Below are 270,358 nucleotides of genomic sequence, written 5' to 3'. Positions count from 1 at the left end.
CTGGTATACATCGATGTTTTGCCTTAAGACACTTGCTCTAAGGCTCTTCAGGTATTTCCAGGGTTCCTCTCCTGCACAATCTTGAAAACGACTTAAATAATTTACTACAAAACAAATATCTGGACGTGCAGTTAGCATGATGAACACAAGACTACCAATGAGTTCCTGTACGGTTTGTCAGTTTTCAGACTAATGTCGGAAATTTTCTCTAATTTCAGATCTTTTTCTATTGGAGTATTTACTGATTTACAGTTTTCCATTTCACATTTCCTTGAAAGACTTTCAATATTTCGTTTCTCACTGATGACCAGCTCATTTTTCTCCAAATTTTGTTGGATATGCATCCCCATATTTTATATAATTCTATTTTACCAAGGTCAGTCATATGAACTTCTTTTTTTAAGTTCCCTTTTCACTCTCTCTATTCCTTAATGGCTATTTCTAGTAAGAAGTAAGTCATCAACGAAAATAATCAAATATATTATTTCATCATCACATAATTTGGTATATAAACAGTAATACTGACAGATCTGTCAGTGATTACTGTTTATATACCAGTAAGTAAGTATTGATTGAAACGTTCATTTCAACATTTTGGTGATTGTTTCAAGCCATATAATGACCTATTCAGCTTACATACTTTTCCATTCTCGCAATCCATTCCATCTGGAACCTCCATATATACATTTTCTTCTAGAAATCCATTCAAGAGGCAGTTTTACCATCCATCTGGAACAATGGGTATCTGTATTGGACTGCTACTGACATAAATAACCTAAGTGTTGTTAATCTTTCAACAAGAGCATACGTTTCTTTGTATTCAATGTTTTCTTTCTGCTGAAAACCTCTTGCTACCAGTCTAGCTTTGTACCTCTCTACGTGTCCATTTACATTTTTTTTCTGCTTGAACACCCATTTGCTTGTTATAGGTTAAAGTCCAGGTATTATTTTCCCATTAGGGAGTCTAATTTGAATTGAAGGGGTTATATTTTTTGGAGTGATTGATTTTTGGAAAGGAAAGTTTTTGGCTTTCTTTCCCAAAAACGAGTCTAATTCTTCCCTCACTGCATTTTTCCATTTGTTTGCATCATCTTGTGGTAGATTATCAATATATTTATAGTTTTCTGGTAAATTTTCTGTTATCGAATCTATATTTAGTGCCATGTAGATTTCAAAGTCATCTAACCAAATTGGCCTTTCTGTAATTCTTTTCTGATGTACACTTCAGACGTAGTTTCTATTGATGGCATTTCAATGATTGACGTTTCATTTTGAATATTTCACAATCTACTTTCAAGATTTCTCGTTTCATTTTCTGAATTTATTATCTCTGATTCTACTGGAATTTCATTAACTATTTCTATGGTTTCTTCAGGTTTTGAACAATTTGAATTTTCTTTTGCTTTATTCATTTCATCAATATGCATTATTATTTGAAGTTCAACATTTTTTTATTTATTCAGCTTCAACCACAGAGGGTTATTAGCTGAAATCATTTGCAAATATGTATTATTATTACAATATAATGTCATTTAAATTTTATGTAATACATTCATGGTCCGATTTATCACTTAATATAGTTTTCAAGTCATCTCCTAGATTATGCCGGCGTCTCTCATTTGTGTATAGTGATCACTCGGTTAAAATATGTGCGATAGTCAATTCAGTATCACATAATATATAACACATTGGAAATGTTCAACATTTAAGTTTTCGATTTGAGGACGCCTCTCGTCAAAAATCACATCCCTTGTTAGAATAATTTTCCTTTCATGTTCATGTTCACAGCCGATAACCATTTTCGGCATAACTAATCATTCTACATATGTCACTACTTTCATCTAATTTTGTTCTTTTTTCTTCAGGTATTTGAACAAAGGCCTTGGAACCAAATACTCTTATTTTAGACAAATCTGGTTTAAATCCTGTCCACATTTCTGCTGGAGTTTTTTTTAGGCATCGTGTGTAACTTTTGTTTGTTAAATATGTTGCTGCGAAAACCGCTTCTCCCCACATTTCTTTCTTCATTTCGGCATCAAATATCATTGTTCTTGCCTTTTCAAGAAGTGTTCTATTCATTCTTTCAGCAACACCATTTTGTTGAGGTGTAGGTATATCTCATCGTGTAGATCAATTTCACTCCCTTTTCTTCACTAAATACTTTGAGGGCGGTTGATCTATATTCACCACCGTTATCTACTCTGAGACTTGCAATTTTCAATGAAAATGTGCTTGTTACTAGTGCTTCATACATTTTAAAATATTTCAAAACTTCATGTTTACTTTTCAACAAATATACAATTGTGAAATGAGTATAATCATCAATAAACGTAATGAAATAGTTATATACATAGCAGGTTGAAGGAGTGATTGGTCCACAAATATCACTATGAATGATTTCCAATATCCTTCTACTTCTTGGTTTATTGATGTCGTTAAATGGCAGTCTTGTTTGTTTTCCTCTCATACATTCTTCACAGAGTTCCGCCCTCTTGCTTTCGAAATTTGCAATTCCTTCCACCATTTTGAATCTTACAAGATTAGTCAGATTGAACTGACTTACGTGGCCCATTCGGCAATGTCACATTCATAGTTATATGTCATGTGAGCTATATAACTTTGTTACAAACAGAAAGTTATTTCATAAAGATGATCACTTTTACTACCTTTGGCAATTAAACCAGCTTCAGTGTATAATTTTGCTTCTCCACGTTCAAAAACAATTTTGAATTCTATCATTTCCAGTCGCCTCACAGATAACAAAATTACTCTCAAATCAGGAACAAAAAGCACATTTTTTATTGTTATATCTACATTTCCTTGTTTCACTTCGATTTGACCAATTTTTGTTGCTGATAATGATTGTCCTGATTTCGCGACTGCAATCGAAGTTGGTTTCTCTAGTACCTTCGCAACGGAAAAGAACCTGTCATCGTTATTCAGATGATCTGTTGCTCCTGAGTCAATGAAAGATGATAATAATTTCTTCTCGTCATTTTTAGTTGCCTGTTCTGATGTCAGGAAAGCAATACTAGCCACGGTTCCCTTTGCAGACTCTTCATTTTCTTCGGTTATTTGCTCTCTAGAGTTAACATTTCTATAATTTCTTTTCTGATATTTGAAGTGACCCTTCTATTTTCATCCTCTGACTCCACATCGGTAGCAATTGAATTTATGTGGTCTGGATTCTAGGTTTTTCTTTTCTCCACTTTTATTAAAGAAGGATGCACTTTGTAGTTCTTCACTACTATGTCTATTGTTTATCTTGTTCTCTTCGTTAAATATTCTTCTTTTTACTAAATCCAATGTTAGTTTATCTTCAGATAATGTCTCTAATGATGTAGTTAAATTATCATACGGTGATGGTAACATAATCAATAAATGTGCAACAACCTGAACTTCTTCCAATTTTTCACCTGCCGATTTCAGATGTATCACAATCTTATCAAATTTTCTCAAATGACTTTCCATACTTTCGTTTTCCTCTGATTATAGCATTAAAAGCTTCTTTCTTAAATAAATTCTACTGGCAAGTTCTTTCTTTTGATATGAATTTTCTAGAGCTTCCCACATTCCTTTCGCAGATTTCTCATCTTTAACGCATTCCAAATGCGAATTAGCTAAGCACTTCACAATAATATTCTGGCATTTGATGTCCATTTTCTTCCAGTTGGAGTCTTCCGGCAAGGGAAGTGTTTCATTAATCACTTCTTCAATTTCATGTTCTTTGAACAGTAATTCCATTCGAAATTTCCAATGGTCGAAATCTCTACCATCGAACTGACGAATTCCCAACTTATCATCTGGGCCCATAACCTTTTGGAATTAATAACTTTCCTCAGAGTAAGAAAATGAAATGTTTCTTTTTTTTAATACAAAAGCAACTATATACAACTAGATAAAATAAAATTATAAATCAGCTAAACTGAATGATGTTCTCATATTCATAACTCAACAAAATTTACCATGAAACATTGTCAACGACCTTCAAACAACCCAGATTTTAAATTATGTATCTTTCGAATGAGGGCCGTCAAAGGGCGAGAGGTCAAGAAGACAGTTTAACATTCAAACGGCTATTTAGGTTCCTCAGAAATGGATGTTTGATTTTGGTTCGTTTTAGCAATTTATAGATCGTTTTTCAAGGTTTCGGCATAATTTGAATGTTCATAACATGCCCCCTATTTACTTGGGATTTCTTTGATCCGTGAATAACTCCAATTAGAATTACAAACCAAATGATAAACATATCCTTGCCTAATGGCTTATTGACTGCAAGGAAACATTTCACTCCAAATGATTACGAGTTTGCAAAGAAATAGATCAATAAAAAATTCTAATCTGAAGATTTAAAAAAATATTCAAAAAATTAGACAAACAATTAACAATGGGTATGGAATTTTGAAAAGTAAAGAAAAAAATCAATGTGACTCAAGTGAAAAGGAATAATGAATCTGTTTTTAAAAAAATCTGTTTAAAATATGTTTTTCCGTTAATCAGCTGTCGCCTGAATTGAATCAAATAATAAGTTTAGGCCAAAAATATGTACACAATAAAAATAAAGATGAACCAGTCATCAACTGAAGGCGATTGTTTGGATACTAACAATCGAAAAGTCGTTAAGCAGTCTGATTTGAAATATTTTTTGCGTCTATTTCATAATTTATCTTTATTATTCCATCCTAATTTTCATAGTTATTTTTTTCGCGTGTTTTTAATCTCCTTTTGTAACTAGCTCATCGGAATATTTCAGTACTGATATTTTAAAATGTTAGGACACAATATTCGTCACATTACTGCTTAATATCTTAGTGTCGCTGGTCTTGAACCTCCTTTTTTCAAACATTTCCTAAATCTTTCAATAAATTGATGGATGTAGCCTTTACTACGTGGTAGGAAATCATGATGAAGAAGAGAGAAATGAAACTTTCTATGTTTTTTACCACTTTTATTTGTATCTAACGTCACTGCAGTTTCGTCCTATACGGACATTTTCAAAATTATACAATAAATTTATTGTATTTGTATTGTATTTGTTTTATTTGTAACTAACATTACAGCAGTTTCGTCCTATACGGACATTTTCAAACTTATACAATACTTTATTGTATACTTCATTGTACATTTTATACTTTAGTTACAAATAAAACAAATACAATACAAATACAATAAACTTATTGCATAAGTTTGAAAATGTCCGTATAGGACGAAACTGCAGTAACATTAGGTACAAATAAAAGTGGTAAAAAACATAGAAAGTTTAATTTCTCTTTTCTTCATTATTTCCTAACTCCTCGTCCCATATTTTAATTGAATTTATTTTATCCATATGCAAATAATGAAATAACCACGGGCGATACTTGTATCTTTTCATCTTATTAAAATTCGGCTGTTTCATGCCAAAACTCATTAACTGACATTGAAACGAAAAATATGCTTCATGCATGTATTTGTATATACATACCTACCTTGTTTGAACACATCTCCAGAGGCGGTCCATTCATTCACTTTCGGAGATATACTTAGTATAGCACTTCCAAATATTTACTCTTAAAATAACCAACTATCGCACTTCTACGAAAGCGCCCAAAGGAGTATCATGTCCAATATAATTAACCTTCAGGAAGGAAATGAATGTGACACTGAAGGTTTTCAACAGGTCATCAGGAAAAGTAATCGCAGGAAGATCAATTAAAGAGGCGATGGGGACATCAAATTTAAAGGTGAAAATGATAAACAGAAAAAAATATGGTTATTTGTTACAAAAGTTCCCGATAACATAATGGAAGAAAATATCAAGGAATATATTGAAACACATATTTCCAAAAATCAGGATTCTGGAAATGAAGTGGAAGTCGAAAAACTTCACACATTTAATGTAAGAAGGAATAACCAATCCTTCATGATAGGGGCAGCACCAGGCTTGAAAGAGGAATTATATGATCCAAATTTCTGGACAAAGAATATTGGATTTGAACGCTTCGATTTTAGGAGAGGAAAACATCTCCTTGAAAATGTGGAAACTCGAACAAATCACACAAACCAAGCAGAATCTTTTTTAGAAAAGAATCGAATAAACAAGATCCAGATGATATGAAAAATTTCCTAATGCACCACAACGTACATTCTCTAGGAAACAGTGTGAATATGTTCCAAGAAGTCATGGAAAATCTCAATTGCCCCATTCTATGCATAACAGAGCACTGGCAAACATGGGAGGAAACTAAAACACTATACTATTGATGATTTCAATCTAATATCGAGCCATTGCAGAGAGGAAGGCAAACATGGGGGTTCAGCAATTTATGTGATGAAGCGGATCTCCGGTAGTCCCATTGATGAAATAAACGCTCTCTCAGAGGATTTTACTTTTAAATGATCCAGCGCAGCTTGCAAAATAGCAGGCGACACCAAATTTATCATAGTCTGTATATATAGATCACCATTAGGTGATATAGAAATTTTTTTATCTAAATTTCAACATATAATGGACATTTTATATGAAAAACACTGTGTATATTTTATTGCAGGTGATTTCAATGTGGACCTTTTATGTCAAAAAACGAAGGCTTGCAGATATTTCAGAGATCTGCTGGCCAGCTATAATGCTACTATAACTATTTCGGAACCAACTTCTCATTCTAGTTCATGCTTAGATAATATTAATACAAATTTTGATGGATTTAAAAAAGGAATAGTCATACAAACCGGTATTTCTGATCATTCTGGGTAGCTCTTGCTCTGTAATATAATGGATCAAACTCACCTCACTTCCAGAATCCAGAAACGATACTATAATCCGGAATCAATTCTGGAATTTCGTACAAAATTCGCTTCCGAGGATTGGTCAAATCTTTACAATGCAAAGATCCTAAATGAAGCATTCTCATCCTTCAATAATACTTTCAACTTCTATTTCAATCTTCATTTTCCAAAATCATGTAAGAAAAAGAAGTTGATTAAAAGTAAAATTTTCATGTCACCGGAGATTAGTCATATGAAAAACAAACTAGTTTTCTATCAATCAATATCTCACATTGATCATCAGTACAAAGAAATTTACAAGGAACTAAAGATCAACTATAATAATCTACTAGAAAATGCCAAGAAAGATTACTATAGGAAGAGAATTGCACAATCAAACAACAAAACCAAAATGATGTGGCAGATAATTAAAGAAGAAACGGGTTCACTGCATTGTAATTAGACAGATACTGAAAATCTAGGAGAAATGGCTAATAATTTTAACAACCATTTTGCAAATTCAGCTCTCAAAGTTTTGTCAACACAAAATAATATCGGTAAAGTGAGCGGTTTTGAGAAGTCGATAGCCTCCAATAGTCACACCTTGTTTTTGAGTCCAGTCACAGAAAATGAGTTAATAGCAATTGTAAAAAATATGAAAAACAAAAAGAGCTGTGGAATTGATGATGTTCCAATACTTATCATTAAAAGTTGTATATATGAAACAGTTAGTGTTTCAACTCATCTGATAAATATGTCATTCGAGCAAGGAATTTTTCCTGATGATTTGAAGACAGCTATTGTAAAGCCACTACATAAGAAAGGAAGTTGGTCAGACATTAATAATTTCAGACCAATTAGTCTTCTGACATGTACATCAAAACTATTCGAAAACTCAATGGCCACAAGACTAACATCTTTCTCCTCAAACTTTAATATGTTTTCAAGTCACCAACACGCCTATTTGAAAAAGAAATCCATTGGGACAGCTCTTGTTAATTTTAGTAATGAAATTCTGGAAGCAATGGAAAGAGGGAATTTATCCTGTGGGATTTTCATAGACTTATCTAAAGCCTTTGATTGTACAGATCATGATCTTCTACTAGGCAAACTTTACAAATATGGAATTCGAGGAACTCCTATGACTGGTTCAAGTCGTATCTAAAAAACAGAAATCAAATCGTAGAACTGAACTTGAAAAATACAGCAGCACGATCAGAGGCTTTGGAGACGTCAATGGGAGTTCCACAGGGTAGTATATTGGGCCCAATACACTTCATTATATTTACAAATGACATAAACATGGTAGTAAATTCAAATTCCGCTCACATAGTTAATCATGCTGATGATACTAATCTATTGTTGACAGGTGCAAACTTACCACACATAATAAAATATGGCAGTATTGTAATAGAGAGAACAAAAAACGTTTTTCTGGAAAATAAATTGATTTTAAATGATGAAAAACAGATTGCGTCATGTTCAAAATTGATAACAGCATGGAGACACCGAAGAGCATTAGTTTCAATGATTTTAGAGTGACCTGCAATACCTCTGTGAAGTTTTTGGGTATATATATATCGATGACACCTCAAGTTGGGTAAATCAAATAGACAATCTCTGCAGAAAACTTTCTTCAACTACATATGCTATGAGAATTCTAAAAAAAACGTTGACAGTGATGTTCTGATGACTGTCTACTATGCTAATTTTTACTCTGCAATAAGGTTTGGTATTATCATTTGGGGCTCCAGTCATGAGCTGAACAGAGTATTTCTCTGCCAAAAAAGGGTAATCAGAATACTTTTTGGTATGAAGGTCAAAGACTCATGTAGAAGAATCTTCAAAATGAACAAATTATTAACAGTACCAGCGATATACATTTTTGATTCATTAAAATTTTTAATCAACCAAGCTACTTTGAAAAGCATCATAAAACACATAAGTATGGAACAAGATTCAGGAATGATTTTTTATATCCGATACCTACATAAAAAATCTCTTTATGAAAGAAGTACTGCCACAGGATATAAGAGACATTGGGTTGGCCAGCGGTTTTCTGAAGTCTGTGAAAGAATTTTTATGCAATATAGAGCCTCATACTATAGATGAATATTTTAACAGTGTATACTAAATTTTATCTTATCAACTCTATACTTATATGTGTATGTGACGTGTTGTATTCAAATATTGTATCGTATTAATCTTTTGTAATTTTGTTCACTGACGTATTTCTCGGACAAAGTATTTCTTTTAACTTTTTTACAACATTTACATATACTCTGTAGAAATGAATGAATATCAATCTATTCATCTATCTACGAACGACAACCCTCAGAAGTCGAAACTTGTGCGAGCTAAGGACTAACGAGGTCGTACCTTTTAACGTGTCCTAGGTCACAAGATCCTTTTTTTTGGAGTTCTGTCCAAGGGCATCGGAAATTATGATTCAGGGATCATTCGATTCGGAATAACCTCTAGCAACTTTCTGAAAAATTTCAAGAGGGGCTCGAAAAAATTGCAAAATTCATTAACAATTCAGTAAAGAAGAGGGGAGTTTGGCTTTCTGCAAATATCTCGGAAAATATTAAAGATATCAGAAATTTAAAAAAACATCCTTTAAGAGGAGGAAACTTCCTAAAAAAAGTCCCACCTCCCGGTACTCTATCACCAATATTTATAATTTTAATTTAGAGACGCTAAAAGCAGGCGATGCGCGTCCCATACGCGCTGACCGATACGGACCTTTGGACAATAAAAATTATTTTAACCCATTAAATATTATTATTGAGAAAAAAATGCACATACCTTCTAGACACCTGAATAAACGAAAATCCATGAAAAAAATGTTTTCCCGTGATTATTTTATTAGATATAAGTACTTTAATATTTTTAAACTAAAAACCTCAAATTTTTTTCAATTCTTGAAAGCCTTCAAAAAAGATTCCCGTTGGAAAAATTGAAAAATGTTTATCTTCCACTTTGTTATTGATAATCAAAGACGTTAAAAAGTGAAAAATTCAATTAAAGCAATACATTTTTTTTCAATATACAAATTCATTCATATTCTTATTATTTAAAGTAACATTAAAATGATTTTTCATAATTTTTAGCTATTTATTTAAAAAAATTGTCATAATGAATTGTTTATTGAGAAATATGAAATTTTTTTGGTAAGATTTTCATCAGTGATGAATATTATGATTTTTAAGAACAAAATCGTTTTTTAAAAAGATTTTTTATTGTTTAAAAACTCATTTGTTGATTAACATTTTTTTGCTACCAAATATGAATATCAAAGAACGATTTTTTTTCTATTCCTCTTTGATATACTGAAAAATAAACCTTTTTCAAATTTATATTTTCTTTATTTATTCAATGAACAATTTCTTTTAAACAAATTAATTTTTATGATATGTTTTTTAAATACTACCAAAACAAAAAACCGTGTACCACACGGTAAAAAAATGTTTTCTCTATTCTTAAAAAAAAGTTAATATTTTTCTATTTTTGCGTTTGGCAATTCCTCATGGTTGTCGAGCATTGTTATTAGAATAACTCATAAACTAATGGAAATAGAACAAAGACACTTCAAGTCTTTTTTGTTCTCCTTTGAGGAATAAACAAATATGATTTTAAACAAACGCTTTAATCTTATTATTTATCAAATTTTTTGAGAATTATTTACTAAAATACCCCCTAAATCTATTTTTCATGGCTTTTAAATCTTCATAAGTCATAAACTATTCGAGACACTACAAAGACATTTCAAGTTTTTTTTGTTCTCCTTTTAATAATAAACGAATAGTATTTCAAACAAATGCTCTAACCCTATTGTTTATCAAGTTTTTTGACAAATATTAAAAAAAAATCCTCGAAACCTCATTTATACGACTTTTCAACTTTATTATTTCCTCAATTATTGATAAAAAAATATTATTTGTAACGTTGTAATCTTTAGCACTGTAACAACTAGGAGTAATCATAAGATTAAGTTTTATTTTTATAATTTAATTAATTTATTACAGATTTAAAATTGACAATTTTTTTTATCCCTCCATTTTTTTCTTGATAATCTCTTTGATCTCTTTTGCGGTGATGACTCGCAATCTTCAGTATCTTTTTCAATTTCTCTTTCTTCTACTTCTTTCTCTGGTATTCTGGTTGCAATTTCTTCGTCTTGTACATCCTCCAGTAATGTTTTGACGTACTCCTCAATCAAAAATGGATTTCCACTTGATCCACTACATCCATCATCATTGTCTTCATCAGTTTCAAATGGACTCGTAGGAAGATTATTATCGTTGAAATCGTCACTATTATCTTCAATGTTACTCTTTTCACTATTTAAGCAACTATCACCATTACAATATCAGAGAGACGAACATGGAAGCCCGGCCTTTCTACATCCGCTTCTTTTCGAACAATCTTTTACATGTACAGTGAACTAGTTGCAATAGCTCGTCAGGAGGTAATTTACCTGTCGGTTTTTAGGCAGATACATAATTTAAGTTTTTATCCATCCCCAATCTTCCGGTTTCCAAGCCAAAATTACACTTGATAATAGAAATTTAAATATCATTAAAGTACTGGGAGTAAAAATAATTAAATAGACGTTTAAATGAAGATCTCATTAACATTATCGGATTATGTTCAAAAATAATCTTTGTAAACAGCTATTTTAAATAAATGAGTTTTTAATGATCACAAAATAAATTAACAATCAAGTAATGCACAACAAAGAATGAAATAAATAAAATTCACTACATTATTCATTATCGAAACAATTAGTTTAAGAAAATCAAAAAAGTAAAATGATTATCATTTTGAATAACTTAAATTTACAACAAAAATTAGTTTTTTTTACGATTTCAACGATAATAATCTTGCTACGAGTCCATTTGAAGCTGATGAAGACAATGATGATGGATGTTGTTCAACTGGAAATCCATTTTTGGTTGAGGAGTACGTCGAAACATTACTGGAGGATGTACAAGACGAAGAAATTTCAACCAGAATACAAGAGAAAGAAATAGCAGAAAGAGAAATTGAAAAAGATACTGAAGATTGCGAGTCATCACCGCAAAAGAGATCAAAGAGATTTAAAAAAATTGAGAAAGCAAACAAAAATTGCCAATTTGAAATCTGTAATAAATTATAAAAATTATACTTAATCTTATAATTACTTGTAGTTGATAGAGTACTTGAGATTACAAAATTAAAACAATATTTTTTTATCCTAAATTCAAGAAAATTGAGTTGAAAAGTCTTATAAATGAGGTTTCGAGGATTTTTTTCTGATAATTGTCAAAAAAGTTGAAAAACAATAAGGTTAGAGCATTTGTTTGAAATATTATTTGTTTATTATCAAAAGGAGATTGGTCAAACCACTAACACTGACATAAAAACTTGGCAAGTTGACTTGGGTGTCACACTTATGTTTCGCTTGCGTTCACGCAGCTATTTTTATCAAGTACTTTCTTGGTTTTTCTCATTTTGTCTTCAATCGATGACCGCCTGCCCGGTACTGACGATGCATAATATATGCATAATATACAATAAATTGAACATTAATGTTCAATTTATTGTTTTTCGCTCATTTTTACTGTAAGTATGACTTGTAATGTTATTCAATGGCGAAAATATTCACAACTCATTAAATTATAGGCCCTGAAGAAGCTTCACATTAGAAGCGAAAGCTTGGCAAAGTAAAGCAGAGTTTGATTTTTGATTTTTTTACTGAGAGACCCTGTTAATCTATTTCACCGTATATATATATATATATATATATATATATATATATATATATATATATATATATATATATATATATATACAGGAAAATATTAAACAGAAGTATGAAAAAATATGAACAGTTGAGTTTGAACACTGATACTATTTAATATGGAAGTTGGGAATATAAATACATAATAATATAAAATTGAAAATAGGACAATCAAAACTGTTGCAATCAAGTGATTGATATTTCCAAATCAGGTTTGATAGCTGTTTGAGAGAGATAGGTAATTTGTTGAATAATTTAATGGGCATAATTAGAGGGACGTTTGCTGCTTTCATCAATTTATGGTGGTGAACGATAAAATTATAGTTGAATTTTAACGTATATCCTAAAGCAAGCCGAAGATTATCTCTTGATTGAAATTTCTCGAGATGAGTTTTGACATAAACAGCACAGTTAAATATATATATAGTGAAATATTGGTTGAAATATCCAAATCGGTAAACAGCTCCCTACATGAGTCATCATATTTTTTGAAACACATTGTTCTGACTATCTTTTTTGAGCTATTAGTGAATCATTTATTCTTGTACAGTTACCAAAGTTGATCAGACAATAACTGCGAGTGAAGATTGAATAGAAGCACAGTAATAGCTCTTCAATATATTATATGAAATAAAATTATGGAGATTACGAATTACAAAACAGTGTTTCGACAGTTTAATCAAAATGTAATCAATGTGCTTGTTTCAAGAGAGTTGAGCATTAATATTCAAACCTAAAAATTTTTAGAATAATATTTTTGCATATTAGCAACTGCTTACAATGTTGACGATCACTGTTGTAGAGATCATGTACGAATAAAAAAAAGAGCATAGGTTCTAGGACGCTACCCTGGAGAACACCGGTGGGTACGACACAGGTTCTAGAGTGGAAGGTCCCAGCCTCCAGTTTAACCCTCACAGTTTGCGTTCTGCAATCCAGATAAGATATCAACCAATCCAGAGATGAGCCACGAATTCCTAGACAAAACATCTTGCTCAATAGTAAATCGTGATCAACAGTGTCTAAAACTCGTGACTAGTCGAATAGAACACTTATCGTTTTTTCACCTCAATCGATTGACCAAATTCATCGTGGCATCCTGAGTGGATTCGCCGATTTGGAAGCCATATTGACTGTCTGGGATGATTTTATACTTCTTGCAAAAAGAGAAGAGTCTTCTTTGATAAGTTTTCTCGAACATTTTGGAAAATGCCGATAGTAACGCAATTCCTCTGTAATTGGAAACCGAGTGCTTGTCATTTTTCTTATTATTGCATGTTTGAGTCGAGTTGGGAATATACCTTCAACTAAGGAGGCATAAGAAGGGTTCGATCAAATTTTCAACCACCTTGAACAAGAGGTTGCAAGGTACTTTATCCACGTCATATGAATTCTTAGAAGATATCGACTTCACTATCTCGAGTAGTTCTGTTTTGGAGTTGATGTCACAGTCATTTACTAAAATAGAAGATGTTTCTTTGAATAATTTTTGGACAGATTTTAAAAAGTAATCGCTTAAGGTTTGGGAAATATCAACACCCTCGTTTACAGATAATTAATTTTCATCCATAACATATTTTGGCAAGAATTGCCTTTTTTATCACATGCCGTATTCATTTGAAAATAGTCCAGACAACCTTAGATTTATTTTTGGCTTCAAGAAATTTGTGGCCGAAGTAAGACTTCTTTGAACTTTCTATCATTCGTCGATGCTGTTTCAAAAGTAATTTATATTGATGGTTGATGATTCCATCAGATCGATTTTAATGATGTGGAAAATATCTCTGAGTAATTTTCCTTCATTAACGATTTCCTTAGTTATCTAAAATTTATTGTCATTGAATTTTTTATGTGTATTGGTTCGATATAGTTCCTGAGGGAAGGCTTTATCGAATAGGTTGAGAAATGAATCATGAAAAAAAATACCGTTGTTGAAGTATATAGGTAGCCAATTCTCGCGAGTCAATAAAGCATTCAAAAAGTGAATATTTTGTTCAAAAAAAGGGTCTTTTAAGAAAATAATTGGGTATTTTTTCAGTAGGAGCCGTGATTGGTAAAACTATATATTGGAGTGCATTATCCGCAGATAACTTGCATCGCTATCAGTGAAATTCTTATGGAAGTTGCAATTAAAATCACCAGAAACGATACAAGAGGTTTGAACATTTTTTTCAAAAAGAGTAATCGAAAAATAGTTCCATATTAAGTATGAATGAATAACTATTGCAAGATGGTGTTAAAGATTGGTGGTCGATAGCAGCATATTCAAACATACCCTGAAATTTTTCGACGGTAGTGTGTAAGAATATTCTCAACAAAGATATCTACCCCTCCACCAACTTTATCGTTATGACAAAAATAATCAGAAAGAGTATAACAATAGACATTGTCAGCTAATATTTCATTTTCTTGACACCAAGTTTCAGTTAAACAAACTACATCCGGATATTCAAGAGATTGTAATATAGAAGCAAGTTCACTTATTTTGTTTCTTAAACTGTGAATGTTCAGATGGAAAATTATATGGTGATTTATGAAATGGTTCATGAGAAATGAGAGAGTTTTCACGTAAAAAACAAAAATTCTTTTACCACAACGTTTTCTGGCCACCTATCACTCTTCAACAGTAACTTCTTACAAGATTTGGAAATACTTACCCAATTTGAACGCGCTGTTTTTCCCTTTGGTGTTCAACTTGTAACACTTGATATTTTTATCAGGAAATGATTCTTTTAGAAAAGACTGCATCGCTTCATTATCACCCAATCCTTTAACTTCTCCAACATAAAGCCATTCCAAGTCTGTTTCATTTGGAACGCCTTGTATCATCATGTTAGGTTTCTTATTGGATCCAGTAATTAGAATTTTGAGATTATTACCTGGTTTATAAGCAGATGACTGGGGAACTGGGTCATTGGCCTTGACTTTTTTCTCAGTTTTTTTTGGATATCGGACTTTGGATATGGCTCGGGTAAAAAAGCAGCAACTTGATTTTGTTTCGAGTTGATACTTGCATGGTTTGCGCATTTTTTTGTCAGATTCAATAGGAGCGTTGATGGTCTGATTGTTGGCAAAATTATTATCATCAAATATTTGCTTTTTCATCAAATAATTTCTTCCTGAAGCCTTTTAGTCATCTGGTCGGAGAGTTTTTCTGATCCATTTACTTCGCGATCGACTTGTTGAAGTTTACTGGCGGTAAACAGGCAGTCCGATTTCGAACAACGCACGGATGATTTATTATCAAAGTCTGAGTTTTCACTTGAGTCAATACCACTCGATAGATTAACAAGGAGATTCTGTAAAATAATATTCTCAGGAAAACTATGTGGTAAAACCTTAGTCACTATGAGATCGATTATTTGCCTTTTCCTCAATTTATTGAGTTCAGCTGCTAGCACAGATGCTCGCTTGGCGACATGTTGCTTGTTGAAAGTATGTTTATGTTTTTCTAACTCATGTTTGAAAATAAAGTTCTTTCCGGTTTTAGATTATCTGGTAAACCACTGTAATTTTTGTAATTAAAAATATTATTGTGAAAGACAGATTTCTTGCCAATTTGGCAATAACTGTTTTACTCGGAAGAACTATACGTAAATCATTCGCTTGCTTCGATTGGCTTGATTATGAAAAACATAGTGAACGGCAATTTTAAATGAGACAATTTAATATTATTTTGTATTGAATGGACAAAAAGAGATATTTTGTATATTTTGATATATACATTCATTATATCCTAAAGGAAACTGTTATCGAAATGTATGAAGAATCTCAAAAACTTCAGTTTTTTGCACTGTCTCAATGTTTTTGAACCAAATTAGGTTTTGTTCAATTTGTGAACCTAAAAATTTAATATTTAATTATTCGATTTCTTCAGTTCTGAATGTAATGAGATATACTCGTATGCATATATGAAGCTGAATAATTCAAAGATAGTTTATGATGAATCACTTACAATATTGAACAAAAGTGGCCGTTAATTGATGAAGATCCATAGTCATTTCAAAAACTATACCTTGCGATTTGATCTCCACAAACTTTATATGAAAAATATATCACATGTTTCGCTAAGACATTAGCTTTTTTCAAGTGATTCATAAATCACTTGAAAAAGTGTAGTTTTTGAAATTAAAAGTGTTTTTAGTGAAGGAAATGGAGTATTTTATCGACTTTTTTTGAAAAAAAATTTAAATTATATTGGAGAACTTTATACAGGTGTTGATAGACAAACTTCGATATTTATCTCTACAGTTGAGAACATTGCTAACGTCTTCAAATTGAGCTCCCTCTCGTCCAATTCCACATTGAAGTTATTTCAAACAACGTCAACATCTCAGTCGGTCTCGCGATTGACCGTGTATTTTTGTGTTGTCTACACTGTTAATTATGTTTTCATGAAAAGAATTGAATATATCGGCCATTTGATCAAAAGTAAGAATTGGAACCCCCTAAATCTTTCCACATAGTAATATAATTCCACCTGTAGTTTTGTGATATATACAAAAATTGTGAATTGACATTAAAATAATCGACATAGCTTAAATTAATTTTACTGTTCCAATAACATTTCAACTACTAATACTTCACTGAACCAACTCATTTGAATTTTCATCAATTTCCCTCATCTTTTTTTTTTCGAATAACGATGAAAGATTCATTTCCAGCTGGTTAATATTATATTTCAATGCATCACTGAATGTCAAACTCAATTCTACTTCGTACTAAATAATCAGTCATCAATAATAATCGGGGAGTTGGGTCTTAGAGATTTATGGAAAATGGTGGTCAGTGATGCTTTATTCATTTGTTAAACAAGTAGAAAAAACTTTACCACCAGCCTTTTTTCACATCTCTCGTGCTTGGCTCGCCGACTTCTGGTGGACAAATCATTGACCACCAGATGATAAAATATATACACAACAATGTTTTCGTTTCAATGTAATAATATTTATGAGAATTTAGTGCCTACTATTATGAAATTTCAGTATAGTTATTTCGAGAGGGTTTTGTGTCTGAAAGTTACTTCTTTGCAAGAACTTCACCTCTTTCGAAATAAATTGCTTTCTTCCTTTCTTCGTATGATTCCCAAATTTTTTGTATAAAGATGGAGAAGTAGCAAGCCAAAACCTTTCTTTCCCAAGTTATTACTCCTAGTTGGGTAGTTATAGAAGTCCTAATGTCTGCTATCATTGTGAAAATTGGTCCGTACGAGTATTTCAATGAGAAAACCAGTGGTTTGCAAGAATCTCTGAATACTGATTTTGTAATTATCCTGACATATTGTAAAATATATATCGAATTGTTCCACTTCGAAAAACAAATATGCCGAATCTCTCACGTCATAGTTGTATAATTTTTCTAGTAGAACCTAATGTGGGATCACGTTAAAGGCCTTACAAAAAAACTACTGAGCTTTCAAATTGCTAGTATTGGTTTTTCCTAAGACCACATTGCTCGATTGCTGGTTATTATCAAAGTAATTTTTATCAAAACATGAAGAGAGCCTAATTTCACAAATACTTCGAAAGTATTACCCCCAACTGATTCAACTTTGAATGACCGGTTCTCTGTGTATCTGTAGAGTAGGGAGGGTGAGTGTAGACCCACAGCACTTAGGCCGCATGTGACATCACATTGTACATCCTCCCGAGGAGTTGTCCTCCTAGGTCATCGTCCATCCTGTCCTTTCCAGGAAGGTGGACAGGTCACTGGGCGACATCTCCTTTATATCGGCAGGTGTAGGCCAAGACTCGCCAAACACACTCTCTTTGGCAACCTTGAAGTGTCAACGGTGGCCTCCGTGAAGGTTTTGGAAGGTGCAGCTACATTACTGTCGTTGCGCGGTTTCTTCAACCTTCTTGGGATGCCCTCCGTGGAGGTGCACAAGTAAGGGAGCTTTCCTGCAGGGGCAGCTGGTTCCTTACCTTTATTCAAGGCGGAGCTCTTGGCACCCGCCGCAGGAAGTGCCCTTGCTGTTAGAGGTGAAGTGTAATTAACCGGTTATTTTCAGGCGAAGCACTGTATAATTTTGTCCTTTTGTGAATGAATTTTTGAGGGAGTATATGATAATGTGTTCAATACTTTTGGTAATTCTGATAGTTAGATTGTCGACTCTAATCTCAAAATTTTGACTTCAACCTTGAAATTTCGAAGTTAGGTTGGGTGGGTAAATTGGGTAGATTGGGTGGTTATAAATGTTCAAGAGAATAGCTTCAGTCAAAACCTCAGAATAAACAACCATCTCTAATCTCTAAATATATATATATATATATATATATATATATATATATATATATATATATATATATATATATATATATATATATATTTAACTCAAAGATGACTGACTGACTGACATAATGATCTATCAACGTACAGCCCAAACCACTGGAAGGATCGGGCTGAAATTTGATATGCAGGTAGATGTTATGACGTAGGCATCCGTTGAGAAAGGATTTTGTTCAATTCTACCCTCAAGGGGATAAAATAGGGAATGAAAGTTTGTATGAAACTTTGTCAATTTTAAACCGATCGGGCTGAGACTTTGCATGCATAAAGCTACTATGACGTAGGCATCCTCTAAGGAAGGATTTTGATAAATTCCACCCCTGAGGGGATAAAATAAAGGATGATGTAGGATGTATATGTATTAGTTTGAACCTATCAGTACCTAATGGAACGAATAAATTAAGCCAAATAAAATAGTTTTTAGTTCTAAATGTTGACAATAGATGGCGTTATATCGTTGTGTTTTCACTGAGTTACATATACCTAGATATTTCTAGCAGATTATATTTGACGATTTTGGCTGTTCTTTTCTTGGCATATTTTGGATTGCATTTGCTTTGTTTCGGTTTAGTAGTTTTGGTGACATAAGTGAACACTTACTTTCAGGACAAAAATCTCATGATCGATACGATATTATTTCGCATGTCTTTCGATTAAAGGTAAAAAAGGTCATGGATTTGTTGATAAAAGGGAAAATATTCGGTGGAGTGAGATGCTATATGCATTCGACAGAATGGCAAAAGCGAGGTCTTCCGCATATTCATATACTTTTATGGCTTCAACATCACTCCGGATCAAATTGACAATATTATTTGTGCTGAAATACCTGAAATACCCCGATCGTGATCCTGAGCTTTTCGAAATTGTTAAAAGTAATATGATACATGGCCCCTGTGGAAGTTTTAACCGAAATTCTCCATGCATGAAAGATAATTCGTGCAGCAAAGTTATCCTAAGGCTCTTGTAAAGGAAACTCAAACCGGTGATGATGGTTATTCGCAGTACAGGAGTCGTTCTCTGAATGACGGTGGATTCTCTGTCAAAATCAAGGGTGTTACAATAGATAATCGTTGGGTGGTTCCTTATAATCCAGTGCTATTAGGAACATGTAACGCTCTAACGCTCACATGAACGTAGAGTATTGCCATTCAGTGAAGTCAATCAAATACGTTTGCAAATATGTTAATAAAGGGTCAGGCTACGTTTACTTTAGAGAACAGGAATGATGGGAAGGATGAAGTTACAACCTACGTTAGTGTTCGATATATAAGTTCAGCTGAAGCAGTTTGGCGAATCCTTGAATTCCCAATACATGAGCGTTTTTCTCCTATAGTGCACCTTGCTGTCTATTTAGACAGCAAGGTGCACTTGTGCAAGAAATTGAGTAGTCCTTCTACAACTACACTCCTCTCCATTTTCGATATGTGTAATGTGGATGACTTTGCAAATACATTGCTATACTCGGAAGTCCCTGCGTATTACGTTTGGAACAAGCGATCGTTTCAGAGAAGGAAGAGAGAAGTGAATGTTGAAGGATGGTCAGGGGTCAAAATAGAACACATTCTAGGTAGGATTTATACTGTTCATCCAAACAATACAGAATGCTACCACCTTCGAATGCTTCTACATGAGATCAGAGGCCCAATTTCATTTGAAGCGTTGAAAACTATAGATGGTCACTGACATCCCACTTTCCAATTCGCGTGCAAGGCTCTAGGTCTACTCGAAGGTGACGTCGATGTAGAGCACTCATCGGACCTGATATTTAACAAATGTCTGTCGGTATTAGAGGATGCCGTATCATCATTAGGCGGCCGTCCTCTTAAAGAGTATGGATTACCACAGCAAATAACATCAATACATTTTGAAAATAGAGAGTACGTGAAGAAGTCCAGTCACGATACAGTGGCCCCTTAGAAGACGCAGTAAGAAAAAATGAAGCATCCTTGAATGACGAGCAACAGGAAGTTTATAATAAAATTATCACAAGTGTAGTTGCTGATTAACAGATTTTAAACAGATTTTTTTAAACAGAAATGACGGTCGAATATTCTTCTTAGACGCTCCAGGTCGAACTGGTAAAACCTTCCTTATTAATTTACTTTTGGCGAAAGTAAGAAGTACTCACGGCATTGCCCTGGCTGTGGCGTCGTCCGGCATAACTGCTACATTACTCGAAGGTGATCGAACTGCTCATGCTACTTTTAAGTCACCACTCAATTTAATCACTGCCGATACTCCCATTTGCAACATTTCCAAACAAAGTAATTTTGCTGAAGTTTAAAAGAGTACAAAAATAATCGTGTGGGACAAAATAACGATGGCTCATGAAGGTGGTATTGAAGCCTTAAACAGATCCCTAATGGATATAAGGGGTAATACATAATTAATGGGTGGTGTTACAGTTTTGCTGGCCGGAGACTTTCGGCAGACTCTACCAGTGGTGCCAAAAGGAACCAGAGCTGATGAAGTAAAGTCGTGCATTAAGAAATCTAATTTGTGGCCTCAGGTTAATATTCTTGAGCTCTCTAAAAATATGAGAGCACATTTGGGCGGGGATGAGTCTGCTGGTAGATTTTCAGATCTCCTTGTTAAAATCGGTAGTGGTGAAGAAAAGGTCTATACTTCGATTGATACTGTGGTTAATACAGATGACACTACTAATTACCTTGTAGAATTTTTGAATTCATTGAAACCGCCAGATTTGTGTCATGAGCTTGTTCTGCGTGTGGGCACTCAAATTATGTTGTTGCGAAATTTAAAACCACCAAAACTTTGTAACGGTACGAGACTGCAAGTGAAAACGTTACATCACAATATAGTGGAAGCCATCATATTAACTGGGTGTGCGAAATGGAAAACTATATTTATACCTCGAATCCCATCAATACCTAAAGATAACCCGTTCGATTTTAAACGATTACAGTTTCCCCTGAAAATGTGCTTTGCCATGACAATAAACAAGTCTCAGGGGCAAACTCTCAAATTTACGGCTATTGACATGAGAGAACATTGCTTCTCTCATGAACAGTTTTATGTTGCTTGCTCACGAGTAAGTTCTCCCAATAGTTTGATAGTTTTAGCGCCTAATGACAGATTAGTTAAGAATATTGTGTACAAAGAAGTTTTGTAGACCCTAATTTTTTTCACACGCTAAACAAAAGTAAACTATACCTAATTAATAATAATACTTCTTAACGCGAGCGAAGCCGCGGGCAAAAGCTAGTTGTTGACATACAGACGTGGTGCACATGATAGAGGTTTCAGAAATCAGAATGAATATTCTACTCCACAACATAAAACTAAAGCAGTTCTTTCCTTATCATGCCGTTACTATCTACTAAAATTATTTCGAAAAAAATAACACTTTTTTTTCATTATTTTTTATATTTAAATTCAATAACAGTGATCTTGAAATCGAGTAACCAAATAAAAAGTTTTTCAGAATATTTCCCGAATACCTAAAAATCATTTTTATATTCTTTTTATTTATTCGAGTATGTATTTAATAATTTATGCTTGGTTGAGTGGGAGAATATCTGTATATGATAAATTCCCAAGTAAAATAAAGGTCATTTATTACAACTTTTATGGTTTTAGGGCGTCAATTAATAATAATAATAATAATAATAAAACTCGACGTAAAGACCCGAAAAATAATGCATCTCTATAGGAGTTTGCATCTCAAATAATCTGTTCCACGGTTGTACTTCCCCCGACATTAGGGAGGCCGTGGACTTATGAGTTTGGAGTCTCTACATGACCGAATGGTACTGGATAGAGCCTGTAAAGTCGTCAGAAGTTCGGATCCCCTTCTCTGCATGGTCCGTGACCATGAGAGAGCAAGAATTGGAGCATTTCTCTTCAAGGCACCTGCCCAAGCAGCTGATGAACTCAGTATACTTTTCAACACTGAACGAGGTGACCACAACTCTGTCACCAAGTTGGAACCCGTTCAGCAAAAAGCTCAAATAAAAGCTGCAGAATCACCTTACTTCTGCGGAAACACAAGGATAAGCCAATTCATGGGGTCTTCTTCAATAACATTGGAGACCTTGGCTTATCAAAGCGCCTGACGTTCGCTTTTCTCAGGTCGAGTGAGCTGAAAGGTTCTGAAAACTGAGGGGTTCATCATGGCTTGCCAGGATGCTATATTACCATCTACGGCACTCTTACGGTATTGACGAGACACCAGTGTTGCCCTGCTCTCCGGGGGATATTGAATCCGTTGTGGGGAACGAGAAGTGCCAAATTTATTGGAACTATTCGTTCCCCACCCTCAGGCTCATACAAGCTAATAAGCCTGATATAGTCCTTCGTGACCACCAGATCAAAACGATATTTGTCGTGGAGTTTTCAGCTCCTGACGAGACAAATATCGTCAGAAAAAAGGAGGAAACACGGATAAAATAATGAGATTTCTCTCTTCGAACTCTGCAGACTCTATCCAGATCACTCTGTCAAGATGATTGTTCTGATTATTGGAATCCTTGGTGGAATAATGCCCTCTCTACTCTCGAATCTTAAAATCATACCGGCTTGCCGCACTAAGGCAGAAGTCTTAGCCGCACAGATGCAGAAGGCTGTCATTCTTGGCTCACTGCGCTTGCTCAAGGCACATGATTCTCGGTCCCAATGGTGGATAATGCTGGCGCGCCGTCCCGAATGTATCAAGGCTTCGGGGGATAGGGCCTGACCAGCGCACACTACAGTGAAAAAACAATAATAATACATTTATTTTTCCAAAGATGAAAAAAACATATAGGAATAGTCACTTATAACGAATAAAAAATTCATCCAAATGCTGAAAAGCAATGTGGAGTAAATATGTTCTCAAGCGAGTTTTAAAAATAGAAATATTGGCGGAACTGTTTCTTTAGACAGTTTATTAAAAATCCTCAGACTCAGATATTCAGAAGATTTCGAAGATACAACATATTTACAGTAGGGAATGCAGAAATCAGCGCAATTCCTCGTATTATAACTAGGGACTTGTTGGATTCCAGTAAACTTATTTTCATTTGTGTATACCTACGTATACACACATTTCTAAAATTATTCATTGTTCATTGTTAAAATTTTTGATTCTTTAAAAAATGGTCTACAGGATGCTTTGCTTGGGGTATCGTAAATAAGTTTCAAAATGCGTTTTTGTGCAATAAATACGGCTGGTGCTCGAGTGGAAACACCCCAGAAACATATGCCATATCGTAATCGGGAGGCTACTTGTGCATGATATAATACGAATAATTGTTCACGTAACAAAATGTTCTTAAGATTTCGGAACATGAAACATAATGAGTTCAATTTTGAAATCAAGTTGGTACAATATTCTTTCCATCTGCTTTATTTTGTTCTTGGTGTTCCAAGTACTTACTCAGTGTCTCTATGAAATCGGACGGAGGCAGGGAAGGAGATCTATATAATGTTATTATTTTATACGTTTTAGTGTTAACAGTAACATTTAATTCAATTATTCGGTTGTTATCTTCCAAGGTTTTAATTTCATACGTATAAATATGTTCACTCTTAATATATACCTACAATACACCCATGGTTGTGATTAATTTTACCTTCATTATATATAAAATCGCATCCTGATATGTCAAGATTGAAAAAATTAGTTACTTTCCATGTTTCAGTTAATACAATCAGATCAAAGTTTACATCGAAGTTCTGCAATACAATTCTCAATGTTTCTTGTGATACTTGTGTGAATTATTCTGAAGCCTTTATCTTTTCCTAACATTGGGTAAATTGCATTCGTCGAAATTTACTGATATCTCTGTTGGTATTTTTTGTGTATCAAATTCCTTGATATATGGGTCCATTTCATTTAGTTTTTCTAGTTGATAATTTTTGTAAGTGATACAGAAAGATTGATAGACAGACTGATAAATCCTGTTTTGTATAGTACAGATGATATACCTTATATTTACAAATAGAAATAACAATACCAAAAATAGTTTGACAGCACGTGTAAGCATTATGTGCAGGTTATTATGTAAATTTTATTACGGGAGACGATAATAAACAAAATAAAATTTTTATATAATGTAAAGAAGTGTAGGTATATAATTTAATTTCTTTCAGTATAATTTAGTGTCTCTTACTAGTTGATCTTGTGCGCCGTTTGCCTTCTACCTCCGACTGGCGTGTTACTTTCTTCTTTTCTCCACTATCTGCTGATTACTATTCCTCGACAACTTTGGGGACATCATTCCCTTTTGTATTTTCATTTCTTTCATATTCTATCTTCATTTTGTAATTAACACATTCTACTACGAAAGGACGATTCTTTCCTCTTGTTTGTTTCCCAATTCTGTAGGTATCCCTGATATCAGTAAAGTCGCATTTAATATTCATAGTATCATTAGTAATTCTCAGGAAAGTATTGATGTCCTCTATTCTGTTCTTTTCATCTTTCAATCCGTAGATTACAAGATTAAATATTTTCAAGTTGCACTCGGCGCTTTTCAATTTCATGTTAAGTTCTTCATTTTGCGATTTCAGTTGGGAATTTTATACTTTCAGTGTTTTTATTTTGTCTAAAAAATCTTTTTTAAATTTTGAATTTCACTGGTAATAAAGTTCTTCATTTTTTTTTCAACGTATTGTTTTGAATTAATGTTTGAAGTAATTCAAACAGTTCATTATTAGTTTTCTCCTCACCTTTGTCTCCACTGCCCATTTCGAATCCAATTATTTTGGCTGATCAACCGTACCTACTACTGAGAATGACTTTTTCTTCTGTTTAAGGTGTTTCCTTGGGTACCTATGTTTTAGTATTGTCGTAACTGCAGATTGCAAACTATTATACCTACTCACTGAATTTGTGTCGTGAATCACAGCATTTAGTTCTTTGCGAAAAGAATGGAATTTTTATGTTAATTTTTCGCCTATTAAGCTCAATAAACGAGGACTGTCTATACACACACACAACACGTGAATACTTTCACGTGTTGTACAAATGAAAGAAAAATTTACTAGATAAGATAGAGGCGAAATAATGTGATGTAACACTTTCTTAAAAATAAATAACAGAATCTGATCTGACCCCGACGAGGCTTTATTCTTCAATTTATTCGATATCAATTGCAGTAATTCAGGTTCTGAAAAGGGAGCGAGAAACAGGGACTCATTGAACCGAATTATTTCTGATTCAGGAAGTTGAGCTATACTTTGAGGCTTATGTTCACTGAGAAGTTTGATTGGCATATTTATGAAAAATTCATTAAATAAATTACTGATTCTCTCTGGGTCTTCAGCAGATTCATTTTTATGCGAGATAGAGATATTATTGAAGGAATGTTTTCTCGTACGATTCGTAGCCGTATAGATCGCTATAACTGTACGAGTATAATGAGCGGAGTTCAAAATTTCTTTGAGCCTCATTTGAGCGGGTTTTATTATCGCAGCTCGACCTTCGTAAACGTCATCAGTGTCTCCATGAAGTGATAAGTAATTAAAGGGTGGTCAGGCTACGTTGAAATGTTAACGGAGTTGTTGTCTCCTATACTTAAAAGGAAGAATTCCTGCTTCAGTAGAAAGTGATGAGTATCAATATTATTATTATTTTCATTATTTTTTAGGCAAGTCAATAAATTATTCAATCTTGGTTCGATTTTACAAAGGACAGAACTAAAAATAGTTTAGGTTGATTTGACTGCAACTTGTTTCCGTTTTGCTATTGAAGCAATGTTAATACACACTTGAATTTACGAAAAACGCGTATATTATTCATCAATTTCCGGAAACAAAATTGTAACCATTTTTTAATGCTTAATGACCTTATTGAATAATGGATCCGTTTCTCATCACCATCAAATATATAAATCGGATGTACTAAGTGATATTGTCATTTCGAAACAATGAAGGCACTGTTCAGTTTGTTTGCTATAATATTTATCTATATCAGGAGCACGAATGCTTGTGTAAGTTGAAACAATTTTCAATGATTTCCATTAACAACCGAAGTCCGAAAAAATGACATTTGTTTATTTATTCAATCATTTTAACCAAATTCTATTTTTATTTTTTCAGAATGGTTACACTATATCAAATTACCAGATAAGTCCCTGCATGGAAAATGGCATAATTAAACCAATTAATATGAGCGTGGTTTTGGATAATGACTGCAATTTGATATTTACAGGATGTTTGAACGTAGATAAAGCTTTGAATATGGCGGTGGTATGTACTTCAGATCAGTAAATATATATTATTGTGTTACAGCCATTGGTTCGTACTGTGTTTTATATTAACAGTAATACTACCATGGCTTTTCTTTTCTTGACTTTTTTACTCTTCAATTTTCATACAAAAAGTGGGAACTTCCGAAGAAAGGAAGAACACAACTAAGTATAAAAATAACTACACAAAAATGTGTAAATCATGCAAAAAAGTGTCTTTCCCAAACCGACTGAAAGGCTAATTCTTTCGAAATAGTTACTTCCACAGGAACATTGAATTACACGACTTTTTTTCCATTAAGTTTATATCAAAACAATAATTATTGAAATCAAACAGATGGCATTCATAGTAACGTCATACAACGTAATATATGAAAAAGCGTTGATATAAAATTTCTCACACGTCAGTACTTATTTAAACTTCTGAAGACGAGTTACAAATGAGTTTTCGACATTTTTTTGTACGAAGAAGGAGAAGTAGCAAAAAACATTTTATTGAATTATTCAATGCTGAAAAATCCACTTTCAAAGAAATAAAACCTTGCTGTTAATGTATAAGTTACGTATGCGATATACGAAAATACTTTATTTTGGACGAATATAACATTAGTAGTTCAAGCAAGGCAACAAGAATGCCTGATTATTAAATTAACATTTAATTATAATCTTTGTTTTATCGACTTAGCAAATAGTCGCGTCTGGAACAGCGGATGTAACTATATGCTGTGATGCTGGGTCAGAGAACTCGGGTTCGTAACTCCTCCATCCAAGACGATGGTATATTTGCGGTATATTCATGGGGGTGGTCCTTCTCTTATAAAGTTTCCAGATTGCAAAGGCAGCGGCAGCAACCATCAAGAGGGTTGTAAGGATGCTTGCAGAACTGGGTACTGCAGGGTGAATTACTTTTCTGTCCTGGATTTGAACACACTTGGCATCGTCTTGAAGTTCATGAATTTTCTGTAGTTCTATAGTGTTCAGATGGATTTTCCTGAGTTCCAACTCTTCAGGGTCAATCTTGTTTACTTCGATTTCTGGAATGATTAAAGGATGGCCTCTCACAATGTCTTTTTTGTTCCATAACTTGAAATCTCTGATTGTGAATCCGCAGTTGAATGGTACTTCAACAAGGCTGGAATCTCCTATGAGTGTGAATTCATCACTTTGGTAGGTCTTCAGATTTTTCAGCTGTTTATCATCGGGGATTACTAACACGTGTTGACTGGAGATATCTTCTATGATGGGGTTGGCTACGTAGACTCCGGTAGTGCGGCAGTTTGGATTGTCGGTTACTTTGATAAGGGCCTGCTATACAATCATCTGTTTGTGGATCGCGATGATCATGGCAAATATGTGTGTCCTCGATTACAGGGCACATCTTATCCTTGTACTGTTGTTGGTTTTCTCCAAGTAGTAGGAACGGGTGACTTGGAACGATTGTGGAGTTATTAATTGGTATAGGAAATAGGCGAAACATTTCCAATGAGTTTTGAGAGAAAATTGGAAGATGTATAGCAATTAAAAGTTTGTTTTCTGAAAAGGTAACCTGTGTGCCAACCAATTGATAGTATGAAATATAACTTTCAAATTGAAGAATCCTGTCTTTGTCTCATTATTTCTTCTAATTCTTTAGCTGAGATCACATTGCTGTTTAATGTTTTATTTTGTAAACCCCAATGAATCTTCTGAATTGTCCAGGAAGGTAATTAAATTTTTACAATTTAATTTAATATGGTTTGATGTATTCTGTGTTCCCAAATATTCTATCAGGTTTTGAGTGATATTGATTGAAGAAAGTCTAACCGATTTTTAATTACTTCCTGATTGGCAGTAAGAAGAGTTATTGTATTATTGTAATTGTCTATCAGCTTCTTAGAAAGTGATATCTACATTGTGATTTCCTTTAGAGTCTGAATTCAGAGTACCAAAAAGCAATTTGGACGTTTTTTCCTTTTGAGGTTGAATATTATTAATTTTATTTTCTACAACAAAATAAGAAACTCGGCGTGTTTCAGTAGATTGGACAAGTGTGTGTGGAAGGTTGATTTTGACATTTTCTACTATTTCATAGGGCATTTGCTGATTAGATTTGGTTACTTCATGACCTCTAACGTGATCGGCAATTTTATTTTAAAAGGATAGTAGAATTTTTAGTTGATTGAAAATTGGGGATATCTGGACAAAATGGATGAAAGTGTGTTAGATTATTTTGGGAATTCCAAGGTGGAAAGGGAGTAAGGGAGTTTTCCGTGGTGTGACTTTTATGTCACTAGTCGCTATTCTGGACAGTTAGGAGTATGCCTACATGAATCAATGGCGCCATCAGTTTCATTGTCCTGTGAAAGAACAGATATTTTAGATCTTTCCATTTGTGATTCGTGTACGAGTTTGTCTTTTGTTGTCCGTATTGTAGTCCCTAGGTCTTCCATTACTGTTTTCTTTCTATAGCGAGGTTTACTTTTATTTCTGGATGCCGTTTCACCTTTGACAAATGCCATGGTTCCAGCTTGAAACTCGAAGGGGTTCTTCACGTTTTTCATTTTATTATTCGTTAAGTTTGGTCTTGTGTTTCAGTGAGGTTTCACGTATTTTTTCAAAAAGGATTTTTAGTCTTTTTCGACGGTCGATCATGTACTGGTTCATGTGGAATTGGCCGCGGTGGTAGTGCGTCCGACTCACGATCGGAAGGTCATGTGTTCGATTCCCACCTCGACCAGATATTTTTCTCGAGAGAATTTATCTGGTTGAAGCTGGAATGATTCTGCAACCGTGTTAGGAATCACACGTTAAAAGGTAAGACCTCGTTAGTCCTTAGCTCGCACAAGTTTCTCAACTTCTGAGAGTTGTCGTTCGTATGGGGGCGGCAGCTGATTAACGGAAAAACAGATTTTTTTAAACAGATTATAATTTCGTCAGACATATCAAATAGGTCTAGAGCGTCAAGTCGTCCGTGGATAATGTCAAAAGGTTTTTGTTTCGTGACACTGTGATTTATGGAACTATACCCAACTATAGCATATTGGATTAATTGTTTTGGGCTTGCTCGTTGGTCTTCATTTTAAGAACTCGGAACATTTCAATCAGCGTAGAATGAAGTCTTTCCACTGGGCTGTTACTATTTGAATTCGCGTGTGTTGTAAAATGAATTTCAATATTGTGGAGGTTACAGAAGTCTTTGAGAAAAGAAGTTTTGAATTCAGGTCTACTATCACACGTGATTGATTTGGGTGTACCGTGATGTGCAATTAAAGTCGTTAAACTGATGAAAACCACGCTTGCCGTGCAAATGGGTTCGAGGGGGTATGCTTGGACGTATCTCGAGAAAATGTCGATGATGTCAAGAATTTGGAGTTAGAAATTTGAAATATGTCTATGTGAATTGCTTACGAACGCTCTGTCGGCTTTGGGGTCAATGAATTTCATTTTAGGTGGATTTCTACCATGTTTCGTTTGTTGGCATATGTCGCAATTATTCATGTATTCTGTTATTTGATTTTTCATACCTGGCCAATAATATACTTAAGGGCTGAGAGAGACTCTTTTATTCCGTGGTGACACATTCTTTCACGGTGTCTGTTTTCATCCGTTACGTCTTCGACGAACCGTGTCGAAATGACGAGTTTGAATGCTTGATTCTTGAAAAATTTTGGGAGAATGTTAGATAATTTTCGGGCAAGGTCAATTTCTGATTCATAAATGAATATACAATGTAGTTTTTAGGGTCCACGTATTCTTTGAAAAAAATAATATTACCTGTTCAAGTTGCCAGATAAATAAACAGTTTGTCTGCGGCCAGTCCCGAAGGGTTTACTGAGAATGAAGTGATAGGGACCGGATTCTTTTTGATTGAAAATACTCTGATCAGTGAATTTACTGATGCAATACTCTGTTGTTTTGATTTCGAGTATTGGGTTTCCTATAGCAGAGTGGACGGTTTCACCGTCGTCGTCGTCGTTGTCAGGTCGCGGTGTTATAATACGACGGGTTGGATTCTGATTAGGAGGGGGTCCTATTTGAATATCTGACATTATGTTTATTTTCTTGTGTTTTCGATGTTGGGGTTGAATACCTGTTCCAAATTGTCCAGGTCCTCTGTGGTTATGTCCAACGGTTGTTCAGAGTTTACATATTGATTTATATCATCTGTCTCCAGGATTGACTAATATTGATTCATTGTCAATTTGATTGATTCCTACTCTTGATAAGGCATCGAAGTTCATATTTTTTTTACCTTTTTTGTACATTATCGAATAATCATACTCCTCGAGTTTCAGTCTCGATCTCACTAGATATCACTCAGAACATTATCAATAACCCTTTGAAATATCGCTGAAGCGTTCTTGAGGAAAAAGTTACTCAAAATGTCTATTTTCAATATTAAAAGTGGGTCGGGATGCATTTCTATTTGATGAAACCCTGACGCAAAGTCCAATGTTGAAAAATATTGGCATCAGCTCAATTTGTCCAAAATATCATTGATATTTGTAAGAAGATATCGATCATCGATGGTCATTTCATTTAACTTCCGGTAATCGACTATGATACGTGATTTTTGTTTGCCAGTGGTGTCCAACTTTTTTGGGACGACCCAGATGGGACTACTCCATGGACTCTGGCTTGCTCTTATGACGTCATCGTCTAGCATCTTATTGATTTGTTTTCGCATCTCTTCTTTATGTACGAATAGATATCTATATGATTTTGAGTACACCGGAATTTCATTATGGGTTTTGATGACATGTTTGACTTTATTTGCAAAGGTTAACTTTTCATTTTATTTATGGAAAATGTCTGAAAAGTCTCTACAGAGAGAGTGTTCTTCGCTATGCAGGTAGTCGCAATGAATTAAATTTGTTATATCAAGAGTTTTCTCGCAAGGGGATTCTACTTCTGAATTTTTTAAATGAAATAAATAAAAAAATGTTTTTTGACTATCAGAAAAAGGAGAACCTTTTATTGGTTCATTAAAAATTTTCGAATTGATTCGTCCGACTAATTGTAAATTTCGATTCTAGCTAATCCGTTTATTGCCGTCGTGAGTGTTTCAGGAATAAATATATATTAAATTGCATGCGAGTATTAAAACAACATCAGAATATTGAGAGACAGGGACTTCCACTGAGACAATTTCTTTTGAATAAATAGTTATGCTGTAAGCTTCATTATTTGGATTTCTAAACCGGATATAATAATGTCCGGTTAGACAATTTTGCTTTCGGCTTCAGGAAATTTGTTGGGGGTTAGAATGGACACCAATATGGCTTGGCACAATCATGTCCATGGAATTGCAAAGGCTGCTTCTCAAAAGCTTGGAACCCTGTTCCAAACCAGAGAACTGCATATTATATCATATCAAAAGATGGCTACACTGAACACTTCAGGTTTTCAGAGCTCTCTGAGTAGTGGTTTTGAATGTTGTAAAACAAAAGTTTTTATTTATTATGTATGTGTAAAGTGTTTTGATATGTTCCACAAACGCTGTATGAGTAGAATGAGAAGTAAGATAACGTTCTTGCAAGACAATAAAATCACCTGTTGTCCTGATGAAATTCAAGCTGTTGAAGTTGATCACGATCATAAACTAAATCAACTTGAAACATCTGTTCTTGAGTTGCTCAATGATAGTTTAATCAAAGATAACTACATTAAAAAATTAAGAGATGAAAAATAAATGTTTTTGGAAGAAGCCACTAAATCTGAAAGTGAATTTATTGAGTTATTGAAGATAAAAGAAAAACAAATAGAAAAAATGGAATGTGAACTAGCGTTAATGAAAAAAGCCCTGGCTGATATAGACAAAGGTAAAAAAAATAACGGATACTCAAACAAATAACTGTATACATTCAAACAGTGGCGTGTACAAAAGCATCCAACCAGAAGGTGAAAATCAAAATAAAGAAAACGCATTGGCGAATATTGAACCAAGAAGAAAAACTGACATATCAGCAATGAGAAAAAAACACAAAGGTACTAAAGGAAAACTTCAGAAAAAGAAAAGGGAAAAACCAAAACTGACAACATAAAAAATACTGTTAATCAAAACTCTGCCAGAGACAAGTTAGTCCTGTCAAATGGGTTCAGGGCCGAATTAGTTGACCAAGAACAAACTCAAGAAGGGATACTGGAATCCTCAATTACCACCAGTCGAATATCACCTGAAAGGTCTAGTCAATTAAATGACAGGGGAAATGAAGAGGAGACACTGAGAACAAATCTCGAAGAAAACATTATTACTCGGCAGACGTCATATGAACTAAATAATCACCAATACAGTGAAAAAACTTCAAACTTCAATACTTTGAGAAAGAAAATTCTTATCATAGGTGATGAATACTCAAAAAATTTTTCAAGTGTGTTAGGTAAACTCATTTTTACTGAAAAATACCACATAGAAGATATTGTTAAACCAGATATTGAGTTCTCTGATCTAACAAAAACTTTACTTATGGAGACACTACAATATGGCTCTGAAGATTTTGTAATCATCATGTTTAATACTAATAACATCAGCAATAGTAAAAGTCTGAATAGTGCTTTGAAACAAATTATGCCAGTCAGCAAAACCACCAATCTATTACTCGTTTCAGAATGCAATACACCACCCGATCAAATCATTATTAGAAAAATTAAAAATGTAATATTTAGGTTCAGAGAGACTAATATAAATTCATATTTGAAGTACTTGGTAGACTATATGTATCCAGGAACCAAGACAAACATAATGAATACAGTAATCAACCTCATATCTGAAGCAAATAAGAATATAGTTTTGAAGACAGTAAAAATTAATAATGATATAGTACATTTATCACAAAACTCAACCGAAGATAATAGAATTTTTTTATTAGATCAGGAAATAACTCGAAATCAAAGATAACCTCAACTGTTTCCAAACTGAAAATATCAATGGCCCAATCTATTCGACATAAACTAGATGATCTAACTATATTCATTGTCAATCAAAATTTTCCTGACCTTATCTTATTGACGGAGCACTGGCTCAAGGAAAATGAACCATGTTATATTCCAAATTATAGAATAGTTTCGGACTTCCGTAGAAAAAAAATGAATAATGGCGGCACTATGATAATAGCTAAAAATGATTACCTAGCTACATTTCAATAAGAAAATATTTCAATGTATAATTATCTTCTAGTAGAGCATACATTTGAGTTTTCATTAGTACTCAATAAAACAAATAATTTGTATTCACTATGCATTTACAGAGCTCCAAATTCTGATCCTAACATATTTTCTGAAAACCTTGAAACAATTCTCTCACAAATATCAGTAAATTCAAAAATCATACTAGCTGGAGATTTTAATATAAATTTTGCCGATGATCCTCAATGACCCAAACACTGAAAAATCTGATCATATCTTTCAATTTGACAATGCATATAATCGATCCAACTCATGTTTCCTAGCATTCTGAAACTATTATAGATTATGTATGTTCCAATTTGAATGACGAAGATGTTGAAACTATAATCATTCATGCAGGTCTCTCTGACCATGAGGTAATATCAACTCCATTCTCCATAAATGGTCAACGAAAACAAATAATGCAAAGGTATGGTAGAATCTACCAGTAAAAAAAACTTCGACATATTCAGAGAAAAATCAAGGTCAATAAATTGGAGAGAAGACTACAACACTCTCGAACCTATAAATGTTTTCCATGAAAAACTAAAACGTATTTTCCAATGTTGTTTTCTAGTACAGAAGATTAAAGCAAAAAATAAAAGGAAGCCTTGGATAACTTCTGGTATCAGAGTCTCAGTGATGAATCTGCGATCATTGCAATATATCAATAAATACATGTCCGATGGAACTCTTCTCATCATATATAACCAAATATAAGCATATTCACATATCTATCATTGAAGCTGCCAAAAAAAGTTCTATTGGAATAAAATTGACAAGGCAAAAAATAAAACTCGGGAAAACTGGTCCATTATAAATAACTTAAGAGGTAAAGCTGCAAAACTCCCCGAACAACCAATAATAAACCCAAACATACTCAATAACTTCTTTTGCACTATAGCTGAAAAATTACTCAAATATACAAGCGCAAATGGATTCACTAGACTACTTAGAAGGCATGTTCATTCCTGATAGCTTTTATTTATTCAACACGGATATTGATGAGCTCAAAAACACTTTTAAGGAAATCAAAAACATAAATTCTTCTGGTATCGACGAAATATCTGTAAGAATATTAGAAAATCTACCAGATGAAGCATTACATACTCTAGCAGAAGAAATAAATAAATCCTTTGCTAGTGGTGTTTTTCCGTCATGTTTGAAAACAGCCGTTATAGTGCCAATCCATAAAGGAGGAGAGCTGGAGACTCCTTCAAATTTCAGACCAATAGCTTTACTATCTACCATTTCGAAAGTTTTACAAAAAATTGTAAAAAAGAGATGATTGGCATTCTTGAACCAACATAACATATAACCTACAGTACAATTCGGTTTTCAAACCTCAAAACGCACAAGTGATGCAATTTTCAACTTTTTAAATGAACTGAATGTTGGCCTAAACGTGAAGAGTGTGTTAATCACAAAGTACTGCTCAAAAAAATTATATTGCTATGGATTCAGAGGAGTGACACTCGACTGGTTTGCAAGCTGTCTTTCGAACCGAAATCAGATTGTCAAATTGCCGAATTGTTCCTCTGATATCTCAAAAATAAACTGGGGAGTTCCCCAAGGATCCGTTCTTGGTCCAATCCTTTTCCTTATTTACATCAATGTCCTTAGTAAGATTGATATACATGGAACCTTTACCATGTTTGCAGACGATACCACCATACTATGGCATGGAAGTGATATAGAAATTCTGAAAGAGCGTATCTTTCTAGACTTACAGAATGTTAAAACCTGGTGTGACTCAAACTATCTTTGCTTCAACGGAAATAAAACCAAAATCCTGACCTTCAAGTTCAATTATGAAAATCTGACCTTGAATGAACAAATCATAAATAACAATGCCAGCATAAAATTCTTAGGTATATACTTTTCTCTCATTGAATCACACTCAATGTATGGCATTTCGTTTTGGGGTTTTTGCTGTTATCAGCTAATGAGCTCAGTATTTGTCTACAAAAAAGAGCTCTCAGATATTTATCAAAAGCTAAGTCCAGGGATCACTGTAAACCACTTTTTATAAAACATGGAATTCTGACCCTATACAGTATTTTTATCCTTGAGACAGTGTGCTTGATGCATAAGAAAAAATCCAATACGACAATTGTAAGACCATATAATACTCGTCAAAAAGACGACTTACCCCTACCGCTACCAAAAACGACATTAACCAAACACTTCCTCATATTTGAGAGTAAAAAACTCTTCAATCATCTGCCGAGCCAAGTAAAAAATGAATCATGCCCGAGAATCTTTCGGAAAATCGTCGAGAGCATATTTTTAACTAAAGGATACTACAGCCTGCAGGAGTATTATAGTGACAGTATCTTGGGCTAACTGTAGCTTTTTGCATTTTATCTATAAGATTAAATTATCTGTATTCTATATTTATGTGTGATTTCATCGAAAGATGAAAAAAAGAAAAAAAAAACATTTTTTTTAATTTTGTATATTTTTACTTATATATTTTTATTTTTATGTTTTGTTCTTTTTACAACTAGACCAAAGATATATGTATTATCTATTGTTTATATCTGCAAATTTTAACCATTTTATATAAATCACTGACAAATTAATAGGCATATACTATTGTATTCTACATGTAAACCATTCTTTATCAACAAGAGTCTTTCCTCTTAGACAATAAACTACATTGATTGATTGATTGCATGCCTCAGCAACTTTTGATGCTTTATAATGCTCAGACATGTCCGGGAGCTCTGCCCACGCAGTCCGCTTAGATTGAAGCAACATACTTTTTATTGCAATCCTCAAAGTTTATTTTGCAAATCCTAGACTTTTGTTTTTCAGTGAACCTGTCTTTCGTGTTGCCCAATACTTATTGAGCAATTTTCACCATTCTATAGGTGCATTTTCGTTCATATGGAAAATTTATAAACTTTTGAATCTTCTTCTTTCTGAAAAGTCGAAAATTTACAAGGGCTCTCTCAAAATTTTCTCTTCTTAATCTCATCCACTATGTTTGAATAACTTTTATCTCGATATCATATTTCACTTTTGTTCAAGAGGAACGTGAGTAATCTAAGGTCAAGAAAATGTAGTTCCGCCTTTTTTCATTGTGGACAATGGTTTGGGTTGTCAGGAATATATCTGAAAGTGCTAGTATTCTTCCTATACCTACACATCAAATTACAAACCCTTATCGGCGTATCTTATAACTAAAACATCAAAGAATGATCGTTATTTTCAATTTCATACAAAAATTTCATTTTCGGAGATCTGTTTGTTGAGATAAGATATAAAATCATCTACGACCTCATTCATATTTGTCTTCAAAATGGCAAATACTTCTTCCACATACTGGATCCAAGTCCGTGGAAAATTATCTGATTCTTCTCTGTTTGTAGAAACAGTTAGTGAATTGAAAGCCATTCTGTGTGCTGAATGTACTCTTCGACTTCAGGGTTCCTCAGGGTACTGTGTTAGGTCCTACGTTATTCAATATTTATATTATTAATGATTTGTATTATATCCAAATTGAGAGAAATATTTACAGAGGATATAGCTATCTACTATATAAAACAAAGTCGCAAAATCGTGTTCGTTAAACTATTTACATCTCAAGATTGGCTGGACCAATTTTCATGATTTTAGACATGTTAGATTTGTCTTCGTCAGGAATAACAGAATGAGTATTCAAACATTTGAAAAGTTACGAAAAAGTCAAAGAATAAACAAATTGACGACGTTTGGTTTGTTACATTATAACAGTAGTCATGGTGCGTGCAAATAGAAATGAGATTATGACATTTGTGATTGTACGGGCATGTTATGTTATAAAAGAGCAAAATCAGCAATATCCATCACAGTTTTCTTTGAAAACAATTTTTGGTGCAGGACTCAATGTTTCTTATTGTTTATCGGGTATAAGCTAATAAGCATTCTTAGGGCCGCGTTATGTCGATGGATATAGGCCGAGACCGCATATGCTCTACATGCTGATAGCAATTGCATTAGGGTCTCGGGCGCCTCGCGGCAGGCGCTGCACTGTGTTTCAGGAACCTCTATACCCATCACGAGACTGCGGTAGACTAAGGTGTTGAAGACACCATCCTGGCAAGCTATAATGAACCCCTCAGTTTTCGACTTCAGCCCACTCGATCTGAGAAAAGCGAACGTCAGGCGCTTTGATAAGCCAAGGTCTCCAATGTTATTGAAGAAGACCCCATGCATTGGCTTATCCTTGTGTTTCCGCAGAAGTAAGGTGATCTCTGCGGCTTTTATCTGAGCTTTTTGCAGAACGGGTTCCAACTCGGTGACAGAGTTGTGGTCACCTCGTTCAGTGTCGAAAACTATACCGAGTTCATCAGCTGCTCGGGCAGCTGCCCTAAAGAGAAATGCTTCATCATTATTATTATGGTTGTTATTATTACTATTTTTTTTTCACCATAGTGTGCGCTGGTCAGGCCCTATCCCCCGAAGCCCCAATACATTCGGGAGGGCGCGCCAGCATTATCAACCAATGACCACTCCCTACACCGTGGGGTAAGTGATCATTGGGTCCGATAATCTTGTGCCCTGAGCAAACGCAGTGAGCCAAGAAAGACTGCCTTCTGCATCTGTGCGGCTAAGATTTCTGCCTTAGTGCGGCAAGCAGGTAATTTTTTAATATTCGAGAGTAGAGAGGACACATCATTCCACCAAGGAATATAGCCCTGCCGCCGAAGATAGGATACGTAATCCCTGAGATTTTGGGCGGAAAAGGCGGCATGCTCCGGATGTGTTTCACACCACAGAGCATGCAATCTCGCCATGTACCCTCTTCGCGTGGGCTCACTACTCTCGTAGCAATGCATAAGGCTATCTCTCAGCTCATGCGTCCACTCAAAGCGTCAGTTGCCATTGACAAGGTTGTCGTGTGTAGGAAAATCATCGTTATGGGCCCCACCACCTTGCCTCTGACCCCTCCGAGCGGGTCGATTGTGGGGACCTCTTCCTTGATTATTAGGAACCAAGCCCTGTGGACCCACGGCCGGCACCAGAGGGAGAATAGAGTTCTCCTTCCCGGGTGCGCCTGGGCTGCCGGTCCGGTTTTGCACCAGTTACTCAGGTAAGTGGTGTCGCAACTCACCAAAGGCCAAGGGTGTTAGTGGCCATTCCTGCTTATTTATTATTATTATTACTTTTTTTTTCACCGTAGTGTGCGCAGGTCAGGCCCTATCCCCCGAAGCCCCGATACATTCGGGAGGGCGCGCCAGCATTATCAACCAATGACCACTCCCCACACCGTGGGGTAAGTGATCATTGGGTCCGAGAATCGTGTGCCCTGAGCAAGCGCAGTGAGCTAAGAATGAGAGCCTTCTGCATCTGTGCGGCTGAGATTTCTGCCTTAGTGCGGCAAGCACTAGGGCAGAGAGAGTAGAGGGGACATCATTCCACCAAGGACTCCAATAATCAGAACAACCATCTTGACAGAGTGATCTGGGTAGAGTCTGCGGAGTTCGAAGAGAAAATCTCGATATTTTATCCGTTTTTCCTCTTCTTTTCTGACGATATTCGTCCCGCCAGGAGCTGAAAACTCCACGACAAATATCGTTTTGCTCTGGTGGTCGAGAAGGACCATATCAGGCTTATTAGCTTGTATGAGCCTGAGGGTGGGAAACGAATAGTTCCAATGAATTCGGCACTTCTCGTTCCACACAACGGATTCAATATCCCCCGGAGCGTAGGGCAACACCTACTATTATTATTACTATTATTTTTTTTCACCGTAGTGTGCGCTGGTCAGGTATACATTCATTAACTATATGAATAAATCAAATTTTAGATAATACCGTAATTATACTTAACTTTTCTTACATAAAAATAAACAGATTCAATAATGGGGAATTATTCATTTCAGTTTGATCGTTCATAAGATATTGGTAGTTTTTGAATTTGTTTATTTCCATACTCTCCGACAGGTTAAGTTTTGAACCTTTCTTTTGAAAATGGAGGGGCTTGAATTCATGATTGAACTCATGTCCTCTGTGAATGAATGAGTGGCATATGTGGAGTTCATTTTTCCAATCTGAAAACTATTTCTGTGTTCTTTTATGCAATCTTTGAACTTTCTTCCAGTTTGACCTATATAAAACATCGGACATGACCCACATGATAATTTATATACACTCGATTTTTCTGAAACTGAATTTTTTATCTTTGTTATTCTCAATGTGCATGCCTAAGTTCTTGTTGGTTTTGAAAGCAACATTTACACCTTTGTTGTGAAGAAAATTTGAAATACTTGTAATGGGTTGGCCTAAGTAGGTTAAGGTTCTATAACTTTTATACTCATTTCTTCGAATTGGGTAAACTTCCTTCAAAGCTTGGCTGTATAACTTTTTTAATAATAGAGAATGTATCAGACTGCTATCGTAATCATTGTTGACGGCTATTTCTTTTATTATGTTCAGTTCTTTATTGAACTTCGTATCTGATAAGGAGCTGTTGAATGCTACTACTTTGTGCTGATACGGGTGGGTGGACAAATCACGAATGATAATATTTGTATGTGCTGGTTTACGATACATTGAAAAAATCATATTTATTGTTAACTTTCGTCATTGTCAATTCCAAAAAAATTATAGAGTCGTCTTTTTCCATCTCCACGGTGAATGTGAAGGAGGCGTGAGAGAATTGATGAAATTCAAGAACTTAAGTCAATTGTCTGTTCGTTCGTGTGAAACATACCAGGATACCATATACATATGTATACCAATACACGAAACTTCTTACCAGTGGGTTACTGTGTATTTTTTGATCCAAATCGTTCATGAAAATTTCTGCCAGAATGGAACTAAGTGGGTTTTCCATCATGAGACCTTTGCAGGATCAGTAAAAAAAAATATTGAATTGGAAGTAATTTTGTGACAAAAAAACCGTAAGCAAGTCCAATATTTCCTGTTTCACTACAGGATTGATTGAACTTTTGTCCAATATATTCTCTACAAAAGTAATCATTTCATTCGGAGGAATATTGGGAAAAAGATTCTTTACATCGAATGAAATCAATTTGGCATTATCCGGAAGTATAACATGTTGAATTTCATTGATCAAATGGTATGAATTCCTCAAACTGAATTTTGATTTAAAATTGGTGTAGTTTTGAATAATTGCGATGAGTTTTTCAGATATTTTAACCGAAAGAGCTGTGACAAAAGAAACTACCGGTCTAATCGGGTAGTTATATTTGTGTAATTTAATCAACGAATAAAGTGGTTGTTGGTTCATGGCTAACGATCTGGATTTTTCTGTTTCATCCATGACACAATAAACTGTATTAATGAATTTTAATATGAATTTTCATCAAGTATCGGCCAGTTATATTCAATCCTCCCGCAATAAGAAATCACATTCGAAATAAGCACAAATATAGCTCCACAAGCAATTGAAATATTTGAATGTTCCGAACTGGTGGTCTACCTGTAAAATATATAAATGAGAAAGTTGCTCATTTTAGAGCTTATTCAAATAACGTTTGAAAAGTTTGTGAATTTCGATCAGTTTCAGAGATTTAATTGTGTATATGGACCTAACAAAAATCATCCAGTATGAGTGTACTTTTCTAGTGACGAATTCGTTTAATTGATAAATTCAAAGGAGCTCTGATTTAACAGACTGTTCATCTCTTGCAGTTTCTGATTTTCCCATGTTGGTTTTACTTATCCTAAACATATGTAAATATTTTTGTATAAATATAATAATCAATATTTCAGACAAAATACACCTTCAATAAACCACCTATGCCGTCTCTGAAAGGGACCATGGACTTTTGTGAAATTATGAAAGAACTTCAATATCCTCAAGTGAAGCAAGGTTTGCGATCGTTAGGTCTACCAAACAGATGCCCTCTTTCGAAGGTAAGTTCATGAATATATACATCGTTACAAAAGCGAACGTGGCTATGCTAGTGCCAAAAAATCGATGCTTCAACGAAAGTGAAGTTTTGCTATTTGCTGATGATTTGAAATGTTTCAAAATAATCAAAAGTGAGACCGATACATTCTACATTCTCCAAAATGATACAGATTACCTATCTAACTAAAGTACGCAATCAATATGTGTTTGAACGCATCCATATTATTCGCTTTCATCGAACATCGAATAAAGTATAAATAATCTTCCTTACATTTTACGTTTTAAACCAAAGATTTAGTTGTAATCCTAGACTCCACACTCAGCTATAAATCACACATTTCCGCTGTAATTGAGAAATCCACGAAGATGTTCAGCTTTATGAAGAGAACCACTTGCGATTTTACTAACACCCCTGCTATCAAATCTCTTAATTTTCCCTGGTTAGATCCCATCTCGACTGTTTTCCAATAGTTTGGTACACTCATTAGGTTACACATAAAGTGAAACTCGAGGCTGTACAGCAGAATTTCCTGAGATATATTGCCATCAAGATGCATGTACACTATAACAATGTTGCATTAGAACGCATATTGAACATACATTCTCTCGAGGCAAGCAGAAAACATGGAGACCTAATTCTTCTATTTAAAATTATCAACGGACTGAGTACCAGCCCCGAGCTTCTCTCCAAATTATCACTTCTTGTCCCAATCGTTCAACTAGGCAGTTGCAAATCTTTTATTTTTTTCTCACATTCAATTACTCATACTGATACTTCATTCCCAGAACTCTTCGATTAGATAAATCCTTGAATAACCTTCAAATCTTTAATATATCAGTTTCCCATTTCAAAAACCATATATTCTTGACCTACCTATTTAATATTTTCAGCTTGGGCTGTTGGATTGTGTTGAGTGTTACTTGCCTGCAAGAATTAGATTAGTTCATAGTGTTATACCTTGGTGATTTTTCTTAATTGATGTTTATGTTATCTTTGTATTTTGTAACTATCATTCTTATAATTCACTTTCAATCCACTACATTTCACCGACTACTATACAGGGTGTAACTGAATAAGTGTAAAACATTTAAGGAGGTGATTCCTCATCGAAAAAAGATAGGATTTTCCATATAAAGAAACTTCATTGGAGCATCCTTTGTTAAGATACAGCCCCTTAAAGGGGGTATATAAAATTTGTATAACAATTTTTTTCACAAGCACTGAAAAAGTTACAAAATTGAAATAACCCTGACGTTTTGTACTACCGAAAAGATACTTACCCAGTAATTTATTTGGTTTACCTCATGGTTGTAAGTGGTGGAAAAAGAAACCCCTAAAATGTATTTCCAATGTAACTTTTTGTCTTATTATTTGTTTATCATTTAAAAATTTATTTCCGATAGCCTGTTTCATTCTAAACAAAAAACGTCTCATGGGTTTTTTGCCCATATAAAGAAACTTTATTGGAGCATCCCTTGTTAAGATACAGCCCCTTAAAGGGGGTATATAAAATTTGTATAACAATTTTTTTCACAAGCACTGAAAAAGTTACAAAATTGAAATAACCCTGACATTTTTTACTACCGAAAAGACACTTAGCCAGTAATTCATTTGGTTCACCTCATGGTTGTAAGGGGTGGAAAACGCAACCCCTAAAATTTATTTCCAATGTAACTTTTTGTCTTATTATTTGTTTATCATTTAAAAATTTATTTCCGATAGCCTGTTTTATTCTAAACAAAAAACGTCTCTTGGGTTTTTTGCCCAAAATAAACCAGTTCGCAGTAAAAAATTATTTTACGAACAACTACAAAGATACATCGTCATAAATGCGAACTGGATTTATTGTTATTTTGTAGTTAGTACCTGCATTAAACGATTAAAGGGTAATAAACAAAACTAATTTATTAATAACAAAACACACAACATGTAGAAATCATAGTAAATGTTCAGTATGTCTACCTTCAGACATTACGCATGTGTCTAGACGTCGGCGCATTGAGCCACATATTCGCGCAAATCCTTAAGTTCTTTACATCGCGAACAGGAGTACGATAAACCAAATTCTGTAAATGGCCCCAAATAGAGAAATCGAGAAGCGAGCGATCCAGTTCTGTGGTCCTCCTCAACCTTTCCCTTGATTTGCATATGTTTCAGTTAAATGCTGACGTGCTACTTGACTAAAATGGGCGGGAGCCATATCGTGCATAAAAAAATATCCCTTCTGACGCCCAAAGGAACTTCCTCCAGCAGTACTGGATGCACTTCTTCTTAAAAATTGAACGTATGCCTCACCATTTAATCGAGGAGGTAGAAAATGACGCTCAATTAAATTATCCCCAATTACTCCGAGCCACACGTTAAGAGAAAACTGTTCTTAATGGTTAGTTTCAACAATAGCGTGAGGGTTTTCATCAGCCCATATGTGGTAATTATGGTAATAATCTTGTCCCGAGAAAAACTACATTTGTCTGTGAATTCTATCGTCTTCAGAAAGTCACAATTTCCTCTAATCATTTCCAGCATCCAATTGCAAAATTCAAGACTGTTCAGAAAGTCTCGCGGTAACAGTGCCTGTACTCGTTGCAGATGGTAAGGGTATAAGAGTTGTTCTTTTAAAATTCGAAATACCGTCATATGATCAACATTTAGCTGGAAAGCAATCTTTCTAATAGTGGTCGTAGGTTGTTCTTCAATCAAATTAAGTACTGCTTCCTCAAGCAGTGGTGTTCGTACTTCTCGATGGCGACCACAATCCTGCTTTTTTTTGTCGAATGAACCATATTCTCGTAATCGTTGATGAAGTCAAGCAAATATTCTATGTGAAGGATGCTGCCGTTGAGGATAAATTTCAGCATATCTTCTAGAAGCTTCTAACCCATTCCCCTGCGACAGACCGTAAACGTAATGCATATAAGCCATTTCCTCATTTGTGTATGCCATTTTAATAACAAGTGAATTATTAAAATAACAAATTAAGAACAGAACAATAACACACAATTAGTATTAATTCAATTTCTAAAATTCACAAACTGACAGCGTCTAACAATTTAATTGTCACTATGGCTAATAGCGACCTACTAGATAGATTAGTTTCGTATTTTCCCATTTATGACGATGTATCTCTGTAGTTGTTCGTAAAATAATTTTTTGCTGCGAACTGGTTTATTTTGGGCAAAAAACCCAAGAGACATTTTTTGTTTAGAATGAAACAGGCTATCGGAAATTAATTTTCAAATGGTAAACAAATAATAAGACAAAAAGTTACTTTGGAAATAAATTTTAGAGGTTGCGTTTTCCACCCCTTACAACCATGGGATAAACCAAATAAATTTCTGGCTAAGTGTCTTTTTGGTGGTACAAAACGTCAGGTTAATTTCAATATTGTGAATTTTTTAGTGCTTGTGAAAAAAATTGTTATACAAATTTTATGTACCCCCTTTAAGGGGCTGTATCTTAACAAAGGCGATGCTCCAATGAAATTTCTTTTTATGAAAGATCCTATCTTTTTTTCGAAGTTACACCCTGCATAGAACAGTAATACTTTTATTTGAAATGGGCAGGCATTTCTTCCCATTATCTGCCCTATTGGAATCTTGCCATGCTCGAAAACAGAAATATTGGCCCGATATTAATTAACCAATCAGAACCTGAGCCTGTAGATTCAATGGAGTCGGCATTCAACCTTAGCTTAGGAAGCGTGCCAAATTTTCTGGCATATACTCATGTTATTGGACCAAAATACTAGCGAATTCATTGACTCGACTTACCCCGGCAGCACATGTCAAAAAATTGACTTCTATGGGCAAATTTTGAATACCTTGGGTTACATTGCATTTCATTAGTTCAGACTTTTATTGTCTAATATGATAAAAATTGATTTAGGATCCTTCAAAAATTCAAAAGATCAGCTAAACAATAACCATTATATCAAACAAAAAAACTGAAATTACAGTGAAATAAAATACAAGCAACAATTTAAAATTGAGCTATTAACAAAAAAAGAAAATCAAAAATTAAAAATTCCGAGCCGAATTATTTCACGACGTTTCGATTGTTAGTATCCACAATCGTCTTAGGGTGATGACTGGGTGATGACAGTAATCACCTGTGGGTTTATGTTTTATTGGGAAAAGGGCAAGAAAACTGGAGATAAAGCTCCACATAAACCAGAACAGAACGCTACTCGCACATGGGCCATGTGTGTGTGCGTGAGATCATTTGACTTTAAACGTAATTCAGATGGTTGACATCGAAACTTTGCGTAACGACTTCATGCTAACCCTCCGCGGTCTGAAGGCGATCTCTTTATACTCCTATCCTGATATATATTTGATAGTCAAGATGGCGTCATGTACAGAAACACTATCCTTTAAATGTTGTAAAAACAAACCTTTCATTCATTATATTTGCGTAAATTGCAATAGTGTATTTCATAAAAGTTGTCTTTCAAGGTATAGAAAATTAAAAAGGTTAAGAGAAAATAAAATAATGTGTTGTTCTGAACAAACCATTGACGAATCCACCCATGATATGGAGATTAGCAGTTTGGAGAAAACGTTATTAGAACTCGGTGAAGAAAGTGAAATGAAGAAAGAGCACATCAAGGAACTGAAAAAACAACATGAAATATTCGTCGAGGACGCCACAAGAAATGAAACGGAAATGAACGAGCTGATACAACAGCAAGAAAATTTAATATCTGAACTAAAACTGCAGATCCAAAAACTGAGAGTCAAACAAACAAAAAATGTTGATACCCAAACAGAGACCTGTACGCAAAAAAGAGATAAGGGAACTTCTACTGACTCATCTCTAACAAAATCCAGTGGCGTATCTAAAATAAATAACGAGAGCTGTAAGGCCTATGAAAAGAAAATAGATAGGGGAACATCATTGGATGCATCTTTATGTGAATCACGGAACCTAGTTAGTATAAACAACAATAAAGATGACCAAAGTGACTACTATGATAACCAAAGAATTGAAGAGCTTACCAAATACGAACATATTAAAAATCTAGAAGGAATGAAAGCAGCTGAAATAGATTTGAAAAAAAAAATCCTTTTTGTAGCAGGAAATTACGGACAAGACATGGCAGGTTTCCTGAGAAGACAGTTAAATAACAGATATAGTGTCCAATCATTTCTGAAGACGAATTGTATGAACAGTGAACTTATAACAACAGCAATAAATATCAGTAAGGATTTCACTAAAGCTGATACTGTAATCATCTGGCCAAATAATACCCATGAATTTCCAATAAGGCACCTCTCTTCAACATTATCCAACACCAATCTAATAATCATAACACAGCCTTACAGATATGATATTAAATACATTAACAGCACAATATACAATAGTAATCCATCTCTCATGAAAGAAGTACGGTATAACAACTTGACCTCAACTGTAATAGAGTGTAATAATGTACTTCAAAAGATGAATTATCACCGAGACAAAAAAAATATAAAAAGAACTGGGAAATGGTATATCTGTAAATTTATCTTAAGTCTTCTCGTCCAAAAAAATACAGAAACAAAGCAAACGAATATAACAAATGTACCCATAAACTTAGGAACGGGCGAGGTGGAATCACTTGATAATGAGACTCAAGAATATGGGGAACACTCACTTGCTGCAGAACTAAAGGAAGCTGAATCAGGAAAACAACACACAGAAGATCATTTTTTATATCCTCTAATGAGCGAACAACGCCTGAACTGTGCATAGAAAGAATTAGAACATCAAATGCAGAAATTGACAAAATAATAAATCCACCGCAGAATAATGAAAACTTTCTCGGTTCTATCACCACAAAGGTTTTTACTTTAGCCCATCAAAATATGCAAGGAATCAGTAACAAATTGCTGGAATTGGAAATTTTTTTAGAAGAAAACAAGTGTGACATATTTTGTGTGTCTGAGCATTGGGCTCGTGACAATCAGGTTTCATCTCTTAGATTAGATGGTTTTTGTTGCGGAACGGCTAACATACTCATTTTTATTTTCTTAATTTTGCCTCACCCTGTACCCTCAAAACGACTTCATTATGATTGCGCCCTCTGTGGTGTGTTGGAGCGATGAAAAGGGACGAACAGTGTTGTTGTATTGGTTTTCTGTGTGGTTGATTGTCCGCCATTTCTCGACTGCCCAGTTCAACTGTGAATATTCGTTGTTTGCTGATAATATTTGTTTATCACACCGCATAATATCGTGCTTCTTGATATACGGATTAGCTTCGATTCCAAGAACTGGTACCAATCTCAGGACTCTGATGAGACAGTCGCAATCCACTCAAGGTAAGTCGTCTTTGAGGGATTTACTTTAACATTTGTTAAGTATCATAACGGTATACAGTCCCTACTATTCCTATTACCGTTCCGTTACATGGTCCTTCGAGCCGCGATTAGAATCATTCCTGTTGAGTCAGAGTTTTCTATAAGAATTTTTTTTATATCATTCAAAAGAAAAAAATTTTTTTTGAACCGCTCATTTTTGAATTTCATTCTGAAAATTGCTAATTTCAAAGTGACTCTCTCAAATCTGCATAATTTTGTGAATTCCGTAGCGAAATTATAATTTCTAATAAACATAAAATTGAATTTTCGTCTCTATTTTCATATTCTTGCCAAACAGTACTTTCGTTGAAAAGTGGAAGTGTATCTACAGCGCATGACCAACTAATTATCTTGCGCTCAACATACCATTGCTCCGTCGATCACTGAACTGCTTTTATATTTTTTGGAATTCCTCAATTCCCGCTGTCGTTTTTGCTCGCGTTTTTTATCACCTGTTACTTTCTGGGTATTCCTTTCGAATTCACTTTGTTTCTTTGCTCCCATATCAAAATGGATAAGGTTAAAAAATACAAAATTTATCGTAATTCTGCTATAAATGAAATTACAGTATTGAGAGCCCTTTCAGATAGGGTTAAAACTGATAAGTCTATTCGAACTTTATTTAAAGTTAGATGCGAAGAGTTGGACTCGATAAAAGACGAGTTCACAAAACAGCATAATTGTATTATCAGTACATTGCTTACACTTCCAGATGAAGATGCCGCTCCAGAGGACGCGGTAAAAGAAGCGTTTCTTGCAGAGTTTTACGCTGTAAAGGCTGTTTATATGGAATTCATTGATGACGTGGTTAATACCACACAGGCACCTGTTTCATTTCTTCAAACGAGTACGAATTATTCTAAAGTTAAGCTTCCAAAAATAGAACTTAAAAAATTTTACGGTGAATATAAGAATTTTCCATCCTTTATCGATCATTTCAACTCAGTTATTCACAATAATGATACCTTATCGAATGTGGACAAATTCGATTATTTGATTTCTGCTTTGCAAGGTCCGGCCTCAGGAATTGTAAAGACATTGAAAGTAACAGATGAAAATTATAAAATTGCATACAATGCATTGAATAAACGTTATTCGAATCGGAGATTGTGCGCCCAAGATCTTTGGTATGAGATTGATGGAACTTCAAGAGTGAATGGTGATTGTTCTTCTTCAATCCGAAAATTATTAGATACATTCGAAGAAAATATAGCTTCTCTCAAATCTATGAATTTTCCCACAGATGAATGGGATTTTATGTTGGTTATGATGCTTTTGAAACGTTTAGACGATAATACAGTAACCATGTTTGAAATGAAACATTGTTCATCCGAAGTTCCAACATTTTCAGTTTTAGTTGAATTTTTGAATGACCGCTGTGTTACTCTTGATACTTTGAAAATTTCTCGTACTCAATCGAAAAAAGCTATTGGCATATCCAATACTAGAACATACAATTCTCCAGCTCGAATAACGTCTTTATTTGCGAATAAATCTCCTGCATCAAATTGTTTATTCTGTCAGGAGAGTCATTCACTTTATACATGCCCAGCTTTCGCGAATAAACTACCTTCTGAGCGTTATAACTTTTGTAAAAACAAACATCTATGCTTCAATTGTTTGAGTAGATCACATGATTTGAATAAATGCCGATCGACTGCTTGTTGTAAAAAATGTTCTTCGCGTAGTCATCATACTCTTCTACATTTCGATAAAAATCCTGCTGTGGGGGGAAGTGGTGCTACTTCATCCACAACTACTTCTGTGGAAATTATGAATGCCAATCAAGATGATTCTCCTCATCTTACCGCTACTAGTATTCTCGCTGCTTCGAATGTTACTGCCAAATCTCATAATGTTTTATTGGCAACCGCTCTTATTGATATTTCCGACAATTCAGGAAACTATCAAACCTTTCGCTGTTTAATTGATAGTGGAAGTATGAGTTCGTTTATCACGAAACGAGTTGTAATGCAATTGGGATTGCCAAAAAAAGCCTTTTCTATTGAAGTCAAAGCGTTGGGTTCGATGAAATCCTCGACTTCTGAAGGACAAGTTTCTCTTTCGTTCAAGCCCTCATTTAAAAATGAACCGATATTCCACACCGATGCTATTATTCTTGATAAAATATGTGACAATCTTCCCAATTTCCGCATTGAATACAAATCATGGAATCATATTTTGAATTTGCAACTTGCTGATCCTAAATTTTATTGTCCAGGGAATATTGATATTCTTCTCGGGGCAGACGTCTTCTCTCAGATCATATTGAATGGAAAAATATCTGGGAAGTGTGATGAACCATATGCTCTGAATACAGTTTTAGGTTATATTTTAATAGGAAAGACCAATAACCACCCGCCTGCCATAACTTCTTCTTTTTTTTGTGAGGCTTATGCGCCTAACAATGTAGAAAAAATTCTCAAATCTTTTTGGGAAGTAGAGTCTGTTCCTGATACTCCACACAATACATCTGATGATATTGCTTGCGAAAAAAGTTTTGTCGACAACGTAACTCGAGGTGAAACCGGTCGATATATAGTTGCATTGCCCTTGAAGAATGAAACGGTCCAATACCAAGGTATTCGTGACCTTGCTGTCACTAGGTTTTTATCATTAGAACGCCGCTTAATCAAAAACTCGGAGTTATACCAGCAATATTCTGCGTTTATGAAAGAATATTTAGACCTTAATCATATGGAGCTGATCTCTAGTATGGACATTCCATCCACATGTTATTACATTCCACACCATTGTGTTTTGAAACCCGATAGCACGACTACAAAATTGCGAGTGGTATTCAATGCCTCAGCAAAGTCTTCGAATCAAATATCGCTCAATGATAATTTATACACTGGTCGAAAATTGCAACAAAATCTTTTCAATATTATCGTCAATTTCCGCATTCATCCTTAGTATTGTGTATGGATGTGACAAAAATGTATAGAATGATTCTTGTTAATCCTTCTCATCGAGATTTTCAAAGAATCATTTGGAGATTTGATCCCAAATTACCGCTACAAGATTATCGTCTTCGTACTGTAACTTACGGTATGAACTGCTCGCCCTTTCTTGCGCTCAGAACACTTGAACAATTAGTTAAAGATGAAGGTGGTACTTTTCCGCTCGCTTCACTCGCACTCAGTTCCACCTGCTATATTGACGACTTCGTGATGTCTATTCCTACCTTTGAAAAGGCTCACCAACTCAAAACTGAAATTATTACCTTATTACGAAGAGGAGGCTTCGAACTTCGAAAGTGGTCTAGCAATGACCTTTCTTTGCTCTCTGATTTGCCTCCCTCTTATTTGTCCAACGAACCGCACACGTTTTCTGAAGATATCGATTCTTTTCTGAAAATTTTGGGATTGCGTTGGAATCCTTCTGCTGATTGTTTTTCTTTTATTGTCTCTGCAATTCCAAATCGTCCTTGTACTAAACGAACAATTTTATCCGAATTAGCTCGCATATATGATCCCTTAGGATTCATTTCTCCAGTTACATTTTTTTGCAAACATCTCATTCAACAACTATGGTTGTCCGGTATTGGTTGGGATGATATTCCCAATAATGAAATTATTCGTATCTGGAATCAGTATCAAACTGATCTACCCGTTTTATCCAGTCTCAAAATTCCGCGGATGTTCACAAACTCCCAAGCAATCGCTTATGAAATTCACGGATTTAGCGATGCATCTGAGAAAGGATATGCTTGTGTTATTTATCTGCGTTCTTTTGATGCCAATGGACTGAATCATGTTAGCTTCGTATGTGGAAAGTCCAAAGTTGCACCAACTAAGAAAATTACTATTCCGCGTTTGGAGTTATGTGCAGCCGTTTTATTAACGAAGCTGATTTCATCAATCATTTATCTTATTACACCCCAATTAAATCTGAAACGTGTTTACTGTTGGTCCGACTCCCAAATAGTGTTATATTGGATTAAGGGTCATCCACACCGTTGGAAGACATTTGTATCAAATCGTGTGACATTCATCAGGGAGAAAGTCGCTCCTGAACATTGGTATTACGTAGATACCACCAATAATCCGGCGGATGCTGCTTCCAGAGGTTTGTTACCCCGTCAGATGATATCACATTCTATGTGGTTCACCGATCCGCCTTTCCTTAAAAAACAAGATGAATGGCCTGATTCGCCTTCTCTGCCCCCTGCACCCCCGGTGGAGGAGGAAAAATCAATTCCAGTATTTTTAACCTCTAGTAATGACCATGTCATTGATATTTTATTAGAAACGCATTCTTGTTTCAGATCGCTACAAAATGTTCTAGTTTACTTGCTACGTTTCATCAACAATTCGAAAAAACCTTCTCAAAAATTCTTAGGCTCAATTGTGCCATGCGAGCGCCACAACGCTCTTGTTAGACTTGTTCGACATGTCCAAAGTATCCATTTTTCTGAAGAAATCGAAACTAAACGTTTTTCAAAACCTTTGAGAAAACTTCAAGTTTTTTTGGATTCTGAGGGAATTTTACGTGTTGGAGGTCGTCTGAAACATGCCTCCCTCTCCCATTCTGCCAAATATCCTATGTTGCTTCCACGTTCAAGTCGTTTGACTATACTTTTGATCAAATATTTTCATGAGAAGTTTTTTCATGCAGGTTTTCGCACGACTCATTTCCTTCTGTCGCAACAATTTTGGATTTTATCTCCAAAAAGAGCTATCAATTCAGTTCTCTCTCAATGTATTCCATGCTGGAAACAAAATCCTAAGACTTTTCAACCCCTCATGGGGAATTTGCCTATTTCTCGAGTTTCTCAAGTTAAACCATTTTCTCACTCAGGTGTCGATTATGGGGGACCCTTTTCGATAACTCTCAGTCGCCATCGTGGTGTGAAAACAATAAAAGCATATTTATGCATTTTTGTTTGTTTCGCTACCAAGGCGGTTCATCTTGAACTTGCCAGCGATCTCTCTACTGACAGTTTTTTAGCAGCTTTGCAAAGGTTTATTGCACGTCGTGGACGTGTATCCCATATTTATAGCGACTGTGGCACCAATTTCTTAGGTGCCCAGGGTCAATTACTCCGTTTGCTCGAATCTTCAGCTTCTCACGAGAATATTGTTTTTCATCCTACTCCGGCAAATGCACCTCATTTCAATGGGTTATGCGAAGCCGGAGTAAAGAGCGTTAAATCACATTTGGCTCGTGTTATCGGCCAACAAATCCTCACCTACGAAGAATTTTATACCGTGTTAACATTAATTGAATCCATCTTGAATTCGCGACCCTTAACGCCCATGAGCGCCGATGTTGATGATCTCAACACTCTCACTCCCGGCCATTTTTTAACTATGGAACCTGTCTCCAGTCTACCGCTGCCTGATTATTCTGATGTACCCCTAAATCGTTTAACGAGATGGCAACTATTACAACGCCTACATCGGGATTTCTGGCATAGGTGGCATAAAGAATATTTGCACACTTTGCAGCAAAGAGGTAGGTGGTTGAATGGCGGTACTTCCCCTCGCATCGGTACTCTTGTACTTATCAAAACTGATAACCTTCCCCCATGCAAGTGGTCGCTCGGTCGTATCTCCAAATTGCATTTTGGTGATGATCAAGTCGCGAGGGTAGCAACAATTAAAACAACGCATGGTACCTTGAAGCGCCCCCTGGTCAAGTTGTGTCCACTTCCACTTGAATAGTACACGACTTTTCACTTTTCTTTTCAGCATTTTTGTTTTATTTGATGTTTTGAATATTTATTATTAATTTTATTCAGTTATATATTAGAAAATGCCTTCTGCATTTTGCGGGCCAGTAAATGTTGCGGAACGGCTAACATACTCATTTTTATTTTCTTAATTTTGCCTCACCCTGTACCCTCAAAACGACTTCATTATGATTGCGCCCTCTGTGGTGTGTTGGAGCGATGAAAAGGGACGAACAGTGTTGTTGTATTGGTTTTCTGTGTGGTTGATTGTCCGCCATTTCTCGACTGCCCAGTTCAACTGTGAATATTCGTTGTTTGCTGATAATATTTGTTTATCACACCGCATAATATCGTGCTTCTTGATATACGGATTAGCTTCGATTCCAAGAACTGGTACCAATCTCAGGACTCTGATGAGACAGTCGCAATCCACTCAAGGTAAGTCGTCTTTGAGGGATTTACTTTAACATTTGTTAAGTATCATAACGGTATACAGTCCCTACTATTCCTATTACCGTTCCGTTACAGTTTTGAAAATGCTAATTTTTCTTGTAGAAAAAAATCATTGCATGGAGGAGTAGGCATTTATGTTAGAAATAATATAAATTTCGAAACAGTGAAAACCAAATCTGTTGAAATAGATTTTGAAGTTACAGCAATTAGATGTAATTTAGGTGTATTGAACAATTGTAAGTTGAATACTTTAGTAATAGTAGTTTATAGGAGTCCAAATGGGATCTTTGACATTTTTCTAAATACTCTTGAGGAAACGATTAAGAACTTAATAGAAAAATATAAAAATCCTAATCTCATACTGTGTGGAGATTTCAATATAAATTTTATAGATGAATCCAAAAACCTCAGCTCCTTAAGAGATCTTCTTAGTTCATATAATATCTCATCAACCATCAACACTCCAACAAGAGCAAGTAATTGTCTGGATAATATTTGCACGAATATTGACATAGGTTTATATAATAGCAAGGTGGTTGATAATTACCTCAGTGATCATCAAAATGCTCAACTAATTCATATTGACATTAATTCTGATGAAGCCATTCAAACAACACCCCTGCACCAATTTAGAGATCTTAATAACCAGTACAATATTGAGTACTTTTTATCATTATTACATAATGAAGATTGGGAGGATATGTATCACTGTACAGGAAACGCAAATGAAAAATTTGAGGTCTTCTTTCAAACTTTTAAACACCTTTTTGATATTGCTTTTCCTCTGAAAACTGCGAAACTAAAACATAGATTAACTCAAAAAAAAAAACCATGGCTAACAAAAGGTTTACTAATTTCCGGCAAAAATTTGAAGAATATATATGCCCTAACTCTAACAGGAAATGAAAATTTCAAAGCCTATTATAAAAAATATAAGAAACTATACAAACATCTGTTAAATGTAGCAAAAAAAAAGTATAATAATAGCCTGATTGCCAACTCTAAAAATAAAGCCAAAACTGCTTGGAATATAATAGGAACAAATAAAAATTCAAAGATGAGATCGAATACCATTCAATTGAATATAGATAACAATATCGTTCAGGACACCCAGATAATAACAAATCATTTTGCTGAGTATTTTAATAGTATTCCAACAATACTTTCGAACAATATAAAAGAACCATTATATGAACTCACACTTAAAGATTTCAATCCTTTTACTTTTTCCTTCAAACCTGCTCTAGAAACAGATATAACACGTATAATAAGTAATCTAAAAACTACACATACTACTGGTAATGATGATATTAGCTCTTGTCTGTTAAAAAAGTGTTCAACATATATTGTTAAACCATTAACTTGTGTGATTAACAGCTCTTTGGAGGAAGGAATCTACCCTGAAATTCTGAAAGTCGGTAAAATAAAACCCATACATAAAACAGGTGATAAAACTCAGGTTGAAAATTTCAGGCCCATCACTGTTCCCAGTGTGTTTGCAAAAGTTTATGAAAAGTGTGTGGCACACATGGTAATTTCTTTTTTTGATCTTCATAAACTCTTTAATGCAAATCAATTTGGCTTTAGAAGAGGGCGGTCAACAACGCATGCCATAATAACATTTCTTAATGAACTATATAATAATCTAGATGAAGGAAAGAGAACCCTGGGTGTTTTCTTGGATCTTAGTAAGGCATTTGATTTGGTTAACCATAAAATCCTACTAGATAAATTAGAAAAGTATGGATTTAGGGGCATTCCATATAAATGGTTTGAAAGTTACCTGGGCAATAGAACACAATATGTTGAGATAGACAAGTTTAAGTCTATTCACTGTAATTCTACCATGGGAGTGCCACAAGGTTCTATTCTGGGACCATTGCTTTATATAATATATGTCAATGATTTTGCAGGTGATGTTGTAATGTATGCAGATGATACAACCTTACTGGTAAATGGACCAAACATCTCCGCTACAGTTGACTCTGCTCATATAGAAATATTGAAAGCACAGGATTGGTTCTCCAAAAATAAATTAGTTTGCAATGATAAAAAATCCTCTTTTGTAAGATTTAGTTATGCACCAAAAGGTTATGATCACAGCTTACTTTTAAAAGCATCAAAAGGTTCATTAAAACAAGTAACATCAGTTAAATTCTTGGGACTTAACCTCTCAGAAGATTGTAAGTGGAATCATCACATTCATGAAATGTGCAAAAAAATATCACCAATGTGCTATTGCCTGTATCAACTTAATAAAATTGTGGACAAATCTGTATTACTTATGTTTTATCATGCACATGTTCACTCTTTAATCTCATATAGCATATCAGCTTGGGGTTTAAAAGTGAAGCGCAAAGGGTGTTTATTTTACAAAAGAGAGCTGTCAGAAATATTCAAAGAGTAAGTAGACGCACGAGCTGTAAAGAACTATTCAAAATCCTAAAAATTTTAACCTTACCTTGCATTTATATTTACCAGATACTGATGTTTGTAAAATCAGACAGACAATTGTTTGCTCCATTGAATAGAAACAAATACAGTACAAGAAATTCAACTTTATTGGAAATACCAATTCACAGACTGGCCAGGACCGAATCAAGTCCTTTTTATATGGGTATCAAATTATTTAATAAATTGTCACCTCATGTTAGAGAAATGTCGCTAAGAGAATTCAAACAGTATGTGAAACAACTTTTAATTGACAAAGCCTATTACTCTGTTGATGAGTATTTGAAAGATCCTATGTAATGTATAATTGGTTAATGCCTTCATGGGTTGATTAGAATGCCAACACAATTACCAAATGTAGCTCAGTTCATAATTATATTTAATTTTGATGTACCTACGGTTTCAATCATATAATCGACTGTTTCAATCAACGGGGTTTTCTGTCTATATATTTAGATTTTATTTTATTTTATTTTATCTATCATATTTATTTTTTATTTTTATTATTGACTTGTTCTATGTCATCATGTTATGATCGTTATGAACGAATAAATATTATTATTATTATTATTATTATAATAATAATTATTATATCCACACAAGAAAATGTACACCCCCTGTATATGAGATCGTTCAGCTGAAAGGAATAGTTTTTTTATTGAATGTGATAACGCGATAGTCGTGGCCACCATAACAGACCGAATAGACGGCGAATAATTATTTATCGATACCGAGATCACTTCGCGAAAGAGTGACTTGAAATACCTCTTATTTCAATCCGCTCAAGAACATCCAGGACTACTTATGAGTTCGTACAAGACCCCTTTTTACCTCAAATCAATTAAACCGAATAGACCGCGAATAATTATCAATACCGAGATCACAGCATAGGTAACCTATGCTGTGCCGAGATCACTTCGCGAAACAGTGACTTGAAATACCTCGTGTTTCAATCCACTCAAGAACCTTCCCAAGACTCTGCAGGCGATCCAGCCGACCCACTCAAGAGTCCGCACGCGACTGCTTGAAAACTTTTCCAAAACATTTCAGCCACAATTCCGTTAGGAGTTGCGGTTCAAAATCTACCAGAAAATCTTAAGAATCAGATGACTCTGAAATAATTTCAAAGACTAGTACTATTATCACCCTCTTCTAGTCCGACAATTGTAGGCTTGTTGTTTATATACCTGATCACTTCAGAGTTATCCCCATTTCTTTCAACTGTTTTTTCACTGCCATGTAATGTAGTAATTCCTTTGTTTTATAGTTTGGTCCTCAAAGGTTTTTACTCATGCCACAGCTTGTTTCTTGCTTTTTAATATTTACATCGCCTCCTTCTGATTGTTGTTATAACTGTGAGTAGGCAATTTTGCCCGATAAAATCTTACCGATTTTATAGGGGAACATTTTAATTCCATACTTTTTAAACGGGAAAGAAAGACATTGGCTTCCTACTTCTGTTTTCTACTTCATACAAAAACATATGGGAATCTTCCAAAAATGTATCCCTTTCGAATTATAAACATTTTTGATATTCCTCATATTCTCCAATTTTTGTTGTCTCGTGAAAGTAACATGGGATTCAGTTATATTTTCCATTCTGTTAATCTGGCACTACTTTAAAATGGTTTCAATTAATTATAATCCGATAATTTCTTATAATCTCAGGAACATTCTCATTTGGAACAAATTTTTTTTTCAATAAGGTGCACCTTTTGATGCAAATTTCAATATTTTCCATCTGCCAGGACTTCGACAAAAACTCTTGTGTTGAGGAGCACACATTCGTACCATTCTGTGGTAAAAATAGACATAGATAGTATAATCACACTCAAACGGTGATTTTACATCTTTTTGTTGGAGAAGGAATAATCCTCAACAATGACTTATTGTTTTTGTCGAGTTATTGTTTCGAACACGCCTGAAGAAGCTATTGTAAAATGAAATACGTGTAGCGATCTTGTAAACTATGAAAATCTCACAATGAAGTATTTTTTGAATGTGTTACAATGGATTTTCATTGGCCAGTTACATCACATTTTTTACACATCATTATAATTTGTGTGGCAATATTTCAGGCATATTGTAAAAATATTATAAGTGACCCATACCCAAGACTAAAAGATGCATGGGGTACAGTTACAACTCATTCTACAAAACTGGGGAATGCAAATTCTAATCATTTGGAATTGGAAACGGCGAGGCGTATGCAATTAATACCGTAGAAGGAATAACTATACTTAGTTTATTATAGGTACGGGTGAAATATTCAAATCAACTTGCTCAATTGATGACTTTTTTATTTTATAGAAATTCACATTGAATGTAGTTCATTATTCGTAACAAACCAAAACCAGTTGTAAAAAATAATAAACTTAGTAGAAATCAGACAAAATTATTTTATTCATCCTATATTTATATCAGAATCAAATTTCATATTTGAATTGAACTATATTTCGAAAATGGTGCTTTGAAAAATTTTTGCTGGAAAATATTGATGAATTCGTGTTGAGAATCTTCTGTGTGAATTTGAAAAAAATCTTTTTACAAAACTTGATCGAAACTTAAGGAAATATCTTCCTTGGAATCCTAAATACCGTTAAAACAGTTAACTTTACAATAAACTTAACTGATCAAAACTACTCCGAACTCAATGCTAAATCAAAACACCTTATTTGAAATTGTTGCCATGAAAAAAGTTTTTCGAGCTGCAGAATATCTTCAATATCAAAAAATTTCAATTGAATTACAATCATCATTCCTGTTAACCCACGAACGTTTGCAAAATTGAAACATATATTCTGCCTAGGGGTTATACGTGGGATGCGGGATTAAGTTCTACTTCCAAAGACATTTTCAGTTTTTCAAAAACAAGTGGGCTTTGTCGGTGAAGGGTAAACCTTTTTTTTTCAGGTGTTGTTTTCTACTTGTCCATCTTTAAACAACTGGGATCTAAAAAATGATCCTCCTAACCTGCCTAGTTTTTTATCTTTCTTCTGATTACCGTTGAAAATTTCTAAAATATTTATAGAAATAGCATTTCTAACTGATGGATGAAATAATCTGCTGTGTGTACGAGAACCTTTGTAACTACTACATCTGTTGATGATTTTTTTTGTTTTATAGGGACTGAAATGTGGAAAAGGAAAGAATGAGAAAACAAACCTTGGAAATTTGAGAAAACATCTGGGAGCAGCAGCTGGTACAACAACAGTCAGATTAGATTTTGAACATGATGTCGGCAAAAGTTGTGTCGATATTGTCATTACTATCACTAAACCTAGAAAAGGTTGATACCGAAATTATACTAAATTTAACAGTTGAAGTTTAGATAGTTTCATTGATTTTTGTACATTTCCTTTTGTGTGTGAATCGTGAACTTGCTTACAAGTAAATATCAGAAAATTTTGTAATACTTATACAAGAAAGATAATCACACTCATTCGAGAAGGTTCTTAGCTCTCAATACGTGACTCTAATCGCGATCTTACCTTGATTCGACGACGCTGAACAACTTCCATACCCCGAAAAAGCTCACAACACAGATTGTAGAGGAAAGATAAGAACATGATAAAAAACTATTTCTATTCACAATCTATCAACTCAATGAGGAAATATTGAGATGAAATTTCCAAATATTCCCGGGAAACTAGTAAGACTAACTAAAATGACTATGAAGCGAAAGTCTTATCAGAAGACGGAACTCTATGCCCAGCACTACATTATATTTCGAATTTACTAAAACCCAAAAAATGAAGTATATTTGTTACACAGGGCATCTCTACTATATATCACAGTATAAATCATTTAAGAAGTTGTCGAATTTATAAAAAAAGTAACAATGATAGAATTACATATTGCACATTAAAATAAAAGTTAGTAATTCTTTATCCCAACCAATTTTCAGTGTCGATGTTAACTGTAATGATAGTTTCGGAATCAACCAATGGGATCAAAGATCTTCTGAGCTATTGACAATAAACCTCGTTTCGTTTCAGGTGTACTATTCAAATTAATGAGACTGAACAAATCACAATATAGAACATATTTTTGAGAATCCCATGAAATACGTAAAATAGATATGTTTCTTTCATTGGAAAAATCACCAGCACAATTACTCGATGAATTATATATCCATTGTCTGAGGTTGAATTTCCCAAACGACATCAATTCTTCTGATTGACTAATAAAATTGTCCAACAGGGCCCCCGTAAGGGCTACTGGCGCCTGTGTGCAAAAAAGGATTTTGGCGCCCCTTAAGGCATTTTGGATCATGTTTTTTTATTTATTTTTTTGAAGGTAGGTAGGTGCTTGCAATAAAGCAAAAAACTGAACTTTAGAAGTCATATTTATTTGTAGACTAAAATATCAAAATGAAACAAACAGAATAAAATCATAACAAAATAAATGAAAATAAATTCTTGTTCACACTCATTTTGAAGCATTTACTTTATTAATAGGGTACAGACACGTTGTTTATAAATACTTAAAAATAAACCGAAACTAAAAATCACTATTTTTTTTTACGAACAAATGACAGAAATATTGCCTAATGTCTACATAATGTCTAGATATTTTAAAAAATATGCAATATGCAGATACTTCTGATAAAAAATACCTAGGTAAAAATGGATTTTATTTTAGCGCATGATATACAGGGTGTTTTATTAATGTGGATGCTGCCTATATTTTTTCATTTTCGATGCGATTTTGTTTTTATCTTATAACTTCAAAAGATAATATAGGAAAAAAACCTACAACTTCTGCTCAAAACATTTTTTCTATCTGACATAATGAAGGCTCTAGGAAGCACGTTAATCTGTTTAAAAAAAATCTGTTTAAAATCTGTTTTTCCGTTAACCAGCTGTCGCACTTCTACGAACGACAACCCTCAGAAGTCGAAACTTGTGCGAGCTAAGGATTAACGAGGTCTTGCCTTTTAACGTGTGATTCCTAACACGGGTTGGACGATAACAAGTGAAAATCGATCGTTCAGACTAGGGCTTGAACCACCGACCAACACGGCTGTCAATTCGAGTGAGTGAACAAATCACCCACGCCGAACCGCTTGGCTACCGACCGACCAAATGTAGTCAAATACCCTGTACATGACATTTCAACTAATAAAAAGATATTTGGGTAAACAAAAAATAATTATAACCAGTATCCTATATAGGGTTAATGTTGATAGTATAAATTAAAGTAGGGACCACTTACCAATTTATAAAAAATCAAACCGTTGAAATTGGAGTCAGCAGGTATTCAGCATTTGACAAAATTAAAATAACTTTAAATGTAATAATTAATAGGATAACTTATTTTTATGCACTTGTTGCACGGTCCAGTGAACTAACCGGTTTAAAAACGCTTCTGGCGATGCATCATCTCTTTTATAGCGCTCCGGGCATTGTTCATGTCTAAACAGGAAAAATCACCGCCTGACATGTTCTCGCAACATAGGAATCGGCAGTAACTGGATGATATACTAATAAAATTTCGTGTGTATTTATACCTAATCCTATTTAATTTCTCAACTTTTATTTTTAAATTAATTTTTGTTTTTTTTTTGAAAATTATTGCAATTTTTGACCCTAGATTTTGGCGCCCCTAAAGGATGGCGCCCGTGTGCATTGCACACTTTGCACATATGGTAGCGGGGGCCCTGGTGTCCAATTCCACAATATTATTGACACTGGTGACACAGTTGTCAACGTAAAACGATATTTTCAATTTATCAGCAGTGTTTTTCATATGAATTGGTGCCCTATCCATATGATGATTGATAGTTAGGAATCACACGTTAAAAGGTAAGACCTCTTCAATCCTTAGCCCGCACAAGTTTCGACTTCTGAGGGTTGTCGTTCGTATTGGTGCGACAACTGGTTAAAGGAAAAACATATTTTTTTAAACAGTTGTACCTAATAAAAAAGGGCTAGGGCGTAAACCAAAAATTATTCGACGGTGCCTGAAGATTTTCTTATCGTTTTTGGATTCATCTTTCCACCAAAGTAACCTCAAATTGTTCCTCCCATTGGTATTAACATCAATTTGCAAAAATGCTTTTTCTATGTCAGATGTAACTCCTATTAGTCCTATTCTGAATTTTATCAACAATGAAGGAATCAGTTCTAAACATGTATTTAGTAAGTAAATTTCCATTATTATCTCTTCTTGATGCGTCGAATACCGGCCTTATTTTAGTAGTAATACTGTTTTCTTTAATAACGGCATGATGGGGTAGGGTAGAATGGGGGAATGGCGGTCAGTGTGAAATGCCGGTCAGTTTAAGATATCCATCTTCCCGAAATATCTCATTAAAAATACCAGTGCTTCCATCTAGTATACCTGCAAGTAACCTTATATATATGGCGCAATCATGCTGGCGCACCTATAGTGAGCGTGCCAGCCATTACTGTGTGTAGAGGTGTATTCTTGTTATAATTCGAAATTTTTAACCAAAGGTAAGTTATTTAATATATTATTCGAATAAAACAGCGTTAACCACCAACTATTGCATGCGTATTTATTAATACAATATCTCGGTTTTGATTTTGAAAGCGTATTTTATCATTTGTATTGTCAACTGAAACAAACTTTTGTAGTTTTGGGGTTATGCCAATCATTCGAAGCGGGTAATGGCGGTCAGTGACCGGTATTACCCTATACGAAAATATAGGACAAGTTTTTGACAAACTTTCATATATCTTTATCGCATATAATAATGTAAAAATAGTATCTCATAATTGCTTTTTGTGCGCAGATGCCCAGGAAGAGACGTAGAACAACAACAAAGGCGTCGTGGAGTAAAGCGATCTTAGAAAAAGCTATCGAAGCAGTAGGTGGTGGACTTTCTATTAGAAAAGCTTCCAAAACCTACCGTTCAGTACCTTGCAAGAACGGATCAAGAAGAATCTTCCTGCTACTGAACCACGTTAAGGAAGACATTCCACTTTCTCACTAGAGGTTGAAAAATCTATGGCTGAGAATATAAAAATTCTAGCTAAACTATTTTATGGTTTGACTCCACGCCAAGTTCGTCGTGCAGCCTACGTTTATGCTGAGACAAATAATGTAAAGCACCGGTTCAATAGAGCGGCAGGACTTGCTGGAAAAGATTGGCTCTATGGATTTTTAAAAAGAAATCCTTCGATATATATCCGCCAACCTGAAGCAACCAGCATAAATCGCGTGACAGCATTCAACAAGGAAGAGGTTAGCTTATTCTTTAAAGATTTGAAAGATATTATGGAAAAATATCACTTTCCTGCTTCCAAAATATATAACATGGATGAAACCGGGGTCACTACCGTGCAAGACCCTGGCACAGTTATTGCGGAAAAAGGACAGAAGAGAGTAGGGTCTGTCACAAGTTATGAAAGAGGAAAAAATATAACTGTCATTTGTGCAGTGTCCGCTGCAGGGTCCTACATACCACCTATGTTTATTTACCCAAGACAGCGAATGTCACCACAGCTATCGAAAGATGGTCCAATTGAAGCTATTTATCACTGCTCCAAAAATGGTTGGACAAACCAAGAGTTGTTTGTGACATGGCTAATACACTTTGCCAAGTTTGCAAAGCCATCTGCAGACGAGCCAATCCTTATCATTTTGGATAACCATTATAGCCACGTGTCTTTAGAAGCATACAAGTTTTGCCGAGAAAACAATATCGTCATTCTTTCTATTCCGCCCCACACATCTCATAGAATGCAACCGTTAGATGTTGCATTTTATGGCCCTCTAAAAGCTGCTTTTCGGAAGGGATGTGATTTGTTTATGAAAAGCAATGCATTACAGAAAATTGCCCCGTATGATGTGGCGTCTCTATTTAACAAAGCCTACTGTGACACAGCTACGATTAAGGAAGGGGTTTCTGGTTTCAAAGCATCAGGAATAGTGCCAATTAACCCTTCAATTTTTGGAGAAGAAGAATTTTTCGCTTCAGACTATTTATTAGCTAACAACACCGATCTTGTCATCAATGATTCCATACCTAACACCTCTAATCAAAATTGAGAAACAGGTGAAGATACTTCTGAACCAGAAACCAGCAACCAATTGCAGAATACCATACCTCCGCCTGAAATGGATAATTCCCTTCCAGGTCCTAGTAATATTTTGACGCCAAGTAAAATTATACTATTTCCCTTGCCACTTCCAACAGCAACAAAAGCTACAAAACGTGTGAAAACCAAACAACACTCCGCCATATTGACAGCAACACCTGTAAAAGAAGAATTAGAAATGAAGGGAAAAAAACGACAAGAAAAAGTAATGAAGGAGAATAAGAGAACTGGCTATAAATCTGGTCAGAAGAAAACAAAGGTTACAAAAAAAACACTAAAGAACAAGCCAAGAATGTCAAGACAAGACAATCCAAGAATATCAAGACATCAAAAATCAGTTCAGAATTTTCTTCTTCGGATGAGGAACTTTTGGCTTCAAAAAAGAAAAGACGTTTTGAAAATGTTTGTTACTACAATAATGTTGACGATATTTCTTCATGAAATGAAGAAGAGATATGTTACATCTGTAAAGAGTTCGGAAAGAATGAGGTTTGGTATAGATGCCGAAGTTGTGGGCAGTGGGTTCACAAAAATTGTTCCGGTTGTGATTCCCCTGATAAATATGCATGTGATTATTGTGATAAAAAATGGAAGGTTATCAAGCGTCTTGATTTGTAATTTCTTATAATATGAACTGTAATAACTTAAATTAGTTTTGCAAACTTTGAATTGCCTACTTACTTTATAATACATTAGTACTCAATATTTTATTGTTTTATTTTAATTTAAAAGCAAACCTTAGAATAAACCTTATATTTTTTGACTGACTGGCATTACCCCCCCTGCTGACCGCCATTACCCGGACTTACTAAAAGGCATAAAAATATAAAAAACTATACAAAGCTTAGTATTTGTATTTTATATACAGAAAGTGAAGTGAATTAGCTATTCAGTAAGTAAATTACTTTGGCCTTTGCTCATATAAGAAATGAGTTATTTCGATTCCTGCTTAAGTGACCGCCATTCCCCCATTCTACCCTAAAAAGTGACTTGGCCTATCAATTGAATCTCCTCTAACTTCTTCTATAATACCTGATATTTCTCATTCTATAGAAACCTTACTATAATTTTCAAATTATCCTGAGCTAATCAACTTATTTGTTGAAAACAATAATCTTACTTCAGCAATTTCTTTGTTCTTAGAAAGTTTCGGATGACCTTCTTTTCTAGGATGCAAAACCCTTTCTTTAAAATATTTTTCCATTTCAAAACCAATAATGTCTTCTGGTGTAATATTTGCCAAAACATATAATTCCCACAAATAAGCAATAGAAAAACAATAAAACCGAAAAAAATACGATTGTTACTTGTGTTTTATGGACTTGTTGTCCCATTATAGTCCATCCAAGATACGTTTCTATGACAAGTTCATTATTCAAAACATACATTCTAAATCTGACAAATACCAATAATAATAATCTTGAGTAATCAATCTTGGTAATAGTAATTCATTTGCGTAATCAATCTCTCGCCCAAATATTGGTAGTAGCTACCACGAAACAATAAGAAATACACTAGACGGTACTTAATCATTATCACCCGAAGTGATGTGTTCATTTTTAACAATCAAAGTTGTAATTTCTTCGGCGAAAACTATTGCTTCTGTTTACTTTACAGGTCAACTTAACATCATCTTCATACCCATAAATCTTCAACTATACATGGTTATAAGTCACCAAAAGAAAATAAAAAGTTGGGTCAATCCCATCCCTCGCGTCAAGTTTTTGACAAAAAAAAAATAAATAATCAAATAAAACAAAACCGAATCAGTAAAAATACCAGGGTTTCTATGCATCTCTGTAACTAAGCATGTTGTATGTTGTCATTGTGACAGTCGAAATAAAATATTCGTTCATTCATAGTATTTATATTTTTTTGTGGTGATTACCCTTCACATTGGGAATAAATATAGCACAGAGTGGCGACGAAGAATTCATTCAAGTTGCTTCTGGTTATGCAACCATAACATTGATTATAGAACACAAAAAAATAATGATAAAAAAAACTTTCAAAACAAGCTTTTATTCAAGTGCCCTAAAAAGATCAAAATGAAATTTTAAATCACATTAACCACATTCATTTATGACTTTACAGAATTGAAATTATAGGTAATAAATGCTTGTCGCGATGCCTAGAAGAAATCTCTACATATTCAGTCAGATGAAATTTAAATTGAGAAATATTCTGACAGATCAACTAGGTACTGCGATAAATTTCAAACCCGATAAATCCTATGTGTGCAAAAAAGTTATTCAAGGTTAAAGTTCCACATTTTAAGCATTCACGGTAGTTTTATTTGATTACAAACATTATGAATTGCTTACAAGTTTAGTAGGTGCCTATCTAACTACAAAATTTCAATTACAAATTGAAATTAACGCGACAAGCTTTTATTATAATTTCAATTCTGTAGAGTCATAAATGAATGTGGTTTGAAATTTTATTTTGATCTTTTTAGGACACTTAAATAAAAGCTTGTTTTAAAGGTTTTTTATCATTATTTTATTTTATATTTTTTAGTTTCAATCGATAGTTATCGATCAATACGAAAGTCCATCTATGAAACGGAGTCCTTCAACAGAAAAACTTAAGGAACGGGGAAAACTATTATTAGGATAAACTATATTCTATAGAAGTAGGTAGGTACCCACTCCTCCGGCATACCTTATAGAAGAATTAGCTGGTTATATTTCTTAGTCTATTCATTTCATTGATGGCGTCATTATTACATGGCCTAGTCCCAGTTGATTTCGAACAGTCTAATTCTTCTATCAGGAGGCCTTTAGCGTTTCAAGTTAACGCTTACATTAGCAAGTTTTTCATTTCGTTTCAATTTCTCTAATCTTTTTTTCCTTTGTGTTGATGTTTCTTTATTTCCCATAGTGTTCCCACGAGTACCGAAATAATATTTGTCAACCCTCCCAGAGCTTCGTTTAGCAGGGTAAGAGCTAATATACAACAGGGTGCGCTTCGGTGCCCTGAGGGGGTACGTTCACGACATCATTTTACACCCTGATGCCACTCAGTCCTCGGCACGGCCTCACCTTGACTTGGGTGGTAATTTGGTGAAAGATGCGCCACTTTTTTCAGCTTAGAGCTTACTCATGCCTGACGAAACAACCGTTCCGGGTTTGATTTTGAGAGTTTTCCTTCTCCTAGACAGGTTGCAGATCAATGCTAATGACGCCCATCTCACCAAATTACACAAGTCATGGTATGCCTCTTGTGCCTGTTGCTCACATTGCGTGATGGACCCTTTTACTCTGGGAACTTAGAGGGTGGTAGATAATAATATTTTTTTACAATGCAAATGAATATGGGTTCTAACAACCTACTACACCATTTATTGTCTTCTTTTCAGAGTCGAGAAGTAGATATTTAAAGGTAAAAGCTTGATTTAATTTTTTTTCTAGAAATATATTTTTTTTATTAAAGCCAACCCTGGATGTGACATCTATTTCATGGTGGGCCTACCAACTGCCTATCATAAACGAATGCGTATACAAAATTTCGTGTCCCTGCTATTTACCGCTGAGGAAATCTCTCGTACGGAGCCGATCATGGCAGCAGCATCAGGTCACGTTTATGATTAACGTGCAGTCATCGGTTCTGGACCAACATGCAAAATTTCAGTTAAAAGTTAAATAAAAGCTTTTAATTAAAACTCATTCATCTGGATCGCAACAAGCCGAAACATATCTTATGCGTTCCATTCGCGGTTGTAGGAATCATAAAGGAGTGCTCTTCAAGAGAATGATACCACAGTAGAATACTGAAATACCATTTCAATGTCCTGAAAAAGGTAATTTGGCACCCATGCATTCTAATAAAAATCAGTCAATAAAGTAGATCACAGTTATAATTGCGTAGAGCATATTATATTAATACTACATCAATAATACAATGTCGGTTCTAGGAAACCATGTTCAGTAATGGTGATCTATTAAAATCTAATTGGTCATTCAGTGACAAGTTTGAATTTTTAAGTTTATTGGTTTTCATTGCTTCCAAATAATTTAGCTTCAATACTTTATTTTCTGTGTGTAAAATTTCCTCTTCTGAAAGATGATTTGAATATGTTGAACTTGTTTTCTCATTTACATAGCTCATATGATGTTCTTGGATGAGATTTCCAAATGTCCTGCCAGTTTGACCAATATATACTTTTTAACAAGTTGAGTAGATGCTTATGTAGGTAATTATGATTGAAGAAGTAACTGAGTAGGTATCTCTCACTTGTGATTACGTGTGGTCTATAAAAACTAGAGTATATTATAGAATTAAATTTCAGTATGTAGTTCACTACGAAAAAGATACTTGGATAGCGAAACGTGATATATTTTTGAAAATAAATGTTGTGAAAATCAAATCGTAAGGTGTAATTTATAAAATTACTATGGATCTTCATCAAATAACGGCCGAATCTGTTTAAAATCTGTTTTCTGTTTAAAATCTGTTTTTCCGTTAATCAGCTGCCGCCCCCATACGAACGACAACTCTCAGAAAATCAATCAGAAAATCTAATTAGTCGGTGGCATCCTATTTCAACTTGAGAAACTTCTCTAAAATATCATTATAGTCGCTTAATGAATGATGACATTTCATTCTCACTTCATGAGATATCCCTCTGTCGTCCTTGACTTCAATTTTGTGTACCTTCAGGGTTAAGTAAGTACTTATTGAATTGAATTAATTTTGTCAATGGTGTTTACCTGAGAAAATCGAGTCAAGAAGTAGTTTCTTAAAATAAAATGAGAATTTTTATAGTTTCAATCACGATTACAAACATTTTAAAATGTGCGTCATATTGAGCATGATTTTATTGAAAGTAGAGATAATTTCTAAATATTCAAAATGGCAAACTTTCTACTACTTGAAATTACGTAGAAAAAACATGTATTGAAAAATATTAAGGAAAAAATATCTTGCGAGCCTGTAGGTATATCATTTAATATTCTTTTTATATTCGAATTTTGATATTCAGTCGATTAAAATAATCCACATTTTCAAACAGAAACAGTAGAAGAGACACAGGATTAAATACCGCTTGTTTTAATTTGTTGAAACGGAATCCGTAACATTCTGTTCCAAAAAAATTTCCAAAACCCTCCGCACTTCAATATCTTCCTGTCGTCTACAATTCGAAAAGTAAACAATAACGTCGAATTCTAATGAATGGCCTTGGGTTAAACCAATGTTTGATAAGTCCCATTTCCGTATTTTCAAAAGATGGCGATTAAATATAATTGATAAATATAATTGATAAATATAATCGATGAAATATACAGGGTGTTTATTAAACATGCGGCAAAAATTCAAGGGAGTATTCCTTGGACTATTCTGAGGATATTTTGTCCTTTGATGATTTTTGATAGGGCGCTTCGTATATAGATATATATATATATATATATATATATATATATATATATATATATATATATGATGATTTTTTTTTTGACACAGGAAAACTCTATTCAACCCATGAGTTCATCTCTAGATGATTATTCCTAGTCTCATAGCAGAGTAAAAATTCACATAATATACTGTAATCGGTGGTTCAAGATCAATATTTTTTCTGGAACTCTCATCGTGTATGTTACCGAGGATAGTTTGAGACAAAGTTTGTCTATCTGACTAGTCCAGCTTAAAGTATCATCAATGCCTAGAACCTTCACTGATTTTTTGATTGTCAATAATTGTCTTGTGGTATTTCTATACTGTTATTGATTTTGAACATGATACAATTTGTTTTTCCATTGTTCAGAAATAACTTATTCTCTAGAAAATAATCTTTGGATTCTTCTATTATCGTGCTACCCTTTTCATATCAGATAAGTTTGCACCTGTTAATAAAAGGTTGCTATCAGTAGAATCGTTGATAAATAAGATGAATAATATTGGACCAAGAATGCTACCCTGTGGGACTACCATAGACAAGCAAAGCATGCAATCTAGCAGTATTATCTTTCTGATTGAGTTCTACTATTTGTTTTCTGTTTTTCAAATATGAATTGAACCAGTCGAAATATTTTCCATGAATTCCAGATTTATAAAGTTTCCATAATAAAATGTCATAATCTATGCAATCGAAGGCTTCAGATGAGTTTTTGAAAATTCCACAAGATAGATCTCCTTTGCCTAATGCTTCTGAGACTGCTGAAATACATCAAAGCAGTTTCACTTGGCTCATTTTTTAAATAGCCATGCTGGTTATTAGAAAGAATTTTCAAGTTTGTAAAGAATTTTGCTAATCGATATTTGATATACAATTTAGAAGGCTATTGGTTTGAAGTTGCAAATGTCCAACTTATCCCCTTTTTTGTAAAGTGGTTTCACTATCGCTATCTTCAGTTCATCTGAAAAAACTCCGTTCTCAAATGATTTATTGATAAGGAAGGTCAGAATACATACAATCTCGTGAGCACAGCTCTTCACTATGTGTGTGGCTACCCCATCAATACCCGTGCTTCTCTTCTTCTTCATTTTGTTTATTTTTGAGAGTATCTCATCTTCTGTGAGAGGGTTCGAGAGAGGTAACTGTGAAAGGCTAGAGACCTTCCAAAGCCACTAACCTTACCAATATTCTTCTGTGTTGACAAGAGTTCAAGAGCAGATTCCGTGAAGTATTCGTTGAAGCTATTATCTACCTTGCATGGATTATCATATTGAAATTGTAAGATTTGAAATGTACCTGTCACGTGTTTAATAATCTGCCACATCGTTTTGAATTAAATATATGACTCAACAACTTCATTTCTGTAATGTTTATATTTTTCTGATTCCAAGTGATTGATGTAATAACTCTTTTTCTGCAATAGCTAGACACTTATTGAGATCTTTGAAGTTGTAGTTTCTCATATTATGTTGTGATTGCCAGTGTAATGCACACCACTGGACATTTCAAATCTTCAATGACCTTATGTATCAAGTTGATGCTATTTCCCAAAGACTGAACATTTTGGTGCATTAAATTTTTTACCTGGGGGTATTTTGTATCTGACTCCTTCTAAAAAAGTAACAGGCTGGTTTGTATTTCCTTTTTTTTATGTTTTGGTTCCTAAAGTTGAATCGCTCTCAACCTATGTTTTTTGGCCAGAAACTGGGATCATATACTTTCTCCTATCACCTTCACTTATCATAAATGATTGGTTATTACGCCTTGTACTCAATGTCAGTAGCTTTTTTACTTAGATTTCATGGTTTTCTGATGACTTTTTCTGTTTGTGCCTCTATATGTTTCTTTACGTTTTCTTCTGTCATATTATCGGGTACTTTGGATATGAATTACCATATCTTTTTGTGTTGATCATCATGCCCATGAAAATTGCTATCACCTTCACCACTGACAATGTTATTTCACTTTTATTTTTATGACTAGTATGTATGTACCACCTCTTGAAAATTTTTCTTGCTCTTAATATCATCATTTGAATGAATAATGTCCGTCATAAACCTCCTTTATTAATTTTCCAGGGCAGTTGTTTGGTTTTCAGTTTGTAGCTTGTTTCCAATTTTTGAGTGTGACACCCTGTATGTTTTAGTTTCTCACAATGTCTAATTCATCGTTATGTTATTGTATGTGTTTTTTCTTAATATTTCTTCTGAATTAATTTTTCATTTTTTGTTGGAACTCTGTGTTTTATGTTTTGGGTTGCTTAGTGTATTATGAATTTCTCTTCCAAAAATGCAATTTTCTCTTGCAGTAATATAATGACTCGATTTTTGCCTGCAATAAACGATTTCATATCAGTAGAAATTTTCCTAAGTTCATTTTCCTATTTCAGGAAGTCTTCTTTATATAAATAAAGTAGGTCATCGGCTAGATAATCCGGTTCATGTTTGAAATCCACTTCTTTTGGTCACTAGGTTGCTTGAGACACTTTGGATGGAAGTAGTCACTACATTTGAAACACTTCACTTTGTTCACAATTTTTTTGAGCAATGTTTACAAGTAAAATTTTCGTTTTCTGTGGGAACTGGCATTTTACAACCTTCTCGGCCCACCATTTAGGTATCAATAATACTTCAGTTGAATAAAACACAAAAATAAATTCAACTTTTATATATCACTATTATACAACAGCTTATTTCAATATTTACCAATAAATAAATACATTTCTTTTTTATTCAGAAAGAAAGAGCATTTCACAAATGCTTGCTTGAAATTGTGAGTTAAGTACCTAGTACAAACAAAAATTAGCACTGCAGATTTCAAACTAGTAATCAATACACAAGACTAAAGTCAGTTATAATTTATTCATTATTAGTGGTGGAGCAAAAATCACAATAATATTTTTTCATCATTTTGCTGTAGTAGTATTTTCTTTAATAAGTCTGTTTTGATTACAGTAAATGACTGTCAAAATTCATTCAATTATTTCTTTCACTCTGAATGAAAGGAAAGTTCCAAATACGTAATAGATCTTCAAATCATCTGAATTTTCAAGTATCACGAAGTATAATAATGCTATGTAGAAATCAAAATGTTGATCACACAAAGTTTGGGCCTAAGGACAATTATTTGCAGCTACTAAATCTAAGTCAATTTGGTGTTTTGATTTTACTTGGTACTTTCAAGAAACCAAACTGCTGCCTCACTCTAACAGGTACTAAGGACGGGAAAAGACAATAGGAAAAAAGTTTCAACAGCTTTCGAAACTTAATTCAAGTATATTGAACAGACATTGGAAAATACTACTACTCACCAGTCGCAAATAAAAATCACAATTTTCGGCATAAGCCTACAAAAGGTTCCACTGTGTTGCGACTATGTGACTGCTGGTCTCTATCGACCTCGCGATCTCTTCGTGAACGCCGTGGCTCAACCACAAAGTCTGCAACTTCTTGTATCTCTCGCGGCACAACCGCAATGGATTACCCCTGCGGAGGCCCTGATCGGTCTCCCCATAATCGTCCAAATACGGTGGCGTCACGAAACAACCTCTGTGAGGCGCTGCAAGAAACAGCACCTCACATTCGCGCACTCTCAAAAAGATCCCAACCCCAGCTCCACACTTATTCGCGTGGTGATTGCACGCCCCTACCGCGATTTTATTCATTTCCCTCTGGCAACAGTAGCTTTGCGAGCAGAGCAGTTCGCCACACATGAGGCACATGCAAGGGTTCTTCGAGTCTTCATCACTATTCGGACATGTAAACGTCGAGACCATGTTGATGAGGTCACTATAATCCGAAGGTAGACCTATGAGCTCCGGAACGATCAGAGGTTCGTGAATGACCGTCAGGTTCCCGCCTCCTAGATAGCAGACGACTTCTTCGTGGTCACACCACCGTTGAATAAGTTGAACCGCTTCAGGAGTACCAAACAGCTCTTTAGGAGTCATCGGAAGGTTGAGATAGGTGCACATGGTTCCAAACGTGTCGCCTCCGAGCTCAGTGAGTTTCGCAGGCGCTGCCACTTCGGTTAAATAGTGGTAAAAAAGCACGCAACATCGCAAGAAAGGCTCGCAAGCACGTTGTACGTATCCCCACACTGCATAAGCGCTGACGTCGACGCATTTTCCTAGAATTCGTAATACGTCTAGGATCTGCTCATTGTCTTCATCGGTATCCATGCAGCTATCGTGGTCGACATCCATCGAAACGAGTACTTTGATGACATGACACAAGAATATTACTTTCAACAGGTGCAGGTCTAAGGCGCTGCCTGTGGGAATAGGCACAGGAGCATACTTGCACGACAGACTAGGCACAGAAAACGTAAGGCTGACCAATAAGCCGAACGTGTCCCATTGCAAAATGGACGGACCTTCATTTCCGTGTTCAAACAGCATCGACAGCAATTGTATCGCATGGCTGTTAATGAAAATGCCACGCTGCCAAGTACTTCCTAGAGCTGCTACGACCTAGAAAAAAAATTTAGATGATAAGAAAATATGAACAACCAAATAATAATTTGATGATCATTTTCTTTGATTAAATTGATTGATGTAGCCGTTACTACGTGGTAGGAGATCATCATGAGAAATGAAACTTTATATGTTTTTTACCATTTCTCATTTTTCATGATTTTCTTTGATGCTTTTGGAAAATATATGAACTGTTGCGTCATTTTATTTTTTCATACAATTTATTGAAAACTTCTCAACAATTTGAAATCGTTAGTTTGGACTTCCATTGTCTAATAATATATAAAATTATTTGAAATCTCTAAAAGAACCAATACAAGTTAAAAATTCAAAAGAATAGCTGAAAGAAACAGTTATGTTAAGCAAAAAAACCCTGAAATAAAATATAAGTAAGAAAATAGAACAATCAAACAAAAAAAAATAGATATTCCCAACCAAACTAAGTTCGTGAAGTAACTTGATTTGGAATAACGTAATTTTTTTTTTATTTTTTGTTTAATTGTTCTATTTTTACTTGTATTTTATTTCACTGTGATTTTATTTCAGGTTTTTTTTGATTGATATTACTGTTTCCTTCAGCTATTCTTTTCAATTTTTATTTGTATTGGTTCTATTAGGGATTTCAAATCTTTTTATATATTATTTGACAATGGAAGATCGAACTAATGAAATTCAATTTGAAATCGGATTATTCTCTCCTTTTGTAGTATGTAATATATTAAGATGAAAATTATTGGAAATTTAATATTATCATCATGCAGTTTATAAATGTTTAATAATCGAATATTACTTTTCAGGAGATATTTATGACAATTTATATACGAATTTAGCTTTTTTAAAGGACCTTTATTGATTGATTCAAAGTCATATCATTAGTCTTTTTCTATAATTTAGAATAGTATACTAATGATAATATTTCAAGATGTCACGGATATCCGAAATAAAGAGCCATCTAGGAATTGCTATCATTTTCAAACTTTTCTGTGTAAACAGTGTAAAAGTTCAATAATTTTTTGGTTGTTTGTATTCATGTTGTGAAAGTGTAAAAAAATCCAAACAAGTATTGTATGGAACATAGGTGTACCCAATCAATCCGAAATGCAAACAATTGTTGGTAATTGTTACCAAAAATAAAAAAGTCAACAAAGCCTCACAAATAATTATAACTTTATTTTGTTGTGAGATTTCATTTAAATGTAAATATATCATATTTATTTTAAAGTTCGAAAAAAATAAATGCAGTTATACCTATTGATGAATAGGATGGATGTTTCATTCGTTTCCTAAAAGTAGCTAATACACTTAAATAAATTGCAACTATGCAAAAAATCAAAATTTGAATAATTGGACTTCAGAAACGCTTTCGAAAATTGAATTTGTTAAAAAAACTGAATCCTTATTCTTATCATCTTTTTCATGACTACTGTTGCTGGTATTTAACTTTTCTGGTTTAGCAATTCTTTTTTTTAAAAGACTCAACCTTGACTGGACCTCCAAACATATGTTGTGCAGATTAATATTTCTGATAAACAATGTTCTGCATTCCTATATTTTATCTGAAAACGAAAGACAACTATATGCAGGTGAGTTTCTTTATTCAAAATATCCATTAACGGCTTCTTAAACATGTTCTTGAATGAACAAACCATGTTCAACGCAGAAAACAACGCAGTTTTAACAAAAAATGAGATTCTTTTATATTTTTTATATAATTTGATTCAATTTTAATAATGACCTTCCTGTGCTGAAAAAGTAGTCTTTCATTGATAACCATTGGCTAAATCCAATATGCTAAAAATACTATTTCCTATGAGTTGACCTGAAGTGCACTGAATTTTTTTTATATTCTGAAATAAACTATTATTTATTTTCATACTTGCTTTGCCAAGCAAAGAATAATAGTTCTGGGTGGAACTATCAGATCTTCTGATAAATAGATGTGCACCCCAAAGTTACTGAATTATTAGTATCAGTTTCACTCCTTGTAGTTTCAAAATCTTTTTAAAAAATCTGTTCCGTCCATATATCCATCATTATTAATCTGTTGTCTACTTCGACTTCAATGTAACTTTTCTATTTTTCTCTCTCTCTCTCTCTCTCTCTCTCTCTCTCTCTATTCTCTTGTCACTATTTATAATTATTTTTCACTTCTCCTATTTCTCAAAAATTTCACCAAGTGACTTTATTTTCTCTCTGAAATTCTTGCGATGCTCTGAAATGAGTTAGGTTCCTGATCAGTAACTGAATTATGAATTATTTGTACTACTTTCGTTGTTACTACCGTCTAAGAGGCTACCAAACCCTTGCACAGCTGAATTCTCTGTCATTGTCGGCTTCAAATTATTCAATAATTAAATGTCCATCACTGCATCTTTCATTTTTTTAAAATTTTTTTTAGCATATCTTCCATTCTATTCGCCACAAAATTTTCAATGTGGTTCTCAGATATTTTCTACAAACTTTTTCTTCAAGAATGTTCATATCACCATCTCCCCAGTCAATCTTCACTTCAAATTTCTTCACATACTCCAATCCAACAATAAATCCTTGTCAAAATTTCCATATAATAACAAAATCGTGTTCAATAACTTTTTCTTGACTGAGAAGTATAGGTAACGTTACAACTACTTTATGCGAGATCTTTCTTTCTATAAAAAAAAACTATAACTCAAAATTATTAGGTACTAAATTTTCTTTTCTGAGTGCCTACTATTATGGAATTGTACTATAGTACATCCGCTAAATTAAAATTATTTTTATAGTGAATATTAAACTCCTTAATGACTTTTGGTTCAGTTAATGATACACGCATATATATATATATATATATATATATATATATATATATATATATATATATATATATATATATGGCTGACAATATCGAGGACGACAATACACCGAGGATGACAATACACCACACGGAACAAACCCGAAGAATCATTTCAACATATTTCTGTCCGTGAAAACCTTCGATCTAACATTTCAAACACCTTTACGGGGAAAAGAGGTCGTATCGAGAAGAAGAACTGAGGTACCAAAACATACAGGTACCAAATTCAGGTAATCGAGAATGGTATTTATGTAACAACAGCATTGTACCCACACAGTAAGAAGTCATCTGAGTAGGGTCAGACGACTGCCGAACACTTAACAAAAAATCGCCAGATGATGACAAATGTGATTTTGTTGAGACGTTGGTTGGTTTTTACCTGAGTTCTTCTTCTTGATTGACCTTTTCTTCCCGAAAAGGTTTGAAATGTTAAATCTAAAGTATGCTGAACTGGTTTCCAGGTTTTTTTGATCCGTGTTCTGTGCTACTATCCTCAATAAGATTTCTCTCAGGATGTTTCGACAAAGTCTCATTTGTCATCATCTGGCGATTTCTGTTGAGTGTTCGGAAGCCGACCGAACTTACTCGATCCGCTCCCTACTATATAGGTAAAATGATGTTTGTTACGTGTTCGGAAGTAGGCTGTCCTTACCCGATCTGCATGTGGAAGATCATAAAATTATTTGCTGCATGCATTCTACTATGAACTTGGAGCAAAGTTTCATAATAGAAAAGAGTATTTTGGAAAAAACCATCGAAGAATTTCAAGAAGGCACAGAACGTGTTAATTACTAGCAGCTCAAAAACAAACCATAGCGGAAGCCGAAATTCGAATGATGAAACTTCAAAAAGTCATCGAACAGCTTCAAAAGAAGCTACTTGCATAACAAGCACTCAATCAAATCTGTGTGAAACCACAAAAGAGATCAGCATCCAATCCATAATAGACCTAAACGAAGAGCAATAGATAAAATGAAGTTAAAACAGGAAATTGTGACATCCTCAAGAATAAACCAGAAATCATGACGATTGATAAAAGCATACAATGGAGTATCATAGAACCTGCTGGTGATGAATCTATAAACCTAATTGAATGTGTCAATGAAATTGAAACCCTGAATGAAGTAAAAATTGCGGAAAAAACCAATTACAATTATGGAAAAAGAAGAGGCCTCATTTGAAGAAGAAAGCATCTAATCTTACAGGCAATAACTATTCAACTGATTTGAGGGTAGATATAATAGAACCTAATGGTATCCACCCTTCTGATATTCTTACCAGTGATCTAAGGAAAACTTCTACTGATTCTGGGAGCTCACAAGATGATGACAAACTTCCGGATAGCCTCCCCAAAGGATCTCCAACAGTAATGTCTAGGATTATTATTCTTGACAATGAATACGCGGAAGGTTATCAAAATGTGATAATACGATCCGTTGGTAAGGATGAATACGGTGTGAACGAAACTATAGAAGCTGGTACAGAACTCTCTGTTTTGACAAATAGTATTTTTAATTATGCTATTAATTATAGACAAACTGATTATATTATACTTTCACTGTTTGGAGTCTTTGGTGTAGTAATGAATAATACTGGAGTTTTTTCCCCAACACCAAATCGTTATTTTAACACCTTGACACGTGTTTTGATCACCAAGTGATCATCTTCAAGAGGAAGATCAAACTAATCATACTTACAAAGCTATCCCTATTCATACCATAGATACCTGTTCCAGGTACCTGCATCTTGAGTGTCTTAAATTAATTTTACAATTTGTCTATCTACTTATAACGCCTACACTGACTGGCTCGATCTTGAATCATTCTTCGTTCCAGACAGCTAAAATGTGACGTGACAGAAAACTTTACCTGAATCTACAATTTACAAGCTAAATTCAATATTTTCTTAAAATAATAGCGTTTGTTTCAGATGGCGCCTTAGTATGGGCAATATTTATGGCAAAAATATCAAGAACGAGCGTCAAGGTACTAGATGGCGCGCGAAATTGCATCAAACAAGTTTACCATGGCTACTGTATTACTATTCTCTTATATTTATACTGTGGTATTACTATATATATTTGTAATGAATGTATTATTATTATTAACTATAATTTGTAAACATTCATTAATACAAGAAACTTCATCATAACTGGGTATTGCATCTATATCAAATGTTATAGGAAACATTACCTCTTTTGATTCAGTTGCGAGGTAACTTGTAGTTGCAAAAACACTTGAGCATTTGGGATGATCAAAAATGATTTACTAATCTATATGAATATTACTGGAGTTTTATCCCATAACCTAGCCGTTACTTTTTAACACGTCGACACGTGTTTGAATCACCAAGTGATCATCTTCAAGTGAAAGATAAAACAGTTCAATTTTACTCTCGAAGATGGTCACTTGGTGATTGAAACACGGGTCGAGGTGTTGAGGTGTTGGGTGCATTACAAATACTATGCTATATAGTGACTTTTTATTGTTTGATATATAATTGTTTCTTAAATATTTCCAAAAACAACAAACAACACACCAGACTGACACTTTTACGACTCATCCATGTCAAATGGTTGGAGATATTAATTGCGGCGAGTATTCAATTATTATTACATAGACTCTGCTGTCAACGGATAATTGATATTGTTCAGCTGTTGTCATCTTGACACAAAATATGCTTACTTCAAGCACACGAAAATATATTCAGCATTTATCACAAATTCAAATTTTTACTACTCATTTTGATATTTTTAATAGTTACAAAAAGACGGTTTCAGGAAGGTGAAGTTATTATTATTATGAAGAAAAGAGAATTGAAACATTCTATGTTTTTTACCACTTTCGTTTGTAACTAACGTTACTGCAATATTGCCCTATAAGTACATTTTCAAATTTATACATTAGACTCAGTTTAATGTATATACAGTGTCACCATAAGGAAAACTTTTTTTTCTTAAAGTTTCAATGAAGTTTAACTTCGGCACTTGTTTGTGCTTTAAATTTAACTTAAAATGATGCGGCCAACTGCGACCCACTGACGTTTAGTGTTTGTCAAATTCAACTTTTTTTTAATTGAAAAAGTGCATTTCTAGATCGAATTTAAAAAAAAGTTACTTGAAAAAATTGTGTCTACGGCAATTTTATATCCATATGCCAAATTTTATGCAACTAGGATAAAGTTAATGTTTTGCTTATTTTTGACAGATATCCCCTTTATTTTAAAAAACAAGTTCGGTTAATTGTCATCAATTCATGTATACATAACAAACTCATCATGGAGTTTAACTTTTCTGATACATTTTTACTTATACGGACATTTTTAGAGAGAAATCAAAAATTTGTTATAAAAATTTTAACATGACACTTATAGCCTACATTTCAGTATGTCGTCCTCCACGTTCAATACAAATTATGGTTCTTCTACTGACATCTGTAAGTGCAATTTTTAATGAATCGGGGATTTGTATTTGCACAGCACTCGCGAATGTTGTATGTCAGTAAATGGTCTACTTCGGTACACTTTTTGTTTCAGGTAACCCCACAAGAAAAAGTCTAAAGGCGTCAAGTCGGGTGATCTAGGTGGCCAATAATGTTCCCAGTTACGTCCAATAACTTTGCCTCTGAACATTTGTTGGAGGGACTGTTTTACAGCAACCATGTGATGTATTGGTGCACCATCAAGCTGATACCATAGGTCGTATTCAATATTTAAAGGCATATTATCTAAAACTTTACTAACCTCATTATTTAAAAGGTTGAGATAACCGACGGATGATAAATTTTCCCTAAAGAAAATTGGCCCAATTATTTGGGCCAACCACACCATACATTAGTTTTAAAGGAATACTGATCACCACATTCTGTGAAATTGGGATTTTCTTGGGCCCACTATCGGCAATTTTGAGAACTTACCGTTCCATTTGAAGAGAACGTTGCCTCATCTGTCCATAAAATTTTATACGGAAACTTTACATTTTCTTCTCTCTCTCCTTGAAACCAGAATGAAAACCCCAAACGGACATCAAAATCTCGTTCTTTTAATGTGTTAATAAATTTTGGCTTGTAAGGCCAAAATTTATTCTTTAATAAAATGTTTCTAATACTTTCTCTCTATAATCGGTATTTTTTATAATATCGGTTATGCTTGTTTGCCAGTGTTTAATAACTTTTAAACAAATGTTAAGTTGGGCCTCCTCATCATATTTACTTGGAGTGTGCTTTTTCTTAAATTGATTTGCTATGGATCCTATTTCCTTGAATTTCGACATTATCCTTGACACAGTAGTATGTTGAACATTTTTTCCTGGATGCCGTTCATTAAAAATGTTAGCTACTTGCTGGTAGTTTGTTATGTATACATGAATTGATGACAATTAACCGAACTTGTTTTTTAAAATAAAGGGGATATCTGTCAAAAATAAGCAAAACGATAACTTTATCCTAGTTGCATAAAATTTGGCATATGGATATAAAATTGCCGTAGACACAATTTTTTCAAGTAACTTTTTTTTAAATTCGATCTAGAAATGCACTTTTTAAATTTTTTTCAAAAAAAAAGTTGAATTTGACAAGCACTGAACGTCAGTGGGTCGCATCATTTCAAGTTAAATTTAAAGCACAAACAAGTGCCGAAGTTAAACTTCATTGAAACTTTACGAAAAAAAAAAGAAGTTTCCCATATGGTGCGCACTTTAATGGTGACACTGTATAATGTATACATTAAACTCAGTTCAATGTATAAGTTCGAAATTTTTCTATAGGACGAAACTGCAGTAACGTTAGTTACAAATAAAAGTGATAAAAAACATAGAAAGTTTCAATTCTCTTTCTTCATTATGGTTCCCTACCACGTAGTAACGGCTACACCCATCAATTTATTATTATTATTATTAGTGTGTTATTACCGAGTATACAGGACATCCTTTATTACTTGTTCATATTTATTGTTTGGCTTATTTGCCTCATTGTTATGTTATAACCCAACATGTAGGTTATGATAACAGAGGAGAAGTCTTTCTACTACACATCATTTTTATTATTGGTATGTAGTGATACAAGCGAATGTTAAGTCCTATAAATCAGGACATAATAGGAATATGTATTCTAAAAAAACGACATCACCGCGAAAGTATGCAGTCGGCAACCGCCGGTAATACTCTAGAAACGAACCGACTATAGATTTCTAGAAGCGATCGTTACCGATATATAAGGAAACAAAATTATGGCGGATTTGAGGCAGAACCATTCTTGTGCCACCGGCAAGAATTGAACCTTCAAGTTGGAAGGTACCCACCGCCACAGGGGAGCCAGCTACTGTACTTGGAGATTCACCAATTGAATTGATGTTGGGCAGCATGGAAGAAGCCAAAAGATGATCAGAAGCAAACAGTAATTAATTCTCATGGTTATTCTGTCAAACATTTAAAAATAATTTAATAATCGATAATCATACATAACGTGACATTTATTTATTTTGTTAGACCGGGACACATCTGCGGAAATATATAATAAGAATTTTTTTTAGTGTTTTACAAGTATTTTATTATAGAAGATAGAATAACACAAAATAGTCAAAGCTCTAAACACAACATTTTTAAATTAGCATGACTTACTAACTAAGCCCCCAGAAGTGGCGTGATTTCTAGTCGTATTATTGTATTTGTCGGTTGAACAAATTTTTTTTAAATATCGGGTATTGTTTTTAGATACGTGTGTAACTCAGTACATGATTTATTTATATTAATTTTCGTAATCAGAATAGCTTTCAGTACTGCGACACTTAACTGTGTTTTATCACTAGTCCATATTTTGTTCATTTGGGAAAAAACTCTTTCGACTGGTGCGTTACTACCAGGTAGACACATAACGTACTCAATAATTATGGAAAAGTTTGTTAAATGAAGGTTGTTAGTACGGAAATGCTGGAATAATTCAACCCAACGGTTTAAAGTCGATACATTCTCGGCATTCCTACCAGGGATTTTTTCATCTGTCGCATAGTTGGAAATGAATGTAAACTCATCAAAGACTTTCGTATCTTGGCTGCTGCTAATAAACTCTTGCGCGATCAGTAAATCCATTACTTTCTGCACCTCTTCCCACGTAGGCACCTTGGTTAAGTTTGCCCATTCAAACACTTCCAGTTCTTTGTTGAACTGACACTACTGCTCTAAGTATTCTTTGCTTGTTTATAAAACTCGGCCGCCGCAGTTTTTACATTCTGCTGGTCAACAGCAATTTCGCTTTCTTGTAATTTTACAAGGAGGTTACAGACGATGTGGGGAAGAAAAATCGTATTCTCTTTTTGTGCCAGGTTATCTCGGAGACGATTAATTACCTCGTATTGTCTCCACAAAACGCCACAATTTTTTTGTTCAAGTCATTGACAGACAATACTTCTTTCAAATAATTGACAATTATATCCGATGTTTCACCTTGCTGCTCCCGAAACTCTAAAACCTTGACTTTCACGCCTTCGCATGGTAAAAAATAGCGAATCAAAACTGGGAATACTTTGATTGAGTCATGGTTTGAAGCATCTGTTAGTAGAGTTAGGCAGTGGGCTTTGAGTAAATGCTCTTTAAAATCTTCGGTTGCCTTAGTTGACAGCACATTTACCACAATAGCTTGAGATTTTGTACGTGCACCTCTAAATTTTTGCTCAAAACATGCTTAAATTAAAGGAGAAGAACAATCATTTGAACGAAAACTGTGATTATGTTGCATGCTGTGAAACGCCTAAGTACCCTCAGCTGCAGCTATTTCCAAATCCTTGGAAGTCGGCAAATCGGTTTTCTAAAAAAAACTAACCATTGACGAGCTTGAAGCAGCAGCAGCAAGCCTGTGTTTTTCTGATTTTAAATGGTGTTCTGTATCACTGGCACCACCATGTACAACACTAAAATCAGTATGACACTTTTCACAAGTAACGTCTGCGGTACCATCTTTTCTTTGTTTTATAAATGGATATTTCTGTTGCAAACTAATATTGAAAGAGCACTCGCGTTTAGGCATTTGTTTTACAAATCACTGCATTGCGTACGATACTCGTTTTGTCCGACTTGAACTGAATTAAAACAAAACATTGCAGTCGTTGCCGGAAGACAGAACATCGGTAAGCGCGGGCGGAAGGGATTTCCGCAGACGTTACGTGTGTTATCTATCTGTCCTGCTCACACGCATTGGCGCAGCACCGCGTGGGCGGGCGGTGCGCTCTGTCGTCATTTGCCTGCCCGTGCGGGGAGTCGGGCCTCGCATTTCGAACGGAAAAAATAAATTTTAAACTATTGTTGGGTCTGCTTTCAAAACCGGGACTATATTGGCTTCCCTGGGGACACCGGGATAGACTGCCTGAAACCGGGACTGTCTCGCCCAAACCGGGACGTATGGTCACGTTAATCATACATAATACATAGGGCGAAAAAATTATCGTACATCTGGCAAAGCACCACATACGTTTCTAAAAGTCAATTAAACTGCCAGAATGAAAATGAAAAGATAAATACATGAGCACTCTTCCGATCATCCACAATTTAATTTCAATTTACGTAATTTTGTGTTTATGTATTAATTATGATTTTCCTGGTCCTGATTTTCCACAATTTGTCTTCAAAAGAAGACCACCTACCTCCATTGACGATGCTCAATAAACTGAAACAGCTTAATGCAGGTGGCATTTAAAATAAAATTGTGGATGGAGAACTTATGCAGGGGGGGCCAATAAAAACAAGACCCATTTCTCATAAATGACGTCCGACAAAAAAATCGGTCGCACACGTCCATTTTTATTTCGAAGGAAAATCTTGGTCTGAACATACTTATTTCGTGAAGTTCTTACTCAACCCCCCAAGAAGCTACATATATGGACTGAAATTCATGGCGACCGAGTAGTTGATGCTTTTTTCCCACAAGGAAATCTCGGAAAAGAAATTTTCATCAAATTGTGAGAAGACTTAAAATTATTATTGTTATTATTATTCTTACCCTAACGAGATTCTCGATAGCGTCCCTGTGTCTGCTTGATAAATGTCCTAGTAGCGGCTTGTTGGCGTCTCGCAGAAGGACTTCTATCGAGTGAATCGTGTAAGCCAAAGTTTTCCAACACATCGGAGCGAGTCGTTTATCTGACGGGTGAGGGTTGACGTTTAACCCTCGCGTGTATGCAACCTGAGTGAACAGTTGGATCATGTCTTTGTGAGGTTCGTCGATGAAGGGAACTTCCGTCGGAAATAGCTGCCGAAACTTATCAGATAGATCGGAGTCGAGCTCGTAGCTGTAAAAAACTTGATGAGGCTGCAGTATCCAGTTTACTTCACAGTCAACACTCGGAGGCTCGATGTTCGTGCCATGCATGCATGCGTCACAGTGTTTGTTGTTGCATTCATCTGAGGTGTTGCATTTGAAGACGCCATGACAGACCATTTGCTTTTTGGCTAGGACTTGGGAGATACCAGCTATGAATTCTTGGAAAGATATATCGTTTTTTGGGTACGAGGGTTGAAGATAGTTGAGGGAAGGAAGTAAGGGAAGGACGGTGTTGCTCAAACATTCGCACAGTGGACAAAGAAATTCTTGCTTGTCTATGTCGAAGCTGGCTGGATGCCTTAATCTAGAAAAAAACGGAGTCTTTCATGATAACTCATAAACAGTAATTTTGCCTATTTTTTTCACAAAACATGTTATCAAATGTATTTGAAAGATTATATCATATGAATTATGAAGACAACTTTCATTACCAAAATATTTAAAAAATATTTACTGTTGTTGCCTCCTTCACTATACAAGAACAAAGCCGTAGCCAGGGGGGGATCAATCCCCCTTGATCCCCCCGAAAGTTCTACAAGCAACGGCCATTCAAAAATTATATCAAATACAACGATTGCCTATTTTAAACATCACAAGAGCCATGAGAATAACACCAATCACGGCAATGGAATTAATTACTGGTCTGTCCCCTCTGGACCTGTACGTTAAGGAGGTTGCGTTAATGGCCATGTTACGATTGCACACGGCTGGTGTAAACCTCGAAGTAGGAATGGGTCAATTGAGGCTGAGCCTATGGCAAGAAGCGCTCACTGCGCAACCTCTGCTGCAGGCAACCAGTGATGCAATTGTACCCAGGTTTGTGTTTAATAAACCCTACAAAATACAAATAAAACAGAACATAGAGTCAGATGCTACAAAAGCAATATGCATATATACAGACGGCTCAAAAACCAAAGAAGGCTCAGGATGTGAAGTGTACTCCAGATCACTAAGCCTAAGGATTAAGTGGGGAATAGGAAAAAATACCAGCGTGGTTCAAACAGAACTGGGTGGTATATCAATTGCCACAAAATAAATAACCAGGAAAGACATTTCTGGCAAAAAAAATAACAATCTGCACTGATAGCAGACGAGCCCTATTAGCCTAGAACAGACGTGTTACCTCAGGGCTAGTACTAGAGAGCCACCAAGATTTAGCCAAAGCCTCGCTAGATAATAACATTATCCTGATGTGGATTAAAGGCCACGAAAGGAGTAAAGGTAACCAGGAAAAATCTACGCTTAACAGTAGGATTTCTGACTGGCCACTGTCAACTAAGAAAACGCCTCCATAATATGGGGTTAGTGGACACACCTTTATGCGGGATGTGTGAACAGAAAGATGAAACTGTCAGGCATGTCCTATGCGAGTGTGCGCTCGGCGAGTCTTGGCCTACACCTGCCGATATGAAGGAGATGTCTATTAGTGACCTGTCCACCTTCCTGGAAAGGACAGGATCGACGATGACCTAGGAGGACAATTCCTTGGGAGGATGTACAATGGGTCATATGTGGCCTAAGTGCTGTGGGCATACACTCACCCTCCCTACTCTACAGATACAGATATTATTGGAATTAAAAAATCCGTTAAAAATTTTATCAAGTCCGTGGCAAAACGAACCAAGTGCTTGAAAGAGTGCTTTAAACTTCGTATAAATTACCTGCATATTATCTTCCTAGTTTTTGTTTAAAAATTAGGGATTTTCAGCTTATATCTGTTACCAATACGATCTCCAACAATCTATTCAGTAACTAACTAACAATAACAGTTCATCGAATCACCAAAAGTTGTTTTTTGTTACAAAACAACTTCTTCGGCAACCCTCAAGGACCTAAAAGAAATCTAAAGGGGTTCAGTCGGGTGATCTTGTAGGCCACCTGACAGAACCACGTGTTTAATCCTTCATTCAAATATATCAATTATCATTGTACTCCTAAAAGTATGAAGATTTCAAAAATGTAATAATATACAAGGTGTTTTATTTTGAAATCAAAAGTTGATGTCATTTCCGGAGTAACCAGAAATTGCAAAAAAATCTCCCAATACGTCAAAAAGAGCCCTTTGTGAGCATATTTAATAGCGTTGGTTTATCTCTTCAAAATAATCTCTGGCATAATCAATTGTCCGGAAGTTCTCTCTATTATACCATTCAATGTTCCAAATAGACAAACCAGACAAAAAAACTTATTTGTTGTACCACATCACTCAACTAACTATGGTTTTTATACACCCATCTCAAATATGTTAAGATTGAGAAATACATATTGTCATAGATGTTGATTTCTTCTGCGAAAATCCAAAGATTTTTAAAAAACAAAAAGCTAGATTGTAGTTCAGTTGATTTCTATTCATGATTTTATGATCAGTGATAATGTTGTTAAATTGAAATTTTATTATTATTTAATATTTATATATTTCAGATATTATTATATTTTTGTATTCTGATATGATTTCAATGTGATATAGTGCATAAGTTAAACGTCACAACATATATGTTATTTCTTAACTGTATTGGGGTAACCCGTTTATAAATAAATAAATAAAAAATAAAGAAAACATGGAGGTGTACCATAAGTCTGTGTCACCCGATAACTGTGAACAAAATTGTTCACAGTTGTGCATTATTGAAAAACTCACTACTAGATCTAAATACCAATAAATTAATATTATAATTACAGTGAAGTTATATTTGTTAAACAATTTCTGTAAGCCAAACCGAGAGTATGTGTAACTTTCTTGTGACAAATCAAATATTTTTTAGAAACTTTGACACCAATGCATGGAGAGTGATGAGTGCTCCACAAAAAAAAATATGTTGATAAGATATATATTTGTATCTAGATTGAGATCAATATTTTTGTCTAAAAACGTTTATTACTACTCACATTAAATATAAGAGAAAAGTCTCACCTGTAAGGTCTTCTGTGCTCTCGAAGCATAATATTTTCAAAATACTTCCTCCAGCAATCACTGTGCATTACATGGCCGCACGTGCTGGTGTGGGGTGAAGGCCCTAAGTTGGCGTGAAGATACAAGGGATCATGCCTGGAGACATCCATAAATTGTTCCTCATGTTTATTTTGACAGAGAACAGTAGCCTGTTGCACAAAGGCTGCGAGAACCATAGTCGGCCCATCAGCAGTGATTTTTTCTTCTTCCTGGCATAGTATGCAAATGTGATTATTTTCAACGGAAAGCCTCGCGGATTGATTTGGTCCTAGAGCAATCGGCTCATCCTCCAGCGTTACTGACATGTCCATGTTTTCGACTAGGCTCGATGTTCTGGTTTTTCTACGTGGAAACATATCTTTTGAGATTATACTGAATAATCAAAAAATGTAATCGAGCAAAATTCACATTTGTAACGCAATTACAGTACTGGTAGATTTGTGCTGATGAGACAAAAATTTAAAATATTTTTGCGAATCTTCGATACTGCGTGATTCAATACTAATTTACTTATTTATAATAATAATAATAATATTTATTTACCAAATCTTCTTAGAATTATTTCATTGAATATTGAAAAGCATAAAGGTATCCTTAGTACATTTATATATAGTTTACAAATAAAAACGATTGCCACTTAGGTTCACATGGAACCTGTCTGTGGAAACAAATGTTTTTCTTTGTTTCATCTTAAAAGAATCATGATTTTTCTACCTCATCAGTTTATCAGTTCACAGCCTGTTACTGCGGAAATAAATAATTTTCAAATTCTCTAGTAAGCTTTTAAGAGGAAATTAAAACTAATCAAGAAGAAAAGAAAATAAAAAAAATAAATACATAAATAAGAAATGAATCAATTTGCTGGGTCAACAATGTTTTTGACAAATTGTCTACTTTGTTCAAGGATCCATTTATTAATGTGTTTCTTCATCAGACCAATATTATTAAGTATTTTAACTGAGACAGGAACATGATTTAGAAGTTTAACTCCAATATAGGTGAAGCATCTTTGACCAATTGTTTTTTTTTGCTCTTGGTATGTATACTGCTGCAGAGTTTTGAGCTCGTGTTATTCGATTGTGGGGTAAGTCTTTCAAGTAATTTCTATTTTTCATGAGAAATGTGATAATCGTTTCATTTTGCTTCAAATCTAAAATAAGTGCAGTAGCAGTTATACCACCCCAACCAATTATACCGTATTGTAGAAGAGATTCTACAAATGCGTGGTATAATATTTTCAATTTGCTAAGGGTATATTTTGGAGCTGGCGAAACCTGTATAGAAGTCCTCTCAATTTAGTTTTCAAGTTATGTACTTGAATATTCCATCTGAGAAAGATATCTATGTGAATACCTAAGTACTTTGCTGATTTAACTAACTTGACATTTTTGGAAGATATATTATATATTGTGGTGAATATGAGTCATAAGAAGTGAATAGAAGTACTTTAGTTTTTTCAAAGTTGATTGTGAGTAAATTTGCTCTAAACCAATTAGTTAATGATTCCAGATCACGTTCAGCAATATTTCTAACGTCTTCCCATCCATTTGCGGTATATAATATAACAGTCATCAGCAAATTAAATTTATCTTCCCACAAGATTGTTGAGAAAATAATGAATTCAGATACACAAGGAATAAGATAGGACCTAAGACGGTTCCCTGAGGCACACCACAAGATACATTTCTTTTTTCACTCAATTCGCCATTTATCTGGACTCTTTGGGTACGACCTTCAAGGAAACTATGGAAAAATTTATTAACATTACCCCTTACACCCAGATTTTCCATCTTGCTGAGCAAAAGTGCATGGCTTATGGTGTCAAATACCTTTGCCAAATCAAGTAGTACACCTAGGCAAGCTTTTTTTCATGTATAGCCTTATATATTGTGGATGTTACATCTGCTATAGCATCCTCGGTCCATCAATGTTCTTGAAATCAATACTGATATTTTGACAAAATGTTTTTTCTATTTAGATATGAAATCAATCGTTTTTTAATTATCTTTTCAAATATTTTTGAAATAGAGGATAAGACTGACAAGGGCCGATAATTTGAAACATTTGTTTTGTAGACTGGAATAATCTTGGCCTCTTTCAGATGTTTTGGAAACACGCCTTGCTCTATAGCCATATTGAATATATGTGAAATTGGTTTAGAAATAAACTCAGATGATGTTTTTAGTATTTCATTCGAGATATCGTCTAGACCAGGTGATTTTTTCATCTTCAAGTTACTTATGATTTCTCTAACTTCATTTGAGTCGGTGTTGGACATATACATAGAATTTGGAAGTCTTACTTCCCCTTTTTCGATTTTCTCATAAGGTATTTTTGCAACTAATTTTGTTCCTACTTCCGCAAAATAATCATTGAATTCGTTACAAATATCTTTCAACTCAATAAGTTCGCCCTTTATGTCTGACTGTATTTTAGGTATGCTATTTTTAACATGGATTCTGCAAGGGAAGGTCTACTGCCACCAATTTGGCTGCCTACCAAAACTTCAACACAAATAAGCTTGAGCAAGGGTTCCAAGTTGATATTATCTACACGGACCTTGCTAAAGCCTTCGATTCAGTTTGTCATGAACTAATAATTTTAAAACTTAATAATCTTGGAATAACGGGCAGATACTTGAAATTTGTCAAATCCTACCTTTCCGGTAGATCGCAGAATGTGAGGATAGCTGACAGTGTGTCAGAAACAATTCATGTGACTTCAGGGGTTCCGCAAGGTTCGCACATTCGCTCTATATTATTTCTACTCTTTATTAATGATGTTAAATCAGTGTTTAAAAACTGTAATATCTCTCTGTATGCGGACGACCTTAAGTTTTTCAAAACAGTGCAATCTACCAATGATATTGAATGTATTCAGAATTACCTAGATAGCTTTTGTACCTACTGTGATACTAATTGTCTAAAAGTTAACATTAAGAAATGTAATGTGTTGAGATTTTATAGAATAAGACAGCCTGTCATTGGAAACTACTCCATTAATGATGTAACTCTTCAAACCGTCAAAAGTTTATGCGATTTGGGAATTACTTTTGATAAAGATCTAAGCTTTATTGAACATGTCAATAATATCTGTAATAAAGCATTCAGAATGCTCGGATTTATCAAAAGGAATACCCGCCATATTACAGAATATGATGCTATAAAGTCATTATACTTTTCACCGGTTCGAAGTATTTTGGAATACAATAGTGCTTGTCATAAAGAGAGACTTGAAAAAGTGCCTACCCTACTTTGGATTTACCTCGCAGCTATTTTAGATGACCTTTGCCTTTCTGTTAACTCCAGATCCTTAAAAAGCAATCACATTTTTTCATTTGGGTTGCGATTCCACAAGACTAACTATGGCTTGATGGCAATAAGTTGTAGGCTTCAAAAAAATTTCAATACATACTTTTCAGAACTTGATCTTTTTCATTTGTCATATTTAAAATTCAAAAAAATTGCAATCGGACGATTTCATCAGATTGTTCATTAAACTTCTGAATAGTCGTTTATTAGATAGATAGATATTTATTTTAAATTGAAGGGGTTATATTTTTAGGAGTGATTAATTTTTGGGAAAGAAAGTTTTTGGAAGATTCCCTCATCCTTGTTTTTTGTATCAAGATGGAGTAGTAGAAAGCCAAAAACTTTCTTTCCCAAATATTTATTTTCTCCTTCATTGCCACTATTACATGGATTAGGTAAGTCAGAAATACATAAAATGAAATGTATAAGGTATATATACTAAACATATCTTCCATAGACATGGATTGTGAACGTCAACTAGGATATAAACCAAAGTAAGCTTATGGAAATTACATAAAATATGAATTGTGTACAATTAAATAGCATACAACAGATACAAACTTAGCATACTGGAGATAAAATCCATGTATATACTAATACACTGTGTACACCGATACACTATTTGTGTGTTAGTATACACAGATGTGAGTTATGTATAACTGAAAATCGCAATTAAGATACAGGTCCAGATAACATTACAATATACCAACTGACCTTACACAAAACTAGAATGCAGGTAAACAATTATACCCACTAATTATCCTAACAAGGTTTATTTATTGGTTATGTACTACTATTTATAGTTTTTAAATAATTTTCAAAATCTTTTATATTGTAGAAGCAACCTTTGTTCATAATCTTTCTCAGTTCTTTTTTGAAGATTATTACGGACGAACATTTGATATTGTGAGGAAGCAAGTTGAAATAAGAACATCCTCTGTAGATTCCAGTATTTTTAAAGAATGTGTGATTAACCCTGCCCAGTCGCAAATTTTTAGAATTTCTAGTGGCATACTTTGAAATATCTCCGACTTTCTCAAAGTAATTGATGTTTGTTTTGACATACATTAAGATTTTCATGAGATATATACTAGTTAAAGTAGGGATGTTGTTCTGTATGAAAGTATCTCGGCATGATTTGTTATAGGAAAGATCAAATATTACACGAATTATCCTTTTTTGTATTACAAAAGGTCTTTCCATCTCTGTGCTATTTCCCTATGACATAATGTTGTAGTTCAGAGTTGAGTGAACTAATGCATAGTATACATTTAGTAGAGATTTTTTATGTTCAAGGATCTCTTCAGTTGCTTAATCGCAAAGCACTGGCTAGTGAGTTTTTTGCAGATAAAGTCAATGTGCCGGTTCCAGTGCATTTTGGAGTCGATGAATGTGCCTAAAAATGTTGCATCTTCACACATGCTCATCGTGATATTGTTTATTAATATATTGTAGTCTGATTGGTTTTTATGCATTCCAGTGAATTCAATGCATGTTGTCTTACTAATATTGATTAAAAGTTGATTTCTTTGGCACCATTCATGAAATTCATGTATGACTGTAAGGGCCCTGTAATTTGCTTCTTCTCGCGTTTTGCCATGCATCACTATTGAGGTATCATCTGCATACATGAATGTCTCTCCCGTACTTATGTGTAAAGGCAGATCATTGACATACAAGATGAATAGTAGCGGGCCTAGGATACTTCCTTGCGGTGTACCCAGTTCTATGCTAAATTTTTCTGATATTACATTTTCTGTCTGTACTACGAGCTGGCGATTGGTAACATATGAAATGACCCAGTCGTTCAGCGAGCCTCGTATGCCCAGCGAGTTGAGTTTATTGGACAATATCCGCGGATTCAGTGTATCGAATGCACGTGATAGGTCAAAGAGAATTCCTAACACGAAATAATTCTGTTCTAGTTTTTCGTATATGTACTGTGTGAATTCTGTCGTTGCCGTTTCGGTGGATCGGCCTTTTCTAAAACCATGTTGACACTTATGCAAGATTTCGTATTTATTTAAAAAAGAGGTTATACGATCATATGCAGCTTTTTCGATGACTTTGGAGATGGGACTAACCAGTGTAATTGCCCTGTAATTTTCAATTAGGCGCTCGTCCCCTTTTTTGAAGACTGGTATTGTCTTCGAAATTTTTAATAGATCTGGGAATTGGCCTGTGAGTAGAGAAAGGTTGATTATTTGGGTGAGATGAGGTGCTAAAATATATTTGCAATACTTTATTAATTTTACAGGTATTTCATCTAGACCAACTGAAGTCTTATTTTTGAGATTTGATATAATACTAATAACTTCGTGCTCACTATAGGGGTGAAAAAACATAGAAGCATGATTGACTACTTTAACACTATCATTGTCAGATGTCATAGTTATCGCATTTCTCAGTGTATTCGCAATAGAGTTTGTGAAATGTGTTCCAAACAAGTTTGCGATAGCAATGGGCTTGGATATCATGCCGTTTGCTGTATCTAACGTAATAGGTTTGCGGTTGATTTTGTGTCTGTTGATATTATTATTAACAAATTTCCAAACATCCTTTGATGTGTTGTGTGAATTTGTGTATTATTCCTTTTGATGATCATAACTTATTCTAGTGTTTGTACATGTCTTTTTTTTATTTGAATTTGAACTTAATGTACTACTTGACAAATGAAAATGCATACCTTTATTTATTATGAAGTAATAACTTGACTCTAGGGTTTGTTTGCACATTGATGTAACATTTGGGACTTTATTACAATTCTGTAATGTACATGACATAGTTACGTTTTTGTTTTATAATTTAATTGATCATTAATGTTGAATGTCTTTAAGCTTATTCTTGTCTTTTTAATATTTTTTCTTTTATATGTTCCATTTAGTATTTTATTAATAGTTTGTGGTGTACTGGACTAATAAAAAATAAATAGGTTTATTTATTTTTAAGCAATTACAATAGTTTATATTAAGGATTTTACTTGTTGAGTTCATAACTGAAATCTAATACTTGACTAATGCTTTCTTGATATACCATTTGGGATTTTATAATAATTCTTTAGTGTATTTGACCGATAAATAAATAAATAAATAATTGTTTGTAAAATCATCAACTATTTTCCAAAGATTTTTTGAAGAGTTTTGGTTATTATTTATTTGGTTTTTAAAGTAATCAGTTTTTATTTTTTTTCGGAGAGTATTTATCTTGTTTCTATAATAAATATATTCTTTTTTGTAGTCTTCATGTAGATTTTTAACGTGTTTAATAAATAATTTATCACGCTTTTTCATAGATGTGATTAAACCCCTTGTAATCCAAGGCTTTTTTTCTTTGACCATTGCACTTTTATACATGTGGTTGATTGAGATATCATTTCTTTAAATGTGGAAATGAATATATTCATACTCGTTTTTGGTTCTTTCTTTTCATAGATTTCAGTCCATGCCTGTTGCTGTAGTAGTTCCAACATTTTGTTTTGATTTATCTTATTTATAAACTTCGCTTTGTTGTTTGGTATTTCTTGTATAGGGGTGTCATTTTTCAGTATCGCAACCGTAGGGAAATGATCTGTTATTGAAGTTTTGATTATTGCTGAAGTTACCATTTCTGGGACAAACGTTTTACTTTTAAGAAAAATGTGGTCCAGGAAAGAGCTGGAGGTCTGAGTTATGCGAGTAGGCTTATTGATCACTGAAACAAATCTGAATTCTGAAAGAATATTCATATAATCATCAATAGAACCATTTTTATTTTGTTTTTCCAATATATTAATGTTCATGTCACCCACGATAGTTATGTGATCATATTTTCGATAATCTACGTTTGTTTGAAGGTGATTGACAATGTTTCATGATGAATTTCACTAGTTCGGACTTCCATTGTCTACTATATAAAATGATTTGAAATGCCTGGAACAACTAAAAAAGAAGAATTAAAAATGAATAGCTGAAAATAACAACTATATTAAGCAAAATAAACCTGGAAATAATAGTGAAATAAAATACAAGTAAAATAGAACAATTGAACAAAAATAAATAAAAATAATCACCCGAAGACGATTGTAGATACTAACAATTGAAACGTCGTGAACTAACGTGACTGGAATCTCTCAACTTTTTATTTTCTTTTTTCATTTCTTTATTTTCATTTATTTTTGTTCAATTGTTCTATTTTACTTGTATTTTATTTCACTATTATTTCATTTCAGGTTTATTTTGCTTAATATAATTGTTATTTTCAGCTATTCATTTTTAATTCTTCTTTTTTAGTTGTTCCAGGGATTTCAAATCATTTTATATAGTAGACAATGGAAGTCCGAACTAGTGAAATTCTTCGATAATCTATTTGGGAGAGATGTTGCTTCAGATTATAATTAAATTTATCCATACAGGTTGATGGCGATCTGTAAATAGCTATAATGCATATTTTTCTATTATTTACATCTAAAATCAATTCAATGGCATTTGTTACTCCTAATTTAATGAAGTGGTGTTCATATATAACGTTAGATTGAATGTATATGCTAATTCCATCATTTTGATTGAGCTGATCAATGCTATGAATATGAATTACATTATAGTTGCTAATATTGAAAATAGGGTCATGAGTCTTGTTCCATGTCTCGGTTAAAATGATGCATTTAAAAACGAGGAAACACTGATTTTTGAAAAACTATAAACAGATGAATATGTACAGGGAGAAATAACTTACATATTCTAACGTCCCGGTTTTTAGTTTTTTCCCCATTCGCAAAAGTGTTCTTAAACTATCTTTCACTTAAGGAAATACTGACGAATATCGAAGTGGATTATTTTCCAAACTCAAAGTGAGCGGTAGGTAATACATGTAACTTTGAAATGGATGTTATTGAACAGTTGCTTAATTCAAAGGCATTACTAAGACGGCAGAAATACACTTTATGCAAATCACTACTGCTCTGTTTAAAAAATCTGTGCTTCCGTTAACCAGCTGTCGCACCCCTACGAACGACAACCCTCAAAAGTTGAAACTTGTGCCAGCTAAGGACTAACGAGGTCTTACCTTTTAACGTGTGATTCCTAACACGGGTTGGACGATAGCAAGTGAAAATCGATCATTCAGCCTGGGGCTTGAACCACCGACCAACACGGCGGTCGATTTGAGTGAGTGAACAAAGCTCCCACGTCGAACCGACCGGCTACCGATCGACCGACTAGATGTACTATATGGTTCATTCTCTCTTTAGAAAAATTTTCTCCTTTATGACAGCCTTAAAATATAATCAGGAAAGCTATACTGAAAGGTTTACATGAAGAGAGGTTTTTTGCCGTGGATTCTGGAAATATTCGATGAAAAGCGAATCAGTATATTATTGTGATTAAAATGGCTGCCACGAATGAGTTGAAATATTTATTTGCTAATGGAATCATACAACAACATATATCTAATATATGGAAATCTTGTGTAACGGTGTTTGTGGTAGTACTTCTCCGAAACGACTCAACCGATTTTTATGAAATTTTCTGTGTATATTTGGTAAATACGAGAATAGCTCGTAAAATATTTCATTCCGACAGGTGATGAGTGTCCCTATTCAGAAAAAAAATTGACGATATTAAAAATACCGAGACCAGAATATTTGGAAAAGTTATTAAAAAAGAAAATATCAAATTTCATAAGACATAGCCGGCCGGGTTGACGTGGGTGGTTTTCTCCAATGACCTGAATCGACCGCTGTGTGAACTGGTGGTTCAAGCCGCGAGCCCGAACCCGCCAACCCGTGTAAGGAATCACATGTTAAAAGGTAAGACTTCGTTAGTCCTTAGCTCGCACAAGTTTTGACTTCTGAGAGTTGTCGTTCGTAGGGGTTCGATAGCTAGTTAACGGAAAAATAGATTTTAAACAAAATAGATAAACAATCGGTAGAAAAATTTCAAAGTATAAGAACGTCAATTTATAAAAAAAATTAGTTAATGCGTTAAGCAATAAGTAAAGTGCCAATAATATACAAACAATAAAAACTAATGAAAAATTGAATAGAAAGAATGATGAAAACAGCATTGGTTTGAAAGGAAGTTTAAAGAAGCCACGTACATGTTGAACAACGATGCATCGCCCAAGTGACCTATGAATAGTCTTGAATTTATTAGGTCAGTAAACAATGCTCGATAAGATCAAAAACAGGACAACCACAAAGCCATCAACATGAGTTCCCGCCTTCACATGGATATAAAAGAAAATTTCCTCAGAAAATGCGTAAACTCTATCAATGCGCCGACATCTTTGTCCACATTGGAAATAGCCATTTCAGCGGAATTCAGATCAGTAAGCAGTTAGCTCGAGAACAACTTCCAACATGAGCCGTAAAGAACGAAAGGCTTTATTTGTCTTTAAAGATATAATGCCATCAGGTTTCTACTTGCAGACAAGGGCAATAGATGTATGGCAGTTGAGCAAAAGATGGAATGGGTTCTTCAAAAGATTGCATAAAATCCCACTGCATCGATAGAAAGAAAGATATAACAGACCTTGAAAAAACATCAACACTTCTTTTTCGAAAAAGGAGAGGTCATCGCTGATATTGTTCCACAGCAAGGTCCTTCACCTATATGGACCTCCAAAGATTCACAAGAAAAATGTTCTGCTGGTGTGAATAATTTAAAAAATTTCGTCGATTTACTGAAGGCAATCAAAATAAGAATACAACAAGAGAACAAGGAATAGAAGACGTCACTACAGAGGCATCCTTCCACATATCAGAGGAATGTCAGAGAAGAAGGTAAGAAATGGTTCCAATTCAACACCAGAACCTGCTTCAAATCTGGGAACATCATCCATAGCAATCTCACAGAAATCAAGTCACTGAACGATGACAACTACTCCAAGACAACTACTCAACGATGTATGTACATTATTAGTATCATTATTTAATCCTACAAAAGTAACAATTGGCTTATTATTGTAGCTGTAATATATGTACATACACAAAATAACCAATGAAAGAATTTATTAATAAATAACCTTTCTTTACATTATCCTATTGATATTGATCTCCAATGTTTTCAATTTTCTGCCTCACAAACATATATGCATATATTTTGTAGAGACGACATTTTTTTGATTCTGATTCAAATAATAACCTAAAGTTGTCTCAAGTTGAACAATATCAATATTAAATAGTTTAACTTACATTAGTTTAAGTTATCATTTCCGTAGGGCGTCCCGAGACCAGCGTACTATTCTTTTTATAAATATACTACTGTACACACCTGTTGCTACTTATACTCATTTTTTTGTTTTATACCTAGTCTTATAGGTTTTTAAGAATGTACCTTACCAACCTAGATTTCCTTCTCCAAAAAACCTATCTTTTGGAGCCAAAATCCTATATCCACTAATTGTCAAACTCACCTTTCGGGTGTAGTCTCCTCGAACAAGCTCGCATTCTTTGTGATGAAACTATTTTGCATGGCCTGCATCTGAGCCATTACCTTTGCTCTTCGGTCGGCTGCTAATTTTGACCTTCGTTCCTTCTCAGTATCAGGGGTTTTCGAAGTGGTAGCTTCTTTTTCCATCACCAGGTAATCGTCCTCTTTTTTGTCTGTCAGACGCTTGTATTTATTTAATGTCCACCTTAAGAGTCCTTTGTGGGAATCTATCCGAGGGCTTGTCAACAGTTCTTCCATCAGGGTAAACAGTTTATACTTGGAAGAGTTTTCTATAAACTTGAAGAAGGGGTAATTCTTTGATTCTTCCTCAAGAAGAGCATAGCCAATGAGATGTAGAACTTTGTGGAATTGTGGTTCGGAGAAGCTCCTGGCTCGAAGGTTGACGCATCTGAAAGGTTAAGATATTGTTTGGATTCAAAAGGTTGTTTGATATTAAGTTTAAAAATTTACTCAAGTTTAAATTCATTGCTGCATATTGCGCAAATTTCATTTATTATCACATGTGCAAAAATTAATTTATCAGTACGGGTGTTGTCCAAATGGATCAACGGAAGGACGACTTCTGTTTTCATGGAACGCATTTACAACAATGTTTACAAGGAAAAGTATGTAGGTGCGCAATAGCGCACCTACATACTTCAATTTACATACATACTTCAATTTATCTAAGGCATTTGATTCTATTAACTTTGATATTCTATCGGAAAAGTTATGTTCTATAGGAAGCCGTGGAATATTTTTACATTGGATATTGTCATATATATATAAGGCACTGAAGGGTATACGTTAGCTGGACATAGGACATATTTTATACTTTACTTGGAATTCCCCAGGGATCCATTTTGGGGCCGTTAATCTTTCTGCTTCAAGAGGAAAATTAATTGTGATTCTATATATTTTTTTATCATCATTTTTCCTCATTTGTTTAGTATAATTTCCGTACGCCACTGCAAGAGACTGATTAAGGCAATAACGTCAGTGATATTATATAAAGCACACATTGAAATTATTTTAGTAAATGTCCATTTTATTAGTTGGTGAAATTTTCTTTCATGATTTATGAAAATTCTCAATTAGTTTTTACCATTAATTGGCGCTCCGGGGCGACTTCATTGATTCCAGTGGCGCATTTGCTTTTTCAGCTGCAGGAAAACCCGAAAAAACCTGTTGTTTTTAGTTTTTACTTAAACTCAGATGAAATTATGAAAAATAAGAATTAAAACTCCCTATGTTTTTATACCACTTGCATACAAGTGGTATTATAACATAGGAAGTTTCAATTCTCATTTTTCATGATCTCCTACCAAATGGTAACGGCCTACATAAAATTATTAGTCATTACATAACATGTGTTAGCAATTTTGTGAACTGTCAAATGGTTCTTTTTTTCTGTTGGAATACAGGAGCTCCAAACTTGACGCCACAGGTTACTCACCATCCATGTTGTTAACTGGTAGGGAACTGAAGCTTCCGATAGATGTATTGTGTGGCAGTCCTTTCAAATGAATCTCAAAAGGTACCTATTTCAGAGTATGTGGATGACTTGAAGGAGGGACTGGAAATTGTACACGAATTTGCCAGGGCCAAATTACGGCTTTCCAGCGACAGGAGGAAGATAAGATTTGACAAAAAGTCACTGACAGTGAGCTTCAAGGAGGGCGATGCAGCGTGGCTGTACCAACCCCAACGTAGGAAACGTTTGTGTCCCAAATTGCAGAGACCATGGCAAGAACCTTACTTGGTAACCAAAAAGATAAACGATCTGGTGAACAGAATCCAATTGTCACCCAAAAGCAAGCCTAAAGTTGTCCACATAGGGCTGAGTCCTTACATGGGTCGTGATGTCCCCTACTGGAATGTTGTTTGGGGCGAACAACCTCAAGGAAGGGGGAAGTGTTGTAAATCATGCCTGAAAGAAAATAACGCCGGCCGCCACTGGTAACTATAAACCAAACGTGACGTAGCTTAGAGCGCGCGAATTCACGATAATTCCCCGCCACTCAAGAAGCAGCGAGAATAATGCTACATACTTTGACAGAACTTAGAAGAAATGTCTACGGCATTCGATTACGATATTTTAAGGCTAGCCATGAGGATATCGAGAGAGTCAAGTGGAAGCTGCAGTGCGGTACGCGAAGTGAACTAGTAAGGCGATAGACATTCAAATAATAGTTAAATTTTTAGTTGAAGTGTTTGTTGTATTTAAAAGAAATGAAGTTTTGATTATTCAGTGTAGTCAATTATTGGTCAACCCACGGGGAAAAACGTAACAGTAATATAATAGGTATTCAAATATTAGTGCTACACTTATTGATTATGTATTATCTGATCAAGATATAATTGTTGATGTTCATGACTACCTTAATATTACTGATCACTCTGTAATAACAATCAATCTTCTCTCAAATCATAATAATAATAATATACAGAATAATATACGGAAAACTGAACACAAATGTTTTTCATAATACCAGTTTGAGCCTACTATCATGTGACTGGTCAATTGATTCTACTGATATTAATGAAATCTTCAAAAACTTTAAAACTATAAGAGAATTATAGACTGTTATGCACCAGTGTTGGAGAATAATATTACGAATAATCAGGTGCCTGACTTAGTATGACGAAAAAATCAAATTAACATCTAAAGAAAAAGATGTAGCTAAAAAACAGTTAAAAAAAGTCAGGGCCTCATAAAAATTATTTAACAAACCTTTATAAACCAAAGAAAAAATCTTCAGTGGAAATGTGGAGTGCATTTTCCTATTACAGCATGACCTTATTATATTGCTACTCTGGTAACACAAATATTTGGAATGTTCTATCATAATACATATAACAAACATACGCATTCTTTTCAAAAAGAAACAAGAATAACAAATGTATATAGATAATTGTAAGTCATTAAATTTTCCAGTACGTCTTCATTAGATTTCATATTCTAACAATTCTCACCAATTTTTTTCATTTTTTCCCCATTTTCAATCTCACAGTTCGCTTTATTCTTTCTATAATCATTTCATTCACTATAAAAGTATTCAAATATTTGTATTGGACCTTTTCAATTTCACCTAATATGCTTTAGGTCTGTTGTGTCTATATTGGTTTACAAGTCATAAAACACCTGAATGTAATCCATAGAAACTAAAATCTAAAATAGAACTTCACAACCACATAATGCAAATTATGATTATAATATTACTCCTTTCACGAATCTGAAGGAATTTTGAGCCTATTTTGCCCCCTATTATGTTTTATTGTAAAAATGGTTTGTTTCATCGCGAGTGGCGGGTGGTAGGTGCATTTTGACCATTTTCATCAGACCTGAGAGTTTCATCATTCTACCTCGAATGATTATTACGGAAGATATGGGGGTGTTTCCATGAGAAGTGAGACACACTGTATGTCGATGAAAAGATGGGGCAATATCATACTGACTTCAAGAAAGTAACATCTTCTATATTCCTGTTGATACGTTCATCCAACACGGTGTCAAAGACTCATTTATTTAATTAGTAATTGGATATGCCTTACTGACATGGAGTTATGAAGAGTCGGCAGTTAAGTTAGGTTTGCAATGAAAAGCAGAAAGAATTTTGGATGGTCTTGGATAAAGAGAAGCTTTTGTGAACCTCAGAATAGTGACACTACCTTTTTTAATACATATACCAATGCCTAATATTCGCCCAGATCTTTCTTTGTTATGCACCGTAATCTATATGGTTATGATACAAGACACAAGAATCATATTTACATTGATTTCCATCTCTGGAGTAAAGCACAAACAGGTGTTTAATAATTTGCCAGACTCCGTTGAAGACCTCAACTTGAATAAGTTTAATTTGAAAAAATACTTATTGAGGTAATGTTTTGATTAATTTTTATAATCTATACTATCTATCTATACTAATATAAATGTGAAAGTTTGTGGGGATGGATACATGTATGTATGTTTGTAGCTCTTTCACGCCTAAACGACTGAACGGATTTAGATGAAACTTTACATAAATACAGCTTATACATCAGAATAACATATAGGCTACAATTTACAAAGATTTTGTGTAATTTTGGTCATAATATAACGATAAGTATTAAGTAAGTTGGAAAAATTCTTGCTCCCTGAGAGCTATCTTGGCGTGCACTGCCTAACCGTTGGAGTTTCATGCAGATAATGTACCGGAAGATTGTTTATCTTAAATAGTTCTAAATAAAAGTCCGCGATAGCGGACGAATTACAATCTTTGAACCCCTATTTTTCCTCTTGGGGGTGGAAATTCCTGATTCCCTTTCTGAATCCTTAATTACGCTGTACAAACAACGTGCCTGCATATTTCATGATTTTAGGTTCAGTAGCTTCGAATGTACCTTAATATAAAAGTGTCGGTCAACTGTACGCATTTATAATATTATTAGGAGTAGGATTACCAATGTATTTTACTCAATATTGTGTAAGTGGGTACCTATTGATTGACTGACACTCTTATATTAACGTTCAGTCGAAGCTACTGAATCTAGAATCTTGAAATATGCAGGTAGGATCTGTGTATAGCGTAAATAAGCATCAAGAAAAGAAATCAGGAATTTCCACCCCCAAGGGGGAAAATAGGGGTTTCAAGATTGTATTGAATTTCGTCAGTTTTGAAGTTGGAATACCTTTCTTTTTCACCTACTGTAATAGTTATAGAAACTTCAACTGTATGAGTATAATTATAGTTCATATTCATTAAACATTTATTATTTTTGATCATACGATTCCACTATTTTATTGGTATGTGTAAGCAATCTGTTGCCAAACAAATATTTGAACTGTAATAATTATATAATTTATCTATTTTTGTACGAATGTTTTTAGAAATATTTCATTGAACTTGTGTTTCTTATATATTTTAAGTAATGAGTAAATGTGAATCGAGGCTACTGTTAGAATACCCAGCTCTTTAAATAACTATTTTCAACTAGTTCTTTTATAAATGCCAACAATAAATAGAATCAACCTTTTTTGAATGACTTATGGCAAGTTTTTTTTTATTCAATGTGTGGAACTTACTTGTTCAGTATTGTTCTACTTTATAAGCGTAATCAATTTTAGAAAAATACCAAAAGTCAAAAAGTACCCTACTCAGATTGATTCAGAATTTTGCCTAGAAATACCTGAGCTTCGGTCAGTCGATTATTAATCAATATCATAGAAATTACCTTTCAAGAACAGTCTGCATGATGTGAAGCATCACATCGCACTGAAGCAAATTTACTAGAAGACCAAATGATTCATTCAATTTCGGCAATTTCGGAGGAGGGCAACACTCGAGTTCTCCTTTGGCCTTGTGCCTGTTTCTTTGAGTTTCCTCTGACTTGGACTGCTCCTCTCTGGTGTAGTGATAGAAAAATACATTGAATTCATCATAATATTGCTCCTTGAGTTCATAAACACCTTTGCCTGTTCCATGTACGGGTTTTTTGAATTCGGCGAGTTCCTGAATAACTTCGTCAACAGCAACTTCTCTGGATGTCAAATCATCCGGGATAGTTTTAATCAACTCTGAGTGTGGGAGGGGCTTTATGCACAAGTGCTGGATTACTTCTTTCCGGATCCTGTCTTCCACAGTTACATTACTAACGCCAGGCATATATCGTTCCCCAACGATGACAATCAGCAGATGCATCAATTCCTCTACCAAATTGATTGTCTGTCTGATGCTGTCTTCTTCTGACAATTTCAAGCTATTGATTTCATAGTCGGGCATCGCCCAGTTGATCAGGTTAAATTTGTTCAAGACATGAATAAGAAACTCGTTACTTTCGATCAGAGAAGCGGCTATCTGCAACAGCGTAATGTCCCTATCCAGCATCTCCGTGCGGCACTTGACATTGTGGTAGAAGAATAACGTATTTAGGAGAGCATAGCCATTCCTTCTCCACATACCAGCATTCACTTGGGCTATCATGACTTGTGCTCTTAGAACAGGTTCCATAATTTGAACTGGGGTCGGTTTAGATATTTGAAACTCCACGGAGTCGAAATGGAGGTTATACTTTTCCAGGCATAAGTGTAAGGCTGCCAGGAATCTGGTGAGTGGCAGGTGTATGGAAACAGGTTTGGTTGATACATCATAATGTAGACACGCTGTACTGTGGTCAGCTAATTCGCGAACTTCTCCAGCTTCATTTGGTTCATAGCAGGGATTGTTCTCCAGTTTATTGAGTACCATGCGGTATGCTTTAATGAGTACCACTTTGTCTGATCCACACCATTCTATTGCGAGTGATATGCAGTAGGCCAGTTTTATATGAAGATTGAATCCTGACTCCCATTCAGGCTCGTATTCCATGTGTTGGCCAACCTGTCGAGTGACTACATCCATTCCTGTAACAAATTGAAATTGGGAAATGACTATTAGTTTGAAATAAAACAGTAAAGAAAATATTTGTTACAGAACTTCCGAACTTGAAAGTACATGGGAAATGCTAGTGTATAAATGCTCGAAGCAATTGTTCTTTTGTACTTCTAATGCTGTTTGAAAAATGTTTCAGGTTTCCAGTACTTTCTCAAAAAAAAATACTGTTTTCAAGTGCCAATATTCTTTTCAAGAAACAAATATTTTTATCAAGTACAAATATTCCTTTTAAGTATCAAATACTCCTTTTAAGTACAAAATAAACTCTTATTGCCTGTCAGGTATATAAATAATAAAATTTCTTCAGTCAGCCAGAATTCTATCAAGAAAAATAACGTTATATTCTGAATTAGGATATTGTATTTTGAAGTAGAGTTTCGTTCTTATTGCGTTTTTCAAAAAGTTGAGACCTTGATAATTTCAAGTAGTCTCTTTGTCTTACTGAACTCAAATACGCCCTTCACCAAAACGACTCTCCAAAATCCCAAATCCAAAAATCCATCCAACTTCAGCAAACTCGTACCCCACATTCCAAACAGTTTGATGAACAGACGGACCACCAAAAAGATTTTTCTCCTTATATTCATGGAGTTACCGACGAAGTAAGCCGAATTCTGAAGGGGTACGATACAAGAACAGTATTCACAGTCAACAATAAAATTTCCACTTTTCTACGAACACCTAAGGACACAATAGCTAATGAGGCACAGGGCATGTGTGAACTTAGATCGGCCAGACCAACAGAAGAATCTCCAACAGAGCCTACGAACATGAGCTTGCTGTCCATAAATCCCTCTTCAAACATAACCCTGTAACAGGCCCCACAATAAGCTTCAAAAACACCAAAACCTTTGCCACTGAAAAAACTCTCCAGGCCAGGAAAATCCGCGAAACCATTGAAAAGCGTCCCAACAAACGAGATGCCTCACAAAGATTACCTCATTCATTTAACAACACTGCGCACCTTGCTTCTGAAAATCACCTTCAGTGCCGGCCGGTCCCCCCTTCTCGGAGAAAAAAAATTCCAATACAAATCAAGTTTCTTCTGCTCTCTTTCATTAGATGTGTACCTCTGGAGCACTAATTGTCTATAGGCGGTACTTTCGATAATATATCAAGATCGTACAATGTTTACATGAAAAATCATTTTACAGACTAATGAGACAAAAAATAGTGTGCATCACTAGTAGTCAAAAGGACTCCCTCAACTTTTTTTTATAGAAATCGGCGGCATTTCTTGGATAATTGACAGTTTTATATTATTCTGCAAAACAAGCGGTAAATATAAATTTTTAAAAAAATCAAAACTCACTCCAGTTCATTCCTGAAAATGTTCAAAATGTTCACTTTTCACTTCCTGGCAATAATAACAATACTGAAGTCTGTTCACAAATTCATTTCTTACCATGAAATGTTTGTGAGGTAATTTTGTTGCAAGCACCTCTCTGAACTTGAATTCTGGAATGGGCAGCGTTTGTGTAGCATACACTTTAGATTACTTGTATCTTATGAAAAAATCCAGAGGTGTCTTATCAGGTGATCTAGCGAGTCATCCGAAGGGACGTTGTCGGTCTATCTCTCGGTTTCAACAAAATAGGGCACCTACTCATTGTGACAGGCTACTTCGAAAGTGGTTTGATGGCAATTATCCCAAACAGATGAATAAGCAGGCGTACTTTCTCAGAAACGTCCGCTAAAAATGATTCCCTCGGAATTTTTGGGGATATTCATATAAATAAAGTATACATCACACAGTCGCAATCCATTCCTCATGTGAGGTGCTTGTAACCAAATTACCCCAGAAACCTTGCATATTGTGATAAATGTTTAAAATTTGTTTTTCCGTTAATCAACTGTCGCCCCTATACGAACTTGTGCGAGCTAAGGACTAACGAGGTCTTACCTTTTAACGTGTGATTCCTAACACGGTCCTATTTGTAAACATTCATAATGGTCGGAAAGTAAATAATGAACACTTATTGGAATAAACTAAGGTGAATTTTGAATGATTTTGTATACTGAAATATAAAATATTCATTGTTTGTTTGCAGATTCTCAAAGAGAATATGAACTTGTTAATACTTACAAACAGCTAATTCGATTTTTATTACTAAACCATTATTGGATAGAAAATTGAAATACCTGTTCAAAGTCGCCACTTATATTCAAAAAAAATGACAGCGTCCTTTCGGCGAAGAATGACGTGTACTTTGTTTTTCTTATTAAAATGTACTGAAAGCGATATAATCTCACGTTAACTTTGTCTAACATTGAAATCTTTTTTATTTAAAAATTAAAAAAGGAGGGGACTTTTTAGACCTGCACTGTATGAGAGATGTTTACGGAAAACAATCTGTCGTTTAGAACATTTTTAATTCAATATGCTCCTGAATAATAACTTATTTTATATGTCTGAAGTATATAACTTGATGATAAAATTTATAAATTTATAAATTTCATCTTATTGTTCCCTCAGTTTATGAGGGAACAGATCACAGTCCCCACATAAACCGCTTATGGTTTATTGTTATAGGATTCATTATAAAGTCAACTGAAAATCTCTCAAATAGAAGAAACTTGTCTTGACCTACTGTAAAAGACTCATGCAATGAATTTTTGTATAATTTGATAAAGTTTGGTGAGATGTGCATTTGGCAATGATACTTTCTTCAAGGACACAAAGCACTACAGGAAAATCCTTAAGGCGCTCTCAGAGTGGTGCTTGTGCAAAAGTAGCAATGCACATTGGATTTAAATTGCTGGAGATTAAATCCTTTTGGAAAAACGTTCTCAGGAAGATTATTCCACATAAACGCAGTTCTCCAAATGAAAGAGTTCTTGAATAGTTTGAGGTTTACTGAGTTGAACCTCAAAAAGATGAGCAGCTACAGTCCGTCGCGTATTTCTGATATGTACCGCTCTTGGTGGAATCAAATGTTCCAGGTCACTTGAACACTTCCCATCGAAGTATCTATAGAAGAGAGACCTTTCTTCAATGTTCCAGGCTATCAAGGTTTCACGTGATATTCGCGTCTCCAATCAGGCAGATGGCTCTTTTCTGGATAGAATCTAGCAACTTCAGGGTTATGTTTGGGGGCGAAGTTCCATACATGAGAACAATACTCCAAAGAAGGTCTGATCTGAGCTTTATGAAGCATTAAAAGTTGCTGAGGTGTATACAGTTTTCTGGTTCGGAACAGTGTTCCAAGCTTTTGAGAAGTAGCCTTTGCAATTTCGGCGACGTGATTGTGCCAAGACATATTGGTGTCTATTTTAACCCCCAACAAACTTATCGAAGCAGAAAGCGGAATTGTCTGGCCTGAAATTATTATATCCGGTTCGGAGACATTTATCTTCTTAGAGAAAACCGATGCCTGGGTTTTTGTGGCATTGAATTGAACCTGGTTACTTTCACCCCAATTCGAAATCACTTCTAGATCCTCATTAAAATATGCAACCTCCTGCTGCCGGTGAAGATGTGCCTTTGTAGACGATGTCCTGGAATCCAAATGGAATGATGAGACAAGTGTGCTGTCGTCAGCAAAGCAATATATTGGATTGTTAATGAAAGCATTGTTTAAAGATGGTTTGCGAGATTTCGTTCCGGAGATTTTAGCCTTGGAGATGATCCCCTAAGTGGTCGACTTACAGTAACCCACGACAAGGATTTGAGGATCCTGGTGGAGACTGACCCATCACAAACGGTGCGTGGGGCGGTGAAAGAACTGGGCGTCAGCTTTCATGCAATTTTTATTGGTTTAAAACATATTTGAAAAGTCAATGATTATAATTATTATAGCTTCTAACTTCTCTCATCCCCACTGTGAATTTAGGGATGGTAGTAAATGTTCTATCACTCACCACTAGAAATGATATCTGAAAACCTTAAAACTTTCAATTTGAAACAGCAGTGAAGACTTTGCTAGATAAACTCGTATAGCGAAACATGTGTCACGGTTTTAGCAAAACCTTTTATAGTGTAAATTTTACAATGAACTGTATTAATAACTTTCAATATGGATTTTCGTTAAATACTGTTGTAGCCGTAACCGTATTCTGAGGCGAAATATGATTTATTTCACTTTTTCTTTCTCTACTAGAGTAATTCTTAAACTATAGTTATATGAGATTCTGTTCAGCTATAACAAAAAATCAAAGAAAAAACAAAAATAGCTAATGGCATCAAAATATCTGCAACTACTATGAAGTGCTCTACATGATTAGGAAACACACTTTAAATGAATATTTTCAAACATTACTCAATTATGATTGATTCGGCAGTTACTTGATGAAGATCCATAGTAATTTCATAAACTAGACTTTACGATTTGATCAAATCATAAGGTGTACTTATGAAAATATTTTAATGAGATAGGTCCTCGACATCTCCCCTTACGGACACGTCATCTAGCACAGCAGATGAGACCTACATTGGGTCGAAATAGCCCTGCATGGTGTTGAATCACAAATACGTTGTTATTGGTTTCTTGTTTTTCTGTTGGCCGTCGATGTCGAAGCTTATCTTTGCAACTGATCGCCTTTAGGGAGCTATCCCATAGATAGAGTTTTCGCAAGGGAAGATGTCGTCGACCTAACTAACCAAAGCTTTTCCTTTAAAAGTAGTTCAGCCTAACACCATCGATGAGACCTATGGCGGATCAAAACAGCGCTGTCTGTAGTTGAATCATAAATATTAGTTGCCTTGCGATAACTGCAGTGGAACGAATCTCGTCGGCGGTCAACGTTGAAGCTTTGCTTTGTAACTGATCGCCTTGGAGACCCTCGTTTATTTTTGATATTTGAGGATTGAGTTCACTGTCAATTCCATAAATGGCGTCTCTGTAAGGAAAGATGTCACTGAGAACCTACTCAGGCTTATCCTTCAAGCACAATGGAATCCAGCAACAACGCATTTGTGGATCACCCTACCACCACTGATGAGACTTACGGCGGGTCGAAACTACAGAAAAAAATTTTCTGCAAAATATTTACGAAGTCATCAACAAAAATTAAAACTAACTGGGTCACAGTTAACAATTTAAGGGAGAAATCAACGATTTGATTTCTTTAGATTTTGAGTTTTCATATTTTTACTGTCTTAGCTGTTTCCGATATTTTCATATATTTGAATATATATTTTGTAGTTCAACTTCACAACAATAATCAAATGGCAAGTCTGTTAAAATCATAAAAGAAAATTGCTCTTACCCTGCATCATAGTAAGAATAGTCAGGATCAGGGAAAGACCATGCAAAAAAGCCCGCCTTAAATCATCTGTCCACTCATCAGGAATAGCACTCAGTAAATATTTCAGATCATACAGCATGTACAATGCCCTCTTGAAAGTACTTGATGGACTTCTTTCAAACTCTAACTTCCCAGCCTTATTACACTTCCTTGTACACTCAGATATAAAAGTATTCAGCAGGATATAAAGAATGTCATCATTAGCAATGATATTGTGAACAAGCGTGGGAACAGTGAAAAGTTGAACGGAGAGTGAAGCTATAGAAAACGTATGATCGTGATCATCCTTGCCAAAGTCCTTCATTACTTGCCCATAGTTTTTCGTGAAGATTTTTGCGAATGCCTTCTTGTTCTCATACTCGAGCAGCATCCCTGAAATTAAAAGTCTGTGCCACTGAGTCCTAGCACTCTTCCACAAAGTTGAGTCACGTTGTAATATTCCTTTGATGATACACGGCTCCATAACCTGTGGCTTCAGTACAACTTCCGCAAAAATGGCGCGAAATCCTTCGCCTTGTCCCAAAAATTTCTCTAACCATGTTAGCAACCGCATGGCAAAAATCTGATGGGCAATTACATGTGCGTGGCTAACCAAGACTTTGAGGGGTTTGTTTCCATGTCTTGAAGTATACTTTTCAATTTCCTGCTTCAGTTCGAAACAGTGCTGATAGCAAGAGCATTTGACAATTGCCCTGCCTTCTCGGTCTATGTTCGTCACATAGTCCGTTGAACTCCTCTGATTGCATTTGAGCACCCTGGTCAGCGTGCTGATAACTTGTTCAAACGTATGAACTTCGTCATTATATAGTATAGTGCAATAGGTATCAACATCGAAAAAGTTATCAGAACTTCCTCCCAACCTAATGTCGGCTACTTGCTCTGTACTCAATAGGCGATAAGCATACCAAATGACTGCTTCAAATACGATTCTAGTGCGCTCTTTGATGTCTTCTGGTAGGCTTCTGCGTTGCTGTTCTTTGCCAACTCCAACAATGTGAATTGAGCAGAAAGGTTCTTTCTTCCAGGCTTCCACATCACCACAATCACAACAACCTCCTCCGCCAGAGGTGCCCATTTTATATTTATGCCGCCGATGTTCAGAGTTTTTGAAACATTCTACACACAATACGCAGGTTTTGTCCATTCCGCACTCCCTGCACGAATAAGTGGGTTCGCCGAACTTGAAAACCCTACCGCAAACCTGAAAAAAATGAAAATTGACGCTTTAATTTTTCAAATGTGAAAATGGATTTATTTATTGTCAAAGGGTGGACAAAATATACAAATATCAAATTATTAGGAGTGAATTATAAAAAAATTCATGGAAACAATAATACAAAATCTCAAATGTTTATGAAAAAATTAAAACATCTGGAATATAAAAATAGATACCTGGATATACAAAAAATGTTCCAAATCACAAGAAAGACGATAACGAGTAAGATCAATATACCTTATACATTCCAACAATGTTAATATAAAAAAGTCAATATTTTCAATGTGATTTGCTAATATCAATGTTCATGGTGATTTTTTTGCATTTTTTTTTTTGAGAATGGAACAAAACACTATTTCTCTGTCTCTTTCTTTCGTAATTGATTGGTTCATTTTTGATTTTTGTCTTTGTTTTATATTTTTTCCTTATATTTAGCTGATAGTTATAGATTATTCTTACAGTACATGTGTGTGAATTTGTTAATTATTTTGTATAAAAATAGCCAATGCCGCAAATAAATAAATATATATATGTAACGTCTTGTGTGGTTTATTTGACAAATCCTAAAAATCTTCAATAATTACTAGTATAATGTCATGGTCATAGCTGTCTCAAGATAAAAAAAATAAATTAATATAGAGACTCTCTTCAGCGATGAAAATTTATAGTATGTCTTTTTTGAACATTGAGAATAATTTCATTGTTTGTGCACCTGTTGTTCAATCTGAAGTTATTTTGTAGATATATAGCTCCTGTAAATGAATATTCTGTAGAGAAAGTATTCAAATCCTCTGCAAACGTTAGTAGCTTACCAAAATGCAATTATTAATTCTAATACACAATAAAAACATTGTAAATAAGTCCGTTACAAACTTATCAATTTTGTACGCAAGTGTAATCCAAACCTTCAACATATTGATGTTATTCAATCAACCAATCAGTCAATTTTTATCAACCATTTCGGAACTTAAGATCTTATAAGTACTTTGATATCTTGTGTCATATGTCAACTAGTTCTTACCCGCGGCTTTGCCCGTGAAGAATTTCGTAGTTGTAGTACTAATTAGTACTATGTTGCTGTATCGCTGCTGTTCCAATGTTTTGACAGAATCGGAATCAACGAACTTAGGCGTGCGCAACGATATAGAACAGTGCTTTCAAAAAATTGTTCGTCAGCGCCATCTAGTGGCGAGTTACAGAAAAATTGATAGCCTAAAAACCTTCTCTATGAAAAATTGCTTATACATGTCAAGTTTCATCACGATCGGTTGAGCGATGTAGAAGTTTATCACTTACCAACCAACCAACCAACCAACAAACATCAATTTTTATATATTAGATAACTTTTTAAACAATAATGAAGAGTTTTAGTTCAACAGTTCAAATAGTTCGACTGCAGAGCGAAAAATCAAGGCAATACTGCGAACACATTGCAAAATATTTATGATCTAGCTACATGGACAGTAGTTTGGCATCAATTGATTTACATTATAAGAACTATAACTTGACTGTTTAAGAATCCTTGACATCACAAAACATGAAATACTCAGTCATTGAACCTTAGGCGTTAATGGTATTCCCACCTAATTGTTTCAACTCTTGTGGAGTTGACAGTCACTTTTCAGCAGTCAAATTATCAGTGGCTTATACAAAAAATTTAAAATTTATATGGCATGTCAGAAAACATTCCTTCAATTCCCCTCCTCAATTTTAAAGATTTGCAAAGGTGATGAATAATGAAAATCAGACCTAAATCACGTTAGGAAAAAATTGCCCACAGATGATAAAATCGGTAGCCGATACAATCGCAATCCCACGCAATTTATTAATTAACGAATTTTTTGAAAAGGATATTTCCAGATTTTTCAAAATTTTTAAAGTGATACCTTTATTTAAAAAAGGATCTAACTCTTCACCGGATAATTACCGCCCAATTAACACAATATCTATAATTGGGAAATTTATTGAGATAATTTCGAAAACAGTTTTTAATCTTTGAAAAACGGTTCTACTTCAAAAGTTCATAATATGGTTTTCGAAGAAATAGGTCTACTACCCAAGCAGCTTAAAAACTACTGTATTGCGAATGATTTTGATAGAAAAAAATGAGTTACTATGGTGTCCAGGGCACAGCTCTCAAGGTCGTCCAGTCTTATCTCACAAAAAGGTACCGATATGTGGAAGTGTACAACATAAAGTCAGGCCTCAAAGAAATGAAGCATAGCGTTCCTCTGGACTCCGTTTTAGGATCACTATTGTTCTTGATGTATATCAATGATGTATACAGTACTTTATTATAATCTAGCAAAGACTTAACCAGCTTACAATAAATGATGCAAGATAGCAAAACATTTACATATAATTGGTTTGCTGCTCATAAGCTCACTCTGAATGGAAATAAAACTCAAAACATAATGGTATCGTTCAATACCAGCATTCATCCAATTGAAAGCTTGACGCTTATATAAGAAAAGCAGATATAATAATCGTAAAAATATATTTTACCCAAAGATACGTCAATTCACATTTGAAGTTATCAATTAAAACCATCACCCCTTTTCCGATACGGATAAAAACAACTAAATGAATAACAATGCTCGCGCCTGGCTCGCTCGAATTGACTGACTAATTCCCATCCAGGTTTTTTCGGGTACCGCGTTTTTTTTCACCCATGTTGATAATGGTTTCTTACATTTAAAAAAGCTTACTTTGGATTATCTCACCCAGTTATTTTATATGGTATTCCAATAATGTTTTTAGGTGCCAGAAAAAAGCTATAAGAATAATAGCAAAAGCGGGTTACAAAGAGCACTGTCGTCCTTTTTTATTCAACTTTATACCACTCCCTGTAATTTTCAGTAATAGAAATGTGCTGCTCACCAGGTTCTCGCCAAATATTTATTCTAATTGAGTGGTAAAAAATTGATAAAAAAAAGTAGTTTTTTGAGAGTGTATAAGCGGTTTAAAATATACTTCAAGTCAGTGCTATTAATTCACCAGTTGATGTGATAGTTATTGGATTAATCGTTATAAAGTGCTTCCACCTCATGAAAGTCCTCTACGAAAAATAAAAGAAAAAATTCATTTCTACATAAAGGTAAATGGATTAAAAACCAATTTCCTTATCAACAAACAAAAAGTGTTATGAGTGTCATATTTATTTCGTAGTTCAGGAAATGTAGGACAATTTAACAATCACAAAGAGAAATGGATTCATCATTTAAATGTTGCAAGAAGAAAGAATGTACAAATGTATGTTGTATACAATGTCTAGGCATTTTCCACCAGAGCTATATGGAGAGAAAAAGATATATGCAGATAGTAGAAGGCCACAAAATAATCTGCTCTCAAGACTGTGCGACCAAAAAAAAAGTTATGACAATGCTCTACGAAAAGCAAGGGAAAAAGTTGAATCGCTGATAAATACATTAAAAGAAAAGGAATCACAGTTAAAATTACCATAAAGTCAACGAGATGATCTGGTCATGCAACTATTGGATGAAATAGCGGAACTGTTCTGTTTAAAATCTGTTTAAAATCTAACGAGGTCTTACCTTTTAACGTGTGATTCCTAACACGGTTGCAGAATCATCCTAGCTTCAACCAGATAAATTCCCTCGAGAAAAATATCTGGTCGAGGCGGGAATCGAACCCATGGCCTTCCGATCGTGAGTCGGGCGCACTACCACTGCGGCCAATTTCACTAAACTAAAGAAGGTCAATAGAGAAAGAGACGTATTTATTCAGAAACTAAGGAGAACATCAATGGACTTTGAAGATGAAGTTGCTGGCGCTGAACAAAATTACATTAGCAAACTTAACGAACAAAATCGTACCATCTCAGAACACAAAAATGATATTATTAATCTCATTCAAAAAAATACTGTCTTACAGGAAGAATTAGAAGTAATAAAAGTTGACTTGAACAGATATCAAAATGATTTAGCAGATCTCAGCTCTATCAATAAAAACAAGATGACATCTTTTGAAACAATGACACAGGAGACAGAAGTTTATTTAGAAGAACTAAAGAAATTAAAATGTGATTATGCCACTTTGAAGCAAGACCACAATAGTACGAAACTATTAGGGAAAAAGTACAGCACCACGAAACAACTAAATCCAGAACATAACCTAGTGGAAAAGGAAAAATTAGAAAATAAAGGAAACATATATTTTGAAGTATCGTTAGAAGCTGACACTTCAAATCACGAACTCAAAAGACTTCTCCAGAAACGATGTCATAGTGCTTTGGTTTAATAAAACAAATGAAAGTTTATTTGATACTCTTGTTGAAGAAACACAACACACACAATTGCTTATTATTTCATAGCCTTACAGATATGACGTCAGCATAAATCAAAGAATATACGAAAATAATTTTAATTTCCACAAAAAATTACACTTCTTGCAGTTGGACAATATCAACTTTTTGAAATGTAATAACTTTATAAGGCGTTTAAACTACACAAGAGATGGATTCGGGCTGAAGGCAGTTGTAGCTCGCTATTTGAGTAGGGAAATAATGAAGAAAATCAATGAATTAAGGCATAGAAGAAATAACCGGGAAAACCTGAAAAAAAAGAGACGCTTCAGGACAACCAGGATAATTCCAACATTATGTATCTTCTGGAGATTCATGAAAACGTCAATAAATTTGACAGACGTTGTGACGATCATGCATAAGGAACGAGATCCGCAAGTTTATTGAACCTTCCCAAACATAAACTAACAATAAGTAAGAAAAATGTACTAAACTCACATTTGTATAACCATCTTCACTCGTCTTTGAAGACATAAAGCCTTGCAAAATTTAAATCTACTACTAAAAAGTTTCTTCAATGTTTTTGTAGTTGAGGAATATATTGACGTCGCAGGGTCTTTCACTTGTGAAAGACCTCATTGAATCACCATTTTATTGATCTTATATTCATGCTTTCAATTAACTCACTCTTTACTTTTATTTTTCAGTAGATGATTTTATCTTTGTAACTCCGAACAAGGATTTCTGTATTGGTGACTTGTCATAAATGTACTACGGCATGTAAAATGGACAAATAAAGAACTGTATTCTAACTCTATAGGAAAGAAACCTTTTTTTCTTGTTTGCTTAGAAAGCATTAGCTGATGATAAAACTAAAACCTAAAACAATATTGGTGTGATTCAAATCGTTTGAGGTTGAATATTGGAAAAACCAATTTGATGGCATTTAGCTGTGAATTTCTCAATTTGAGTCTGGCAAATGGATCTATCAAGTGTCATACAGACACTGAGTTTTAAGGACTCTGCTTAGATAACAAGTTGATTTACGAAAAACATGTTATAGACCTGAATACGAAATTAGCTTCAGGTTGTTATGCAGTGAGAATAGTCGTAACAGAGCTGAGGCTAACTGGGGCTATCTGTAACTAAAACAGTTTATTATTCACTGTTGGAATCGCATTTGAGGTAAGTCATAACATTCTGGGGAACATGCACTAACACCCTATTACAGAGTACATTATTAGTTCAAAAAGGCGCAGTCAGATACTTGTCCAACGCAAAACCTCGCGATTCTTGTAAAGCTTTATCCATATCCCTAAAAATCTAACTGTAATTGACATTTTTATCATTGAAACGGTTTACATCATCAGGAAGCATTCAGATGAATTCAACACTGCCCCTTCTTACTACCTTACCAGCAGTATTAACAAAATTAAATTACCTTTTCCTTTCCTCGAATGAACATTTCAAAAATAGCTGTAAAAGAACTACCATATAAGCGACCTTAGATAGACAGATAGTTTATTAATCTTTTAGGTGTACATTCATCGTTCATTTAGACCGTACTATAGCTTAGAAGAGTTTTTCACTGATAATTTTGAATAGCATTTTCAAAGTTTTAATGTTACATTCTGACCAGGTATATTTCATTTGTTACTTATTTTTGTGTTTATGTTCTTTCATTTGTATTCAATATCAATAATTTGCTTCATTTGTCCAATATTCAAAAACAAATACCAATATAGAATAATTTTTGTCCATTATTGAGCAAAAGAGCAAATACATAGTTCGATAAGTGCATGGCACTTGTCTCGAGAGAACATCAGGTTAATATAAAATACTATACATACAGGGTGTTTATTGAACATGCGGTAAAAAATAAGGAACTATTCCTTGGACTAAGATATATAGTCTTTTGATGATTTTTGATAGGGCGCTTTGTTTCCAAGATACGAGGCGAAAAAGAATTTTGACAATAACAATTTTGGTAATTTTAAAATCATTAACGTAGCCGAAATAAATGTCTAGCGTACTAGATCCTGGTGTTTTCGAAAGAGTTCGGGAGTTGATGAGGAGAAAATTGGATTCTTGCATCCAAGAAAGGGTCCAAAGACAGACAGACTACCCCAAAAGGTGGTTGTCATTTTCAAATATTTTCTCATATCCCTTGTATTTAGCCATTATTTTGAAAAAAACTCACTTAATGAGTCTCTAGGGAATTTTCATGACACCGAATTACCAAACTGTTCAAAGTAGATAATTACACAACTAAATAAATCCTGTTGTATTGAACTTATTTGATAATGTTTGATAAAAATGGTTTGAACCTGGTTATATATACTTAAAATTATAACAAATAAAAAAAAACTGACCGATGGCGCTTTATCCAAATCACTGAGCTGCTTGAGGACAGTAGTAGGATCTCCATTACAAATAAACTCGTCCAATGTGTTGAGTAAGATATCTTGGGCTAAATCCTCATTGAAATTCCAATTCAAACAACTTTCATTAGGTGAAGGGCTGTAGATTTTGGGCACCCACACTCGCCACAGTACTTCAAAATGAATGGAACTCAGCAAGCCTTTTTCAAATCTTTCTCTCCATTTCTGCACTACGTTTTTAGTGAATTCTCTGACACTGGCTGCATCATCTGTGGATGCCTCGTTGAATAATACCTCATCAGAAGGCATGTCGACATCAGCGGCTTCATCCATGATTTCATAAGACCTGAAATTGGGAGAAAATAAATATTACAGTTCTTGCTCATACAGTGGCCAAAATATAACATTTTCTGACCCAACGATATGAAACATTTCCAATGACATTGAATATGTGCTTCAGATTTGAGACAAAACTTTCAGGCAAGGCACGAATGGAAAGTACAGTACAAAAAAATTGTTTAAAACGTTTTAACAAGTAAGTACGTAATGGGTACTTCATTTGTAACATTCTGAAGTTTAAAATAAATTGTATGGAATACGTAATAGCAATGTCATGCACCTTCCAACAAAATTTTTCAGTTTCAGTAGCAGTAGAGAAATAGGTATCATTGAGAAGTGTAGCGGTCAAATTAGAGAGGAGTAAAAAGATATATAATCAGATTCCCAGAGAAATCGAATAGAGATTTCTTTGGTAAATGTCAAAATCAATTTATGGACGAAATAAAAAAAAATCTCAACAAGATACATTAAAAAAATTTTGAGAATTCGCTGACTCTAAAAAAAAATATAAAAAACCTACCCAAATATTCAAAAACGTAGAATTAATTTTTATATATATTATTCAATAGCTTTAAAGGGTTTGGGATCTTTACAAAGAAATTCCATAAAAATAACAAGTTCTACCAGAATGACTCAAGACCCACCACAACACAGAAATATTGTTACACTGCTTTTCATATCACGATATTGCCACTACTACTACTTAGACAAAAAAACAAAATCTTTCTCAAAACAAGAGGTCTATAGTATTGCAAGTGATGACTGTGATCAACGATTGCCAGACCAATAGAAGATTATATGCCAGAAGTTCAGGAACACAAAAATTCTTTGAAAAACCAGGATCATTTGATCTTTTTCAGGAATGACATGAAATCAATTTTGACTCAACCAAACAGATAGATACAACACCCAAAAATCTACCAAATTATAAAAAAAATAATGTAAAATCATAATGGGAGTTACTAGAAATGGAGGATTTTCATAAATTTCAAATTATATGCAAATTCATTTCTATTATTTTTATACACTGATATAACCCCTTCAGTCAATTCTGAAATATCAAATTTGACAGGGAAATATTTACACTGAAGTTAAAAGATATTGATGCCATTTTCACAATCTGGTAAACACTCTTCGTTAATTGGTATTCAATTATTGTTTGATTTTATGGTGCATGGTACATGTTATGGTATGTTAGTGCCAGAGCAAGGTGTGTGGGTTCAATTACTATTTATACACATTTTATGATCTTTTAATTCCAAATCTAAAAATAGTCTGTATTACAAACAAAAAATTGTAATATATAGGTCGTTTCAAGAAAAAAAGTTCATGTGAACATATATGTCCGGAACTGTTTCGTTTCTTTGAAGTTAAAAAAACGATATTCATAAAATGTCATAAGTATCCTTACTCCGATTTGGTTGAAATTTGCTACAGTTATTTGAAGTAATGAGGCGCTTATCAAGTTTATTTTTCATTTTTTTTTTTAGGTTAAGCGACTAAAAATGCAACTTTTTTGTCGCTTGTGTTTTCTATATATCAAGCTTCGTTTTCAAGAAAAAAAAATTCACTTCAAAAAACTACCCATGGACAACATAAAATAAAAATCAAAAGTAAATAATGAACAATTTCGACCTTAAAGTAAATGAGCAAAATGTCCACCTTCTGATAAAATACACGACTGCAATCGATTGGTCATTGATTGTCTGACACGTTGAAAAATACCTGGAGTATTCCTTATGACATTGCAATTGTCAGGAACCTTCAGATGCCCCATAAATAGAAAAATAGAAGACTGCAAGCTGGCCAATTTTAAGGTCCTGTACGTCTAATCCAGTGATAAAGGTAGGTGATGTCGAGATGCTGACTGAAATGAGCTGGAGCCCCATCGTACATAAACCACATGTTGCCTCTTACAAGTTTTTTTTTACAAATTGATGGTCCTTCATTTTTTATTTTTGGAACAATATCTACCATAAACACAAAGGAAGCATAGAACATACCTAAACAATGAATGCTTTTGTCGTAATGTTCCATTCTACCTTTTGGATACTTTAATTTTCTTTTTATACAGTGAGAGTTTTGAATAATAATAATAATAATAATAATAATATAGAGTAGATGAATTCGAAATTTATCGTAAGAGCTATTTTATATCAGTTGGGTCGGTTAGGATTATGTAAAAGAGAAAATAAGAAAAAATAAGTAATAAGTAATACAGGAATGTGCATCAGTTGAAAATATAATTCAGTGTATTGTTTTCGAGAATATAACTTTTAATATTTCGTTTGTAATTCGCCATTTTTGTTATATTAAGTATGACTCTTTCTGAATTTGGGTATTCTGATAGATATATTTACAACAGATCTTGTATATTTTCCGGCACTTCTTCTTACAAAATTGGTAAATAATTTCGCAAAAAGTTCGTGAAGGATTCACCTGTTAAACTTGCTGGTAGAAAAAATGGGCCAATTAGGTAGTGACCGATCATTCATACCCAAACGTTCAGCGTGAATTGTGGCTGAAAATGAATTTCTCTAATAATGTGGGGATTTTCGTCTGCCCAAAAATGGTCATTGTGAAAGTTCATAATAGCATCTTGTGAAAAATTTGCTTCGTCCGTAAATGAAATATTTGGTAAAAAATTATTTTGTGCCATCGCATGAATCAACCACCTGCAAAACAATAATCTTGGGTAAAACTCCCGAGGCAGTAGAGCTTGAACCCACTGTATGTGATATGAGTATAGGTTTATTTTTAGAACTGTCCATACGGTTTTTGGAATGACTTCCTGGTACTATTTGATCTTCTATCTCATTAAGTATAGCTTCTTCTACTTCAGGTGTTGTTACAGTTTCTGGTCTTCCACCACCTGCATTTATATTAAAACTCCCAGTTTCGCATAATCTTGCATGTAGCGTTCTGAATTTAGCACATGAAATTACTCTGTTAAGATATCTGTTCTGGTAAATTCTCCGTGCTTCTTCCGCATTTCCATTTGCTAATCCATAAATGAAGTACATGTCTGTCATTTTAGCGTTAGTAAAATTATTCATGATGCAATCACTGCTAATTGACAACTCTTGACTTTCACTGATATGACAACACTATCACTGTCAGCTGGTCTCCAAAGCATGTGTTCATGATATGCAAAGTGGCTTCAAATTTTTTTCTCGAAAAGAAAGATAGATGAAAGAAAAGTGACGAAAAAGTTGTTTTTTTTAGTTGATTAATCTAAAAAAATTAAAAAGTACAAGTCAGTGGAGGTACATTTTTTCCCAATATTGTTGGCTGTAGTGCTCACTGAGACTCCACTGTTAGGGCTAAATAAGCGCCTCATTACTTCAAATAACTGTTATAAATTTCAACCAAACCGGTTTAAGGATATTCATGATGTTTTATAAATACCGTTTTTTTCTTAAACTTCAACGCCCTGTATCTCAGAAACGAAGCAACTCCGGACATATAAGAACTTTTTTCTCAATACGACCTAACGAATCACCATCTGAAGTTTCGTACCCTAGTTAGGAATCACCCAGTATATCAGTGTGAAAGCAGTCACGAGTTCTAGCCATGGATTTGTCGAAGCGACGCGCGAAATCCGACAATCAGCAGCTCTCAAAATTGGGACCAATTCGTGGCCACTCATGAATTTATTCAACGACATGAAATTTACGCGATTGCAAGCAATTATTACAATAACTCCGTCATCTTAAAAAGTGTCGATAATATCCATTAGAATTTGTCAAGAGAAAATCAACCCCCGAACCGAATATACACATTTTCAGAGAATATCCGTAATTTACCGAATTCTTTCGTGGATGAGGATTTTTTTAATGTAATCATTTTAGCATACAGAACAAGACCCATATGTTGAGATATTTTGTAGAGCACAAAATCATCCTCCACCCTGTGAATTCTAATTTTAAAAGAAAAATCTAAAACTTATTCAAATATTTCGTGGATGGGGAATTTTTTCTTTGAATATATCCATTTAAGAATACAGAAAAAGACCTATATGTTGAAATATTCTGTCGGGCAGAAAATCAACCCCCACCCAGTGAATTCAATTTTTTTAAGAAAAATTCATAATTTCTTCAAATATTCCGTGGATGTGGATTTTTTCTTCGATTATATTCATTTTAGCATAAAGAACAAGACTCATATGTCGAAATATTTTGTCGGACAGAAAATCAACCCCCACACCCCCATGTAAAATGTGATTTTCTAAAAAATTCATAGTTTCTTCAAATATTCCGTGGATGGGGATTGTTTTCTTCAAATGTATTCATTTTAACATTCAGATCAAGATCCATATGTCAAAATATTTTGTCGTAATTTCTAATTTTCTAAGAAAAACTAATAATTTTTTAAATATTTCGTGGATAGCAAATTTTTTCTTTAAATGTATTCATTTTAGCATACAAAACAAGACCCATATGTCCAAATATTTTGTCGGGCAGAAAATCAACCCCCTCCTTCAAATTTTTCGTGGATGAGGATATATGTAGAAATATTTTGTCTGGCAAAAAATTATCCCTCTTCCCGTATAAACTAATTTTCAAAAGATTGTCCATAATTCTTTCAAATCTTTCGTGGATGGATCTTTCGTGGATGGATCTTTCTATGAATGCGTTATTTTAGTGTACTGAACATAACCGATGAGTCGGAATATTCTGCGGTAGAAAATCAACCCCCACCGCGTATATAAATAAATTTTCAACTTTGTAATATTCTCTTTGGACATGAATTAAACTTTAACTCTTTTCGTCACCATGCACCTTGCGGAAGAGTGAAAGGCGCGTTTTTTTGTTGGAGGTCCGCAATAGGCCTAATTCACAATAAAACAATCCAATAAATAACTAAAATAAAATATCAAAAACTCAATTTCACTTGATAAATTAATAAAATCGATAAATAATATCATGCATATAAATTCTGTAAGATGAAGTGTATAACATAAAATAAATGAATTAAAATAATAGAGTTTCATTCTATTTCAGTAAATGAATTTGAATTCTGAATAAGTAAAATAAGAAGTCAAAAATAAAAATTCAACGCAAATGAATAAATGAATAAAATTGAAAAATAATATCACGCAGATGATATATATGTATAAAATAAGTTAATGGCGTATTATATGATATAAAAACCAAAGAAAACGGCACCCCTGAAGGATCATCTCTGGGTAAGTTAAGGATAATCTGGTTCAGCACGCTTCCAGAAAAAACATAAACACCATACACAGTCAGCTACAAGCACTCAAAGCCCTCAAAATATGGTCCCAACAATCAGGTTTTCAGTTTTTCACAACAAAAACAAAATGCATTCTCTTCTTGAAGAAAAGAAAAGTTACATTCCAGAACTCAAATTGAATGGCAAAACGTTAGAACCAGTAGAAGAAATTAAGTTTTTAGGTGTAATACTTGTTAAAAAAATGAAGTGGAACTTTCGCATAAAAATATTTAAAAAACCTGGACTGAATCTCATAAAATTTCGTGGTGAGTAGACTGTACCACTTTGTTGCGTGTATACCTTAATACTTGATACGATCTAGATTTGTAAACATTCATAAAGTGCTTCCTAAGAATATACAAATTTCTCCACCGTGAACAATACCACTACCACTAAATAACACCTATCTTTTGGAATATCCCAAAAATGAAACTCCTACAAATCTTATACAACAAGCCTTCGCCCTCTAAATCCTTCACTATTTGGAAAATTTTAAATTGCAATAATTTTAGTTTATTCATTACGCTATTGAACAATTTGTTGCTTGCTTAAATTTAAAATTTTGGAGACACACACGGTAGACGGGGGAATAATTGTTTGAAAATATTCTTCATATGTGGGAGAGATAGAAACATATGGAAAATATAGAAATATATTGAAATATATTGAAAATTTTAGGCTTCTATTCCCATCCATCATCGACTTTCCAAGTGTGTCTGAGGTATTTACCGAAATATTTAATTCAAACGAGGAGAAGAAAACTTTCAAAATCGTGACTAAGCAACCTGAAATTATTGCAAGCCTAAAGTTGTCTACATAGAGAGGCTGAGTCCTTACATGGGTCGTGATGCCCCTCGTGGAATGTTGTTCGGAGAACAACCTCAGGGAAGGGGTAGTGTTGTAAATTATGCCCTACAGAAAATAACGCTGGCCGCCACTGGTAGTCATAAACCAATTGTGACGTAGCTAAGAGCTCGCAAATGTTCAATGTTCGCCGCCGTTCCAGGCGCGGCCTTGCTTCGAGAATAATGCTACCGGCTTTGATGGAATTTCGAAGAACATTCTGGCGCCTTCTATTACCAAATATAAGCGCCATCCACTCGACACAGTCATGGGGAAGTTACAGTGCGGTACGCGAAGCGATCTAGTAAGGCGATAGACATTCAAATAATAGTGGAAGTTTTAGTTGAAGTGTTTGTTGTATTTAAAGTGAAATAAAGTTAAGTTTGATTATTGTTCAGTGTAGTCAATTATTGGTCAACCCACGGGGAAAGACGTAACAATAGGATCATCCCTGGCTAGGAAAGGCATAGAATCGACCATAAGTGGCTAAATCTATGCCATGCTGGTAAACGGAACTCCAACTTCGAGACTCTTCAAGGCGCCGCCATTAGGTTCAGGGTTACCAGAGGCTGCCCTCAAGGTGGGGTACTATCTCCCCTTCTGTGGTCGCTCCTGATGAATAGTCTGCTTGATGCCCTCGACATAAAACAAGTAGATTTGCAAGCTTATGCAGATGACCTTGTCATCTTGGCAAGGTCCACGTCGGGAAGGGTAGCTTGTAATATCCTCCAAAGCACGATGGACGTTGTTCACAGCTGGTGCCTGAGGGAGCAGATGTCTGTCAACCCCAGCAAAACTGTGATAATCTCCATCATCAGGAGAAGAAAATTGGATGATTTAACGTCATTTTCCCTCAATGGTCGGGTTTTTTTCAATTTGGAGCGGAGGTGAAATATCTTGGCATTGTCCTTGATTAAAAACTCACCTGGAACGCTCACTTGAAAAAAGTTTCACAAAAAGCCAGACTGTCCCTATGAACATGTGAAAGGATTTGTGGTGAAACTTGGGGTTAAGGTCCCAAACAAATCTACTGGATTTATGTGATGATTGTCAGACCAATAATCATTTATGGAGAAAATTGGACGATTTAACGCCACTTTCCCTAAATGGTGAGGTCATTCCATTTGGAGCGGAGGTGAAATATCTTGACATTGTCCTTCAGGTTCTGGTGCAGTTGTTTTCTGTCACAGACTCAGGACAGAAATATCAACCTGCGTAGGATTCTATGCGACTGTATTTCAAGAGAAAATTTATGCTATTGAATTGTGTGCGGAAAGATTGGAAGAAACCAACCCCATAAACAAGTCAATAAAAATATCCTCGGACAGTCAAGCGGCGTTGGAAGCTCTTGGCTTCTACCAAGCAACGTCTAAATTGGTTTCAAATTACCAAAAACGACTCTCCTTGATAGGAAGACTTAACAGATTGTCTCTGGTCTGGATTCCTGGCCATACTGTCCTGGAAGACAATGAGGCTGCTGACTCCTTTGGATTGAAACCTATTAGAAAACAACTACTCCCCTAGCTAATATCACGAAGGGCGTTGGGTTATATAACCTACAATGTAGGTAATTTGAGACTGGCCAGAACGAATTATTTTTTTGGAAAAATTGATTTACAGCCAGTCTCCAAGTATGCCCACTCAATTTATGAAGTTTTCTTCCTTATACTAGAAATTGGGCAAATTTCGGAAATGCGGTAGGTTTCCTCATTCGCTCCAGCCCAGTTCGAAAGAATTCGATTTTCAATTATCAGAAGTCATCGACTTTATGTTGATGTTGGACACTACCTTGCACTGACGAGTGGCCAAACAGCCCGAAACTGTAAGTGTATACCAATAATTAAAAATCGACTGCAGCAGTTGTATTGCCAACAGCATATGCAGGAATAACTTCAGTGAAGAATCCTGCACTGACACCTGTCGGATATAATCCAACGCCCTTAGTGGTATTAGCCAGGGGAGTAGTTGTTTTCTGATAGGTGTCAGTCTATTAACCTACAGTGTAGGTAATTAAAGACTGGCCTGAACAAATTGTTCTTTTAGATAATTCGATTTGAAGCCAGTCTCCAAGTATGCCCAGTCAATTTGTGATTTATTGTATTAGTTTGAAAATGTCCATATAGGACGAAACTGCAGTATCGATAGTTACAAATAAAAGTGATAAAATCCTTAGAAAGTTTCATTTCTCATTTTTCATGATGATGTCCTACCACATAGTAATTCAATCAATTTATAATTTCTTTTGATTCCAACTTATAAAATTTTTCATCACAGACTTTTATCCATAGACTTTTTGAAGTGTGTTTGAGCCACATTAATATCTTATTTAATTATTGACCTTTATTTTAATGTTTCTGATTGTTTTTAGTTTTTAAGCCTGTTTTGTCAACATATAAAATTTTTTATCACAGACTTTTACCATAAACTTTTTGAAGTGTGCTCGAGCCATATTAATATCTTGTTTTAAATTCTTGACCTTTATGTTAATGTTTCAGATTGTTTCAGTTCTTAAGCCTGCTTTGTCAACAAAACTTAAACTTTTATGACAATAAAGCATTTCTGATTCTGATTCTGTATTAATTGTAAGTACCTTTGGTACGCTGAAATAAACACATTCATAGATGGTTTTTCTCTGTATATTCTGAAATTTGTTTTCTTTGCCCTTCAGGTACAGCTTAGTAATTATGATGGAATTTGTTTGATTCTCTGGCAAAATGAAATCGCCTATTAATTTCAAGTGGAATATATCACGACGTAATATTTCTTTAAATAAAGTTTGTGGCAATACATGTCATAATATTTTTGAACATAAAGTTTGTGAAGATCAAATCGTAAGGTGTAGTTTATGAAATTACTATGGATCTTTATCAAATAACGGCCGAATCAATCAGAAAAAAAATGTCACAATTAGTATTATGGGAGTTTGTTTGAGACATGGAACTCTTTCCATCCCGCTACGAAAGTATTTTTCAGTAATTTCCCCAATAAGTTTTATGCTTGACAGATTTATGTGTTCAACTATGTTTAGAAGTTACTTTTGTTCCTGTTTGAGTATTACCCGTCATTGTATCCTTTACTAAAAATGTTTGAGTTTCTACTGAACCGAAGGGAAATATTCATTTTAATGAACTTTATAATAAAAACAGTTATTTTATACTGAGTATTTATTTACCTACCTCTTTTGAATTTACCCAGTTCATTATCTACTTCAGTGATGGTTGCAAAAATGTTTGACAAGAGTACCTAATTAAGTTGTAAGTTATTCAGCATTTTCCTAGGTTAATTTTTTTTGATCAACTTATTCTCACGAGTGTGATGTTATCCACATCCACTGAGAAATAAATATTGAACTATTATTTTTTCTGGGAAAGAAAGTTTTTTTCATTTAACGACTTTGTTCACCTACCATTATTTACTAAGATACGCTCATTGACCCACTTAGTGAAAAAAAAAAGAACCGTCAAAGCTTTCAAACCGTCTGAAGGGATGAAAAAAGGGTGGAAATATTTCAAAAATTCGTACGATTAAAAATCGTATCATCGAAAATAGAATGTGTACACCTAGAAGACTGACATAAAAAAACTTCACATCAGAGTTTTCCAGCCCGTCTAAGGGGGTGGAAATGAAGTAAAAACTTTTTGAAAATTGTATCATAGAAAATTGAAGGTGTACTTGCACCTACAAAATTGGGATGAGTAATTTCTGATGACTGATTGAATAAAAAAAACTTCACGTCATAGTTTTCCAGGTCGTCTGCTGGGGTGGAAATGGGGTGGATACTTTTAAATAATCGTATCATCAAAAATAGAATGTGTACGCCTACAAGATTGGAATATGTTATTCCTGATGACCGATTCGACAAGAAAAATTTCACGTCATAGTTTTCCAGGCCTTCTGAAGGGGTGGAAATGAGGTGAAAACTCATCATCATTGCAAAACTATGACGTGAAGTTTTTTTTGTCGAATTGGCCATTCGTAATAACATATATCAGTCTTGTAGGCCTACACATTCTATTATCGATGATACGATTTTTTAAAAGTATCTACTTCATTTTCACATCCTCAGACGACCTAGAAAATTGAGGTGAAATTTTTATCGTCGGCGATAAATAATTAGAGTTGATATATTTGGATCAAATGATTGCAATCAGTCATGTTGTTTAATTTTCGAGTACTTCAATCAAGTGACTTAATTTTAAATCTTGTTAAATCGTATTAACTGGTTTTTAAATACTTAAATCAATGTGATATAATCTGAAATCCTTAAAATCATGTTGATTGGGATTTGAGTATTTCAAATCATTTTCAAATATCTTCAATCCCTTCAGTCACAACCTCAATCTTTGATTACTTTAATTTTTTCAAATCTTGTACAGATTTCTCCTACACGTTTTTCCCTCACTTCAGACTAGATCACAAATAGTTCATTGCAATATTTTGATCAGTTCATTTTTGACAATACATAATTGAGTGCCGCAAGGTAGCATCCTTAGGATCACTTTATTTATCTATTTAAATGACCTGCCCAAAACTAAAAACACATTAACAACCTTGTTAGCTAATGATGCTCCCTTAACAAACAGAATCTTGAATAATTCTGTAGTAATTTCGATTATAAATCAAGATACAACGTGGTTCGTGGCAAACTAATTAAGTTAAACTCAAATAAAGCTCAGAAACTTGCCTTCAATATGTGACGAACCACTCATCAGAATATTTTTTATATCATTTTGAAACCAAATATTTGTGTTACTCTTATATTTATTTAGATTTAGGATAAGTTGCAGTTAATAACTTATCAAAATACTATATATCATGTAATATTGATTAATAAAGTACATACATAGATAGATAACAGAGAATCCTTCATGCAGACAGATTTAAAAAACTGAGAAAACTACTTAGGATCATCAATGCTGATATTTTCTAACATTCCTTTGAATTAAGTTTAGGGGAAAGTGTTGTGATGTAAACTGAAATTTGTTATTTCTGAAATATGTTTTTTGCATCCATGGAATGTTGTTGATTCTGTTATAGTTGATGTTGTTTTATCCTTTCTGAAATATAAAAGTATATTTTCTTGACTTTATTCTTGGGCTTGGCTTCTTGTAAATTAAAACAAGATGATTTGAACCTCTCTAGTCAAAATAAACTGTTTATGAAAAATTGAGTATTTACCATGTATTAATCTGTAGTCCAGAGTTCTGCAATAAGAGATATATTTCAAGGAAACAAATGAACTATAAATAGGAGAAAGTATAAATGAATACTTTCACTATGTTTTTCTGTTGAATACAATTAGATCCATAAGACTTACCTACCTTCAATCGGCCAAAATTAGAATGGATGATATACTTATCACAAAGAAAACACAGAATTTAATTTTTTCATACTCAGTTGGCAAGGACAAGGTTACCTAAATTTGCCATCTCAGAATATTTTCTAATTAAAAAAGTATTTATGCTACACCGAATTGCCAAGAAGTTTACCGTAAAATTAGAACTCAAAAGAATACCGAAAAAGCTTGTAATTTTTTTTCTCCCACACTCCAGATAACTTTCGTAATTAAAAAATGTCCTGGTATTTTGCCAAACACATAATAAATTACGATCAATTAATATCGTGAACTTGAATTTTTATACTATTCAAAATTACTACTTTTATCAACTCACTTTCAATTTCAAAGTGGAAAAATTTCTTGATCTACTTCACAAGTTCACAAACAATAAACAGCATTTATTTTTATATAAATTTTTGTCACTGTTGTCTGCCGTCACCGTCACTGTCAAAATTGTCAAAAAGCAAAACAGCTGTGCAGGCTCAGGGTTATTATATTGGAGGGAATGCAAAATGTCAAAGATTCTGTAGACACGTTTATGATGTCATTGTAGGAAAAATTGCGCTAACTTTTAACTTGTTTGGTATATTTTGAAAATTTATTTCCTATTTGATTCATTTATAACCCTGCAGGTGTTCAAAATAAAGATGAAAAAACTAGGTTAGAAGCAAAAGCTTGAAGTCATTTTTAAAAAATATCAAAACTTCTCCATAATTCAATGAAATTTGCTACACTTACAACTTTTCAATAAAATATGATTGGTCTGGTGATTGGTTTAGTGAAAAAAGTTAATTGAACTAGGTTGAAAATATTTCGAAAGTTATCTTAATGAAATATTGACTTTTTGTATATCTATAATGATAATGATGAATTTCACTAGTTCGGACTTCCATTGTCTAATATATAAAATGATTTGAAATTCCTGAGACACCTAAAAGAAAATAATTAAAAAATGAATAGCTAAAAATAAAAATTATAAAATTATATTAAGCAAAAACCTGAAATGAAATAACAGTGAAATAAAATACAAGTAAAAATAGAACAATTATGAGATTTCAAGCCACGTTCGTTCACGACGTTTCGATTGTTGGTATCTACAATCGTCTTCGGGTGATGACTGGACTGATTCCTCTGAGAGATGACTCTTTATGGGTTGTTCGAGTACTTTCACTTATCCACGCTTTCCATTTTCCGCTTCACTGGTTTAGTGGGAGACGACCGTTTGGCGGGAGTTGGCCATTTTTCGCTTGATGATGGGTTTCCATTGCGTATCTCTAGGCTAGCTTGGATGAATACATTGTTGGACAATATGTATGCGGCTTCCTTGAATTTTCTCCTAAACCAATGTTCCTCTCTGTGTATGATCTCAGCTTGGGACCACTCGATGTTGTGTTGATGGATCCAAAACATGGTCTACTATTCCCGATTTGCTGGTTTCCCCTCGCTGTGTGTATTTCTTGTGCTCGGCAATGCGAACATTGAATGGCCTCTTAGTTTCACCAATATAGGATTTTCTGCACTCACAGGGTATCCGGTAAATGCAATCCTTGGAATCGCAGTCCGCGTTTGGTGGCCTGGTTTTCGTGAGGCTGCTATGGATAGTGTTACCGGATCTGAAGCAGGTTCTAATGTTGTACTTGGAACCAATTCTTCTTATCCTCTCCGATAATCCTCTGATGTAGGGAAGTGCAAGCACTTGTTGTGACGGGTTCTCTTCCTTGCGAGGCTCCTGCTGTCTTTTAGCCAAAATCTTTTCTACCATCGCTTTGGAGTAGCCATTCCGTTGAAGATCATTTTTGATGATGTCTAGTTTGGCTACTTCAAAGCGATGGTAGAAAAGACTTCGGCTAAAAGACAGCAGGAGCCTCGCAAGGAAGAGAACCCGTCACAACCAGTGCCAACTCCCGCCAAACGGTTATCTCCCACTAAACCAGTGAAGCGGAAAATGGAAAGCGTGGATAAGTGGAAGTACTCGAACGACCCATAAATAGTCATCTCTTGGAGGAATCAGTCCAATCATCACCCGAAGACGATTGTAGATACCAACAATCGAAACGTCGTGAACTAACGTGGCTTGGAATTTCTTAACTTTGTATTTTTATTTTCTTTTTTCATTTCTTTATTTTTATTTAATTTTTGTTCAATTGTTCTATTGTATTATTTACTTGTATTTAATTTCACTGTTATTCCATTTCACGTTTTTGCTTGATATAATTTTAATTTTCAGCTTTTCATTTTTAAATTCGTCTCTTCTAGGTGTCTCAGGGATTTCAAATCATTTTATATATTAGACAATGGAAGTCCGAACTAGTGAAATTTTCACTGATGTTTTGCCACTGATGTTTTCATTATTATTATTTTTATTGATGAAATATTATATTTCAATATTTAGTATCCCATTCCCGATGAAGACAAATTGAAAAACACAAAAATCATAAAAATTGGTCCAGCCGTTTTTGAGCTTTTTTATTCTAATTATTATTATTTTTTCATCGATAAGATATCATATTTCAATACTTATTGTCCTATTCCCGAAGCAGACAAATCCAAAAACACAAAAATCAAAAAAATTGGTCCAGCCGTTCTTGAGTTCTTTTATTATTATTATTATCATTTTTTTATTGATAAAATATCATATTTCGAAACTAATTATCCTTTCACGGACGAAGACAAATCCAAAAACACAAAAATCATAGAAATTGATCCAGCCGTTCCTGAATCCTTTTTTTCCGAGGATGCCATCGGCATCGACTACATTGGTCATTAGCCTCGTGTCCTGGGTAGGCAATGTTAATAACTCCTCAAGCCACCTAGGGAGTATCATGGCTATTCGCAGTCTTTCAGTCATGTAACGTTATAGAATCATCCCAACTTCAACTAGATGAAATCTCTCGAGAAAAATATCTGGTCGAGGTTGGGATCGAACTCAGGACCTTCTGGTCGTGAGGTGGGCGCACTACCACTGCGCCAATTCTTTTATTACCATCACTATTATTATTATTGATGAAATATCATATATTGATACTATTAGTCTATTTCCGACAAGGACAAATTATTTGTTTTAACCGAAGTATGCGCTGGTCGGGCCCTATTCTCCGAAGCCCCGATACATTCGGGAGGGCGCGTAAGCATTATCAAACAACGATCACTCCCCACGCCGTGGGGTAAGTGATCATTGGGTCCGAGAATAATGTACCCTGAGCAAGCGCAGCGAGCTAAGAATGACAGCCGTCTGCATCTGTCCGGCTAAGATTTCTGCCTTAGTGCGGCAGGCCGGTATGTTTTTAAGATTCGAGAGTTCTCTACTCTCGGGCATCATTCCACCAAGGACTCCAATAATCAGAACAACTATCTTGACAGAGTGGTATGGATAGAGTCTGCGGAGTTCGAAGAGAAAATCTTGATATTTTATCCGTTTTTTCCTCCTCTTTTCGGACAATATTCGTCTCGCCAGGAGCTGAAAACTCCACGACAAATATCGTCTTGCTCTGGTGGTCAAGAAGGTGGTCGAGAGTGGTTATTCCACCAAGGACTCCAATAATCAGAACAACCATCCTGACAGAGTGGTCTGGGTAGTCTGCGGAGTTCGAAGAGAAAATCTCGTTCTTTTATCCGTTTTTTCCTCCTCTTTTCGGACGATATTTGTCTTGCCAGGAGCTGAAAACTCCAGCGACACGACAAATATCGTCTTGCTCTGGTGGTCAAGAAGAACTAGATCAGGTTTATAAGCTTGTATGAGCCTGAGGGTGGAGAACGAATAGTTCTCGTTCCCTACAACGGACTCCATATCCCCCGAAGCGTAGGGAAACACCGGTGTCTCGTCAATATCGTGAGCGTGCCGTAGATGGTAATATAGCACTCTTAGGGTCGCGTTATGTCGATGGATATAGGCCGAGACCGCATATGCTGCACCTTGTGTCAAGAACCTCTATACCCATCACGCGACAGCGGTAGACTAAGGTGTTGAAGACACCATTCTGGCAAGCCATGATGAACCCCTCAGTTTCCGACCGCTGCCCACTCGACCTGAGGAAAGCGAAAGTCAGGCGCTTTGATAAGTCAAGGTCTCCAATGTTATTAAGAAAACTCCATGCATTGGCTTATCCTTGTGTTTCCGAAGAAGTGAGGTGATCTGCGGCTTTTATATAAGCTTTTTGCTGAACGGGTTCCAACTCGGTGACAGAGTTGTGGTCACCTCTTTCAGTGTCGAAAACTAAACTGAGTTCATCAGCTGCTCAGGCAGCTGCCAGAGCAGCTGATGATCTCGGTTTAGTTCATGTCATGTCATGTAGACACTCCAAACTCAAAAGTCCACGGCCTCCTTGTTGTCGGGGGAAGTACAACCGTTGGACGGACGATTTGGAATGCAAACTATTATAGAGATGCATCATTTTTCGGGTCTTTACATCGAGTTGATACAGATCCTCCCGTGTCCACTTCACTACTCCAAACGAGTATAGTAAGATTGGAACGGCAAGCATATTTGTTACAGCAACTTTGTTCTTCCCCGAAGCTCCGATGACCAAATCTGTCGAAGTTTGTGCTTGCCGTGGAGAGAGTTCTTCACTGCTATTACCTTTTGTGAGTGGTGTGTTCCACCCCGAGGTATGTAAACGTTTCTTCGGCATCCAAGTGGTGTAGGATGCTTCCATCTACGAGCTACAGATCCTTTCCGTAGTCCCCGCATCGTCCTCTTTTGAGATGGACCATTGCACATTTGTCTATCCCGAATTTCATACCGATATCATGCGTGTACTCTTCCACTAGCCTCAAGGACTGATGGAGATCCTTCTCTCCAGAGGCATACAGTTCAAGATCATCCATATAAAACAGATGGGTGACCTTGTGCCCCGGTTTCGGGGGTGCCACAGTTATACCCTCGAGTATTTCTGAGCGCAACGGATAATGTCAATAGTGAGATGCAGAAGAGAAGGGGACTGAGGGAATCGCCCTGAAATACTCCCCATCTGAAAGTGACCCACCCTGATTGGACTCTGGCTTGACCAGATGTTATGGTGAAGCGAGTTCGCCAAAGTCGTATCAGTTGTTCAATGCATCTCACTATTTTGTCGTGTACCGCAAGGCATCTGAGCAAATGCAAGATGAGCTCATGCGATATTGTATCAAATGCCTTACGGTAATCGATCCAGGCCATAGAGAGGTTACGCTTATGTTGTATCGAGTCCTGCGTTACACATCTATCGATGACCATGTTCTCGTTGCATCCAGCGACTCCTCTCTTCGACCGTCTATGCTCATATATCTGTTCAAACACTCAGTCAACTGCGGTGAGTATTCATGTGTTTAAGATGCTTGTAAACAACTTATAACACAAATTCAAGCATGTTATCGGTCTGTAATTCTTAGAAATTGACAAATCTCCGCTTTTGGAGATGAGAACAGTCCGCCCCTCGACAAACCAATCCGGAATCGGCTGTTCTCCGTCCAGCCATGAGTTGAAAACTCTAGTCAGATGACGGTGGGTTCTTGTTAATTTTTTCCACCAATAAGTGTTTAGCCCATCTGGCCCTGGAGCAGCAAAGTTCTTGGAACCCACAAGGGCTTTATGAACGTCATCCGGGGTTATCGGGTTGCGCAGTTCATTGAGCTCAGGCTGTCGAACCCTGAGCTCAATTATTATTATTATTCTTTTTTTCATATTTACTCACCTTCTAAACCTTTCCTGGACTTTCACAAATAATTCAAAACCAAAAGGAGTACATCAATCAGATTATATCTACAGCACATAAGTTGAGGGGTGTTGGAATGGATGTGAATGATAAGTGGATGGGTACTCTCTTACTGAACTATAATTCCAACATAGTAAACAATATAAATTCTCAGAAATGACTGTGAAGTTTTTGCCTCAATCTGCATCTTTCAGTGGCGTACGGAAATTATACTAAACAGATGAGAAAAAATAATTATAAAATATATAGAACCTGATAACGGTGTTTTCGTTTTAATGCAATAATATTTCTGAGAATTTAGGCATACAACTATGGAATTTTAGTATACCCGTATTAACAAATGAATTTAGACTAGACTATCGAAATTACCGGCATACAGTTTATCTCAGATGCAATCAAAACCAAGATTTTGCAGGATGTAAATAAAAACACCAAAGAATGGAGACAGTCTGAATGGAGGTTATAATGTTCCTGATTTATGCGTAAATATTATCGATAAATGCACTTCTTAGAGACCAAGACAATAATTTATTGACCATTGCTACAAGAACAGGAAAGTATGTTCAAACTAGATAGAACGCATGGATACCCAAGTATGACTACAGCAATTTCCATTCAAACTTCAAAACTGATCTACGAAATTTGACATAGGACGAATGAGTAATACATGAAGTGAGAGTTTATATGAATTGAGAAGTGGTTATACCGATGTTGTGAATTTTCCGAAGAAATTACCTAGTGGTAATACTCTTGAATTGATACAGTTGGACTTTTGTGGACGAAAGCAAGTTCGGTCTATAGGTAATTTCATTTATATGTTGAAGAGTAGAGTGAGGATGACGCTTTTTCTGAGATTTTACGAACTGATAAGGGCACTAAATATTGTAATGAACTGTTCACAAATTTTTAATATAATCACGGCACAGTTCATTACGTATCTATCTATACACCCGAACAGAACGGTCTTTCTGAGAAAATTAAACGTACTGTAGTTGAAAGAATACGGTGCATGTTAATTGAACGCTAGTTTCAATAAAAATTTTTGGGCAGAAGCTGCGAATACGATATTATGTTTGATTAACCTTTTACCATGTCGAGGATTAGATGAAATTACTCTGAAAGAAGCAGGGAGTGACATAAAACCGAATTTAGAGCAGCTGAGAGTTTTCAGATTTAGGACAATGGTATATATTTCAAAGAAAGAGTGGAAAAAACTCAATTCAAAATCAAGTTGATGCATTTTTCTTGGTTACTGTGACGATACGAAAAACTACAAATTGTATAACATGAAGTTTAAAAAAATCATAGTGACAAAAGGAGGTGTGATATTCATGGAGGACAAACTTCATAAAATGTCTTCTGCAAATAGTTCTGAAGAGTATTTTCATGAAGCATTGTTGTTCATGGAGGTTGAGTGGTAGAACAAAAACCTGTAGTGTTCTACACTGCAGTTTTGAACTTCGCCTTTTGGATGTTATATTGTATTTCACCCAATAAAGACCATCATTATCATTATTATTATCATTATAATTATTAATCATCTCCCAGAACATCGTAAGATCATAAATTCAAAACATTAAGAGTTTACCTTACGTATTCGCTCTTATCTATGGCAACTACCTACTAATCGAATTTTGTCTGTTCTTGTGAAAACTATTTTCTAAACATTTGCTTTTTGTTTTAATAATTTTGCAATTCTCATTTCGTTGAACTGAATTACATGAACGGGTTCAAAATATTTGCGGCAATATATTTATTCGAATTGAAAGTACCTCGCAGAGCCAGCTCTGTTTCAATACCTAAAACTTTCAAACTTGCCGAATTAATATCAGGCTTAATATTATGATTGAGGAATTTTCCCTAGAGTCTAGTTTCATCCTGTGTAATTCACTGTCGGTGAGATTTGCCAGTTGTTTTATTATTCATGATGTTATTTACAGTACAAATGATTTTCAATACTTTGATTCGAATCTACAATCACGTTTGGGCGATCCTATAGTTTTCATCAAGAACGCGTCTACCAGCAAAGAGAATTTTGAAATTTCACCTACTTATAATATGTCCACGAATGTCAATTCACGCGATTAACTCACCTATTTGCTTCTTAAAAAAATTATAGTATTTGCATTATTAGTTATCAATGATCAATTGATGACTCAAATAGATTTCAAAATGCATGGAAACCTTAGTGTATTTACCGATTCCCTTTTGTTTTGTCCAAAACTCCCGACGCGAGAATTAAGGTTGACCCAACTTTGTACACATGTTGATAGATGGTGCAAGAATTTAAATCTGTCGTGCGTATTTTGTTTAAATCTTTATTTAATGGGAAGAGGTCCAAATGATCATAAGAGGAATATTCTATACATCTTGATAGGTTCATTGACTATTGTTACCCCCCTATGGTCTATTACAAAAATTTCTAAAACAAAGGCACATCCCAATATCTATCCAGTATCCACATCTTACGCAGGCGCTTTAATTTTTTTAATGTGAATTTGACTGCGACATCTGCGACATAAGAAGAAGAAGAAGACATAATAATCTGGATTCACTTTGTTAACCCAGTCTGTTATGGCAAAAAAAAAAACAATAGAACAGAAGAAGAAAGTTAACCTAACAAAATCTTACCAAACAGACTTTTCTATAATGTTGAAATTGGCAAGAATTTGTAATTCATTTCGAGCGATAAGGCACATTGAGGCGTCAATATATGGAGTTCAAAACTTGAGAAGTGATAACTATAAACTAAAACTGAATGTATCTAGGAAATATGAACGAAAAAGAAAGGAGAAGTTCCACCATTTTCACAAATCACCGAATTTATTCAAATTTACTCTGGGAGTGGGTATTGTATATTGTGATATTGGAAGACTAGATAAGGATGAAAAACGCCTGTTTAAGGCATGCTTTTTTGGTCTCACACATGAAGTTAAAAGGTTACTGATGCAATTGAAATATCTAGTGGAAATGAAGTATATATTATTACCATATCCTCTTAAATTGTATTTTCAGAATGATAAAGGAGGGAACAAATATCAATAAAAGACATCATTTGGGATGGACACCTCTTTTAGTCGCTATAGTTAATGAACGTAGTGACATTGTGGAAATGTTATTGAATGCAGGTGCAGATCCCAATCTTCCTGATAATTATATTAATCCTAACAGAACTGCCCATGAAAAAGGGATGCATCCTGTAGAAGGTAGATATGAAGTAACTAAAGTGCTTACATATGTTTTTCATCATGTGAATGTTATTCTCCTAGTCTAGTTGGTATTTCTTTTTCAGTGTTAATGATTCGAGATGAGGAATTTTCAAGCAATCTCAATAATAAAGCAACATTTCTTGGTTTCACAGCCCTTCACTATGCTGTTTTGATTGACAATTTTGAATTAGTGAAGATGCTGTTGAGTTATGGTGCAGACCCAACAATTGAAAATGATATTGGTCACACACCTGTTATATATGCCAAAGATGCAGAAATTAGAACATTTTTGGAAGGAGAAGTATCTATTGTGAGTCAGTAAAAATGGAAGTGGAATTTTCAATTCTAGGAGAATTGTTGCAAGGCAACACCCAACATAGAAACATAAATATTTGCTTAAAAATTAATTGAAATATAACTAGCACTTATGAGTAGAATCAAGATGCATAGAATAGTCCTGGAATGATCCTGTCCCCATATTAAATGTTTGGTTAAAAACTCTTGATCTATGGCACTCTTGATAAAGAAATGATAAACAGATCCAATAAATTTCAGCATTTCATTTACATAGTTGCTGAGTACTACTCAAGTGAAGCAGCTTAGCAATGAAACGTTAGTACTTCAATCTTCAATGCTTACATTTGGGATTAAATAGATATCATTTCAATTTTTGCACCATCTATCAATTGTACAAAGTTGGGTCAATGTTGTTTCTCGCTACAAGAGTTTTTGACATAACAAAAGCAAATCGGTAAAAACACCAGGGTTTGTTTATATGCATCATCCTAGCTGAAGTGTTTACTACTAAAATACATGAATTTGCTAATCAAATTATTATTTTTGAATTGTGCCTTTAATTTTCCATGTTTTTACTAATTTCAGATCTGGAAAACTGTTCATTTTCTAGAGGATATTTTTAACACTGGTTCACTCAAACTGAACCATATTTTTCAAACCTACTAGTCAGACTTACATAAATATAAACTAATATCGTTTTAAATAATTTAAGCAGGTGATATTTGAATTATTGGGAAAGAAAGGTTTTGGCTTTCTACTTCCAAATGAAGGGAGAAAGCAATTAATCTCAAAATAAATTATTTACAAAAATGTGTAGATCATGCATCATAGAAGTTATTTATAGATACAAACTGGAAAAAGCCCTAGCAAAACAACTACTTCCATATTAACATTGAATTACACAAAAGAAAAAAATACTTTCAAAACAACTACTTCTATGTGAACATTGAATTATATGAAAATCACTTTTTCTTATACATTTTGTACTCCAATCATTCGTTATGAAATTGAATCAGATATCACTCATAGGAACGCTACACAATATACTGTTGTGACGTGGCTAAGAGCACCGACCGACGTTTGCGGTTCTTCGATGTTCGCCAGCGTTCTAGGTGTGGCGAGAATATTGATGAAGTTTCTACCTCCTTCGATTGCCAAATATAAACGCCATCCACTTGTCTATCGATACAGTCAAGTTTCGTGGACAGTGCGGTGCAAAGCAATCTTATAAGGCGATAGATATTTAAATAATAGTTGAAATTTCAGTTAAAGTGTTTTGTTGTGAAATAAAGTTGAGTTTGATTATTATACAGTGTAGTCAATTATTGGTAAACCCACGGGGAAAACGTAAGATTTGGTATCAGAAGTGGGATGATAGACTGAAAATTTTCTGTTTTATGGTGAAAACAAGGAATTGATTACGACAAGATGGAAGAGATTAAGAAAATGTTCGAGGCTTTGCGGCCTTGAAAACTGTTCGAGAATGAATTGACAAAGGAGTGAAGCCGGAATGGCAAGAAAAAGGGCTACTGGCTCCAGTGGGACTCCATGGGCATTCAAGATGACCTACCCACTTAGAAATGGAAAAGCCCGGATGGAAAAACAAATTTCAGATGATCCTTCCAAAGACGTGTATCCCGATTATGTTTGAACAGCTGCACGGTGGTCGCACTGGAGGGCATTTTGGAGTAAATAGCACTCTAGCGAGAGTGCGTGAGAGTTACTATTGGGTCAATTGACGCCGAGATGTGGAAGAATGGTGTAAGTGCTGTGACCTGTACTCTTCGAAAAAGGATCTGAAGACTGGGCAAAGAGGAAGATTGCAGTAGCATCTCAGAAGGTGCCCTTTCGAGAAAATCGCATTTGACATTCTGGGACCACTCCCTTTGACCAAATATGGTAACAAGTACCTTATGGTTGTGATGGACTATTTCTCCAAATGGCCTGAAGTAAAGGTGGCAGAAGCCCTGTTTCGGAATTGCCAGACACAGAGTACCCCAGGAACCACACTCGGATTAGGGTCGCTTCTTCGAATCGGATCTATGAAAGGAAATGATGACTTTGTTGGGAATAAAGAAGACAAGAACAGCTGCTCTTCACTCACAATCCGATGGAATGGTCGAGAGGCATAATCGCACCATAAATAATTACATCGCGATGTTTGTCTCCAAAAACCAAAGAGACTGGGATAAATTGGTTCCTCTTTTTCTGTTGGCCTACAGGAGCTCCCAACATAATGTTGCTAACTGGTCGAGAACTGAAGCTTCCGATGTAATGTGTCACTGTCCATCTGATGAATCTCAAGAGGTACTCCTTTTAGAATACGTGAATGACTTGAAGGATTGAGTGGAAATTGTACACAAGTTTGCCAGATCCAAATTACAGCTTTCCAGCGTCAGGATGAAGATAAGATTTCAAAAAAAGTCGCTGCCGGAGAGCTTCAAGGAGGGCGATGCAGTGTGGCTCTACCAACCCTAACGTCGGAAAGGTTTGTGTCCCAAATTGCATAGACTACGGCAAGGACCTTACTTGGTAACCAAAAAGATAAATGATCCAATTTTCACTCAGAAGCAGGCCTAAAGTTGTCCACATAGAGAGCCTGAGTCCTTACATGGGTGGTGATGTCCCCTCTTGGAATTTTGTTCGGGGCGAACAGCCTCAGGGAAGGGGGTAATGCTGTAAATCATGCCCTAAAGAAAATAATGCCGGTCGCCACTGGTAGCCATAAACCAATTGTGACATTTCGCGATTTCTCGATGTTCGCCGGCGTTCTAGACGTCGCGAGAATAATGCTACCGACTTCGATAGAATTCCGAGGAAGTTCTACCTCCTTCGATTGCAAAATATAAACGCCATCAACTCGCCCATCGGTACAGTGAATTTTTTCTGACAGTGCGGTGCAAAGCGATCTTATGAGGCGATAGACATTTGAATAATAAAATAATAGTTTTAGTTGAAGTGTTTTGTTGTGAAATAAAGTTGAATTTGATTATTTTACAGTGTAGTCAATTACACAACACAACAAAGTTTTTGTTTCGGGGTTGAAATTAGATGATTTTAATGTATTTCCACGTGTTAAAACCGAAAGTGACCATAAAAATTATATATTAGCTCTTGTTTTCAAGATATAGTATCATTATATATATGTATATTGAGTTTTCAACAAATGAAATATTTCATCACCAACAGTTGGTACACATGTTTGTTTACGTAACACCCCTCTCATCAGCTGTTCTTAAGTAGTAAACATAACCTATGTGAGTTTGTTAATTGTACGCACGTGGTTGCTATTGAAATTATCGTGTGAAGTTGATTTTTAAATTAATTTAAGTGCTGATCTGACATGCCTCGAAAGTGTGTGAATTCTGTCGATAGCTTTTGCTATATATGTGGTGAAATAACATTTAAGGCTCAGAAACGTAAAATGACACCTATCGTTAAGACAGCCTATGAACATTATTTTGGTGTGAAAGTTGGGGACCAAGATAAATCATGGGCTCCTCATATATGTTGTAATTCTTGTTCCGTCATATTGCGAGAGTGGCTGAAAAATAAAAACCGGGCAATGGCTCTTGCAGTACCTATGGTTTGGCGTGAGCCTACCAATCATACAGACGAGTGTTATTTCTGCTTAACTCCTCCCATTAAGCAAGGTTTATCTATGAAGAAAAGAGGAACGGTTAAATACCCTAATCTCCCATCTGCTCTTCGGCCTGTACCACACTCAGACAATTTGCCAGTCCCTTCTCCACCCCAAAACTATGAAATTTTAGAGGAAGGTGATGAAGACTGTTTAGAAGGAGCAACCCATCCTTCTACATCCTATGACCCTGATTTTGAGGTAAGCGATAGGTCTAGTGATCTGCACAGAATTAGTCAAGCAGAGTTGAGTGACCTTATAAGAGATCTTCGCTTGTCTAAGGAAAAGGCTGAGCTGTTAGGGTCAAGACTACAACAGTGGAATCTTCTAAAACATGATGTGAAAATATCTCAGTACAGACAGCGTCAAAAAGATTTGCTTCCTTTTTTTGAGAAAAAAGAAAACCTCGTAGTTTGTTCTGATGTTAATGGTTTGATGGACTGCTTGAATTTGGATCACACTCCATCTGAATGGAGACTGTTTATAGACTCTTCAAAACTAAGCTTAAAAGCTGTACTTCTGCATAATGGAAATCAGCTACCCTCTATTCCTATAGGTCATGCAGTTCACATGAAGGAAACGTATATAAATATGAAAACACTTCTTCAATCAATCAAATATGAACAACACAAGTGGCACATCTGTGGTGATCTGAAAGTCATTGCTATACTCCTAGGAATGCAATTAGGGTTCACCAAGTACTGTTGTTTTTTGTGTTTGTGGGACAGTCGGGATAGAAAATCTCACTATAAAAAAATGAACTGGCCTACACGAGACCTAAACCCTAATGAGAAAAATGTAGTTTACGAGCCTCTTGTAGATCCTAAGGATGTTCTCCTTCCCCCATTACATATTAAGTTGGGACTAATGAAATACTTTGTGAAGGCCATGGACCAGGAAGGACAAGCTTTTAAGTACTTGAGAGCAAAGTTTCCCAGGTTGAGTGATGCTAAAGTCAAGGAAGGCATCTTTATTGGGCCTCAAATCCGTGAAATCGTAAATGATCCTGCTTTTGATATGATTTTAACAGGAAATGAAAAAAGAGCCTGGGAAGCCTTTAAGGGGGTTGTACATGGGTTTTTAGGTAACAAAAGAGATGATAACTTCACAGCATTGGTTAAAGAGCTTCTTCAAGCTTACCACCAACTTGGATGCAACATGTCCTTAAAAATTCATTTTCTTCACTCTCATCTTAATTTCTTCCCACAAAACTGTGGAGCTGTGAGTGACGAACATGGAGAAAGATTCCATCAAGACATTGCCTTAATGGAACAGAGATATCAGGGCCGTTGGAATGAAGCAATGCTTGCAGACTACTGCTGGTCTGTGTGTAGGGATGCTCCAGAAGTGTTTTATAAAAGACAAGCTAAACGACAGCGATCTTACAATGAATCGGATGGACTTAATTGAAATTTGGTGGTACAAACTTCTTTTATTTGTCAAAACACTAAGAATAATGTTTTTTTTATTAATTTTGTACTTAAAATATTCTAAAAGAAACAATATTGTTTTATGTACTTTCACTTTTCACGTATAGTATAACTACTCTTTAAGATTAAGTACTGTGTATCTCAAAAACCAGAGCTAATAAAAATTTTTCATTGTTATTTTCGTTTTTATCACCCCAAAATTAGTAGAAATTGACTAATTTAGTGTAGGAAACATTCAAAAAATATTTTTTTGTTGTGTTGTGTTATTGGTAACCCCACGGGGAAAAACGAAAAAATACTATATTGTGTTGTTTACTTTGAAATTAATTGGCTTTTTCTTTCCTTTGGAAGTTTCCCACATTTTTTTTAATATGAAGGTGAAGAAGTAGAAAGACAAAACTATTTTTCCAAAAATTAATCTCTCCTAAAATTATATGCATTTCAATTTGATATTTGAATGTTTGGCTATAATTAATTTTTTTCCTAAGTTTGATGTTAGATTAATAAAATCTAGCTGTTGCTCACTTTGTGCTCCTCCCTAATACCACCCAAAATCACCCTAACATGAAAAGAGAAATGAAAATTTCTATGTTTTTTACCACTTTAAATTGTAACTAACGTTACTGCAGTTTCGTCCTATATGGACATTCTCAAACTTATACAATAAACTAACAATGATTCATTACATTCGCCAATATACAGGGCTTTTCATGATGAGCGTTAATTAGCCGTTTCTGACAAACTATTTAACGGATCAACCTGAAAATTTCACAGTATGCATAAATCAATATGACCTATACGCCTAAAATATTTTAGACGAAGCGGCGTTGTCGCTTCTACTATAAAGCAGCGGCTTCTTTGATTTTCAAATGGAACACCCCGTATATAATATCATATTATGATTCATTATCACTTTGTCAACAAATTCATATACTATTTCCCTAAACCTATCTATTACCGTTTAGAAGATATAAATTAATTTCGATATGTTTTTTACCAAACATGAACTTTTATAAATGCTGATAATCTTGAACTCTCTTGCACTAAAACGATCAAATTTGAAATGGAGTGGAGTGATACTATGAGGATCTTCACTCCGTGTCATATTTTCATTTGCCTCATACAGAGTCTTCAAAAAATGCACTCATTAAAAAATGAGTGGAACTCAATTTTTTTAAATGGAACACCCTGTATATTTCAACATTTTTGAGCTCTACATCCAATTTTAGATTAACTTTGTTCAGATAATACTATTTCTATTTTGAACCGTTTTCGAGATAAACTGTTTCAAACGGAAATTGACATGGTTTCCTTGTTCATCACTCATTTTTGTAAAACAGATTTTGTTTGATGTTTCTCAATTAGTCACAGATAATACAATGAAAAGATAATTATTAAAATACTCCTCAACCATCGAATGAAACTTCTCTTCAAACAATAGTTTTATTAACGCTGAAACACGAACTGAAAATAATAAACCCATAAATTAATGAGTTAATTTAATCGTCAGTGTATTTCAGAATATGTTCAAACACATGTCCACCTCTACTTAAACAAACATGTAATCTCTTTATAAGATTGTCATGTGTAGCGCTTCTGATAAAGTCTGGAGTCAAACTATTGAAAGCAGTTGTAACTCTCGATTTCATATCTTCCATTGTTGTTATTGGAGTGTAGTAAACCATATTTTTAATGAAACCCCACACGAAATAATCTAATGGATTGCCATCTGGTGTTCTAGGAGGCCAACGAAAAGGTCCATTATTACCAATCCATCTGTCTTCGAAGATTTCGGTTAAAGCTTCGCTGACTTAATGAGAATTATGGGGTGGAGCACCATCCATTTGGTACCATACGCGTTCTCTTCCTGGTCTATTATTTAAAATCATTTGAATTCCATTCCTCAGTAAATCTTCATATTTTGACTCATTCTTTATGGCACAAAATACTATGAATTGCCATCTTTCTTGAAAACCCCTTTGGCGGACAACATGGGGATTTTCTGGCGCCCAATAATGACTGTTGTGTCTATTGAAAACTCCATTTTTTGTGAACTTGGCCTCATCTGTCCATATGATATTGTCAAGGAAATGTTCATCCTCTTGAGTCTTGACAAGTAACCATTCAAAGAATTCCACTCTACGAGGTAAATCAGTCTCTTTCAAATGTTGGACACAGTAGAACTTATAGGGATACCATTTATGCTTATTAGGAATTCGACAAATTGTCACGTAGGGTATGCCCATCTCCCTTTCAGCCTCGTGCAGAGAAGCATTTGGAAATGCATGAAAGTATCCCAAAACTGTTATACCATTGTCATCATCATCCACTTTAGTCTTCTTACGAATGATTTTTGGACGGAAGGTTCCATTCAACCTACAGTTTTTAGTAGTCAATTTATCACATTATTATTCGGCTTCGGAAGTTATGGATATCTTTCATGAAATACTCGTCATGTTCTACTTGCAATTCTATTGCACTCACCATAAATTATTAATAAATTCAAGAAATCTTCAACCAATTATTCCATTATAATTGGTAGCTATCACAATCAGTCAAATCCACCAACGAAAGTCTGACGTTAAATAATTGGTTTATTTATTTTTCCAAAGCACACTATTAAAAAATATTAATGTGTACTATTGTACGTTGGAGACCAATACCTCAATGTATACAAATTGTACCTTTTTCTAAGGTAGGTACATACCAATTTCGAATTGACTAATCTGAGACAGTTAAAAAACTGGATCAAAAAGAAATATTACCAAGTATAAAAAAAATGTTGAATATCCAAAATAAGTGATGAATTCAAAAAAAAAACGAGCAAGAAAACCACGTCAGTTTCCGTTTGAAACAGTTTATCTCGAAAACGGTTCAAAATAGAAATAGTAATATCTGAACAAAGTTAATCTAAAATTGGATGTAGTGCTCAAAAATGTTGAAATATACAGTGTGTTCCATTAAAAAAAATTGAGTTTCACTCATTTTTTCATGAGATCAAAGTATCTGCATTTTTTGAAGACCCTGTATGAGGCAAATGAAAATATGACTCGGAGTGAAGATCCCTCATAGTATCACTCCACTTCATTACAAATTTGATCGTTTTAGTGCAAGAGAGTTCAAGATTATCAGCATTTATAAAAGTTCATGTTTGGTAAAAAAATATCGAAATTAATTTATATCTTCTAAACGGTAATAGATAGGTTTAGGGAAATAGTATATGAATTTGTTGACAAAGTGATACTGAATCATAATATGATATTATATATGGGGTGTTCCATTTGAAAAATCAAAGAAGCCGCTACTTTATAGTAGAAGCGACAACGCCGCTTCGTCTAAAATATTTTAGGCGTGTAGGTCATATTGATTTATGCATACTGTGAAATTTTCAGGTTGATCCGTTAAATAGTTTGTCGGAAACGGTTAATTAACGCTCATCATGAAAAGCCCTGTATACCATTCAGGTACTTGATTGAATACCTGAATTTACAGTTCATAATGCGGATGTGCCAATTTTAAAACCGGAGAGTAAATTAAATCGATTTGATCATTTAACAGGTTGCACCCGCAATGTTTATGATTGTGAATTTCCAAGGATTCTAAATAATTGAGTTTGCAACCCTTCCTTGCATAGTGGAGAATTTCCGTATCGTTTAGATTCGGAAACTTGTGGTTGCATGCCAAGGAATGGTTTGAAAACTTCGAATCATTTTTCCTAGTCTGAAGGACCTTTCATGTTCAGCATACCGTTTTTGGAAATTTCGTCCGCATTGTCCCACTAAATAACTATTACACTCCGGACACTTAAGCTTATAAACTCCTGATTTTTCCAACTTGTCGACCTTATCTTTGGCATTGAAAAGGAAATGAGATAACCTGGCATGCGGTCTGAATGCTACCTCCACATTGTTTTTTTCTGAAGAAACCTGCGATTATTTCTGTTCTTTTTTTCCAAAATATGTTAGCGTTACTCATTTCTTGGATTCTGGTTGTTTGACCTGAGGATCTGTAAGTGAATTTCCGGCTTTGTTTCCTGACTAACTTCTGGATAATATCTGCGATGAAACCATTATCATGACCTGTCTGTGTAATTTTATCAATTACCCTAGCTAGATTGTTTGTAGACAAATGCAGTGAGAATGCTCTGTGTAACATTGAGTTGTAGGCTGCTAAATCAAAAGTGGTAAAAAACATAGAAATTTTCATTTCTCTTTTCATTATGATCTCCTACCATATAGTAACAGCTACATCCATCAATTTATTACCCTAACAATTTTTGGTTATTTTTTTTATTGGATACTTGTACTTGTTGCTGTTTATGAATCAATAGGTAGATTTTGATTTGTGCCCAATGTTAATTTTTTTGTTCTTTTTCAAGAAGAGGCATGTGAACTATAATACTCTTCTCCATTAGGATATAATCGTCTTCATCGGAATGATTGGTAAAGGGTCTTCAAAAAGAGTGTTAGGCTTCTGGGGTCTAGAGATTTTGATGGAGATATTTATCTCTCACTTGGTTGGTAAAACACCTGTTGAGAAGAGTGTTACAGTTCGGATATGTTGGGGAACATTTTTGCTTCGGGGTTTTTTTTTGCTCATTTCACTCCTCTTTTTGATTTTTTGTAAATAAAGTCTAATAACAGTTTTCTGAAAATTAGTTTCTGATTAGTTTGAAGAAAAAAAACTAGAAAAAGAAAAGGAAGAACGTAGAAGATATCCACTTGAGGAAAGGCTGACGAAGCACATAGTAGGCCAAGAAGGGGCAATTGCTATTGTCGCAGCCAGTAAATAAAGAAAAATTATAATTTCAATTTCATTTTCTTTTTTTTCTTCTAGCTGTGAGGCGAAAGGAGAATGGTTGGACAGATGATGATCATCCTCTGGTCTTCTTATTCTTGGGATCATCCGGAATTGGAAAAACCGAACTGGCCAAACAATTAGCTGCCTATATTCACAAAGAAAAACAGCAGGCCTTCATCAGATTGGATATGTCTGAATTTCAAGAAAAACACGAGGTATATTGACGACAAACACTCTTTAATGAATCTGATGAATGAAATTGAAAGTATCTTCGAATATGTATGTATATGAATTGGATGAAATCTGCTTTGTGTAATTTTTGGAGTAGGTATATGTATAAAATATTTTGGGATTACCTGAGGTGATACTTAGGAATAAGAATGTGCACATTCTAAAGTATAGCATTATAGAAAAATTCTACTGAGGGCAAGGGTATTATGGAAGGAAACATGCTGGGGTTGATCTACATTTGATAGAAAACAGTAGAATGAAGATGAATGATGACTAATTTATTTTTGGAATAGGTATGTAAACATATGAGTATATAGTTATCACAATTAAAGTTGAAAGTCATTTGAATTGCTATCTCTTTGAATATTTCCTGCTATGATATTCAACAATATCTCCCTTACACTGTTCAGGTAATAATAGAGTTCATGTTATATTTTTGTTGCAAAAAATTACAAATTGAACTTTTACATTGTTTTGTATTGCTCCAGAAGGCACAATTTGAATTTCAATATTATTTTGCATTCCGCTTATTTTTGATAATAATCAACTATTCTGATACCAACAGTTGGTTTTCAAAAGTTTAAACATATAATAGATAATATAAATAATTTCACTAATAAATGATATATTATTTTCAAGAATGCTTTACATTTTAATTGAAGAATATAACACTATATAGAACCCATTGTGAAAAAAATACAACTCACAAAATTTGTATTTATATTCATTATTTCTGTTTAGTCTCAACTTGAACAATTATTCACAGAACATCTGTAACTAAACTAATCAGATCAAGATTTCTCTCTATTGTTGTATTAAATCATTTATTGATTACTTTTTCTTCGACAGGATCATACTTGAAAAAAAGGAAGTTATTTTGAAAGTTGCTTTGCAATGATGACTGTTTCATCTTCACACTATGAATGCTTTAGTCGACCAATAAAAAGTGTTTGAGAGAGATTTTTGCGATACTGTGCTTTTAAAAACGTTTTACACAGATAAAGTTTTAAATATACATATATTCAATGTAAAATCTCAGTTCAATGGATTTAACTCTGATATATTTTCTCCAAAAAGTACTATCAGACAATATTAACTGTCCAGGACTTCTAGAGCTGATCTCACTGAAAATATAGTTTTTTTTTCAACAGTTAAAATCCTCTACACTCCTAAAAATAAGTATTTCCCTTCAGTCACTTATTTGTCAAAAGTTACAGTTCTTTCAACCAAACATGATTAGTGATCAAAACTCCCGTAAAATAAAATGCAATAGTTGTATTTTTTTCACAATACATATTTCATTGACTCTAAAAAGATAATTTTTTCAATTTACACTGTTTTTTCTTTTTTTGTCTCATTGCCTATAGATTGAACCATTTTCACATTAATGGGCATATTAGAACATAAGCAACCCGCAATGTTGTCAATTTGCTTATCTTCCCAGTCTACTATACAGTTATCCCAATTATCCCAAATAACTATTCAAATAGGAAAACTTCAATTTCCATTCTTTCGAGATTCACCTACAATTATTGATATTGGATTTATTGAAGATAAGTGCATTCAAAGTATAATAGTAAATTAGTTTTTGAAACAATTGGTCCAAAATTAACTACGTCCAATAACATGTTTTGTCAAAACAGGTTGCTAAACTTATAGGCGCCCCTCCAGGCTACATAGGTCACGATGAAGGAGGACAGTTAACTAAAAAACTGAAAAAATGTCCGAATGCCGTAGTTCTATTTGACGAAGTGGACAAGGCCCACCCTGATGTTTTGACGGTGTTACTTCAGTTGTTTGATGAAGGCCGCCTCACCGATGGTCAAGGAAAAACAATTGAGTGTAAAGATGCCATTTTCATTATGACATCAAATTTAGCTAGTGATGAAATTGCCAATCATGGCATGCAGCTCAGAAGAGAAATTGAAAAACTTAAAAATACAAGACTTGATGTTGACCAAACTGAAGGTAATTTTCAATTTAATATTAACGTGAGACTGATGATAAGAATATCAAAATTTTTCTATTGTTTCACATAATGTTATCACATACTTTCAGTATAATTTGAAATGTATATGTAAAATTTTCACCTCTCTTTTGATAGTCCATTATTTCATTATGTCAAATATGGAACAATCTGTATTTTCTTTTTAATTCAACTATAGATTTAATTGACTTAGGCTTCTCACACGGGTGAAAGTTTTATTGAAACGAAGTGTTTTCGAAACTGTAGCTTTCATTTACAACACATCTTTAGCCTTTATATTTTTCCTAATATTTTTGAAAAACAGACGTATTTCATAAGTCACTCTTAAGATTCAGATACAAATTGGTCAAGTGGTATCTGGTATCCAACCGATATCTATTTTTAGTACAATTACCAAGATATTTGAGAACATTCTGGCAGATTACCTCACCTTTGATTGCTCTGACATCATAACTGAACAACAGTATGGTTTTTGTGCTGGTAAATCAACTGAATTAAATCTAGTTACCTATTCCCACTTCCTGTTGAAGTCTTTGGAGAAGGGTTGCCAGATTGATTCTGTGTACTTTGACTTCTCTAAGACGTTTCACAGGGTTAACCATAATCTCTTACTCCAAAAGCTCAACAGATATGGACTGGAATGGATTAGTAGCTATCTTATGTATAGGACTTGAATGGTTAGAGCAAATTATCACTTAAATGGTGCTCCTTAAATGATATGGACTTGAATGTCACAAAGTGCCATGTCATGCACTTTTATCGATTCCAGGTACCTTCTACTACTTTTGATTACACTTTAAATGATCGTCATGTTTTGGAGTCTGTTGATCAAATGAAAGACCTTGGAGTTGTTCTTGATCCCACCTTAAGCTTCAATCAACATATACCCACGGCTATCCATAAAACCATGAAAATGCTAGGGTTTATCGAAAGGCTAACCCACAAATTCACTGACCCAACTGCTATTGAAGCCCTTTATTGCTCACTGGCCCGTCTACACCTAGAGTTTTGTTCTTCTGTCTGGTCTCCTCATTGTGTAACTTATATCAAGAACATCGAAAATTTCCAACACAACTTCCTCAGATATATAGCATATATATCTGGTGTTCGTTGCGAGTATGAGTTGCTACTGCAATCTCCGAGCATGTCTCTCTGGCAACTAGGAGGAAACAGAGAGACCTGACACTACTTCTCAATATTAGTAGGTAACGGCAAATGCAGTTGTGTTGTACTCCTAGAAAAAAATTATCTACACGTTCAAAACCGCTCACCTCGACAGCAACAAACATTTTATGTACCATTTTATCGTTTAAACCAAACATTCAATAGCTGCATTCCAAGAATCCTATGATAAACCAATTTTAACACTTATCTTGAGATGCTCAACTTCTTGCATCATTTTAAAACTCAATTACAGAATACTGTGTTTTAATGTTTTGATGTATAGTTTGAGATAGTATATGTGGTATATGTTTTATTGATGCTCATTGTCTTTTGTCTTTTCATACTCTAAACTAACCCCTTTTAAATGTTAAATTAACCCCATTTAAGCTGTTCTTAGTTGCAATTTGTATTTCAGTACCTTTGATTTTATTTTAATTGCATTTTTATTATTATTTTGATTAAAATTTAAAACTGTAATTCATACTTTATATGGGCTTGCCCGTAAATAAATAAATCAAACACTATGGTGGATAGCAGATTGATTCCTACTCTGGGACGGTAGGTGTTCACTGCGTATCACCTGACGCATGTTGAAAGGCAAGACCTTGTTGATCCTTTGCTGGCTCAAGTTACTGTTTTTTTATCCATCATATAATATTGTATCTGCTCCAGCCTTTGTTCTTCATCACCACTACTTATTCTGCTTCTGGTACCAATGTTACGTCCTACCACTGAGTTACATCTATTTGTGATTTCTTTAGTAATAAGTGGTATGCTTAAATTCAATTACTATTTAATAATTCAAGAATAGAACTGAACACTATATGAACATGCCAAGGCGGCGATTTGTCGTCACATTATGTAGGTACATCGGATCACCACGTTCAGAGGGACTACATTATGGGGGAGGCAAAAGCTCAACATTATAAAACACCTTCATTTTCGAATTAACAAAACAATAATTTTTTCTCTATTGTAGTGTATAAAGTTTACTTTTGTTGCGTTTTAGATAAATGATTGGAATATCGATATGATGAGAAACAGGTAGTTGGTTTATATTGATCTTTTATCACAAAATTATCTGTCGGTTTCAAAAACTTTCAGTTTCAGACACAAATATCTCATATTTTTAATACATTTCAGGAAAAGAACAACACATTTCGGATAATATAAAAATATCTAAGAAATTCAAAGATGAGGTGGTGAAACCAATACTGAAGAGACATTTCAAGAGGGACGAGTTTTTGGGAAGAATAAACGAAATAGTGTACTTCCTGCCCTTTTCAAGAAGCGAACTTATACGGCTGGTTTCAAGAGAATTGCAGTGTTGGGCACAAAGAGTATGGTATTGGACAAACCAGCCACTTATGTTCAATTTATAATTTTTTAGGCTAAAGAAAAACACAAAATAGATATAAAATGGGACAGGAGCGTAGAATCTGCATTGGCAGATGGTTATGACGTAAATTATGGAGCTCGATCTATAAAATATGAAGTAGAAAGAAGGGTTGTTAATCAACTTGCTGCTGCACATGAGAAGGGTATTATTGGAAAAGGTAGTACTGTCGAAGTATGTGCTTTGTGGCCAGAAAATTGTGAAATCGCTGAAATCACACTGAAAGTAAAAAAGAGCGGTCTGAAAGATTTTGTCATTATTGATCAGAGTAAACTTTCTTTGAAAAATTTGGCTTCGATATTTTAATAAATAATACTAATGAAACCATTTTATGTGATCTTGCATGTTTTGAAGCTATTGATAAATATATCTTTGTTACTTATTCTTGTTTTTTGTCCACTTTAGTAGTAATGGCAAGTAGTAATTTATTCGAAAGAGGTAACCTCCTAATATATAAGATTTTGTCGTTATTGATCAGAGTAAACTTTCTTTGAAAAATTTGGCTATGATGTTTTAATGAATAATACTGATAAAACCATTTGATGTGATCTTGCATGTTTTTTTAAAGAAAAATGTGTTGTAACAATCTTGACTACTTAACATTTAAACTTTTGAGAGACAGGTCAAAATTTCTGATTAACACTGACTACAACACCTAAATAAACCAAATAGAAACAAGAATAACTTCCGATCCCAAACAAATCTGGCAGTTCGTAAAGTCGAAAAAGGGCGGTCCCTCCACAATCAATGCTATAAAGAATCCAGACAAAATACTTTTAACAAACGGGCAGAAGATATGTGACGTTTCTTCAGAGTTTTTTGCTTCTTCATTTAACCTGGCAACTGGAATGAATCAATCAAATACCAATAGATTAGCCGACAGCTATTCATTCAGTCCTAATCACATCCCTCAAAGTAAAATTCTAAAAAAGATACTGGATCTTCCTCAGAAAGCAGCTGGCGTGGACCACATGCCCACAATTTTTTTAAAACAATACGCTCAAGAAATGCCTCATATCCTATTTTTTTTATTCAATAAATCTATCAAAGAAGGTTATTTCCCAATAATATGGAATACTGCACTTGTAGTTTCCATCTTCAAAAGTGGTAATAAGTTATTTTTTGAAAATTGTCTCTTGAATCGAAACTCTGTGCCCAATTTTCAAACTTTTTGAGTCAATTATTCGTGACTATATATACTTTGATGTTGGATCCTCCATAAATAATGAGCAGCATGGATTTATGAAACATCACTTCATTGAAACTAACTTATTTATCTATATTGAATATCTTTTGAAAAACATGAACAAAGGCTACCAGGTTGATACCGATTTCAGCAAGGCATTTGACAAGATAGATCATGCAATTCTACCCAACAAGCTGGCAGAAATCGGTATACTAAGATGGTTTCGGTTATTACAAATAGGTCTCAGGCAGCCATATATATATTACAAATAGGTCTCAGGCAGCCACTCTGGAAAAGTTTAGTTCTAGATTCATTAATATTACTTTCGGAGTTCCTCAGGCCTCTCATTTGGGGCCTCTCGTCTTCAACATTTATATTAACGATATATCTAGTTGTTTCTCCTATTGCGATGTTTAATGTATGATACTTGAAAGTATTCCATACTGTGACATTTTTCAACGATTCACTCTTCATACAAAACGATATTGATGATCTTGTGAAATTCTGCTAGAAAAACTCTCTATTACTTAATCTTAAAAAATGTCACTCTAACCTTTCTCGATTTCATATCATTTCTAGAAACATGTGGATTCGTTTTTCGATGACATTCCAGGTTAGCTTCCCAAATTTCTGCCACCGCAGTTGTCGGTTGACTGGTCAAACCACCAACACTGACATAAAAACTTGTCAAGTTGACTTGGGTGTCACACCAATAGGTGGTTCCACTTATGTCTTGTTTGCGTTTACGCAGTTATTTGTATTAAGTACTTTTCTTGGTTTTTCACATTTTGTCTTCAATCGAGGACCGCCTGCCCGGTACTGACGATGCCCAATAGGCTGAAACAGCTGTCTACCGGTGGCTCTCAAATTGAAATCAAAGCCGATAGAAAAGTACTTAATAAAAATAACTGCGTAAACGCAAGCGAAACATAAGTGGAAACACCTATTGGTGGCTCCCAAATTGAAATCAATATGGGAATTATCTAAATAGTACTTATCTATTTATATTTTCATTTTTATGGAATTATTTTCCAACAGCTTGACTGCATTAACCTTTCTCGATTTCATATCATTTCTAGAAACATGTGGATTCGTTTTCCGATGGCATTCCAGGTTAGCTTCCCAAATTTCTGCTACCGCAGTTGTCGGTTGATTGGTCAAACCACCAACACTGACATAAAAATTTGGCAAGTTGACTTGGGTGTCACACCAATTGGTGTTTCCACTTATGTTTTGCTTTCGTTTACGTAGTTATTTTTGATTTTGATTTATATCATACACACTCAATAACATCTTTATCTTTGTATTTATATCCTGGACACGGAAGTCACGCAGATAGCTATAGTTGCCTATGTGGTGATGTTAGATGATGCCTGGGAATGCTAGGTCTTCTAATTGAAACCACAAATGTGCGGTTAGCTCCTGTTGGTGACACCGTGCATATGTGAAGTTTTTCATTTTTGGTAACCAGTTGTTGCCCATCTTTGCAATTGGCTGCACCGCGCTGATGAGGCCAATAGCCAGAAACACGTGTCCACGTTTTGCCTCCATTTTTTGAGTGTTCTGTCGACACATTTTTTCTTTTGATTTATATCATACACACTCATGACAATGACTTGTGAATTCAGTATTTAAAAATGTTGTGGTGGATAGGTAGATAGGTAGGTCTAAAGTGAGTGTGTCTATTCGACCCTCCACCGTAACCCATAAGGGTTTATTGTGGCTCACACCTATTCACACTCGGCCAAATAAACCCAGCTTCTTTACGAAGTCGATTAGTTTGTATGGTGAGTGGTCTTTCAGGTCAGATGGTGAGAGTACGGATCTGCCGAACTCAAAGCGGGGCAGGCACAAAGTATATGCCCTGCAGATTCATCATTTATATATATATATATATATATATATATATATATATATATATATATATATAATTGAATTGGATAATGTTAGCGACTGGAGAAATGTATGGTAAAATGGATTAACAGGGTCTCTCAGTCAAAAAATCAAAAATCAAACTCTGCTTTACTTTGCCAAGCTTTCGCTTCTAATGGGAAGCTTCTTCAGGGCAGTAAAAATGAGTGAAAAAACAATAAATTGAAGATAGAATTGACATAAAAGTTAACATATATATATATATATATATATATATATATATATATATATATATATATATATATATATATATATGCTCCACAGTTAAATTCAATTTCCAGTGGGTTATAATTTACTTTATACAGTGTGTTAGATATCAAATGCTTCAGAATACAACTATAAACAACTTCATGTAAGTCTCAATCAAGCATAACACACGCTAAAGAAGCAATTTGATAAAATTTAATCAATTATACACACGAAACATAACTCCAAATATTGGCGTACTAAAGAGGTAAGAGCACAAAGATATGAGTCGGTCGTGTGACGATATATACAATCTCCTATTAGATATTAAACAGGAAATTAATGTGATTCGTAGTGACATTGCCGAAATAAAGTCGAATAATATCTGTTTAGAACTGAAAGTCTCCAAACTCGAGGTTCGATTAGAATCTTCTGAGAGATATCTCAAGAAGTATAATCTTATATTGTATGGCATAGAAGAGAATAAGGACGACTATCAAGAAGTTATACATATTATCAATAATATTCTGAATGTAAATTGTGAAAAAACAGATTTGAGGGATTTATATCGTATTGGCAAACCTGAGGAAGGTAAAATCAGACCTATTAGCATCGAAGTCGTTCACTACTCATTGAAAAAAACCATACTTAATAACATTAAGTTTCATTTGGAGGAACTGAAATTGAACAAGTTAGGCATCTCGCAGGACTACATTCAGAGCGATTATACGAAACGTAAACTCTTACTTGAACACCTTAAAGCTGCCCGCACAAGGAATCTGAAAGCATCATTAATAGGAACAAAGTTGGTAATTGATGATCAAGTTTATACATACGAACAAATAATTAACAGAGCAGGTCCGTCGGTAACTTCCCCCGAACTCAATAGTGAGGAGAAAAACAAGGCAGAGTTCAATCGTCCAAACAACAGGAGTGCAGAAGAAAAGAAAACCAACAAAAAAAAGAAAAATACATGAGTCGAATGCTGCCGCTGAATTTCTCGAATGAATTTCTATCAGACAACACTCCAAAACTCATAACTCCCTTCCTAAAAGTCCTACTTCTTTTATTGTTCTGAATTATCTCAGTATTTCTTTGTTTTATCTGTTACTTATCAAATAAGTTTTTTTTTCTTTTTATACTGAACATTTATTTTGTTATTATTTTCGATAAGGTTACCTCTCTCTCTCTCTCGAACTTGAAAATGATTAATATACCTTTCACATTTTCTCACATTAACACAAGATCTATGTTGTCAAGCTTTACAGATTTCAAAAATGCAGTTCACAATTTTTTCGATGTAATTACTGTTTCGGAAACCTGGTTGAGTAGTTATATAAACGATGAATATGTTACGCTAACTGGCTATAAGTTGTATAGACGTGATAGGGCGTTGGGAGAGGACGGATCGGTGAAGAGAGGCGGCGGTGTGGCAATATATGTAAGAAATAAATTCAACTGTAAACGCATCAAAGACATAGGAGCAACATGTATAGAACAGCTATGGTTAACTCTGAAATATGAAAATAAAACTACTAGTATAGGTGTAGTATACAGACCCCCTGATTTTCAAGTACATCAATTCCTCGATGAGCTTGACAGTACTCTCAACATATTAACTCCTAAGTCATATTTCATATTACTTGCAGGAGTACTTAATATAGACTTATTGAACGAAAGCAGCAATAGTAGCTGTTGCTTGCAAAGGATTATTGATTCTTATAGCTTAAAACAAATCGTAGATCACCCCACAAGAAGAGATAAATTACTAGATCTCATTATAGCATCCGAAGAACTTAAAATTAATAACGTTAAAGTTACTGACTGTTCTTCTTTCACCGATCACGCTTTAATATCTTGCTCTGTAGGTACCGTTAAAATTAAACGCGAGCCCTCAGTCCATTTTTATCGTGATTTCAGAAGTTTCGATCCACATTTATTCGAAAATCACTTGCTCCACACAGATTTTTCAGAGATATTCCGTACTGATAATATTGAGGATAAAGTGAATTTGTTCAGTGAGATTATATTAAATTTGTTTGATATCCATGCTCCGATGCGAAACGCTAGAGTCACCAAAAAAAGGGCACCTTGGCTCACGGACACTCTGAAAATGATGGAGGACACGCGATAATGCATATAATAGATTTAAAAAATCTCGAGAGCAGCGCCATTGGGTATATCATAAAGCTTTGCGTAACGAGGTAAACTATGCAATCAAATGTGAAAAAAAAGCATATATTCAATTCCAACTCACCCACGTTAGCAGAAACATATGGAAGGAACTTAAAAATCTGAACATTATTTCCAGTAGTAAGAGGTCTCTCATTCCAGACAGTTTAACTGGTGATCTCAATGTACTGAACGGTAACTTCATCTCTGGTACAGGTTCGAACATCCCTGACAAACATGCCGTCAAATATTTCTCCAATCATACTTTGGAGAATACTAGACAGCTCTCGTTCTCTCCTATTGACGAATTTAAGGCTCAAGAAAAGTTACTTTCTATCAAATCCACGGCCACCGGCCCAGACAAAATTTCCTTAACGATGATCCTGTATTGCTGTCCTCTGATATTGCCATGCATCGTCCACATTTTCAACTTCTGTCTAATTAATTCTGTTTTTCCCTCCGTTTGGAAACAATCAAATATCATCCCATTGCCTAAAAAACATGACGTTTCAAGCATGAATGATCTAAGGCCTATAAGCATCCTCTGTACCCTGTCAAAAGCTCTTGAAAAAATAATTGACGAACAGATTCGTGAGCACGTCCTGATGCACAATGTTCTTCCACACCACCAGTCAGGTTTTCGTCCAAATCATAGCTGCGCCACTGCTCTCCTCAAAGTGACGGATGACATATTCTCATATATAGATGCGAACAAGCTTTGTGTTCTCGTACTTCTTGATTACTCAAAAGCTTTCGACAGGATTAATCATGAATTGTTGTTAGCTATTCTACACTATATAGGTTTTTCTCCATCTTCGCAGCAACTTATGTCTGCTTATCTCAATAAACGCACACAAAGAGTCATACTGAACTCCACATCATCAGACTCCATCGAAACCTTGTGTGGTGTACCTCAGGGATCAATATTGGGCCCGCTACTCTTCACTATTTACACCTCTCAATTCTGTGAACATTTGAAACATGTAACATCACATTTCTATGCGGATGACACGCAGCTGTACCTCGCATTTGATGAAAAAGATATCGTTGCTGCCTGCAATGAGGTTAACGAGGATCTTGCGAGACTTGTCGATATATCAGAAAAATTCTGTTTATCCATCAACCCAACCAAATCCAAAGCCATACTTTTCGGTAGGAAATCGACCAAAAATAGATCCCGACCTCTAATTTCCCTTTACATCCGAAATGAAACACTCGAATTGTCAAATTGCGAAAAAAATTTAGGCTTATTTCTTGATGACTCCCTCACGTTTTCCACGCATATATCACATATAATTAAAAAAGCTTTCGTAAACCTAAAACTGATCTATTCCAACAGAGATATTTTAAATAAAGCATGCAAAATCACCCTATGCGAGTCACTCGTCCTATCCCAGCTAAATTACTGCGATGTTGTTTATGGGCCGGCTATAAAAAACTCCGACAGAACTCGCCTACAAAGACTCCAAAACTCTTGCACCCGACTGATATGCGGTATTAAAAGACGGACTCCGACCTCGAGTTACATTACTGGACTGGGCTGGTTGCCTATGAACAAACGACGTATTTTGCATTGCTGTGTATTATATCACAAAATTTTACTCACAAAAAAACCTTCATATCTATATTCAAAAATTCAGAGGCGTTCTGAAGCTCACAATGTTCGGTTTCGACAGAAATTATCTGTACCCAAGCACAACACTTCGCTTTACCGATCTTGCTTCTCCTATGGCATCGCTAAAATCTACAACTGTATTCCCGATGATTTCAAAAACTTGTCAATCTTCAACTTTAAGAAAAAGGTTAAACGTCTTTTGTTGGATGGTACTTTAGCAACAGACTTCTGATACATTGATGAACTTATGCGACATTCATTGCACTTTGTGACATAATTATTATTTTTTATTTATATTTATATGTATATTCTTTTTCAGTTGTACTATGTTTATGAGAAGGTATATTCTTTTTTCTTCTGGTGGGACCAGTTTTTGTCACTGGTTCCTTGTCGTGGTTGCGTGGAAGAGCGCTATTCTATCTTTCTCAGAAGATAGAAGAGCGAACGATGCCATTTGCTACATAACAACAATCAACCTTGTTCTTTGTAACTGCTTTTTGTGTAGCAATGAAAACATTTATTATTATTTTTTTTTTTTTTTTTTTTTTTTTTTTTTTTTTTTTTTTTTTTTTTTTTTTTTTCACCGTAGTGTGCGCTGGTCAGGCCCTATCCCCCGAAGCCCCGATACATTCGGGAGGGCGCGCCAGCATAATCAACCAATGACCACTCCCCACACCGTGGGGTAAGTGATCATTGGGTCCGAGAATCATGTGCCCTGAGCAAACGCAGTGAGCCAAGAATGACAGCCTTCTGCATCTGTGCGGCTAAGATTTCTGCCTTAATGCGGCAAGCCGGTATGATTTTGAGATTCGAGAGTAGAGAAGACATCATTCCACCAAGGACTCCAACAATCAGAACGACCATCTTGACAGAGTGATCTGGATAGAGTCTGCGGAGTTCGAAGAGAAAATCTCGATATTTTATCCGTTTTTCCTCCTCTTTTCTGACGATATTCGTCTCGCCAGGAGCTGAAAACTCCACGACAAATATCGTCTTGATCTGGTGGTCGAGAAGAACTACATCAGGCTTATTAGCTTGTATGAGCCTGAGGGTGGGGAACGAATAGTTCCAATAAATTCGGCACTTCTCGTTCCCCACAACGGATTCAATATCCCCCGGAGCGTAGGGCAACACCGGTGTCTCGTCAATACCGTAGGAGTGCCGTAGATGATAATATAGCACCCTTAGGGCCGCGTTATGTCTATGGATATAGGCCGAGACCGCATATGCTGGACATGCTGATAGCAAGTGCATTAGGGTCTCGGGCGCCTCGCGGCAGGCCCTGCACCTTGTGTCAGGAACCTCTATACCCATCACGCGACTGCGGTAGACTAAGGTGTTAAAGACACCATCCTGGCAAGCCATGATGAACCCCTCAGTTTCCGACTTCAGCCCACTCGACCTGAGAAAAGCGAACGTCAGGCGCTTTGATAAGCCAAGGTCTTCAATATTATTGAAGAAGACCCCATGCATTGGCTTATCCCTGTGTCTCCGCAGAAGTAAGGTGATCTCCGCGGCTTTTATCTGAGCTTTTTGCTGAACGGGTTCCAACTCGGTGACAGAGTTGTAGTCACCTCGTTCAGAGTCGAAAACTATACCGAGTTCATCAGCTGCTCGAGCAGCTGCCCTAAAGAGAAATGCTCCAATTCCTGCTCTCTCATGGTCACGGACCATGCAGAGAAGGGGATCCGAACTCCTGACGACTTTACAGGCTGTATCCAGTACCATTCTGTCATGTAGACACTCCAAACTCAAAAGTCCACGACCTCCCTGTTGTCGGGGGAAGTACAACCGTGGAACGGACGATTTGGGATGCAAACTCCTATAGAGATGCATCATTTTTCGGGTCCTTACGTCGAGTTGATACAGCTCCTCCCGAGTCCACTTCACTACTCCAAACGAGTAGAGTAAGATTGGAACGGCAAGCATATTTGTTGCAGCAACTTTGTTCTTCCCCGACAGCTCCGATGACCAGATCTGTCGAAGTTTGTGCTGATACTTGCCGCGGAGAGAGTTTTTCACTGCGGTTACCTCTTGTGAGTGGCGTTGTTCCACCCCGAGGTAAGTATACGTCTCTCCGGCATCCAGATGGTGTAGGATGCTTCCATCTACGAGCTGCACATCCTCTCCGTAGTCCCCGCATCGTCCTCTTTTGAGATGAACCATTGCACATTTGTCTATCCCGAATTTCATACCGATAGCATGCGTGTACTCTTCCACCACCCTCAAGGACTGATGGAGATCCTTCTCTCCAGAGGCATAAAGTTTAAGATCATCCATATAAAACAGATGGGTGACCTTGTGCCTCCGGTTTCCGGGGGTGCCACAGTTATACCCTCGAGTGTTTCTGAGCGCAACGGATAATGGCAATAGTGAGATGCAGAATAGAAGTGGACTGAGGGAATCACCCTGAAATACACCCCTTCTGAAAGTGACCCACCCTGTTTGGACTCTTGCTTGACCAGATGTTATGGTGAAGCGAGTTCGCCAAAGTGGTATCAGTTGTTCAATGCATCTCACTATGTTGTCGGGTACCGCAAGGCATCTGAGCAAATGCAAAATGAGCTCATGCGAAATTGTATCAAATGCCTTACGGTAATCGATCCAGGCCATAGAGAGGTTACGCTTATATTGTATCGAGTCCTGCGTTACACATCTATCGATGAGCAGGTTCTCTTTACATCCAGCGACTCCTCTCTTCGACCCTCTCTGCTCATATATCCGTTCGAACACTCGGTCAACTGCGGTGAGTATTCGTGTGTATAAGATGCTTGTAAACAACTTATAACACGAATTCAAGCATGTTATCGGTCTGTAATTCTTAGGAATCGACAAATCTCCGCTTTTGGGGATGAGAACGGTCCGCCCCTCGACAAACCAATCCGGAATCGGCTGCTCTCCGTCCAGCCATAAGTTGAAAACTCTGGCCAGATGGCGGTGGGTACTTGGTAGTTTTTTCCACCAATAAGTGTTCAGCCCATCTGGGCCTGGAGCAGCAAAGTTCTTGGAACCAACAAGGGCTCTTCGAACGTCATCCGGGGTTATCGGGTTGCGCAGTTCATTGAGCTCAGGCTGTCGAAGCTCTCTGTTGAAAGCTTCGAACTGCGCTAGGGCTGGAGTGTCTAAGTTGAGTGGCTGCGGGTGTTCATAGATATCCTTCCAGAAGGATTCCACCTGATCAGCAGTCGGCGGATTATCCACAACACGTGGAGGCTCTTGGAATAAGCGAGAAGGTTTCTCGCGGAACCTAAGATTTTCCGCGATACTTCTCGCTCGCCTCACTAGTGACTTCTTAGCAGCCACTAGCATTCGTATCCTATCAAGGCAATGCTGTTTGGTGGTCAACAGCACGCCTTGGCTTAGAGTGTGATGGATACGTCGTAAATTGGCGGCTATTCGCCGCACTGCGGGCGTGAAAGGCCTATTGGCCGCCCTGTAGTCCATCACACATTGGATACGAGACGCGTGTTGTCTCGCCGACGTGATCTTAGCCTCCATCTTGTGTACACGCCGTTCAATCTTCCGAACCGCAAGGCCGGGATTTCGTCCTTCCGATTCGGAAAGCGATTGGACGACGTTATACACGGCGGTGTTGATTTGCCAGATGTCAGCCTCTTCTGTTAGAACACTATGAACCTCCGCATCCAAACAAGCCAGTTCTTGTGGCTTCAGGGGCCTAATTCTGTGGAGCGCCCTGCGTGTTCTGATTGTCGTCTCCATTGGTGGTATGGTGCGAGTCTCCTCTCCAGCCGTGCCAACGGGTGGTAGAACTGCCACTTCTACCACTTCGTTAGCAGACTGGGGAGGAGCTATATAGCCCTGCCGCCGAAGATAGGATACGTAATCCCTAAGATTTTGGGCGGAAAAGGCGGCATGCTCCGGATGTGTTTCACACCACAGAGCATGCAATCTCGCCATGTACCCTCTTCGCGCGGGCTCACTACTCTCGTAGCAATGCATAAGGCTATCTCTCAGCTCATGCGTCCACTCAAAGCGTCCGTTGTCGTTGCCAGGGTTGTCGTCGGTAGGCAAATCATCGTTATGGGCCCCACCACCTTGCCTCTGACCCCTCCGAGCGGGTCGATTGTGGGGGCCTCTTCCTCGATTGTTGGGAACCAAGTGTTGAGTCCACCGGGTGGTTAGCCCTGTGGACCCACGGCCGGCACCGGAGGGAGAATAGAGTTCTCCTTCCCGGGTGCGCCTGGGCTGCCGGTCCGGTTTTGCACCAGTTGCTCGGGTAAGTGGTGTCGCAACTCACCAAAGGCCAAGGGTGTTAGTGGCCATCCCTGCTTATTTATTATTATTATTATTATTATTATTATTATTATTATTATTATTATTATTATTATTATTTTCCAGACAGAGGCGGCATACACTGTCTTCCGACAGTCCAAGTCTCTGCATGTGATGATTCAAATGACAGTGATCTGTAAGATGGCCTGTTAGACATCGTAGTTCATCCCTTCTGTAGTCCAACAACTGTTTGGAATCAAGCTTCGAAGGGTGAATAAACGCCTTGGAGTGAGCCAATCCTGGAAGATTCTGCCAGAAGTCTATAACTCTTCTTGCCGTCCAGAGAGTCAGCAGCTTCATTGCCTTCCAGACCAGTATGGCCAGGAATCCAGACCAGAGACAATCTGTTTAGTCTTCCTATAGAGGAAAGTCTTTTTTGGCAGTTTGCTACCAATTTAGACGTTGCTCGGTGGGAGCCAAGAGCTTTCAACGCCGCTTGACTCCGAGAATATTTTTATTGACCTGTTGGTTGGATTTATCCAATCTCTCCGCACACAATTCAATGGCGTAAATTTCTGCTTGAAATACAATCACATAAGTTCCTAGGCAGGTAGATAACTCTGTCCTGGGTCTGTGACTGAAAACACCTGCACCAGAACCGGAAGGTGTTTTTGATCCATCTGTGAACCAAGAACTATTTGCTCTTAATATTTCCTTCTCCCACAGGATCCAGTCCTCTCTACTCGGGAATAGTACTTTATAAGGCAGTTCGTAGTTGACAGTTGGAGGCATAAAGTCAGAGGTCATTTCCAGAATGCTGTGACTTCCAATGTCAACCAACAGTCTGTTGCACTCTGCAATGAATTGATTTGTGCAATTGGCAATGTGCACAAGTCTGTATGCAGTCCATCTAGCCTCTCTTTCCAGAAAAATGTGGAGAGGAGGTAGATCTAGAAGGATCCCTATGGGCGCTGACGGTGTGGTACTGATGGTACTACTGATAGTCAGACAAGCCTGTCTCTGTAAGCCAGAGAGCTTCGCTTGTGGTGGATACTCATATTTTTTCCGTACCTCACTATCTACTTGTGAAAATGTGACGGTGAAGAAATGTTGCAGTATATATCTCAATATGGAAACAACTGACGGCTCGTGCATCGGAGAACAGGGGAGGCTAAAGTCATAAAGACTATATACACACAGAAGAGCCCGCCGGAGGCGCGAACATTTTTTGGGGTACCGCACCTATTTAAAGCAAAATACGTAATATAAATGCAAACAAAAATTGTGTTTTACCGAAAATTATACGTATAAAACTGACCATTAAAAAACAAAAACAAGGAAAAATGGTTGTCTTTGAGTTATTTCATATAAATGAACTCTTCTCAGTCAATAATTAATACTTTTCTCTTCTAATATAACAGTTTTGTTGAAAATTGCCAAAAAAGGTTGAAAGTTGTGATGTACAGGTAATATCGGTAGTTTCATCAATTTCCCATGCAAAAAAAGAAACACTTTTAATCTTCTTGCTAATATTTTCGTTAATAATAAATGCCGCACTGTCTATAAGCTCATTTTGGATGGTTTTTGAGGTGCCCGAAAAAACGCTACCGTTTAAAAAAGTGCCAAATTGTGAATCATATTTGTCCCATAACATTAAAAGTTCCTTGTAATTGCCGCGATTAATCGAATCTTCGGTTTCATCGTGTCCGCAAAAAGCTAATTCTTGGGAACCCAAATAAATCGTAATATCGATAAGTCTTTTTAAATTCGACCGATTTTCCCTAACCTGATTTTTAAAAGAAATTATGACCTCTTTTTGAGATGTATCTAAAGCTGTTGCTATATTTTGTTTGCTAAACAATTTTAATTTACGAGACGAAAATATATGCTCCTTAGGTTTAAAATGTCTTTCTGTAGAACGAGGTAATTTTTTTAAATTGGAGTATCCTATTTTAGACCACATTTGGTATTCGGTTTGTACGGAAAATAAAACACAGGGCCAACAAAAAAGTTTTTCTCGTTTAATGAAGCCGGTTAACCAATCGCATTTATCGTACCAACTAGTATTAAATTCTCGATTTTGTCCATTATATGACGCTTTAATTGAAATCATATTTGGTTGAGGCCTTCCCAGAGTTTCAATAATGTGAAATTTATTATCATAATATAAAGACTTAAAATTATTTGTCAGCAACCAAATCGACTAAATCGTCAGATTTTTTAATTTCGTCCAACTTATCCATAACAAATGGAAAAAAAACCTACCGAAAAGTGAAAACCTGAAAACACCTTGAAATTGAAAGAAAACAATTTAAAAACACATTAAAAATATTACCAAAAAGCACTGCTATAATACAGTACTGCCTGTTTTATACACAAATAACAAATATTATCAAGAAACACTAAAACGATTTACCGAAATATTTTTCAGTATCGGTCCGTCACGGCATTCCGTCCGAATAATTGAATAAAAAACAAACGCAGTCGTACACTAACGGAGACCAACTGGAGGCTAGCCGCCTCTAACGCTATAACTTCTGCAACTGAAATTACAAATCGAGACGTATGTCGCTAGTTGAATCGGTCTCGTGGAGCCTGTTTTTTTTAAAACGTTGGAGGCTTGGCTCCCTTGCAACGTATGGCATTTATTATTTCGGGTTGATGGTTTATTCGTTCATGGGCGGTGCGTTTGAGTTTTGTTGATGCAGGATACAGTGTGGTACGTACTACGTAGTGAGTGATAGTGTTTTTTCGGGCATATTATGTATTTAATTCAATAATTGAAGGGTTCAAAGCTGAAGTGGACCAAGTCCATTTATGGTGAATTTGAGATATGCAGATTTGAAGTTGTTTGTCAACGATTAATTCCCATATCATCTATTTTTTTTTTTCGATTGAGGATCACTTAGACCATTCATAACTTGAATATGAGTGCCATCATCGGAACAAGAAATTTTATGGTTTCAGTTTTATAATTTTTTTTCTTCTCTCATGTTGAACTTGGTTCACTTTTCCGCTGAATATTTTATGAATACAGAAGAAACAAGCTCAGTATGAAAAGAAATAAACTTTATTTATTGAAACGGGACCAATGCTTTTTTATTATTCATCATAAACCAATTTGTCATCAGCAATTTCAGGTTGCAGTTGAGTGGCTCGGGTGGAAGTTTCCAATGGTAGATTTTGAAAGTAGTTGTGGTACACTGGAGGAAGCAGACTGATCATGTTTTTTTTAGCTGAAGTAACAGGCCTCCGAGTAGTAGAAAGGGATTTTTGTTGGACATTTTTCAAAGTCTCCAGATGTCTCCAGATTTTAAAACGAATCCACCGAATTTTCAACCAGTTCACAGCAAAACCGTCAGTGCCTGTTTTTCTATTGAGTACGGCTTCTTTTAGTGCTTTAGTACTAAGGAAATCATTCATCTTCATTTCAATTACTGCATAGCGTGGTTGCTTCCTCTTAGAATTTTTGATGATATCGAACCAATCTTGCGGGACAAAAATATTGTGATGTTTCTTGCTGGATGATTCTATTACTCCAAATTCTGAATCATTTGGCAGAAATGAGTGACCAGATACCAAGAATTTTAAATCTATTGTTTCTGCAGCTATGCAAGGATCCTGCACAGGTGTCAGCAAACTGAGAGACATCTTAATATTACGATTCTGCCCTGTGCAGGAATCTGAAAACAAAGTAAGTTTCTTGAAGGTACCAGCATGTTCTTTGAGGTATTTGAGAATACACGAAGCTACATCCTGAGATCCTCGCCCTCCTTGTGTCTCATTCCAAACATGCCCCAAGTTGAAAGAATGTATGCCAAAATTATGAATATACAAGTTGCGTTTGTAATATGCCACTGATGTAGAAAGATTCGGAAAAGGAAGTGCCTTCTGTAAGTCGAATGTGCAGACATAACATTCATCAGAAACATTTTGCCATTTTTTGTTTGTATTTCTAGTTCCTTCTTCTTCTTTCCATCAGTTTCACTACGAATCTTCAGGTGTAACTCATCGCACAAATGGCACGTGTCTTTGCTGGGAATTTTGAAGTGGAGATTGAATTTCGTGGAAAACACTTTGTAGTAGAATTTTTCTTTGACAGGTTGTTTATTTTCTTTAGAACATTCTTGAACATAAAGGTCATACATCTTTCGAATATTCAATTCTGGATTAAGGTATTTCCTCTGCTCATTATCTTTCTGGCTGTAATGAGTTTGGTAAGAAGGGAAAGATTTGATATGCATGATAACATCAGAACCATCTATTTTGTTTGTGGGAATGTTTTTACCACGATTATCCATTACTGCAAAAACTTCTTCTTTAACTAGACATCTATACAGTCGTCCCCAACTAATTTGGAGTGTACCCAAAAAAAATTTTTAGAACACATTGATGTTGGCCTCTATCAAACGTATAGTATATTCAAACGATGAGGATCTGTTTGTTCCAGAACCATTTCTTGGACGCTTTCTTTTTACTGTGGACATTTTCACTAAACCCCGCAGGAAAATGTTCTGTTTGCTGTAATCTACTAGTTTCCAAAATGATTCGAAAAATGTTGACAAATCTCCAATACTGATTTTTGTCCTGCACTGTTTGCGGCATCCACAGTTATAATCAGGATTGAAACATTTAGCTGGAACACATTTCTTTGTTTTCGTTTCGTAAGTTTTGCCACTATTTCACATAATTTTTCTTTTATTCCTGTTCCAATTCGCTTCGTTGCGAGCTCTTTTCCCACCACGTTATCCTACTTGGCGAACCACTGCATCTTCTGAAATAGACAATACTGTTGAAAAAAATCATCCAAAAAAACGTTAGTGATTATTATTTGCCATTTCGAACTTCTGCTGTACGTAGTCTTTGGTTGGGTTGTAAAAATTTAATCAGGAGTACATCATCTTCTGAATCTGAAACTGTGAACGAATCCCTGTATGAGGTAGGTCCATGAAATTCACTCATGCTGTTAATATGCACGACATAACCTCAAAGACTGAATACAAAAATTACATAGAATTGCGTGAATTTGACGCTGAGGATTTATAGTATCAACTTCCTGGTTTCATTTCATCAAGTCATATGATATTGAAAGTCAATAACTTACCATCATTTTCATTGGTATTCGCCATAACACTCATATTCTTACACAGAAAAAGCGTGAACAATGTAACTTGGACTTTGTTCACTAATGCTCTGAACGATATGCGACATAATTCTCAGGAGAAATACATCTGTAACTTAGTAAGACTTGCTTCATGCACTGAAAATAATGACTTTTGAAGAGTATCATGCAGGGTCTATCGAAAAACATCACTATTATGGACTTGGTCCACTTCAGCTTTGAACACCTCAATTAACGGTAAAGTAATAATAAATGATACCCAAGCATTTTTAGAAAAAAATAATCATAATTATTTGTCAATATCTTTTAATGTATTGCGATGAATAGCCTCAAATTTTATGGGGAGGCTAAGCCTCCCTTGCCTCCTCTGACGAGCCGCCGCTGGGAAACATGTAGTACACAAACGTGTGCTTTTGTTATGTATTGTCAAAATATTCATTAGGATAAAAAAAATAACGAAGTTCTGGTTTCTGAGGATCCACTGGCTTTTTGGTTCTTCTTGAATATTTTTTGGAAATACCGCTTCAATTTCGGCAGACTGAGCCGATGACGATGATTACAAATATTTATTCCCAAAAATAGGTGTTGTAGGACCTTGGTTTTGTTGCTATTGAATGGGCTTCAGTTGATTGGTTAGTCTGTCGATTTGGTACAGTTCATCAAGGTTGATTTTGGCGAAATTCGGGCTGTCGTAGACTTTAGGAGTTTTCAAGTCCGTCATTTCCAATTTGGGTAAAATCATAGGTTTTCCTTGTTGGATATGTCGTTTACATATTTTGTATCATGGATTTGGATTTCGTATGATTGTGGGATTCTGATCAATATTGGAAAATTGATTTCTAGGTATTAATCTGTTTTATATTTGGAATAAAGACGTTCTTCTTTGAAAGGGATTATCAATACTCGATCTTGTGTTACTTGTTCTACAATGGGATCTTGCACGTTGATTTCCAAAATGTGGCATTTCTCCGAGGCTTTTCCTTCAAAAAGGTGAAGTGTGCAATTATCCGGTGGCGCGAAGTTCTCTGGTAAGTAATATGTGTTTTCTAGGAACGGGCAATCTTCTTTTTCGAACTGAATATCTTCCTGGTTCCGTGTCAAATATGAGTATTTGGGGAAATATATCATGTGCTTTTGGATAATAGGATATACATGATAGAATTCAAAGAATTTGGACCTAACAATAGGGATATGTATTACAAAGATCAATTTGGTATTGACGTGAGTGTATTCTTAAAATTTGAAACTTGATTTTGGTTATATATTTTCATTAAATATGTCTTCATCTCCTGAAGTTCAGTAGTAGATACCATTGAATTATGCGAAGTGTTCAGTTTAGAAAACATAATGGCATTTTCAATGTTATCTATGAAGTTTATCAAATTCTGACAGTTCAATTGTAATAATGTTCCTTGAAAATAAAAGTAATTATCGACATTTCTTCATGTATCACTGACTGTTACCTGAAATCTTTCCAAATCTTGCTCGAACTTCTCTTGGTTCGCGTTGAAAATTCTAATGGTTGTGTTATAATGGTTTATTAATGTTTTAGAAAAGGAAATTTGAAAATATGGTTTCATGAATAATTATTTCCTGATTATTTTCCAAGACTTTAATAGCGTTATTATAACGTTCCTCGTCTTCAGAGTCGAGGTTGCCAAAAAGCCATTTGTTTACTTTACCAACTAAATTGATTAGCCCTCTCTTATTGCGAGTATGAAATGAGGGTAATAGATTGTCGATTTTTCCCTGTAAAATGCTAGTTTTTATATAAATTGTTTTTCGACACCTATATTGTGGGGCGTTTGACCTTCTTTCATTTGCTCTAGTTATTACTTTTTCTTTACTTGTTTGATTTGCTCTTTGAATATTTTCGTACTTATTTTTGCTAACTTCTTTGTGATTTTGAGCATAGTTCGATATAATAACGTTATCGTTCATATCGAAAGGGTTAGAGTCGTCAATAAGTCCTTTGATGACTTCAAATGGAGTGAATTTGGTTACACTCTGTATAGAGTTATTATAGCTCAATATAGCGTATTTTACCAATTGGTCTGGAATGAGGTTTTAATTTTCTGCTCTGAAACAACGAAAATTTTCAATTAAGGTAGAATGAAAACGTTCTTCTGGGGAATTTGAGTTGCTATTCTTCACTGTGGTGGAATGCAGTTGAATACGGCGAAGAGAGCAGAAATTTTCTAAATCTTGATTTTTAAACTCTACCGCTGTCACTGGTGAAATGAAGTTGAATACGGTGAAGAGAGTAGACATTTTCTAAATCTTGATGTTTCAACTCTGTACCGCTGTCACTGTGGTGAAATGAAGTTGAATACGGTGAAGAGAGCAAAAATTTTCTAAATCTTGATTTTTAAACTCTGTACCGCTGTCACTTGTGATTTTTAGAGGTAACCCATGATGAGTTACAAAATTCAGAAGACCCTCAACTATTGATATTCCTGTTGCTGACTTTAAAGGGTATGCTTGGCAGTATCGGGAGAAAGCATCGATAAAGGTCGAGTGAATATGGTTAGATATTTAAAAACGTCGATGTGAATATGTTCGAATGGTTTGGATGCAGTGGGGGTCAAATTGAACTTAATGGCAGGGGGATTCCTGTCATATTTGTTTTTTAGACATGTTTCACAATTGTTGATATAATTCTCTATATCTATAGAAATATTCGGCCAATAATATCGTGAACCTAATGACATTTTTACTTCGTTCATCCCTCTATGACCGGATTTGTATATGTGATAATACTCAAGCTATTGCTTTTGTTCCCTCAAAGTTTCTACGTCAGTCAAAATTTTTGTACAGTACAATGATTTGAGTGAGGAATTTTTAAAAGTATTTTGGATAGTTACGGAAAATATTTCCGAAATATGTGGGTTTTTGAAGTACAGGGCGTAATGCTGTTTGGGGTTTGAATATTCTCTTGCAAACGTTTTAATTTGATTTTCGAGTTCGACTTTTGGAAAAGTGTAGTATAGTCGAAAATGTTCGAATACTTTTTCCCGTCTAACTCTGGTTTTGTCTATGTTTCCAACTGGCATAACTAGCCGATTTTTATATGTATTTAAAGATCGGTCTACTATTGGTATTGTCAATATAGGGTTTTCGGCAGAAGTATGTATCGTTTCCAAGTCCACCTCTGGTTCGGGGTTGACTTTGGTTGCCGGTTTTACTAATATGTTGGAAATAATATTAACTCTCGGTTTTTCAGCATTTGACGGCGGAATATCCAATAGTAATTGATTCTCTAAGAAATCAGTGATATTATCGTTGTCTAGATTTGGAAGATTGTTCAAGTTTTATAGTTCTTTTTCATCAATGTCGTCCAAATTGACATTGTTTCTAGTGAATTTCTAGTGCTTGATTTTTTTCTACCATTTTTGTATTTGATGACATAATCAAACTCTTCCAATTTTGGGCGCCATCTCACAAGTCTGGAGTTTGGCTCCTTTGAGGAAAAAAGTCATTGCAGAGGTTTGTGAACTGTATAAATCACAAATTTTCTTCCAAAGAGGTACGATCGAAAATATTTAGCGCTCCAAACTATCGCGAGCAGTTCTCTTTCTATTGTAGAGTAATTTATTTCAGCAGAGTTCAGTGTCCTAGATGCATAGCAAATGCGATGACCATTTTGAGACAAGATGCTACCCAACGCATATTTAGAGGCATCGGTAGAGAGTTCTAATTCTTTTTTGAATTCTGGGTAAGCTAACACATGTTCTGAAGTTAAAATATTTTTACACGTTTCAAAACATTCTTTGAACTCCATCATGTCAGAATGAAGTCATGGGTTTGGTAATTTTAGCGAAATCTTTTATAAATTTCCGATAGTATCCAAGAAGGCAAAGAAATAAATTTGATTTCTTTCTAGGTTCGATGTATGGGTAAATGTTTTATTTTTTCAATTTTGATATGATTTGGTTTTATCCCATCTTTTGTGACTATATGGCCTAAAAATTCTACTTCTCTGCGTAGACATTCGCATTTATCTAGTTGGATTTTTAATTTAGCTTCCCTTAATTTTTTGAGAACCAATTTTAAATTTTGAATATGTTCTTGAAGGCCGGTACTGAAAATTATGTGTAGGTCTTTGGCCCTTTGAAATGTAGAGAGCATTTTTTAACCCAAAGGGCATCCTCAAGTACTCGAAGTGCTCGTTGTCCACGGTGAAACCTGTCTTTTCGATAGAGCATTTACTCATCTCAATTTGGTAAAAACCGCTAGCAAGGTCTAGCGTGGTAAAATATTGAGCTCTACCAAGTTTATCTAGTATATCCGCGATATTTGGGATCGGATATCGGACGTCGATAGTTTTTTTGTTGACCTTTCGATAGTCAACGACTAAACGCCATTTTTGTTTACCCGATGCGTCTAACTTTTTTGGCACTATCCAAATTGGTGATGACCACGGGCTACAGGATGGTCTTATGATGTTTTTGTCAAACATGTCTTTTATCTGTTGTTGTACCTCATTTTTGTGATCATACGGATATCTGTAAGACTTCGTACATACGAGAATTTCGTCGTTTGTTCTAATTATGTGTTTGACTTTCGAGGTAAATGTCAGTTTGTCACCCTGTTTAAAGAACATGTCAGCATATGAGTTCATGTGAACTGTACGAATGAAATCCAGTATTTCATCCTTTTGTATATGTGTTTCTGTCTGTTGTGGTGGGACAGAGAAAGCTTCGAATTTATATGTTTTGAATTTTTGCGATTCGTAAGGGAATGCTTCAAAATTGTTGTTTAATGTCATCGTAATGGATTATCTGTAAGATTTTGAATTTCAATGGGTGCTTGTCGGTTTTTGCTGAAGTTAAAGTTCGTGGTATAACAAGTTTTCCTAAATAACCGGTACATTTTTCATAATTTTTTCTTTAGGACCTATTGAGAAACAAGCTACCATCGTCACTTTCTATATATTTAAGAGGAATTTCTACATGTTCCCCAATAAATCGGTTATTTGTTCGATCAATATTAAGATTCATATTGATCAGATCATTTAAACCAATCACACCATCGAAATAATCATGAAAATCATATAAAATAAAATCAATTTCATAATTACTATTAAATTCAGGAAAACACGGAACAAGAGCTCTATATCTGATGTTTTCACTACCTAAAGTTGTTTTTAAAATAGTGTTCGAATGATAAATTGTATTTGAACATAATTTTTTTATTATTGTTGGTCGTATTATAGATTTAGAGCTACCTGTGTCGATCGAGAGTTTCGATTTGGGATTTTGAATTCCTATGTAAGAAAGGGCGTTGTTTGAGAATGCATTACATTATGTCAGGTTTTCGTCTTGGTTTTGTCCGAGGAAAAATTTTGGTCTTGGTCATTATCAAATTCTATGTTTTCGTCCGGTTTGGGTATTTCGGTATTAAAATCGAAGGAATTTTGATATCGATCATGTTGATACTCAGGTGGGAAATATAAATTTTCATTAGGATAGAAAATATATGACACAAATTGATTGTCATATTCGTTAGAATGTAATTCTTCAAAAACAAAGTTTGGACTCCTATGTTGTTGCCCATTTGAATTCATATTAGTATTTCCGAAATTTTGAAATCCGTGTTTTTGAAAATGCCGGTTTATTGATACTACAGTTGGATTTCTCGAGGTTGTCGACATTGATTCGGGTTAAGGTAATCGGTTTTGTGGTATTTGATTAGGTTTGAAGCCATTTTTTGGGATTCCGAAGACGTCACGATTTGTTGGGAACCTAATTTGTTGTTTTCTAGGTTGATCTGGTATAGGCTAATTTGGTCAAATTGGTTTTTGATGATATTGTGACTGGAAAGGGTTGAGATTTCTAGAAAATTGGGGGTATTGCTGAAAGTGGGGTTGGTGATTGAAATAATATTGGCTATTGAAATTATACCCTGGTGAATTATTATCAAATTGTGGTTTAGGAACCAAATTACTCATGGGAGTTGTATTCTTTGTTTCGTTTGAAATTCCGTACATTCTTTCAAAGTTTTCAAATTCTTTCGCATACGCCATTGCGTCTTCCAGTGAAGCTGTTTTTTTAATATGCATATTATTTTTCAGGATGCCAGTACACCCTGCAATAAACGTACTTAGTGCTGTTTTATCATAGTAAATAATATGATATAATTTTTCGGGTTCGGTTAAATTGACATCATTACTTATTCTCTGGATAACACTACTTTTCAACAGTTGCATTCTAATCCCAAAATTAATTCTTCCTTATAAGGCCTAGTTCTCGTGAGTTCTTGAACTAAACAATCCGTGTGATCCGAAAAACTTTGGAAAAGGGCATTTTTCAGTTTCTCCCAAGTATTCAATTCTATCCTATTACCTACCATTGCTTCCGCTTTTTCTACTAATTTTTCTTGGATGCATTGAAGTATGTTTCCGAAAAGCAGCATCTCCATATATGGCATAATCGTTTAACAGGTTTTGACAACGAGTTATGAATTTATTAACAGTATTACTATCCCCATCATGAGGTTTGATTTCCAAACGAGATTTGAAAAGGTTCCAGTTGACCCTTTGAGATTATACTGGTGGCATGTTTGGAATGTTTTGGTTATTGTCTTCGACTGACAGATTATTTAATAGTTGCAAAATATTTTCAATACCTATCGTTAATAAAGTTTTGACTTTGATCAATATAATTCAGTATCTATCGATCGACAACAATTTGACTTTCAAATTCAGTATATTTATTAATATAATTTGCAAGTAAATCTAATGTCAATATCCAATATTCAGTTGGAATTAACGTCACTACCCTATGTCTCCCAAAGTTCTTAAAAAGAGGGTTTAGGAAATTCGAAACGGAATTTGTCACTTACAGTTTGGTAATTGTAGTCTACTGGTTCCTTTCTCGATCCTTTCTTTTTCATAGAGCTCCTCGAATCTATTCGATCCTTGCTGAAGAATTTGAAACTTCAAAGTCACGAAAACGATTTCTGGCACAATGCAAATGTTTTTTTTTTCACTACCGCGAGATTCCTATTGACTGCGCCAATTAGTATTGCAAATCGAAAACTTAGTTTTTAAAAAGAAAATCTATTTCACATAAGACTCAAGAAAACGTTCATACTCTTAGAGAGCAATACAAAGAATGAATATTTATTAAGATAATCATCAAAAGATTCGAAATATAATGAGTTTGCAAAGTCTCGGGCTCCTGTAGGTAAGGCACGTTTCTTGATATCTGGTACCACGTAACTCGCTCTTTCGGCACATCATCATCTTTGGTTTTTCTTTCTCAATAAATCACAATTCAACAATTATTAACGAAGCCGTTATGTTTGTTTCTCTCTTATCACTCGCTGACGTTGAATGGCGCCACAATTTCCCTACGATCTGTCGACCATCATTAACGGTTTACTACCTTTCTGTCACACGTTATTTTTGTTTTTTAAAGACGTTTTATATTTTCGCAACAGAAATGTATGTCTCATCACGCTACATTTTTGATAGATTTTTTCAAGCGATTATCGTGACAATTTGGCATGTTACAAATCATATGTGTCCACGAAGTGCTCAAAATGACTGTTTCAACGCGTTATATTTTTGCGAAAATTTTGATACGCATTATATCATCAAATAAAATACCTACACTTCATATTGAATCATTCATTACTGAAATAATGTTGACTTCTCTAAATTTGTTGAATATAAATGTTTTTATTTTCATGCTCTTCAATGAAATTGTGAGGTGACAATACCCACACACGTCTCTGTATCTCTGAAAAATAACAAAGTTAGTTTCCTCAATCCAAATGTTTTCTTGAATCATGTATTTTGAGGCATCCTGTATGCATTCCTAATTGGGATCGCACAGACCCGGTATACCTTCCTGATTGAGATCGCAAGTTGAACCATTAGATCACCCCATCGTTGAACAGTCATGTATTTTTTCCTAAACAATATAGTTCAAGACACCCTGTAAAATTATTCTCTTATGCTTACACACATCTGATATTTTTCAATCTAAGTCATCTCCTAATGATGCTAACTGACCAAAGGCGCTATTTTGAGATGCGTAACTAGCTTATCAAATATCTGAACATAATAGATATACTGGGCGGAATGAAACTAATTTTTTCATTTCTGTATTATTTTATAACTATATATTTCGTTCCAAAGTAACTTACATAAATAATTTTGAAAATTACTTCAATGAAAATGAAGTACACCTCTCTAAATTTTTTTTAAAATTGAAAAAGGGAGAGGCCTTGTAATATCTTGTTTGATAGGTATTTCAATTATCTATCCAACATTTTTCCGTTTTGAGGATCGAATCAGTCAATTCTGAAAGAATTAGCAAACAAACGATTAATATCTTGAAAAAAACTGTATTCTGAATTCACTCCAATTAATTAAGGTGAATATTTACAAACTGATCATCATCATTGAGTTGAAAATAAAATAATTATCCAAGATCTACATTATTTATTGATTCAATTTGACCGTGTTTCACTTTGTGCATTTGAGTGTAAATTACGGCGACAACAAAAAAAAATTAGTTGTGCTCAGAAATGAAAGTTTCGTTTATTTTTCAACTGTCAATGTGTTGAGATCGAAGGAATATGACATTCCCACAAAATAATTATTTAGGATATGACTGATGAATTATCAGGTTACGGTCCTGGCTCACATATAACCGAATTTGTATACGCTAGCCTCAAAAATTACAATTTCAGGCTCTGGAGTACTGGAGAACAAGATTTTGAAATCGTTTGCAAGGTAAGGGGCATATGGGTAAACTACGATGTCTCACAGTTGATAAGTTTCGACTCATAAAAAAACTATTCTGAAACCTAGACCTCTCATGTAAATTTCAAGCAAACAACATTCTTTACTACAGTTTATCGTATGATTTTCACTATAACGTGACACGTGTTTCGCTATACAATAGGTTTCTCAAGCATTAATAAGTTACTTGTAAATTACAACTATTTTGTACTCTATCAAATTACCTACTTGTTTTCCTACTTTCTAATGAATGAATCTACTTGAGGAGGTCAGGTATAAATTCATTAACTATATGAATAAATTAAATTTCCCAAAATACCGTAATCATACTAAAATTTTCATATATGGAAATAAACAGATTTAATAATGACGAATTGTTCACTTGTGTTGTAGTAATGAATAATACTGTAGTTTTATCCTAAACCGTTATTTCAACCCCTCGACATGTGTTTCAATCACCAAGTGATCATCTTCAGTTATTAAATTTGTTTTTTTCCATACTCTCCAACAAGTTGAGTTTTAAACCTTTCTTCTAGAAATGGAGGGGCATGAATTCATGGTTGATCATGTCCCTCAGTGACTAAATGAGTGACATATGTGGGGTTTATTTTTCCATTCTGGAAGTCATTTCTGTGTTCCTCTATGCGGGCTTAAAATGTTCTTTCAGTTTGACTTATATAAAACATCGGACATGACCCACATGATGATTTATACACTCCCGATTTTTCTAAAACTGAACTTTTATCTTTGTTATTCCTAATGTGCATACCTAAGTTGTTGATTTTGAAAGCAATATTTACACCTTTGTTGTGCAGAAAAACATTCTTAGTGGGTTGGCCTAAGTAGGTTAAGGTTCTTTAATTTTCATCCTCATCTCTTCAAATGGGGTAAGCTTCCTTCAAAGCTTGGCTGTATATATTTTTTTATAATTGAGAATGTATTAGACTGCTTTCGTAATCATTGTTGACGGCTATTTGTTTTATTATTTATTATGTTCAGTTCTTTATTCAAATTTCCATCTGACAAGGGAACATTTATCAGTCTGAATCATACTCTTAAATACTGCAACTTTGGGCTTATATATAAAAAGGCGTACTACTCGATATTTCATTCTTTCAAGTCGTCGAATGATGAAATACGATTTCACTACAAATAATATGTTTATTGATCAACTATTTGAACATAAAGAGGAAATATCATACTATAGTGTTGACGGAAAAACATATTCTATCAAAAAATGGATTATAATTTATTCTACCAAAAAATCGACACATATGAATTTGACATAAATTGCTTACTCTACATCATAAAGACTTTTTCTCTTTCTCTAAATTACACTCTAAATGTCTCATGAAATTTCATTTTCCTCTAGATCTAAGGAAATTTCGATTCTGGTTCCTGTCATTAACGGTTTACTGCATTCTTATTAGACTTTATCACTATTCAAAGACATATTTTGAAACACTAAGTCACTCTGTACATGTGCTTATATTTTTTTTTTAGAAAATATGTAGCAATAAAAAACGTTTTTTTGAAGCGGCTGAAGTGTCCAAAGTGAATGATATTTCTGTGAAATTTTTATGCGAGTTTTTGCGACAGAAATGAACGCTTCAATGTGTTATATTTCTGATGTATTTTAGAGTGTTTTTTTGACTGTTCTGCATTATTTTTCGTGACGCGTTACAATGCAAATCACATGGGTTTTTGGAAAAAATTGGGTTCGAAAAATGCATTTTTTTCGATGCGGTTGAAGTGTCTAAAATGATATTTCAACATATTGTATTTTTGTGAAATTTTTATGCAAATTTTCATGACAAGAATGAACGCTTTATCGCATTATATGTTTGTTAAATTTTCGATACGCTTCTCAAACGCGCATCGAGAGATCATAAATTATAAATGACAGGCTGTCAGTTCGTTATCTTGCCAACTTGGTCAGCAAAACACCACAAATGACAAATGATGGTACGCTTCAAATAAGCCACACTGTAAACGGAAGGGAACGAACGTTGAAACGCTAGATACTCGTTACCGTTCTTGTCTGTCCCAAACGACACCCTATATACCTGAATTTTTCTGTTATGTTTAACTACGTCTGGTGTTCTTGGTCAACCCCTGATGATGCTAACTTGGTTAACGAAGATGCGGCTCAGTGTCCTTCTGGCATGTTGTATCGCACGTTAAAATGTTAATCTCTCCTAGTCATCGCCGTAATCTCATTTTTTTAGTCGTGCCGTATTCCTAACCCTTCATGTTGCGCGCGCCTTGTATGTTTTTTTCTTCGTCAAACACCCATGAACGACAAATGATATTACACACTTCAAATGAGTGTATACGTTCCTCATTAGAAAATTGGGGAGTGGATCGCATATTGAAATCATAGCATTCTGTTAAATTATCATGTTTTTTTTCTTATATGATGTATTTTGCCACACCTTGTTCACATTGACGCCATGTTTTTTTTCTTGATGTAATTTGACTCACCTTATACACACTGAGGGATCGCACGTTGCAACGGTAGAGCCCCGTTAAACTGCCATGTCTTTTCTTGAATCACGTAATGTCAAACTTTGTACACATTGACGTCATGTTTTTTTCTTGAATGCTGTATTTTGAGATACCCTGAACACATTAAGGGATCGCACGTTAAAACGTTAGGGCCCCGTTGAACTGTCATGTTCTTTCTCAATCTATTTTGTCACACCTTGTACACACATTCACGTCATGTTCTTTCTTTTACGTAAGCAGCCATGTTTTTTTTTTAACGCTGCACACACCTTGTGTAATTTTTTTGATCTTCTACAACCGACAACGCCGCCGCTAACCCGATTCTCGAATCATACACATGATGACACACTGATTTGAATATCCGATGCTCATTCCATCCTGTTCCGCATCGATTACGTCGCATATGTCTCTTTCCCACTCACTAACGTAACGACGTCCCCTATAGGAAATACGCTCCAAAAGTCTCTTAGCTACTCTACTATTAATTGAAGAAAATTACGAAAATTATTTTATATTTCATGTTCTAAGACCTCATCTCGATTCTTGAAATGAAAGTGTTTCTTGAATAAGTTATGGATTTTCATCAAGTATCGGCCAATTCCATAACAAAAAATTCTTTTAATTTTGAACATCGTAGTTACTATAGAAATATACGAATGATTTTTTTACCATGATTGTTATAAGAGTATTCCAAAGTAGTATTGAATGACCTAAATGCATATAATATTCCCGTCAATATGAATATTTCAGAATGTCTTAATATATGTCTCAATCAAGCAAATTCTTGCTTGGTGAGTAGAATCCCTCAGAATAACATAGTTAATAGAAATTAGAACATACTTTTATATGCGTAACATCACTTTTAGATATATAAGTCATGTGATTCCACTTTTTTGTTTTTTATCCAATATTCAATTTTTGTTTCATGCCAAATAAATGTATGAAAAAATATAGTGGCGAAGTTTTTTAAACTTATATGATGGAATCGGCCGATACTTGATGAAAATCCATAACTAACGTATTCCAAAAACACTTTATTGTGAGATTTTCACTAAATTGTTTTACAAAAACGCAACACGTGTTTCGCCATACAATGGCTTCATCTGGCGTGTCTTTCAACTAATTCTGCACATTCAATACTAAATATATATATAGTTTATGGAGTACCTGAAATCAAAGTACCTGTAAACGAAGTACCTGAATTTTAAGTAGCTGATATTTTACCTGAGTTTCTAAGGAATTAAATTACCTGCACTTATGTTCCATTTTCACATTTGAAAAAATATATTCAGTAACGGAGAGTTATTGAGTTCTAATTGATCATTCAGTAAATTACCCGAATTCCTGAATCTATTGATTTCTAAACATTCTAGATGATTGTTTCAAACTCTTCTCTTCTAAATGTAACACCTCGTACTCATGATTGAACTCGTGTCCTTCTGCTAAAAGATGGTTTGCAAATGTGGAATTGGTCTTTCTATTTACAAAACTACTCCTATGTTCTTTAATTCGTTGGAAAAATGTTCTTCCTGTTTGCCCAATATACAGTTTTGGACAGGAGCCACAAGTCAGCTTATATACTCCTGATCTATCCGACACCAAAGTTTTGTCCTTATTGTTTTTAATAAATTTACTTAGGTTATTATTCGTTCTATAAGCTACGTTTACGCCTTCTTTCTTCAAAAAACGGGCAATATTCCAAACTCAACAAATTGCAAACTCATGTTTGCAATTTTCCACAAACCATCGTACACGGACATTATCATACATAATTCCTCCACACACCCGTACCAGCATAAAGTTGCTGCATTCAATAGTATGATTCACAGATTATTGAATATTCCACTGTCTGATAGGGATTTCCAGAAAGAGCTGAATTTGATCAAACAAATCGCGATTAATAACGGTTATAAGGTAGATATTGTAAACTCCATTCTTTCCAAAAAACGACAAAAGCAAGCCATGGATGTGGTCTACCCATATTCAAGATGCGATAACGTGAGTTATAAGACATTGACATATGTGGGGGAACCAAACAGGAATATTGCCCGTTTTTTGAAGAAAGAAGGCGTAAACGTAGCTTATAGAACGAATAATAACCTAAGTAAATTTATTAAAAACAATAAGGACATAACTTTGGTGTCGGATAGATCAGGAGTATATAAGCTGACTTGTGGCTCCTGTCCAAAACTGTATATTGGGCAAACAGGAAGAACATTTTTCCAACGAATTAAAGAACATAGGAGTAGTTTTGTAAATAGAAAGACCAATTCCACATTTGCAAACCATCTTTTAGCAGAAGGACACGAGTTCAATCATGAGTACGAGGTGTTACATTTAGAAGAGAAGAGTTTGAAACTTAATCATCTAGAATGTTTAGAAATCAATAGATTCAGGAATTCGGGTAATTTACTGAATGATCAATTAGAACTCAATAACTCTCCGTTACTGAATATATTTTTTCAAATGTGAAAATGGAACATAAGTGCAGGTAATTTAATTCCTTAGAAACTCAGGTAAAATATCAGCTACTTAAAATTCAGGTACTTCGTTTACAGGTACTTTGATTTCAGGTACTCCATAAACTATATATATATTTAGTATTGAATGTGCAGAATTAGTTGAAAGACACGCCAGATGAAGCCATTGTATGGCGAAACACGTGTTGCGTTTTTGTAAAACAATTTAGTGAAAATCTCACAATAAAGTGTTTTTGGAATACGTTTTTTAAACTTTTTTAGTAGGATGAAGTGTACTATAAGGCTCACATTTATCACCCTTACTTTTACTTTTTGAGAAAATATTCAGTATGATTATATGCAACTTTTAAACGTTATGAAATCTCTACCTGATCCTACAAAAAATTTTCAACATTTCAAAATGCAAAGATATGTTAAAAAAATATTATTCATTTCATGCATTGTTATAATATATCCCAGGAATATGGTAAACCACTCTTGTTTTGGAATAGTATGCCTCAGTTCAAGGCCATAGCCTGAAAACAATTTTGGGGAGGTTTTCGTTTGATGGAACAGTAGAAAAACATGAAATAATAAATAACGAAATAAAGAAAATTGTGTTACAAATATATTCATTAGAAAACCATTACAGAAATATTACCATCTTTTTACTTACAAAATCAAATTTAGTTTTTTAGCTTTCTTTTCAGGAAACAAATCAATTACCTCCTCGGTGTCGATGTCAATTCCACGGTGGATTGACATTAACGCCAAACCGTTTAGTCGTTCCTGGCTTGTGGAGTTTCTTAAATAAGTTTTGAGGTTTTTGGGAAAGAAAGTTTTTGGCTTTCTACTACTCCATCTTGATACAAAAAACAAGAATGAGGGAATCTTCCAAGGAAAGGAAGGAAGTAATCAATTTTAAAATAAGTAACTCTATACATGGATGTGTAGATCATGCAAAGAAGTAACTTTCAGACACGAACTGAAAGAAAGTCCTCCTGAAACAGCTACTTTCATATAAACATTGAATTACACGAAAGAAAAAATTCTTTCGAAACAAGTACTTCTATATGAACACTGAATTATACAGAAGATACTTTTCTCTACTCAGTTTGTATTTCAAACATTCGTTGTGGAATGGAAATCAGATATCATTCACATGAGTTCTACTTTGAATGAATGGTAATAAATTGCACTTACATGGAACACTGTCACCCTCACTGGTATACACCGATGTTTCGCCTTAAGACACTTGCCACAAGGCTCTTCAGTACCAAATTGGATAACATTATAGATAACATTATAGAAAATACTTTAAATTACGATTTTTAATGTCACGGAATAAGCTTGATCTGCTTATGTCATCGATGACATCATTCAAAGTAGAACTCATGTGAATGATATCTGATTTTTATTCCACAACGAATGTTTGAAATACAAACTGAGTAGAGAAAAGTATCTTCTGTATAATTCAATGTTCATATAGAAGTATTTGTTTCGAAAGATTTTTTTCTTTCGTGTAATTCAATGTTTATATGAAAGTAGCTGTTTCAGAAGGACTTTCTTTCAGTTTGTGCCTGAAAGTTACTTCTTTGCATGATCTATATATCCATGTATATATAGATTTACTTATTTTAAAATTGATTACTTCCTTCCTTTCCTTGGAAGATTCCCTCATCCTTGTTTTTTGTATCAAGATGGAGTAGTAGAAAGCCAAAAACTTTCTTTCCGAAAAATTAATCACTCCTAAAAATATAACCCGTTCAATTCAAGTTTTGAGGCGTTTCAGAGACGAGAAGTCCTTTCAGGGGTACATGTGGAAACAGGAAGTGTCGCCAAGATCTTTGAAAGTTTGCACGCACATTGCCGTAAGGTTTTTTCATTGTGTTTCGGGGAAGTTTTTTTCAATATTATCTTTCAAGCACTAGGCTCGTTTTGCCAAGAACTTGATGAAATTTCTAACGGATTTCATAATTCCAATAGTATCTGTATCTGTGGAGTAGGAAGGGTGAGTGTAGGCCCACAGCACTCAGGACACATGTGACCTATTGTACATCCTCCCAAGGAGTTGTCCTCCTAAGTCATCGTCCATCCTGTCCTTTCCAGGAAGGTGGACAGGTCACTAGTAGATATCTCCTTTATATCGGCAGGTGTAGACCAAGACTCGCCGAACACACTCTCTCTCTTATTGACGATAACTCCGGACACTCTTATAAGACATGCCTGATAGTTTCATTTTCCTGTTCACACGTCCTGCATAGAAATGTGTCCACTAGCCCCATATTATGGAGGTGTTTTCTTAGTTGACAGTGCCCAGTCAGAAATTCTACTGTCAAGCGTAAATTTTTCCTGGTCATCGCTAGATAAATCTTCGGCGCCAGCTTCCCAGGGACGCCCAGGGTGATCCTGGCAAGAGTGCATCCTTTGATTTCATCACATCCCTTTAGGGATTGAGCATGGGTGTAAGGTTTGGCTAGTTCCGCAATTGTCGAAATCATCAGGCCGTAGGTGCCACTGGGTCCTAAAATTCTTAGTCCAGCCACTTCCTTGGCTGAAGAGTCAGCAATGCGATTACCTTTACTCCTGTCGTGTCCTTTAATCCACTTCAGGAAAATGTTATTATCTACCGAGGCTTTGGCTAAATCTTGGTGGCACTCTAGTACTAGCCCTGAGGTAACACGTCTCTTCTAGGCTTATAGGGCTTGTCTGCTATCAGTGCAGATTGTTAATCTTTTTGCCAGAAATTCCTGTCCTGGTTATTTTTTTGTGACGATTGAGATACCAGCCAGTTCTGTTTGAACCACGCTGGTATTCTTTCCCATTCTCCACTCAATCCTTAGGCTTAGTGATCTGGGGTACACTCCGCATCCTGAGCCTCCTTTGGTTTTTGAGCCGTATGTATGTATGCGTGTTGCATTTGTAGCATCTGACTTTGTGTTCTGTTTTATTGGTATTTTGTAGGGCTTATTAAACACAAACCTGGGTACAATTGCATCACTGGTTGCCTGCAACAGAGGTTGCGCAGTGTGCGCTTGTCGCCATAGGCTCAGCCTCAATTGACCCATTCCTACTTCGAGGTTTACACCAACCGTGTGCAATCGTAACATGGCCATTAACACAACCTTCTTAACGTACAGGTCCAGAAGGGACAGACCAGTAATTAATTCCATTGCCGCAATTGGTGTTATTCTCATGACTCCTGTGATGTTTAAACAAGCCAATCGTTGTATTTTATATAATTTTTGGATGGCCGTTGCTTGTAGAACTTTCGGGGGAATCAATCCCCCTTGATCACTCCTGGCTACGGCCTTGCATCAGTTGTTAGAAATTTCTCCTGAAAAATGTATATTGCAAGATGCGAAACAATGGTTTTGCATCCAACTGTTTGTTAAAAGAGAAATTGTGCTCACAAACGTGAATCTTTTTGTTTTAAAGTCTGTTTCTGTTTGGAAGATAGACATTGAAAATCGATTGTCCAGCCTCTCGGCTTGAATCAAAGTTTCGCCTGACGGTCGATTAAATGAGTGGAGAATCAGCAAAACCGGATGCAGATACTGATGTCGCATTCTTTCATGGTATAGAAACTCTAAGTACAGATAACAAAATAGATATAAATATTCAATTAAGTCGGCAAACAGAAGGATATTATCATTCAAAAATTACAAGAAAAGGTGGGAATGTTAAAAGAATACTTGGACGCATTGAACGAAAAACGAACAAATACCCATCACAATATAGATATGAATGATTCAAAAACTTCTTATACAAAATTTTCGTAAGGCTATTTTCTGAAACGTCAAACGAAAAATTATACACCGATTTAATGTTTTGTCCAGACCAATTTCTACTAAATGCGTGTAGTTTGAAATATTCTACTGTGAATCAAATTGAAAATCATGTCCTAGATTGTAACTTTGGCACATAGGAGGTTATAAACTTATATAATTTTTGTAGAACTTTTTATCGTAATGGTGGTGCTTTCAATGAGTTGAATTGCTCAGAAATTAAATTAAATGAATTTTGCTCTGAAAAACATTTTGAGAGATGTGGGTTGCACTGTAAAAACTACAAGAGCATGTCTGTTGTGGTACTAGTCAGTTACAAATCTCCGAAAGGAGATTTCTATATTTTTTGTGAAAACTTGATGAGTGTGTTAGATTTTATTTATATGCCTGCTAAAAATATTATTTCAACAGGCGGTTTTAATATTGATGCAACTGAAAATTCTAGGTATGCTCGCCTATTGTAGTTTGACAAGTCTTTTGTCTGGTTTTGATTTACATCAGGTGGTCGAGTGGCCAACACGTATAACCTTCCATTCTGAAACCATTATGGATCAAATCTATATTAATGTATACAACCCCACTGTACGTGTTCTGCACAATATGATTCCTGATCATCGAACTGTATTATTTGAATATGTTGGAGTATCTCACCAGTAAAGAGGGAAGTGCTACAACCCCGCAGAAGTTTCAGTGCTAATAACGTAAATAGTTTCATACAATTACTAGATAGTCTTGGAATGACGTGTACAATTTTTCCAATGTGGAAGATGCATATAATACTTTCAATGACATTTTTGTTTATTATTTCAACAGCTGTTTTCCGCTCAAAAGGCATTATGGTTCAAAAAATTCTAACGTGAATAGATTATAATGTTAGAAAGTCGAGCATCAAAGTAAAAGATTTATTTCTACGGAAATGTAGTTTCACCGTTCTGAACGAAGCTTATGCATCTGCAAAAAAGCAACACGAATTGTTATCTATTAACAAAACCCAAGCGCTCCTACTACCAAAGTAAAATATTCAATGCAAACAATTTTGCAAAAATGGCTTGGAATGTAGTATCTGATTTGACAAATCGTACGTAAAAAAACATTCATTTAATAATTCCCCAGAGGGAACCAGTAATTTAAAGAAGTTGTTACGTTACACTATTTGTTACTTATCTTGTCAATATTTCTTTCACTTGTGAATATTTTCAATCTTTATTGAAAATCAGCAAAGTCGTCCCGATATACAAAAAGTAAAATCCAGTATATCTTGAAAATCATAAGCCCATTACTGTCACATCCTGCTTTTCTAAAGTTTTTGAATATTCTCATCTTCCAAGACTTATGAATTTTGTATAAAGGCATAGCGTCTTCTCAGATAACCAACATGGTTTCCTGCCTGGACGCTCAACTCAAAGTGCGGTGTTGACATTTTATGAAAAATTGATCAACTCAATCGAATCGGACGATAGCCCTTTTGGGATCTTTTGTGATCTCAGCAGGGCATTTGACTGGGTTCAGCAAGATGTGTTCCTGTCTGAATTGCACAGATATGGTATTCATGGAGTTTCACTCGACTGGATACGGAGTTTTTTGAATATTATTGGACACCTCGACACGTGCCGAGGTGTTAAAATAACGGTTTGGTGTTGGGAAAAAACTCCAGTAATATTCATTTCTACACCAAAGGTTCCAAACAGTGCATCAGAAGTACAGTTTCTTGACACACAGAAAATAGTTTGCTAGTATATCTTCTTCTGAATCTGCATATCAAAATATTTCCATGGACGTTCCCCAAGGCTCTATTTTGGAGCCAATTTTATTTTCATTCTTTACGAATGACATGGATGATATCGAATCTTCTGCCAGCTTCATTAGATATGCAGATGACACCAATATACTTGTCTTTGACAAATTTGAAAATGCCTTGAAACAAAAGTACAACTGCTGTTGGTGACCTCATTTCATGGTGTGATCATTATTTCAATGGTAATATGACAAATATAATTCGATTTCACATCTACCATAAAAAAAAGAAACTTTAACAATAAAAACTGATGATATCTTGAACGAGCCTACTTTATCAGTTGAGTTTCTTGGAATAGACGCTGGTTTAAACTGAAAAGAATATTGTACCAACTTGATCTCAAAATATAACTCATTATGTTTTGGTCGGACGGCAGCCGGTCGGTTCGACGTGGGTGCTTTGTTCACTTACTCAAATATACCGCCGTGTTGGTCGCTGGTTCAAGCCGCAGGCTGAGCGATCGATTTTCACTTGCTATCGTCCAACCCGTGTTAGGAATCACAAGTTAAAAGGTAAGACCTCGTTAGTCCTTAGCTCGCACAAGTTTCGACATCTGAGGATTGTCGTTCGTAGGGGTGCGACATCTGGTTAACGGAAAAACCGATTTTAAACAGATTTCCGAAATCTCAAGAACAATTTGTTACGTGAACAATTATTCGTTCATGTACAAGTAGCCTCCCGATTACGATATGGCGTATGTTTCTGGGGTGTTTCCATTCGAGCACCTGATGTTTGTATTGTACAAAAACGTATTTTGAGATTTATTTGTGATACCCCGAGCAAATTTTTCTGTAGACCGATTTTTAAAGAATCCAAAATTTATCCCTGATAAGTATTTTAATTTTATAAACGTGTGTATATGTATATACAAATAGAAATAAGTTTAAAAGAGTTCAACAACCTATATTTTATCTAATTAGTTTCCATTTTATGGCTTTATACTGGCGAATAACTACGAGGAAGAATGCAATGTTTGATAAATTTAATACAAAACTTTTTGTGATACCTTCCCTCCTTAACCTTAAACTTTTCTGATCCTGCTATTCTGTTGCTGATCATTTTCATTCAGTAGTGGAGTGAATGAAATAAGAAAGTAGATTAGTTTTGAAAGTTTATTCATTTAAATACTTAATACTGTCTTATCGAAAAGAAAACGATACAAATTGCTTTATAACATTTCTTCTATTGTATCAAATTTCATGAGGTACCCAGTCTACTATTACTTTACGATTTTTATGAATTTTTGATATTTTGTACATTTACAATGATTCATAATAATTTATTCAATCCAAAAAATTTCAAATAGAAAATTAATTCAATGTATTCCATTCGTTTATTAGATTTAATAAATTCTAAACTGAACAATTCTCGAAATGTTTGTAAAATATGGATACGTAAAGTTCCCATCTTTTACCCTTTTACCTAGCTTTCACAAACATAGTAATACATAACTACTTGGAACATTATTTTTTTAATTTCTGCATTTGTGCTTTCTTGTTCAGTTTTATTATATGTTCTTCATTATTCTAGCGAGATTTGAAAATTATATTGAATATATTCTTCATAAGCCGGTGAAATTATGGTGAAACATTAAAAAAAATGAAGGAGATCAATCTTTATTACCTAATATGAATTTTTGCTGCAATTTTTCATCCTATTTTAAAATTGACATTAAATAGTTGACCGGGTCCATCATGAATAAACCTTGAATGAATTTGAAAGTATTTCAGTATCCAATGGTTTACGAAAATATATGTTTGTAACTGATTAGTATATACCATTATCGATTATTATAAGTTCCAGTCACACACATTTTCTAACCATTCTATATTAAATATCCTTGGTTTGTTGATACAAAAATATGTGTCTGTGTGAACAAGGCAGAATTCTAACTAAAATATAGACAAAATACTTTTTAACCCTGTGTGATAGTTACATCATAAGAATAATCAGTAGGTAAGTAGGTACCAAATAAGAGGTTTCATTACATTTGTTCAAGAATAACATTTTCGACGTTCGAAGAAAAGGGAAAATAATTTGTGTAATGAAACTACTTTGTTTTTCCATTTGGGTCGTCATATAACACTTTGTAAACCATTTCAAATACATATTTCCATGCTATATAAAATATTTTCCCTTGAATGATATATTATTGAATTTGCAGTTGCCATTGAGTCTTGCTGAAAAACGATATTTAAACGAAAATAACATGAAACACATCAATTAGGGAAGTTATATTGGGTAATTGATCGTTATAAAGTTTATAAGCTTATGTAACTAATCAAAAATGAATCGAAACATTTGAATCGTTATTTACTTCGTTCAACAGAATCGATCTGTGCAAATAGTTTTACCACAAGTATAATGCTAAAAGAACTTCAGCATTATACTAGAGGTTGAAGGCGGGAAAGTACACCACCAAATAATTGTAGTGTACATATTTTGATAAAACATAATGAATAAAAATAAAGACCAACAGAGGCATTTTTCATTGTTGAATAATTCAATATACAGCGCTAGTAGATAAAACACTTTGTGTTTTATCTACTAGATGAAGATGTTATTCTGTACCACAAGATCATCTATTTTCTTTTATAGAATTCATTTTAATATTTCTTATGGAACCAGGGCCGTCGCCATGGGGGAGCTTTCCCTCTGCTTTTTCGACTTGGGAGAAAGTTGTGAAAAAGTTGGGAAATTTTGGGCCGTGAAGATAGAAAAAAATAATAGTAAAAAAATGAATGGAAATTAAAAAACTATAAATGAGAGAAAAGAAAGGCAGAGGTAATAAGAAAAGGGAAAAACCGGGAGAAGGTTGGGAGTTCCCAACATGCATAACTTGGAGATCCCATACTTTGAAATTCTGAGTTGTTTGAAAACTTCAAGAAAGTTTAATTTCTCCCAAGTAAGAGAACAGTCCTGAACAGTCCACAAATTTTGAAGTGACAGTTTTATAAAATTCCCTGTTCGCTGTTTTTTCGACTTGAAAAAGTTGTGAAATTTCGGCCCGTGAAAATAGAAAAAATAATAGTAGAAAACAATAAGCACAATATTATTCAAGTGTTGTTTCCTTTCATTTGTATTGAATATTCCTATACATGGTGGATATGGTGGAAGACCAAGGATCTTGGTCCAAAGTAGAATAATTCCCATTATTATTTTTATAATTACCAAAATATATTTTTGTTTGTGCATACCCTAACGGACATAAGCATTCAACCAATCTGTGGATATCTAGGTAAGAAAATCAATATATTATAGTAGTAACTGAACCCTCGGCTTTCATTTTTTCGAAAGTTGAGAAATTTTGCTGGTGGGGTTGGGAAAATTTGGATTCACCCCCCCCTGTTATTTCTTTTCGCTACGGCCCTGTATGGGACCATATAATGAAGTCAGAGATCATGTAGACTTATTTTAATCATGGAAATGCGAAACTGCTCAAAATCATTCGTTTACTGGGACAGGAATTCCATCTTCTTGAAACAAATTATTTGATTGATTTCACGAACTTTTTAAATTGCCTCTGGGATATTGCTAATGTTCCGTTCAAAAAAATCCTTTTTTCATGTGCAAATATCGTTCAACCTTTTGTTGGGTTTTTATTTAAATGAATTATTGTATTTGTAGACTCAGTGGCAATTGATGCTTGGTTGGTATATTTATATAATAATATATAAAATTGAAATCTCTTAAACTAATTGTTATAACACAAACCATCCTTTATATATCATTGATACACTGATTTTAACAACACAATGATATTTATAGATGCAGGTACATTTTTACATTAATATGTTTTTTTTCGCAAGTCATAACAAATGACTGTACCTAATATTTTGTGCTCAATTCGAACATTCATCTGAACAATTCAGATGTGATTCAATTGATAACATTTTGCTAATTATTTTCTTTTCGTATGTTATCTGTGTAATTATTTAAGCTTGAACACAACCTCTAGAAATAGTTTAAAAATAATAATAAGTAATTATGGGAAAACGCTTTTTGAAAAACACTAACATCTTCTTAATTCATATGGTTTGGATTAAATCAAATAACCATATGAAAGTTTTTATGTACCATCATCGATCGTGACAAGAGGAAATTCGACTCTACCGGGGACAAAGTTGTAATCTTGTGCGAGAATTGTGTACTTTTTGTACAGGATAGCGGTCTGATACATTCTTTATTATCAAAAAAGTAATATAGTCCCCAATTCGAAGAGAAGACGATAGAAGTTATAGAACCTTAACCTACTTAGGCCAACCCACTACAAGTATTTCAGATTTTCTGCACAGCAAAGGTATCAATACTGCTTTCAAAACCAACAACAACTTAGGCATGCACATTAAAAATAACAAAGATAAAAGTTCAGTTTCAGAAAAATCAGAAGTGTATAAATTATCGTGTGGGTCATGTTCGATGTTTTATATAAGTCAAACTGGAAGAACGTTCAAAGCCCGCATAAAAGAACACAAATATAGTTTTCAGAATAGAAAAATGAATTCCACATATGCCAGTCATTTAATCTCAGAGGGACATGAGTTCAACCATGAATACAAACCCCTCCATTTCCAGAAGAAAGGTTTGAAACTTAACCTGTTGGAGAGTATGGAAATAAACAAATTCAAAAACTCTCAGTATCTTATGAACGATCAAACTGAATTGAATAATTCGCCATTATTGAATCTGTTAATTCGCAGGTAAAAATAGTTAGGTTTTTGTAAAACCCTTATAGTGAAAATTTACAAATAAACTGTATTGATTAGTTGTTCACTGAAATTGTCTGTATTTTCAGAAATATCACTTATACTATGGTTTTTTTCATACCTTTATAGGTATACTTGGAGCTTGTTTCAGTCTCTGCGTTGTCTTTGTTTTGTCGTATGATTAGAGACTAATACTAAGTACTCTTTATTATGTATTCAAGCAAGGTTATGTATGTGCTTATCAATTATATACTTAAAATCTATGTTCGCCTTATGATTCAGTAGATGATTGATAAAGCTACACATTGAAATTTCTCGCTTTCTTGGAAATGACCACTCATTTCCAGGCAAGATCTTTTGTCCTTATCCCGACATTTCGACCCACCCTTTTATCATATCACTCCGGTACATGCTCCCGTACCGTTGAGGGGGAGTGAGATGTTTCCGGTGGCATGCTTGGTGGTGGTGACAGGTGTTTGTATAGTTGTGCCTCCTTTCCATCCTTGAAAAAAATTTCATTACAAACTTAGGTACACATGAAACATTAAATGACCAGGCAAAACTTAGGTACTTCAAATGTAGGTACTTTCAAATTGTAAAATTGGGTATATGAAGCATTGAATATGTAGAATATAGTTAGTAAAGACACGCCCGAAGAAGCTATTGTATGGCGAAACACGTGTTGCGTTTTTTGTAAAACTGTTTAGTGAAAATCTCACAATAAAGTGTTTTTCAATACTTTAATACTATCTAGCAAAAATGTTCAAGTATTACTTCAATTCGTTGTGGATTTTCATTAAGTATCGGTTAATTTCATTACATAACTGACAGACACTTTTCTATTCATTTTGTACGCCAAACGTTCATTACATTACGCTCGTTGTTTCAGGTCGACAAGACTCTTCATCAGTATCACTCTAAACTTCAAAAGACAAAAACACGCAATCCTCGCACAATGTTGCAATTTTATGCCTCCAATTGAGACAAGAATGTTCCTCAGTATAATTAGTCAGTGCATGGTCACCATGGTGAATATCGTTGAAGTTTACAGTTCATATAAAATGGTTCTTCTATATTGTGTAATTTTGTGAAATTGTATGTCATTTATAAAGATCGATTGTAATTGGAATTAGTTTTGAGAAGAAAATCTGACAATTTTATTTCCCACTTAGATATCGGATATTCACAGTAAAACCAATAGTCAGATCATATATATCGTGCTGATAAAATATTGTTAAGGTATTCAGAAACACTATAATTTTAGAGTACAATAATATAATTGAACAGTATGCTGACTCGTCTGATGACGTTATGATTTTGATAGATAAAACTCAAGATGTAGTTTACGTCTCATACCGTCTGAAAAAAATTTCAATAGAGAACTGTATACTGGTGTAGACTGCATCAAACTTCTTAGTTCCCTTGACAAGTCACCTAGAATATGTGTAAAGGCGAATTTGATGTGTTTTTTGAACTCTGGTGACGGAAATAAATTCTGTATTTGAAACGTAAAGATAAACACATTTTTCCTGCAAATATAATAGTTTTCTCAGAAAAAGGTGTATTGTGTTTAGACAATAACTCAACAAGGTGAACTGTAAAGTTAGCTCTTTATAAAGTTCTACGTTATGAATTTTATTTTTTTCAAGATTGTGATAACAATAATATTCAAAAATCGGTGAGAACAAAATCCGGGATGGTAGACCTAAATCGAAAGGAACTTATAGTACTACCAACTCCTATTTTGTTCACCCTAATTGTGATTCTTGCCGCCACCAAAATATTTTCCTCTGCAAAAAATTTATTTCACTCAAAATCTGAAACTGTGATTTCATAAATCATAAGAGTTTGTTCGTATCAAAATTATTGATCCGATATTGATTAAAGGTAAATATATTCAGATATAAGGAAATATTATTTTTGGGTATCTACAGACAGATAATATATTTCTAGAGGTTGAGGCGATGTATTGTTTTCAATGGAATATATTTTACATTGATATACTGCCAAAGAATAGCTTCGTTAAATCAATTGTTAGTTAATAAAAATTACTACTGTATCATGTACAATTAAATTATATACATATATAACATCTCTTAGATATCTATAATAACATCTAAAACATAACGAAATATTACATGATAAATTCGATAGTGGAGTATTTCAATGCCAATGTTCCGAATGCAGAGTAAAAATAAACACTTTGTGCTTTATAATGAAAATCTGTCCTGGAACATTACTAGAGTCATGGAGTGTGTCCAAAAAAATTAGCTCTTTTTCCACCTGAGTGTATCGAAGATATTTAAAAATTCGTGTCTTCTTGGACGTATCCATGATGGGGTTGAGAAAAATTTTAATCGAATTTGATTAATGTTATGGACGCTACACTAATTTTTACAACTTTTGTTTATTATTATACCATTATGGTCCCTGCAGCCAGCATAAAACAATTCAAAGGGATTCCTTTATGCTTATTATCTAGAGGAAAATCAACGGACTTGCATTCCAAAAGGAAACTATAAAAAGCTAAATACTAACAGAAAACCAAGTTCTTTTTTTACACTTTGCAAACAAGGTTATGAAATATAGTATTCAACTTTTTCTTATAGGCTAACTGGAACAGTTCTAAAAACTATGCCCCTTCATATTGAAATATTCCACCTAAACATCGTCTTGGTAAAAGCTACATTTCAACATTTTTATGAACAGTGAACTTTTCAACATGGAACACTCATACAATACATATACCTTCATTAAAAGTCTATAAAGTATTCAAAAACATCTTAGTATAGATGATAAAAATTTTCACATTTTAGGTGTATAATTTAGTATATATAAGACAGCAACATTTATCATAAGAAGAGAGGGTTGTTCCGTGACATCCCAGTCTCAATTTAAGCGTTTTGTTATTTAGATTCACGAGTGTTCAGAAGGAAAGTAATCGATTATGTCTAGAACACTGAAACATCAAATATACATTTATTTTATCGATTTTTATGCCCGTCATTCAAAGTTTTGTATCGCAATTTTTTAAAGTCAGTTAAACCAAAAATTCATGCAACCACATATAGATGTTGTCGTTGAGATATATGAATGACAGATATTTCAATTTTTTGATTGATTGAAATTTTTAAAACAAAATAATATCAACTATTGCAATATGCGTTGTTTTCGTTGGAACTCGTCACAAAACTGACATATATTTCAATGCATTACCAATTTTTTCCTTCTGAACCTAAGGTGCAGTTGAATGTATTGTTTCAACAATATCAAAAATAAATATCGCTCCTCTGCTGCACTTATAAGTGGAAAAATCAAAGAGATCAACAGAAATGATTGTCTTTTGAGGTTATTTATAAACATTAAACTCTTCTAGAAATTTTGACTCACTTTTATTTGTGAATAATATACGGATTCTCGAGTTTCTCAACATTCAGATATTTTTTTCATACGATTGAATATCATATGAGACGCTCCAAAGACAAAATGACTATTGTTTGATTGAAAGATGTTTTTTGTTACATTTTGCATGAGGACGAAAAGATCAGTACGAGATAAAAATTATGACAATTTAAAAACTTCTGAATATTTCACTGGTATTTTTGAATACAACATTCAACCTCATGGAAAAGGAGAAAGGGTGAAATTTTAATTTTCTTTCACATCAAAAAACAGGGTGACCAAAATACATATATTTTCCCTAGATATATATCATGGTAGGTGAATCGATAGATAGTTCTGGTCATTTTATAAATAATATTGATGAAAGATTTCCATAGACATTAGTCAAATAGTTGAAGTATGATTCAACTAGATACCTCTAAAAATGATTTTTGCCTTACTCTTAAAATGTGAAAACATATTTCCCAATAAATGTTTTCATAACCAACAGATCTGAATGAAAATCAGAGTCAAAACACAACGCATACATGGTCCAACACAAGACATCGCTATTTCGATCCGCCATAGATCTCATCAGTGATGCTAGGCTGAACCACTGCTGGACTCGACTCAACTGCCTTTGAATAACAAGCCCAAGTAAACTTTGAGCAATGACATCTCCTCTTACGAAGACGCCATCTATGGGAGCAAGGAGCGTGGAGAAGTTAGGAAGTATTAGTGTTAGAAAGTGTGGTTTATCCCCACCTAATAAGTACTCTGAGTATGTGCAAACAAATAAACCAACCCTGAGAGCTGAAAAATTTGAATGATTTCCAGGAAAATATTGTTTTCATCAGTTCAGTGCTAACAAGTGGAAATCATGATTATTGTGACTTATGGCTAGAATAAAGAATTCTTAGACATTGAAAAATGATCTCTGGTGAATACTTCTTATGATTGTTACTGAATTGAAATAATTTTTAATAATTATTCAGTTATTCATCTCCATCAAGGTATATTTACAAAAAATATATGTATTCCTTTGCACTTTGGGAATATAATTCAAAACAACGGTTTTCATTTGAGCATATTTTTTTGAAAAAGTTTACCTTATTGTATGCCAACATGCGATAGATTTTCTTGGACTTTGTGACATGTCAATCCAGTGATCTTTCTCAGGGCCACTTTCTTTGGGCCCTATTACACACGCTCCTATAAGGGTATTGTTCACTATTAAATCATTTCCTTGATCGAACACAGAAATCTAGAAAAAAAACAAATCACAGTTTTTTATTTCATTATTTGGTTGATATTGGATGAACTTTCTTTGAAGAAATGATAAAAAACTCTTCAATATTCACTGTTGTATAAATAAAAGTTTTTCAATGAAGTTCCAAACCTTACCTCTAATGCAGCATTGGCTATGTTATGGGCAGATAAAGTGAATGTTAATGCTTCATTCCAAACGGGATTGCGACTACCCTTTCTAGTAGCAGTTTTCTTCTTTTTCACCCTTTTACCATTCACAAGAAGATACACTTTTACAAATGGTTGCAGATCTGGAAATGCATAAGTTGTGAGACTAAATCACTGATCGAAAAATGAATAGTGATAGGTTTAAAATATATTTATGCACGACCGGACGTAAAATAGCATTTTATCGCCCGGATTTGCGGCCGCAAAGTAGCACTTTAGCGCCCGAGGACTACTTTATTGGCCGACGGGCGATAAAATCATTGAGCGGGCTATAAAGTGAATTTCAATCTCACATCGATAGAAATCTATATTCCGATGGTTTCAATGAATGCAAAATTATTGAAACATATACTTGAATTATACAGGAGTGCACATTACGAATCAACCAACATCATCAGATTATCAATATATCTATTGTACCTATAGGTAACTCATAAAAATCTGTCAATCTTGCGTATCTACTGATATGTCTATCATCATGTATATTTAAAGTAGCTTCCAGCATGTAAGAGGGCTTACAATATTAAATTTTTCGAAAAATTTAACTTGACTTGTATGTATGTTTACAAATCTTGCAAGTTTAATTTGACCCACTTCCCGGTATCCGATTGTCCTGAAATTTTGCACGCTGGTCCAGAACCGATGACAATGCAAGTTAATCATAAACGTGACCTGATGCTGCTGCCAGGATCGGCTCCGCACGAGAGATCTCAGCGGTAAATAGCAGGGACACGAAATTTTGTGTACGTATTCGTTTATAATAGGCAGTTGCTAGGCTCACCATGAAATAGATGCCACATGCAATAGATGCCACATGAAATAGATGCCATATTTCTAGAAAAAAATTAAATCAAGCTTTTACTTTTAAATACCTGCTTCCCAACTCTAAAAAGATGACAATAAATGGAGTAGTAGGTTGTAAGAACCCATATTTATTTGCATTATGAAAACATATTATTATCTACCTCCCTCTAAGTTCCCAGAGTAAGAGGGTCCATCACGCAATGTGACTTGTGTAATTTGATGAGATGGGCGTCATTATCATTGGTTCCTTGAGTTTTTCTGTTGAAGGACTCTCCGTTTTATAGATGGACTTTTGTATTGATCGATAACTATCGATTGAAACTAAAAAATATAAAATAAAATAAAGATAAAAACACGTTTAAAACAAGCTTTCATTTAAGTGCCCTAAAAAGATCAAAATAAAATTTTAAATCACAATAACCACATTCATTTATGACTTTACAGAATTGAAATTATAATAAAAGCTTGTCGCGATGCCTAGAAGAAATCTCTACATATACAGTCAGATTAAATTCAAATTGAGAAACATTCTGACAGATCAACTAGGTACTGCAATAAATTTCAAACCCGATAAATCCTATGTGTGCAAAAAAGTTATTCAAGGTTAAAGTTCTACATTTCAAGCATTCACGGTACTTTTATTTAATTACAAACATTATGAATTGCTTACAAGTTTAGTAGGTGCCTACCTAATTACAAAATTTCAATTACAAATTGAAATTATTGCGACAAGCTTTTATTATAATATCAATTCTGTAAAGTCATAAATGAATGTGGTTAATGTGATTTAAAATTTTATTTTGATCTTTTTAGGGCACTTAAATAAAAGCTTGTTTTAAAATTTTTTTATCATTATTTTATTTACTTTGTTCCCGTTGCACCACCTCACGAATTCTTCATACACTTTGTCGTATCTTTTCATGGATTAACTTGGCAATAAAGTCAATTTCAAATCCTCAGCTACTTCACTTATTTCTGGTGGAGTACAATTCACAATTTCTTCGTCGCTTGAATCAATTTCATAATCACTAATAAATTATCTGTGATCACAAAAATTGACAGCAAATACGGCTACTAGCCTATATAATCTGTATTTCGAAAAATTGACTCAGTTGCCGTGGCAACATTCATGCCATCACTTCTTGATGTATTCTGCTTTCGATATGATATGAATATACAGCCTCACGGCAGCCTTGATGTATTTCTATCGTGTTCTAGATATAAGCAGGTATCTATCGACATGACATCAAATTCTACGACGACGACACGGCTCTCCTCTCATCTTCCATGGGTCGGGATCTCGGCGTCGTCTTTATGCAACGTGCATTGGACGACTTCGAACGCTGGTACCTTGAATGGATAATCCGAGAAAGCCCGGAAAAAAACGCAGGCGATAACCATGGGAAGAACGCTATCTTCTCCGGCTATGAAAGTGAGAATATCTGAAAGGGAAATTGACTGGCAGGCGCGGGTAAAGTACCTCGGTCTTCTTATAGACCGTAGGCTCACCTGGAACCCGCACTTTTTAAGCGTGAAGGCAAAGATCGAGGGTCGGGTGGCAAGCCTGTACTCTCTAATCAACAGGAAATCTAAAATGAGTCTGAAAAACAAAGTTATGATCTACAACACGATGTTCAAGCCTATCATCATGTATGCTTCAGGCGTCTGGGGACAAGCGGCTCCGTCCAACATCTCCATCTTGGAGATCCTACAAAATAAAATAGTACGGATGATTGTGAATGCTCCGTGGTTCGTGCGGAATGAAGCCATCCGCAGATATTTACAGCTGCCTTCCATTCAGCAGTCCATCCAGTCGAGGAATCGGCGAGTTTTAGATTGCGCTGAAACTCACGAAAATCCATTAGTCAGGGAAGCTATAGATTATGCTGTAGACTACCCCTCCCAATATAGAAGGCCCCGACACTCTGTCGAATGAGGCCCCTATGTCCTCCGTTAACAGATGAATAATATCTTCATCCATCTCACCCCCGCCAGGTAGGGGTACACCACGAAGGGCGGTACTGATGTCTGAGGACACTCATGGCGCACCAATGATCAGTTATGACCCATTTGTCACTCTGACGAAAATCAGCTCAAAGGGTAAGGGAGCGAGGCTCCAGCCTGGAAGAACTCAAGATGGCTGTCGATGATGACATCAAATATAGTGGTCGTGCATGTATTTCGGGCGTAATTTGCTTTTATGGACGTAGGCGTGTTAATAATTACTTACACGCTGCGGTCCATAAAATCCTATTTAACGCCCTTGATACATAAATAACTATTATTGTGGAAATATATGTGTTTATTACTCAATATTTGATAGACTGGGAAAGCTGGCGGCTTAATATCTGATTTTGGGAGGTGATTTTCAGTAGAGATGATTCATATATGAACGTATGTACGGGCGACATTACTTATTTTAACCAGAATACTTTCTACAAGTAATCTATCAAAATAAGTCTGAAGACTGTTTCGAAATGAATCATCCACACATCCATCTCTCCCAACTACATTCCCGGCTAATACCACGATGTATATTAGAATAATATCCGGCAGACATTTATACAGGGTACCTCACAGAAGTTTGTATTGAAGATGTTCATTGTTCATCAAGGAGCGGGACTATGCTGGAATCAATCGAGTGGACCATCTAAAGATTGGTTTTGAAGTATTTCTTCTCATGAGTGCAGAAAAAATCCGATCCAAATAGCAGTGTGCTTGGGACTTGACTGATTCCAACGCGGCCCGTCTGCATGTATTGAACTAGTTACGGCTCCATCTCATGAAACAAGCACCAAAAACGGAGAACAAACATTCCAACTACCAATTCTCTAACAGAAATAAAAATAAGTCTGACTACTGAATCGAAGACAGATACATATGATGGACATAGAACTATATCTGTCGGATATGACTCAATGACCATCGTGGTATTGGCCGGAGAAGTAGTTGTTTTTCGGCAGGCATTGACCAGAACATACTAAATAGGTACTTGAAGAGAGATTGACGTTTTTTAGATTTCATTTCGAAATATTTATTTTCTTATACATTCCACATAACATTGAAACTAAGATATTCAATACAAAATTTGTACTCGAATATCCAGAATTCAACATCATTTTGTTTTCGTTTATATTTAAATACGTGTGATAATTTTTTTTCGTGATATTATATTTTTAGAGACATGAGGTTGAACGTGGAATGGTTCACTTTGTCAATTCATTGATGTGATTGAGTGCTAACTGTTTACCTTTCCCATAAGAGTGATAAAATTGTTACAAACTACTTGTTTTTTTTATTATTGTGTAAGTTGGTTTCCAAAGGAAGTTCAAACCCTCATCATGTAGTTTCAAAAAGGTAAGAAGAATGGCATCAAAGGCTTTGATGGGAGTGCACACTATTTCGCATGGGAGTGTACACAAAAGGTACTCAGTGAATACAAATTCATCTATGATCTGAAAAGCAATAGAGATATCCACGAAAATTCAATGAATATATCGAACATTTATTAAAGATCAATATTGGACAGAATTAAATAATTTCGAAACACTGACATATACAGGTAATGCATCAGAAGATAAATAGATCATCAACATAGCATACAAGAGTGATTACACTCTAGGTAGACATATGAAAAACAACAAATCGAACACCGATAAGGACAACAAATCGGGTATCTCAAGCTAAAATGTGGCTCGTACTCAAAAATCTTTATTGGAAAAGTCTAGAAATTTCAAACCCAGAATATCCCAGAATACAAAACTTTTTTGAATCAAATAAACCAATTTAACCTATGTATGTTATTTGTTAGAAAACAACCACTAATTCGACATAAACTACGACGTACTACATACAAAAAATGAAGAACGAATATCAAACCTTTGGAATCCCTGAAAAATATTGAACGTAAACAATAACATTTTCTATTTAACGACCAACAAAGAGTTAATCTCTCTATACTGTTGAATTTTTTTTCATGAAACATTTATTAGAATTAGTCTAATTCACTAGTTTACAGCCAATTTACGACTGTAATGCAAAAAGCAGTTCATTATTAATTTTTGGTCCCTAAATGCGAAAATGATAGCAAAAGTTTCCTAACAGGTGGGATTTTTGACACAAAAATTTAAAGAACACGACATTCCCCTAAATTGAGGAAATTGTTTAAAATCTGGCAACACAGCGTCTAAAACAAGTTTAAAAGCCATTCTGCTCCATAATGGTAACAAAAACACACGAAAGTATGTCACTTACGAAGTTTTGCTGTTTTCTTTGCCTTTGGAACAGTAGGGCGATACAGAGCCATTATCAAGTAAAAGAATGACCTTTAAGAGATAAATATATTTCAGGTCAAGCTAATGTGGAGAATATACCTCTTGGTAATCCCGAAAACGTTTTGTTACCTCCATTACACATTGAACTGGGGTTAATAAAACATTGTGTAAAGGAAGGTATATTTGTTGGACCACAAATTAGAAAACTACTAAGTGATCAACAGTTTGATAAAGAATTAAGTAATGTTGAATTAGCTATGTGGAGTTTTAGGGGAACAAGAAAGTAGAAAATTACGAAACACTTGTAGAAGAACTACTTGAAAACTACTGCAAATTGGGAGGTCGCATGTCTCTCAAAATCCATTTCTTGCGCTCCCATTTGAATTTTTCCCCAGTAAATTTGGTTGCTGTCAGTGACGAACAAGGGGAAAGGTTCCACCAAGATATACTGACAATGGAACAACGTTACCAAGGCAGATGGGATGCAGCAATGATGGAGGATTATTGTTGGTTCCTTATGAGGGAAAATGATGAAACATATAAACGAAAGTCAACATTTGCAAAAAGATTATGCACAAAAGAATTCATTTGAATATTTTTTCAAGTGTATTGTAAATAAAGTCTGTTATTCTAAAAATATATTGTTTTTTTCTTGTTTTGATCTTATATTTCCCTATAATATGTGAAACTTTTTTCATAAAATAAAAGTAACTATAACTCAAAATCTTTACGTGATGGAAAATTTTTGATGTTGAAGTCGCAGTCAGGATGCCATTATAATATTAGTCGCAATTTTTTTTTTCTTATTTGTTGGCTAGTTATTAGTACTTGTGATGCACTGTTCGAAACCATCGGTTAGTAATGAATATTATTGGAGTTTTATCCCATACAAACTTCATCTATAATATTCCTCTTGAAGATGATCACCTTGTGATTAAAACTGGAAAACTTCTACTGGAATAAGTCCTTTTCTTACCATATATAATTTTCAAGATATGTTTTTGTATTACCTTCAGACTGTTTAAGTGTATAATTCCATAATTCAGTGGTGATTCTACTAATCCATAGTAAATTGTTTTTAAGCGGAGAATTTCGAGAACTTCTTTCAATAATTTGAAACGTGATAGAAATTCGCGTGATTTTCTGGTTAGATGTGACCTATGTAGATCCCATTTAATATGCCGATCTAGAATTACTCCCAAGTATTTGATTGTAGTGACCTCCGGTATTGAAGTTTCCCCGTTTATTTTTGAAGCACCTATGTTTGGAAGGTTATTAGTGTAGGAGGTGAATGACAAGCATTTGGTTTTGTCCCTATTTAATGTTTATTTGTTATGTTCGAACCACCTGACGATTGTGTTGAAATCAACTTCGGCTTTTATTTTGGGTAGTCCCACGTGTTTGACTCATACAGTACGGCTGTATTATCAGCAAAATTCAAAATTTCACCTGCTGATTGTAGTGTTAACAAGCTATTGATGTATATGGTGAATAAAACAGGGCCTGTGCATGTTCCTTACGGGACACCATACGTAACTTTTGCTTGATTACTCGGTATACCATCGATATATACTTGTTTTCTATCAGAGAGACACGATACCAAGAGATCGTACATCTTGCCGCTCATGCCAATATTCTCCAATTTTTCTAACAGCCTTTCGTGACAGACGGTGTCAAACGCCTTGGAGAGATCGACAAAGATACAAATTGCTGGCTGGCTTTCAATTCTCTAGTGCTTCACGAATGACTGATGTAAGTCTGTATAATGCATCCTCCTTTGAACATCCCCCTCTGAAACCGTATTGATTTTCTGATAGGATACTATGTTTCTCCATAAATTGTGTCATTCTTTTCTTGATGGTTTTTTCAATTACTTTTGTTACATTTGAAATCAGTGGAATGGGTCTGTAATTGTTGATTTGAAGTCTATCACCGATCTTAAAGAGTGGTTTGACGGTACCGTTTTTGAAAATATTCGGGAATATTCCTTTCACAAAACAATTATTTATGATATGAACAATTGGACCTGCTATGGCATTTGCTATTTTCTTTAACGTCTCCACGTTTATGTTATCATCTCCTGGACTTCTGTTTGACTTTAGTTCTTCTATTATTTCTATAACCTCATGATACGTAGTTGGATAAATAAACATGCTTTTGTCATTTCTGAATATCTTTTTCTCAAAGTAATCGGGAGTTTTTATTTTATCTGCAAGTTTTTTCACTATTTCACTGTAGTGTTGGTTGAACGCATTTGCTATGTCTTTTTCATTAGTGATGATTTTATTGTTTTCCACTTTCATTTTCGTTATTTCTATTTTATTTTTTGCTTTACTGCAAGCTTCATTCACACTTTTCCAGAGGCCTTCAGATTTTTTTTTTATTTCAGTTTGGAAATACAATTTTTTTAGCACTTTGAGTTAGTTTATGCAATTCATTCTTTTGATTATTATATTGATGTTGAATATCATCGTTTTCTTTTTTACCATTTCATAAAGATAATTTTTTTCTTGAATAAATGTAAGTAACTCCCGAGTTATACATTTCTTGCTGGTTTTGTCCTTTTATGTTATGTTCATATGATGTTGCAGTTAATTAATAAAATGGTAATTAGTATAGCTTTTAGATAACGTTTTCTGTTTTTCATTTTCCTTTGTATATCCCATATCTCTCATTAAAGCAATAGGGCGTAGGTCACTTATTTGTTCATGGAAAATGAATGATTTCATATTATCATGAAAACGGATATCAGTTTTAACAAAAGAGTGGTCAAGGCATGCGTGACTATATGGTCGAGTTACATCATTGATATAGGAGATGAATCAATATTTAATGAGTATTGGTGGAAGTCTTCGTTAAATTTATGTGAACAAGAATTTGGAGAGCGATATATTGCTGTAAGTGTAATCATTTTATGATTTATTTTCATTTTCAGTACTAGAACATTTATTTCTCATAGAGATATATTTTTTTGCTCATAATCGAATTCATTTCTAATGAATACAACAACATCATCTTTTTTATTAAAGCATGATTTATTAAAAAGCGTTTTGTATCCGTCCATCCTTAATCCTTCCAATTCTTAATTCATCAATGTTTTTTAAAATGCTGCGTATGTTTGTATGGAAACTTTTAAAATGACCGAGCCCTTCTTACATATATTCATTGAAGTCTATAATCTTCTTTATATTTTGTGCCATTAAGGGTTCATTCTAGTACTATTGAATGAAAGGATCCATTTTTTATTTTTGCTTGAAGGAACGTGTACGCGATTTGGTGACCAGTGAGTGGTATATCTTTATTTTTAAGGTTTTTTCTATTTCTTTCCTATCTCCTATGGATGCCTTCATCAAGTTTTGTTAAAGAACTTTGGTCTTTCATTAAATAATGTGCCAATTTTCTGCAGTTTTGTAGTATGAGTTTTTTCTTAAAAAAAGTACCGAATTTTATTTTATTTCCCAATGAGTACACGTCGTTGAAGTCCGATTCTTGAAGATTTACGCCTAGCAAGGTCCCCAGTTTGAAACCAATTGAATTATTTTTCTTGTTCGTTCTTTTTAAATTGTTCACTTCTTTTTTTAGCGATATGTTTTCTTTTTCAAGTGTACATACCCTGTTCTTGAGTTCCTTGAGTACCCTAGCCTCACTTCCTATTTTTTACTAATTCTTCGAATATTTGTTTGATTGTAATATTTTCGACATCCGCCATTTTATTCTCCAACTTGGGTTCCCTAGTAGACAACAATTGGTGGGATCGGACTCCAACCAAATGTCTTATCAGTAAGTCGATTAGGTTATTGTAACCAATGTAAATAATTATAGATGGATTGTGTTTTACTCACAGATAACACGTGTTTTGAATACACACACACACACCACTTACTTTTTGATTCAATTTTTGATATTAACTACGATTTTGTTTAACTTTTACATACAGAAGATTCTTGGTAGAAGCACTGTTGATTGCATGCATTAATAACAGTAATCTTACCTTCTTGGTACCTGTTCTTAAAACTGCCTGTCAACCAATTTGTAATCTCTATTGATTAAGGTCGATAATTTGTTTAAATTGCATTGATAAGTCTGTAGAATACCAGCCCAAATTACGAAACTACTACTTAGTGAAAGGCGTATTGAAAATAAATTCTATATTGTGATTTGTAATTATTATCATGATAAGTTATGGATAATTTCTTTATACGGGTTCCGAATTGAGCAGGGTTTGAGAAAATGGAACAGTTGGGGAGAGATTTTGGTGACAAAATCCATAAGTATGACTCATCGACTTTCAGCTAGACAAACTTCAACTGAAAGCAGAAAAACAGATTCGAAAGATGTATTATAGATAATAACCGCAGCAGAGTCGTCAAAAATTCAATTATTTATTTATATAAATAATGCCGCACTATTTGAATGACTAAATATTAGGTAACAGATGGATGTTTATTTCACAAGAACCTCACATGTTTTAAAAGGTAGCCTTGCAGAAAATTCGTAACATTTCATAACGAATTTTTCAGAACGAACTAGTTCTGGACGTTAGTTGAAAGATTCGATTGGTTAAAATTGCCCGTTAATCGTAAACCAATAATTATTCCTAGTAATGTCCGCTAAGAAGACATACTGACCCAAATTTCCTTTACATTGAGGCAGAAATAGATTCCTCGCTTTGAGCAGCACCACTGTTAATCTCTCTGCAGATGGCAAGTAACTCAAAGACACAAGCACCTCCTGGATTTCTTCTCTAGGTTTCTTATTCTTGGTTATCTCTCCCCAGATTTCCACGCTGTTAGCAATATCAAATTCGGCCATGTTCATTGTAACTTCCCCAATGACATCATTCCGAGAATACCTGTATTAGTAGAAATGATTAACAAATTAATATAAACCTAATTTCATATTTCCAATTAATGATTATCTTGAGTTAGTTTACTCAGCGATATTTAATGCCCCTTTATAGTTAACTACTGGTTATCGAATATTTTTTAATTGGAAAAATGAGTGAATTCACCCCTGAATGTGCCTTAGATACTGTTCAATAAACGCTTTTAGTTAGCTTCGTTACCCCATACCTGTCATAGTCGAATACCTGAAGAATCAAGGTTTTTGACTGAAGTTCTTCATGAGAAACGGGAAACTTGAAATGTTGATCGAATAATGGATTCGGATCGTTTCGGCAGATATTGGTTTGACGTTTTCTGGAATCCACTTCCGGCTGTATCGCTAAACGGACGTAAGGATCGTTGAAGCCGCCCTGATCGCTTCCGGCCAAGTCGTGAGCTACGAAATGTTATATAATTATTTTTTCAGACAATGAGTTACATTTTTTTCAAATCTGTTGTATAATGATGATAAATTGAGTTTATTCGTCAATTTTTTTCATTAAACTATAATTACAATGTATTAGAAAGACAAATAAACAAATACAACCTTACGAACTAAATAACTTGTGGCAAGGATCATTCAATATTTTCAAATAAGTAGTTGTTTTAACATTGAGATATGATGTTCAGAAATTCATAACATCATACAAAAATTATCTAGATGTTTCAATAATCAACGTTTCAAAATCTTTCTGAATAAAGGAAATTATACAGTGCATTTCTTCAATGTTCCCCCCTTTTATTTTTTGAAGGGGTCAACTCAAAAAATTGAAATTTGGTATAATGAAATTAATGCATGAATACTTTCTTTTGAAGTAAAATTGACAGATGAAACTTTCAAGATGGCGACTGAGCGTCATCTGGGAAAAAAAATTAAATGGAAAAGAGGGTCTTGTGACACATCATTTTGAAGCTCTTGACGAATACTTCACAAACCTAAAATATATATGAAGTCAATATCTTCACCCACTACAAAATAGCGAAACATTTAATAATTTCCTGAAGACAAACACATTAATATCGATATTTCTAGAAATATTTCTTTTTATCTGCCATATGGCAATTCCAACAACCCGATAAGGTTTGTTAAGTTATTTTTTGTTTATAAAAACGACAAAAAATGTCAGTACGACAATGAACATCATTGGTCAGTTTGAATATTCTCATTTAGTTTTCGGTTTCAATAGTAGAAAGGTACCACGTCAACAATCTCTAAAATGGTCAACTATCGTCCATTGGAAAAAAAAATTGGAGCGATTTTTATTTACGGTGCGACGCGTAAGTTTCACGAGACCAAAAGGATTTTCAATGAACGTTTACTGAATCATCCTATCCGTAGAAAATATTTGAGGGAACTTTTATCAAAATTCACAACCACCGGTAGTGTACATGACAAAAGCCCCCAGGCCATCCGTCCATTCCGAAAGAACCGCAAATGCAAATAATTGGTGAGATGGTAGTAAATCTTGAACAGTCTACTTATTCCGTCGCGAATGTTTGTGAGGTGTCTCCTTCTACTGTGTGGAAACTTTTGAAGAGGAATATGTATCATCCATACAAAATTAAAATGGTACACCAAATAACTGAAGATGACCCTGATCGAAGAACAAAATTCTGCGAAATCATGAAGAAGTGTATTAGTGACGAATGTACATTTTTTTAAACGGCAATATTCATAGACAAAATTGCCGTTATTGGAGTAACACCAACCCTCACGTTTTCCGGGAAACACATACCCAATATTCAGAACAAAATAACGTTTGCTCAGGAATATTGGGAAACCATATTGCAGGACCTCTATTTATTGATCCAAATTCAACAGGGGGACTGTATTTGAATATGTTGGAAACTACTGTTGACCCTCTCATTATGTAGATAAATGTCAATGTATTCAGGCAATTATAAAAAGTTCCATCATTTTGTAGTAGTTGAAGATATTGACATTATATTCTAGAGTTGTGAAGCATTTTTCAGGAGCTATAATTTTTTTTCTATATGGCACCCACTCGCCATCTTGAAAGTTTCCTCTGTCAATTTCACATCAAAATATAAGTATTCATGCATTAATTTCACAATCCTAAATTTCAATTTTTGGGTTGACCCGTTCAAAAAATAAAAGGGAGGGACATTAAAGAAATGCACTGTTTTATTAGTTCAATATTGCTCGGAATTTTGTCATATATGTGAAATGAATATTCATAATTTTTTTCCGCCCTATTGATTCATTACACTTATATATTTGTAATTTTGTTTTATTTCTTGTGTTGCATATATGGCTGTGGAATATATGTATATGAATGGTACAGAAAAATAATTGATTTTTTTACTCTTTATATATAATAATACTGCAGAGTATCTATGATCTGTATTGAATATTATTAGGAAAATACTTTCCAGTTTTTACAATTTATAATTCGATTCTCCACCCCTTCCTAATATTCCATTAGAACGAAATATAGCATCTCCAGATGGTGGAAATTGATATATTGTTTCAAACATTTAAATTTTGGCAACCATTTTCGCAGATTTTTCAAAATATAACTAATTCTAATTTTATTGAGACAGATATTGAGATATTTCATTGAATCAATCAATGGTAATTTTGAAAACTGTTTCTCTGTTTCTGCGTTTTGTTTCGAATTGTCCCAAGTTTCATCTGTTTTGTAATAACTGTATCATCAGCAAAAAAAAGAATTTCACTTTCAGATTTCAAGTTATATAAATCATCAAGATAAATATTGAATAACTAATGTGGAACCAACGCAGAACTTTGGGGCACTTCATATTTGAATATTTCCTTTCATTTGATCGATTATTAGGATCGTGATGAAATATCTTTAATATATGTGATTGTTATTAAATTACCGGAACACTGTGGAATATCGAAAAATTGATTTCTTTCGATAGTATATGAACATTATCGAAATTACAAAAAAACTAGATATTTGATGAAATTGGCCGATACTTGAGATGAAAATTCAAAAAACACTTGGGGTATGTCTTTCTTTACATACCCCAAGACACGCCCGAAGAAGTCATTGTATGGCGAAACACGTATTGCGTTTTTGTAAAACTGTTTAGTGAAAGTAAAGGACGACACCCCATATGAATATTTTATGACCAGATTCTGGTAGTGAAATGAAAGTTGTTATGACAAAATGTGAATCGATGTGTTACTATTATTCAATTGTATCTGAAAATGGGCAACCTCACCAAAATTAAATTTATTTTCTATCTCTCACTGTTTTCGAGATTCCTCAGTTGCACAGACTCGAATAAATATGGAATTTCTCCATCATTTGACGCGTTTCAAAAGGAATCAAAATATAATTGAGAAGGTATCAAAATAATCGCATATGGCCAGTATGATTTATACAATGTATTACTATTGTCCATCTATATGAAATGGTGAATGTAGATGAAACCTTCGCCATTTTTGTATGTCTGAGTGACGCCAGCAAAAATTTTATAATTTCAGTGATCTAAAATGGGCATTTGAAATCAATATGTATACATATATACTACGTATTATAGTTGTATTTTTGTGATATTCAATAAAGAGTTGTCAGTTGATAACTGAACAACTTATTCATAAAGAATTCCATGATTGAAAGGGTACCATTTTTAGCAGTGATTAATTTTTGTTTTCTTCCTTCTTTTGGAAGTTTCCCACAGTTTTTTTACGAAGATCAAGAAGAAGGTAGCCGAAAACCTTTATTTTCCAACGATTTGGTATTTATAGTGAAACATATGTATCAATTATGTGAAATTGGGCTTTGTTATGTCTTTTCGGTAATAAATTACACTAACCAAACCAAAACCCATTTTAGCTCCTGAAAGAAATAGTGTCATTAATTAAGGATAGTTGGAAATGAAAAAAACTTTTGTCCATAATCTATACATCTCAGTGAAACGTTTGTTTTGAACTTGATTGCTTTCTTCTCTTTTTGGAAGTTTTCCACATATTCCTTCTTTCAATTAATATGTATTCTATCATGCTCTTGAATGCTACGTACCAAGGATATTGGCTCGTTCTTATTTTTTATTTGAAAAGCGTTTTCATATCAGTATAAAAACGCTTGAAAAAGCTATTGTTTAGCGAAACAGGTGTTGCGGTTTCGTGAACTGTCCAGTGAAAATCTCACAATAAAGTATTACTTTTTTAGTGCTCTTCAATTTCAATTGACTATGGATGAAGTGTCGTCGTACACAGACGCCTGACCCCTTATGTTGTTTATATTTATATTAAACTATGTCAATCAAATTAAAAAATTCCTTTCCTGTTCCACATTATCGAGGAAATAAAATAGAATTGATCCCAGTTCTTTTAGGCTAATATCACTATCAGGCATTTGTTGCCATTCGTTAGGGTTGTTTATCCGGTTTGTGGTTAAACGTTATTTCTTCAAATGATCTACGTATCTTTGTGAAGAGTTCATTATGAAATTAATTGCTTTTTTCCTTTCTTTGAAAGATTCTTACATTTTTTGTATACAGATAGGGGAGTAGAAAGCCAAAACCATTCTTTTTTATGAATTAATCTCTTTTAAAAATATACCTCTTTCAAACAAGATTCCTATGATTAAATCAAAGAAGCGAATGAATGTCATCACGTACTATCATCGATGACATGAGTCGATCCAACTCATTTGTGACAAAGTATTAATGTGTTTCATCTCATAATGTTATCCAGATTGGCGGTACCATTTAAAACCAATCAAGGGAGTCAAATACTCCTTTCAACACATAAAGGACCTTATTACAATACTAGATAAAAGTGGTATGGATAATAATGTTTAAAAAGTCATTCAACTCGACATGCTGCAAATTCTGGGGCAGCGCGCATTGGCGCAGATATTGAGACATTCAGAAAAGCGGCTAAATGGACAGAAAAGTCTAAAATATTCAATACATTCTACAGATATTTCACGCACTGATGAAAGGTAATACCTCGAAACCGATCTGTAGGTGATCTACTGAATAAACATCTGCAAGACTTATCTCTGTGAGGTATCTTGCATAAATGTATGTCAGATATAATTTAATGTCCAATGTGGTATTAGCCAGAGAAGTAGTTATTTTTTAGCAGGTATTTACTAGAGCCTACTAAGTAGGTACGTTGGGCGAGATGAATGTTCCGAGATTTCATATCGAAATATTTATTTCCTTATACCTTTGTAAAGAGTTTATTTTGAAATAATTTACTTTCTTCCTTTCTTCGGAAGATTTTCACCTTTTACTGTATAAGGATGAAGAAGTAGAAAGCTAAAACCTTTCTTTGTTGATTATCATTTTTGTTATTTGCAATAAATATTTTGAATAATGAAAATATGTGTATAAATTAAGGTAAACATTTCTGAAAGATCGCCACATATAATTTCAACAGCTACAGTGTTTATATATTAGAGATCAAACATGTAAAATATAACTGAGAGTGATGAATTGAACGACTTACCTTGAGGAGGTGCAATCTTAATTATATGAACATGTTTGTTCTCCAATAATGATAAAAATTGAGTAAACATAATTTTTCTCTCTATGAGAACTGAAATGCTTTGATTGTTTTCTGAGATTATGAGAGAATACTAATTTATATTTTTGAATATAAATTTTCAAATGAAACGAAAGGCTTTTTGATCCACTTATTAATCTTCTCTTAGGTTTGGAATCTTTTATTCCTTAGACTCAACATCCGAACGTCTAACATTCAACGAGACACTTTATTATGCATATTCATTTACAAAATATCTAAAAACTGTACCGTCAGATGGATTTGCTATGAATGAGTAAAAATATACTTTTATTTCATTGTTCGATCTTAAATATTTTGAAATTACTGAAAATTCAATAAAAATTACACTTTCATTTTGTAGCAAACTCGCATTTCTTACCTTCGATAAGATGTATAACTAGGTCACTCCTGTCGAAATCGTAAGACAGTCTGAAATGTAATCTTCCCATGCTGGTATTGGATTTGTTCGAACTGCCAATGAACAGAGGGCCGTCTTTCCGCAAGTACAAGTCTGGCTGAATAGCACCCAAAGGACTAGCTGGAGGAGCAGTTGTGGACGACGCTTCAGGAACCACGGTTCTGTGTATGAATAGAGGCGAGAGACACCTTCCTAGGCCTGTTCTTGGTGAGGCCGGTACTGGAGAGTTGCAGGAACTTGTCGATCCGCCTGTGAAGGAATTGAATATGTAGTGTTTGCTTATAGAAACCTCTGACCTAACTGAATCAATATAATAAAAAATCAGATACATTAATGTGACAATACTTTTCTCAACAAAAGTTTCACAAGTTATTTCTTCACCATCGGATATTGATCTGAATTGATAACTACTTTTCAATGGAGTGTAAAATTGTTTATATAGGTTAACAGTTTTACAAGGTATCTGATGATTGCATTTGGTTATTTTGAAAACTTTATCCTTGGAAATGGTGTAGTAATGAATATTACTGAAGTTCTATCCCAACACAAAATCGTTACTTTCAACACACGATGTTCAATCACCAAGTGATCATCTTCAAGAGGAAGATTAAACTTCAATCTTCTTCTTGAAGATATCACTTGGTGTCAAGGTGTTGAAAATAACGGTTTGGTGTTAAACCGATGCCTGGGTTTTTGTGTCATTGAATTGGATCTGGTTGGTTTCACCTCAATCCTCCTGCTGCCTGTGTAGATGTGCATCCGTAGCCGAAGTGCTCGACTCAAAATAGAATGACGAGACCAGTGTGCTGTCGTCAGCAAATCAATGTATTGAAATTTTCATTTTCTCCAACAATTAGTCGTTGATACCCAGTAAAAAGCAAGTTGGAGACAATATGGATCTCTGGGGAACAACAGCATTGATGGTGAAGGTATTCGAGGGATATCCATCGACAGCCACTTGCAGGGAACGTTTTTTTAGGAAACCGGAGAGCCATACACAAAAATGATCCGAAAAGCCATATCATCGAAGTTTGGCCAGCAAACACTCATGCCACACACGGTCAAAGGCGTTGGAAATATTAAACGCAACAGCTCTCGATTGCGTTATTCCAAATATAGGTGACATACGATAGGAGGTCGCCTGTTGATATTCGTTTCAGAAAGCCATATTGATGATCGCTCAAGATGTTAAAGCCTTCCAGATATTTAAGGATATCGTGGATATCGGATGATTTTTGACATCACTGATAGCAAAGCGACTGGTCTATAGTTATTTGGAAAATTTTTCTTGCCCTTTTTTGGGAATAGGCTGAACACGAGGAATCTTCCAACAAGAAGGAAAAACCCCTTCCTCGTAAGACAAGTTGAAAAGTTCGTAAAATACTAATGCGATTTCATTTGCGCACTTTTGTACAAGTACGTCTTGTTAATATTGAGCTGTTTGAAAATTCGCCTGACTAGACGATGTCGAAAAGTAATTTCCGGAATTGTGGATTTTAGTATGGAAATAGTGGGTGATGCCATTCCCAGAAAATCGACTGTGAAGTGGGACGCGAATTGTTCAGCTAGTAGATTTGTTTTTTTACAATTAACCTTTCCTTTTCAATACATGTAATATTGAATATTACAATAAATTATGAAATTTGGAACAATCAAGAAATACAAATCAATTCAAAGAACTAAGATTATAAAAAAAGGAAAGAAGAAAAAAAATCACATCAAAGGTGCTGCTTCGTTTCCTCCTGTTCATAAAAGAGGACATATGCCTCATCGCCCACAAGTGATTTTGGCGAAATTGGGAACAAGTGTGAATCGTTGTATTCATGCCACGTGCCACTACTATATGGTGTCTGCAATATGCTGAGTAATGTCCGTTGTAAGTAGTCCCACTGTGATTTGAAAGTGCATATAGATTAAAACGACAAGGAGTCACATTGTCTTCTGCATAACTGCTCATATCTAATCCATCTGAAGAAATGTCAATGGAAACATTCGATTTGCCTGTGAATCTTTCCGTTGGAGAGAATATTTTCAAATGAATTACTAAAATATGGGGAAACTTATAGATTGATAAGGACTTTCATCTTCATCCAGAGTTTTCTCTCTTGTGAAAAAATCTAAGCAATGTGACAAACTCAATTGGCCAGTTATTTGTGGTATGGGAAGAGACAAATCCTAGAAAGGATCAAAGGTTGCTGATGAGTGTCCACAGTGTGTGCACTTCATAGTGGATTTTAATTGACCAACGAAATAGTCTACAATCTTGGAGTTGTTCATATTCAAATATTTCTGCTAGGACTCTTGTGCTTTTCCGTTATCGCTCAATTTTTCGTCAATCTGAGTTAAGATCGATTCAGGTTTCTCAGTAATTCTGTTGAGGTCCTCATGTGAACCTTCTGAAAGATATCGAAGGAATTCTTGGGCGTCTTGATGGGCAGAATCCATGAATCGAGGGGCAAATCTTTGAATCTGATTTTTGAAGTAGACTGTGTTAAATACTCTATCAGATGAATCTTCTGACCACAATTCCTTGATAACTTCTGCGAACGCTTTGATTAAAACACCTTTCATACTAGAAATACTAATATTGATATCTTCCATGTATGTATCCTTTTTTAGGTGTTCCAGCAACCATCCCGTGTTTGATAAACACTGGATTATACTGTTCATGAAACAGGTGTTTCCAAGATTGTTCAACCCATTGAACCCAAGAGTTTTGACTGAAGAATGTATCACCGATCTATTGTTCCAACTACCTTTGCCACTACTATCTTCTTCTGAGTAAACACGGATACGATGATTCACCACTTCAAAACTTCTCAAAACTGAATAAGATATTAGTTCTTATGGAGACTGTGAGGGCTCAGCCAGAGGACCAAACTCAGCCTCATTTAGAGTTCCTTTTCTGTCAAAGCTTGACCGTTTTGCTGCGAGCCTTCCACCAAACTGCACAACTCCAGTTCTTGCACTGTCTGTACATGCCGATATATTTTGTTCATGGGAAACATTGGTAATTCACTTAGGGTTTTTGATTGAGGAATTGTCCCTAAACATGAAGCTGCATTTCCTCTTTAAATCAGAATGCTAATTTTTTGAATTAAGAAAGAGGTAGCTCTTGGGTCATTCGTCTCTTTGGATATCCTAATGCCGATTTCACGAATGAACTCCAATGCCTGGGGGCCTAAGGTACCAAATGTTTCGATTCCTATTGCATAAAAAATGAAATTATCTCCCAAATAATTGTATTTCCGTGTTTTTGGAAATTCCGCTGATGAAGCTGTTGTACCGCTGAATACAGAAGTCGAAAGAACGTGACAAGGAGCCAAAGTATTGACGCATGTAAAATCCCAGGCGACCGGTTTTCCTTTCCGCCAAGCAATGAGAGTCATGCCATCTGGTCGTTTCCCATCATCGCTGCAAGTGCCTGGGGGTTCTAAGATGGAAGGTATATTTGCCAAACCTAAGGCACGTTTGATGACATCATTTACAGCTTGATGACGGGAAAAGCGCCCGGCGCTATATCTACAACTCAATCCATGATATCCTCGGGTGTCTACTTCCACTCCACACTTGCATTTGTGTTGAACAGAAATATTGGAACCTAGTTGAAGGCCTACATCAACTCTAAAAGATTCATTGTCTGATAATGTACCAAGGGATGAAACTGGTAAGGCATTCAACCAAGCGACTGCATGTTTTGACGACACTGCTTTTATACGTGTCTTATCTATAGGAGATTTAGCCAAGCCTAACAGATTATTCAAGGCACTTTTTACAAGAGGAATATTCCATGTTTGTTGAAGATTTTTTCTGGTTCTTGGTACTTCTAGATTAGTTCGTGAATTCCATAGTTGTTCGGCCTCGCTCAAATTGTTATCCGATGGAAAGGAGGGTGGTAAAATTGAATCTATCATATTGATCACACTATAACTCGAAGAGAGGAAGGTAGGTAGTGAAAGATCAGTGATTGTACGAATGCCTAAACCTCCATAAGATACAGAAAGAGTATCCTAATGCCATGCATTGCTCTCCAATTGATCATTCAATAAAAGTCGAAGAATGTTACGAATTTCTTCATCGAACTTGATCAGATAAGTTTGGTGATGGCAGGTTGGAAAATATCTCATGAGATGGAGGAGCTTTGGAATAGTCAAACAGTTTCTGAGAAGATGGAAAGCTACATGTCTTGGAGGAGCATGAACACGAGAAGACATAATTCTGAAATTATATAATTTTTCCTCAAAAAAAGTGATGAATGATTCTTCTGTGAGAGGGGAACCAAGAAGAATTGAACTATTCCTGTCAATTATTTCGATTCCAGGAGCAACGTCATTGAATTTTCTCGAAATATTCAAATCAGGTTCACTTAGAAAATGAAGTTCACATTTATGGAAGTTTAGTTCAATCCCAATTTCCTTTGACTTTTTAATAACAGACGAAAGGGCATTGAGAACTTCCTTATAGTCTCCTCCCAGAGGAGATACCAAGCATTGAACTCTGTTTTTAAATTTTTGATGATATTTTCTATAGACAGGCAAAAGAGAGCAGGTGCTAATGGATCCTCTTGCTGTACTCCACGCTCTGATGATATTGTGTTTTGATCAAATGTCAGTATTGAAGGCTGGTAGTAGCATTGAAATACAAAAAGATATAACTCTTGAACACTATTTTGAACCGATTTCAAGATGAAGTATCGATTCAGCATATTGAAAGCATTCTTATAATCCAATTTTTGAAAAACTTTTCCATCCTTGGACTCGTGTTCATTAATATATCTTCGGGCAGCATGGTATACGGCTTCACAACTACTTGGAGATCCAAAACCATATTGAAATGGACGAAAAATATTTTCTAGTTTTTCCTTCAGCTTGAATGAAGCCAGTTTTGCAACTAAACGGCGAAACACATTGCCGACGGCAATTGGTCTAATTTCACCATCTTTCTTTTTCAAAGCACATAATGAAGCACCAAATAAAATGGGACAAATTTTTTCGTTCACAGTATCTGATAGCAAAACATTACAAAGGGCTGTTAGCGATGATAAAATCTTCGATACTGCAGAACCAGTACTATAACTTATTAATTCCTGCAGATGAGATGGCCTCAAAGAATCCAAACCTCCAGAGGAACTAGTACGAAAAGACATAATTGCTTGACGAACTTCATTCTCATTCACTACTAAAGGACTAGTTGAAAAGGAGTTAGTTTGGTAACAAATTTGAGTTTTTGACTGAGGATGCTTGGACTAGAGTTCACGAAAGGTTTCCGTGCTAAAATTTGCCAGTTTGTCATCAGAACATAAAATTTTCACAGCTCCTGAAAGATCTCCATCTGATACTTTATTGATCACCATCTTGATTAGGATAGCCTCCGGATTTTTAGATTTCTTGATAAATTTTATTTCAGCAGGTTCCAATGTTGTTTGATTCAAGTTTTTTTTTATAATACTTGCTAGAGATATTTTGCGTTTGCCATTATCATATGGAATTCTGAAGTTTTTGTAACCAAATGAAAGAAGTTTCTCCCAGGATTCGGTGGAATTGTATTTGATACATTCATCGATGATATTCGAGAGGACAGAAGCAGAAAGAAATCTGGCAGCTTTCGGTATCCTCATAGAAATGATAGAATTACGTTTCAAAGTAGCCATACTCTTGTGGAAAGGTATGCGAGCATTTTCGTTCTTTAGAGACATAGACGGTTTCGTTAACAGGAATATTGGTATTATTTCTTGAATTTTTATTAATTTTTCCCTTATGTATTTTCAAACCAAAAAAATTCTTAAATGATCTGCAACAGGAATCACAAAAGATGTTGACAGTGACATTGACATTGACTCATATATTTTTTGAAATAACAATTCTATTATTGAAACCTATAACAAAATTTTTAGTCACGCTTGTATAACACGAGTCCCCGTAAATTTCCTTTGACCATTGCACTGTTTCCCATGATAGTTACCTTTTTTTTATTCAATTGTCTGAATATATGTTATGGTTTATAATATAGCAATGTTACTACATGATAAAAAACGACCTGAATACATATACATTATTTTTGAAAAAAAAATTAAATTATTTTGGAAGCCCCTTAGCTTAAAGGAAAATTGTCGTGCATCACCCCTTTTCACTTGCTCTATATAAGCGTACATCAATGGTGGTTCATATTATTTTGTGATGACTCTGAAATTAAGTATAATCCAGTTCCTTTTATCGTTTGTTTCGCATACTTGACTATTTATCGATCCTGATTGAAATGCAACGGATATTTGTAATCATTGTAGCTGAAGCTGCTGTCGCTTTACAACGATGCCTTTTGTTGATTGAAACCTGCTGTTATTTGGCTGGTTGGGTAGATACTCTTCATTTACGCACTTTGCATGCATTATAGACGACCATCGAAAATTACGAATTCACAAATAGTCAACGAATACCCGAAAATCGTTCTAGAGTAGCAACCAACCAAATACGAATATCGCCTTAGTTTCATGAAAGAAAGAAACTGCATCAGACTTATTGCATTTGCAAATACTTGAGAGTGGGGGAACAGTTCATAAATTTTCTTGCGCTCCTATTCCCAAAATTCTAAGGCAGCATACCAACGATATCTCATATTCAGGTATTGACAGTAATGAGCACTAGCATACTAGCATGAATCGAATTAAAATCATTACGAGTAAGTTATCAGAAATGTATCGGGAATTTTATTCATATATCAGAATGAATCAGAAATTATATTAACGTATGTCACAAAAAGGATTTGAAGCTTTATAACTTCTATTTATTATATGCGAGCGCTTTCGATAGCTGGGGGTGCTGTCATCTTCAAGGCTCTACTCAAACTGAACGTTTCATCCTCTTGCTTGTTCTTTTATGCGGTCAGAACGTCTTAGTGCAGGTACTGCAGGTACTGTAGGTAAATTTGCCTGTATTTGGGTTACATCAGGTAATATCCTTTGTGCGGTCAGAACGCCTTAGTGCAGGTACTGCAGGTACTGTAGGTAAATTTGCCTGTATTTGGGTTACATCAGGTAATATCCTTTGTGTTGGATTTTCTCTAGGTTCACTGTTTCTAGAAATGTGTATTGTTTTGTGTAGTATAATGAATGTTAGATCTTGTGTTTTGATTTGTATTTGTTTCTCGATAAGTGAATTATGACTGTGAAATTTATGAATGTTTAAGTTTTTCCAGATGTCCATACGGTTTCCTTTATTGACTTGTTTTATGAGTTTTATGTTCTCTGATGGGAAAAAGTTATATTTGTTTTGTATGATGTGTATTGCGAGGTTTGATATCATAAAAAATATAATACGAAAAAAAAGTTTAGTTCTTTCTAAAACCAACTTTTTCTGATTATTACATGAAATACAAAAACATGAATGGATAAAAAGACGTCCAAAGAATAATGCACTCTCACGACCCCAGGAACCAAGCTGTGAAGAGCATCCCCCACGATGGTAGGAGTACTCAGATCAACTTCCTTATCGAATGAAAAAGAGAGTAACTAAAAATAACCTCTTAACATCATAAGATCTGGAAGATAGACGATATACTTTCAAATTAAGCTTATGAGAGAATCAGTAACGATTATACATATACATTTCACATTATCAGTAAAAATATCCAAAAGCTATAAAATTAAGTTTTTTGATTGCTGTAGGAAAAGTGTCTAGTTTTAGCCAACAGTTTACAAACCAGTAAGAGATGCCAGACTAGATTGTGACGGTGATGATGTCCGTAATTCTGACAAAGCGATTGCTGCTCCTGGAGAAGAACAGCGTATATCCAGAGAAGCCGTTCTTAGGGGTGACGGTGACCTGCTAGAAGTTCGTAAAGGATAGCTGGATGTATGCGAAGCCTCGTGATGATGATGGACAGTGGTCTTTCCATCAGGTGCGAAAGTTCGGATTTGAGGAGATGAACCTCGATGACCCTGAAATTTAAAAAATATTTAGGTATGAGCTAAATGAGTTTATTGAGAATGAAACTTTATGGTTTGAGATGTACATTTATATATCAAAGAAAGTGACAAAATGTATATCACTTTGCAGAAAGCACTATTTTTTATCAGAAATACGAAATTCCTTGGAAATATCACGTCAACTTGTCCACTTTAGAATAGCTGAAACCTGAGATTCAATATTCATTCTTATGTAGAGGCGAAAGCAGCTCTGAAGCTTTTATAATATTATTTTTCAATTGAACTATTCCAACTTGGAATCAAAGTTCTGGTCACCTGGTTCAGTTTCGAAAATCAGCCATTATCAAAAGCTGATCCAGTATTCACTGTAAAAACAAATGCTCCAAACCCTGATGTTTACAGATGGTCTTGAATGTTGAATGGAGAGGATCCGAATTCTTGATGTCGTTACACATATTCTAGAATTGAATTCAAATTGTTATCCAAACTGAAGAAAATATATAAAACCAAATTCTTTTGTAGGTGTGTTATATTGAGGGTTTTCTTCCTGAGTTTGTATAGCTCCTCTCGACTCAACTCTACTACACCAAATAAAAATACTATGAAATCGTAATGACAGCAGCTTTGTCCAATAATACGAGTATTGAGTAGGATGCTAATGACGGGTCTGAACTTCCATTCACAACTCGACCTTGACCTCAAATAACGTTACCCTACCTTGAGCGATGTGCACGTCATGTATGAATGACGATTGGCTTTGCCCTTGATATATGACCTTGAGCTTGGGTCACATCATATGACCTTGATTGCTAACCTTGAATGAACCTTCGTAGCTTCACCTTGGATTTGAGTAGAGGGGGTTGTGCTCTTGTAAGGAGTGTGGTGTAAAAGTTTGTTATTTCAAATTCTTCTCATAATCGTCTGGTATTATATAGAAAATGTATACGTGTAGTGAATGTAGAAAACATTTCACCCGAAGTGACAACCTGCGTCGTCAACAGTGAGATTCCTGTACTTTCGCGAATGATGAAGGACAAATCAACATCGAAGGGGCAGAAATTGAACCTTCCAACATCTCCAGCAATGCAGATATGTTCTTGCTGCAATCTGACTATTGCAAGAGAGCAGATGAATGTACACGGAAGAGCTTTGTAGCATAGGACAAATGAATGTGTGCAGTATGGAAACGGTGTTGAAATTATACGCACAACATTCAAGTGTAAAATTGTGAGCTACAAGGTGAATAGTCAAAACCACAATATAGATTATCCCATATTCTGTATTGAATTGAAGTAGAAAATATTGAAACTACTCGAAGTGTTAGTGATCCATAAATGTGTGAGAGTTAACATAGAGGTGTTCGAATATTAATCTCTCCAAACTTATGTTGTAGTACAACTGCCCAAGCAATTGAATTTCAGAATCGATATTCAAGTATGTGATATATTCACAACATTGCTGATTAAATGTGAAGAGAAAATATATTTTCCGGTTGGACCATCGAGAAAATTATATATATAGAGGTGAGTGTCAGTAAGTATAGCTTCCTTGGAGGGTCTTGTTATATTAAGTTACCCAAATTCATCGAATTGAAGAAAAGTGTTGTGTTGGCTAAAGCTTTGTGTAATGCCAATGTGAGAGTGTGTGAAATTACATCATACTCTCAGTTCTTCAAAGTGGTATGAAGGACGAACTCTTGACTGATCATATATTGAGTTTTCATGGAATCAATTTGAAATTAGATGAAGTAGAAAAACAAAAGTATGGAATGACAACGATACATCATTAACGGCTTCAGAAACACCGACCAATCCACGAGTATCTCAAAGGATGTAACAAAATTCATACATGAATGTTCGTCTATATCTAAGCTCTGAAATATACCCATGTGGGCGTTGGAATCTGCATTTCGCTAAAAATTTAGAATCATAAACCTACTATGCATATAAAAACTTCCAACGTAACTACTATAATGAAGCTATGAGTGAACCTATGATGAATATTGGCAGCTTCTACAGTAACATGCTATCCACTGTCGACATCAAAATAGAGTTTGATACGCGCAAAGTCAAGTTTCTAGCACACACCAATTCATTCACACTCATCCTTCACGATGCTGTTTTGTGTTTCAATGCCCTTGATGACTCTATTCAAAATTGAATATAATAAGATTGAATGTTTGATATCAATAAATGAAACACTCGATAATTCTGTTCAAATCGAATTATGACAAGATTAACATGTAGATGTTTGATTTTGATAAATAAAACAAAAAAAAATCAGATCGGCTGCGCAGTGCATCCACATATTTGTAAGAGAAGGAAGAGCTCTGAGAATATACGAAATTGTTGATATATATTTCATATTACTATATCATATTTTCACTATTTATGTAGAGATTGAAGTTATACTCAATGCTTTCAATCGGAAATATCGAATATCACCAATGAGTGGGTCGTGGCACCAGTATAATCCTGAGAACTTTGTGGAAGGTTATAGGTTTATAGTTTATACATTACGTTGTATATAACATAATATTTGTAGAAAAAATATGAGTTATCCTCAAACATTTACAATTACTTCAATATCAAATCCGTAGCAACACAAATATTAATAAACAGACACAAAATATTAATTTATATCAAATATGAAATGTATCTTCTGATGTAACTTGTAATGAAAAAATATTTAAAATCTTGGTTTTTATACAAAAAAAACATTCTCACTCCAAATCATAAACTCCCACAAATCATTAAGGGACCTTCAACGGATCTGAATCGTAATCGGTAACTTCAGTATATCCAGTTCATTCCAAAAATATTCTCAAACGACTTTATTCAAAGTACCGCTAACGGCATGTTCAATACGGCCTCGCCGGATTAAATGGATCAAATTAAATTTATCGGGATCGGCTAGGTTTCAAGTCATCCTCCAATACGTTTCCTGGTTTCTGAAATATTTTCAAAACCTCTGTCAATGAATAGGGAAATCTTTGGAACTTACCTCCGGAAGGGATAGTCACTTTTTCAGATGAACAACTAGTAATAATAATCTATAACAAATGATCAGGAGTGTGAGCCTTTCCATTTTCAAGATATCGGTATAAATTGAGAAAAAAACTATACTTCCTAACTAAAAACCAAAATACATATTTGAAAAAGCAATTGTACCAAAACGAGGACCAAATGCACAAGTACATCTGATTTTCTGTTCAACATCTCCTCATCACTGGTTGGAATTCATAATAAGCGCCAGAACATGCGCCGTTCAGTATTTTCTGTGTTAGTGATAAGATTGAAGAGTTAGAAATCTCACGAAAAAATCAAACAAGCAAATATATGAGATTACGGTCCATCAAACCTGAATGATAGAAACGATAATTTAGGTGAGTCAAATTCATTGTTGACAATATTGAAAATCGATCACTTATTAACCATAAATATTCAATGTGAAATCGTTCTTATAATATAATCTATGTTTTTTTTTCAGAAAATCGAACACCGTACATAAATAACTTCCAAAGAAAAAGTGAATTCGTCACACACACAATTTGAATGTTGTTGAAACCTATCAAGTATCAGGTGTGTGATACCAGGTTAATGATTCAATGAGATGAATAATGAATTTTTGATGTTTTCTTCATAGCATACCCAAGGTCGAGTAGATTTTTTTCTTATAGGTTATTTCGTGTATGCACTCGTTTCCCAGGGTCGTGCATTCACATACATATATAGCCTTCACTATTTCACAGGGTCATAACAGCAACATTTTTCTGGAAATATACCGATCTACCTTGAGATTATCTTTGAAGGATTCGTTAAAGCTTAGTGAACTAAAACCACCATTTACACGCTACTTTTGACAAGACTCAGAAATGGCATTCACAACCTACTTTACGATAAGCTTTCATATTTTTTTTGTTCTGGAATATTTCTTTAGGAAGGCTGAGGAATTTATTTTTATTTATCTCTAATATTTGTTATAGTTGTTCCACAGAAACTTTTTTTATTGAGAGATACACGTTCATATTCTATGACTAATATATTTGGGACTAATATATTTGTCAATGAAAATCAAAGTTCGAATAAGATTTTTAAAGTAGTAAATCGCGGCGATTTTTGTGGGGTTCAGACACAACAAAAAGTTAGAAAATAATTTTCACTGAATATGCTAGAGATATGCTATTTTACAATCCATTGAGTATACGTGTCTTAACGATGAATAACGATGAGATTGGAACCTTTGGTGTGAAAGTTGAATAACTTTTTCGAGATCAATTGCCCTAACACCAAACTGATATTTTTGCACTCGACGCGCGTTTCGCCAACAAAGTTAGCATCCTCAGGAGAAGAAAATTGATACCTAGTCTAGTCTGGTATACAACCGCAGGTAACAAATTTTAGTATATAAGGATTAACCAGACTAGACTAGGTATCAATTTTCTTCTCCTGAGGATGCTAACTTTGTTGGCGAAACGTGCGTCGAGTGCAAAAATATCAGTTTGGTGTTAGGGCAATTGATCTCGAAAAAAGTTACTATACATGTCTTTAAAAAAAAAATATTGATATTTTCTCAGAATCGCGGTTTCGAATTGAATTAATCCGAGGTCGGATTTGGAGTTGAAAAAATTTATGAAATATCCACTCTGGGCAGAAATACATCAAAATAAAAAAAATATTTTTCTGGAACAAAATAATTCAGTTCAGTATATGTTCGTATGATTCGCTTACAATGACTCGAGGAAAACATACTGGGAAAATTTGGCAATTGATCGAATGCGTCTCAAAACACGCATTAGGGAAACCTCAAAAATTATTTGAGCCCATTTTGAATGAAAAATATAAGAAAAAAATCAGTTGCATAGATTCTGTGGAGAGCTAACAACCGTTATTACCAATGTATAAACACAAACGATTCCATTAATCTCAAATATGTGTTTCGCAAATATCTCTAGAATGGTATGAACATTTGACAGAAATATTCCTGAAAATAAATTACCAGTAGAATTACATTTACCCCGGTTTTCAATATTGTGGGTTCTTTATCGCTCTTCTCGCCTGTATCTCATTTTCATCTTTGGAAGCTCCAAAACAGACTTGAACGAGAAGACCCCGAATAAATAAAATGGACGCTGCTTGTATAGAACACGATATTGCATACTTGCAAAATGAATCACTCAAAGAAATACACTAGGCTGATTATGTGCTCAGAAATAAAGCTTGGAATAAAGTGAAAGCTAAAGATGCTCGGAATGAGATGTAGAATAATATAATTATAAATAGTAACTTTGGAGTAAATACCACTATTTGCCGGTCTGAGTGCCTTAGAGACATTAAGTGGGGGAGGGGGATTCAACAGGAGCTGCTAGTAGTTAGACAATATCTGACACATTTACTTTGTGTACACAAATTTCACAAATTGTATTCAATTAGATATTGAATCTGCATACCGTTTGGCATTCATTATATTCTTTTCCTAGATTACTATTACAAATATATCTGTTTGAAATAAGTTTTATTACACCAAAATCACCAGTGAAGAGTCGAATTAAAATATCAATACTAAAAGGTTCGTATGAGTTGACAGATTTCGAAATCTATTCATGAAAAAGAGTGTTCCAAAAAATATTTCCTATTAAACTATCCAAAACTTCTCTATCACTGACCGAAACCGAACACTCTTCAATGTGAATTAAAGAGGGAGATATTATTGGTAGAATATTAGGTGGTCCGAAACGTAAATTAATATCCAATCAAATGAATCAGTCTGATTCAGCTGTTAATATTGTTAGCGAATGAAATTTCCATGAATTACCTCAACTAACAACTGGAGCAATCAAGGAAATTTGGACTGTAAAAAAACAGCACTGATTCACAGAGTCGGAGACTTGTTATTCTTGCATTTCAAGGTGGTATCAGATATATGCATACTTCTCAACGGTGAATATTTCCTAGCAGAGAAAATGCGACTTAATATCAGAAACAGCAACTTTGTTGAAGCATAGTGAAATTATTTCCAATTTTATAAACATTTTTGTGAAATTGGGCAACCACCATTACTAAAATATACCTATAGGTTCAAAACCTATATATTTTAGTAATCATGCTCCCTCAGTCATTGACTATTCGAGAAGGAAATTCTTAGTTTGTGAACCATGAAATTCGGCAGATGCTGAGGCTTCCAGAAAGAACAACTTGTAGGAAGAATATCATAAGAACCGAGGGTTTCGAGATGTTAGTCAGCAAGATGATGTAGAGTATTTTTGTTATTCAGGGATTTTATTTACTGAGTGAAGCTGAGGAATACTGTTTTCATCCAAAAGCAATTTCGATGACAAATGACGTGCAGACGAATCATTATTTATTGAAGCTATCAGCCAATGGCGTGATATGCCAATATTAAATCGAGAGAAACCTTCGTGTTTTGATCATTTCGGAAATAAAATCCTACTAAAGTCAAAGATACGTCTGATATATAAGTGGATTGAACCTGAATGTTTCCAGCGTTATCATGAATAATATAGACTTACCTTCTGGAGGATAAATGAATACATAAAATGAAAATTCTACAATATTAAGCCGAAATCAATGTGATCAAGAATTTCGACAATATGACCTTGGAAATAACATCATGGAACTATGTTTTTATGAAATTACGAAACAATATCGGAACTAGTGTGTCATTACGAAAAATGAGTCTGCTGTAATCTAAAATAAATTGGTCAAAACATTTCCCGCGTTTTTTTATAATTATAGAGTCCTACTGAAATTTATTTCAACAAATATGAATTGGAAACATTGTTTTTATTGTTTTATGGAACGGATAAAATATTTGATAGATGATTGGGAAAAGGTACAATTTGATTATAAATCACTACACAATTATATTTATTTTTTTTAGTTCTGACATTATGTTCACAATATCTTCATAATATAATTTTGTCTATCATTGTAATTTTTTTGAGTAACGTTTCTTTGTCTATTTCTCTGAGGGTGAAATAAGCGTTGGCGTATTTCCAGAAACTATTAAAGTTAACTTTTTCATCAGAATGTTTATTTTTCATCAAAATATGTTAATTTTGTATATTATTTTGTTCATTATATCCTTCTGGTTTACATTTTATGAATAGATGTTTCAAACCGACAGTTAACTAGTATACTTTTTCATCAAAACATTGCCCCCAATCGTAACATGCATTTTTTCTATGACAAATCCATAACCTATTGAAATTATAACACGATATTTCACTTTCAAGTGAAAGATTGATATTAACTCTATCGAAACTGACCGATTACTGATAAATTTTTGTTGATATAATGACTAAATTGTTTTACTATGCCCACCATCATTGTTCCAATATGAACAAAAACAGCAAAGCTCAAAATAAAAAATATAATACATCAATACATACATATAGTTTCAAAAAATAATGATTATTCGGTAACCGAATCGTTTCACCTGAAAAAATGAACCAATGTCAGTACAAGAAAAGTGAGCTACTCAAATGAATGCGATCTTGAGTTTTGTAAAATTTTCTGCGTTGTATTAAGCTGCGAGTAAAACAGAAGATCTGTATTCATGAATGACCAACCTGTTTTCAGTGGAAAAGATAATAATATTCGGGAAAGTCTCCAAATCGTTCATTAAATACTGTGACATTCCAGTGCTCGAGACTTTGTGGGTGTTTGTGAGTAGGTGCCGTATTCAGAGTTTCTCTAGTTGCAACAAAACTAATTCTGTCTGCTGGTAATTCATTTATATTTCAACATTCATTCTGAGACTAGAATGAATCGTTATACCTATCTCTATTTATACTATTCTAGGTAGATATCCGCTAAATACATATTTGAGGTAAATGGAATCATCTGAACGAGTGTTACATATTAGTAAAAACGGTTGTTAGTTTTCCACAGAATCGTTTCCTTATGTTTTGAATCAAAGGGTTTAATAATCTTTGAGGTTTCCCTAATGCGTCTTGTAGAAACGCATTCGATCAGTTGCCAAATGAAATATTTCATCACCAACAGTTGGTACACATGTTTGTTTACATAACACCCCTCTCATCAGCTGTTCTTAAGTAGTAAACATAACCTATGTGAGTTTGTCAATGGTACGCACGTGGTTGCTATTGAAATTATCGTGTGAAGTTGATTTTTAAATTAATTTAAGTGCTGATCTGAAATGCCTCGAAAGTGTGTGAATTCTGTCGATAGCTTTTGCTATATATGTGGTGAAATAACATTTAAGGCTCAGAAACGTAAAATGACACCTATCGTTAAGACAGCCTATGAACATTATTTTGGTGTGAAAGTTGGGGACCAAGATAAATCGTGGGCTCCTCATATATGTTGTAATTCTTGTTCCGTCATATTGCGAGAGTGGCTGAAAAATAAAAACCGGGCAATGGCTTTTGCAGTACCTATGGTTTGGCGTGAGCCTACCAATCATACAGACGACTGTTATTTCTGCTTAACTCCTCCCATTAAGCAAGGTTTATCTATGAAGAAAAGAGGAACGGTTAAATACCCTAATCTCCCATCTGCTCTTCGGCCTGTACCACACTCAGACAATTTGCCAGTCCCTTCTCCACCCCAAAACTATGAAATTTTAGAGGAAGGTGATGAAGACTGTTTAGAAGGAGCAACCCATCCTTCTACATCCTATGACCCTGATTTTGAGGTAAGCGATAGGTCTAGTGATCCGCACAGAATTAGTCAAGCAGAGTTGAGTGACCTTATTAGAGATCTTCGCTTGTCTAAGGAAAAGGCTGAGCTGTTAGGGTCAAGACTACAACAGTGGAATCTTCTAAAACATGATGTGAAAATATCTCAGTACAGACAGCGTCAAAAAGATTTGCTTCCTTTTTTTGAGAAAAAAGAAAACCTCGTAGTTTGTTCTGATGTTAATGGTTTGATGGACTGCTTGCATTTGGATCACATTCCATCTGAATGGAGACTGTTTATAGACTCTTCAAAACTGAGCTTAAAAGCTGTACTTCTGCATAATGGAAATCAGCTACCCTCTATTCCTATAGGTCATGCAGTTCACATGAAGGAAACGTATATAAATATGAAAACACTTCTCCAATCAATCAAATATGAACAGAACAACACAAGTGGCACATCTGTGGTGATCTGAAAGTCATTGCTATACTCCTAGGAATGCAATTAGGGTTCACCAAGTACTGTTGTTTTTTGTGTCTGTGGGACAGTCGGGATAGAAAATCTCACTATAAAAAAATGAACTGGCCTACACGAGACCTAAACCCTAATGAGAAAAATGTAGTTTACGAGCCTCTTGTAGATCCTAAGGATGTTCTCCTTCCCCCATTACATATTAAGTTGGGACTAATGAAAAACTTTGTGAAGGCCATGGACCAGGAAGGACAAGCTTTTAAGTACTTGAGAGCAAAGTTTCCCAGGTTGAGTGATGCTAAAGTCAAGGAAGGCATCTTTATTGGGCCTCAAATCCGTGAAATCGTAAATGATCCTGCTTTTGACATGATTTTAACAGGAAATGAAAAAAGAGCCTGGGAAGCCTTTAATGGGTTTTTAGGTAACAAAAGAGATGATAACTTCACAGCATTGGTTAAAGAGCTTCTTCAAGCTTACCACCAACTTGGATGCAACATGTCCTTAAAAATTCATTTTCTTCACTCTCATCTTGATTTCTTCCCACAAAACTGTGGAGCTGTGAGTGACGAACATGGAGAAAGATTCCATCAAGACATTGCCTTAATGGAACAGAGATATCAGGGCCGTTGGAATGAAGCAATGCTTGCAGACTACTGCTGGTCTGTGTGTAGGGATGCTCCAGAAGTGTTTTATAAAAGACAAGCGATCTTACAATGAATCGGATTAATTGAAATTTGGTGGTACAAACTTCTTTTATTTGTCAAAACACTAAGAATAATGTTTTTTTTTATTAATTTTGTACTTAAAATATTCTAAAAGAAACATAACAATATTGTTTTATGTACTTTCACTTTTCACGTATAGTATAACTACTCTTTAAGATTAAGTACTGTGTATCTCAAAAACCAGAGCTAATAAAAATTTTTCATTGTTATTTTCGTTTTTATCACCCCAAAATTAGTAGAAATTGACTAATTTAGTGTAGGAAACATTAAAAAAATATTTTTTTGTTGTGTTGTGTAATTTTTCAACTAACACTTCATTGCGAGACTTTCAGTGAACATTTTACAAAACCGTAATACGTGTTTCGCTATACCATAGCTTCCTCACACTTGTTCTTACCTTCTACATAAATAGTGCTTTATATGACAATTTGAATCATGGTTTTCTACCTACTCAAATACTTAAATAATTTTATCTGAGTATAGACACAAACTAATTAAAAATCTAAATATTTTGAACTCATTAAATGAACATGTTCAAAACTAATTACCGATTTCCACATCAGAAAACAGATTTAACGGAGATAGAGAATTCAAATCTACTTGGTCAATCAGTGAATTTATCGAACTCCCAAATTTATTAAATTTCAAGCATTCCAAAAGATCGAGCTTCTAACCTTTCTCTTCCAAATGTAATAGGTTATAGTCGCGGTTGAACTCATACTCCTCTGCTGAGAGATTGTTTGTAAATGTGGATTGAATTGATCTTCACATTCAATAAACTACCTACTCCTATGTTCTTTTATTCATTGAGAAAAGGTTCTCCGCGGTTGGTCAATTTTTTGGCAAAAACCACTTGTGATTTATCCAACACTGAAGTTTTAATAAATTCGCTTCAATTATCATTTGTTCTGTAAGCCACGTCTAAGTCTTTCTGTTTCAAAAAACGAGCGCGGTTATTGGTGTGTGACAGACCTGGTAAATGGCTTGTTTTTCCACTTCAAGAAAATATAATGAGTATCATAAGATATTGCCTTTTTTTGAAAAACAAAGATTTGGACGTGGCTGACAAAAAAATTAAATTTTTAACACATTTTTCGAAAGCAAAACTTTATATTGGGCAAACGAGGAGGAACTTTTACCAAAGAATGAAAATTAAAAAAACATAGCAGTAGTATCTTGAATGTGAAGATCAATTCCACATCTGAAAATCATTTTTTGGCTGAGTGGCATGGGTTCAACCACGACTACGACGTATCACATTCGAAAGGTTTGAAACTCAAACCTTTTGGTTTTGAAAATTTACTGAATGACCAAAAAGAATTGGATTTTTTTTCCCCTGAAAATGTTTTATTGAGAAAGGTGAAATTTCTTTTATGATGTTTGAATTTTCAATCAGTTCATACCTCAGGTGAATTATCAATAATAAAGTAGGTAGGTATAGGTCATATTTTTTGATTTGTTATAATAATCACTGATTATGTGAAATATAGTCAGTATGAATATGCCTGAGAAAGCTATTGTACAGCGAAATTTGTATTGCGGTTTTGTAACACGTTCAGAGATGATTTTTTGAGGAAAAAACAGAAGCTCTCAAAGCGATGCCTGTGTAAAAGTAGCGATTGACATTGGATTTGAATCGCTGGAGACTAAATCCATTTGGAAAAACGTTCTCAGGAAGTTTATTCCACATAAATGCAGATGATCTCTCATCATATCTCATATTGATGTTTCTTTATCTGCCAGTGAAGCCTTTTTTTTCTGGCAGAATATTTCAACTTGCTCACTCCCACTTAAATATTTGTGTTCTCAATTGTTTTTCGCCACAAACGATAAGCATTTTGCTTTAATTCAATATCATAAAATCGGGCACTTAGTTATATTTGTGTGCTTCATAAAAATAATGCAGATTATATCACGTTGGAAACTCATTAAAATGAATAAACTAAAAAAAATTTGCTGAAGTTGTACTACTTTATTTGAATGATAATTTTAGATTCATTCCAGTTCACTACATTGGTGTATTTATTCATGTATTCTTGATTACTGAAATGCTGGAATATTAGGCGTTTTTGAATTGAAATTAACGGATAATGTCAGTTTTCAATGAAACAAAAAGTAGATGAGATTTGATTTTTGCTGTTGAAATTCATTGAAATTTTGTTAAGTTCAGTTTCACCATGTTCGAGTTTGAAGGCTGTCGATTTTTGGAATTTCTTCCTGACAATTTGCTGGCGCGAATGGCTAGCTTCTTCAGAGGTTTATACATCCTGAGTAGTACGGCGTATTTATGTTGACTCAGGTAGTTTGGTATGCCAATACCTATACCTGGGTTAGGTAAATTGCGTGAAGCCTGTGCATGTTGTGCACTTGTACACTTGTGCAGGAAATGACTAGGTTTGTGCACTTTTGGAAAGGAATACATCGGAACCACCAAAAGATCCAACTGACAAGTCGGCTGTGGCGGATCACGCACTTAGTAAAGGAAACGTTTGAAAACACGAAACTCATATCCCCTCCAAACAGGGATGCCATAGCCGACTGGTACGGGAGGCAATAGAGATCCACAAACACGCAGATAAAAGAAGAAGCTGTGAACCTCAACAGAGTATGGAATCCCATTCTAAGAATTTCAAGAATAAACAGCATGACGGCAGATAGAAAAGGTTCGACGAATGTTATTGACAATTTACCTAATAGAGATACAGGTATTAGCACACCAAACTGTCTGGGTCAACATAAATAAGTCTTACGCAGCCGTAATATTCAGTCATCGGAGATTACTCAGGATGTATAAACCTCTGAAGAAGCTAGCCACTTGCGTCAGCGAAACGTCAGGAAGAAATTCTAAAAATCGACGGTCTTCAGTTCCGAAAAATAGTGATAGTAAAAACCTCGGGTGCGGAAGCCTTAACCACTTTGTCAAGATCAGTTTGAAAAATACAAATTGAAACTGATATCATGGAGGTTAGCCGGTATATTATAATGAAAGTGTACAATTGATAATCATTCCAATTTTTTGGCAGGCAATAAGAATGTTTTGCTTAGTTGAATTTGTCAATTTGTGTTGTACCTCGTACACTCAAACACTAATAGATAGTCTAAACTCACTTGCTTCGATGCTGTACTATCCAGGCTACTCTGGCTCGATACACTAGGAGTCCTGCAAAGAAGAGGCTGTCCACCGGGGTATGATTTGGATTGATGCTGGAGAGCCGGAGGAGCCACAGCTGCCGAACATACGTCTAAAGGTGTTTTAAGAATTTCAGCCGTTAAAGCTTGGGCGGAAACATTCTGTGGAGGCTGGATATTCAGATGTTCTTTTTCTACGTTGAACTCCTAGATGGAAAAAAATGGCGTTTCGTTAGTATTCATTCAGTTTGAAAATACGAATTTTTCATATTTTTCCCGCTGAGTTTGAGAATCAAAGTTTATTAATGAGATCCACCTAGTACGTTGGACATATTATTCTCTATCTGAATGAATTGAATCAAACAACGTTTGTGTTGAACATTTAATATTCCACATAACAAAAGACTACTTGATGAGTAGGGTTTGGAACCCATGGCGAAAAATGAATTCATGGGAAACACTTGTTACTTGCAGTTATCAAGAAGGTAGCTAAAAGTAACGAATATCGTTCAAACAAAATGCATACGTTGAAGATAAAGTTGAGAGAGGGTGTTCTTCGATTGTACCTAAAGACAAAAACTCAAAATCTATAGAACTTTTATACGAACCGATATACACCAACAGATTGTTTCAAATTTTTTAATTAAAAGGTGGTTTTCAAAACTGTTGGTATACTTCGCAAGTCCTATTTTCAATTAATGGTTCTGAATAAAAAGCCACAAACTTAATAAAGTCGTTATAAATGTAGGAATGAGTACAAAAAACTAATATTCAGCATGAATACATTCGTTTCATTGATTTTGACTATTTAATCATTTCTGTAGCTTCTTATAGGGAACCATTAATTTGAAATTGGACTTGAATATGCAAATTATAAAATAATTCAATTTTTGAATTTAATATTCAAGCCCAATTTCCAATTAATGGTTCTAAATGAGAAGCCACGAAAATAATGAAATCCTCATAAATGTAGGAATAAGTATGAAAAACCTAAAATTCATCATGAATATATTCTTGAATTCATTGATTCTGCCTATTTCATCATTTATATAGCTTCTTATTCAGAAGCATTGATTGAAAATCGGACTAGAACATGAAAGTTACAAAAAGCTGGTTTTCAAAACTTTTCGTTTACTTCAATTAGTGTAGGGCATCAAAGTAATTGCTGTAAAATTCAACAAGATATACTTCATAAAAATCATATTCAACTGGTCAGATATAGAACGAACAAAATTTTCAGTAATTTTATTTTCTATGAAGTGACTTTTTACCTATATAGATACTCTTCTTTACTTCACTAACTAATGGATCCTGATAGAGTTGAAACTTTCCAAAGAAACATTATTCAACGGATCAAACATTTGAATAGATTTGTGTTATTCTACACAATGAATGCCAAACTGGATAAATCGGCTGCCGAAACACTGGATGAATCGAATTTGAATTTAACAGATGTAGTTGAATTGCTTTCCCATATTGACACCAGTCGGAGAACAAACAACTAATGAATTTTTCAGCAGAGACGTATCTATGATGATTTTCACAGATAAGGAGATGAAAACCAACTGTTATTTCATCAATAACAGGTGAAATGAAAATATGACAAAATAAAATCAGAATATGCCAAAAATCTTAAAATATATCCCAAGAATGGTATGGAGGCAAATCCTCCTCCAACATTGATGTTATGTATTTTCGGATACAGAACAAATACTTTCAGATCAAACTTTATTACAAAGAATTATCTGACATTACAACTTCATTCCTATTTGACAGTAAATCGACAGTTCTTCAAACCCGTATTCTAATGTTTTCTAAATACTGAAGGTTTGGTACTTTTCAGCTTACCTTACATGATTATAATATATAACAATTGAGTATGTATTTATGAAACTAGTTATATAGGGAACAAAGATGTCAAATTAAATATACGGTGAAGAATGAAACCATTTATTCGAAACGTAATTTGATTGCATATCAAAAATATAGAGAAATCTCCTGAAGACGCCAACACGATACACGTGAAAAAATGATTCTTCGGATTCATCCAACGCCAAAGGTTACTACTGTTCCAGTTATTAAAGAGGATGGTAGTTGGCAGAAAGTTTTTACGTTATCTATAGATTTTCTTTCTGTTTCTTTCGAAAATATTTCAACTCACGTTGACTATGCCTGAGATCTGGATTATAAATTGAGTTCATGATGGAAACGGGACTTTTATTCACTCATGTCACCATGTTAGTAATTCCTTTGATCATTATACCATAGCAGTAAGCCAGATTTCCCTTTTTAATAATGATATTGTCATTTTCTTATTGGTATCCTTCAGTAAATCTAAAGTTTTCATTACAAAGTCGGCTACCCCGAATTTTCATGGTATATTTTTCCGTATCGTTTTTTTGGTGCGATTTTGAACCCTCATTATGAAACCAACAGTTATTGGTCTCTGGAGTTTCGAATTCAATTATAACTACTACAATGAGCGATTATTTCATATATGATGTTTCATATATGTTGCAAAAAAGTTATACATTCTCACTTAATGAATTTCCTCAGCATGTTCAATAATATTTCATTAACATTTTCGTGAAATATATAGTCTTAATGGGTTAATCTGCCAATTTGGTATCCTGCTGGAAGTCGTTTTTAGAAAATCTTACTGTTTAACAATGATTACAGCTATAGCCACTTTTACAGTTTTTCAGCGGAATAAATCTGCAGATTGCAGCTCAAAATAACCTGTAGAGCAATTTTACAGTTTATAAGTTGGTAAAAATGAGATTGTTGGTTTTCAGGTGGATGAAACATTTTTTTAAGAATTCTATAAAAATTGGTATGCCATGATAGACCATGCCTACTGAATTTTCCGCCAAATATAATAATTTCAACATCTTTAGGATCAAGTTTCATGTTGGGTTGATACTGTAACTTCTTCATTTCATTAAGTCATAACAGACAGATAATAATATTCAAAGTTGTGAAATTGTGAAACTATTGACGACAGATATGAGAGATTTTTATATATATATATATATATATATATATATATATATATATATTATATATTTATATATCCCAATAAATATTGGGTTATTGGGTGTAACCAAAGCATCACGACTGAAATTGCACTATCACGCCGACCGAAAATATTTTTTTTAGAGTTTCAGTTTGAAGTAACCCCTAACCTTTCTAACCTATTCCCCTATTTGCTCTCCAGTCCCTTTGGTTTACCCCGTATATATCGATAATTCTCCCGAACGATTCTGTCTCGCGCGAAGTGAGAGGACCTTGTTAACCTCCAAAAATGCTATATCGATTTTATCACTCTCACTCTTGAGTGCGTACAACTGTCTGCGTGATAAATTATAAACAAACGACGATTACCTCTAAACTGCCACTACTATTGCTGTCGATCTTTCCATTGTTTCCGTTCTTTCCCTCGTCGGAGGAATGGTGAAAGTTATTACCCAAAGCCCTCTCCTTGGCCGCCCTGGCCCAAGACTCGAGTCTCTTGTGGGTCATCCAGCAACTGGCTGGACTTATACCGGACATGTTGATGCACTGATTTCGCACAGATATATTTCACATCAGTCTTTGTTAATTATTCGTTGATTTGGCAGTTCCTGTCGAACGCGGTTAGCGCCCTTGGACGCCTCTAGACATACTGACGCCCGAAATCGACGCAACGCTCTGCCCTGGGCTCAACAGGTTGAGGGGTGAGACAACGTTGGATCCAATTTTCCAATATCTTGATTATACCGGGAAAACTATATTTTCTCGTTAGCTTTTCTGGTTACACCAATGTTTTTCCCTGCCGCGGTTGAACAATTTTCCTGAGGAGTTTATGCGGGAAGCAGATCTGGGGCATAATTGAAGCAATCTGTTTCACATTCAAAATTACCTCAGTTATCATAGTGTGTAACGCCAAATGCATTTTTATTACCAATTAATTTTTCCCATTTTAGTGTGGTTCTGCAGAAAAAACCATTTCTTTGATACAAAAGATATTTAAAATTTCATAGATGATATAACATAAGCCACAAATAAGTCAGAAAAATATTCAATGCTATTCCAAAATATTTATCAGTCTATAAAAAAACCTATTTAATGCAAACAATTAATTGAGAGCTACATAATATATATATATATATATATATATATATATATATATATATATATATATATATATATATATATATAAAGATGAATAGATTATTTTTCAATCATTCCCATATTGATTTCAATTTAAGAGCCACCGGTATACAGCTGGAATTATTTTCCAGTAGCTTGACTGCATTAACCTTTCTCGATTATATATATATATATATATATATATATATATATATATATATATATATATATATATATATATATATATATATATATATATCCTGGACTCTCGAGTCCAGGATATAAATACAGAGATATACATATTAACGAGTGTGTACGATGGGAAAAAATGGAAAAAATTCGTGGACAGAACACTCAAAAAATAGGGGCAAACCGCGAACACGTGTTTCTGGCTATTGGCCTCATTAGCGCGGTGCAGCCAATTGGTAATGTTAGATGATGCCTGGGAATTCTAGGTCTTCTAATTGAAACCACGAATATATATATATATATATATATATATATATATATATATATATATATATATATATATATAATATTTATATATATATATACAAATTTTCCTTTATTTTCAGTATTTTGATATTGAATGTAGGTCACAAAAAGGATTTGACGCGTAATAATTTCTATTTAATTATCTGCGAGCTCTTTCGACAGCTGGTCGTACTGTCATCATCTAGGCTCTACTCAAACTGAACGTGTCATCCTGTTGTTGGTCCTTTCATACGGTCCGATCTCCTCAATGTAGGTACTCTAGGTAAATTTGTCTGTATTTGGATTATATCAGGCACTCCTAGAAACAGTAAACCTAGAGAAGATCCAACACAAAGATGGACCTCTTTTTTATAACAGATATTGATAAAGCAATTAATTCACAATCCAAGGGTATATCACATTTGATATTTTTATAGCGTTTCATTTGAAATAACTACCATCATCAGTGACAACAATTTTAAATTACGGTCCTGTCTTTTCTTATTTTGTAAATTGTTTCGATTTCTTCAGAATATAATTCAGACAACCCAATAAATTCGACAGGTAGGTCGTACTTTTTCGTTTTGGAAATTTTTGTATTGCCGTAATCCTTCTTTCAAGGCTTATTTCTCCCTAATCAATTATAATTCGTAATATTTTTATGATTCTCAATACCGGAAGAAACGAAAATATCAGTTCTTGAGTGTTTATAAACGTATTAAAGATGTATTCAAATGATGAAATGACTGAAATGCTATTTAGTTATGCAAAATCAAATTGAAATCCTTTTTTTGGAAGGAATATGAATGTTGAGCTATACCCGAATCGTCGAATTCTGAACATCCAAATGTTTAGACGATTGTAAAGAAATTCACGGGACTATGGTGCATTTGACAGAAAGAAAACAAGAAAATGTGTGGTTACTGGAAGTGTGAGGAATAAAATAAGTGTTATCGGTAAGCAAATATTACCACATAAAAATTTACATAGTTAAAACTTTTTTTTTCAATTTAGGATTGGCCAGTTACAAAGATTATACTAATCAAGATTGTTCTTTATGAGAAATTGTCCACGAAATGGGGATTTCTGTGAAATCCACCAGAATTATTTTGAAAAGAACAAATGTAAATGCTACAGGATACGCAAAGTTCATCACCCATGAAGGGATTACGAAAGGAGAGTACGATTTGCGAAGTGGTTAAGACGTAGAAATAAGGAAGTTGGAAATATTTGTAAAAAATAATATGGACGGACGCATTAAAATTCACCAACAATGGTTGGTTTAACAGAAATATCCATTATAGGTGGAATGTAAATGAACATTCACATAGGAAAACCAATTTTCAAAAAAGGATCGGAAAAAAATGTGAAGTTGTGAATCGTAGGATTAAACATCCTTGGCCCTTTCTTTTACGATTATCATTTGAACAGTGAAATGTATCTTCATTTTCTATTTAATGAATTCGATGGCTACTTACATGAATTGCCACTGAATATTCGCCATGAAATACAATATTTTCAACAGAATGGCGCTCCTCCGCATAATGCAGCAATAGTAAGGAAAAATTTAGATGCAATATTCCCAAGAAAATGGATTGAAAACAATGGACCATTTAACTGGCCAACTCGATCCCCAGATCTGACTTCTTTAGATTTTTTTGTCTGGGGATACATAAAGGATAAAGGTTTTTCAACATCAAGTACAGATATCGACCATCTCAAACAAAAAATAAGAGATGCATGTATTAGTACTACACCTATTATGCAATTGTCACAGAAATTGACTGGACCGACAACTTATGTGCATTCAACAAAGAAGTCATCAATTCGAGCATTTAATGTGGATCACCATGTAACATTGATTTTCTGTATTCGTTTTATTTTTCCTGAAAGTTTATGATGAAAAAATAAATTGTATTTTTGTTTGATTGTTGTCTCTGATGATGGTGGTTATTCCAAATGAAACGCTATGAAAATATCAAATGTAATAGACTCTTGGACAGGTCCGTATTAAAAAAAAAAGTTGATGGTGGCCATGTTGACAGGAGACGTTTTATCAAATGTTTATTATTACATCGTCATAGTACACTTGGAATACGATAACATTTTACTTTTCCATTTCATGATAATCTCTGGAATAACAATTCCATTCGAAAAAAAAAAACAAAAACAGCATTTTTTGGTTTTTCCCGTATAACTCGAGAAGGGCGAGAGTCACCGTAAATTTTCTTCGACCATTGTATTGTTCCCGATGACAGTTACCTGTTTTCCCATTCAATCGTCTTCATATATATCATGCCCATTTGGACGCTAAACAAGATAAAGGAATCATTCCATGAAGGATGACCAAAACCTATACCTACTTCAAAGATTATCTTCTATCAGATCCAGATAGAAAAGTTCGAATGGAATAATCAGAGAAAAACGGCCATAACGAACACAAACTCTTAGATATCGGAGATCCCATAGCACTGATAGAAAAAAGGTGTCTAATCTCACAAAACATCAAATTTCAACATTTGTTCAAAAGTAGGTGATATAATGAACATCACAAGTTTGGACTATCATTTTTTGAGTAACATTTTTACAGATCTATTAAAAAATAAATGAAATCAAAATGAATGAATTGTTGATATTATTGAAAATACTGAAAAATGACTGGACCGGAATATTCCGATGAGTTGGTGAAATAAATAAGCAATGAGTGTAAAAATTCCAAATGTGAGATCGCTCCTTTGTAAACCAAAGTGAGATCTTCGAGTAAAAAAATTAGTTACATTCAAATAGTAGTAAATGTCATTATATCAGTTTTTCGAAAATGGAACTGAATGCATGATAAGGTTATATACTCCTATTAGGCATTAGTACTTTCATACATATTACTCCATTGTGTAGAGTGAAAAATAAGCTTTGGAAATGGATATAAGAATTCAAGATCATAACTCAAAATTTCTCACAAAATTTTGAATCTATCCAATCTACGTTCATACAAAAAAAAGACTTCATGCAGATATAATATGTAGGTTTTTCCATATTCATTTAATCATAATTTGTATCGTTATATATGAGCCTGATTACGTAGACAATTATTTTTTTTATTTATAATTCCTATAAAGTTTTTCCTGAACTTTTCGAACTCCTTCACTACTTCGTCACGAAAAAATTAAAATCTCTTTTATATATTGAATTCACACTACAAAATCTCATTGAAAAAACAATGAGAATATTAAAAAACTTCAATATTAGCACCAAAATTCAAGGACAATCACTCATTCAAAAAGGATCTAGGATCAAGATCATGAATCAAGAATATACTTCGAATAATTTCTTGATTCTTGATTATAACAAGCATAAAAATGGAAAGAAGCTGTGAAGATAATTAGAGAAGTATTTCAGGAGGATCTCAGTCCGTCGCGTATTTCTAATATGTACCGCTCTTGGTGGAATCAAATGTGCCAAGTCACTTCAACACTTCCCGTGAAAGTATCCATAGAAGAGAGACAAATCCCCAACCTTTCTTCAATGTTCCAAACTATGAAGGTTGCAAGCGATGTTCGCGTCTCCAATTAGGCGGATGTCTCTTTTCTGGATGGAATCTAGCAGCGTCAAGGTAGGCTTAGGAGCGGACCTGCTTACATGTAAATAATACTCCAAAGATGGTCTGACCTGAGCTTTATAAAGTATCAAAAGTTGCTGAGGTGTGTATAGTTTTCTGGTTCGGAACAGTGTTCCAAGCTTTTGGGACACATCCTTTGCAATTTCAGCGATATGATTGTGCCAAGACATATTGGTGTCCATTTTAATCCTCAATAATCTTATCGAAGCAGAAAGTGGAATTGTCTGGCCTGACATTCAGTTCGGAGACTTTTTTCTGTTTGGAGAAAACCGATACCTGGGTTTTTGTGACATTGAATTGAACCAGGTTAGTTTCATCACTTCTGCTGTCGATGAAGATGTGCATCAACAGCCAATGTGCTGGAATTCAAATGAAATGACAAGACAAGTGTGCTTTCGTTAGCAAAGCAATATATAGGATTCTTCGTTTTTTTTAATGAGTCGTCGATATACAATAAATAAAGGGTTGGAGACAATATGGATCCCTGAGGAGCATCAACGTTGATGGTTAGAGTACCCGAGAGATATTCATCGACGGTCATTTGCAGGGAACGTTCTTTCAGGAAGCTGGAGATCCATACACAAAAATAATCCGACAAGCTATAGCATCGACGTTTGGCCAGCAAACCCTCGGTCAAAGGCCTTAGAAATATCAAGCGAAACAGGTCTTGACTCTCCATGTTTCTCGATTGCGTTATTCCAAATATGGGTGACATACGATAAAAGATCGCCTATAGATCTTTGTTTCCGGAAGCCATATTGATGATAGCTCAAGATGGTAAAGCTTCCCAAATTTTAAAGGATATTAATGAACCGACTATTTCATTCTTTAAAGAAATTTTCAAAATAACTCGTGATATCGAAATAATAGGTTTATTTGTTTGAACTGCAGGAAAAATTTCGAAATTGGTCATCAAAATTCCCATTTTTCACTAATGCATTTATCGGTTTTGAATATTAGTTATAGCACCAAAGCAGACGTGAAAAATCTGAATGTCGACCACTTGGTGCTTTCACTTATATTTCGCTTGAATTCACACAGTAATTGTCTGAGTTTTCACAATTTTTCTTCAATCGGAAATCAGCTACTCAAAACTAATAATGACGAATAGACCGAAACAACTGTATGCTGTGAATGTTCGGAAGGGTGACTTATCTTTTCATTTTCTTTCCGACAGCTTGACTGGGTTAATCTTCATTCATTCCAAATCATTTCCAGAAATATGGAAATATGAACTTGGAAAATGGCGACAAGTGGGTAGTTACTAGCGGGTCTCCTCGAATATTTCATCTGTTTAAAATCAAATCAAGTGAATTATAAAGTGAAAAGTGCATCAAAGACATCAGCATATCGGACTCTATCACATGCGTGATAGCTAGGTCATCCACATTCCATTTTGAAAGGTAAAATATTAGAATATTTAACTTCATTTCAACGTACGATCTAAGAAATCGTGAGGTTTTTTCCTGCAATCCAACAAATATCTGTGCACAAAACGAATCACTCATTGGATCGCTCAGGAATTAGTCACTATCGAGCTGCCGTCTGTGTATAACTAGTTAGTAAAGTTCATCAGTTCGCAGGGAAGATGTCGAGTTCCGACTCGATGTCGCAATCTCAGTTTCAAAGGGAGCTGCGATCCAAGAAACAAGAATCCATGACAGAGGCAAATGTCAATCTGATTATTCAACAAATAACTCGCAATCTCACTAGCACTATTGATACAAAGTTTGCACAATTACAAGAAACACTCAATAGCGCTGACAAACGTATACAATCAACTCAAATAAAATTTTAAAAATAGATGAAAGGGTTGATTTTCTCGAACAATACACCAGAAGATGTAACCTTTGAATATATGGTCTTAATCTTAGGCCTGAACAGAATTTGGAAGAAATGCTTCATGAGTTTTTGACCAATAAACTTAAAATAAAAAACTCTACAACCTCTGATTTTGAAAGCACATCCAAAATATCTGATAAGGTTGTGTTGGTAAAGTTTGCCACATACCAAATGAAGCAAGCAGTATTCAAAATGAAGAATACGCTCAAAGGCTCCAAAATTACTATTAGAGAAGATTTGACTCCTTTCCGTCATAAAACCGCAATACTGGCTGGAAATAAATATGGATATAAAAATGTATGGACCATTGACGGAAAGCTTCGTATCAAGATAAACAACAATATAGTAAAACCGAGTTTCAACGATTTATGTGAACTGATGGAAGAAGCTCTCCACTCGGATTAACAAGAAAACATATAACTGTTTTTTTTAGTAATTGTTGCTGCACTATTTGAACTCTCTTTTTTTTTTCTACCAGAAAATATTCATTAATTTAATATTAGTTCATCAACTTGGAATATAATTTAATGTCCTTTAACTCATATGATTTTTTTCCTTTTTATAATGGTTAGAATGCTTTTTATATTTCAAGAAAGAAGAAAGAAATTTGATTGACCTCAAATTACAATTTCTGTTACATTGGGAAATATCTGCAATAACAAAATTTGCTTAGGTACGTCAGACTGAAAATATAAAAAATATACATAGAGTACATAAAAAAATCTCACAATAGTTATGACTCACAATATGAATACACATATATACACACATACACACATACACACATACACACATATAGGTACATATATTAGGTCCACTGACAATTGAATACCTCATGAATCTTATAGAAGCCTTGGTTGACAAGTGAATTTTTTGCTTTCAACTTCAATTTTTGATATGAAGGTCTTTCCACCCACTAGGCAAAGTGTTATATATTTTTATGGGAAGAAACTCCATTTGTTTGGCTGTGTTTGATAATGCATCTTCGGTAGCCTGATGATATCTTTGTGTTTTGTATCATAATTATGAATGCTGTAGCCACTATTATATTTATTTTTATGTACAAACAATACTGCTTCTAGTATATACATGGAAGGTAATGTAAGTATGACCCATTTTATGAAGATTGGTTTAGCATGGGTTTTGGAATCAACATTTTCTAAATCTCTCATTATCTTTTTTTTGGTAATGAATACTTCACTTGCATATGAGGAAGCATCCCGTCTAGTATTCCATAGTTTATGTGGCAATGAGCCAAGCCATAATATGCAGTTCTCAGCACATCGTTCGAAAGTAAACTCCTTGCGTAGCGACACCTTGACGAGAATAAGCAAACCTAAAGCTCCCTGGTTGACTGACGTTTTGAAGATCATGATTAAGACAAAAGATTCAGCTTTCGCGAAATATTAACGGTACAAAACGAGTGATAATTGGAACACCTATAAGGGTTTGAGAAACATGGTGACAGCTGCTATACGGAAAGAAAAAAAGGCTTACTTGAATTTCATTAAAAATCAACAAAACGCTAAATATCTATGGGACAAATTACACTTATTTGACATTGTCAATGGTAAAGACAGAAGAGATATTCCTGAACATCTTTCTAATCCTAATGAAATAAACAATCACTTCATTACTTCGGTCATTCAAATTGCGACTGAACCTCCGGGTACTCTTCTTAACTTCTACAAAACAACGCCATTTCAAAAAAAAAACAACTTTTAAATTTCATCAAATCAATATGGATGATATTGACATGATAGTCAACTCCATAAAAATGAATGCTACCGGATCAGATAACATATCTATCAAAATTATCAGAATATGTATCCCTTACTTAACTCCAGTTCTAACATATTTAGTCAACAAATGCCTTGAAACTAGTATCTTCCCGGAACTATGGAAACAATCTATTATTTTTCCTACAAACAAAATTTCATACCTTTGACACCAAATGATTTGAGGCCCATAAATATAGTACCGTCAATATCAAAAATTGTAGAAAAGGCAGCCGATAGTCAGATATACTCTTATGTGTATGGTTTTCGGAAAAATCACAGTATATCTAGTGCTCTTTTGAAAATGACCGACGATATTTTTTCAGCCACCGATAATGAAAACTCCACTCTTTACTTGTCTATCGATTACAGTAAGGCTTTAAACAGCATGAATCACGATCTGATGTGCCCTAAACTTAGTTTTTTTTGGTTTCAGTATGGAGGCATGTGATTTTATTAGTTCATTTAAAAAAAATATAAAGCAACGTATTGTGATAAAGGGTAGTCAGTCTGATAATATGAGTGTATGTCATGGATCCCCACAAGGTACAATTCTCGCCGCGCTACTCTTTATTATCTACACATCTGACTTCTCCAAGGTCCTTAAGTTATTCAAAATTCATACATATGCAGACGACATTAACTTGTACTACTCCGATAAAGTAAATCAGCTTATTGATCACGAAACATCGCTCAATAATGATAAAAATAATCTTGTTCAGATTTCGCAGCAACACTGTTTAAGCCTTAATTCTAGTAAATAATCTTTAATAATTTTTGTGAAAGCCAAAAATCGTAGAAGGGCCATAGATAATATCGATTTGAATATTGATGGACATTCTGTGGAATTGACTGACAAAATAAAATGTTTAGGACTTCATATAGACTTCAACCTCAGATTTGTTCATCAAGTCAATACTCTCATTCAAAGGTCGTACGGTACTCTGAAATATCTGTATTCAAACAGACACTATCTCAGTAGGTCTCTCAAAATACTGATTCTATCTATGTTTAATTATTGCGATGTCGTCTATGGCCCTTGTATCGATTCGATAACTTCTGCAAGAATTCAGAAAGTACAGAACGCCTGCATTAGACTAATATTCAGCTTGAGTTACAGAGATTATGTGACCCTGTCCATCAATCAACTTAATTGGATGAAAATGCAAAACAGAATATAATTGCATTTCGCCACTTATCTGATAAATAAACTACTTCCCAGACATCAGATACACTCAAGAAACCTTAGATTCAACAATAGTTTTGACATTCAGAATCATAACAGCACTATCTATGAACGATCCTTCACGTATCATGCTACAACAATGCATAATTCATTCAGTGAATCTTTGAAAAATTCATCACTACCGCTATTCAAAAGTAAAATTGAAACTAAATTGCTCAGCCAACAGTGATCCAAACATAAACATTTGTATTTCATTTTACAATTGTCCTGAAATTGACCTTTATTTTTTGTAATGGGATGCAAACTCCTATAAAGATGTATCATTTTTCGGGTCTTTACCTCGAGTTGATACAGCTTCTCCCGAGTCCACTTCACTACTCCAAACGAGTAGAGTAAGATTGGAACGGCAAGCATATTTGTTGCAGCAACTTTGTTCTTCCTCGACAGTTCCGATGACCAGATCTGTCGAAGTTTGTGCTGATACTTGCCGCGGAGAGAGTTTTTCACTGCAGTTACCTCATGTGAGTGGCGTTGTTCCACCCCGAGGTAAGTATACGTCTCTCCGGCATCCAGATGGTGTAAGATGCTTCCATCTACGAGCTGCACATCCTCTCCGTAGACCCCGCATCGCCCTCTTTCGAGATGGACCATTGCACATTTGTCTATCCCGAATTTCATACCGATAGCATGCGTGTACTCTTTCACCACCCTCAAGGACTGATGGAGGTCCTTCTCTCCAGAGGCATAAAGTTTATGATCATCCATATAAAACAAATGGGTGACCTTGTGCCTCCGGTTTCCGGCGGTGCCACATTTATACCCTCGAGTGTTTCTGAGCGCAACGGATAATGGCAATAGTGAGATGCAGAAGAGAAGGTGACTGAGGAAATCACCCTGAAATACATTCTTTCTGAAAGTGACCCACCCTGTTTGGACTCTGGCTTGACCAGATGCTTGACAAGATGAGCTCATGCGAAATTGTATCAAATGCCTTACGGTAATCGATCCAGGCCATAGAGAGGTTACGCTTATATTGTATCGAGTCCTGCGGTACACATCCATCGATGAGCAGGTTCTCTTTACATCCAGCGACTCCTCTCTTCGACCCTCTCTGCTCATATATCCGTTCGAGCACTCGGTCAACTGCGGTGAGTATTCTAGTATGATATGCTTGTGAACAACTTATAACACGAATTCAAGCATGTTATCGGTCTGTAATTCTTAGGATTCGATAAATCTCCGCTTTTGGGGATAAGAACGGTCCGACCCTCGACAAACCAATCCGGAATCGGCTGCTCTCCGTCCAGCCATGAGTTGAAAACTCTGGCCAGATGGTGGTGGGTACTTGGTAGTTTTTTCCACCAATAAGTGTTCCGCCTATCTGGGCGTGGAGCAGAAAAGTTCTTGGAACCCACAAGGGCTCTTCGAATGTCATCCGGGGTTATCGGGTTGCGCAGTTCATTGAGCTCAGGCTGTCGAAGCTCTCTGTTAATAGCTTCGAACTGCGCTAGGGCTGGAGTGTCTAAGTTGAGTGGCTGCGGGTGTTCATAGATATCCTTCCAGAAGGATTCCACCTGATCAGCGGTTGGCAGATTATCTACAATACGTGGAGGCTCTTGGAATAAGCGAGAAGGTTTCTCGCGGAACCTTAGGTTTTCCGCGATACTTCTCGCTCGCCTCACTAGTGACTTCTTAGCAGTCACTAGCATTCGTATCCTATCAAGGCAGTGCTGTTTGGTGGCCAGCAGCACGCCTTGACTCAAAGTGTGATGGATACGTCGTAGTTTGGCGGCTATTCGCCGCACTTCGGGCGTGAAAGGCCTGTTGGCCGCCTTGTAATCCATCACACATTGGATACGAGACGCATGTTGTCTCGCCGACGTGATCTTAGCCTCCATCTTGTGTACACGCCGTTCAATCTTCCGAACCGCAAGGCCGAGATTTCGTCCTTCCGATTCGGAAACCGATTGGACGACGCTATACACGGCGGTGTTGATTTGCCAGATGTCAGCCTCTTCTGTTAGAACACTATGAACCTCTGCATCCAAACGAGCCAGTTCTAGTGGCTTCAGGGGCTTAATCCTGTGGAGCGCCCTGCGTGTTCTGATTGTCGTCTCCATTGGTGGTATGATGCGAGTCTCCTCTCCAGCCGTGCCAACGGTTGGTAGAACTGTCACTTCTATCACTTCGTTAGCAGGCTGGGAAGGAGCTAAATAGCCCTGCTGCCGAAGATAAGATACATAATCCCTGAGGTTGTGGGCGGAAAAGGCGGCATGCTCCGGATGTGTTTTACACCACAGAGCATGCAATCTCGCCATGTACCCTCTTTGCGCCGGCTCACTACTCTCGTAGCAATGCATAAGGCTATCTCTCAGTTCATGCGTCCACTCAAAGCGTCCGTTTTCATTGCCAAGGTTGTCATTAGTAGGCAAATCATCGTTATGGGCCCCACCACCTTGCCTCTGACCCCTCCGAGCGGGTCGATTGTGGCGGCTCCTTCCTTGATCACTGGGAACCAAGTGTTGGGTCCACCGGGTGGTTAGCCCTGTGGACCCACGGCCGGCACCGGAGGAAGAATAGAGTTCTCCCCTTCCCGGGTGCGCCTGGGGCTGCCGGTCCGGTTTTGCACCAGTTGCTCGGGTAAGTGGTGTCGTAACTCACCAAAGGCCATTGGTGTTAGTGGCCATCCCTGCTTATTTATTATTATTATTATTATTATTATGTATGGATTCGGTTTACGATGACATTTCTGGAAACATTTTCATATTTCTGCTAACGCAGAAGATTGGTAATACTACCAACGTGGACGTGAAAAAGTGGTTAGCAAACTTGGGTGTTGCACCACTTGATATTTCAAGAGATATTATGAAAAAGGCTTTAGAAGACATAACTATCTTTCTTTATTCAGTGATAGACAAAACAGAATTCATAGAAAATTTTCGAACAATATACGCTAACCAAGAGATTTCAAATACCTTAGGGTTTTGCTATTTTATTCCCTTCATAAATATATCTCGTGCCCTCATGAAAATAAAAAATAGATTAGTAATGGAAGTAATGGATCAGTAATGGAAGCATTTGTCACAGCTAGTGTAGAAATGATCTTCAATTTTTAACTGTACTTATATGAAATGTAAATATAATTTCTTTTCGAGCCTTAAATAATGTTGATCTTGTAATAGAACGAAATACTTGATACTTGTAGTTGGTTTGTCCTGACTGCCCCCTTCCTCAACATATTCCCAGAGAAAGAAATACAGGGGCGTGAGATATGGGGACCTTGCTGGCTAATAGACGGGTCCGTTTTTTCTTTCTACCCGGTTGTGGGGAGGAGCACCATCATGTTGGAAATAGTATCTCCCTATAGAGTCAATTGGTACCTTCTCCAAAAAATCCTCTTGTACGAAATTTTAATACATGCGTCCATTCAGTGGCCATCAAAAAAATGTTGTCCGATGACCTGACCCCCAAACATTAGTTGACCATTAAGTTCAATTGTGAATTTCTCTGACCCAATGGAGATTATTGGTTGAGTGGTAGTGGTCATTGTATATGTTAACTATTCCATTACCAGAATGTTGACTCGTTACTGAATGGAATATATTACGGTAAATGCGTTTCGTCATGTAGCGAATTCTATTTTCATGATACCTTCGATGGAGTTCATGATATGATTGAATTTTTTATAGATAAACATAATTTTTTCCGTATGCGGTTCGCTGAAGTATGACTTAATATGCAAGATCCAAATCACTTGTGATATCTCCAGTGCTAATAGATCTTCAAATTTCTCCTTAATTCTTCAAATATTCTCTGGTTCCATTGACATTGAATCAAAATATTTTCCATCATGTCATTAGTTGACATAATCTGAGATTCGTAGGAAATACGAATTCCTTTTCTTTATAACTAATAACTTTGTTGGCAATTCCTGAAATATTTAGATGTTCAAAAGGTGTTTAATTTATGAAAACTGAAAAAATGAGTCAGATATTATGATAGCTGCTTTCAGTCAGCAAATTATGAACAATTTGTTATGACTGTAAGACTCTTGTGTCAGTTTCGAGTAGAGCTATGAAGATGATAGCACAGTTTGCTATCGAAAGCGCTCGCATATAATAATTAGAAGTTATTGAAGCTTTAAATCCTTTTTGTGAACAAGTGTTGATATCAAAACATTAAAATAAAGGTAAACTAATTGCATTTTTTTTTGAATACTTCTATAAAATACCCCTAATCATCTACGCCGTTCACGGCATCTCATTAAATATTCTAATTATCGTCCTTCGTTTCTTGAATATATATTCACAACAGTAATTTTTTGCCAATTTTGAAGTGTTTGTGGAGTTATAGCCATGCAAGCCCTCATTTTTGTTTTTTCAATTCGTCAATATTGCCAACAGTTGAGCAAAATACTTTGTATTTGATGAAGCCCCATAATGAAAAGTCCAAAATGGTCAGGTCAGGTGAACGTGGTGGCCATTTGATAGGACCATTGTTTTCTATCCATCGTCTTGGCAGAGTGGTATTGAAAAAATATCTAAGAATAGTTCTGCGATGTGGCGGAGCTACATCTTGTTAGAAATTCTGATATCTGCTCAAAATATCCAAAGGTAAATCTTCCAAGAACTCAACTAGAGTTTCCGACAAGAATTCCAAATATAATTTCCCTGTCAAAGATGTCTCAAAAAAGTAGGAACCTATAATCTTGATGTCTAACACAATAAGCCAAACATTCATTCTAAATCTCTTTTGGAAATGTGTTGCTCTATGTAGGAAGAAATTTTTTCGTCATCAGTGATGATAATTATTATGCTGAACTATCCGTTATTTGTGAAACTTCTCTCATCACATCATTCCGCTGAAGATCTTCAGCGGAATGGATACTCCAAAGCGATGGTAGAAAAGACTTTGGCTAAAAGACAGCAGGAGCCTCGCAAGGAAGAGAAGCCGTCACAACCAGTGCTTGCACTTCCCTACATCAGAGGATTATCGGAGAGGATAGGAAGAATTGGTTCCAAGTACAACATTAGAACCTGTTTCAGATCCGGTAACACTATCCGTAGCAGCCTCACGAAAACCAGGCCCCCAAACGCGAACTGCGATTCCAAGAATTGCATTTACCGGATACCCTGTGAGTGCGGAAAATCCTATATTGGTGAAACTAAGAGGCCATTGAATGTTCGCATTGCCGAGCACAAGAAGCACACACAGCGAGGAGAAACCAGCAAATCAGGAATAGCAGACCATGTTTGGACCCATCAACACAACATCGAGTGGTCCCAAGCTGAGATCTTGCACAGAGAGGAACATTGGTTCAGGAGAAAATTTAAGGAAGCCGCATACATGTTGTCCAACAACGTATTCAGCCAGGCCAGCGTAGATATACGAAACATATGGAAACCCATCATCAAACGGAAAATGACCAACTCCCGCCAAATCGGTCATCTCTCACGGAATCAGTGAAGCGGAAAATGGAAAGTAGAGAAAGTGAAAGTATTTCAACGACCTATAAAATAGTCATCTCTCGGAGGAATCAGTCCAGTCATCACCCGAAGACGATTGTAGATACCAACAATCGAAACGTCGTGAACTAACGGGACTTGGAATCTCTACACTTTTTTATTTTTTATTATTTTCTTTTTGCATTCCTTTAATTTTATTTATTCAATTATTATATTTTTACTTGTAGGTTATTTCACTATCATTGCATTTCAGGTTTATTGTTGCTTAATATAATTGTTATTTTCAACTATTCTTTTTTAATTATTCTTTTTTACTTGTTTCAGGGATTTCAAATCATTTTATATAGTAGACAATGGAAGTCCGAACTAGTGAAATTCATCACGAAACATTGTCAATCACCTTCAAACAAATCATTTATGTTTTCCTTCATATAATTCAAACAAAGCCTACGCGTTCAAAAGTTGTAAACTAAGTGAAATGCTATTCAATTGTACACAACAATCATATTTTGAACAAAGATTATTATTTTCGTTACTTCCAGGATTGATAATCGTAAACATTTTTCATTAAGATTTGATTAAGGAGAAATCAACCTTGAAACAATGATTACTGTAATATAAATATTTCCAAAAAGGAAAAATACGAATGTTCGTGTGTTGGATGTATCTTATTATCGAAATTATTGGATAACGTCTGAAGTCAGCTATTTGAATTCGTTTTAAAGAAATCAAAACAATTCACAAAGAAACTAGCGGCAGGACCGTAATTTGAAATTGTTGTCATTGACGATGCTAGTTATTTTGAATGAAACGCTTTGAAAATATCGAATGTGGTATACCACTATATTATCACTTTATCGCTTTATCAATATTTGTAATGAATGAGACAGTTTCGTAAAAAGTTGATAGTGACCATGTTAACACTAAATGTTTGATCGAAGATCTATTATTACTATTACTAATACAAGCGGATCGTTCGATTGCAACAACAGCCATAGAAAAAGCAAATGTACCAGCTGATGTCACCACCTACTATTCCCACATTAGAATCCACAATGCCCTAAATTACTTTTCGACAACGTCCAGTAAGACGAATTTTAAAACAGCTCAATATCAACAAGGCGTCTGGTCCTGATGAAGTATTCGTCATCGTACTTATAAATGCGCAAATGAACTTCGCACCAGTATTTGGCGGACTTTTCAACCTGTCTCACAAGAAAGGAGGTCTTTCAAATAACTATAGACCAGCCGCTTTGCTATCAGTGATATCAAAATTACCATATTATAGGCATAGGCATTTTGAGCGAGCATCAATATGGCTTTCGGAAACAAAGGTCAACAAGCGACTTTCTATCGTATGTCACCCATATTTGAAATAACGCAATGCAGAAACATGCTGAGTCAACAGCTGAGGCGCCTTGACCGTGTGTGGCATGAGGGTGCGCTGGCCAAACTTCGAAGCTATGGCTTTGTCATTCCATTTGGAATCCAGTACGACGACGACGAATGCTTATATGAACCGGCAGCAGGAGGTTGCATATTTAATGATGATCTAGAAGAATTTCGAATTGGCATGGAAATAACAGGTTCAATTCAATGCCACAAAAACCTAGGCATCGGTTTTCTACAAAAAGATAAATGTCTCTGAACTGGTCAGGTCAGACAATTTCACTTTCTGCTTCGATAAGTTTGCTGTGGGTTTAAATGGACACCAATATATCTTGGCACAATCATGTCACTGGAATTGCAAAAGCCGCTTTTCGAAAGTTTGGAACACTGGTCCAAACTAGAAAGCTGTACATACCTCAGCTACTTTTGAAGCTTTATAAAGCTCAGATCAGGCCTCCTTTGGAGTATTGTTCTCATGTATGGAGCTCCACCCCTAAGCATACCCTGAAGCTGATGGATTCCATCCATAAAAGAGTCATCCGCCTGATTGGAGACGTGATAGTGATAGTCTGGAACATCGATGAAAGGTTGGAGATTTGCCTCTCTTCTATAGATACTTTCACGGGAAGTGTTCAAGTGTATTGGCACATTTGATTCCACCAAGAGCGGTACATATCAGAAATTTTTTGAGGTTCAACTCAGTTCACCTTGAACTTCACTGTTCAAGAACTCTTCCATTTGGAGAACAGCGTTCATGTGGAATAAACTTCCTGAGACCGTTTTTACAAATGGATTCAATCTCCAGCGATTCAAATCCAATAGAATGACTACTTCCGCAAAGGCACCGCTCTTAGAGCAAATCTAGGATTTTTCTGTGCTTGTGTCAGGCTCTATATCCCTCCGATAATCCTGAAGAGTGTGCTGATATCATTTCAACATGTGGATATGAGTTGATTGACCCCGACTATCATGTCTACCTTTCGAGCTGTGCTTTTGTGAAATATTTATATCTGATTTTCTGAGATGAAAATATAATCTTTCTTTTTCATGCTCATTGCGAAAATCTAATTCACGCACTTGATTAAATCTTTCAAACTCTCGTAAATTTTTAAAGCGACGTATCGATTGTTTTTCCTGCACGGCCCTCTCTTATTCGGAGGATAAACTTGGAAAGCTGAACTTTGCCTGTCTTCTCTTTGGAAGTTTTCTCGGTTACAAAATAATATCGGTGTTAGGTGATAAAGTGAGGTTTATTCTAAAATTTATTAAAAAAAAAATTACTTACCGTTTTTGGCAACGGGTAGAAAGGTTTGCTGGACTTTTCTACATTTGATGGAAAAGGCATTCGGTCTAAAGAGTGCCATTCTTCAGATTTTCTCTTTCTGTTGTAGTACTTATACACTACTATAGTCATGGCAATCAGGAGAGCAGTACCAGTACCCAGGGCGGCTCCAAATACTGCGGATCCAACCATTTCTAGAAAATACGTAAACATAATGAACGTTTTTTAATGTGGAATTGGTGGACGTTTGACGACAATCCAGAATGAGTTTCTTTGAGAAATTAATAACGAATGAAACGTAATAGTATACTAAAGTATAAGGCCTCACGAGTTTTTGAGTACAACGGCGCAGTTGGATCGTTCAAAATAGAGCGTTTTCTAGACTTTATACCCACAAATAATTTTACACTCTTTTTGATTGGTACACTTCAAAATCGTCATCTGTCACAGATTTCAAATACGGGTTTTTCTGTTATCCCGCTGTTATCCCCACCTGAACACAAAGTCGATATTTGTGTCCCAAAAAGATCGAGCCTGCATCAACATAGCAGTGATTTCATGAGTAGAACTATATAACCAAGCGACTGATTGTAACGAAGAAAAGGAATACACCTTACCAAAAAAACTACTTTCTCTTAGAGTGACTGCAACCAATCCACTTTCTCAAATCAGACCAAGTAAAAACGTATGAGTGATTTTCATGGATAAACTATCATAATCATACTCTTCCACGTTGTGGAATGTAGAAAACTTTGAAGAGTTTACATTTAAATTTATTGAAAAATTAAAAAAAACCTTTGAAACTTTGATTGGGAACCAGAGCCAAATTGCGATGAATTTATAATTCAACACCAGACAGCGCTGTTTTGATCCGCCATACAAGCCGTACGAACAAGCCTGACATCTCCCCTTACGAAGACGCCATCTATTGGATCGACAGAGAACTCTCCACTGTAAGACAACTAGTTAAAAACCAAAGCCCACAAACACACAGCGAATCTCGTTGGCGCGGCGGTCGATATTGAAGCTTGGCTTTGCAACTGCAACTGCAACCATATTGAGGTAGTTGTGTAAAATATGCAATCCGCCATTTTGTAGCTGCGGCCATCTTGAATTTGCATCTTTTTTAAAGTGTACTGCTATTCTACTAGTCAAGCCAATATTGGTAACCATATTGAGGTAGTTGTGAAAAAATATGTAATCCGCCATTTTGTAGCTGCTGTCATTTTGAATTTGCATCTTTTCAAAGTGTACTACTATTCTAGTAGTCAAGCTCTGTCATTTGATATCCATATTGAGTTAGTTGTGAAAAAATATTTATCCTCCATTTTGAAGCTGTGGCTATCTTGGATATACCATGATATAGAATTCATTAAATTACATTGTCATCAGAACTAAATGTGGGTACCAAATTTCAGATCAATCTGTCAACAGGTAGGGGGTTAAACTTCAATTATTAAATTTGACTCAAACAAAAAAGGCCAAGCTGAATAAAAACTTTAAAAAAAGTAACTATCGTGGGAAACAGCACAAAGTAGAAAGAAAATTTACAAGGACTCTCGTCCTTCTCGACTTACACAGGAAAAACTGGAAATTCTGTTTTTGGTTTTTATGAATACAATTTTCATTTCAGAAAATATAAAGAAATGAGAAAAAGAAATTTTATTCATGTACTATGTACTATAACTATGTAATAATAAATCTTTGATTAAAAGTTTCGTGTCAACACGACCACCATCAACTTTTTTAAAACAATGAATCTGCCTAAACTGAAATAAATTGAATTGAACTTAATTAAATCATCCGATTCATGTCACTTTATCATGTTTTTTTAATTAATTTACCTACATGTACTTGTGTTATATGACGTTCAAACCTAGATTAGGTCCTAGTTTTGAATTATGATACCGAATCATTATTGATGCATTCATGTATAAAAAAATAATCTTGGTTGAGCGGCAGATTTTAAACAGAAACAGTGGTAGAATAGCGTAAGCTAAACTATGTTAAGATAGAAATGAAGACCATTTATTATCATTATTATCAAATACAGATCTGCCTATTTTAATAAAAATATTGATAAAGTGATAAAATCACAATTCAGTGGTTTGTATTACATTAATCCTCCTTTCAAGGCCTATTACTCCCGAATCAACTTCTATAAGGAATATTTTCAATTCTCAATCCTGGAAGTAAAGAAAATGTTGGTTTTTCATCAAAAAATGATTGTTGTTCATTTGGTACAATTGAATCATATGCATCTCTACTCACAAACGATTTTGGTGAAATTGGTAACACGTGCCAGTATAGGGATGTCTGCACAATGCTGTATAATGTACGCTGTAGGTAGACCCACTGTGATTCGAAAGTGCATAAAGATTATAACGATTAAAGGAGTCACATTGTCTGCTGCATAATTGTTCATGTTGATATCTGTTCAGAACTATCAGACCTTTATTAAAGATGTATTCAAATGACGAAATGAGTGACATGCTATAATATCAAATAGAAACTCTCTTCTGGTTAGAAATATGCATGTTGAACTTATCCGAATCGTCGTATTGACAACATTCAAATGTATAGACGATTACACAGAAATTTGAGAGACACTGGTCCATCTGACAAAATTAAAACGAGCAAATGTATTTTTACTGGAAGTGTAAGGAACCAAATAAATGTTTTGGGTAAGCAAAAATTACCTCGTGAAAATAAACTAATTTTAAAAAACGTTTTGTTTGATTGAGAATTGGTAAAATACAATTATATTTCTAATCAAGATTGTTCTTCACGAGAAATTGACCACGAACCAGGAATTTCTGAAAAATCTACCAGAAATTCAAATTCAAATTCAAACACTACAAAATAGTGAACGAATACAAAATACTACAGAATACACGAGTTCGTCATCTTGATTAAAGGGAATATGGACGGAGATTACGATTCGCGAAGTGGTTGAGATGTAGAAAAAGGGAGGTTGAAAATATTTGTAAAAAAATTATATGAACGGATGAATCAGAATTCAAATGATGGTTTATTTCACAGAAACATCCACTATAGGTAGAATTATATAAATAAATATTCACCTAGAGAAATCAATTTCCAAGAAAGGGTCGGAACAAATGTTTGGTTGGGAATTTCGGGAACAAATATACTGGATTCTCTCTTTCACGATGAGCATTTGAATAGTGATATGTATCTACTTTTCTTATCCAATGAGTTTGATGGCTACTCACATGAATTGCCACTGAACATCCGTCGTGAAATATGATATTTTCAACAAGACGCTGCCCCACAGCAATAGCAAGGGAATTTTTAGACCATGGACCAATTGCCTGGCCAGCTCGATGCCCAGACCTCACTCTTTTAAATTTTTTGTCTGAGGAAACATGAGGGATACAGTTTTTTCGGCACTTATAACACATATCGATCATCTCAAACGAAAAATAAAAGATTCATAAAAGAAGATCACACACACACATCAGGCTAGAAAATTGTCTCAGAAATTATATGAACTTCTTTGTTGAATGCATAAGAATACATGTAAAATTCATTTGATTTTTCTGTTTGATTGTTGTCGCTGATGATGCTACTATTTTTGATATAAAGAAATGAACTTTAAACGTTCAAGCCAGTCTCGAATATACCTACACCGTAGGTTGAATGGAGTGACACCTATCAGAAAACAACTACTCCCCTGGCTAATACCACGAAGGGCGTTGGATTATATTAGACAGGCGTCAGTGCATATGCAATTCGCAATACAACTGAAAGAGTCGACCTTCAATTTTGGAACGGGTACACTTCCAGACAGGTTTCGGGCTCAATAGCCACTCATCAGTGCAAGATAGTGGCCATCGTTGACCTAAGGTCAATGATATTCCATAATTTAAAATCTGAATTCTTTCAGAGTATTTCATTCCTCTTCCTAAGTTGGAGCGAACAACAAAATATCACTCCATCTAGTGGACGAGGTACTAACCAACTGCATACCCGAAATTTGCTCGCTTCCTCTGAATAAAGAAGAAAAACTTTCTTATTAGCCAGTGAACTATGCTTGAAGACTGGCAGTAAACAAATCTAAAGAAATGAATTTCAAACGTTCAAGCCAGTCTCGAATATACCTACACAGTAGGTTGAATGAACTGACGCCTATCAGACTTTAGATCGATGATGGCCACTATCTTGCACTGATGAGTGACTAATGAACCCGAAACGGGTCTGTAAGTGTGCCCGTTCCAAAAGGTCGACTATTTCAGTTGTATTGCCAATTGCATATGCAGGAAATTTTCTGTGAAGATTCCTGCACTGACGCCTGTCGGATATAATCCAAAGCCCTTCGTGGTATTAGCCAGGGGAGAAGTTGTTTTCTGATAGGTGTCAGTCCATTCAACTTACTGTGTAGGTATATTCGAGACTGCCTTGAACGTTTAAAGCTCATTTCTTTAGATTTGCTTACTGCCAGTCTTCAAGCATAGCCCACTGACTAATAAGAAAGCTACTCTTTTTGAGTGAAACGATATGAAAATGTCAAGTGTGATATATCATTGAATTGTGATTTTATCGCTGTATCAACATATGTAGTTGAAAAGTATTAAAAAATGATGGTGGCCGTTTTGATATGAAACGTTTAATCAAAATTATAGCACAACGTACATCGTTATAGTTTATTTCGAATACAATAAAACTTTTCTATTTCAATGTTTTTATGTTTTCGTAAATAACAATTCTATTCACAAAAATCCGAAAACAGCATTTTCAGTTTTTCCTGTATGAATCGAAATGCGGAAATCCATGTAAATTTCCCCTGACCATTGCACTGTTTCCCACGATCGTTACTTTTTTTTCCATTTGATTGTCTTCTTATCTGCTTCGGTTTAAAATATAGCAATGATAAAAGGAACGGCATGTATAGTTTTATACTGTTAGTACGCGCTACTCTACTACTCTAGCTAACTCTCAACAGATGATTGTAGTGAATGACCTTTCATTGGAGAGTTTTGACATGCTTCTCTTTGTTGTTCTTTCAAACATATGTACACAATTTTGCTATCTGATAGTCATTGGATAATTATCTATACATGATTCCCAATTGACGTAAAACTACTTTACCGATAATTTTTATTTTTAGATCATTATCGGTATCTAATCCTAGCCGTTTAAGCTCATTTGTCATTTTGAGTCCGGGTTATGGAAATAGCAGGCTGGCGATATTTGATATCTCACATTATGTTTCCGTTATTATTTTAATATTTTCCTTATTATCTCATATAGTCGTTCAAATTGGAAATTTTGGAATATTAACTATTTAGGTTATAGAGAATTTTATTTGGAAAAAAAACGCAATAACGATATAATATATCGTGTTCAAGATAAAAATAAACAGCATAGGAATATCGGTAACGTAAGTGATACGGAGTCAGTTGAATTAGAGAAAGGTAGCACATTGATGTGCCGAATAATAAATATGTCATTTAGAAAGTTTTATTATTCCGAGTAGTTTCGGAGATATCCGAGAAAAACCGAAATTTGAGAATTTCGTTTTTATTTTCTCCTAGGAAAGGAAATGTAAAACAAATAGCACTTTGTCATGGCTACTTTTTAAGTACTAGACGATAACTCAAGCAGAATTGTTTGCAACGTTTCTTGTTCAGAAAACATCATCAACTTTGCAGTTTTATATGGGCCGAAACTAAAGTAAACCCTGTATACGACCCCATTTTTCATTGTGAATACAGCAATGTATGACATAATATGATTTCATAACCATTTCTCGCACAAAATGAAAACTGAGCACAACCTGCTTTTCTTCAATTTTAAATAGTACGCGCTGGCCCACCACATTCGCCTCGGTATTTCTACGAGAAATGAAGAGTGTTAGGGTAAAACTTTTAGCACAGTCATATGTGGGTCCATGAGGAGCATATTCCAAAATTATTTTGAAATATAAAGGGTGTCTCCCAAAAAAGTTACATACGTACCAAAGTTATATTTTTTCTTATGGAATACCCTATATTTTTTATATTTTTAGATACTATAGACAAAATAAATGTGAGTTACTATTATAGTTCCCATAGTTAAAACTGACCGTTTCTGAGAAATTTAAAAATACAGACCATAATTTAAAATTCTTTTCACCCTGTAACGTGTAACGAGCTGCTCGTGATCACATGTACTGCTTAGCTCAAAGGTTAAAGTTAACTACCACATGAAATTTTTAATGCAATATTATTCAGAGTGGCGAAAACAATTGCCTCTAAATTGGGACACACATTTAATTGAATAAGTTCTTGAAGTTGAATGGAACACCCCATATTCAGTGGCGTAATTTGACGCAGAAATAGATTCCCTTCAAAACTATATTAGGATCCCTATATATATATCTCTTTCACTTTTTACACAAAAGGCGTTTTAATATTTCACTTATGAATAATTTTTTCATCTTGAAAATGGAACACCCTGTATTGTAATGAAAAGCAAAAGAAAGCATTTTTGAAGTCATTTTATCGAAAAATTAGGAATCTTAAATAGTTATTATTTAAATAAATCCTCAAAATGGTGTCCACTATTCTCGATGTATAGAATTAGAATTAGAATTTATTTATTCATCACTGAAGAATTTACATATACATACAAGATAATACATATATACATGCAAAAAACGTATCGGACTAGTCACAAGGCAATAAAGAAAATTCAGAAATATATAATTTGGAATATAAAAAAAATACATACAATTAGATTAAATTTCTCTACAATGTAGCATCTGAAAGCTCTTTAATGTAAGTATGAGAAATACACATACGATTGGATTAAAATTCTCTACAATGTAGTGTCTAAAAACTCTTCAATGGAGTAAAATGATTGATTCATTAGATAACGACTCAGACTATCCTTCAACACATTATAGCACTCGCTGAGTTTAAGTGCGGGAATATATTCATAAGTCGGTTATAGGCACCAGATTCCTTGGTATACAGGCTGATTCACGGTGGATGGCACATTAGACGTTTCTGGTGAACCAGACAACGGATCACTTTGAAAATTTAATGGAGGGCATATTCGGACATTCTCTAGCCAACTAAAATATTTTCGACAATGCGGTGTTGTCGCTTCTATTAGAAAGCAGTAGCAACTTTGATTTTTCAAATGGAACACTCTGTATATAATATTATTTTTGGGATCTCCAACAATTGCCCGACAACTTTTCTTGATATTTCCCTATACCTATCTGTTACCGTTTTCGAAATAAAAATTAATTTCAATTTTTTTCTTCGAAAATCATGACTTCTAAAAATGCCGATATCTTTTAGTTAAGAAGTACTATGATATCGAAATTTGGTTTGGAGTTAGGTGATACTTGGACACTTCCCACACGTCAGCCTAATCTCCGTTACTTCAATACAGGGTGGTAGAAAAATACAGTTTTTTCGTTTGCTTGAAAAAGTTGCTGAAATTTGATTATTTTAAATGGAACACCCTGTATATTATTGAAAATTCGGAAAGCTGCTGAAATTTGCTTTCTTTCTATGTATATCATACCTATACCTAACTAGTCAAGTTTCGGACTTATGAACATTTTTTTGTGAAAATGTCCCTTAAGAATGGTATTTCCATTCGGTATTTGGTAAGCAGGCCATGATTACTATTTGACAGTAGCGTTGTGACATTCTCCTAATGATATAGACATTTTCGTCACTTCAGAAGTTGGAAATACCTTCAAAACGATGGAACAAAACTATTCAAACAAAGTTCTTATGAATTTGTTTATTATTTTTGGACAGTGTGACAAAATTATCAGCAGAACATGTAGAAATTTCAATGAAATGTATCCGAATCTACCGCCAATGAACCTCAAGAAATTTATACGAATTCAGAACAATTTCAATGCATTTGGATCAACTTTAAAAGCACCAAGAAACTTGCCTCGACCCGTAACTTTCGAAAACAACCAGATTAATGTCTGAGCATATTTTCACGCATTTCCCGAGTCATCGATAAGAAGTGCTGAAGAAGATTTGGGTATAAAATATTCATCGGTTCAAAGAATCTTGCGAAGACATAAAATGCATGATTATAAATTCACCAAAATTCAAGCAATGAAGCCTCAAGATCCTCAACAGAGAGTATAATTTTGTGAAATGTTGTTGACACGCATTCAAGAAGATCCACTTTTTTTAAATAAAATTATTTGGACTGATGAATCGAAATTTTCGAGAGAAGGGATTTTCAATAGAAAAAATCGTCATTATTGGTCCAGTGAAAATCCTCACGTCACAAAAGAAGCCGGATTTCAAAAAAAATTTAGTTTTAATGTCTTCTGCATGTTGATGGACAACAAATTGAGGTACGTGATATACGAGGAGTCATTAACATCCAGAAGCTACCTGAATATTTTGGAGAATACTGTAGACAGTTTCGTGGATAATCTGCCACTCGAAGATTATCGAAACTGTTGGTACCAACTAGACGGAGCTCCTGCACATTGCACAAGATAAGTGAGCGCAGAACTGGATAGACTATTTGACGATCGGTGGATGAGGCGCTTGGGACCATGGAATTGGCCAGCGAGATCACCTGATCTTAATCCATTAGATTTTTATTTGTGGGGAATGTTTAAAGAAAAAGTTTACAAAATACCAGAGATGAATTGTTAGAAAGGATTGCCCAAACATTTGAAGATTTGGATCCCAATGAAATCAGATCTGCCACCATGAAAGCAGTCAACACCCGCATTTTAAAGTGCTTGGAAGTGAACGGCCAGCGATTCGAACATATTTTGAAATATTCCACATGATTGTTTTACTTTTTTATAATTATTCATATCAATATTTCCAATTTCAAGTTTCTTGGTGCTTTTTTAAAGTTTATCCAAACATATTGAAATTGTTCTGAATTCGTATAAATTACTTGAGGTTCATTGGCGGTAGATTCGGATACATTTCATTGAACTTTCTACATGTTCTGCTGATAATTTTGTCACACTGTCCAAAAATAATAAACAAATTCATAAGAACTTCGTTTGAATAGTTTTGTTCCGTTTTGATGGTATTTGCAACTTCTGAAGTGACGAAAATGTCGATATTATTAGGAGAATGTCACAACGCTACTGTCAAATAGTAATCATGACCTGCTTACCAAATACCGAATGGAAATACTATTCTGAAGGGACATTTTCACAAAAAAATGTTCATAAGTCCGAAACTTGACTAGTTAGGTATAGGTATGATATACATAGAAAGAAAGCAAATTTCAGCAGCTTTCCGAATTTTCAATAATATACAGGGTGTTCCATTTAAAATAATCAAATTTCAGCAACTTTTTCAAGCAAACGAAAAAACTGTATTTTTTTACCACCCTGTATTGAAGTAACGGAGATTAGGCTGACGTGTGGGAAGTGTCCAAGTATCACCTAACTCCAAACCAAATTTCGATATCATAGTACTTCTTAACTAAAAGATATCGGCATTTTTAGAAGTCATGATTTTCGAAGAAAAAAATTGAAATTAATTTTTATTTCGAAAACGGTAACAGATAGGTATAGGGAAATATCAAGAAAAGTTGTCGGGCAATTGTTGGAGATTCCAAAAATAATATTATATACAGAGTGTTCCATTTGAAAAATCAAAGTTGCTACTGCTTTCTAATAGAAGCGGTAACACCGCATTGTCGAAAATATTTTAGTTGGCTAGAGGATGTCCGAATATGCCCTCCATTAAATTTTCAAAGTGATCCGTTGTCTGGTTCACCAGAAACGTCTAATGTGCCATCCACCGTGAATCAGCCTGTATATGAAAATCCTAACCAATGCTCAATCTTGAGTATAGCTGGTGGATGCTCTCACTATCTCTCGTATTGTATTTGTGTAGATCACATCTTCTACTCAGGTTATTTTCTTCTTTTTTGACATTGGTGATAATCAGAAGAATGTAAAGTTAAGGGACTGTTAAAATTGAGAGTTGTTTGAATATGTTTCTACAAGAGGTTCCACGAGCTACACTAGCCATACATCTAATCATTTCCTTGTGGATGATGAAGACTTTATTCATATGTACTGAATTTTCCCAGAAGATCAATCCGTAGCTCTATGCAGATTGTACAAGTCCAAAGTACGCTAATTTAAGTATGTCTAATGATATTTGAGTTGTCTGATAATAAAGCAAATTTTACTCAATTTATTTGTTATATCATTAATGTGAGGTTCCCATGTCATTTTGTGGTCTATTTTGATACCCAGAAATTTAATGAAATTTACCTGTTCTATTGATTTATGATTCACTCGTATTAAAAAAATCATATCACGATTTATATTTTTTGGTGTGAATACCATGAAGATTGTTTTTTGTAGGTTAACTAATAGTTCATTAAACAAGCACCATTTATGAAAATCATTGCCACAAATGCCTGCTCTGGTAACAGCATTTTTCAATTCATTATCTGATATGAGAATATTAGTGTCATCAGCATACATGACAATTTTTCCAGCATTAGGACATGAGTACACCATATCATTGAAATTATAAAGAGAACGGGTCCCAAAATTGATCCTAGAGGGAATTTACAATTTTTTCTGTTGATCTAGTTCCACCTAATACTACAATTTGTTTCCTCTCTCTGAGATAAGATGCAAGCCATTCATTTGCGACTCTTCGTACACCAATTCGATACAGCTTATCCAATAAAAGATTATGGTCGACTGTATCGAATGCTCTAGTCAGGTCAAAATAAAGTGCAGTAGGATTGTGTTTGTCGTTGAGAGAGTCCATATATATTCGTACAAAAATCGCCTATTGCAGTTAATGTTGATTTGTTTTGTCTGAAACCGTTTTGACAGTTAAATAATATGTTGTGGTGATTTAAAAATTTGTTAATACGATTATTATATGCCATGTCGATTATTTTTGCTATTTGACTCTGTGAGCAAACATTACGGTATTTTGTAACATCATCTTTTGATCCATTATTTTTGAAAATTGGTATCGACTTGGAGACCTTAAGGACCGATGGGTACTGCCCCGAAGTGAATGAGCCAATGGCTCATTCGACCAAACCAAGAAAAAACTGATCCAAAGGTACGATGAGCACAAAAAGGCATACATAAACCCTATGGTATATAAATCAAACGTCACAACACACGCCATACAAAACAAACATAATTTCCCCCCACCAGAGAACATAAAACAAGTCAATAAGGGAAACCGCATGGACATTTGGGAAAACTTAAACATTCATAAATTTAACAGTCATAAATCACTTATCGAGGAACAAGTGCAAATCAAAACACAACAAGACCTAACATTCAATATATTAAACAAATCAAGACACACTCCTAGAAACAATAAACCTAGAGAAGATTCAACACAAAGAATAGTACCTGATGTAATCCAAATACAGGCAAGTTTACCTAAAGTACCTGAAGTACCTGTATTGAGGCGTTCGGACCGCATAAAAGGACACACAACAGGATGACACGTTCAGATAGAGTGGGGCCTAGAGGATGACAGCACGACCAGCTGTCGAAAGCGCTCGCAGATAATCAAATAGAAGTTATAGAGCTTCAAATCCTTTCCTTTCCTATTCAAATTCGTTTCTGTACATGGGATCTCGTAAACGATAAGAGATAGAGAGTCGGTTAAATTGTGGCAAAGTTGCGTATTTTAGAGACCTATTCAATGATGTGGAAAAATCGAAAATAGCTCTTCTGGGTTTGGAAATATACAGGAAAAACCAAAAAATCCCAAATTATTTTTTTACTTATATCTTCTTTATTCGCAAACATATTGAAAATCTGTCCACATTTTGCTATTGGCACTTGATGTGAGCTATCAGAATATATCCATGAATCTTTTATACAGGGAGTCATCTGAATTGGGCCACCCTCATCTTTGAATATTTAAATACGGACCTGTATTTTTTGTTGTAGTTTTTGTATCGTCGACGTTCACTTCACACTGAGAAATGAAATTCAATTTTATATTTCGGGATGTTTCGGTAATATACCCCTCGAGAAACTGTTAGTGGCTGATATTTTCTGTATTGTACGTCTTTCTTTTGTGAACCTATCATATGTTAGAGGGAAAGTCAAAAGACTATGCAGTAAAAAATTCAACCCAGCACGTTTGTGCTGTCCACAGTGATGTGAACTGTCGAGAATATACCTGTACGTGCTTGTTTCTTTTCTAAATATGTCGTATTCTAACCCTCCATATTGGTTCCTCATTGCCAAAACTTCAAGAAATAGTAGTTGTCCCTTATTTTCTAACTCATACGAGAA

General features: G+C 34.8%; 5 protein-coding genes and 1 long non-coding RNA gene across 6 annotated transcripts; 4 read left to right on the top strand and 2 right to left on the bottom strand.

Annotated features, from left to right (window-relative positions):
- The first annotated feature begins 21,206 nt into the window (after positions 1-21,206).
- LOC141486741 (ATP-dependent DNA helicase pif1-like) lies at positions 21,207-21,950 on the top strand. Its single transcript, XM_074185247.1, has one exon. It carries the CDS (start codon positions 21,207-21,209, stop codon positions 21,948-21,950), a length of 744 nt encoding a protein of 247 aa, XP_074041348.1.
- A 4,738-nt stretch (positions 21,951-26,688) lies between these two features.
- LOC111514616 (uncharacterized) lies at positions 26,689-60,268 on the top strand. The gene is made up of 4 exons (XM_074185284.1): positions 26,689-26,751; positions 26,861-27,010; positions 41,880-42,023; positions 60,070-60,268. Exons 1-4 carry the CDS (start codon positions 26,689-26,691, stop codon positions 60,235-60,237), a joined length of 525 nt encoding a protein of 174 aa, XP_074041385.1. The 3' UTR covers positions 60,238-60,268.
- A 3,959-nt stretch (positions 60,269-64,227) lies between these two features.
- Positions 64,228-64,962, top strand: LOC141486740 (uncharacterized). The gene has a single exon (XM_074185246.1). It carries the CDS (start codon positions 64,228-64,230, stop codon positions 64,960-64,962), a length of 735 nt encoding a protein of 244 aa, XP_074041347.1.
- An 8,097-nt stretch (positions 64,963-73,059) lies between these two features.
- Positions 73,060-258,281, bottom strand: Ubr1 (Ubr1 ubiquitin ligase). The gene is made up of 15 exons (XM_074185230.1): positions 258,091-258,281; positions 236,904-237,131; positions 223,711-223,948; positions 215,977-216,264; positions 210,275-210,482; positions 209,831-210,054; positions 200,053-200,207; positions 199,758-199,912; positions 119,203-119,557; positions 111,312-112,551; positions 104,905-106,072; positions 99,671-100,096; positions 88,932-89,312; positions 85,700-86,324; positions 73,060-74,878 (listed from the first exon to the last, which is right to left on the bottom strand). Exons 1-15 carry the CDS (start codon positions 258,277-258,279, stop codon positions 73,754-73,756), a joined length of 7,005 nt encoding a protein of 2,334 aa, XP_074041331.1. The 5' UTR covers positions 258,280-258,281; the 3' UTR covers positions 73,060-73,753.
- On the top strand, positions 139,238-155,192 carry LOC111505559 (mitochondrial disaggregase). The gene is made up of 8 exons (XM_023160386.2): positions 139,238-139,595; positions 139,672-139,862; positions 139,949-140,175; positions 149,902-150,016; positions 150,069-150,247; positions 151,907-152,231; positions 154,558-154,754; positions 154,805-155,192. The coding sequence occupies exons 1-8, from the start codon at positions 139,306-139,308 to the stop codon at positions 155,114-155,116; spliced, it is 1,836 nt and encodes a 611-aa protein (XP_023016154.1). The 5' UTR covers positions 139,238-139,305; the 3' UTR covers positions 155,117-155,192.
- LOC141486726 (uncharacterized) lies at positions 200,968-202,088 on the bottom strand. The gene is made up of 2 exons (XR_012468008.1): positions 201,794-202,088; positions 200,968-201,249 (listed from the first exon to the last, which is right to left on the bottom strand). It is a non-coding gene; the product is annotated as an uncharacterized lncRNA (long non-coding RNA).
- Positions 258,282-270,358: the final 12,077 nt, after the last annotated feature.

Source organism: Leptinotarsa decemlineata, unplaced genomic scaffold, assembly GCF_025532065.1.
Source record: "Leptinotarsa decemlineata unplaced genomic scaffold, Ldec_3_MD MMD2_tig00026369_RagTag_RagTag, whole genome shotgun sequence".
Taxonomy (NCBI): domain Eukaryota; kingdom Metazoa; phylum Arthropoda; class Insecta; order Coleoptera; family Chrysomelidae; genus Leptinotarsa; species Leptinotarsa decemlineata.
The sequence above is the reverse complement of the archived record's forward strand: the minus strand, read 5'-3'. Positions and strand labels throughout refer to the sequence as shown.

What these genes read in the sequence shown, in the direction of transcription:
- LOC111514616 (XM_074185284.1), top strand. Translation starts at nt 26,689, where the DNA reads ATGAAGGCACTGTTCAGTTTGTTTGCTATAATATTTATCTATATCAGG. An exon ending in AAGCTTTGAATATGGCGGTG is followed by an intron (nt 27,011 to 41,879) that starts GTATGTACTTCA and finishes TCAATATTTCAG; the next exon opens with ACAAAATACACCTTCAATAA. An exon ending in ACAGATGCCCTCTTTCGAAG is followed by an intron (nt 42,024 to 60,069) that starts GTAAGTTCATGA and finishes TTTGTTTTATAG; the next exon opens with GGACTGAAATGTGGAAAAGG.
- LOC111505559 (XM_023160386.2), top strand. Translation starts at nt 139,306, where the DNA reads ATGTTGAAATTGGCAAGAATTTGTAATTCATTTCGAGCGATAAGGCAC. An exon ending in CTCACACATGAAGTTAAAAG is followed by an intron (nt 139,596 to 139,671) that starts GTTACTGATGCA and finishes TTGTATTTTCAG; the next exon opens with AATGATAAAGGAGGGAACAA. An exon ending in TGGAAGGAGAAGTATCTATT is followed by an intron (nt 140,176 to 149,901) that starts GTGAGTCAGTAA and finishes GTTTCTGATTAG; the next exon opens with TTTGAAGAAAAAAAACTAGA.
- LOC141486740 (XM_074185246.1), top strand. Translation starts at nt 64,228, where the DNA reads ATGGATGAAACCGGGGTCACTACCGTGCAAGACCCTGGCACAGTTATT.
- LOC141486741 (XM_074185247.1), top strand. Translation starts at nt 21,207, where the DNA reads ATGGGTGGTGTTACAGTTTTGCTGGCCGGAGACTTTCGGCAGACTCTA.
- Ubr1 (XM_074185230.1), bottom strand. Translation starts at nt 258,279, where the DNA reads ATGGTTGGATCCGCAGTATTTGGAGCCGCCCTGGGTACTGGTACTGCT. An exon ending in AGTTATACATCTTATCGAAG is followed by an intron (nt 210,483 to 215,976) that starts GTAAGAAATGCG and finishes AACATTTCGTAG; the next exon opens with CTCACGACTTGGCCGGAAGC. An exon ending in CAGGTATTCGACTATGACAG is followed by an intron (nt 210,055 to 210,274) that starts GTATGGGGTAAC and finishes CTACTAATACAG; the next exon opens with GTATTCTCGGAATGATGTCA.